The following is a 233,154-nucleotide window of genomic DNA, read 5'->3' on the forward strand; positions in this document are numbered from 1 at the left end:
ATTTAAAAGCACTTCAGAAAACAAAATGTAGTCTTTGTTTCAAAGAACTTAACATCTGTATTTTTCCAATAACTGTTCTATGCTCTAGGGGAGTAAATAAGGAGAAAATTAGGCAAGGCAAACACAGGACATGAAGGGCTGCGATGGGGTGTTGTGCTGGAGTCAAGTTAGCCCAGGAGAACTATCACACGCATGATGAAAAAGGGGCACACAATCATGTGTTGATAGGAATATCCAGAAAAATAACTTTCTTATTTTCCCAGAATGTGAAAAAGATTTCCAGTATTAAAATCCATTTTTTAAAAAAGTATATTTTATTGATTGTGCTATTACAGATGTCCCATTTTTTCCTCCCCTTTATTCCCCTCTGCCCTGCACCAACCCCCACCCAGCATTCCCCACCCCTTAGATCATGTCCATGGGTCCTGCATGGAAGTTCCTTGGTTTCTCCATTTCCTATACTGTTCTTAACCTCCCCTATTTCTTTTTAAATAATTAATTTTATTTGCTTTTAAGCCATTCTTGAACTGGAAATTAAATTTGTAATGAAGTTTTCTAAATTCATTAAAGGTAAAAATAAAGTGGGTATCTACAGTTATGCTTTTTTTCTTTTTTTAATTTAATTTTAATCATTGTTCAAGTACAATTTTCTCCCTTTTACTCCCATTCCAGCCCACCCACCCAACCCTCCCCACTTCCCTCCCATTACTACCCTCCTCCTAGCTTTTGACCATGTGTCCTTTAAATTTGTTCCTGTAAACCCTTCCCATTCTCCCCTGAAATTCCCTCTTCTCTCCCCTCTGGTCACTGTCAGTCTGTCCCCTATTTCAGTGTCTTTGGTTATATTTTGCTTGTTTCTTTGTTTTGTTCATTAGGTTCCTGTTAAAGGTGAGATCATATGGTATTTGTCTTTCACTGCCTGGCTTGTTTCGCTTAACATAATGCTTTCCAGCTCCATCCATGCTGTTGCAAACGGTAGGAGCTCCCTCTTTCTTTCTGCTGCATAGAATTCCATTGTGTAAATGTACCATAGTTTTTTGATCCATTCATTTACTGAAGGGCATCTAGGTTGCTTCCAGCACCTAGCTATTGTAAACTGTGCTGCTATGAACATCGGGGTGCAAAGGTTCTTTTGTATTGGTGTTTTAGTGTTCTTAGGATAGAGTCCCAGCAGTGGAATTGCTGGGTCAAAAGGCAGATCCATTTTTAGTTTTCTGAGGAAGTTCCATACTGTGTGCCATACTGGTTGTACCAGTCTACAGTCCCACCAACAGTGCACTAGGGTCCCCTTTTCTCCACAACCTCTCCAACACTGTTGTTTGTTGCTTTGTTTATGATGGCCATTCTGACTGGTGTGAAGTGGTATCTCATTGTGGTTTTAATTTGCATCTCTCTGATAGCGATATTGAACATTGTTTTGTGTGTCTTTGGATCCTCTGTATGTCCTCCTTGGAGAAGTGCCTGTTCAAGTCCTTTGCCCATTTTTTAATTGGGTTACTTGTCTTGTTAGAGTGGAGTCATGTAAGTTCGTTATATATTTTGGAGATTAAATCCTTGTCTGAGGTATCATTGGCAAATATGTTTTCCCATACACTTGGTTCTCTTTTTATTTTGATACTGTTTTCTTTAGCTGTGCAAAAGCTTTTTATTTTGATGAGGTCCCATTTGTTTATTCTTTCCTTTATGTCCCTTGTTCTAGGAGACATGTCAGTAAAAAAGTTTCTGCGTGAAATATCTGAGATTTTCCTACCTATGTTCTCTTCTAGGACTTTAATGGTGTCACAGTTTATATTTAAGTCTTTTATCCACCTTGAATTTATTTTTGTATAAGGTGTAAGTTGGTGCTCTAGTTTCATTTTTTTGCACGTAGCTGTCCAGTTCTCCCAACACCATTTGTTGAAGAGGCTATTTTTACTCCATTTTATGTTGCTGCTTCCTTTGTCAAATATTAATTGACCGTAGAGACTTGGGTTTATTTCTGGGCTCTCTGTTCTGTTCCATTGGTCCATGTGCCTGTTTTTATGCCAGTACCAGGCTGTTTTGATTACAGTGGCCTTGTAGTATAGTTTAGTGTCAGGTATTGTGATCCCTCCTACTTTACTCTTCTTTCTCAAAATTGCAGCAGCTATTCGGGGTCGTTTATGATTCCATATAAATTTTTGAAGTGTGTGTTCTATGTCTGTGAAGTAAGCCATTGGTACTTTAATAGGTATTGCATTGAATGTGTAAATTGCTTTGGGTAGTATGGACATTTTGATGATACTAATTCTTCCAATCCATGAACATGGTATATGTTTCCATTTGTTTGTGTCTTCCTTGATTTCTTTCCTCAGTGTTATGTAGTTTTCTGAATACAGGTCTTTTACCTCTTTGGTTAGGTTTATTCCTAGGTATTTTATTTTTCTTTTTGCTATTTCAAATGGGATTTTTTTTTCTTAATTTCTGCTTCTGCTGTTTCATTGTTGGTGTACAGAAATACCTTTGATTTCTGGATATTGACTTTGTATCCTGCTGTTTTGCCAAATTCATTTATTGGTCAAGCAGTTTTTTGGTGGAGTCTATAGGATTTTCTATGTTCACTATCATGTCATCTGCAAACAGTGACAGTTTTGTTTCCTCCTTTCCAATTTGGATGCCTTTTATTTCTTTTTCTTGTCTGATCGCTGTGGCTAAAACTTCCAGTACTATATTCAATAGAAGTGGTGAAACTGGACAGCCTTGTCTTGTTCCTGATCTTAGTGGAAAAGATTTTACTTTTTGCGCATTGAGTATGATGTTGGCTGTAGGTCTCTCATATATGGCCTTTATTATGTTGAGGAATGCTCCCTCTATTCCCACTTTGCTGAGTGTTTTCATCATAAATGGGTGCTGTACCTTATCAAATGCTTTTTCCACATCTATTGATATGATCATGTGGTTTTTGTCTTTGCTTTTGTTTACGTGATGTATTACATTTACTGATTTGGGAATATTGTACCATCCTTGCATCCCTGGAATGAATCCCACTTGGTCATGGTGTACGATCTTTTTAATGTACTGTTGGATGCAGTTTGCCAATATTTTGTTGAGGATTTTAGCGTCAATGTTCATCAGCGATATTGGCCTGTAGTTTTCTTTCTTTGTTGTGTCTTTATCTGGTTTTGGAATTAGGATAATGTTGGTCTCATAAAAAGAGTTTGGGAGTCTTCCATCTTTTTGGATTTTTTGGAATAGTCTGTGAAGGATAGGGGTTAGTTCTTCCTTAAATGCTTTGTAAAATTCTCCTGTGAAACCATCTGGTCCAGGGCTTTTGTGTGTTGGGAGTTTTTGGATTACTGCTTCAATTTCTTTTGCTGTTATTGGTTTGTTCAGGCTTTCTGCTTCTTTTCCATTGAGTTTTGGAAGATTATATTTTTCTAGAAATTTGTCCATTTCATCTAGGTTTTCACATTTCTTGGCATACAGTTCTTCATAGTAATTTCTTACAATCCTTTGTATTTCTGTGGTATCTGTTGTAATCTCTCCTCATTCATTTCTGATTGTGTTTATTTGGGTTTTCTCTCTTTTTTTCTTGATGAGTCTGCTTAAAGGCTTGTCAATTTGGTTTATCTTTTCAAAGAACCAGCTCTTGGATTCATTGATCCTTAGAATTGTGCTTTTAGTCTCTATGTCATGTAATTCTGCTCTGATCTTGGTTATTTCCTTCCTTCTGCTTGCTCTGGGCTGTCTTTGTTGTTCCTTGAGTTCTTGTAGACGTAGGGTTAGGTTGTTTGTTTGAAATATTTCTATCTTTTTTAGGTGGGCCTGTATCGCTATGAACTTCCCTCTCAGGACTGCCTTGGCTGTGTCCCATAAGTTTTGGGTTGTTGTGAGTTCGTTTTCATTTGTTTCCAGAAACCTTTTGATTTCTTCCCTAATATCATTCTTGACCCATTCGTTGTTTAATAGCATGCTATTTAATCTCCATGAATTTGAGTGTTTTGGGTTTTTTTCCTTGGGGTTGGTTTCTAGTTTCAGTCCCTTGTGATCCGAGAAAATGTTTGGCATGATTTCAACTTTTTTGAAATTGTTGAGGCTTTGTCCTATCATCTGGTCAATCTTTGAAAATGTTCCATGTGCATTTGAAAAGAATGTGTATTTAGCTTCTTTGGGGTGGAGGGTTGTGTATATATCAGTAAAGCCCATTTCATGTAGGGTATTGTTCAATGCCACAATATCTTTGTTGATATTTTGTTTGGAAGATCTGTCCATTTTTGATAGTGGGGTATTAAAATCCCCCACAATAATTGTGTTGCTGTCAATATCTTTCTTGAAGTCCTCTAAGATTTTCTTTTTTTTTTTTTTATGAAATTATTTGAAGTAATTTATTTTTGCCTTTAGTATTTTTGAGAATATTTGAAATAGGAAAGCATTTTGTACTATAAAGCACATAGGAAATAAAGTTAAGCAAATAACACTATGCCTTAATTACTCCTGTTTCCAAGCAGGCATATAGGAGCTGAAAGTGTATTTGTCTTCTTTATTAAATCTCCTGGTTTTGCTGGGACTCTTCCGAAGACTCTGAAATCAGATTTTCTTTATGTATTTGGGTGCTCCTATGTTGGGTGCATATATATTTACAATATTTATGTCTTCTTGGTGGATTCTTCCCTTAAGTATTATGAAATGACCTTCTGGGTCTCTCTTTACAGTCCTTTTTTGGAAGTCTATTTTGTCAGATATGAGTATTGCTACCCGGGCTTTTTTTTCCTGTGCATTTGCTTGGAAAATTTGTTTCCAGCCCTTCACTTTCAGCCTCTTCAGGTCTTTTATCCTGAGGTGGGTCTCTTGTAGGCAGCATATGTGTGGGTCATGCTTTCTTATCCAATCAGCTATTCTATGTCTTTTGATTGGAGCATTTAATCCATTTACGTTTAAGGTTATTATTAATAGGTACTTATTCATTGCCTTTTATGTACATGTGTTCTTCTCTCACTCTCTCTTTTCCTTTCTTTCCTTAAAGCAGTCCCTTTAGCATCTCTTGCAGAGCTGGTTTAGTGGAGGTGTATTCTTTTAGACTTCTTTTGTCTGAGAAGCTTCTTATTTGGCCTTCTATCTTGATTGAGAGCCTTGCTGGGTAAAGTAGCCTTGGTTGCAGACGTGTGGTTCTCATTGCTTGGAATATTTCTTGCCATTCTCTTCTGGCTTGGAGTGTTTCCATTGAGAAGTCAGCTGTTAGCCTTAATGGGGCTCCCTTGTATGTTACTTCCTGTTTCTCCCTTGCTGCCTTTGTCTTGAAATTTTGCCATTTTAATTATGATGTGTCTTGAGATGGGTCTCTTTCGGTTCCTCTTGATTGGGACTCTGTGTTTCCTGGATTTGTGTGACTTTTTCTCTCATCAAATTAGGGAAGTTTTCCTTCGTTACTTTTTCAAATAGGTTTTCTATCCCTTGTTCTTCTTCTTCTCCTTCTGGTATCCCTATTATACGGATATTACGTTTCATATTGTCTTGCATTTCTCTTAATCCCTCTTCATTCTTTCTGAGCCTCTTTTCCTTTTCTTGCTCTTTCTGGGTGCTTTCTTTTACTTTGTCCTCTAGCTCGCTGATCGGATCTTCTGCTTCATCGATCTTGCTTTTCATTCCTTCTACTGTGTTCTTCAGTTCAGAAATTGTACTCTTCATTTCCTCTTGGCCCTTGTTGAGAGTTTCTATTTCCTTTTTTATGCTGATGTAGTTTTCAGTGAGTTCATTGTAGCTTCCCTGTAGTTTCTGGTAGCTCATTGTGAGCTCATTGAACTTCCTGATGATCATTGCTTTGAACTCTATATCTGATAGTTGAATTGCCTCTATTTCATTTAGCATTCTTTCTGAGGCTTCCTCCTTTCCTTTCATTTGGGGATTGTTTCTTTGTCTTCCCATTTTTTGTGAGACTCTTCTTGTTTGCCTCAGCTTCTTAAATTGATCTGTTCTGGCTCCCTGGGTTTGTGGTGTGAACTTCTTTAGTAGAATAGCAGTGAGTTTCAGTGGTGCAGTTTCCTTGATCTCCCAAGCTCACTGGTCTTGGGCTGTCATTTAAGTTGGCTTTGTGTTTGCCTTTGGGTTTTGATTGTTGTTGGGTCTTTCTTTGGTGGTTCCTTCCCACCAGCTGGTTAAATGCGGGTCACTCTGTCCACCACCTCCTGTATTTTGTTTTGCTGGTGAGGGCAGATTGTGTTGAAGCTGGTTCTTCCATGTGTATAAGGTTTAAAGAATTCTCTCTTGCTCTTGTTCAGTTGTTTGTATTGGGTACTATCTCTACTGTTTAGTTGTATTTCCAGATAGGCCCTGGATTGAGGTTTGTGTGGTTACTACTCCCTCCTTCACCTTCTTCTGTTGTTATCTGTTAGTGGTTCCTTTGTTGTTGGGTTTCCTCTTCCAGTGGATATCCTGGTGTTCACAACCTCCACCTATTCTTTTTTGTCAACAGTTGAAGGGGGAAGGCAAAATGGTTTAAGACAGCAATAGAGAATTCTATGATATTTACAGTAGTAGCAAGTAGGCAAGAGATAGGCGATCCTTTGACTATGTATAGTGTTAACCGTGATCTTCCACCCAGCTAGCTGATTTTTAGAAAGGATGGAAAGAAGATAAGACTCTTGTTGTGGAAGGAAGGGTTGTGAGTTGGATCTATAAAGCAGGGAGGTTGTGGGAGGTCAGATTCTGGGGTAAGGTGAGAGAAAAGGATAGTAAATAGGTGTAGTGTGTGAGAAAATAGAGTAAACCACTACAGTAATAGAGTTCAGGAAACTTTGAAATGGGCTAAGATCTGGGGGGGGGGGTGTTGTGAAGTAATTACAATTGCATGGAACAGCAGATATTTACAGTAATATGGCAACAATCATATGACAGAATCTGTGAGATCTAGGTAAGAAGAATAGGGAGTACAGAACCTTGAGTATTGTGCTAATGGGGCACAGGTGAGTTAAAGGACAGTAGATTAGCAATACAGTATGGAAAGAGATAATCAGGGGAAAGCTGTCAGATAATACAATATATCCAGCCTAGCAAAAAAAGACTATATGCAAAGAAGAGGGATATAAAAATACTATTTAAAAAAGATGTAGGAATACGGGAAAAATAATAATAATATAAATATGCAATAACTTGCAGGTTCTCTGTAGTCACAGAGTGAAATGTGTCTCACTGTCCCAGCTGTCGTGATGCCCCTTCTTTGGGTTCAACTTTAGTCTTTTCACAGATCCAGGATTTTGTCTCACTTGTAGGTATTTAGAAAAAATTTTAAAAAGTAAAAATAGAAAAGGCAGACGAAGGAAGAAGAGATAAAATTGGAGGAAAGGAAGAAGGAAGGAATAAAACAAGAAATCAGGAAAGAGGAAAAAGAAATCAAAAGAGAATAAAAACAATAAAAATTAAAAAATTAAAAATTGTTAAAAAAAAATAGAATCAAGTTCAAAAGTCTCTTGGTTTCAAGTGGCCAAACCAGTTTTTCTGCTCTTGCTGGCTGCGGCAGGCTGAGGAGTGATTGGTATGGCTTTTCTTCCTCGGCCGGCCAGCGGAGCTGGCACTGGCTCCTCAGCCTGGCACCCTGGGTGTGGGAATCAGGTCTTTCCCCAGGGTTACTTCTGTGGACTGGGGTGCGGGGATGCTCTCCCTGCACGTGTGCCCGCGCGCCCACGGCTGGGTGGCAGTGAGGCTGGAGTGACTGATCAGTTTAGGAGAATTCCCCAAACAGTGTCTGACTATTCACTCCTTCCTCTTGAGAAATTCCTCCTGTTCAAGCCTGCCGTTCCCCACAGTGGCCTGGCTTCTCCCGCCAAACTCTCCAGCCGGACTGGTGACTGTGGGGTTTGGGGCCTGCTGCGAGACCCAGCCTCTCTGGTGTCCACAGCCTCCAAAGGTGCTCACAGCCCCTGTGTGTTTGCCAGCACCGGGATTCCTCCCAGAGCCGCTCAGAACTTGTTTGGCTGGGGAGGGAGCAGTTGTCCCGGCTCTCTCCAAAGGACTCTGTGGCAAACCCAGCAGCGGGCACTGGGCCTGGAGCTGCAGTCCCCGGACCACATGCTGGTCCCCAGGACCCTACCTTGTTGCCACACTCTTCTTAGAGTCCAGTTTTTCGGTTCCGCCACAATCCTTGGTCCCCTATTTTCACAAATGCTGAAGTATGTTCGTTGCTTGCTTCTCTACTCCATAGATGGGTCAGGATTTTCTTTTTTTTCTTTAACTTATGTATACCCCTGTTGTTTTTCGTTCAAGGTGTGGTCTTTTTACTTAAAGTATATTTTGTTGATTATGTTATTACAGTTGTCTCATTTTCCCCCCTTTACTCCCTTCCACCCTGCAGACCCCCTCCCAGGTGAATTCCCCCCCTTTAGTTAATGTTCATGGGCCATACATATAAGTTATTTGGCTTCTACATTTCCTATACTATTCTTGCCCTGCCCCTATTTCCTACCTACCATTTATGCTACTTATTCTCTATACCTTTTTCCTTTCTTTTCCTCTCCCACTCCCCCACTGATAACCCTCCATGTGTTCTCCATGTCTGTGGTTCTGTTCCTGTTCTAGTTGTTTGCTTAGTTTGTTTTTGTTTTAGGTGTGGTTGTTAATAACCGGGTTTACTGTCATTTTACTGTTCATATTTTTTATCTTCTTTTTCTTAGATAAATCCCTTTAACATTTCATATAATAAGGGCTTGATCATGATGAACTCCTTGAACTAGACCTTGTCTGAGAAGCACTTTATCTGCCCTTCCATTCTAAATGAAAGCTGTATTGGACGGAGCAATCTTGGGTGTAGGTCCTTGCCTTTCATGACTTGGAAGACTTCTTTCCAGCCCCTTCCTGCCTGTATGGTCTCTTTTGAGAAATCAGCTGACAGTCTAATAGGAACTCCTTTGCAGGTAACTGTCTCCTTATCTCTTGCTGCTTCTAGGATTCTCTCCTTCATTTTAATCTTGGGTAATGTAATTATGATATGCCGTGGTGTGTTCCTCCTTGGGTCCAACTTTTTTGGGACTCTCTGAGCTCCCTGGACTTCCTGGAAGCCTATTTCCTTTGCCAGATTGGGGAAGTTCTCCTTTGTTATTTGTTCAAATAAGTTTTCAATTTCTTGCTCTTCCTCTTCTTCTGGCACTCCTATAATTCAGTTGTTGGAATGTTTCAAGACATCCTGGAGGTTCCTAAGCCTCTCCTCATTTTTTTTTTTTTTTGAATTCTTGTTTCTTCATTCTGTTCTGGTTGGATGTTTCTTTCTTCCTTCTGGTCCACACTGTTGACTTGAGTGCCAGTTTCCTTCCCATCACTATTGGTTCCCTGTACATTTTCCTTTATTTCACTTAGCAGAGCCTTCATTTTTTCATCTATTTTGCAGCCATACTCAACCAGTTCTGTGACCATCCTGATTACCAGTGTTTTGAACCATGCACCTGATAGGCAGGGTATCACTCCTCCATCACTTAATTCTATTTTTTAGCTTTGATCTTTTCTTTCATTTGGGCCATTCTTTTTGTCTTGACACGCCTCTCAACCTAGTGAGGGGTGGAGCCCTAGGTATTCACCAGGGCAGGGTAACCCACATTGCTGCGTTGTGACACTGTATGTGGGGAAGGGGTCCGAGAGGGAACAATGGTGCTTGTTCCATTCTGCTGGATTTCAGTTACTTCTCCCACTTCCCACAATCAAATTGGGTCCTTCTGGTGCTGATTCCCAGGTGGGTGGGCTTGTGTACCTTCTAGGATCCTGTGGGTCTCTCCAATGATCTCTCCTGTGAGGCTGGGAATTTCTCCTGCTGCCACCTCAACCAAAACAGGTGTTTTCAATCAGTGGTTTGAGGCTTTATTTCCCCACGCTGGAGCCCTGGGTTGTGTAGTCTGTTTTGTTCCTCAGTTATTCCTCCTGGTTTATGTGCACATGAATGTGGGACCACCCTCTCCACCGACCGCTGCGTTGCCGGTCCGCAAGCCACTGCCTTGCCACGAGTCCTCTCTGCCTGGCTGCCCATCTCCGCCGCTCCTACAGGTCTGGATGTTTCTTCTTTAATTCCTTGGTTGTAGAACTTCCATACAGTTCAATTTTGTCAGGTTTTTTTTTTAAGTTGTTGTTGTCCTTCTTTTGGTTGTGTGAGGAGGTACAGTGTGTCTACCTACACCTCCATCCTGGCCAGAAGTCTTCCCCTGTGTATTTTGTACCCACCAATTGTGCTTCTTATTCCCTGTACCTTTTCCTCCATTCTCCCCACCCTTCCTGCTGATAAACCTCCATGTGATCTCTATGTATGTGATTCTGTTCCTGTCCTAGTTGTTTGCTTAGTTTTGGTTATTTTAGATTCAATTGTTCATAGTTGTGAGTTTGTTGTCATTTTAATGTTCGTAGTTCTCATCCTTTTTTTTTTTTTTTTTTTAAAAAGACAAAGTTGCTTTAACATTTCATATAATAAGGACTTGGTGATGATTAACTCCTTTAACTTGACCTTATCTGAGAAACACTTGATCTGCCCTTCCATTCTAAATGAAAGCTTTGCGGATAGAATAATCTTGGGTGTAGGTCATTGCCTTTCATGATTTTGAAACCTTCTTTCCAGCCCCTTCTTGCCTGTAAGATTTCTTTTGAGAAATCAGCTGAGTCCTATGGGAACTCCTTTGTAGGTAACTGTCTCCTTTTCTCTTGCTGCTTTTAAGCTTCTCTCCTCTTTTATCTTGGCTAATGTAATTATGATGTGGCTTGGTGAGTGCTTCCTTGGGTCCAACTTCTTTGGGACTCTGAGCTTCCCGGACTTCTTGGAAGTCTCTTTCCTTTGCCAGATTTGGCAAGTTCTGCTTCATATTTGTTCAAGTTCAATTTCTTGGTCTTCTTCTTTACCTTCTGGCACCCCTATGATTCGGATGTTGGAATGTTTCAAGTTGTCTTGGAGATTCCTAAGCCTCTCCTCTTTTTGAATTCTTGTTTCTTCATTCCATTCTGGTTGAATGTTTCTTCCTTCTCCTCCAATTCATTGAGTTCCAGTTTGCTTCCCTACACTGTTGGTTCCCTGTATGCTTTTCATTTCACTTTTATAGTCTTCACTTTTTCCTCTATTTTGCAGCCATATTCAACTGTTTCTGTGAGCATCCTGATTTACCACTGTTTTGAACTCTGCATCTGATAGGTTGGCTATCCCTCCTCCATCACTTAATTGTTTTTGGAGTTTTGATCTTTCATTTGGGCCGTATTTTTTTTTCCTGCACACCTGTGATAAGGGGCAGAGCCTTAGGTATTTGCCAGGGTTGGGCAACCCATGTCATTTTGTTGTGGTGCTATATGTGGGGGACGGGTCAGAGAGGGAACAGTGGCACCTGCTCCGCTCTCTGCTGGCTTTCAGTCATTTCCCTCACTACCCACAAGCAAATTGGGTCCTTCTGGTGTTGATTCCTGGGTGGGTGGTTTTGTGTACATTCTAGGACCCTATGGGTCTCTCCAAGGAACTCTCCTGTGACTGAGAATTTCCCCAGCTGCCACAACCCCCACAGGTTTTTTTTTTTTTTTTCAGAGGTTTTGAGGCTTTACTTCCTGGCCCTGGAATCCTGGGTTGCATGGTCTGTCTCGCTCCCCAGTTCTTCCCAGTTTATGCACCCACAAATGTCAGACCTCCCATTCTGTCAGCTGCCGTGCTACCACGAGTCCTCTCTTCCCAGGCTACCCGTCTCCACCCCTCTTACTGATCTGTATGAATATTTTTTCTCTAACTCCTTGATTGTCAGACTTCCATAGTTTCATTCTAGCAGTTCTGGTTGCTGTTTTTAAATTTGTTGTCCTTCTTTTGGTTGTGTGAGGAGGCAATGTGTATCTACCTATGCCTCCATCTTGGCCGGACTGCTTAATTTGTTTTTGTTTTCTCAGATTCATTTGTTGATAGTTGTGAGTTTGTTATTTTCATGTTCATAGTTTTCCTTTTTCATAAATAACTCATTAACATTTCAAATCTGGAACTTTTTCTTCAGAAATAACATCAGGGATTCATGCAAAGAAAGCTAAAGCTATGACTATAATTAAGCCATTATTCATTAGCCATGTTCTAATACTAGTATATAGTCCTAATATTGTAGTCCTTGTGAATTAGGATTGAGAATTTCTATTTCCTTGGTGGCAGGGAGCATCAGCAACTATGGAGTGTGTAATAACAAGAAATACAGGTAAAAGGAACAGGAACCATATTTATATATTTGCATTTGGGACTCTGAAGCAAAGTTTATTACATTGCCCTGTTTTAAACAATTTATATTTTTGCTGCTGTTAATTTTTCAGCAGCAAATCCAAATCACAAACAGGTGATTTGGATTTCCCTGTCTGTGGAAATCAACTTTCTTTACATGTCCTATAAAAGCTTTAAAACTGAAAGTGTAATCTGTGGTTGAAAGGTTTATTCTCCAAGCTCCTTAGTAAAATTTGTGAATATTCTAAATAGAAGTGTTGTCACAAGTGGGCCATTTTTTGGTTGTTGTTAATTAAAAAGATCTGTTTAATGTTTGTCAGACCTAACCATGGCCTGGGAGTGATAATTACATTAAGGGCCTTCTTGACTTGTATCACTTGTAACTCTGATTACCAAACCCAGTCCTCCAAAATCAAATTTAATACAACTGTGTACATACCCCAATGCTTAAGATCACAAGCAATGTAAACATATCAAAATAAAGCTAGACTAAATATGGGGTGGTGAAATAACTAAACTCAGGCTCTGTTAAAGCAAAAGACACTAATATAATTAAGAGGATTAATTGACCTAAAAATTAAGACTGCCCCCAGCACCCCAGTACAGCCACTACTGACTTCTCAAGACTCCCCTCATAATTACAACTTAATCTTGGAAGGTTCTACACTCTTTAGATAGTATTTTACACCCCAGCCTGCTGAGATCTCTCTCAAACCTGGTACTGTTCTGTCCCCACTACTGTGGTCTTCCAGGTTTCTATTTTCTCTTTCCCCATCGCTCTAAGTAACGCTGGGCCCAAGTGGTTTAGGTAAGGAAGTGATCCGTATTATGGACACCCGCTGGACTCCACTGGCTTACTCAGATTAAGTACTATAGGTACAGAAAAAGGAATTTAATGAGTAATCTTATTCTTTGCAAAAACACTAAAAAAATCACAGAAATGACTATTTTTTCTAAAACAGTAAGAATTTTTCAAAATGCCAAACAAAATAGGGGCAATAATCATCTAAACTGGCTACAGTAAACTTGTAAACTCAGTAATTTTGTAGAGTGTAGTCTGCAGGAACTCAGGCTATGTTTTAAAATTTTGTTTTCAGAAAAAAACAAAAACAAAAACAAAAAAACCTGGTCAGTGGATCTCTCAAAAATGGTGGTGAGGCAATCATGGAATGAATACACTGTCTTTCTGCTTCTACTGAGCTATCACTTAAATTGGAGGAATGGATAAAGAAAATGTTTTCATGCAGTAATACATATATGTAAAAATAAAGAATCCTTTAATAGCCTAAGGCAACCATCAACTTCCACATCAATTGAATGTAACTGGCCAAGGAGTTTTTAATTTTAGAATACGCTGGAAGAGACTGGTGAGCTATTTATAGTATAAGACACATATATCTTAGCTATCCTGTAAAATACACTTTTCTCAAAAGAGATAGGTGTTTTGCATTTTTTAATATTAATAAACTTCTATGACAATGTTTGGTTTTGTAAACTCCAGGTCAAATTATGTCTCTTGAAAGGTTACTACATATAAAACACACTTTAAGACAATAGCTTTAAGAGTTAACTCTGATTTCAAACAGCATAAAGGAATTCCTTTGCACTTCTTCAATATACCCTTTACTAATATCACATAGATGCATATTCCTTCAGTCATTTAGTATTTATTGAGGGTCTACTAGGTCCAAGGCACTCACCCATGGCCTGACATACCACAGTTGGGTACAAAGAATTAGAGCCATTCCAAACCAAAGTGTAAGAACACTTTGAAAACGGACATAGTGGTCAAAGTGACGAGGTAAGCAGAACATAACAACGTACATTAAGAGGTGATCTTGACACTCCTTGGGACAATACTGCTTTAGGAAATTGTGTTAAATTCACACATGTGGATGGCACTGCTTTCTAAGGCAAAATTCATTCCAAAGCCTTTCATTCAGTGTCAATACCTTCCATACTTAACTGAATGGAAACATGCTTTTGAGTGTAGCCATTATTCTACTAAATTCAAAATCAATTGTTTGCATATTTTTAAAAATGCCTGTTATTTGTTGGATCATATACAATTTTAGCACCACAGAAGGGGAAAGATGTTCGGGCTGAGAGGGTCTACATACCTGAATATGTAGCCTGAAAGCAACTTATACCTGATTTAGCCACTTTAAAGGTGCTGCTGATGTGGAAGACTCAGAAAGAATGATCCAACACAACAAAAAACTGGCCTCGTTGTGGCTGCTGTGACTAGTTCCAGGAGTTCCTGGCACAGATCACCACCACCCTGACGGTGGCTTTCTCTTGACATAAAACCTGCAGGACTCCTCCCCATCTTTGGACAGACAGTATCTAATGGTTGTGAACTCAGGCAAAGCAAGTTTTCCCAAGTCTTGATTTTGTCATCTATAACAAAGTGACAATTAGCCACCTGAAAGAGCAGTTAGAATAAATGAAAACAAGTGAAAGCCCTTTGCCAAACACTTGGAACACAACAGAGGCTCAAATAAAGACGAGTTATCTTTATTTGACCTTTAAGAGAACACATTGAAACTTGTTTCCCCTTAGTTGAAAACAGGATGGAACATCACCTACGCTTGATAGTTTCTTCTTCCCCCAAACTCCCAGATATGTTTATGTCCAGTAACAATTTGATGTTTTTAAAATTAGCATTTTTGTTTCTCTTTATTGCACATTATAGATATACATTATGTATCACTTTCGATAGGAAAAGGTAGCCCAAAATATTTCCTACCTGGTAGATATTTACTCTGCTTACTTCACAATAGAATAAAATGGCTTTAAAACAATTCAGATTTGAGGCTGCCATGTGCAGGTACATCTATCTCTGCAAATGAGCAAATTCTGGAATGTAGGAGGTAGCATGTAGCTTATAAATAGGAAAAACAAACAATGCCCGTGTCTAGAAGTAGATTCCTTTTCTTCACTGAATATCATCTTAGACACCACGATTTTCTAATACATACACAAGGTGGGGCAAAAGTAGGTTTACAGTTCATATGGAAAATCATACAATACACAATAATAAACTATTTCGTTTACTGACAACTGTAAATCTACTTTTGCCTCACTCTGTATGAAAAGACCCAAGCTCTAAAACAACTATGACCTACCTATTGATATAAAAATGTTCACAAAACTAATCAGCAAGAAAGAAAAATCCTTCAACCCAAGGTAAACCCTTTCATAATGCACCCCCAGGTTGTGGAATTAAATAACTATAGCACTAGGGAAGTAGATTTCTAAGTTGCCAGTGAGTCGCCATGTATTGATACAACAGAGGATTTAGATGACAAAGTTCCATTTATAAAATATACTACTTATTTTTTTTAAGGCAAAACCAGCAACAATCTGGAATAACTCAGATTTATTATTGGATAATCATCAATGTTTGTATCTGTAACAATAACGATGAAAACAACCCAGAGCCCGTTCAGTTTCATCTGGCAGGCAGGAGAAACAAACCCAGGGCACTATAGTTTGCAAAAGCAGTACCTCTGACAAAGGTAGTTTTAAAGGGTCCTAATTACTTAGTGACAAGAACATGAATTAATGTGTTCCATGGAAAACTGTCTCCTAAATCTCACCATTCTTCATATCTATCATTTTTATCTTTCCCAGTATTTCCCAGTCTAATCTTATTTACCTACTGTTCCTTCAGCTATAAGGTGCCATTACTCCCAAATCCTCTCAATGCTTTTTTTCCCCACCAAAGTTCTCATTAAAAAGAATATACATTGAAAGGTTGAGAATAAAAAGGAGGAGCTATCAAGTCACTTTTCCCCTCATCAATATATAAAACTGTAGAAGTTTTTCCTGTGTTGAAATTAATATGCTTTTGTAATGAGTAACATGTTAGTGATAGGGTATAATCAATAAACTGAAATTAACAGAATCTGCCAGGCAGAGAACTAAAAACAGGACTTACAGTTACCTCCTGAAACATCATTTCTATTACCAAAAAAGGTTACTTTCTCAGCTCCAACTGTTATGCTGGGATTTAACATTTAGTCAATTTTTATATTTAAAAAACACCATTTTATTCTAAAAGAATTTTAGCTCATCACTCAGGAACTTCTAAGACAGGAGCAAGATAAATTCCTGTTTTAAACAGAAAATAGACCATATTAGTTGAGTGGACTTTGTTTTAATTCATTCATTTAAGACACCTGCAATCGCTAGCAAAAATTTCCAACATATGCTATTCTAATGTGGAGAAACAACTGTGTGCTTTATATTTTTCCATTCAAATTGGTTTATCAACATGAACTGAAAAAAATTTAAATTATCCAAAAGAAGGTACATAATTTAAAACATTCTAGAGAAATGACATGTTACCAGTAATTTACAATTTTAAAAAACTCAGCCACAAAAAAAGTCAAAGCTAAAAACAAGATTTTTACTATGAATCAGTGCTTCTATTACCCTTCTGAAAGAAGTTATATTTTAATGTGATGTAAAGGCAACATTGAAAGTTTTTCTTTAAATTAACCACCTAACTTGTCCCTAAAATTACAAAGAATCAAAGTCTTTTACAGGTCAAGTGCAGTAAACTAAAATGTTCTTTCAGCACAAAGCAGCACTAGAAAAAGTAACAGTTATGCATGAGAGTTGACTAGTTTGCAGTGGCTGCTCCACCAATGACAGACAGACGGTATCCATCCAGAGCAGACACAACTACAGGTTAGATGTGAAGACTGCATCACAGGCTTGGCTGAAATGTCCTTTATCTTTTTACTTTAAATGAAGTGGATTTTTAAAAAGTTTAAATTAGGTCACATAAGTCGACTTCTTAATTGACAACATGTTGAGGTATGAAAGCTCTGAATATCCCTAACATTCAGTGGGATTTACCAGAGATGTAGAATAGCTTGTCAGGGGAACTCCCAAAGAGCTAAACTTTGGGGTTATAATGAATTCTAGAAGAGGACAAGATTAAAGAGGATTAAAAGGGTATTCTCTATAACAGAAGTGAGCAACTCTTCCTTCAGAATTCATTTTGAATAGCACATCAACAAATATAAATCTTTTCCGATAGTGTGTCCCAATATTGAGTCAAGATGACCAACTAGCACCAAGAAGTTGTATGTTCAGCTGCAGTTCTCTTGGCAATTACACTTTTTTGTTCCAGTCCAAGCACAAATGTAGATCACTGAAGACACTACTGGAAGTGCCATTTGCAGGTACAGATTGCAGTCATTATTAAATGAGCCAGAAGGAGAAACTGTTTTTATTTCAAGACAAGGGGGAGGGCAACTTCACTGGGCAGTACTAACCAGTAGGAGATAAAATGACATGATTAGGGAAAAATAAAGTTGTAAGAAAAAATATCACTGCCCTTATTTGGGTTAAACAGTCTTATTGAGAAGATAGTTACTTGTTTAAGATAAGATGCTACATTAAAGGGACCATATCTGCAGCACGAATACATTAGAATCATGCTGAATCCAATTTAAAAATTTTTCCTAAGTAACTTTTAAAAGTATGTGTTATCTGCCAGTCGCAGAGGGGGAAAGCACCTAAGGTGAACTCCAATTTAATGAGGACCTTATCAGGACCACAAAGCCTGAAACATTTGTTTAAATGCAGAAACACAGCCTCTAGTCACACTGGTTAAGTTTGGGGAAATTGGTGGGGGTTTTCGTTTATTTTTTACTTTTTTATTGAATTACAGAATGTTTTAGATTACTAAAGATTCTAAGTCAACCTCCAACCAGTATTAGAATTGAACCACTTCCAAATTCCTAAAACAGGTTAAGACCAAAGAGAAGCAATAGCCACACAAATTACTATGTGCCCCTCTCTTTTCTGCTCTAAGGAAATCTTCAAACCAGTATCACATTTGAGAATCAAGTGTTAATGCTTCAGCATTCCTGACAACTAGAAAGCACATTCACTGAAGGCTGAAGGTGAGAGAGCAGATGGTTTAACTTTAACATCTGTGAAGAACGGCGCCAATGGAGGAAAAGAAACCATCCAATCTCATAAGTATTAATGCAAATCTGGCTAGAAAAAGCCACCAGGTAAATCCAAGGGTTCACTGTGGAAGAACTCATGAAAAGTACTCTGATGTATACACAATAGGTCTAAACATCTCCCTTGTTTGCAAGTAGTTGTGTGAAATTCAAGATAAAGTTATAGTCTCATCTTTTTAATGTCAGTATTTTTTCCCCACTTAAAAGGGAATGAGGAAGAGCCCTCTTTTTCCCCAACAACAACAAAAAAAGAGAGCCACATTAACATGTGCATATTCTCATGACTCTTATAATAATATATAAGTGCGGATCTCCAAAGCCTAGGGATATTCCTTAAGAGAGTGGGCCATTCTGGTTACCCTTTTCTTAGAAGGGTATTCCACCACAGAGAGCCAGAGGTTTTCCAGATGTGTGTAAGAGAGCAGGTGCGCAAGACAAGCAGATGAGCGCAAACAGTATTATGGAAAACATTTGAGAAGTTAGCTCCATGAGGACTGTGGGCTCCACAAGAGGACTTGACTGGGTAGCCTGGTCTGACACAGGAACACAAAACCAGTGTATTGCTTCAAAGCTGGAAACCTTCCATAGGAGCCTCACACTGCTGGAAGATGTACTGCTGCTGGCTAAGGTCAACCTGGGGTGCAATGCTGCTGTCCTCATCCTCGGTACCGAAGTAATGCTCAATAAGATCAAAGGCCTTCTGGTAGATCTCTTGGTTTTCATGACTCTGTAAGAACTCAATTTTATCCAGACCTAGAAGAAAGAATAATAGAAAATCTATTCATCTATAGGAAATCCAATGCAGCAATGTTTCGCCATATGTCTCCTTCCTTGAGGTAAAGGAAGTTCTCTACTTGTATCCTGTCTGTATTTTGTAATAGCATAGACAATACTGCTTGGAATTATATCTGAGTGCTAGCATTACAAACTGACATCTTAAACCCATATGCAAGCAAGAGCCAGCCCCCAAAAGCAGCAATGTCCACAGTCACCATATCATCCAGTGGCTAAGACCAGTAGCTACAGAGTTCCTACTGGACTGTACCTATGGCCTAGTTAGTTCTTGGTTCTAGTGCTGTCTACCCAGGTTCTGACCTATCCAGTATCATTTCAACAAATGTGTAATGTCCTTAAATCAGTCAGAATGAGTTTCTATTGCTTAAACTTACAAGTCCAACTAGAACAATTAGCCAACATGTTCCCTTTATTAAATCTAAGCCCTTCTGAACTAGGCTTTGTTTTACTTGCAGGTATGAGTAGTAGAATAGATAGAGCCATACCAGAAATAAATAATAACACTGCTCTAAGGGGAAAAAGAATACATATTTTTATACAAGGGAGGACCCAAAAAATGAAATTTATAAAAAACTGTATTCTTGCATATTTAAACTTTGGTCAGCTTCAAAGTACTCTCCATTTGATGTAATACATCTGTTAAGACTTTTTTCCCATTGCTCAGAACAGTTTTTGAACTCATTAATTTTGATGCCTTATAGTGCTTCCGCTGTATTTGTCTCACCTCTGCCACAACAGCAAAATGTTTCCCTTTGAGGAGTTTTTTCATCCAGGGTAACAAAAAAAAAGTCACTTGGGGTGAGACTGGGTGAATATAAGGGTGGGGCATGGGGGTTATGCCATTTTTGGTTAAAAACTGCTGAACACTCAGTGTGGTGTAGGCAGGTACACTCATAAATCATTCATCTTGAAACAGGCAAGTGTGCTGAAAGACTCTTAGAAACAAAATTCACTGAAGTCGAACACAACCTCTCACACCTGCTGTTACACTGATACAGACAGGTGGGTTCCTAGAACACTCACCTAGCAGGTGAAACCTGTACTACAAGGGTCCTGCCCTCCAGAAGATAATTCCAATATTTTGGGGTCCCCTCTCATATATACCCATATAAAAATATATAAATCAAAAAAGTAACCAAAGTTATTTCTGTGCAGGAAGATCTCTGAATAAAGGACATTTCTATGCCCTGGCTGGTGTAGCTCAGTGAACTGAGTGCAGGCCTGTGAATGGGAGAGTCACTGGTGTGTTCCTAGTAGGGCACATGCCTGGGTTGGGGGCCAGGTCCCCAGTAGAGGGCGTGCAAGGGGCAACCACACATGGATGTTTCTCTCCCTCTTTTCCCCCCTCCCTTTCTCTAAAAAGAAATAAGTAAATAAATAGATAAATAAATAAAATCTTTAAAAAATTTTTTTTAAAAAGTCAAAAATCACTTCGGAAAATAATTCTGCATTCTGATCAATTTAAAAAATGAATGTACTCCCCCACCACACGATCCCTAATTCCAATCTCAAGAACAGACAAACCCTAGAACAGTGGTTTTTAACCCTGTCTGTGCATTAAAATCACTTAAAGAACTTAAAAGGTTAAAGTACCAATGATTAAGAATACAGTTAAGAGTGGTATTAGAAGAATGAGGAAACCAAGTTAACTTTTTAAGATGAAACTGTTAGAAATCTTATTTAAAAACTGATTTGAGAGAGAGAGAAAAGGAGGGAGAGAGAGGAGGAAGGAGGGTGAGAAACATCAACTTGTTATTCTCTTTATTTATGCATTTACTGGTTGATTCTGGTATGTACCCTTATGAGGGAACCTGCAACCATGGTGTATCAGGATGACACTGACTGAATTACCCAGCCAGGGCTGATGCATTAGAAACCTTTAAAGCCAGGGACTCTTTAGGAACACAGGAACTGCTGGGTGCGATGCATAATAAGAGCTCTCAATCTTACAAGAGAAAAGTAGTCAGGAATCATCTACAGTAGATGTGTATGTTCTTGAACCTCAGAGGGACTAGTAAGAATGCAAGAGTACTCAAAAGGAAAAGCAGTCAGGCAACTGGGAAGATCTGAAGGGGCCAGTTCTCGTTTCTCTTCATATTTATAATACATACTCTTTTCCAGGTCTGCACACTAAATATTATTATTCGTAAGAGAACAAATTTTTTGTATGTGTTCCCTAATGACAAATGTGGACAGGTCAGAAAAGCACAAAGAAAAAAATAATTTCAGGACATCCAATTAATACTCTATCTTACCATAAGCTTCTTCAATCAAAGCACAGTAAGGGTTAATGCCAGTGCCATTTCTTTTGGCTTCTTGTTCTCCAAGCCTCAGGATGTTTTCCAAGCCATTTAGTGCAACCTGTACAATCTTAGAGTCCATGACTGTAAGGAGATCACAGAGTGGCTTGATACAACCCAGTTCTACAAGGTACCTAAGAAAAAGAATAATTTACTCAAACAAAGCTTTTAATTCAGTAAAACTTACCGGGCTGGTAGAAGGGTCACCAGCAACCTGACTAGGGAGACAAAAATAGGCACCCACGTAATGACACAAGATATCTTATCATACAAAAGAAAGAAAAATCTACAAATAAATGACACAAAACCAGTTCTCTAGCAGCCAGCTCCATTTCTTTTTCCTTCAACAATTATTGGACTCCAAGAAACCGGAATACTCTTTTTTGAATATGAACAATGCATAAAATACAATAAATATCATCTTTGTTTTTATAGGTAACCACACCTCTGAAATATGACACACTTGGTGTGAAAGCTAACACACCAGGCCATTCTACTTCATACACAGAACTCTAAAGGAATCAACTCAATGTTAAAAAGAGCAAATGATCTGAACATACACCTCACCAAAGACACACTAATGGAAATAAGCATATGAGCAGATGTTCAACATCATATTACATGTCATTAAAGGACTGTAAATTAAAACAACAATGACACTACATACCTACTAAAATGGCTAAAACTCCAAACACCAACAATATCAAATCCTGGCAAGGATGTGGAGTAACAGAAACTGACTTTTTGTTGGTGAGAATGCAAATTAAGATAAACCAATTTTGGAAGACAGCTTGGCAGCTTTATACAAAGATTTTTATACAATCCAGGAATCATACTCCTTGGTATTTACTCAACTGAGATAATATTTATATCCACACAAAAACCTATACACCAATATTTACATCAGCTTTATTCATAACTGCCAAAGTCTGAAAGCAACCAAGATGTTCTTCAATAGGTGAAGTGAATAAATAAATGGTAGTCCATTCAGACAATGGAGTATTATTCAGCAATAAAGAGAGATAAGCAATCAAGCCATGAAAAAAACATAAAGTAACATTAAATGCATATTCCTAAGTGAAAGCAGCCAATCTAACAAGACTCCATACTATATTATTGCAAATATATGACATTCTAGAAAAGGCAAAATTCTTTGTGAAGACAATAGAAAGAAAAGTGGTTGTCATATATTTGCAGGTAGGGGTAAGGGAGCAGGTGACTTGGTGAAGCAGAGGGCCACTGTCAGGACAGTGGAACCAGCCTGTATGATACTCCAATGGTGGAAATATGACATCCTGCATTCATCAAACCTGTGGAATTGTACAACACAAAGAATGATCCTTAATATAAACTATGGACTTTAGTTAATAATGCATCAATATTGGTTCATTAGCTCATTACATTGGTTCATTACATTTTTAAAAATGTAACGAGACTATGTGAGATGTTAATAATAAAGGAAATTGTGCAGCTGAGGGGTGTATATAGGAACTCTGTACTATAGTCTCAATTTTTCTATAAATCTCAAAAAGGTTGCAAAAAAGGTCTTTATTTTTTTTAAAAAGTAGTTTTTATGACTTATTTAGCAATATTATTTACTCAGGAGTAAATTTAATAGTATTATGCCTAATTTTATTTAAATAGTTCCTGACAATTAAGACTACATGTTCAATGAACAGAGCAGGTCAGTTATCCAGCCTTAAAGCCACCACTGACCATTTACCTTTCCTTTAATACCACAGCTTTTAGTCAACCCTTCCTTCAACATACCTATATAATTCTCATTATTTTTTCTTAACAAAACAGAAACTAAGCCTCTTTATAATTGTCAATATGTTAGTTATTGCAAATTTGGAAAATACCAAAAACCATTCAGAAAAATAAAAAGTACCCAGAGATAACCACCACTACTACATTCTAGCTGTGCTACTTACAAGCTGGATGGATGACTTTGGGCAAATTATTTGCTCTCCCTGTGCCTCAGTTTCCTCAACTGGAAAAGTCTAGGAAGCACAGATTTATTAGTATCTGTCACAAAATCCCAGTAAAATTTTAGAATAGCAAATTAAAGATGAATTACACGTCTGTACCTAAACTTCACTGGACTATATAAGCAAGTCTACAGAACACCAATTGGTATTTCACAGACTTACAATCTCCAAATTGTCCCCAACTCAATCCTGGCCTACACTTCTTTTTCTCTTCTGTTTGATTCTGCATATTTCAGAAAATAAACAAATAACCCCATTATCCTAATATTCTCTGAGTGAAGAAAATAAAATTTTAATTTATGATGACCTAACATCCCAGTGTCAGGTCTGAAGGCAATAGGAGGAACAGACATCAAATGATCCCTGGTCTGCTCTTGATGTGACCTCTCTTCCCAATAAAAGTCCTGACGGACCTCTGATCCTTATATTTACTGACTTTAAAAAGTTCATTTAGGCCCCGGCTGGCGTAGCTCAGTGGATTGAGCTCGGGCTGCGAACCAAAGTGTTGCAGGTTCGATTCCCAGCCAGGGCACGTGCCTGGGTTGCAGGCCACAGCCCCGAGCAACCGCACATTGATGTTTCTCTCTCTCTCTTTCTCCTTCCCTTCCCTCTCTAAAAATAAATAAAATCTTTAAAAAAAAAAAAAGTTCATTTAGTTTTGTAACATGGGTGTTATGTTATGAAAACCAGTGTACTGAAAACTTGATTGAGGATTAAAAACGAATTTTAAAAATGCTAGAAACTTCTAGAACTTGTGTATGATTTGTTAAATGAATAATTTAAAAACAAACTATAAGATTATAAACTAAAATGCTCTTATTAAAAACTCTATCCAAAAGTATGCTAATAAGCAAATCTAGAGTTCTGAAGATGTGAGATTTTATTTGCAAAATATATTATCAGTACTTTGTATTCTGACATTATTCATTTAATGAGTTCTAGGTTCGGAATTCTAGCCATTTAAAATATGTTAATGTAGATTACCAGATATGAGCATTAGAGCAGATGACAACTTACTTTCAAAGGACATTAAGGATTAAAAGCTCTGCTTTCATGCCAGTTGTGGCATCACTGAGTCACTACTTTGCAAGCCTTACAAGAGCAGAAGGAATTTCAAGTGTTATTTTCTTATGAAATCTCTGGAGATTTAAAGACCAAAGCTAGTAGTATTTCACTATTGCTGCATATTTCTCCAAAGACAGCAATATACACCTAAAAGCAGAACAGGTGATTAAGGCATCTGGGCTGTGTAGGAGTTGGAAAGCAGTATTATTTTGAGAAAATCCTCAGAAGTTTGAAGTCTTGAAAACAACTGGAAAACAAGCACAATTCTCTAGTTAAAGTCTGGGAGTAGCTCCCATGTGTGGGTACTTGGAACACCTGGTAAAGTGAGCACTGGTTATCTATGGCAGCCTGCTGTTGTGACAGAAAACTATCATTAAGCAATTTTCTGGGTTAGAAATTCAGTTCACAAGAATACATTATCTGGAAAAGTATATTACATTTCTCATGTTGTATTAAAGTCTCCAACCTGAAGGTTCTGAGCTAACTGGTAATTTTACATTTAGGAGTTCCTTTAGGAAGGAGAAATTTATGGGGAAGAGGCCCACATACTCTAGAATAGAGGAAAGTGAGTTTTGAGAGACAGAATTGATAAATCAGATTTCTTCAGTTGAGCAACAAACTCAGTGTGTCTAAAACCAGCACCCTCAAGAGAGACTTCTGGCCATGATGGAGGCGTAGGTAGACACACTGTGCCTCCTTGCACAACCAAAAGAAGGACAACAACAAATTTAAAAACAAAAACAACCAGAACTGACAGAAAATCGAACTGTATGGAAGTCCAACAACCAAGGAATTAAAGAAGAAATACTGATGCAGACTGGTAGGAGGGGTGGAGATGGGCAGCTGGGCAGAGAGGACTTGTGGCAAGACAGCAACTGGAGGACCAGGGTGAGCAACGCGGCAGCAGGTAGTTCCACATTTGTGTGCGGATAAACTGGAAAGAATATTCCAGGAGCGACACAGACCATGCAACCCAGGGTTCAAGCATGGGGAAACAAAGTCTCAAAACCTCTGAGTGAAAAAGCCTGTGAAGGTTGAGGCAGCAGCAGGAGAAACTCCCAGCCTCACAGAAGAGTTCCTTGGAGAGATCCACAGGGTCCTAGAACATACACAAACCCACCCACCCAGGAATCAGCACCAGAAGGGCCCAAATTGCTTGTGGGTAGCGGAGGAAGTTACTGAAAGCCAGCAGAGAGCAGAGCAAGCGCCACTGTTCCCTCTTGGACCTGTCACCCACATACAGCTCCACAACGCAGTGACATGGGTTGCCCCTGCCCTGGTGAACACTTAAGGCTCTGCTCCTTACTACGTAACAGGAGTGGAAACCAAAAAAAAAAAAAAAAAAAAAAAAAAAAAAAGGGGGGGGGGGTGGCAAATGAAAGAACAGTTCGAAGCTCCAGAAAACAAACAAACAAACTAAACGACGAAAACATAGCCAAACAATCAGATGCACAGTTCAAAACACTGGTAATGAGGATGCTCACAGAAATGGTTGAGTATGGTCGCTAAATAGAGGAAAAATGAAGGCTATGAAAAGTGAAATAAAGAAAAATATACAGGGAATCAACAGTGACAGGAAGGAAACTGGGACTCAAATCAACGGTTTGGAGCAGAAGGTAGAAAGAAACATAAGACCAGAACAGAATGAAGAAACAAGAATTCAAAAAAATGAGGAGAGGCATGGGAACCTCCAGGACATCTTTAAACATTCCAACATCTGAATTATAGGGGTACCAGAAGGAGAAGAGGAAAACCAAAAAATTGAAAATTTACTTGAAAACATAATAAAGGAGAACTCCCCCAATCTGGCAAAGGAAATAGACTTCCAAGGAATCCAAGAAGCTCAGAGTCCCAAAGAAGGTGGACCCAAGGAAGCACACACCAAGGCACATCATAATTATATTACCCAAGATTAAAGAGAAGGAGAAAATCTTAAAAGCAGCAAGAGAAAAGGCGACAGTTCTCATAAGACTATCAGCTGATTTCTCAAAAGAAACCGTGCAGGCAAGAAGGGGCTGGACAGAAGTATTTTAAGTCATGAAAGGCAAGGACCTACAACCTAGATTACTTTATCCAGGGAAGCTATAATTTAGAATAAAGGACAGATCAAGTGCTTCCCAGATAAGATCAAGTTAAAGGAGTTCATCATCACCCAGCCTTTATTATATGAAATGTTAAAGGGACTTATCTAAGTAAAAGAAGATGAAAACTATGAACAGTAAAATGACAACAAACTCACAACTATCAACAACTGAACCAAAACAAAAACAAAACAAACAAACAAACAAACAAAAAAAACCTAAGCAAACAACTAGAACAGAACAGAATCACAGAAATGGAGATCCCATGCAAGGTTATGAGCAGGGGAGGGGAAGGGGGACAGAGTGGGGAAAGGTACAGGGAATAAGAAGCATAAATGGTAGGTAGAAAACAGGCAGGGGGAGGTTAAGAATAGTATAGGAAAAATGGAGAAGCCAAAGAACTTATATGTATGACCCATGGACATAAACTAAACGGGGAAGAATGCAAGTGGGAGGTAGTGTGCAAGGCAGAGGGGAATGGGGGGGGGGGGGATTGGACAACTGTTAATAGCACAATCAATAAAATGTTTAAAAATGAATAAAACCATCACCTTCAAAAAGGATTTTTGCTTCCTCTGTGTCCTAATATTTATCAACAGCACCACATTTTCCCCAGTCATCTTGGCTTCTCCCTTTCCTTTGTTACCTATAGCCTGCCACTCAGTCCTAGAGATCCTGCTTTCCCATACTCAGATCCATATTCCATGCAACAGTTACTATCTTAATCTTGGCCATCACTGTACACTAAACTACTGCACTGGCATCCTAATTACTCTCTTTTCTCTCCTCAAAAGACCATCTTCTTTATATCCCTGAGTCCTCCCAAGACAGACCTTCTAACCTACGGCAAGACTGATCTGCCTCTTCCAATAACATTTACTGTGCATATTCCATCATACTTCTCGTCCTGCTATTCTCACTCCTCTAAAAAACTGCCAAATCTCTACCTAAATGGTAAGTTTCACCTCTTTCATGAAACACTTTAATTCCAGGCAACATTCTTTATCCCTCATTCTTAAGAACAACAGTACGTGTATATTTGATTATATTTAACCTAGAATTATGGATATTTTCTAAATTATTCTGATTCTTACATCTAAATCTTGTCTTCCAAACAAGAATGAGCAGAAGCCACATAGATATCTTTATAATAGACAAAGTTTATATTCTATAATCTGGACTATATCTTTGTAATAATCTTTTAAAAGAACTTCATCTAGTTAAAAAGAAACTGCTAGGATATTGACAACTAACTAAATTATTATAAATAGCTATGCCAGATTTTTAAAAGGTGTAGTAACCATACTACTCTCCTCTAACAGAGCAAAATATCCTTGAATACTTTCTGATGAAACCTATCAAAATACTTCACAAAAGCTTAAAAAATATGTGTTCAGTTTAACCATTTCAATCAAGAAAACAGATCTGGTACACAATGTAGAGATGATTAATAATTATAAATCTGAATCTGAACATAAAACTATCAACTGTTCAAATAACTTCTATAGTACTGCACATTACTGCCATATGATGGTGGCATACTTACAATCATAGTATATACATTAAACCCTCACTTAACATTGTCAATAGGTTCTGCAAACCACCATAATAAAACCTATTTTACCATACTCTCATTAATATAAACAAGTTTCTACACTACAACAAAACATTATTCAATGGCTTGCTAGATCCCAGAACTAGAATCTCGGAAGTTGAAAAAGACCTAATGTCATACAAGATCATGTGGAAAGTGTTCCGTGAGTAACCTGTCCATGATGAACTTTATGGAAGCAGCTACTGCATGTGTTCAACCATTTCACCTCTTATTTTTCACACCCGATCAATTTCTGATATGTCAGGATTACTTTATCTTTCCATTTTTAAATTCTCAACAGAGAGTTAAAAATTGCATTACTTCAGTACCTATGTTTAACCCACAAAGCAACAATATACTACATACGAGAAAGGGGCTGATGTTTTAACACTCATTTGAAATCATCTTCCCTCATCTGAATTCCCCATAAAGAAAGTTCAAGTGAGTTAAAAGTCTAGGTTCCATTTTTTTTCTTCATCATTACTGTTTCTTTCTATCTGAAATACTTACTGCCCCTAATTTAGCATTTAATTACACAATACAATTTAGCATTTAATTATACAATACAATTCCTGGGGAATTGATTCCTCTCCATATTTTTTTTTCAATTACAATCTAAATTCAGTATTATTTTGTATTGGTTTCAGGTGTACAGCACAGTAGTTAGACAATTATATAATTTACAAAGTGTTCCCCCTAGTATTTCCAGTACCAACCTGGCACCATACATAATTATTACAGTATTACTGACTATATTCCTTATGTTGTACTTTAGATCCCCATTGACTATTTTTTGTAACTACCAATCTGTACTTCTCAAACCCGTCATCTTTTTTACCAAGCCCCCTAGTCCCCCTCCCCTCTAGCAACTATCAGTATGGTTTCAGTATCCATGAGTCTGTTTCTGTTTTGTTTGGTCATTTATATTGTCCTTTTGATTCCACATATAAATAAAATCATACAGTATTTGTCTTTCCCTATATGACTTGTTTCACTTAGCATAATACCCTCTAGGTCCATCCATGCTGTCACAAATGGTAGGATTTAATTTTTTTATGATAAATATTCACGTTTATGCCTTTTCTAGTCATTAAGATTATAAGCTGCTACCCACGAGGCCATTTAAGTCTCAAGCTAATACTGATCTCTCTCTCTTCACTGAATAGTGTAGTACTTCAGGAGACACTTGCCTCTACTGAATTTGGCACTTTAAGATATAACTCTCTTCCAAATCTGGTCAATGAAGACGTTTAAACCAAAAATAGCAAGAGTTAACTATTAAAGTTGAACTCTAAAGATTCTACAAGTAACCTTCCAGACTACTCCAGATGTTTCTGACCAAGCAGCTCCAGAGTAGGCTGAAACCACCCCTATAATTATTTCTACTGCTCCAAACCTCAGTTATGCCTTACTTTTCACATCCCAGAATTTTTTTCAGCAGGAAGGAATAGGAAAGGTGTAAGGAATTAAATCTGTATTTCAGTCTAATTATGAAACCAAAAACAATCTTCCAAGAGGCTAGAATGAGCATTCTTAATTGGGAGACAAATATAATTTTTCCTTCAATTTATAAGATGCCACTTGGCTAGTACTTACTTGATCTGTTCAGCTGATCCTCCAGAAGTTGCGTTTGTGATGGCCCAAGCTGCTTCTTTCCTTGTTCGAAACTCAGCAGTTTGTAATATACTAATGAGGGCTGGAAAAATGTTGGCATCTATCACAGTCTGAAATTAAGAAAAAAATTAAATGGAAAGGGAAATTATAAGATTTATAGTGTCTACCCACTATGCTATACACTTGAAATTAATACAAAATACTGAATATCAACTGTAATTGACAAAAATATTTATAGAAGTGTTCATGATACTAACTGTAACTTTTCAGCTGGTTTCAGTAATGACAATCTCCCCCATTAAAAATAAATTACAAAGAGTTAAGTCCTCATCATCCCTAAACCCTTTGGCCACACTTGGTATAGTTAACACCCTCCCTGGAGTGTGTGACCTTATAATCGCCTAGTTTTCCCTTTGAAACTTCTTTTATTGTCCTCTCTTGGTCTACCCCCAATAAATTATAAAAGTTCAATTCTCTGTTCCTCTGCTTTTTTCATTTCTCTTACAGCATGCACCCTGACACTCGTGTTGTAGCTCTCTGGACCACAGCCCAGGATGGCCAACAGCTTACTTTAGGTCTGCTGATTGCCTCAAACACATCATCTGCCCTCTATATTTGGTTTCCTTTCAAATCTCTCTAGTTTACAAAGGCTCTCTTTGTCTGTCTGTGTGTATGTATATATGCATTCTAAATTCAATCAGTCATCATGTCTTACACATTTTCAATTTAAAATGCCCTGAGCCCACCTTTTCCTTTCTGTTAGCACTGCCACCATCCTATCCTGTTCTAAGCCATCAACTCCCATCCAGACCACCAGAACAGCTTTCAGCTGGGCAGAGTATTTTACTCAATCGCTCTCATACACTAACACTAAAGTAGTCTTCCTCAAATTACTCTCTTTATGCTTCCCCTTAGCATCATTTCCTTTATCAAGAAACTGAGTAGTTCTACATAAGACATTGGTGATAGTGGTGTAGGCAATCAACTGCAGCTGAAATCACCACATATGCATGCTACCAATGTCAGTCCCTGTCAGTACTGTTAGGAGATGACTAACCCATGTTTTCCTTGTCAAGAACTTTTTCTATTGTACCAATGAGGAAAGTAAGCAAAGTTTAGCAGAAAGGCATTTCATCTTGGTCCTGTCATTTACTAGAGGTGCTCTTGAGCAAATAATTTTATTTTTCTGAGCCTCAGTTTCACCTATAAATGAGAATGTTAGATTAGATGACCTCTGATTCCACTCAGCTCAAAGTCTCATAAACTTTTCCAATCTGTTGTTCCAGCCTTTCTCATGGCCCATTCTGACTCACTTGGCCCACTGCTAGTCTTCCACTTGGGTTACTCCTCCACTGATATAAGGATAAAAGGACAGGTCAGATAACCAGTTAGAGAAAAATGGGTCCCCAAAGGTTCATGGAAAATTTGAAGCAATCCAATACACCAGTCCACTAGAAAATAAATATTTTACTTGGCAAGAATAAAGCTAATCTGTTTAGCATCAAGTCCAACAAAATACTGCAAAGATATAAGACACTATTTCACTATCTTGGCAAATCATCAAATAGTAAAGGCAAAGGGAAATACCAAGGTCTAAGTTCAAAAGTTGTAACTTCTTTAAAGTAGGATTTTTTAAAAAAGAAGAAGACTGACCAAATGAGACAACAACCTTGGAACCCAACCTTGGTATCTGAGGCAATAATGAAAAAAAATATTTTTAAGGCTGACAAAAAAAAAAATCTTACTTATCAATAAAAATTAAAGACAGGTGCTATAAAATTACCTGGATCTGGGCCCTATTTCCTGCTGTGATATTAGATATTGTCCAACATGCTTCTTTTTTGATAGATTCCTTTGGGCTACTCAGCAAATGCAATAAACTCTGCAGAGCTGAGCAATTCAAAATTACCTAAAAGGAAAAGTTTGAATATTTTACTTATCATACTGATTCAAACAAAAATAAGCAAAGCTTAACTAAAAAACTCTAGGTTAAGAAAAATAACAGCAAAGAAAATTTTCCCTTGAAATTTTACAAATAACTTTATATATGTAAAAAAAATTCACTACTAGATAGAATCAGTTTCTAACATTATCAAAGCAGTTTCATTGTACACATTCTCAACTACTAAGACCGTACTTACTGAGACACACTTAATTATTCACCTTCCTATTCCCAAAGCATATTAAAATGCCTTAGGATGGATAATATATCTAGATGCCAGAAACTGAAAAGTGGTCCCAGATTTTTAAGTCCTCTGGTAACCCTATCCTTGGCAGTCAATGAACCAATACAGACTTAATGAAGTATACCAGGTGTTTTATAACATATAAAGATAAAAAGAATATGTCCCAGATATCAAAAACTTTACACAGGTGAGGGAGGTAAGATAAATACACATGAAGGAGATCTACTCCACCAAAACTGAAATCATAAAGTTGTTATCACTAAAATAATAGATGGCAGGCTCAAGAATCAATCCCTGAATAACAGAATAGCAAATCTAAATAGATTTGCTTCTGGTCCAAAAGCAAATTCAGTTATTTATAAAGAATTAAGTATATAATGAAGTTAATCTTTCTTCCTACAATAACTGGTGTCTTATTCACTAGATGGTATTAGAATCAAGGGGTTAATTAATTGAAAACATTTTTAAAAATCAATACTTAGCCAAGTTACCAATATAAATTTGTAGCTGGTTTAAAAAGTAAATATAAAAGACAAACCATAAGACAGAAGAAAAAAATATCAGTAAATAGCTGAATTTGGGATAGTGAAGGACTTTTCAAGCATAAAAACAACAAAAAAAATAGGAAGGAAGTGCAACAGATAAGAGAGTTGTTATCTTTAAAATGTAAATTGGTAAGAACAAATAAAATCTGAACAAAAAATGATCTCACAAGCAATGAAAGAAATGCAAATTAAAAGGAAGCCTTTTTTCTGCCTATTAACATAGCTCAAAAAATAAAATTTTAGTTAAAAAGATATAACCTTTATAAGTAACATATAAAAGATGTCACAAAGTAATTTTTAAAGTGCCAAAACATGGAGTCTGGAAAATATACACATCAGAAGTTAAAGATAATACTTAGGGAGAAGTACCCTATTTTGCCATGTATGATGCACTCCTATGCATAATGTGCACCCACATTTTTGGCCCAAACTTTCAGGAAAAAATCTCTCATTTCAATTCAACTTTTTAGTTTATTTATGTTTAGAAACAAAACTGATTCTTGTATTCCAGGGTATTATTTTGCACATAGATGTCAGTATTGCTTTCTGGAGTTACACTTTTAAAGCATAAGCATAAATAAAAAAATTAAAAACATTTATATAGATATGGTATTAGTACTACCCACGTATAATGTGCATCCTTATTTTCCCCTCAAAAATTTGGTCAGAAGGGTGTGCACATACATGGCAAAATACATAGTCAGGAAAAGCTTCATAGAGAGTTGGGGGAGAACATTTAAAACAGATAGGATTTCAAAAGCAAAGCAAAGCAAAGGACATTGCAGATAGAAAGGCTGAAAATGGGAAAATGAGAAAATGAGACAGGCTACCACAAAGTACCAAAAAACCAAACAAACAACCCCTCCCCACCCCAGAACAGTGAAGCTAAGAAAGAAGGGTTTTCTGTATCCTCTAAATTATTGGTGGGGGAGAATGACACAAAAATCTTGAAGTACAAGTTCCTTAAAGTCTTTCAAGATTCTTTAGCTCATAAGCATCAAAGAAGCTTGTTTCTATGAGGAAAATAAATGATATGAATAAGGTTATTTTAGGATAGATGAAGCCGTTATTAGGGAGAATAAACTGAAAGGGATAAATGCTTAGGAGAGTAAGAAGATAAAGTGGGTGGGTACAGCAACAACTCACCTGACAAAATAAGACATGAATCTGGTAACAACAGAAATCAACAAGACCTTGTGATTTACTATACAAAGTGTGACAGATAATGGAGACATCAAATATGACTGCAAAATTTCAAGTGTGGATAACAGAGTTGTATCATTAATTGCAACGGGAAAAATCAAGAGTTGAAACATGCTTTGTGGGGGAAGAAGGTAAACCGTGAGAGACAAATGTGTATCTAGCAGGCTACTGGAGACATGGGACTAAACTTGAGAGAAGTCAGTAGATGTATAGATTCAGAACTTCATTCAATAAATATTTTTTTTGAGTCCCTATACATTGTGTCACTAACTATTAGATTATAGAGGCATAAAAATGAACAAGATTGACAGAGTTCCCCCCAGAAGCTTATAATCTAGTAATTAAGACAGTTAATACAGTGTAGGATGGTAGGTGCTATGATGGATGAAACAAAAAGAGCACCCAACTTAAATTAAGAATATGAGAGCAAACAAGGCTTCCCCCCAAAATCAGTGTTTTGTCATACCAAGACCTGAAGAATGACAAGACAGTGGCAGAGTGCAAATACAAGTGAAGTTGAGATCAGAGCTGAGCGGGGCGGGGGTGGGGTGGGGGGGCTAGTGATGTGTTCCACACAGAGGGAAGAAAGCATGTGTTAAAGCTCAGAGCTGAGTGTGGTCATAGCTAGTTCAGAAAAAAACAGCAAGAGCATAGAGTATGGTGTGGGAATGGGAACAAAGAAACATTTTTTTGAATAGCAAATACAAGGAAATAGTTTAAAAATACCGAAAGTATAAAGGACAATATACTTAAAAGCCTCCCTAACATTCCTGTACTTTAGACACCCAGTTCTCCACAGAAGCAACCAATATTAGTTTCCTCTATCCTCCAGAGAAATTTTATGCTAACATAATGTACACCGTCTTTTTCTCCTTTCCATCCTGCCCCTTTTTACACACTATTCTGCCCCTTGTTCTTTTGTGTTTAATTCAAACCTATATTTGTATTTTCTAAAACGTTGACCAACAGATCACTTTGTTACACGGGTACCAATGAAAACAAAACGCAAAGAGAATCCCTGCCATCCCCACAAAAGGAATGGCTCCTTCTCTAACATTCTTCAAAAATATGCATTATACAGTCCTTGTGCCTCACCAAAGGTGGCAACATAATAAATACACTGGCTTAGTTCTCCTCACTGTTCAGCAAGGTCACCAATTGCTTATTATAAGACCTCTCCTTTTTGGATTTCTCCAGAGTTTTGTCCATGTTTTCTTGCTCTCCTCTCGACTTCTGGGATGGTACCCGAAGACAGGACATTTGTCATTATCAGTGCCCTGTCATTAACAGTGTCATTAACAGTGTTCTCCATAGGAGACGTGACTGCACAGACAGCACGTGGGCTTGTTCAGTTGATGGGAAGGTTTGCTTTAGGAGTGTTTCTTCTTTTTGGGGCCTTTGCTTTCTTTTTAGATATTCCTGAGATGATGTCACCATGGTTATGATCATTAGCTGCATTCTCCAGGTTCTCAATTATTATTGGTATGCTGTCAACGAGACCTCATTACTGGGCTTTTCTCTGCCTGTGTGACTGTCTTGTTCTTGGACTTAGCCTGGCCGGCTTTGCCACTGTGGCCAGTGGCCATCACTGATTTCTTAGAATGCCTCAAAGAGATCCACGTGACTGCCCACCTGACTGGTCCTATTATCTACAAGCTCCACCACCTGACTAACAATCTGGATCTTCTTGTCATCCAGCTCCTGGCTCCAAACTAGGGATCTCTGAATACAGTGCAACACTCTTCTGGGTGCTGTCTGGGTCCAATTTAAACTGCTTAAAATACTCATCTATTTTCTTCAGGATTTGCTTCCTTGACTCCTGGAGGCCACTAGATGCCTGGGGCCAGGGCAGGCATCTGAGTTGTGTCCAGAGCGAACAGCTTGGTTAACAAGTCTCCCCCAGCCCCAGGGCACCACTATTGCTCCACAACCCCCCTCCTGTTTTTCTTTTTAAAAAATATAACCTGGAGAGATTTCCATATCAGTGTATAAGAGCTTCTTTCTTCTGAGTTGCATAGCATTCCATTATATAGCAACCAGATTTTAAATGATTTTAGACATCATCTAAGAACAACAGAGGGCCATAAAAAGGTTATATGAGGAGGGACTACAAAAAAAAGAAAAGAAAAAGAAGAAAAGGAATTAACTTCTGGGTGGCGAGCTCCTGCTAGTACAGGCTTCCGCTGCTAGGTGAGTGTTCTAGGAACCCATCTGTATCAGTGTACCAGCTGGCACTGTTAAAAATAAGAGGCTGTGTTTGGCTTTAGTGAGTTTTTGAAGACTCTTTCCGCATGTTTGCCCATTTCAGGATGGATGACTTACCACACCATGCTCAACATTCAGCAGTTTTTAACCAAAAACAGCATGACCCCTGTGTCCCACTCTCCCTATTCACCTAATCTTGCCGAGTGACTTTTTTTTGTTTCCCTGGATGAACAAAGTCACCAAAGGGAAAAATTTTGCTGATGGGGAAGAGGTGAAACAAAAAACAACAAAAATACTAAAAGGCATCAAAATCAAAGAGTTCAAAAACTGTTTTGAGCAGTGGACAAAAAAGTCTTGAAAGGTGTATTGCATCAAATGGAGAGTACTTTGAAGGTGACTAAAGTTTAAACATGTAAGAATAAAGACAATTTTTTATAAATAAATTCCAGGTAAATAAGATTATACGTGATCAAATTTGCATTTTACAATCATCCTTCTGGTAACACGGGAATGACACAAGAAATGTAAGCACTACAAAGGGTAAGCAGAGACAGAATACTAGATAGAGATTGATGAAAGCAGAAGAGAATCAAGCTGATGTCCAGGTTTTTGACTCGGTGCCATTCTCTGAGACAGGGAACATAAATAAGCAGAGGTCTAAATATACTAGGGAAAATAATCAGTTTCCTAGTGGACAGAGTAAATTTAAAATAAATATTAGAGTTTGAAGACACCTCAGAGAACAAATCCAATCTTCCTTACTCTTAGAGGTTAGAAAACTGAAGACATTAAATGTCTTTCTGAAAGTCAGTAGTGGTCAAGAAAAAGCTAAAGTGACCTGATTGGCATGGCGTAGTTGGCTGGACATTGTCCCACAAAGTGAAATGGCACCAGTTGGTTCCCAGTGAGGACACACGGCTATGTTGCAAGTTTGGTCCCTGGTCAGCATGTGTGCAAAAGGCAGCTGATTGATGTTTCTCTCCCTCTTTTTTTTCCTCCCCTTTCCCTCTTTCTTGAAAAAAGAAAAAGCTAAGGTAAGGCTAAACCTAATTCTTAATTCATGTACACAAAGGTGATGGCTGAAGGATTGATTATGTGAAAGAAGAAACAAAAATATGAGCTCACTAAAGAGAAATAGTCAATGAGGCAGGAGACCCAATACTTCAATACCACAAAATCCTAGAGAGATAATTTAAAGAAAACGGGAATACATCAATGTACCTGAGAGATCGAGAAGAAGAATGGCTAGGATAATCCACTGTGTGTGATATATTTTGATACAGAAGTTGAATGGAGTGACATTAGGAATTAGAAGAGAAGGATACTACTCCTATAAGAGAACACGTACAAAAAGAGGAAGCTATCAGAGATGATGAGGTAAAGATGACAGAGACAGAGAAAGGATGCCACTGGAGACTTCTGATGCTCCCAAGAACCATTTAAAGTAGGAGTAGTGGGAAATAAACCTGCTTGGCCAAAAGAATAAAGTCCTTATGATTTAACTTATCCTCTTAAAGGATAAGTTAAGAGGAACCCAAAATTGCTACAAGTACCAGGTCAAACCAGAGATAGTAATGGTAGTGTAAGTAGCTGCCTAATTTTTAACAAACATTAATGAAACAAAGTATCAATTTTCTTCAATAATATAAAATTCAATAATACAATAGACAATTATGAGGTTCAATGTACTATTTTTGAAGGAAAAAATAGTTGCCACTCATTCATACCTGTGTCTGAATATCATCCCCTGTGACAATGTTTCCCACAGCCCGCAAAGCAGGAGAAACCACTTTGTAATCATTATGCCTGCAACCACAAAAGAAATGTTATTATATCCAACAATTCTATCCTTAGTCTCTTTTCCTTGGAGCTGAAATCCGAAGTAAATAACGCTCAATAGGATTTTAGAGCAGAAAGGTACATTTGGTGTTTATTAAGGGAACCCCATCATGATGATGGAATGTTAACTGTCCCCTAGAAGAACTGTCTCTTCTTTATTTAGTATTTTTGGATAATAAAAGACCCTACAAATCTTTCTTAATATTTCCCAGGTATTCCATCACCCAGATTCTAAGTTTTCTCTCTCATTCTTTATTATGGTCTTGATTTCCTCCTTACTTAATCTCTGTTGTTGTCGAGGTAACGAAGAGCAGCAGTTAAAATTTATATAGCACTTCTAAGATTTATAAATTGCATAATTTTTAGAGTAGAAAATACATCAACTTGAAATAATCTGAAAATAAAAGCCAGGCTTCACACTTCAAATAGTGAACTCACAAAACCACTCCTGACTTACTGATCCAAAAACAAAACAAAACAAAACAAAAAACCCACAAAAAACAAACAAAAACCCCAGAAAAACAACAAAACCCACAAAAACCCCTCCACAAAATCTTTTATATATTTGAAGACAAATATTAAGTCTTTATTTCAAGTAAGTTAATATATAAGATTGGCCAAAAGTTCATTTGTTTTTTTTTTTTCATACGATGGCTATAGTAGTGTTTGTCTTTAACTTCATTCAAAACAATTTGTGACAGCTGTCATATCAGTGTGCATTTAAAAAAACTTACCAAAATTGGTGAATTTTTGTGTAGTCACTTTAATATTGAAGATGGAAGAAAATAGGCAACATCTCAAGAAAGGTAAAAACACAATTGAAACTCAAAAAAAGAATTGTGCAGGGAGTGTAGGGAGAAGGTGCTGTGACTGATCGAATGTGTGAAAAGTGGTTTGCAAAGTTTCGTGCTGGAGATTCTTCACTAGACAGTGCTCCAATCAAGTAACCAGCTGAAGTTGGCAGCGATCAAACTGAGACATTAACTGAGAACAATCAACGTTATACCACGTGGAAGATGGCTGGCATTCTCAAAATATCCAAATCAATGATGTTATTGGTGAAAATGAAAAAATGTGTCCTTTCTTTTATGGAAAAACTAAACAGACTTTCTGGCCAACTCAATACTTTAACTTTCCTTAAAAATCCTATTTTCTCTTCTCTTCAATATGATTGCTCTTCTTAAAACTGACAGTTCCTTCACATATATTTTAAGATTGGACGATTAAAAGAAATGGTTAAGACACATAGAAATCTAGTGACTAAAGAGTACAAAAGATTACTTCCCAGATTTTGAGTGCTGTACTTCTGACTCCTGGAGCATCGGACTACTTTTAATTCACAATAGCATTATGCTGCTGATGTGTACCCAGTCTGCGACCAGCTATAATCCCAGAGTTTTGTGTTGTGTTCATTATACTGATCTAATCCATTCCACATGTCATTTGGGAAAATGACTCTTTGCATCTACTTTATACTTACTTGAATTAAATCTCACATAGCTTGTAATTGTATCATTTCCCCATTATGTTTTCATTCTAATTTTTTTCCTTTAATATTATCTAAAAATTTGATTAATACAGTCTCTATGTTATCAGTAAATCTTCTACTCCACAAATCAAAGGCATCAAAAAGAGACATAGCAAAATAAAATTCAAAGTATGACAACAGTCTAGAATGAGCTCTAAATCAGACAGAAAGATAAGGTATGATTAATTTTAGTGGCAATATTCCTTCCACTATCCAGTGGTTGGTCTCCAGTCACTAAGCAAGAGCAGGAATTACACAGATCAGTTTTTCAAATGTTCTTGAAGGACTGCTGACAGCGTAAGAGTGAGAGGCTCTTTAGAAGCCTCAGAATAAACAAACAGACCTGACATCCATATAAACAAGCACAAAAAACAGAAGCCCAATGCGTAATAAATATAATGAATTATTATTTGAGTATAGCAGCTAAAAAATTAATATAGGGGCAAAAGAGCAGACATACTTTCTTAAATATAACTTACATCAGCAGCTCCACAAGTCTTCTACACACCCCTGCATCAATGACTGCTTGAATTTTATCATTAGGTCCATCTGATAGGTATGAAAGGGCCCAGCAGGCATCAGCTAGTACATCAGTGTCACTGACAAACAGCAACCAGGAAAGCACATTCAGACAGGGGGAAACCTGTAAAGAGAAGATATGATTATAAAATTCTACAGAATTAAGAGCCAGAAGCAAGGTAAGAAACTCCAGAAAGCAACAAGGAGTACACTTGATGACTTCTGGAGTGATCAGTACTTCTAGAGATGGAGTGACAAGTAGCCAAGTAGCATTCCCATCTTCAAGTATGCCATCAGTGGCCTTGCAGTTTACTTTGATGAGGTGGTAAGAGCCCAAGGAGAGTAATTTCAGAGAGCAAAGTTAAATAAAATACCAATTCTGAGAGACTCCTTGTCAAGACACCCTCACTGTGGACCAAAGAGGTAAAGGAACTTTCATAAGTGCTAAAGCTAGGAAATTCTGTATTGTAGATACAGAAAATGCTAGCTTTAAAGTAATTCAGAGCTTTTTACAGGTAGCAAAAATTTATTCTAAATTTAAACAAAAATAAGAAAAAGCCCTATTTCTCTAGAACCAAACAATTTTTGATAAAATTTATAATAGTAGAATTTTATTATTTCTTTCCTTTCATATTAATATTGGTTGCCACACTTAATTAACTGCACTTTTTTCGTGCCAATTTCCCACAACTATAATCTTTACCTTTGCAAATTCTGGAGGTGGACTTTTCCCTCTACAGAGATTAGACAAAGCCCATACTGCATTCCGGGTCATGGTCAAGCGGTTTTGCTTCGAGAATAACCTACAAATATGATAACACGATGGTAAACTATGTAATTAACATTAACTCTCTAATGGAACATATAGTTACTAAACCATTTTCTACAGAACAATAAAGTTTAACTCTAACCAAATAATGTAGAATTTTGAGATTGGAATAAGACAGGATGCCTGAAGAAATATCTGACCTATAACAAAAAATCTCAGTAGAAAATCCAAAATAAGTTCCAAAGATACACTGCTCTCTGCAGAACTTCCCATTTTTTATTACTTAAAAAAAAATTAGAAACTTACTGTAAAAGAGGGGGAAGAATATTGCAGTCTAAAACATAGTCCCTGCACATGGTACTATCTCCAGCAATGTTGCCAAGAGCCCAGACTGCCTGTGAAAAAAATTATTCATTAATGACAGATTATATAGCTTCTCTCAAATTCTTTCAAAAAATGCAAACAAATCACAATAGTTCTTTACAAAGTTACATAGTAGTTAATCAACATTATTAATAACCCTAAGTTTACTCATCAAGGAGTCATGAAATACTTGTGAGATTGGAGAAAGAAGATCAATAATATTACAAAGTAGACATGTGAGCACTTGTAGTAGTAAGCTTAGTAAAGGATGGAAATAGTTCCTATACATATTCTTTACCTGTCAAGTCTCCCTAAGTAACACTCCACACAGCCCTTGGTACAGAGCAGTGATTCATATGGCTTACTCAACTGGTTAAAAATGTATTTTAAGCTTGCTTGCCAAAGCAAATAATAAACAAAAATTTAGGAACAATCAAAATGCAGAAAATTTTAGTGATCTTCTGGGGGTGATGGACATATTAATTATCTTTATTGTCATAATGGTTCATGGGTGTATATGTATGTCAAAACTTATTAGATTTAAATATATGCAGTTTATTAGTCAATCATACCTCAATAATGAGAAGAAACTATAATGAATGAGAAGAAACTCATTCTCATTTAGCAGTAATTTATATTTACAAAATGATAAAGTTTGAAGTAATAAAAAATTAATTAAAAATTCATGTTTTCTAAGTCTTTTCTGCACAAAACTGACAAAAAAATTTGCTATTTCAATAAACATTATTATAAATTCCTATAATAAAAAACTCAACTACTTACCTGGTCTAAAAAGTATATCTAAGGGCTTAAAGAGTTTCAGGTTTGGAAGGAAAAATGGCTTTGTTTCTAGGAGAAATTCTACCTATATTCACTATTAAATTTTCTATTTTAGTAAGCTTAGATTCCTAGAAAGCTCTGTCTAATGAATCATGGATTGTCATGGCCAAGTGGTAAAACTGAGGCCCTAAATATAAGAACAAAGGGAAAAATTGTATTCTTTCATCTACTTCTTTTTGTTTCATTTTTACCTGCTCCTGGACATCTTCAAACTCTGAGCTGAGCAACTCTATGAAGATAGGCACAGCTCCTGCCTGAATCACAATCCGGGTCTGAAGAGAATTTCCTGAAGCAATATTTGTCAATACCCAAGCTGATTCAAACTATAAAGATAAAAATAATTTCATTATCTTATTAGAATAGCTTATTTACTTATAACAGTAAGATTTTCTGTTTATGGAAAAAAAAAAGATCCAGAGATTATTTGCATATAATCTATCCAGTGAATACATTATTTTTAAAAGAGGAATTCCCAGAAGAAATACTCAGAAGCCTAGAGAACTATGCAGGGTATCTGAAGTTTAAGATGAAGGCAGAGCTGACAAGAGACCATAAAAAGAATGAGGGAGTGTTTCATATACTGATATGGAATGATTCCCAAGATATAAATTTGTAAAAAATGCAAAACAGTATATGTTAATAGGATATCATACTATATTCTCCAAAGGGTTAAGGAGGAATGTATGCATTAATTTACTTATTGCACAACTCTCTTGTGACTCTCTGGAAGGAGTCACAAGAAACTGTAAATACTTGTTACCTACAAGGAGAGGTCAGGGTGAATGGAGAACAAGGATGGGAAGGAAAAACACTACTTTTCACTGTAAAGCTGTCTGTCACTTTGCCTCAAACCATGTATATTATCTAATAAAAAATAAAACTAAGTAATTTCTATAGGATGGGAAAAGTGAAATGGAGAGGGGATGTTAGTGTAAAATGTGTAAAATATATGCGGAGTGAAAAAGGCAAAAGATATTTTAAATGATAATTAGAACAAAAGAAGTTAACATGCATATAAATTAATAGAAATGACAACTTCAGAGCATAAAAGCTTCTTCCAATAAATGAGAAGGCTCCAAACCAAGGTACAGGGTAACGCTTTTTAAAAAGAGCATTCTTATATGTTGATAAACTGGTAAACAGAGGATATGAAGAAAATTATGGCAAATGAAAATTCCAGTAGATTAATAATCCTACCCACCCCTATAGTAACTTGACTCTTTAACCTCATATGGAGAAATCTAGGAATTGACTATTATAAATTCCAAAAATGAACTCTTACAGTGCTATTTTAGTTTAGTTCTTAGTTTTGTTTCCTTCTCTCATTTTATCTTTTATCTTTTAATGAAGCCCATATGCAGAAAAGAAAAGTCAGTGGTATGCCCCTTGAATGAGACATCAATAAAAAGTCATCAGAAAATGGAGCTGACTCTTCCTAGTTCCTGGGTACACTGAAAGGCAGTTAGGATATGAAAAACTAAAACATCAATCATAAGGGGTAAGGGAAGATGGAAGAAATGGGAAGACAATCTGGTTAGCACAGTTCAAAGCCACATTAATGACAGCAAATTCACAGCAGAAGACGTTTAGAGAGGATGTTCAAAGAAACCTAAAGTTGTGACATACACAAGTTGAGATAAAGTGGTTTGGTGGCCACAACAGACACTGTTATTACAGCAGCAGTGAGTACCAGAACCGGAGCACCATGGTCAAATTAAACCTACCAAATATCCCCCTGTAGTTAAATAACTACCGAAATCAATGCTCAAACTCTTTTCAATCTGTCTGAATTGAAACTTTACATTTATACAGTACTTTACATTTTCAAAGCATTATTCACATACTCTCAGGTATTTCCCACAGCAACCCAGGGAAGCCTGGCTCTTGTAGTTGATGAATGAGGAAAGTATCAGAAAAAGAGCAACAATCTAATGACTTGAGTAATGTTACACAGCCAGTCAAAGAGAACTAGATTACAGCCTTCTAATGTAATTTACTTAATGCCAGACTCTCTGGCTTCCTCTTTCATAGCTTCCTCTTTTAAGAGGTATGCTTATAATTAATGCATATAGGTATGCTTAAGCATACCTATAACACTGACAAAAATCTTTGAATTGTAGTTTTGGTATCTAGGGACAGAAAGATCAAATAATATGTCAGATTGCTTAGTGGACACTAAAAAGAAAACACAATCCACTTAAAATATAGCTCCTTTGGCTTTCTAGGAAAATCTATTAGTAGAACACACATATGATGTGAATATAAAAGCAAACTTTCCAACCAGAAGGCAAGCTCAAAGTTCAACAAAGAGTCATCACTTACTATAGAGACCAAGTCAAAGAAACGAAAACTGGAGGCAAAGTAATCTGTAAAGAATAAGATCAGCACACACACCAATCTGTATCAAAGAGAAAACAGACTGTAGTGTGATTCTAATGCAAAAAGAAATAGTAACAATAACCTGAGTGCATAAAGGATATACTAAAAGGAGTTTTCAATGAAAAGAAACCAGAATACTAATTGCTACCTGAGTCCAAACTGCTATTTGTCTGATGACCAAAGGTCTCACAAAAAGTGAGAGAATTCCAGGTGCTATGAAAAGGAGAAGCAAAATAAATGACAATGATTAGAAAAATTAGGAGTAAGTGAGTAATACTGTAAACACGGATGGAAGAAAACTAGAAATTAGGACATCTCAACCAAGGAAGAATGTATCAGTCATGTTTATTACTAAGAAGTACACAATGATGATAACCTCTGAACACAAAGATTCAAGGTCTCTCTCAGTAAAAACGCAAATCAGAAATCAGTTCTGTCACTACCAGGACAAAAACAGACAAATAACTAACAATGAGAAGGCCACTGAAAACTAAATCATATTCATACATTAAACAAGGCACTAAAACACAGATGCACAATGGATGCTGAGTATTTTAATGCTTACCTTGTAAAAACTCACCTAACTATATTTGTGCAATTTTCTATACCTATGTATTTATATGTGTGATAAACTTCTCTGTCACTGGGTACTGTAGTCACTTTTTTGGTTAATGTTTTGGCTTCCAGTCCCTGATTAAGAATTTAACACAAAAGAGGTTCTGCCCAGGTGGCTCAGTTGTTGGAGCATCATCCCATACACCAAAAGGCTGTGGGTCTGATTCCCGGTCAGGGCACATACCTAGGTTGGGGGTTCGATCCCTGGTCAGAGTGCGTACAGGAGGCAACTGATCAATGTTTCTCTCTCTATATATAAAATAGCAACAAAAAAACCCCCATATTCTTGGGTGAGGATCAAAAAAAAAATTAACAGTAAAGAGAGTTGTGAAATAGGAAAAGTCCAGAATTGACAGCACAATCACATAAAGTTATGATAGCAATGGTCAGAAAAAGTAATTTAAGTAACCATGTGACTCAAAAACAAATGAGTAAGATGAATGAAAAAAAAAACCCTTAGAAATAGTAGTACCTAAAGTAATAAATGGAGCCAAAATAACTACCTTTACTTCCCATTTGTCATTTTAAATGACTACATTCTACTATATTCTTAGTGTTCCAAGAATGGCATCATACAAGGAAACAACTTGTCATGCAGCTGTAACTGCTTATAAATTGTAATTCCATTATTTTTCACTATCCAGAACTTGCTAAATAAGTCTACAACTGCATATGAAGGGCACACTGAAGATTTGATATGTTCTCTCTTCCCTTTCTCAGTCTCTACCTTCTGGTGCTCAGTTCCTTAAATAAGGAAAATGAAAATCCAAAGCTGAAATACTTCTGACCTCCTATCAAGTTTCCCACTCCAGGTTGAGGTACGCCTGGTTCCCTTTCTCCATTTGGATCAGGACTCTCTGTTGCTGGCCACTTTGCTGGGTCCACTCTGGTTCCTAGCAAATGCCAGGCTCACCTGGAGAGCAAGTGAAAAGAAAGGCTCACATCAGAAAAATAAACCCAGATATAAAACTCTGCAGAGAACAGTGCCTGAGTCATCTGAGCAACCTTTCAAGGAAGGGGTCAATGAAGATGGGAAAAGACGTAGGAGGATGAAGGCTTACTGCAGTTTATCACATTAAGATTTTAGAAGGGACAACAGAGGCAGGAATGGGAAAACTAAACCAATTTTTTCAAATTTATGGCTTTAAGAAAAGTATCTAATGATTGGAGCTAGGAGGCAATTTACTTATTACTACATATTTTTATAAGCTTCTTTAAAAAGCTTGAGAATGTTGCCCTGGCTGGTGTGGCTCAGTGGATTGAGAGCCAGCAAACCAAAGGATCGCCAGTTCCATTCCCAGTCAGGGTACATGCCTGCGTGTGGGCCAGGTCCCCAGTAGGGGGTGCATGAGAAACAACCACACATTGATGTTCTTCTCCCTCTTTTTCTCCCTCCCTTCTCCTCTGTCTGAAAATAAGTAAGTACAATCTTAAAAAAAAAAAAAGGTTTGAGAATGTAACATGTCAGCACTACAAAGGACAGTACAAAGAGGCTAGGCCCAGGCTCAAAAAACAAAACAGAGTGGGCACAGGAAATATACCATAAGGCAAACCAATCTCATTTCAAGGGCTCAAGTATGTCTGAGACCTACATGTCACTGAGCTTGAAAACGCTCTTAGACAAATGGTACTGTCTGCTTCCAAAATCCTAGATTCCACCCATGTTCATCTCATTTGAGGGCAAGTGTGTATCTGGGTAGCACTGCCCAAAGCAGGCAATTTTGTTTCCTTGCTTGAGGTACCTCACTGATTTTGGGATAAGAAAAGCCAGAAAGGAAATGAAGAGACCTTTTACTAGGATTTACAGTCCTTTACTTATGGAATGAACAAATTAAGTCTGTTCACAGGATTTACCAGTGAGTTTAGCTATTATGACCATATTCCCTTCCTGGAAGAGAAATGGCAGAAGTCCCATTCCAAAGAGACACTATTCAAATTTCTAGCAAGCAGGTGGGAGTACCCGAGACAACTTACATGGTAGTGCACTCCAAGAAGAGAGTGGAAGGAGTACCCTCCAAGTTTCCCAGCACATGTCTAATTATTTGAGCATGAAGCTTCCTGACCTTAAGGTCTCCCTCAATATACTTGCTCCTCCTGCTTCCGGGGTGATCAAGATTACCCATTAGTCACACTGGAGAAAAAAACACCATGTTGTGCTATCATGTGCACAGAAGAAAAGCTGGGGACGACCTTCAGACAATAAACAGGTTGATTATTTCTCCGAGTCTTTGGGTAGCTAAGGTGAAAATCAGGAGGCGGTCACTTCCAGAGGAATCATTTCTCAATCTTTCAGCCTAATTATCAGTTTGCACAAGAGTGGAATCTGAGAATTTAAATAGAAGCAAATTAGAGATTTCTGAAGGCATTCATCTTCAGATGTTTAAAGATACAAGTTCCAGGATTACAGAATCAAAAATGATATAGAACTTACACGAGTTAGCCAGGAGAGGACATTGTCTGAGAGAACATGCTGTACTCTTTAGGGAGTGCTGGAGAATGTAGAGATGGAGAAACACACGTTTCTCTGACATCATTTTAGGCCTAGGAGGTTGTACCATCTTTCTTTAGTGCATTAAGAAACCGGACCTCTGTAAACACCTATTACGGGGTGAATTCAGTATCTTAGAACTACTCTCACTGTCAGAGACAGGAGAGAAATATATTTTCACATGAACAAAATAATTTTCCCTACCTCCCTCTTCCTAAAAAGCTTTTCAAATGATAAATTGCAGTAAGGCTCTTCATTTGGTTCCTCTGGTTCTCTTGGCTGGTTGCTTAGGGGCTCAGGCTCTGTTCTCTGCAGTGTTGGTTGTCTGGATTTCCTTTTATCTGAGAAAAGTCTTTCTTTCCTTGCTTTCTAGGTAAACCTGATAATTTTTCAAAAGATGGTGATCCTGGACTTAGATGGAGACCACAATTATAATCCAGGAGGCAGCTAGCAAAACAGAGTCTTAATTCAAATGAACTTAGGAATTAGTAACTGTCAAACTGGAGGAGAAAAACTGATGGGATACTGAAATACTCTACCTTTTCTGGATTTCTTGTATTTCCTCTGGAAGAAACTCATCACCGCAACAAAGAAAGTAAAAGAGTAGAAAGATGGGGTGGGAGGAAAGGAGAGAAAATATCAAGACAAAGCATCAAGTCTTACAAATTATCTATAATACTCTGAATAGTAAGGAACCTGGGGATAGGGTTGTCAAAATTGCTCCAATCCCTACAGTCTTAAGAGTAAGACAAACGCAAACAAGGGGGTGGAAGTTATCTTTATGATTAACTTGTTATTGGCAGATATTTACTTGGAAAAATAACCCCATTTTGTGATCTACCTGGTCTCTAACCAATTTTTATAGTTTCCTGAACCCTTCAGATTAGATCCTACAAGTGAGACCTTAGGTGTCATGGGTATTTGTTAAAAAATAGAGAAACTAAGTCAGTTGGTTACTCCAAGAAGTCTAGCTGCAGAAAAATCACCAATTTACCATAAGTCCAACTATTTTAAAATTTGTAAATAACTCCCAGGACAAGAGTCAGTTGAAAGTTGTTCTTTTTACTGTGAAACTTATCTAATCCAGAAGTTGTAGAATTTCCTCTTGAAACCCTTATATAATACAGTATTGATAGACTAAATTAATAGAGCAGAAAGCACACAGATTCCTGACAAGACTATCACCTTGTTAGTGCTTTTGAGATAAGAGGAGGATTAATTCAGACCAGGTATGGGGATTAGTGAATCTCTGATCTAGCCTATGCTACACAGCTTTGAGAAAGCTAACAAGTATAACCTAAAAATCCCTCAAAACCAAACTTTATATAGTCCACACTTAGGTCCTATCTATAATGGCTCCTCTACTGCAATAATTCTCTATTAAGTATTATCAACAATCATAAAATAATCTTTTACATGACTAAAAATGACAAAAATTCTAAAAAATAAAACCAAGGGCCTGGATGTTAACAAAACTACCAAAGAAACTTGCCATGTGGTTGTTGGGAACACCATTATAAAAAATTAACCCCTTAAACAGATGAAAAATAAGTAAAAAAATGTAAGTTTTCCAAGAGAGTTAAGATATGAGACAAGAAATGAAAAGGTTCGCACCTGCAGTGTACAATTCTCTTTTCGTTTGAGGAACTCCACAAACCTGGCCACTACTCCTGGTGTACTGATGACTTCATCAATGGGAGGATTAGGTTCTGTATCCCCATAAAATAAAAAGAAGAAAAACAATCCTTTGATTTCAATACAAAGACTTTAAAGCTCAAAATTACTTCATAATATCCCTCCCTCCATTTTAGCATCTCTTTAACATTAGAAATCTAAAAAAAGGAAAAAATGTCAAGTTAAATTTGGTCACTTTGACACTGTGGTAGCTTGAAAGATTTCACAATAAGGTAGGCCTTAACATGGAAATGATGGGCAGAACTCCTAAAAATTAAAATTACTACCTCTCCTATTTTAGAAAATAGCAGGAAAACCATCCAAGACAGCCACTGTTATTATTTTGGTACAATTCCTTCTAGCCCTTTTTCTGTGTATGGGTTTATTGTTCATCTTTTTTGTTTAGCATAAACTGTCTGTAGAAAGTGGATTAAGGGAGTATTTGAGATCTTGCTTCCCAACACATGTTGTCAGTTTAGCTCAAACTCTTATTAAAAATAAAAAAAAATTAAAAAATAGAAAAAGAAAAAAAAAAAAGAATCTGGACTAGAAGATTTTGAGTGTGTTTGCACGACTTATTGTCGTAGCCATAGTGTTAGGTAGAAGCCAGAGCAAGAACTCACCAAGGATGACTTGCCAAATTAATCTTGTTTTCATTTATAATAATAGAGCATCTTATAAATGAAGTCAGTCAGTAGAAATTTGTTGGGTGAATAGTTAATGACCTAACCAATCAGCGTAACAATTTCAGCAAGAGAACTGACAAAATTTTTGATAACATTCATGTAGCAATGCATGAAAAATGGCAGCTGGACTACATAGTATGGCTAGGAATTCTGAACCAAGTCAATAGCTTTACTGAAAAAGGTAATTCAATGTTATTTTGGAGAGAGCTCTAATGACATGCTCTTTGCCTAGTTCAACCTTTTTACCAACCATTCAGACAGACACAACAAATAAATTTGATATTATAATAAAGATTAAGTAGTTAATATGCTGGATTACAGAAACAACATACAGAAAGACCAATAATAAGCCAAAGTTGGCAATAAAACAACAGGGGTAAAGCAAAACTCAGCAACTAAATTTTTAAAAATTAAAAAAAAATCCATACCACTTCAGAGACAAAACTTAAAAACAATTCATGAAGAAAAGTGTTAAGAGAGTTTAGATTGCTGCAAATACAACAAAACATTACTATGCCATTACTACTGAAATAACTGATGCTTTCCTGGAATATAGTACTGGCATGTAGAGTCTCAGAAAGGCAATTCTCACCACTGACAGAGCAATAACACACTGGCAGTACATGCATTCTAATTATATTTCTAAGAAAGGAGGCTGGCAAATTCTAATACATGCGGGGAAGCAGAAGAGTGGTGAAAGGCCTTAAAAAGTCACATTATGTGTGAAACCCATTAGGCTCAGCATGCTGAAAAGAGACATCTTTAGGGGGGTGGGGAACATTATACATTATAATGTGTACATTATAATGGCCTTCAAACATTCAACAATTTGTCATGCAAAAAACCAGAATTTTATTTTTTGTTATGGTGGTAGATTTTCATTCCTGTTAACCTCAAGGAGAATGTTAACTTACCACTAATAACTCCCAACAACTGTAACTTACTATTGGTGGGTCAGTTCTAAGTATTTACTATTGCCATTGTAATATGGTTCAGAGTTCCAGAGTTCTTTTTACTTGCTTAGATGAGAATAGTATTCTATTCCATTCTATACTAATTATACAAAAGGTAGTTAGTTACCCTGCCCACCAATAAATCCATAGTTAATTTCAGTGATAAACTACTAACATTAAAATCAACAATCACTGCCCTTTCAAGCGATATTTTTAAAGTTTTCTCTTAAAAAAGAGTGGGGTTTCTCAATATGAATGAACAGAAAACACTGCCTAATCTTCTTATCACTTTAAGGTCTTTTATAAGATAGCTCTGGCTCCCAACTGTGTATCTATATGTGTCCTTATATTCTGTTGACAGACAAACTCTAAAGCAAGTTACCTATGTTATGAACAACAGACTATGAAAAAGTAATACGTTGTGAATACATATTAAACATAACATTCAGAACTCACCTTTTGAAAGCAGTTTTCTGAATTTCTGTGTTGCCGAAAGCTGTTGCTCTGGGCTATTAGAAAATATCATTTCAATCATGTCGGAAGTAATAACACCACCCTGGGATCACAAACAAAAAGTAAATATAAGGAAATTTTAACTTTAATTCAAAGGAAAACAAAGACAGTAAAAATTGTGGCCATGTTATTAAGTTAATCATATTTATCTAGAAGAGTTACACAAAGAGAGGGCAACCTCTACATGTAGAAATATATGGCATAATTAATAATGTGATGAAGCTAAACTCTGCCTATCATTTAAAAAGCTCACAACAGCCCTGACCGGGTGGCTCAGTTGGTTGGAGCATCATTCTGTACACCAAAAGGTTGCAGGTTCATTCCCTGGTCAGGGCACATGCCAACATTGTATGTTTGCTCCAGTCAAGGTGTATACAGGACACAACTAATCAATGTTTTTTTCTCTCACATCAATGATTCATTCTCACTCTCTCTCAAATTAATAATCATATCCTTGGGTAAGGATTTTTTTTAAAAGTTCACAACATTAATAAAGTAGTAGTAGTAAATACTAAGACAAAGTGTTTCTTATTCTTCTCTCCTTGCTCATCAAAGGGTTAGCTATTCCTTGTCATTCAGATTAAATGTTAAATTCCAAAAGGCGGCTTTTCATGATTTCCAAATCTAAAGGGTCCATTCCATTTCTATCCCATCCCCCTATTTTAATCCTGGGTCTATCCCTTTTCACTATCAGCCCCCCCCCCCCCAGCACACACACTTTTTATCTTCTTCATTTTATTAAAAGAAACAATAAAATGAAACATTTACATGGAAAATGCAGTGGAGGGGTGGTAGCCAAAGGGGTGGAGTGGGTAAGCCCAGTTCAAAGAGGGAAGGGGAGCTGGCTACCCCCAATCTCTCCTTCACAGGAGATCAGGTAATTATATTTTTCTTAGTTACTTCCCAGGTTCCCCTAGTATACTATAAGCTCCTTGAAAGCCAAAGACCCTATTGTACCACTTTGTCTCTGAGAGCTGTACAGTAGATGCACAACATATATTTACTGAATGAGTATAGAACAGTCTTACACAAATCACAGGTTCTAGCCACTGCTAAATCCAACAGCTGACCCTTAAATTTATTTAAAACTTCTATTTTCTTTATTAAAATGTTTTGGTTTCTCACTATTTTCTTGCTTTATTAGAACTTTTCCATTTTCCACTATAACCCATCCCCCGTATTAATAGTTAACTCTCTTTTCAGGATTATTTGTCAATGAAGTCAAGTCTGTATCATTTCATCAAGGGTTACAGTCAACAAGATGAACTGTGAAGAAAGCTGCATTGAGTTGAAAGCACCAGATGGTTGGTAAGCAGTATCTAACACTTAAGAATCCCCACGGGGAGAATGAAGCATCCTGCTCTTAGGGGTCAGAAAAGTTAACTGCTCTGAAATGTAAAAGACTGATTCCTGAACAAACAAAGGTATCTATATAATTCTATTATGCATATATTATGAGTGTGTGTCTATCTATGTCTCTCTCTATGTATGTGTGTGTACATATGTTTTCTTCTCTCTCATACCCCCTTACCACATAACAAAATGTACTGACTTTACATTCAGAGTGTTTTTTTACATCATAGTATTTAGGTAATAGGACATCAGGGTGAGGAATGAACAACATCCAAGAACTTTACAGCATCTTCTGGGGAAAAGGTTAGTGCATTTAAGTTGCATGTGGCGTAGTTATATTATGTGGAGGTACAACTTTGTTCCTGTCTCTGAGTCTCAGTTTAGTTTAAGGAGTTGTATATGTGGATGCCAAACTGACAAAGAGTGGACTAGGATGATTAATATTACGTGTCAACTTACGTTATGCTATCCAGCTGTTTGGACAAACACCAGTCTAGATGTTGCTGTGAAAGTATTTTTTATATGTGATTTAACATTTTAAATCAGTATACTTTGAGGAAAGTAGATTACCCTCCAAAATGTGGGTGGGCCTCATTCAATCAGTTAAGCCAAGACTGAGATATCCTAAAGAAGAAATTCAGCCTAAAAACTACAATAATTATTACCTGAATTGCTAGCCTCCTGGCTTGCCTTATGGATTTTGGACTTATCAACTCTAACAACTGCATGTGCTTAAAGTTGATCAATCAATCAATCAATCAATCTTTCTTTCTCCTATTGATTGTTTCATCTGTAGAACCCCAATACAGTCCACAAAATACTTCGTATTCATCTAACATGCGGTAAAAAAGAACAGCTTGACTTTCTAAAAGGCCTGGAAGAATTCACCACAAAAGAATAGTAGTGACTGCAATATCTATATCAATTCCAAATGTGTTTTAAACTCCCCTGATTCCAAAAGAAAACTGGTCTATAAAAACTGCAAACCTATGAAGTGGAAAAAAGGAAAAATCTACAATGGTATATAATATGCCACCATAAAAAAAAGGAGGTGGAGGAAATTTATTTTCTCAAAAGAATAAGAATCTAATAACAGTGCTTATCACCAGAGAAAGACAATGAGTGACTGAAGGAGATGAGAGGTTTTCTTTTTTTGAAAACCATGTATATGCATGTTCTATTAAAATACTATCAAATTCAGCCCTGGCTGGCGTAGCTCAGTGGATTGAGCGCGGGCTGGGAACCAAAGTGTCCCAGGTTCAATTCCCAGCCAGGGTACATTCCTGGGTTGCAGGCCAGAACCCCCAGCAACCGCACATTGATGTTTCTCTCTCTCTAAAAATAAATAAATAAAATATTAAAATACTATCAAATTCATTTTAATAAACTGAAAATATAGACAGGTGTGATCTATATAAAGCACAATTTTTATCTGTTTTTGTAACCTCAAGACAGTTACAAAATGGATAATAATAAAGAATTCCAATACCTGTGCTATGGAACCAATTTTGAGAATCATATAAACATATCCAATTTTGTAACTGAAATAAATATCCAATTGGGATTTCCTTTAACATATCCCTTGTTATTCAACTTTTAAGGAATAGTTTTATTATAATTATCTTTGTAAGTTCTAATATTTAGATTAATCTTCATAATTTAGTTAACCCTATTTAACAGCATGTTATTTAAAATATAATAAACATTTAGTAAATCATGAGATTAAGTAGATGGCTTCTTTTTAAAAATGAAATGCCAAGTGCTTTTGGTAGCCATATCATGCTTTTTCAAAAAGAAAAAGAGATCTAACATCATATTTTCATCAGAGAAACACTAAAAAGTTTCATTATCTTACTTACTGGTGCCATTTCCATGTTATTAATCTGAGCTTCATGGAAGCCTCCATCTGACATAACTTCTTCTTCTGTTTCTTCTTCTGCTGTAGCAACATTTCTTCGCTTGAATAACTGAAAAAATAAAAGACTGTTACTTAAGTAATTCTAATACAAGGGAGTTTGAAAGCCAAATACTAATCACCCCACTTAAAAGGTAGTCAGGATGGAGCTTCTTAAAAATTGTTTTAAAAATTCCAAAGTTTGTGCCACCTTCAACCTTTCCTGATGAGGAACTATTTCAAAATTCTCCACAGTCTTTATAATCTACTGCAATTAACTATCAGTTGATGAGGTAAAACTTACCGAGAGGCCTCACACTGCACAACATATAAAAAAGGTAAGACTGAGCCCTGGCTGGCGTAGCTCAGTGGATTGAGCACGGGCTGGGAACCAAAGTGTCCCAGGTTCGATTCCCAGCCAGGGTACATTCCTGGGTTGCAGGCCATAACCCCCAGCAACCGCACATTGATGTTTCTCTCTCTCTCTCTCCCTCCCTTCCCTCTCTAAAAAATAAATAAATAAATAAATAAATAAATAAAATCTTAAAAAAAAAAAGGTAAGACTGGAAAATGGAGTTGGGGCATGCTTGGCCATTTTCCTCTTCCCTTTATGTGAAGTAGGTGATAGGACAGTCTCACTATACACCAGGAGAAATAAGGATAAAAATGGTATCAAGATGACTTAATACTTCCCTCCTAACTCTCAAAGATAGTATACTGAAAGGCTTCTTGACTTTCCCAACTTGTCCAGCAACCATTGGTGACAAATGACTTCTGCTTGAACACCACCTTTAAAGCACCCATTTATCTGCGTAAACAAAGGAGAACAGTTCTCTCCAAAGGCAGTCCATGAAGATGGCTTCCACTACATCCTTAAGAATCCTATACACTTATTCATCAAGCCATAATAGAGTTAATACTTTACCCTCTCACCCTAACTGACTAAGATAACAGACAAAAATCCATAAAATAATGGGTTTCAGTCACCGGACAACAGGTAGTACAGGCAATGATCCTTGGGAAAAGAAGCATTAGTCCTACGATTGCTTCAGTTTACTTCCTGAAGAGAATTTCTGGGCTACAGCACAAGGAGGGTGAACCGTAACAGAGCCTGGAAGCCAAGACACCTAGACTCCACAACACAGGGTACTAAGAGGAGAAATCAACCTAGAGAGAACTCCAAAAATCTGCAGAAGGTCCTCCTCACTTAGTACTTATCATTGCAGCTGTGTGAGGAAGAGATCCAAAAACGGAAAAGGAACCACTTTTGAGGAGCATACAGAACAATTTTGGAGGTCACAGAGATCAAGTAATAGTTTCTGTTTTGACTGGGTATAAGAGAAAAAAACTAATATATGGGTCATTGAGTAGAATACTCAGAAGGGCAGTAACTCATTAGTGATGCTAAATTAGCCCTAGATTAGAGGCTCCTCTGGTCTAGCCCGATGAAACATAAAAGCAAACTGGTTCCAAGAAGTTTAACTACATCCAATGACAATGTCAGAATTACAAACATTAAAAGAAGACAAAATTATACTTATTAAAAATATATATAAAAAACTCCAACACCAAATGAGGCAAAATTCACAATGCTTGTCATTCAATTAATAACTACCAAGCATGCAAAAGAAGTAGAAAAAGACCACCCATGAGGAAGAGAAAAACCAATCACATCAATTGAATCACCTAGAAATGACAAAGATGGTAAACTGAACAAGGACATTAAAATACTTGTTATAAATATAGCCACAAATTTAAAAAGTACAGTATAAGCAAGACAAGGAGAGCTCAAAAACATGAAAAAAAAAGAAAGCAAATCAAACACCTAGAGATAAAAGATAAAATTTTTCAGATGAAAAATATGCTGGGTGGGATTAACAGCATCTTAGATATCATAGAAAAAAAGATCAGTGGATTTACGGACATTGCCATGGAAAAGCTCTAAAATAAAAGAGAGAAAAAGGCTGAGAAAATCTGTACAAAACTTAAAATATATGCTTGTGGGACAAGAAATATATTTAAACAGTCCTGGCTGGTGTGGCTTAGTGGATTGAGTGCCAGCCTGCAAACCAAAGGGTCACCAGTTTGATTCCCAGTCAGGGCACATGCCTGAGTTGCATGCCATGTTCCCAGTAGCATGGAGTGAGAGGCAATCACACACTGATGTTTCTCTCCCTCTCTTTCTCCCTCCCTTCCCATCTCTCTGAAAATAAATAAAATATTAAAAAAAAGAAATATTTTTAAACAGACTTCACAATTTATAGGTGGCATATAAGCCTTGAAAAGATGCACTCAACTTTAGTCATTAAAAAAATGCAAATTAAAATGATACTAGCATACTATTACACACACATTAGAATAGGTAAAATGAAAAACACTGATCATACTAAATGTTGACAAAGATGTGGTGGAACTGAAACTCCACTCATTGTTAATGGGAAGTTCAAATAGTTCAGCCTATGTTGGCACATAGTTGATCCTAACTATACAACTACTAAACAACCCAGCCATTGTATTCTGTTCCTAGATATTTATCCCAGAGGAAAAAAAAAATATGTATCCATAGGAGCTACCTATGAATGTTCACAGCAGCTTTATTTGCAATCACCAAAACCCAGAAACAATCCAAAATACTATCAACAGGTGATGAATGGGTAAACCAATTGTAGTTTATAGTGGTAGTTTCACAAAATATATCAAAACATCATATTGTATGCTTTATTAATTGTCACCTACACAGCCACAAGTTTGGATTTTTTTAAGAGAGAACAATACCTGAAATAAACTGAAATATGCTAAATACTTTAAAGTCCTAGTAACATTAAAACACCCTCACACTCCAATGGTCGCTTCGGAAGATGCTAAGGAACCAACTCTTTATTTTGAAAACAAAGAGAAAGACTTGAGTATTTCTCTTTCCTACTTGATCAGTAATTCAGGAAAACCAAAAACTTATTGAGGAAAAGCTCTTCTTTAGACTGAGTTATCAGCCAATAAAAAAAGTAGAAGGAATGACAGAATAATTACTGCAATGGTCATTTAATGATTAAGTAATGAATGTATCTAGACATGTCCATCAAACACTGCTAACGCCTGAGGTAAAAAAACTGATGGATATTGATTAGATGGCTTGATATTAAGGAACTGTTAACTTTTTAAAGTACTATAACTACTCTGGTTTAAGTTTGAGTCTCTATCTTTTAGAGATACTTACTGAAGTATTTATAAATGAAATAATTTTCTGAGATTTGCTTCCAAGTAATCAAGGGCATTATTTTACTTCTGTCTGAAGGGCACACTTTAACATTGCTTGTAGTGCAGGTCTGGCAGTGATGATGAATTCTTTCAGTTTTTGTATGCCTGAAGTGCATCTTTGTTATTGTTTTAAACATATATTTTTGCCAGGTACAGAATTCAAAGTTAACAGTTTCTTTCTTTGAGTACTTTACAAATGTTTTTCTGATATCTTCTGGCTTGTATTATATGTTGCCATTGCGAAATCTGATATCACCTTTATCTTTGTTCTGCTGTAATATGTTTTCTCTGGGCGTTTTTAAGACTTTTCTCTTCACAACTGATATTGAGTAGTTTGGTTATAATATACCATGGTGTAGTTTTCTTCATGCTTTTGTGTTGAGGATTGAGTTTCTAGGATCAGTGGGTTTAGAGTTTTCAATAATTATGGAAAGTTTTTAGCCCTTATTTCTTTCAGTAACTTATCTCTCTTCCACACTCTCTCTCCTTCAGGTACCTCCAATTGTCCATGTATGAGGCTTCTTATAAAGTTGTCCCATAGCTCAGTGGTCCCCAACCTTTTGGGCACCATGGACCAGTTTTGTGGAAGACATTTTTCAATGGGGGGGGGGGGGGGGGGGGGTGTGGGGTGGGGAGGGAAAGGCTTTGCTATAGCCTGCCACCAGATGCAGCTTAATTGTCACTTGCTACTCACTGATAGGGTTTTGAGGGTTTGTAAGTAACTGATTTATTATGGTCTCTGTGCAGTCAAACCTCTCTGCTATTTGCAGCCGCGCCCCAGTGCTGGCATCACTGCCTCAGCTCCACCTCAGATCAGGCACTAGAGTCTCATTAGGAGCACACAACCTAGATCTCTCTCATGTGCAGTTCACAGTAGGGCTGGCACTCCTATGAGAATCTAATGCTGCCCCTGATTTGACAGGAGGCAGAGCTCAGGCAGTAATGTGAGCAATGGGAGCAACTAAATGCAGGTGAAGTTTCCCTGCCCGCTGCTCACCTCCTGCTGTGCGGCCCTGTTCCTAACAGGTTACAGACTGGTAGTGGTCTGTGGCCAGGGGGTTGGGGACCCTGCTATAGCTCAGTGATGTCTTCTTTTCCATGCATGTGCACACATGTGTATATTCTTTTACCTTTTTGAAAATCCTTATCCAATAATATATTTATTTATTTCAGGGTAAGGAAGGAAGGAGGAACATCAATTGGTTGCCTTCCATACTCACTCCGATCATGGACTGAAACCCAACATTTTGGTGTATGGGATGATATTTCAAACAGCTGAGCCACCCAGCAAAGGCTTTCACTTCTTTTTAATTTTGGGTATCCCTTTGGATAGGATATCCTCCTATCCCTTTAAGTTAATTAATGTTTTCTTCTGCAATTTCTAATTTGACATTGATCCTATCTATGTATTTTTCCTTTCAGACATCGTGGTTTTCAACTCTAGAAGTTCAGTTTGACTCTTCTGTGTATCTTCCATGTTTCTACTTAACTTCTGAATACATGAATACAGTTACAATACTGCTTTAACATCATTCTCTAATTCTGTGTCAGTTTCAACTGATTGGTTTCCTCATTAATGGCCTTGTTCTGCTTCTTTGTGTACCTGGTAATCTTTGTATGCCTGACATAATCAACTTGACTTTGTTGAATACTGGATATTTTTGTATTCCTGTAGATCTTCTTGGCCATTTATTCTGGTATGCAGCTAAGTTATAAAGAAACAGCTTGATCCTCTTGGGTCTTGCTTTTATGATGTGTTAGGTAGTTTTAGAGCAGAACTAAGCCTATGGCTAATTAATCTCCACTAATGAGGCAAGACTCTCCTGAATACCCTATATACAGCCCTGTGAATTATGAGTTTTCCCAGTCTGGCTAGGGGCACAGGCCACTACTCTCAGCCCTGTGTAAGTATGAGACACTACTTCCTCTAATTCTTTTAGATAATATTTTCTCTAGCCTTGGGTAGTTTCCTCAAACACATGGACTGATCAGAACTCTGCTGAAAATTCAAGGAAACCCTTTGAAGAGCTCAGGCTTCTCTCTATACATACAGGTCTCTCCTTTCTGGTATTCCACTCTATGAACTCTATTAGCCTTGGTCTCCCTGGACTCTCAGCTCTGTCTTCTCAACTCAGGGAGCCTTACTTATAACACAGTTCCCTATCCCTGTGTTGCAATTTGAAAACTCTGGCAGTAAGCTGAGGCTATGATAGGATTCACCTCATTTTCCATCTCTAGAGATCACTTTCTTCACTGCTTGATATCTGATATCTTGAACAATTGCTTAATGTATTTTATCTATTATTCTTGGTTGTTGTAGGTGGGAGGGTAAATCTGGGCTCTGCTACTCCACTTTAATGAGAAGTGGGAAGTCCTTAGAGTACCCCTTCTTATACTCAAAATATCTTACTTTCGGCTAATAGGAGCCTGTTCAAGTTACCTCGTGAGTTCAGTGGTCTTCAATTACTTCTTTATGTTATTAAAAATTACAGGTTCACCTTGAACATTCCCTATCTTTAATCAAGAATCAGCTATTTTTCCAAGGAGACTTATTCCTGTAAGAGGAAGATTCTAATGACCACAACCTCGGGGTGCTAGGGGTACTCACTTCACTTCAAGGTATTTCACTATTTCTAGGCCTTTTCAGTCCCTAGTGATATTACCAATTCAAATTTATGTAACTTCTTTCCTTTTGTATTTCCCATTATTATTTTGTATTTCCTTTTCCTTTTTCCATCATTTTCTTAATCTAAAATATCCAGGTTCCTACATTAACAAATACTTAATTTGCTATATCCAAGTAACTATCAATCTTATGATAACTAAAGTCAGTTGAAGATTTGTTTATACTGCTTTCTACCCTTAAGATATATTCTAATAGAGATAACTAATCACACTGCTGTATGTTAAATGTACTAACACAATTCCTCTCTGTATGGTTTAGCTACGAGCATGACATACAGGGCCATTTAATTCCTTGTTTATTTTTAAGAATTTCTTTCCTTATTTTGATTTAATTTGTTTTACCATTAGTTAAAACATTTATATTATTCCAATTCAAACTTAATCACTAAAAGTACATCTATTGGTTTGCAAAATTTATATCCACAGTCAGTGCTTTTAATATGGTATGGCAGAATCTTTAATTACTACAAGTCATGATATATACAACAGCTGATTACAAGTGCAATTTGAAATTAATAACACAATACCATTTACATCACAAGTATCGACACAAGAAAAGAGATGAGAAATTCCCAACAAAGGTTAAGTCCTAAGACTAAAGCTATACAGCAAGCCCACAGGATAAACACCACTGACTGGAGCACGAGGACAGAAAATGTAGAATCGAGGTCTTGGGATGGGGAGGTGGGGAGGGGCTGGAATTAATAAATTATCTGAGAAGTTTTACCAAGTAGAAAATGAGATAAAACTAATTTAAGAGAGTTATAGGAGAGAATGAGAAAGCTGCCAGGATGTCAAAGAAAGCTACTCATGTTAAAAAAAAAAAAAGACAAATTAAGTCCAGGAAAAACAAAGTATAAGAAAGAAAATGTAACCACAGTATACTATTCAGCTCAGCAATACTTAGATATTGTAATATAACTATACTATGAGGATGGATGTAAGGGAAAGAGTAGTATAAGAGCTTAAATCTTCACCTCTCACAACAGAACATCAGTGAAAAATATTTAAGTTGATAAATAAAGATATATAGTAACATACACATATTACTTAGAAATTTAGCAGTATAAGCCACAATGAACAGTTAAGAGGGTTGAAAAAGTAGTTTACTTGGGATGAGAACACTGCTGGTATGGTAGCAAGTATTTTAACACTATTTAAATTTTCCAAATATGTACATGTATTAGTCAGAGCAAAATAGGTTTTGAAAAGGAAAAACACTACCTAAACAATCACGACTTGTATCTTTATAGGTATACCTGATTTACATGTTGCCCAACCTTGTCAACCAAGTTAATCCGTGGGAACAGTTGATACACTGTCCACAAGTGTTATCAATTTGCTCACTTCGCAAAGCAGTTCTTGTAACTAAAAAACAACAAACAAGCCTCCATTCTTCATCACTGTTATTTTTACAATATCAAAACAACACTATGTTACCTACTCAGACTAATAAGCATCTGTTTAATGAAAAATATTTTAAATATATTTTATCGATTATGCTATTACAGTTGTCCCATTTCCCCCCTTCTCTCCCCTCCACCCTGTACACCCTCTCCCACCCATATCCCCCCCATTAGTCATGTCCATGTGTCATGCTTATAAGTTCTTTAGCTTCTACATTTCCCATACTATTCTTACCCTCCCCCATCTATTTTCAACCTACAATCTATGCTACTTATTCTCTGTACCTTTCCCCCCTCTCTCCTCCTCCCACTCCCCTGTTGCTAACCCTCCATGTGCCCTCCATTTCTGTGGTTCTGTTCCTGTTCTAGTTGTTTGCTTAGTTTCTTTTGGTTTTGCTTTAGGTGCGGTTGTTAATTGTGAGTTGGCTGTCATTTTACTATACATGCCTTTTCTTTATCTTCTTTTCTTAGATAAGTCCCTTTAGCATTTCATAAAATAAGGGCTTGGTGATGATGAACTCCTTTAACTTGACCTTATATGAGAAGCACTTTATCTGCCCTTCCATTCCAAATGAAAGCTTGGCTGGATAGAGCAATCTGGGATGTAGGTCCTTGCCTTTCATAACTTGGAATATTTTTTTCCAGCCCCTTCTTGCCTGTAAGGTCTCTTTGGAGAAATCAGCTGACAGTCTGATGGGAACTCCTTTGTAGGTAACTGTCTCCTTATCTCTGGCTGCTTCTAGGATTCTCTCCTTCATTTTTACCTTGGCTAATATAATTATGATGTGCCTTGGTGTTTCTTCTTGGGTCCAACTTCTTTGGGGCTCTCTGAGCTTCCTGGACTTCCTGGAAGTCTATTTCCTTTGCCAGACTGGGGAAGTTCTCCTTTATTATTTGTTCAAATACGTGCTCAATCTGTTGCTTTTCCTCTTCCCCTTCTGGTACCCCTATAATTCAGATGTTGGAACGTTTAAAGATGTCCTGGAGGTTCCTAAGCTTCTCATTTTTTTTGAATTCTTATTTCTTCATTCTTTCCTGCTTGTTTTTTTTTTCTTCCTTCTGGTCCAGTCTATTGTTTTGAGTCCCAGTTTCCTTCCCATCCCTATTGGTTCTCCGTGCATCTTCCTTCATCTCTTTTATGGTAACCTGCATTTTTTCATGTAATTTGCACCCAAACTCAACCAATTCTGTGAGCTTCCTGATCACCAGTGTTTTGAACTGTGCATCTGATAGATTGCCAATCTCTTGGTTGCTCAAAACCATGAGCCCTGGGGTAATGATCTGTTTTTCTGTTTGAGACAGGTGGCTCCTGTTACAGTAAGGGGCGGAGCCTTAGGTGTTCACTGGGGCTGGGCACCCCAGTCCTAGATTGTGACGTTGTATGTGGGGGCGGGGGCAGGGGCAGGAGGGAACAATGGTGGTAGCTCCATTCTCCTGGGGTCTCAGTCCCTTCCCCGGGATCCTGGGTTGCGCACTCTGCCCTGGTTCACAATCGCAGCCTCAATGGGTCCGCCAGTTGTCGCTGGTGTACTCAGGGTCCACCTGCTGCGATCTTGCGTGCCCCCCAATGGCTTACGCGCTCCCGGTAGCCTTGTGCGCCCAGTTCCCCGTTCACCGCGCTCCTGGACCCATATGCCGGCTGCTGCTCGTCTCCACCCCTCGTACCGGTCTGGGTGAATGGGTCTACTTCAACTTCTTGGCTGTCCGACTTCCATTCAGATAAATTCTATGTCAGTTCTGGGTGTTATTCTGCCTCTAAATTGTTGTTGTTCTAATCTTGGTTGTGTGTGGAGGTACGGTGTGTCCACCTATGCCTCCATCTTGCCGGAAGTCAGTCAAAAAATATTTTAATAGTAAATGTGAAGTGTTCATCTTTTCATATGTATAAAATTATAGACGCTGATTCAATTAGAATATCAACTGGTAAAATTTTTTTGCCAAAAAAATAAATTTTAGGTTGGTCTGTCAGTGTCAAACGGACAGAGAGCATTTGTAGATTGCTGCCTAGATAACAGATATTAATGCTTGTCTGCTAATAGGATAATCCTAAAAGAAACAGCTACTTTATATATATATATATATATATAATTAGCAGCATTAATTCCTGTAGTAGCCTCAAATACAGCTGTTCAGCTGGCCTAAAAAAGCCTGACTTTCCCAGATAGATGACAAAGCAACTGTGGAAAGATAAACAGTACTTAAATGAATCTATATTTTATTGGTTTACTTTTTTATAAACTAGGCATGAAACAAGTACTGTTATGATATTAAGAATCCTGATTAGTATTATCAGTTCCCCCTACACAAGCTGGCACTTATGAAATAACAAAATTAAGATTTTAAGTACAGCAATATTCCAGAAACTTGTCACAGAAATATTAAAGCCTAAGCATACTTTTAGATCTCATACAATGAAGATGATGACAGAGTTTCAACTATAAATGTTTTTATTCAAATACATGGGGCCATACTTGTCATTTATACATTAAGAATATAAAGCATTTTGCCCTGGCTGGTGTGGCTCAGTGGATTGAGCACCAGACTGAGAACCAAAGGGTCACTGGTTCCATTCCCAGTCAGGGTACATACATAGGTTGCAGGCCAGGTCCCCAGTAGGGGGTGCTTGAGGGGCAGCCACACATAGATGTTTCTTTCCCTCTCTTTCTCCTTCACTTCCCCTATCTAAAAAGAAAAAAATCTTTTTTTTTAAGATTTTTTAAAATTTATTTTTAGAGAGAGGGGAAGGGAAGAAATGAGAGAGAAACATTAATGTGTGGTTGCCTCTCACACGGCTCCCACTGGGGACCTGGCCTGCAACCTAAGCATGTGCCCTGACTGGGAATCAAACTGGCAACCTTTGGTTTGCAGCCTGTGCTCAATCCACTGAGCTACACCAGCCAGGGTGAAATAAATAAAATCTGTTTAAAAAAGGAATATGAAGCATTTTGCCATCAGGCAGGTAAGTAAACATGAAAGACCTATTTAAAATGAAAACTGTTTAAGACAGAATGACATTACTGCATCTTCAAATGGCTTTATGCCAAATATGGTGTGTAGGCTGGTGGTTATATCAGACCTATACTTGTTCTCACATACATACATACATACACATGTTCATTTACATATGTGAATATAAATATCACAATGCTGCTGTGATTTCTGAAATTTACCCCAAATACAGAAGCTAATCCAAAGAAAAGATTCCACTTTAAATAAGACAAAGAGATGAATTAAAAAACTGCAAGAAACCAAGAGAAACCTGTCATTTTATAAGTGGTTATTTCAAAGATGAGAAAGCAGATTGCAAAGACTCAAACTTAATCTGCTGTGCTTAATATAAACTGTTACTATATTACAAACTGTTTTTGCCTGCCTCCTGCAAATAACAGTAGTAATAGTGTTTGATTTAAACATCTGCAGCCCAACTAAACACTGAGGTTGTAATGTACTCTTGGACTTTAACTATCTGGAATATTTAATGCAGTGTTACTCTAAAAGCACTGTACACAGAGTGGGGCAACAGTAGGTTTGCAGTTGTTCCAGTTGTTCCTATGGAAAATAATACAATAAGTAATAAATATAAGAATAAACTGTTTCGTGAACTCACAGTTGTAAACCTACTTTTGTCCTACACCTTGTATGTTGAGAATAGCTCACTATAATTGCAAAGTATTTGTGACAGATTACCTTATTTCTTAGGTATGAAGGGTTCTGTCTGACTCATATGACTTTTATGAAGCTTGTGTAGTGTGAAGGGTCAAATGGTCCTTCCAACCTCAAAAGTCTCTCCTTACCCCCCTGCACCAAAATCCACCTAAGCGTGTCTCTAAATTTCTTTCCCAAAAGTGATGGACTAAGTATTTTTAGAGGAAGGTAAAGTGAGGGTGAGTGAGACTCTCTGGAGTATCTGAGTGATACTCCTGGAAATGTTCTTAGGTTAAAATGGTATTTTAAAATAATGTCCTACCAAACACCATCATTGGAAGACTTGAAAGAACTCAGTCTCATTTTGGGAAAGTTTGCTAACACTTTTGGATGATGAAAGTGCTTACTTTGGAGAGGTATTTTATACCCATTTTAATGTGCATTGGGACAAAAATGATGTAGACTTAATTACGAATGGAAGTTGCATAATTGTCATCCAAACTAACAGGACGGACATTTTCTAAGTGTCCCAATTATACTTTCAACATTTCTGTAAAGGCTGTTTATGAAGAATTTCAAGAGGATTTTACAAGGTGTGTGACACAGAGATTAATGAAATTTTCTCTTACATCCTGAAGAGCTACAGGATTATTGGAAATACACCTAAGACTGGGAAACATTTCAAAAGAATTTATTATTATGAACAAGGATATGGCATTTCACATCCCACCATATTAATATTTTAGAAGGCTTTACACCAAGTGACACTAGAGAAAAACAAAATTCCTTGCCTTTCTTACAGGAAATGATAGAATTCAAGTAAAAGGTATAAAGAACATAAAAATAACATTCTGTTGTCCTGAAAGACATATACCTTGAGCTTTTGCTTTAAAATATTACATAATAAAGAAACGTAGAGACAGACAGATACGAAGTAAGCCAAACTGATGATAATTACTCAACCTAGAGGATGGTTTTTTGACGTTAACTATTTGTTCATTATTTTTGTGCGTGTTTACAAAGTTTCAAATTAAAATTTACAGTGAAGGGCAATGTCTTGTTGGCCACTTGAAAATTCATTAACAAATGCACACAAAATCTTAAGGAAGTTAAGACTTTAGAAAAATAAAATAAAATACACTAAAACAAATAGGCCGAAGTATTAAACAGTGGTTATAGTGGGGAAATGGGAACCGGAGAGATTTCTTCATTCTTGTATTCTACTTTTCATCATCTCCTTTCCCCCACCCCCAAAACATGTTGATTTTATGGTGTCTGTGGAGTGTGTGTGTATGTGTGTGTAAACACTGTTAAAATTGAAATAAAGGAAGATGGTTTCAGGCATAAAATGGAACATTCAAGTTCTTTAAAAGGAATTAATAATAGTAAAGCACTCACCTGCTCTTCTCTTTTCTGCTTACGCAACTGTAGTCCTTCTTCTTCCCTCCTCCTGCGCATCTCATCAGGATTCAGGGACTTATTTTTGTAACTTTTCAGGCGAAAGTTCTCTTTCCCTGGGGTAGTCATGTTTTCTACAAAAATTAGACAAGAAAGAAACAGATGAGCTTAGCTTACTGTAAAGTGCTCTGCTGTTCTAAAGGCTCAGCCTTTTATATGCATACATGCTGAGGTCCACCCCACAGGGATACCAGAAATGATTTGTAACAGCTTTATTAAAGTATACAATTCATTGGCTTTTTAGTATATTCACAGCTATGTGCAACCATCACCCCAGTCAATTTTTAACTATATTTTCATCACTTCAAAAAGTGTACCATTTAGCTACCATTCCTATTCTGGACATTTCATATGTGATCTTTTGTGCCTGACTTCTTTCACTTAGCATGTTATTTTCAAGGTTCATCCATGCTGCAGCACGTATCAGTACTTTATTCCTTTTTATGGCTGAATAATACCCCACTGTATGAATATAGCCCATTATATCTATTTGCTTATCAGGTGATGGACATTTTGGTTCTTTCTGCTTTTTCACTATAATAAATGACACTTCTATAATTACTTGTGGACACATTTTTGCACAGACATATGTTTTCATTCCTCTTGGGCATATCCCTTGGAATGGAATTGTTGCCCAACTATTTTTCCAAAGTGGCTGCACCATTTTACATTCCCACCAGCAATATATAAGATTTGACAATTTCTCCACATCCTTGCCAGCACTGGCTTCCAGCCATCCTAGTGGGCTAGATGTCTCTTCACCTGTATATTTCCCAATTGTATATCCTCCATTAAAAAAAGTATCTCCTCAGATTCTTTGTGGATGAGGAGCAGGGGCAGGACCAGAAAAAAAAATTCTTTGATCATTTTTAAATTGGGTTGTCTTTTTATCACTGTGTTGTAAGAGGTCTTTATATATTCTAAATAGACCTTTATAAGATATGACTTTTTAATATTTTCTTCCATTCTACTGGTTATCTTTTTCACTTTCTTGATGGGTCCTTTGAAGCACAAAAGATTTTTTAAGTTTCATTAAGTCTAAATTAACCTATTTTTTTCTTTTGTTGCTCATACTTTTAGTGTCATAATTAGGAATTCTTTACCCTAAGTTTTCTTCCAAGAGTTTTAAAGTTTTAGCTCTTACATGTATACCTGTTGATCCATTTTGAGTTACTTTTTCTGTATGACATGAGGTAAGGGCCCAACTTCATTCTTTTGCATATGGCTACCCAGTTGTTCTAGCTTGTTTGCTGAAAAGACTAGTCTCTACCTAATAGTCTTAACACTTGCTGAAAATCAGTTGACCATAAAGAGTTTGATTTCTCACCTCCCAATTCTACTCCACTGATCTGCATGTATGTCACTACGCCAATTTCACAGTCTTGATTACCATTTTTTAAATCATGAAGGATAACTCCTCCTATTTTATTCTTTTCAAAATGTTATTGGTTCTTCTGGATACTTTATAATTCCATATTAATTTTAGAATCAGCTTGTCAATTTCTACAAAGAAGTCAGCTAGAATTCTGATATGGACTACAGTGAATCTATAGATGAATTTGGGGGACTATCAATCACCTTAATGTTAAATCTACCAACCCACAAATATGGGATGCTTTGTTTACTTAGATCTTTTAAATTTCTCTCAATAATGTTTTGTAATGGTCAGTTTCACATTTCTTATCAAATTTATTCCTAGGCATTTTAACTTTTTGATGCTATTGTAAATGGAATTTCCTCCCTTGATTTTCACTTCTGAATTGTCCATAACAAGTCTATACAAATACAATTGATTTTTATATATTGACTTTGTATCCTGCAACATTGCTCAACTTGCTTATAAGCTCTAATACTATTCTGGTGGAATCCTTAGGATTCTCCACACATAAACTCATGTCACTTGCCAGAAATAGTTTTGTTTCTTTCTTTTTTTTTAAAGATTTTATTTGTTTATTTTATTTTTAGGGAGGGCAGAGGGAGAGAGAGAGGGAGAGAGAGAGAAACATCAATGTGCGGTTGCTGGGGGTCATGGCCTGCAACCCAGACATGTACCCTGGCTGGGAATCAAACCTGGGACACTTTGGTTCCCAGCTCGCACTCAATCCACTGAGCTATGCCAGCCAGGTGTTTCTTTCTTTCCAATATTTATGCCTATGTCTTTTTCTTGCATAATTACCACGTTTAGAGTCACCAGTACAATGTCAAATAGAGGTGAAGACTTGACCTAATCCTATTATTAGAGATGTTAAAGTCTTTTACCATCCAAAGTACCTTTGGATTTTTCATAGATGTCCTTCATTATGTTGAAAAGCCCCCTTCTGTTCCTAGTTTTATTTTTTTTTCTAAAGATCTTATTTATTTTTAGAGAGAGAGGAAGGGAATGAGCAAGAGAGGGAGAGAAACATCAATGTGTGGTTGCCTCACCTGTGCCCCACTGGGGACTTGGCCTGCAATCCAGACATGTGCTTTGACTGGGAATCAAACTGGCAACCCTTTGGTTCACAGGGCTGTGCTCAATCCACTGAGCTACGACCAGCCACGGCCTGCTCCTAGTTTCTTAAGTGATTTTTATCATTTCTGCATCTATTGCAATGACAATGTGACTTTTTTTTTTTTTTTATTGATATAATACATTAAGTGGTTGGTGAACTTTACACCAACCTTGCACTTCTGGGATAAATAGCATCTGGTAATGGTGTTTTAATTTCTATATGCTGTTGAGTTAATTTGTTACTATTTTGTCCAGGATTTTGCGTTCATATTCACAAGAAATATTGGTCTATAGTTTCCTGTGATGTCTTTGATTTTAGAGTAACACTAGCTTCATAAATCGGGAAGTGTTTCCCTTCTCAATTTTTGTGAAGAAATAGTATTAATTCTTCTTTAAATGATTAACAGAATTCTGCAGTGAAGTCATATGGGCCTGGACATCTCTGACGGCCATTCTGTGATTAATTTCTGTTGGTAACTGCCATGACTGGTTTCAGAAACTGTAATCTGCCATGGCTAAAGGCAGAGTAAAGAACCTTGGGACCATAAGACACTTAGGAGACAAAGCTTATCTTCCTTGTAGGGGCACCACCTCTGCCCCTTTTCTCTTCACCCTGCTTGCCCCTGGGCAGATGACTGGTTAGCCAATGACAGGTAAGATTCCTCAAAAGAGGGACAACCTAAGACAGGCACAGCTGTGAAGGGGCCCCCAGGGAAGGATTTCGGGCGTTATAGAAAAAGGGGGTGGTGGACCCTCACCCCTCGGCTTTGACACATGCCGAGTCCTCATTTTGTCTGGAAGAAGTCTCCTAATCTCTTGGCTGCCTTACTTCCCCTATCTGACTTAAGCCTGAAACAATGCTGGAGGTGGGTGTGGCTCTGTGCTGGAAAGGGCGGGTTCCCTACGGTGATCAGGCCTAAGAAAGAAGGCATAAAATCCTGTGAAACCTACTTTGGTAATACCCTTGATTTAAATGATAAGGGTCCAAGCAGGAAGTGGGTTTGTTCCCCAAAGTTTTATAGCCTTTTAACCACCTGACCCTGCCTCAGAATAAGCCCTCAGAGTTCTTTGAATGTTATCTATTGTTTAATCATTTCTGCCTGATAATGACTGATGAGCTTTACATATACACTCTGTATTCCTGTGCAAAATTGAACCCAAAATCCTGTCAAGGCAAGGATTGAGGCGCTCTCCTTTTGAGATAGTGGCCGAGGTGCTCTGAGGCTTTTCTCCCCTTGAGAGAGAAGCCACGCCATCCCTTTTCCTCCACAGGCCTCAGTAGTCCTTATGAATTTGTCTTGTCTCATCCATAATGCCACGGACCCCAGGAGCCAGAATCCGAGATAAATTTTTTCACCTGTCTGTTCAGGTCTAATCAGATTATCTATTTCTTAAGCCAGTTCCAGTAGTGTTTATGTTTCTAAAAAAACTGTCCATTTTATCTAAGCTAAGGTATACAGTTGTTCAAAGTATTCCCTTATTTATAATCCTTTTAACTTCTGTAAGGTCAGTAGTAATGTCTACCCACTTCTGATTCTAGTAATGTGTATTCTTTTTTTCTATGTCAATCTATCTAAAGTTTAATCAGTTTTGTTGACCTTTTCAAAGTACAGTGGTTCCTCTGTACTCCTCATTAATTCATTCTAGAACTCGAGACCAGCACCAAAACTGAGGAATACCAAACGATGGCGCATTTTCTCTTGCAGGGCAGTGTCACGCATGACAAATTCTAGGAAGTGTGATGAGTCCTGAGCAAGTGCCAAGTACTGAAATATTTTCTTCTCAAACTGTGACGAATGCAGGTTTTGATGAGGTCTGAAGCCAACAAGTACCAAGGTATGATTGTACCGGTTTTTGGTTTTCTGAATCTTCTCTATGGCTTTTCAATTCTCTAGTTCACTAATTTCTATGGTAATCTTTATTGTATCCTTCTTTCTGCTTGCTTTAAATTTACTTTGCTCTTCTTTTTCTAGTGACTTAAGGTAGAAGGTTAGGTTACTGGCTCAAGATCTAATGGTTTTTAAATTGATTCTAGAGAGAAACAGGAAGGGAGAAAGAGAGAGGGAGTGAGGGAGGGAGAGAAAGAGATTAATGTGTTGTTCCATCTATTTATGCATTCACTGGTTGCTTCTTGACTGTGCACTGATCAGAGATCACACTCAAAACTCTGGTGTATTGGGACAACACTCCAATTAACTGAGCAACCCAGGCAGGGCCCTTCTTCTCTCTTAATACAGGAATTTATTGATGCAAGTTTCCCTCTAAGTACTGCTTTCACTGTATCCCGTAAGTTTTTTTAGGTGGTAGCTTTATTTTCATTTATCTCAAAGTATTTTCTGATTTTCCTTTCGATTTCTTCTCCAACCCACTAGTTATTCAGAAATACATATAATTTTTACATATTTGTGATTTGCCCAAATTTTCTGTTGATTTCTAATTTCTTTACATTTTGGTCAGAGAGCATCCTTCGTTATTTATTTTTATCCTTTTAAATGTATTTGGGTTTGATTTGTGGCCTAGCACATGGTCTATCCTGGAAAATGTCCCATTTGCACTTCATGATATATGGGGTGGGCAAACAATGGTTAACAGATGTCAGCATGTGAAAGAGTTTATTCTTATATTACTTATTATTGATTTAGCTGCACTGCAACTGTAAACCTACTTTTGCCCACCCCTGCATATTCTCGTTGCTGCTGGTGTGGTCTAAAAACACCGGCTGGGTATATTTGGTTTACACTGCTGTTTCCATGTGACTATTTGTTTTGTTCATTTTTTGAAACTAGAATATTGACATTTCCTAACCATTACTGTTGAATTGTCTATTCCTTCATTTGCCAGTTTTTGCTTCATGTATTTTGGTGCTATTATTCAGTACATACATATAACTTGTCTATCTTTCTAGTAAGTGACCCTTTCATCATTATAAAATGTCCCTCTTTATCTCTAGTAATATTTGTTTTAATCTATTTTCTCTGACATTAGTGTAGCCACTCCAGTTTTCCCGTGTTTATTTGCATATTTAGTTTTCAATTCTTATCTTTAAACCTAAAATGTTTCTTGTACAGAGCATATAGCTGGACCCAGTCTAACAATCTCTGCTTTTACTTTTTTTTAAAGATTTTATTTATTTTAGACAGAGGGAAAGGGAGGGAGAGAAACATCAATGTGCGGTTTCCTCTCATGCACGCCCTACTGGGGACCTTGCCTGCAACCCAGGCATGTGCTCCTACTAGAAATTGAACCAGTGACCCCTTGGTTCACAGACTGGTGCTCAATACACAGAGCCACATCAGCCAGGGCTCTGCTTTTTAAAATTAGATTGTTTAATCAACTCATATTTAATGTTATTACTGATATAGTTGGATTTGACAGCTTTTTCATCTTTGATTTTCATGTGCCTCATCTTTTTTTTTCCCTTTAGTACTCACTCACCACTTTCTTTCACATTTAATATTTTCAAATGAAGCACTTTAATTTCCCTAGTGACTTTTTCAGTATATATTTTGTTTTGGTCACTACTGGGAGCTCTAGGGCAGCAACTTTCAACCAGTAATGCCACAGCCCACTGGTGGGCTGCAAGAATTTTTTAACACATGCAATACATGACTATTTAGTCAGGGATGCTGAACTTTTCCCCCCTTAGATTGTCCAATTAAAAAATGACAAGGGCTAAGCCCTGGCTGGTTTAGCTCAGTGGATTGAGCGTGGGCTGTGAACCAAAGTGTCGCAAGCTATGACCCCCAGCAACCACACACTGATGTTTCTCTCTCTTTCTCCCTCCCTTCCCTCTCTAAAAATAAATAAATAAAATCTTAAAAAAAAAAAAAAGACAAGGGCCAACACAACAATAACCGCCCAGTGTGTGTGAGTAAAAACTATACCTATTTTTGTCAGATCGGCAAAAAATAGCATGTTTTTATGTGATGAAGAATTTTAGTAATAACTTTAGGTATGCCATGAGATGAAAAAGGTTGAAAATCACTGCTTTAGGGTGTACCCCATACATTTTATCAGAATCAGCTTCAGACTTATACTACCTTAGTGCTGGTGAGATATAGAAATATTAAGCCATGTAATTCTATTCCCTTTTATGGTATTGATGTTATATATATATTAAGCTTATAACAAACCCAAATACACAATTATATTTATCATCTATAGTCATTTCCTTAGTATACTATAGCTCTGTTTTCACCTCTTCTGTGCTGTTACTGACAGATATGTTACTAATACATTACGTTTTCATATATTATAGACCCAAAAAACATTGTATGCTACTTTATACAATTTCTTTTTAAATGTTAACCTTTCTAAGAATATTTTATTGATTATGCCATTACATTTGTCCCAATTTTTTTCTACCCTCTATGCCCCTCCGCTCAGTACCCCCATTCCTTCCAGCATTCCCCATCTGTATGTAGTTCATGTCCATGGGTCATACATGTAAGTTCCTTGGTTTCTCCATTTCCTGTACTAAACCTCCCCGTCTATTTTGTACCTACCAATTATGCTTCTGATCCCCTGTACCTTTCCCTCCATTCTCCCTTCTTCCCCTACCCACTGATAACCTTCCATGTGGTGATCTCCTTTTCTGATTCTGTCCCTGTTCTAATTGTTGGCTTAGTTTTGTTTTTTTTTTTTAGGTTCAGTTGTTGATAGTTGTCAGTTTACTGTCATTTTACTGGTCACAGTTATGATCTTCCTTTTTTCAGATAAGTCCCTTTAACATTTCATATAATAAGGGCTTGGTGATGATGAATTCTTTGAACTTGACCTTATCTGGGAAGCACTTTATTTGCCCTTCCACTCTAAATCACAGCTTTGCTGGATAGACCAATCTTGGATGTAGGTCCTTGCTTTTCTCGATTTTGAATACTTCTTTCCAGCCCCTTCTTGCCTGCAAGGTTTCTTTTGAGAAATCAGCTGATAGACTTCATGGGAATTCCTTTTTTTACAGTAGGTAAATAACTGTCTCCTTTCCTCTTACTGCTTTTAAAATTCTCTCATCTTTAATCTTGGGCAATGTAATAATTATGATGTGTCTTGGTGTGGTGTTCCTCTTTGGATCCAAGTTGTTTGGCATTCTCGGAGCTTCCTGGACTTGTATGTCTATTTCCTTCACCAGATTGGGGAAGTTTTCTTTCATTATTTTTTCAAATAAGTTTTCAATTTCTTGCTCTTCCTCTTCTTCTGACATCCCTATGATTCAGATGTTGTAATATTTAAAGTTGTCCCAGAGGTTTCTAGGCCTCTCATTTTTTTGAATTCTTGTTTCTTCATTCTGTTCTCTTCCAATGCTTATTTCTTCCTTTTGTTTCAAATAGTTGATTTGAGTCCTGTTTTCCTTCCCTTCACTGTTGTTTCCTCTATATTTTCCCTTATTTCACTTTGTATAGCATTCACTTCTACTTTTATTTTGCAGCATACTTAATCATTTCCGTGAGCATCCTGATTACCAGTGTTTTGAACTCTGCATCTGACAGGTTGGTAACTCCTTATTGGTTGTTATTTTCCTGGAGTTTTGATCTGTTCTTTCATTTGGGCCATATTGTTTTGTCTGGGTGCATCTGTTACATTGTAAGCAGTGGAGCCTTAAGTATTTGCCAGTGCAGTGCAATCCAATTCATTGCATTGTGGTGCTGTATGTAGGGGAGTGGTCAGAGAGGGAACAGTGCAACTTTCTCAGCTCTCACCCCACTTTCAGTCACTTTCCCACTTCCCACAAGTGACTTATGCCCTTCCAGTTGCTGCCCTGGTGCTGATTCCCCAATTGGGTGGGCTTTTGTATGTTCTAGGACCCCATGGGCCCCCTCAAACAGACTCTCTTGAGAGACAGGCAGTTTCTTTCCACTGGTGCAACTGCCAGAGGTTCTGAGGCTTTATCTTCCCGGTGCAGGAACCCTGGGTTGCGCAATCTGTCTTACTCCCCAGTTGTTCCAGTTTATCCACACGTGGATGTGGGGCCATACAGTCCACCAGCTGCCTAGTCCACCAGCTGTTGCCTTGCTGGATGTTCTCTCTTCCCTGGTTGCCCGTCTCTACCCTTCCTACCAGTTTGGATGAGTGTTTCTTCTTTAACTTTGTGCTGTCAGACTTCTATATAGTTTGATTTTCTGGCAGGTCTGGTTGTTTTTTGTTTTTAAATTGGTTGTTATCCTTCTTTTGGTTGTGTGAGGAGGCAAAGCATATCTACCCATGCCTCCACCTTCGCTGGAAGGGCCCACGATAATAAAATGTTTTTTTTTCGTTTTTTAAAAGAAAGAAAATATGTGGTTATTCTCTCTTTTAAAAGTACAAACAGCAGGCCCTGGCCAAGTAGTTCAGTTGGTTGGAGCATCATCCTTATATACCAAAATGCGGGTTAAATCCCTATCCGGGGCACATACAAGAATCAACAATGAATGATGCAAAAATAAGCAGAACAATAAAATGTGTTGTTTCTTTCTCTCTCTCCTTTCCTCTAAAATCAATAATCCAAATAAAATTATATACAGTAATTACCTTTACTCCTGTTCTTTATTCATATGAGTTCGAATCACCATCTAGGGTCATTTGTTTTCAGCCTAAGAACTTCCTTTAGTATTCTTGTAAGGTTGGTCTGGTAGTAACTTTTTTTTAATCTTGGAATGTCTTTACCTCCACTTCACTTTTAAAAGACAGCTTTGAGCCCTGGCTGGCATAGCTCAGTGGATTGAGGGTGGGCTGAGAAGCAAGGCATTGCAGGTTCGACTCCCAGTTAGGGCACATGCCTGGGTTGCAGGCCACAGCCCCCAGCAACCATACATTGATGTTTCTCTTTCTCTTTCTTCCTCCCTTTCCTCTCTAAAAATAAATAAATAAATAAATCTTAAAAAAAAAAAAAAGATATTTAAGACTAAATATATTTTAGCCCTGGCTGGTGTAGCTTAGTGGATTGAGCGCGGGCTGCGAACCAAAGTGTCGCAGGTTTGATTCCCAGTCAGGGCACATGCCTGGGTTGCAGGCCACAGCCCCCAGCAACCGCACATTGATATTTCTCTCTCTTTTTCTCCCTCCCTTCCCTCTCTAAAAATAAATAAATAAAAAATCTTTAAAAAAAAAGACAGCTTTGATAATACAGAAAATTTTTGGTTGACAGTATCTGTTTTTGAGTACTTCAAAAACTAACATATCACACAGTGAAACTCAGGTCAGCAAAACACTATGTACATAATAGTTGTCCCATAAAAATTATAGTGGTGCTGAAAAATTCCTATCACCTAAAAACATCACAGCTAATGTGACATAGAGCAACACATTACTCATGTATCTGTGGTGATGCTGGTGTAAATAAACCTACTGGTCTGCCAGTTATACAAAAGTATATACAATTATGTACAATATGAGGGGGGAACCCACCACAAAAATGGAATTATCTTCTGGAGGGCAGGCCCCTTCTAGTAGAGGCTTCCCCCAATAGTTGAGTTTTCTAGGAATCCATCTGTATCAATGTACCAGCTGGCATTGTGAGAGGCTGCATTCAACTTCAGTAAATTCTTTTGAAGACTTTTTTCGATGCAATTGCCCACTTTCTATTTATGAGCGGATCTGCCCACACCACACTGTGTGTTCAGCAGTTTTAGACCATAAAGGCCATGACCTCCATGTCCTCCCATTCACCCAATCTCACCCCAAGCAACTTTTTTTGGCTTCCCTGGATGAAAAAAGTCCTCAAAGGGAAATATTTTGCTGATGCGGAACAGGTGAAATAAAAACCAGCAGAACGCTAAAAGGCATCAAAATCAAAGAGTTCAAAAACTGTTTTCAGCAGTAGAGAAAAACATCTCAATAGGTGTATTGCATCAAATGAACAGTACTCTGAAGTTGACTGAAGTTTAAGCATGTAAGAATACATAATTTTTTTTGAAATAGGGGATAGTCTGACAGTGACCAGAGGGGAGAGAAGAGGGAATTTCAGGGGGGAATGGGTAGGGTTTACAGGAACAAATTTGGAGGACACATGGACAAAAACTAGGGGTGGGGGGTAATGGGGGGGAAGGGGGGAGGGTTGGGTGGGTGGGCTGGAATGGGAGTGGGAGAAAACTGTACTTGAACAAGGATTAAAATAAAATTTAAAAAAAGTACATAATTTTTAATAAGCTTTTTGATCCCCTCCTTCTACATAATCATTGACAATAATAGTAAATGACTATTACTGATTCATGCATCTGCCATACTGTACTTTCTATCATCATTTGATTTCTTTTTTAGAGAGAGAGGGGAAGGGAGGGAAACAGCAATGTGTGAGAGAAACATCAATGAGGGAGAGAAACATCACATCGATTAGTTGCCTCTCAAATACCCCCAACCAGGGATCTGGTCCACAACTTAGGCATGTGCCCTGATTGGAAAACAAACTGGCTGCCTTTCAGTTTGCAGGATGATGCCCAATGCACTGAACCACATCAGTCCGTGCTTTTTATCATTATTTTACAGTGTACTCCTATTTACAAAAAAAAGTGCTGTAAAACAGTATCCATGTTAACACTGGAGCAGCTTCATATATCTCATGCTTACATCTTCTGACTGCATAATTTTCTCTTGTGGTCTAATTTTGTGTTGTTTGTACAATAATAAGCTATGCTAGCTTGTAGCCTAGGAGCAACAGGCTATACACCACATAGCCTAGAGTATGTAGTAGGCTATCCCATCTACATTTGTGTAAGTATACTCCATAATGTTCACAAAACAATCACCTAATGCCGCACTTCTCAGAACTTATCTGTCATTTAGTGGCACATGACTGTGTATTATTCCACTGCCTTTTCTGGCTTCTGCTGAGAAATCAACTGTTATTCTTATCAGGGTTCCCTTGTAAGTAACTAACTAGTCATTTTTCTCTTGCTACTGTTAAGATCTCCTCCTTGTCTTTAATTTTCAACATTTTTATATTAATGTGTCCACTTGTGGACTTTCTTGCATTAATCCTACTTAAAGTTCATTGGACTCTCTGGCTGTACAGGTTTTTCAATAAAATTGAGAAGTGTTCAGCCATTATGTAATCAAATACTTTTTCTGCTCCTTTTTCTCTTCCCTCTTCCTCTGGTATTCCAATTATGTGTATTGTGGTGCACTTAATAATGACACTCATTTCTCTGAGGCTATTTTAAAGTTTCTTGTGTTTTTTTTTTCCTCTCTCCTTTCCATAAATCTCAATCAATCTTTTGGCAAGTTCACTAATTCTTTCTTCTACCAGTTCAAACCTACTATTCAGCCCCTCTAATTTTTCATCAGTTATGTTACTTTTCAGCTTCACAATTTCCATTGGATTTTTCTTTGGAATTTGTCTTTACTGATAATCTGTATTTGATGTGAGTTGTCATCATACCTTCATTTACTTCTTGTTTTTAAAAAGATTTTTATTTATTTATTTTTAGAGAGGGGAAGGGAGGGAGAAAGAAAGAGAAACTTCAATGTGTGGTTGCCTCTTGCATGGCCCCCACTGGGGACCTGGCCTGCAACCCAAGCATGTGCCCTGACTGGGAATCAAACCTGCGACCCTTTGGTTCACAGCCCAAGCTCAATCCACTGAGCTACGCCAGCCAGGGCTTTCATTTACTTCTTTAATCAAGGTTTCCTTGGATCCTTTGGACATATTTACAATGGCTACTTCAAAAGTCTGTTTCTATTAAATCCAGTATGTGGTCACTCTCACAGGCAGTTTTCTGCTGCCTGTTTCCCCAGGTTTTTTGGTCTATTGGTTTCATATATCTCATAACTTTTTATTGGAAACTCAGTATTTTATATAATGCTTTGTGGCAACTCTGGTTACAGTTTTATGTTTTTATTTGTTTAGTAATTTTCTGTATTTTAAAAAAGTCTGTTTTCTCACCCCCATAACCCTCCTCTGTAGTGTTATTTTGATCCTGAGGAAGCACAGCCTGAATATACCCATAGTCACCCTGCATGACAGTAGCCGGGCAGGGCTCTGTCTCCTTCCCTGACAACTCCCAGCTGTTAACTTCCACTAATCACTGTCAGCTGACTGCTCTATTGTTTTCAACAACAGTCTCAAGTGTAAATTGCTCTATAGAGAAATCCAATCAAATTCATGCTCCTATGAAGGAGTAGTTCCAGGGGTCAGTTTTTGACATTTACTTTGACCTCAGGATGGATCCCTCCAGCTACCTCTCACCCCAGTTCTGTCCAGCAAACTAGCTAGCTTGCAGTTTTGCCTATATTTTCTTGAATCTACAAATCTCATCATGTCTTTTAACACAACCCCCACTTTTTTTAGAGTACTCTTAGGTTTGAACTTCTCCAGCTCTATTGCAAATGGAGTCAGTTCCTTGAGGAAATGATTAGAACTCTCTTTTTTTATGATCTGCTTCTTCCCCTCCTGGTACACCTAAACAAAATCTCTGAATCAGGGCTCTTAAGCTGGGGGCATGGACACCAGTAGACTTCTGTGATTGATACCCCCTTAGGAGCTACGTATTTAGTGGGGGAGAGGCATTAGCCTGAAGTTTTTCTCAGCCTGTCTCTTCTAACATGGAACCGCCACCCTTAAGACAGAAAAAAAAGTAATCTGTTCTCTAGTACTCTCAATGTCTCTGCGCCCAGGGTAAAGCCTCTGTTCCACAAATGGGATCTGGACAGGAGGTAGTCCCCTAGCCACTGTACTGGCCCAGAACTTAGTGTCATCAGCAGTAAGCTGGGGCAGGATGAGAAATCCTGATGTCCTTCTCCTCCCAGGAAGAAAACCTTCCCTCCAACTGAAAGCTCTTCATTTACTCTTTGTCCTAGCACCATTTCCAGATGCTTTAAATAGTCATTTTTTAATTTTACTAGAAACCAGTTTTACTAGAAAGCTGGTCTGCAGAGCTCCTTATGCTGTCAAGCTGGAAGTCACAGGAAGAGTTATTAAGATCATTTTCACTCAAGTTTAAGTTGGGAATAGCTGAATTACAATGTGCTGTCATATCATCTAATATACATGAATCTTTTAATAAATCCATAGGGCAAAAATTACTATTCTCATTCTTTACAGATAAGGTTTCAGGAGGTTCAGAGTTTGTGACTTGCCCAGGGTTACACACCTAATGCAAGATAAAGCAAGGGTATAATTTTAGGTCTCTGATTATAAACCTGGTACTCTACTGTAACAAATATCATTGTGTCCTCCCCCTGCCCCAATTCATATATTGAAGCCCTAACTCCTAATGTGACTAAATTTGGATACAGGGCCTTTAAAATTAAATGAGGTCATCAGGGTCCTAATCTAATAAGACTGGTGTCCTTCTAAGCAGAGGAAGAGACAAAGGATTGCCTCTGCTCTCTTAGCATGTACACAGAGGACAGACCACGTGAAGGCACAGGGAGAAGGTGGTTGCCTGCAAGTCAGGAAAAGAGGCCTAAACAGAAACCAACCCTGTTAGCACCTAGATTTTGGACTTCTACCCTCCAGAACTGTGGAAAAAATGATTTTTTGTTGTTTAAGTCACCCAGTTTGTCACATTGTACTTTTTTAGACTAAAAGGTGGATGCAATGCAAATGAGAATTAGCAAATAATTCTGAACTGATCATATTTAACAGTGCTGAGAAATGATACAGGGAGCTGGGTCCCTGAAGCAGGCAGCATTTGGGCTCTAAAATATCATGAAAGAGCATAACAGCAGCAGTGTTGCAATAATATCCTAAGGTCAAGAATCAAATTTTAGGTCAAAGAAAGGAGAAAGCCTACAGTAACAGTGCAAGACAAAAGGCCAATTAGATTTAAGTAATTAGAAGCCTGTATTCAGCATGGAGCTGGAGGTACAATTAAGAAAAGGTAATGTTGCCCTGGTCAGTGTGGCTCAGTTGGTTGGAGCATCGTCCCATAACCAAAAGGTTGTGGGTTCGATTCCTAGTCAGGGCACATACCTAGGTTGCTGGTTCAATACCCAGCCTGGATGCAGACTATCCCAAGCATGGGTGTGTATGTCTGGGCACATGCATCCAGGTGTGCGCAGGAGGCAGCCAACCCAAGTTTCTCTCTCTCTTGCCCTTCTTCTCTTGCTAAAAGCAACTGTGGGGGCAGGGGTAGGGGCAGTTCCTTGGTGAGGGGAAAAAAAGAAAAAAAATAACAAGAAAAGGCAATGCTGGGAACATAGTGCATGTATACAGAGAGAATAAATGATAAAGCAAATGGAATAAGGTAAAATGAGTAACTGGGGAATGAAGGATAAATAGGTCTTTGTAAATTTCTTAAAATCTCTGTAAGCTTGAAATTATTTAAAAAATACACACAATCTAAGAGGAAAGAAATGTTCACACAAAAATTATTCACTTGCACCCTGGCTGGTGTGGCTCAGTGGACTGAGCACTGGTCTGTGAACCAAAAGAGTGCTGGTTGGATTCCCAGTCAGGGTACATGCCTGGGTTGCAGGCCAGGTCCCTAGTGGTGGTGTAAGAGGCAACCACACATTGATGTCTCTCTTCCTCTCTCCCTCCCTCATCCTCTAAAAAGAAACAAAATCTTTCAAAATTATTCACTTGCTGCTTTTTTATTAAAGTGACATAAGAAACGAGTCCAGAGAAGTTGTCTGTCCTTGAAGCCCCCTTTTCAATTTTACTTCTTAGCACAATCAGGTAGGGAAAATACTCAACTTCTTAAATTCTGGTTTCCTTATTTTCATGGTGGAGATAATACCTTATGAAGGGAAGAGAAGTAACATATGAGAGCATACTTCCACTATCTGGCCCATTTATAGCTCACACCTCATATTCATGTAATGAAGAAATAGTTATGAATAGCTCTAAAGGTTCAAAAAAATCTCTTTACACTAAATTGATCAAGGATGGTTTCACAGACAAGACAATGTTCTGCACAGGTTGTGAAGAACATAAAATTTCAGCTACGGGGGCTGAAAGAGAAAGACCCACAAAACAGAGAGAAGAATACAAACTAAAGATGCAGACATTAGAAAATACAACTGGAAGATGGAGGAATAGGTGGATACACCGTACCTCCTCGCACAACCAAGATTAGAACAACAATAAGTTACAGAGTAACACCCAGAACTGACAGAGGATTCATCTGAATAGAAGTTGGACTGCCAAGAAGTTGAAGTAGACCCGTACATGCAGGCTGGTAGAAGACGAGCTGGGTGGCGTGGGGTTGGCTCGGGTCGGCGGCGCATGGAGGTCGGGGGAAATTTGGTGCAAAATCCGCACAACAGCCATCTGGGATGCAAGAACGCAGCGGTGATCCCTGAGTACACAAGCTGCAGCTGGCGGACCCAGTGAGGCAGCAATTGTGGACCAGGGCAGAGCTCGCAGCCCAGGATCCCAGAGAAGGGTCTGAGCCCAGGAGAACGGAACTACCGCCATTGTTCCCTCCCGTTCCCGCTCCCACCCCCACATGTAATGTCACAATCTAGCGACTGGGGTGCCCAGTCCCCGTGAACACCTAAGGCTCCACCCCCCACCGTAACAAGAGCGACCAGACCGGAAAAAAAAAAAGGAGAGACAGGGAAAGGTATGTTTCCAACAGATCAGTCCCCCAGGACTCATTCTTTTGAGCGACCAAGAAATAGCCAATCTATCAGATGCACAGTTCAAAACATTGCTGATCAGAAAGCTCACAGAATTGATTGATTTGGGGCACAAATTAGATGAAAAGATGCAGGTTACCATAAAAGAGATGCAGGAAGATACACAGAGGAGAGCCAACAGTGAAAGGAAGGAATCTGAGTCTCAAAACAATACAGTGGACCAGAAGGAAGATAGAATCAACCAAGCAGGAAAGCATGATGAAATAAGAATTCAAAAAATTGAGGAAAAGCTTAAGAGCAACCAGGACACCTTTAAACGTTCCAACATCCGAATTATAGGGGTACCAGAAGAAGAAGGGGAAAAGCAACAAACTGAGCACGTATTTGAACAAATAATAAAGGAGAACTTCCCCAATCTGGCAAAGGGAACAGTCTTCCAAGAAATCCAAGAAGTTCAGAGAGCCCCAAAGAAGTTGGACCCAAGAAGAAACACACCAAGGCACATCATAATTACATTAGCCAAGGTAAAAACGAAGGAGAGAATCCTAGAAGCAGCAAGAGGTAAGGGAACAGTAACCTACAAAGGAGTTCCCATCAGACTGTCAGTTGATTTCTCCAAAGAGACCTTACAGGCAAAAAGGGGCTGGAAAGAAATATTCCAAGTCATGAAAGACAAGGACCTACATCCCAGATTGCTCTATCCAGCAAAGCTCTCATTTAGAATGGAAGGGCAGATAAAGTACTTCTCATATAAGGGCAAATTAAAGGAGTTCATCATCACCAAGCCCTTATTTTATGAAATGCTAAAGGGACTTATCTAAGAAAAGAAAATAAAGAAAAGGCATGTATAGTAAAAGGACAGCCAACTCACAATTATTAACAACCACACCTAAAGCAAAACCAAAAGAAACTAAGCAAACAACTAGAACAGGAATAGAACCACAGAAATGGAGGGCACATGGAGGGTTAGCAACAGGGGAGTGGGAGGAGGAGAGAGGGGGAAAAGGTATAGAGAATAAGTAGCATAGAATGTAGGTTGAAAATAGATAGGGGGAGGGCAAGAATAGTACGGGAAAGTAGAAGCTAAAGAACTCATAAGTATGACACATGGACATGAACTAAAGGGGGGGGGAATGTGGGTAGGAGAGGAGGTACAGGGTGGAGGGGAGAGAAGGGGGGAAATGGGACAACTGTAATAGCATAATCAATAAAATATATTAAAAAAAAAAGAAAATACAACTGAAGAACAGCAGTAAATCTCATGAGTAGGGCAACTGTTCTTCAAAAGGAGTAGGTAAACATGAGAAATGTCAGGGCCTCTCAGTTCTTCTTTCTTACCTTTTTTGTTAAGTTGTGTTATCCAAGAACTCACAAATGACTCCAATAGTCTAACAGTTTCTACCATCCATACACTGTACCTTTGTCTTTGAAATATTCCTTCCTTTGAAATTATAAAAAGGCCCTCAGTTTTTTAAAAAATCCAAATATAAAGGGAATAAGAGGAAAAATGAAAGTGTATTTCCCCTGGTTCCTAAAGGAAGCCCCCATCAAGTTCTCTGTATATCGTTTTAAAAATTGTTTACACAAGTATACACATACTCTTTTGGTTTTTCTTGTACACTGAAGGGATAATTATATAAAGAGTTCTGCACTTCAACTTTGGACAAACTTTTTCACATCTGTGTCTATAGAACTAAATTACTTTTAAACTAATATAGTAATCAATTTTTATACAAACACCCAGACACTAGACATCAAACCATTAAGCCTGTTCCCAATTTTCTATCACAAATATTCTTTGATGTATTTGCACACATTCTGCAATTATGTCCAATTATATCTAAACAATGGAACATCAAAATCAGAAGTATTTGCATTTAAAATTTTGATAATGTCAAAGTACCCTCTAAAATATTGAAAATACTTACTAGTGAATATGAGTGTACCTATCAGTTCCCCATGCCCACCCACCACAGCTACAGCTAACCCAGGAATGATTCAAACTTTTCCATGTTTGACAATATATGTGAAAAAAATGCATCTCATGATACCTATCTTCATAATACTAAAATACTACATGCTTTTTTCATTTTCACTCCTAAGTTGTTCAGAGAATTCATATGTGATGGCTTCGTCATTCTTATGCCTTATGGAATGTCTGCTGTATATTCTTATGTTTTATAATTTTGTTGTAATTTCTAATACAGTAAATGTTAACACACAAAACTATAACATAAAAGTTATTTGGGGTTTTAAATAAATTAAGAGTGTAAAAAAGTTTTGAGACCAAAAAATTTGAGAACCCTCAGTACAGATCATTTCTTAAGACAATCTTTTCTGTCTTAAGAAAAAAGAGTCCTTTAATATTCAGATAGCATTCAAAAGGAAACTCAACATGTTTACAATATTTAACTCAAGAATTAAGTATTTCCATTTACTTTTTTGGTTACAATAATAAATGTGAAGTTTCCTTCAAGTATATTCTACTTGGCTACTGTATGTATAAAGGAAAATTGCTCATTACTATACATTAATTTTTTAAGCCAGCCACTGAGTTTATAAATCTTCAGCTGATACTTAGTATTTAATATCTCTAAAAACTTATACATTGTGCCCTCTCCATTTTAATGTTTATATCCCACTTCATGTCCCTTCTTAAAATATTAACTAGTACTTCAGGAACAATGTTAAGCAACAAAGGTTACAGTTGGCATTTTAATCTCAATTCCTAATTTTGATCTATGTCTAGTGTTTTGCCACTAAACATGATATTGGGTTTTTTTAAAGGTCAGGTTTATTGAGGTATAATTCATATACAGTAAAATTTGTCATTTAAGTGAGCATCACCATGATTAAGATAAATGACACTTTCTGCACTATAAAAGGTTCTGTCAGGTCCCTTTCTAGTAAATCTACTCCTCCCAACCCCAGGCAATCACTATTTATTCCCTATCCCTACATTTTTGTATTTTCCAGAATATCAAATAAATGGGAGTATACAATATGTAGCTTGTTGAGTGTGGCTTCCTCATTCAGTATTAACTAATTTAAGATTCATCCATGTTGTTGCATCTATCAGTAATTCATTCATTTTATTGACAAACTATATTCCATTGCTTCCCACAATTTGTTTATTCACCACTTGCTAGATATTTAAATTGTTTGCAGGTTTTGGTGATTATGAATGAGGCACTATGAACACTTACATGTTTTTTGTGTGAACAAACATTTCCATTTTTCTGGGTAAAGAAAGGCCTAGGAGTGAGACTGCTAAGTCATGAAATATGTGTTTAACTTTGTAAGAAATTGTCAAACTGTTTTCCAAAGTGGCTGCTGTATCATCACATGTTCCTACCAGAAATGTATGAGATCTCCAGTTATGTCACAGTATTATTTTGAGATACTCTTAAAAAAACCTCGTATGTAAGTACCACCTATCCATACCTTCTTTACTAAAAATTTTAAAACCTGAAATGTGTGCCAAATTATTATCAAATGCCTTTTTGGCACTTATTTAAGTGATCACTGTTTATCTCCTTTGACCTATTAAATATGGTGAGTTATTAATAGATTTCTTGTTAATGTTTTCTTAAAAATTTCTACACCAGTATCCACAAATGAGATTGGTTATTTATATAATACCCTTCACTCCCCACCTCTTTGAGAGAGACAGTATTTTATTTGTCATATTGACAGCTTTCTGAAAAAACACATGGGTATGATTCCAATTATATGACACCCTGGGAAGAGGCAAAATTTTAGAGACAATTAAAAGATCAGGTCTTTGCCAGAGGTTTGATGGGTGGAAGGGATAAATACCAGAGTACAGAAGAGTTTTATGGCAGTGATACTACTCTGTAAGACATTATAATGACTAAGTCACTATACATTTGTCAAAACTCATAGAATATACAACATCAGGAATAAATCCTACTGTAGGCCTGGCTGGTGTGGCTCAGTGGACTGAGCACTGGGCTGTGAGCAAGATCCGGTCCGGGGGGGGGGGGGGGGGGGGGGCATGTGAGGCAGCTACACATTGGTGTTTCTCCCTCTTTTCTCTCTCCCTTCCCCTCTGTCTAAAATGAGTGAATAAAATCTTTAAAAAGAAACAAAAACAAAAAAGTTGAGAAACAGGAGAATGTCCGTAACAATACAATTGACCTTTGAACAACACGTTTGAAATGCATAGGTCCACTTATACTTTTTTTTCAGTAAATACTGGTATTGTTTCAACCTGTGGTTGGAGTCCGTGGACGCAGAGGACCAACTGTATGCACTGACCTATGCCACTTTATGTAGGGGACTTGAGCTTCTGTGGATTTTAGCATTCATTGGGAAGGGGGAAGGCCCTAGAACCAATCACCCAAGGATATCAAGAGACAACTACATTTTGGGGGAATCAAAAGTTATACTTCTATTTTGTACTGCATGGTGGTTGGTGCTCCAACTCGAGGTGCTCAAGAGTCAGCTGTACAGTCATGCGCAACCTAACTATGGGGATACTGTCAGAGAAATGTGATGTTAAATGATTCGTCTTGTGCAAACATCATGGAGGATACTTAAACAAACCTACACAGTACAACCTAGAACTGTAATTGCATATGCTATACTTTTATATGACTGACAGTAAAATAGGTCTGTTCATACCATCATCACCACAGACACATGGGCTCAGATGTCATGATGTCACCATTCGACAGGAATTTTTCAGCTCCATTATCTTATGGGACCACTATAGTATACGCAGTCTGTTGTTGACTAAAGTGTCATTAAGTGGCATGACAATGACTGTACATAAACTAAACACATACACATAACCCTCTACACATTTTACAATGACTCATATATAATCCAGAGGCCTATCAACCACAATGAAGTAGGTGCTCGCTGGAAAGGGCAATGGAAGTAGCCCTCAGAAATGAAAGAGAAAAATTTAAAGGGTGTGTATGGTCTGTTCACAGGTGTCAAGAACTGAGAAGCATAATTACTTCAAAACCTTGTTACCAAAAAGTAATAAAATAGTAATAATAAAAGGAATTTCCCAGAAATAACAGACATGAATTTCCAGCTTATGTGTCCATGGAGTGCCTTTACATGAAAAAAGACACACATCTAGGCACATCAAAATGGAATTCAGGGGTTAAAAATAATATCCTAAAAGCTTCTAGACAGTGAAGGAATGACAGGGAAGATCATAAAAAAAAAAAAAGAAGAAGAATCAGAATGGCTTTGAACTTCAATGGCAACACTAGAATGCAGAAAATAGAGCTATGACTTCCAAGATTTTTAACCCTAGAATTTTATACCCAGCCAAATTACAGAATAAAATGTTAGGGTAGAATAAGGATTTTTTTTTCCCAATCATGCAAGCTCTCATAGTTTTTACTTTACTTTCCAGGTATTCTTTCTCAGGAAGCAAAGAAAATGTGGGAAATAAAAGACCCACTATAGGAGAGGGGCAAAGAGAATTTTAAGATTGACAAAGAGAGAAATTCCAGGATAACAACTATGAAGGAGGCCTAGAAAGTAACTAGTCCAGAAAGTATTAAAAGGCTTGAGGGTTGCAGGACAACTGTCTTAGGAAATGAAAGGTGATGGGTAGGGGCGGGTAATAACTCCTAGAAAAACTGAATTGTTTAAGTGAATAAATAACATCATAATACATTACATGATTCAGCTGTTAATAGTTAAAACTTAAATACTGCAAAAACACTGAATATTAACTTCATAAACACCTGTGATAATTCCATGGGGAGGATGGGAGAGGCAGTGTGGAGATATGGAGAAAAGCCAGTCAACTGACAATGTCCAAAAACTGCTATATCAAGAAAGAGCAACAGAACCAAGTTATTTATAAATATGAAAGAGGAAACAGCTAAAAGAAAGAAAACAGTAGCCTCAAATGTGTACAGGCTGGGACAGGGAACAGTTGCTTTGAGTTATTATTCTAATTCTAAAATTGTATTTTTTTAACAGCAACAAGTAAGGAACAGCCTTTCAGCTCTTAGTTAATTAAATCTTCTCAATATCATTTCATGATACTAAACAAAATACATCCAGCTTGTTCTGCTGGAGACACTGAACTGCAAACCAAAACAAAATCAAGTCCTAATGACTGATGTGAATAGTCCAAATACCCCTGTGTTTGAATTAAAGCTCCACTACTTACTGTGTGAAGTAGGGCAAGTTAGCTAACCGCCCTGTACACATAACCACCTCCTCAGATTAATTTAGTGAAAGCACCTGATACAGTGCTGGACCCATCAATAGAGGTTACAACTTTCTGCTTGTCTCTCAGGTTCCCTAGCTACAAACCCACATTCTGACCTCAAGCTGCTTTGTTGTGCAGAGACCCATGGACAATGCCACACATTTCTCTCCTCACACTGGAAAATCAATGATGGTGAGTAAGCAGACTTATCTCTGTATATGAAGGGCAGCATTATTCTTGTTATGTGTAGGAGATTATCCCCATTATCTACATTCTGGATTATTGCCTGCTTTCAAGAACTGTCCCAATTAGTCTACTACACTAGGCAGAACCCTTTTATCACTTAGGTCTGTTTTGTAGAGTTGGAACATCTTTGAAACAAAACAAAAACAGACCAAAAACAACAACAACAACAACTGTACAGTTCCATCAGTCTTTATTCCTACTCTTTCACTGCAGGGCCTCGAAATTTTCTAATGAGGGCCCTGTCTAGCCCCTCTTTGGCCTGGGACCATCTCCAGCTTACTGTAGCAAAAACAGAATGAAATCAGACCCGATCAGCTAATTAAATTGTTGATCATTTCCAATGTTTTCTTCCATTATGGCTGAATTCATAATACCCTGCAAAGTACCAAGATCTTAATACAACGAGAGCAGTAAGGAATTATCTTTATCACTAGGATCAGTCATCTTTACTTGCATGGCCGCAAGTCTTAATTGATTTTCTCCAAAGTATCCATACATATTTCTAAAAACAATATGACAGATGTAAAAACACAAACATCAGACATCAAGACTTTATCATCAATTCAGTAAACACTATTATTTTACACTTGTAAATTAAAATAAGATATAATCCCTACTTTCAAAGGAAAGGGGGAAAAATCAAGAGCAAGGGGGAACAAAGAAAATAGTAAAGGAATCAATTAAGAACAATTCCAGACTATCTGGTATAATTTATAACATAGTTGAGACGACGGAAAATTACAAAAAACCGGCCTGAGTTCTGAGTCTCTTGAAGCCGAAGTGTAAAGAGAAACAAAACACAAATTATCTAAAAGAAGCAGTTATTTGTTGTTTTTTTTTTAAAAAAAGCCTATTGGGGTTTTGGAAAAAAAAAACTGTCTCTAAGGGTCTCTGCTTTATAAAAAATTAGAAATAGTGTCTTGGATAGCAGTGAAGTTTTTTTTTTCCCATGTTGCTTTTTCATGCGTACCAATCCTAGATAAAAGTCTAGGTGCGTAATGTTGAATCACAGTTCTGTGAAGAAACGTCTATGAGGACCTCAAGTAACAATGCAATTATATTGACTTCAGGCAAGGCATTTATTTCTGCCATTTAATTTATTGTAGGTTTTAATAAAATGTTTTGTTTCCCTACTAGACTGTAAACTAAAGGATTATGTTGTTTGATTCTATTTGAACTTCCTTTGCTATTCAGTAGAGTACTTTACAGTTTCTGCTTAATTATGACAGACTAAATGTCACATAGTATTTATAATACATTAAGTATTTGTTAGTCTTCCCCTACACTATAAATTCCATGAGGGCAGAAACAGTATCATGATCATGTCTATATCCCCTGTCTGGGGCACATGATCATTCTGTTAAGTATTCACTGAATGAATGAATTAAATAAAGAAAACCACCAAGAAGTATGAAAGAAGAGGGCGAGTAATTCTTACAATGGCAGTAACTTTAGGTTCTAAAGCTGGTTCCAACAGGAGCTGGATGACCTTACCTAAGTTACTTAACTTCTCTGACCTTCAAAGTTTTCATCTGTAGAACAAGAAAAATTGATACCTACTTCAGAGCTACTGTAAGCATTAAATGTTTTAATATAAAAAATATTTAGCACAATACCTGGAAGGGACCTCAATAAATGTTAATTCCTTTACTTTCGTTCATGTCCTCAATCTTAAAATCAGGTATTATACCTAGAACAGTCCCTTCCAAGAACAAATTATTACAGTAAAAATACAGGAGTTCACTCGTACTTTCCTTTGAAAAGATTTCATCCCTTCAATTTTTAAAACAGGGAATACTTACTACTTTCAAAATATTACAAATCCAAGAACAAGTTTGAAAAAACAATGTCAAGAATGAGACTTGAAGCAACAAGAGGAAGGAAAAAAACCACTCGTCTACGACTAAGAAACAGATTTTGAAAGAACTGTTTATTAAAAGAAAAAAGGATTGGAAAAATTAGTAGTTATTTAACACTATGTTTTAGAAGATACTTCGAAATTGTCTATTCTAAATTTAAACCTTAAAATTCAGTTATTGTGAAATCTTACACTTGTAAATGGAAGATTAAATACCTCCATTCAAACCAAAAATGTTCCTTCAAAGAAGACTTCCCTGACTGCAGTCATCCTCCAGTTTACTCCTCCTCTTTTGAGCTTAATCTGATACTTCGCTGTTTCCCTCGAATCACCACTCACACATACTGTGTACAAACGAAGTTCTGCCATTCCTATAATTACCACACCCCTGTCAGCCGCTTCAGGCCCATGTTGTTATGACATTGGTAAACTGCAGTCGTTCTCCTCCACCCCACCTCCCTCCAAACCACCGGCTCCCGCTCGGGCTGCAACTAGTGAATTCCCGAGACGGTCTCTTCCCGCCTAGGTTAGGATCTTTACGCGTAACCCCCATCCCGCCTCCTCTTTCCCGCTTCAGTCTCACCACTCGGAGCTACCCACCCCCGCCCCCCGCCCCCTAGGGCCGGGCCGCGGCGCAGGCTCCGCGGCTGCCTCCTCTCCACCCCGCAGCCTCCGCAGCCTGCAGTCCCCGGCGCCGCTCCCAGCCCCACCGCCTCGCCCCGCCTCAACCGGCGTTCCCTACAGCTACCGCACTAGCGCTCCCCACCCCCACCCTACCCTCCTCCGGTCGCGCAGCCGTTAGGCCAGCCGGGCCTGTGACGCACGGACGCGCCACGGGCGCCTGGGCCCAACAACCCCAGCTAGAGCTCGGCCGGCGCCCTCCCTGGCCGCGGGACCTCGGGTCCCGCCGAACTGCCGGATCTGCCGGGGAGGGGGAGGGGCCGAGACTGCGAGAGCCCCGCACTCACCAGGCTAACGGCAACCGATCCCGGTGCCACTTGGGATGAACCGCTGGCTCGCTCGCCGGCCTGCCGAACCTATCGCGTACTCAACCCCGAAGAGTCGGCTCGCACCTAGGCGGTGCTCACCAGGCCTCGTTCTTCACCACCGCGGACCCAGCAGCGAGATCCAGCTCAGCCGGCGTTCGCAGTGCGTCTGCGCGCGGGGGGCCGGCCCACGTGCCTGCGCACGCCCCTCCGCGGCCCTGCTGCAGAGTCTACTGGGAGATGTAGTGTTTCAACGACCTTTCACTGGAAGTCCTGGCGGTTAACCCCGAACCAGTAGAAAAGTCGGAGGCGAGGTGGAAAGTGTCAGGTTCGCGGTCAATGGCAAAGGTTGTAGAGTCGTGGTGGAGTGACAATGAAACTGTACTTCTTAGGCTGAATTGCAAGGTTAAGTCTACAAAGCTGTCTTCGTAGCTCTTCGAGTCCTATCGATCCTCACTCATCTCTATCCGTATTTAGCCCCTAACACCATGGAATCAAATAAATGTTTATTGAGTGGAGAATGGGATGAATGAAGACTGAGGCAGTTTAACTTTTGAGGAAGCTTCTGATTATTCCTTTTTTTTTTTTCCGTTCTCTCCCATACCCTTGCCTAATAATTTATAAGTACCAAAAATCATTGAGACATAGGTAAAACACAAGTACTTGCTTTACTCTCAGTGCCTCAAACGAAAGTTTGGGGCAAATAATTGTAACTTAAATTTGATGGATTTTTTTTTCTTTTTAGCGAATTCTTTTTGAGCAGTGGCTTCAAAAGAAGACTGAAGCCAGACAAGCAGAGGTCAAGGAATAGAAAGTTACATATAACATAATTTATTATACAGATTTAAAACACCTGCGAAGAAGCAAGCTGAAAGAGATGGGGTAGCTTAATACATGTATAAGTGTGGGGGAGAAGATCACACTACATGAATCCTAGGCTATACAATGTTCATTTCTCCTAGCTCTCACTCCACAGCATAAGTATTTCCCATCAGAGTTGAGTTTGAGCAAAGGTGCTAAGGGAAAGAGAAGGTATTCTGAGAGACTTAGGGGAAACTATGCCTGACCACAGTAAAGCTGAGGACAGATCACTTGGACCCAATCAGGGACTAAGATTCCGAGCTGGACTTTAGTCTTAGTGAATACTAGTTTATTTCAGTTCACCCTTACTCCTAGCTAGGGTATCCCTTGAGGATTTCAGCTGTAAAAAATAATAATAATAATAATAATAATATAAACAGAATCACTTTAAAATGGAGCTGGAACTGTCATCTAAGAGGAACTGCCTTGCAGATCTTATGCCACAAACCTATGGAATGTTAAAACGGGGCAAAACAACCTTTGGACTGGACCTAAAGCAACATTGTGTCCTAAAGTACTGTTTGCAAAGATAACAAGAAAGTAGATATTATTTCTGCTAGACTGATGACCACCAGACTGAAAATTTTAAAAACTGTTTGAAATCAGCATCATGTTATGTTACTGCACCAGTAGAAATTATTTTCTTCTATTGATATAGTTGTTCTCCTTACATTTTCATAAATATCTGTTGCGTATGTCTCTAATTGGAACACTTTTTGAGTTTCTGTCTGAATCAGTGACTCCTAAATAGCTATCCTTTGATCTCAGGTAAATGCTTGTTGCCTCTCGCTTTGAAAGGTCTTTCATTTTTAAGTTAACACAACCAAAAGTCTGCCGCATTTACTAGTGCCAGGTCTCTTAAGCCCAATGGGACAGCCAAAAGCTTTACTCAGCCCCTGCTTTCATAGTTAGCAATAGCTTCAGGTAGAAAAGTGATGGCAAATGTCTGGCTCATCTCTTACAGCTACCCTTTCTTCCAGTTCTTGGACCCACAAATTCTCACTGCCATGATAGCAGTTCATTGCCTTAATGTTTTTTATATTTTGTCCTGTTCTCGATGGTGGGAGGATTTGTTCAGAACAGTGGTAGGCCATCACTGAAACATAATTCCCATATATATGTTGCCTTTATAAAAAATGTTATAACATACATGGTGTTTTATTAGCTAATGTCTCTCTGACTATATATATTTGTATTTTGAGAAATTTAAAAACTATAAAACAATAGTTTTGCTATTACAAACAATGCTGATATGAACATTCTTGTACACATCTTCATGTATACAGGGAAACTGCTAGATCCTAGGACATCGTATCTTTAACTTTACTTGACGTGGTAGGCAGAATTCTAAAATGGACCAATGACCTTGGCCTCCCAGTGTTGCTGTGGGTAGGACCTGTGACTTTGCCAACAGAATGTGACAACAGTTCTATTGATGTGATGTCACTCCCATGATCACATTTCATACGTAAGTATCTTAGGAGCCTGGAGATAGATATTCTCCTGCTGGCCTTGAAGAAGTGAGCTGTCATGTTGTGAACTGCACACAGAGAAGGTTTGTGGCATGTGCCACAAAGCTGTGGGTGGCTACACAGACCTGAGTACAGCCTCCAGGTGATAGCCTGTAAGAAGCTAGCGCCCTCAGTCCTATAACCACAAGGAAATGAATTCTACCCACAACCTGAGAAAGCTTGGAAAAAGGCTCTTCCCCGTTCAAGCCTCCTGATGAAAACATGACTTACACCTTGATTGCAGCCTTGTGACACCCCCAACAGGGTAACCAGCTAGGTTGTCCTTGGACTTCGGGCCTGAAGAAAGTGTGGGATGATAAAGTGTTTTAGGATACTAGGTTTCTAGTCATTTGTTACACAGCAATTGAAAACTAATATACTAAATATACTAAATATTGCTGGATTATTTCACAAAGTGGTTATACCAGTTTATACTCCATAAGCAGTAAATGAGATTCTTTTTCTAAACATCCTTGCTAACATTTGGAAATGTCCTACTATTTTTATTTTTGCCAATCTGATGTATATGAAAATAAATAATAATAATATATAATTACACATATATTATTACTTAATTTAAAAACTAAAATTTTGTACTTACTTGAAATTATGTATTCTGTTATATTTCTTTTGTTTCATAAATGCTATTACTTAAAAAATAACAATAGGACTAGTTAAAAATGGCAACTAGTAATAATAGGACTAATTAAGCAAATAATATGGGTGAGAAAAATACAATGATATCTTTATGTTTCTGTACTAATTTTAAAGGAGAATGTAAATACAATAGAACTAATTAAACATATTATCTATATTAAATTAAAAAATTCTGTTTCATGATACAGTGGGGTATTTTTATTCTTTCTGCTTCCTTTTCCATTAATACATCCCTGAACCTTTAAGATATCTTTCTTTTCTTCTATGTGTAAAACTAAATACAGTCAAATATAAAATTAATTTCAACTGCAGCTCTGTTCTTCTGTCTACATTGCCCTGATTCCTATTGTTGGAACAAACAACGCCAAGCTACATATTCTCTCAACAAAAGTGTTTGAGCATAGCATACTTAGGATTTTATTTACTGGCATCGAAAGATTTTAAACTTGTTGGAATTCATTTCCAGCTCTCCCAAATGTCCACCCATCTTGTACCTATAGACCTGTTTGGTAAACCAACTGTTTGTCAGTTGTGTTCTTTGCATCTATAAATTAAGCATGAAGGATCTCCCTATTTAAAATGCCTATTGTTTTTAAAACACTCTAAAGCACATTGTACATCATATTAAGTTAAACCTCTCTTCCCAGGGAAAATGTTTTTAAATAATAGAGGTATTTGGACTTATGAAACTGAAGTTAGAATCCAACTAAGTTCACAGTTTTAGTAAAAAAAAAGAAAGTTTTTTTAATTGAATTTATTGGGGTAACATTGGTTACTAAAATTATGTAGGTTTCAGATGTACAATTCTATAACACATCATTTGCATGTTGTATTATGTATTCACCACCCCAAGTCAAGTCTCCTCCCAGCACCATTTATCCCCTCTTTACCAGTTCCTCAGAAAGTTCTGTTTAACTTGGTTGCCTTTTTCTAGGGACTTTTTTTTTTATGCTCTAAAAATGTCTTATTCCCCGCCTCCCAAAGTCTTTCTTTTTCTTCCTTTGAAATTTTTTGTCACAATCTACATACAATATTGAATGACTCAAATGCACTTGGTTGTTCGTTTTCTAGATTCCTTATGGCCCCTTCTAAAGTTATTACATAGTTTTGGAGGGTCAATAAGTTTATTTCTTTTCCATTATAATCTTTCTCTTCATTCTCATCTTCAACATGTTTCCCAATTGGAGCAAGACATTCTTCTTGTTCCATACTTTGTTTTGTTTTTATTTTGTTTTCCTTTTTATTGCATTTATTGGGAAGACACTGGTTAACAAAATTATACAGGTTTCAGCTGCACAGTTCTACAACACATCATCTGTACACCGTATTGTGTGTTCACCACCCCAAGTCTTGTTCCACACTTGAAAATGTGATTTTATTTCAGGCCAACATTTAACATCTTCCCTATGGCTGGCAACAATGATAGCCATCTTATGGGCACATGTTTAAGGAAACTATTGTCTTCCATTTGTACAAAGTCAAAAATTTCATTAAATGCTTTTCCACTTGTGAGGAAACTAAAATGACCAAACACTCTCATTATGAAAACCTCCATATCACATGTAATCAAACCACACCCCTCTTTTAAATGTGTTCTGTAAGAGGTGTTTATCAATGAGATAATTTCATTTTCTTTGGCAAGAAGTTTAGAGATTAAATAGAATTTGTCAAAATTAACATTTGCACTGAAAGTGGATAAATGAGTCAAGTCTACTTTGTCCTTGGAGAAGATATCACACCCTTTGTTTTATGTGTTGCAGTTTCATTCAAATCTACATAGATTTCCAGGAGGTGATTTTTAAAATTTTTAAATATTTAATTAATTTATTTTTAGAGAGAGGGGAGGGAGGGAGAAAAAAAGGGAGAGAAACATCAATATGTGGTTGCATCTCCCACATTCCCTACTGGGGACCTGATCTGCATTCCAGGCATGTGCCCTGACAGGGAATCAAACTGGCGACCTTTTGGTTTGCTGGCCTGCGCTCAATATACTGAGCCACACCAGCCAGGGCATCCAAAAGATAATTTTTAACAGCATTCTTCAAGTCAAATAACTTTAGGAGCTAGAGAAAATATTATTTAGGATGAAGAAATATAATCTTACTCATTCCAAGGAGTAATCAGAGATACAATACAATAATGCACGTTGGTTCATGTGAAGGGCCCAAGATAATCCAATAGCCACTATTTTCAAATAAGCATGGGTGTCTTTTGAGGAAACAAAAAAATTTGATTGCTTTTGAAGTACTTGTCTGTCTTATTCTGGACTTACAAACATCAGTCTCCATATATGCTTTCTCCATATATCAATCCCCTTCTCTACCATACCCAATCCCAAATTCTTCTCTGCATATTGTGCAATAACCTATTTTTGTTATTTACCTTCCAAATCCAGTTATGTTGTCCTTGTCTGTCATTAATATTACACAGTTGTTTACCTTTTTCAGTAATGTCTGGGTCATGCTGTTGGTATTATAATCATTCTCATTTTCATTTTCTTAACTCATATGGTCACTATATTCACAATGTCAAAAAATTCAACTTAAATGAGGTACAGTGGTTAATCCACAGGCAAAGTCAAAGATGGACTGCTAATGTTCTAATGTTTATGATGACAATGCACTTAAATTGCACACTTAGGTCACATCCCTCAGGATGATGCAACAATGGATAATCATTACTATGAACTGTAAATCATGATTATCACTATCAATGGTGGAGCAGAAAAACAATGATGGTGACTATAGAAGCCAAATAATCTATGCTGTATTCCTGGCTGGGTACTCAGTTGGTTAGAGTATTGACTCAAAACAGCAAGGTTGCAGATTTGATCTCTAGTCAGGACACATACAAGAAGCAACCAATGAATGCATGAATAAGTGGAACAACAAATTGATGTTTCTTTTCTTTCTCTCTCTCTTCCTGTCTCTCTAAAAATAATAAAAAATAAATTAGTTAATTAAAGCAGTGTTGCTTTCAGCTCTGATTTTTGGGGGGCAGTCATGGATTTTGCGGTTTTCCCCCAATCTCTCACATAAATCATAGAAGACCAGAAATTTTCTGGGTGTCCTGGGAGGGCTGCCCAGGATGTAGGAATGCTGTTGCTAAACCCTGGAACGTCAGGCAAATCAAGACAGTTGGTCACCCTTTCCCACTTGTACTGGCCAGATGTATCTCCTCCATGTAGCCAGGATGCCCATTCCCCTACTTGCTGTGAATGCTCTCAGCTGCCTCCTCCCCTGAAGAATTATAGGCCTACCAGGGACCAGCTTGAGAGAAGTCTTCCCACTCCCACTCCCAAGGACAGGCCTAGGCCAATAACTGACATCAGAGTGAGTTCAAAAGGCCAACTCTTGCTACAGTGTGGGATGTACTCTAATAGTACAATTTCTGTTCTTGATTGTTTCCCTGGAATAAGACTAAAGCTAGTCATCAGCTGAGACTATACTCTTAATTGTTTTCTCCCTGCCCTGTACTATCTCCTTTATTCCCATATTCCTGAGAGCTCACCCCGAGTAAGTCACTTGAACAAGAATCCCCATCTCAGGCCCTGCTCCTAGAAAACCAGACCTAGGACATGAACCAAACATATTGTTTTCTATTTCCTTAACCAGTTGACCAAGACCACTTATAGAAATTAGTCCATTATTTTACCATTGATCTGCAATTTTACCTCTGTCATTCATATAAAAACACACACTCAGGGCTCTGTATTGAGAAAAGTACACATATTGTTACATTATAATCAGAAAATAAAAGAAGAACCAGTGAGTAAAACTGCAAGCATCAAGTAGCAGTTTTGACTTGAATGTGGGAACTTGAATAAAAAATCAATTGTATTCTTCATCATGCAAATTCTGACTTTTAAATGGTACTTAGCTTCTAAATGCAAATACTTGTTGGAAATTTTTCAATGTACCATGAAAATATTGACACTATAAAACCTGCAATGTGAAGAGGTGGATTACAAATATAACAGAATATTTATATATTTATATAATTTTATGTATATTTATATATTATATGTATTTCTAATTAATATATAAAATTTATAACACAATTATGTATCATACATTTATAATGTATAATTGTATATTATATGATTAATTTATATAATATATGTGTAATTACATTTATAATTACATATGCATATATGTATTATGTATATATTATATATGTATATACAATTACATATTAATATGTGATATATTTATATATAATTGATATACGATGGGGGGCTCCACCCACAGGGCTCCCCTGGCCACCGCAGATGAAAAGTCTACCAAGGCGTGATCTGCTCGGGGAGGAAAAGTGGCCAACCTCTCACAGGAGAAGGACCAAGAGCCTTTTTCTCAATGGCTTTTATTGGGTTCATTTGCACAAACATTCAGGTAAAGCTTATTACTCATTGCCAGGAAGTAAGGATCAAACAATAGATAACAAAGAACTCTGAGGGCCTATTTTGAGGCAGGGTCAGATAGCTAAAGAGTTGTAAAAGTTTGAGGAACAAACTTACTTCTTGTTTGGACCCTTATCATTTAATTGAGAGAATTCTAAACAAAGAAGTTTTCACAGGATTTTACATATTCTTTCTTAGGCCTGATCACCTGGGAAACCTACCCTTTCCAGCATAGGGCTGCACCACCCTCTGTCATTGTTTCAGGCTTAGGTGGAGCAAGGGAAGTAAGGAAGCCAAGAGATTAGGAGATTCCTCGCAGACAATGAGGACTCAGGCTTTGTCAAAGCTGAGGGGCGAGGGCCCATCACCCCTTTTTGCTGTAGCTTCCAAAGTCCTTCCTTGGGGGCCTCCCATGTGATCGTGCCTGTCTTAAGTTGTCCCCCCCCCCCTTGGGGAATCTTACCTGTTATTGGCTAACCAACCAAGCATTGGGGGCCAGTTCTGGATGAAGTAAAAGGAGCAGAAGCGGTGCTCCTGCCAGGGATATAAGCTTTTGTCTCCTTGGTGGCTTACAGTCCAAGGTCGCTCCCTCAGCCTTAGCCTTGGCAGGGGTTACAGCTTCTGAAACCAGGCAGGGCAGTTCCCAACAATACATATTATATAGTATACAATATAATTTATATACTATATAAACTATAATATATACTATATAATTTATTCATAAATTATATAAATTATATATTTAAATATATAATTAATATATAACAAACTTGAGATATATGTATCTTGAATATATATTCATACATTTTTATGTGTCATATATTCAATACATATGTAGAGATATATACACAGGGTGGGGAAAAGTCAGTTTACAGTTGTTCATATGTAAAATAATACAATAATTAATAAATAATAATACAAGAATAAACTGTGTTTTCTGTACTCACAACTGTAGACCTACATTTGCCCCACCCTGTATATTTTGAGATATATATTCAAGATATGAATATCCTCAAGTTTCTATATTAACACAAGTCTGTTCAGGAGCTTTGCATTCTATTCTGTTGGTCTGTCTGTCTAACTGTGCACCAATGCCACACACTGTAGTTGTAGAATAAGTTGTGTCATGTTGTAGGTCAACTCCACTCTGCTTTGTTTTTCTCCTTTAAAATTGCTTGGGCTTTCCTTGGGCCTTTTTATTTAATATAAACTTTATAATTGCTCCATCAATTTTTATGAAGGAAATCTGGGGTGATTTAGATAAAAATTGCATTGAATTGAGATGATTAATTTTCAGAGAATAAACATTTATATTATATTGAGTCTTCCTCTGGATGAGGATATAGTATATCTCTCCATTTATTTGGGTCTCCTTTAATGTCTTGCAGTGAGAGTTTGCAATTTTATTCATGAATTTTTACAGATCTTTTGTTAAATTTATTTCTAGTTACCTTATTTTTCCACTGCTGCTGTTGTAATGGTAAAAGAAGTCATTGCATTTACTGTTTCTCATGTATAAGAGTGACATTAATTTACATATAACTTCTATTTAGAAACTTGGAGAATGCTTTTAGTAATTCTAATCATTTGTCTCCAGGTTTTCTTTAGGCAACCTTATTTCCTGTGATTAATGACATTTTTATTTCTCCATTTCCAATAATTTTTATTTTGGTAGTTCTTCTTTACTGTGCTTGACAGGAGCTCTAATTCATTGCTAAATATATGCTGTATAGAAAGCATCCACTGTCTCATTCCTGATTTTTTAGAGGATCATTCTAATGTTTTCTAGAGGATCATTTTGGTAGTTCTTCTTTACTGTGCTTGACAGGAGCTCTAATTCATTGCTAAATATATGCTGTATAGAAAGCATCCACTGTCTCATTCCTGATTTTTTAGAGGATCATTCTAATGTTTTACCATAAAATATAATGCTTGCTCTAGGTTTTTGGTAGACATCCTTTTATGAATTGTTTATCGAATGATTTCTCTCTGTGTATTGAAATGAGCATACTCTTTAATATACAGTTGACCCCAAACAACATGGGTTTGAACTGCCTGGGTACACTTATGTGCAGATTTTTATTTTTAAAGATTTTATTTATTTATTTTTAGATTTTTTTCAATAAAGACCTGTAATGTCTACAGTTGGAAGTCCTCAGACATGGAGAGCCAACTGTATGTAATGATCTGCAACATTGAGCATCCACGAATTTCGGTATCCATGGGGGTCCTAAAAACAATGCCCTGTGGGTTCCTAAAGAAGAAAACTTAAGTTTTGGGGGAGTCCAGTTATATGAGGATTTTCAACTGTGACAGGAAGCTGGTGCCCTAAACCCTGGAGTAATTCAAGGGTCAGCTGTGTTTATATGGTGAGTTACATTAATAGATTTTTCTAAAGTTAAATTATCTTTGCATTTCTAAGATAAACCCAAATTGACCATGATTTATTTATTTATACAGAGCTGAATTATATTTGTTAATATTTTGATTAGAATTTGTGCATCTATTTGCACAAATGTCACTAGTAAAATAATTTTAATCTGTGCAATTTGTCTACTTGGTAGGTAAATTTTCAATTACTAATTCAACTTATTTTATACATATTTAAAAATTCAGATTTCTATTTCTTCAGTAAATTTTGGTTCTATTTTGCTAAGAAAATCTACACTTTGTCTAATTTTCAACTTATTAGCACAAAAATGTTTTTCTAGTATTATTTAAAAACCTTTAGGTCTAATATATTTTAGTTACATCCTCTTTTTATTCCTCAAAATCTTTATTTGCACTGTTTCTTATTTTGAGGGTTTTTTTTATCAGTCTTACCAAAGATTTTTCTATTTTTTAAATCTTTACAAAGAAATAGCTATTGGCTTTATCACTTCTCTGTTGTGTATTTTTCTATTTCCTTATTTTCTGTGTTTATTCTTCAAGTTTATTCTAATTTTCTTTTTTTAAGTTGGATGCTTACTGGTGAACTTCTGCCTTCTTTTAAAATATAAGCTTTAAAGTTATGAATACTTTAAGCACTATTTTAGCTTTATGCCACAAACTATATGAGTAATATCTTCACTGTCATTTGGTTCTAAATATTTTCTAATTTGTTACATTGTCATGACCCATGAAATGTTATTTTGAAGTGTACAGCTAATCTCCAAACACTTATTTCTAAGCTATTTTAAAAAAAGATTTTATTTATTTTTAGAGAGAGAGAAAGGGAGGGAGAAAGAGTGAGAAACATCAGCATGTAAGAGATACATCAATTGGTTGCTCATTGGTTGCTTCTGAAATACCCCTGACCAAAACCTGGCCAGCAACCCAGGTTTGTGCCCTGACTAGGAATTGAACCTGCAACCTTTTGGTTCACAGGCCAGTGCACAATCCACTGAACCATACCAGCAAAGCCATTTTTAAGTTTTTTTTTTAATTGATTTCTAAGTTAATTGTACCATGAATTATGGTCAGAGAACATGGTCCAATTAAAAATGTCTTTAAAATTGTTGAACTTAGAATAAGGTCAGTATACATAACTGTTTAGTGTATAATTGAGAAGAATGTGTATAATCTAATTACTGGATGGACAGTTTTAATTTTGTACATTAGCTAAAAATTATTGTTCAAAGCTTCTATAGTCTAATTTTTTCTTTTTTTACTACTGATCTACTAGTACTCAGAGCTGTGTTAAATCTCTGTGATAGTAGAGTTGTCCATTTTGCCTATAATTCTGTCAGTTTTTGCTTTATATAGTTTGGGGCTATGTTATTAATAGCATACAGGTTAACCAAATCTTTTATTATCAGAAGTCATCTTTATTCCTAATAGCACTCATTAACTTAAGGTCTATTTTGTTGTTATTAATAAAGCTACACCAGCTGTCTTCTGATATTTGCTAATTACATGTTTCTATCTTTCTGTTTTCAATCTTTATTTTTAATGCTTTTTTATATGTTCTGTAAACAGTATGCTGTTGAATTTTTTTAAATCCAACTACTAAGCTAGCAAGTTGAGCCCAGATTACACTTACATTATTATGGTCATTTAGGTATTTGGAATTACTTCTACCATTTTGTGCTGTTTGTCTCAATTATTTTCTTGATTCTTTTCTCTCCTTCCCTGCTTTTCCAGCTGTTTTTTTTTTTTTTTTTAATTTTTTAAATTCCCTCTTTTGGTCTACTATTTAGAAGTTACGTACTTTATTTCTCTTATAGTGGCCTCCCTTAAATTTTCATCTGTATAAGAACTTTAATCTTCTTTTGAACACCACAAGGACTTTATTATTTTTTATTTTATTGATTGATTTTAGAGAGAGAGGAAGTGGGGAGGGGGGAAGAGAGGGAGAGTGGGGGAGAGAGAGAGAGAGAGAGAGAGAGAGAGAGAGAGAGAGAGAGAGATTGATTTGGTGTTCCACTTACATATTTCATTGGTTGCTTCTTATATGTGCTCGGACCAGAAATCAAACCCACAATCTTCACATATTGGGATGACGTTCTAACCAACTGAGCTACCTGGCCAGGGCACAACACTAGGACTTTAAACTCCATTAATTGTAGTTATTGCTCCACCATTTTTACATGGTTCATTTCGCAATATTTTATTTCAATCTTATTTTATTCCCCAAATTGGACATTCCTATTACTTCTGTTTATGAAGACAATGATTGTTCACATGTATCCATACTTACCATTTCTTTGCTCATCATGCCTTCTTGCGGCTTAGATTTTTGGTTTTCCCCCCTTCTTCTTCAGGTACATCCTTTAAATTTTAAGTTTCTTAAATGCAAGTCTACCTTTGGTAAACTCAGTTTTGGATAATCTGAGAGTGTCTTTATTCAAAAATTAAGGCAAAATAAAAAATTAGCTAAATATAGAATTCTAGGTTAACAGTTAATTTCTCTCAGCCCTTTTGAAAATACTATACTGTCTTCGTTTTTCCATTATTGCCATTAAGAAGTATGTTAGTTTTCTATTACTGCCATAACAAATCACCACAACTTCAGTGACATAAAAAAGCACAAATTTATTGTCTCCCAGTTCTGTTGGTCAGTAGTCAGCTATGGGCCTCAATGGACTAAAATCAAAGTGTTCGCAGGCTTCCTTTCTGGACGCTTTTGAATCTACTTCCTTGCTTACTCACATATAGGCAGAATTCAATTCCATGCAGTTAAAGGACTGAGATATCAGTTTCCTTGCTGTCATCAGCTTGAGGCTACCTTTTCCTGCTAGAAGCTTCTTTCTTGTCCTTGTATATAACCCCCTGCATCTCAGAACTGGCACAGGGCATCAAATTCTCCCCAACTGCTATCTCTTTGACATAGCTAGGAAAGGTTCTCTACTTTTGAAGACTTTTGTGATTAGATTGGGCCCACCATCTGAAGGGTAGTCTTAATAACATCTGCAAAATTCCTTTTGCAATGTAAGGTAACATATTCAGATTCGGATTAAAGTGTAGATATTTTTGTCATGAGAAAGGGAGGAGATTATTCTGCCTACCACAAGACTGGCAGTCCAACTGTCATTCCTTTGTAGATGATCCAGCTGTTCTCTCTAGCTGCTGTTAAGATCATCTCTTTGGTGGTCTACAGTTTCACTGTTTCTTGGTATGGATTTTCTTTTGTTCTTATCCTTGTGAATATTGCTTCTCCTCCATTCTCTTTTGAAATCCCTATTAAACATATGCTAGATTTTTTGAAGCTGTCCTGTCACTCTCAGCTCTGTGCCACAGGCCTCATCCACAGGCAGATGATTACCTCAGCCTCAAGTCCAAGCCCCATCCTTGCAAACCCTGAGGCCATTCTTGATGCAGAGTGTGGCATAGCCCACTCTTGGGAGGAGAGACCCAAAAAAGAGGCCCAATCAGATTCTATAAGTAGACATAGAGCTGTTTAGGTAGGAAGTTTGGGGGTACCTATCTACTGGGTAGTTTAGGAGTGAGGTGCCCATTAACCCTGTCCACTCCGCTCTGTGGAGAAGGGCACAGCTGGAAGACGGTCAGAGTAGGGTCCTCTTGCCCATGTCCAAGGCCAGTACCATATGAGACAATAAACATGCTTCTTTCAAGAGGAAGAATGCTGGTTACAGTAAGATGAGGAGAAAAAATGTGTTCATGCAAGAGGTTGAGGATGTGAGGGTCAGAAAAGTTTGGAAGTATAAAGAAATATAGATTTCAGAATAGGTAAGAGGTGCGTGGTGAGAATAGCTGGCATCTACGCTGCAAAACTTACCTCATATTTGGGCATAGTCACAGTGGTTTCAACCTTTGTAAGAACTATCCTCTCTGCATAAATATTCTTCAGACTCTGCTCCTTATTTGCTGCATCCCTTACTTGCCTAACTCTTACAAATTCTTCAAGTCCCTGCTTGAGTTTTACGTTCTTTAGAAGGCCTGCCCTCCAACTTTTGACCCCTCTCCCCTCTACAGTTCCCAAAAGAATCTGTAATTCCTCATTTGTTATACCCAATCTACTCATTAAGTTGTCCATAGCTGCCTTTCTAATTAATCAGGCTTGAAGCATTATGAAGCCATTTATCTTGACCAGCATCATATCCCCACTTCCTAGAAAGTGATTGAGACACATCTGGTGGTCAAAAAATATTTGGTAAATTAATAATTTGGCCTAGTGGTACTTGAGTGGATTGCTTGATAACACAGGTTATCAGTAGACTATCAGCCTTTTGATTTCCTTCCACTTCAAATAATTTCATTTCACACATAATTTTTCAAGGCAAAGGCAATTTATTTTTATATCTACAGCACTGTATAAGATTCTCTGGAAAACCATCCTGCTGTCCTAATATGTTACACTATGATCATTTTAGAACATAAAAGGCTTGGATTATATACTAGAAAAAATTGTTCATGTAAAATATTTTTGCTATTACCTATAGTAAAGGAGGTAAAAGAACAACTTGTAGGACAGAAGTGATCCTGAAAGTATTTCAGTGGGTATCTACCTACCCCAGTCCTAAGAGATAAAGATTAAGATGCTATTGGTATGTATCTACTCCCTTCAATAACCCAAACAGTCCATACAGACACCCATTTGGCACATTCAAACCACCCTTTCGTCATTGATGGACATTATTGTTAGTTCCTCCAAAGTAAGGCCATGTCAGTTGTTAAATGATGTGGAGGTTAATCAACAGAGCTGTTCATTACATGTTTCCCCCAGTGGGACTGTGGAGACTGCATCATTAATTTTGATGAATAATCCTGTGGCCTTACAGGATTCTGGGTACAAGTCCACAAATACAGGGGCACGGCCTGCACACCACTAAAAACAACAAAAGTTTCGGGGCTGGAGACGCTGTCAACCACGCTGTCATGTCTGTCTATGGCTCCAGGACTCAATGGTGGGGGAACAATATTTAGCTGATGACCCTGACAGAAGGAGCCTGTGAGTACTTCTGCCTCAAACACGTAGATCAGCTTATCTGTGGTAGGTGTTTTCTTGACCTGGTATGCTAGGCTTCTGAGGTTCTTGGTGAAGTATATGCCAGCTCCATACTTTGGGTCTGATAAAAGAAAAAACATTCAACTATTAGTATGATCTGAAGTATCACATTGCCAATTTGGGTACTAATATATATTCTCCATCTAGTCCTCCAAATATCCCTAGTCCTAAGTCCCTGTGTCTGTAGCAAAGACACCCAAAGTTGTTCCCTTGAGACAAATTATCACTGATATGATCAATATAATAACAGCTTACATTTAAATATAGCTTCCTTCCTTCCTTCCTTCTGATCCTCCTTCCTTTCCCCCCTCACCTCCCTCTTTCTTCCTTTGCATTTACTTGGGGCTTCACTGAACACTGTTTCAGGCTCTAGAGCAGCATTAATCAGTAGAAATGCAATGTAAGCCACACATAAACAGATAAAATATAGTACAATTTTATGTGGTAAGGAAATATTTTGGGATAAAAATAAAAGATTTCTCTCCTGGAAGTTTCTTCTTGCTCTTTGTTCCTTGCTACTTACTACCTCAGTGGAAGAAAGAATGAGGCTTAGAACAAAATCAATTGAATATATACATATATGATATAGACCTATCACATATAATATATAATTATTTTTAATCAGAGAATGTGATCTTGAAAGTATGGCCTTCAAAGTTAGATTTTCTGAGTTAAGAAGAGAGTTTTTTGAACCAAGAGGATAAAAGCCTGAAGGAACCAGAGCATGGATTTTCTACCACATATAACAGAGAAGAGAACAATACAAGACATGCTAAGAGCAGTTTTCCACTTTGAGATAAATGAAAGTCCTTCCTTCCACATGATGGGAAGAGAAGAATCAGAGAGGACACAACTAGAACTCTAGAAGAGTCTGAGAAGGGGCTCACTTCTCTGTCCCTCTCCCTCAGGAGGGCCCTGGGAGCCAATGGTGAAGAACAACAGAAATCTCAGAAAAACTGGGGGGACTTCCAGAGTAGAAGGGACAACTGACTCCACTGGGTACAGCCCCATCATCCAACCTGGCAAGTGAGTGGAAAGCAGCAAGGCTGGGGAAGACTTTGTGAGGGCTACCACACAAGACCCCACACTTGAGCTTGGAAGAAGTGTGCACTCAAACATTTTCCATTCTCTGCAGTGTAGGAAGGATACAAACACAGCCTGGAAAGGAATTCCCTTGACAGGAAAAACAGAGTGCTCTATGCAGACACTGCCTAAGAGCAAAGAAAACTGGAAGTTTAAGTACAACAGGATGCTAACGACCAAAGTCCAGGGCAGTTTCTTTAGCAAAGGACACTGAGAGGCAGAGGATGGACGAGGGCCATGAACCAGACCACCCTCCCTCCAGTACCTGTCGTACCCTCAAGAGCACTCTCTGAGAGGAGAAGTGAAGGCAAAATCTTGCAGAAACTGAGTCTATTCTCTGAAGGACTAAGGAAACTCTGAAAATGACTGAGTTCATCTTGAACTGTCAAGATGGAGTTTTCCACATCTGTGGACTTGGGAGCATGAAAGCTAGGGTAAAGTTCAGTTATACAACCATAAGGAAAAGGAACCTCACACCTGAGTTTTGTGGGATTGTAAATTTTTGTACTTGATAGAATTAGAGAGGCTGTAACAAAGGAATGGAGGGAAATGCAGGAACACAGAGGAGTAAGCAATTCACTGGGCCTGCAGGAGCTGGGGAAGGTGTCAAGCAGGAGATGGTATTTGAGTTATGTCTTGAAGAAGGAATAGGAATTTTCAGGGTTAAAAATGGTGAGTAGGGAAGGCCTTTCACATGCAAAGGCACAGAGGCATGAGAGCATACAGCATATTCAGGAAACCCTAAGAAGTTCATGGCTACAGTGGTTGAGGAACAGAGTGAGTAGTGAGGCTGGTGAAATAATGTGGGGCTAGGGCATTATAAGCTCTGCTAAGGGGTGTGGGTTTTTACCTTGTAGGCAAATGGAAATGCAGATATTAGACAGGCATGTAATTTTTTAGCATAATAATTCTGGTGGAAGAGAAAAAGATAGGTTAGATAGAGGTGGTTTTGAGGCAAAAAAAGTGATCATCTCGGCTTAGCGGAAGGTGAGCTAAGGCAGCAGAAATTGAAAGGTAAGGCTCTGCTAAGAATTTTACTGCGAGGGAATCACTGGAACCGTTTGGCTGCCTGGATATAAGACAGAGAGAACAGAAAGAATGGAGGATGATAAAGTTTCCAGCTTAAAAGACCTGACAGATGATATCAGCCAGGTTAGGGAGTATCAGGGAAAAAAATAAAAAGCCTGTGTCTTAGGAAAAACTACGGCCAATAAGAGTTTAGATTGAGGTGGCTATGGGACATTTAGGTAGAAATGTCCAAGACAGTTTGAAATATGGACCTGCAGGTCAGAAGAGAGGTAGGTTACAAGTGTTGGATAGGTAATTAGCATTGTCTGACACAGGACTGAAAAGAGGGCACTTGCTGGATTTAGAAAATAGGAGATTAGTGACAATCTTGGAGTCGTTTGAGTAGAAGGTGGTGATGTGTGTATGGAGGGGCGGGGGGAATGGAGTACAGAGAAGCCAGCTACAGTGATTTAAGAACAGAAGAAGTTATGAATTGTAAGACTGCTAATTAAAGGACCATACTGGTCATCACTTTCCTGGTTACACTCAAAAGACTTTTTGGTGGGGATCCAATTTTTTAATCAATTTTTACCCCCAGGAATTGTGCGTGTTCAATTTGTACCCTAGGTATTGCTTATGTTCTCTCTGGGGTAAAGAGAAAATGATTTTTCAGATCCTTTGCTCTCCAGAAATCAAGACCCGGAGTTGGTGCTGCAGCAAGGATCATGCACCATACAGGATGACACAAAAGTGGGTTTATAAGGTGCTTGTATGGAAAATAATACAATAACTAATAAAGAATAACACAACAATAAACTCTGTTTCATGTACTCACAACAGTAAACCTACTTTTGTCCCACCCTGTATTTTGAAAGGCAAAGATCAAGAGCCACAGATTTCATGGATCAGGCAAAATGAGGCTGCATTGCTAGGTATCCCTCATGATAATTATAGAACTTCTTGGCCTCCTTTGAAGAGATCTAGAAAGGACAAGATAGCAACAAAGTATGCTATATTTCTGTACAACTGAAAAGAGATGTGGAAGCTACATATAGAACTCCAATAGCTGAGAAGGATCTTAAGATGTTATTCGCTTCACCTGCCAGATGAAACTCACTAGCAGGCTACAGGAAATGAAGAGGATGAAAGAGAAAAGACCAATGTTATTAAATTCAGGAAAATGCCCTTTTTATTAAGAGATTAGGTTTGACATTGTTGATAATGCTTTTCTTAAGATAAGTGGGGGAAAAAAAAAGGAAGTTCCAAGGTACTCTGCAGATTGGACACATAAACACAGAAAAAAGAAAACCAGTGAATTGCACATTTTACTGCTTGTACTTTCATCAACATAAAACGCATCAGCAACAAAATATATGAAGGAAAAATTAAAAATATAACCTTTTCCAAAGGACTTAGCCACTAAATCCCAGTTGCAAATGATCCCTTCTCCACAGCAACAAATGGTATCTGTGGTAAGTCACCTGCTGATGTCTCTTACCAACTCCCACACAGAGTAGCTCCAATAATGAGGGGCTGACACCTACCGCAGGGCACGGAGTACATTCTTTGAAAGCCCACTCTGCATACCACTTCACAGAACTGCTGTGGGACTTGCTGAAACAACCTGTGGCTCACAGGTTTCCCATGCATTCTCCCTTCCATCATTTTCTTCTTTCTTTGGAAGGCAGCCATGAGAGCCACATTGTCTATCTTCTCTACCTAGAACCCAAAAGAATAAAAAACTGAAAAAGAGACCGGAGAACTGCTACTTAAATCACCTGCTGCACTGCTTCAAAAATAAAGGTATTAATGTGCATATTACTTTGCATGCAATTTGCCTTTCATATCAAGTTGCAAAAGAGTATTTCCTGGCCCAAACCCTCTCCTGGTTTGGCTTCTATCTCTCCAAAATTCTCTGTCCCTTCTTTGAGAAATTCATTTAATAAAAATGTATTAAGCAATTACTATGTGTAGGCATTGGTAATGAAATGGTCAACAATGGAGACCCCATCTTTCCCCTTTTAAGGCTCAGTTTAGTGAGAGATAAAAATAGGTAAATAATTAAAATAATACAGTGTGATAAGTGCTATTTCAGTTATTTTATCTTGTATCAAGATAGGCAGCTTTTTCCTGGGTCTTGATCTGTGCTCTGTATATCCTGACATCATTTCTACCTTCTGATTCCAACTATACCCTGGTACCCGCCCATCTCTAGCCCCCTCTCAGTCTTGTTTCTGAGATTCCTAGTCAAATGAACAGCTAGCTTAGAGCCATTAGCCAGTAATATTTTCTTTTGGCTACAGAACCGAATGGATTAATAGCAAGATAAGTCAACTCTTTCCCTTAATTATGTATACCTTTATAATCTGCAAACCACAGTTTTCAAACTGTTTCTTTTGATCCTGAATTTCTTGAGTTGAAAGCATTAGACATTTCAGAAACTTCTTTTCTTTCATTTCATCTTGGTGTTTTGGTTGCTGATCGGTCCATTGCCCTAAAAATGAGTAACACAAAACATTTTTTTCAATGTTCTGTGAGAGGGAAAATGTTTGTAAATAAGTTCAATGAAACAAATGAGAGATTTGGGGGAATGAACTGGCCAGTTTAGATTGTACACCTCATATGTTTAAGACATGCAAGGAGAGCTGTCATAAGATAAAACAGAGGATCAATCAACTTGTCCTCAGATGATCTGGATCACGAAGCTGAGGGCTGAGAGAAGCAGGGCACAGACACGCGCTCCCCGTGAGTGTGGCAATGGCGACGTAGAATTTTGTTGCTCATAGGAAACGCTTGTATTTTCAGTCAAGATGCCCATCAACAAAAAAGTGCAAGAAAACATTAAGGAATTGTGAAAAACAATATGCCATTTATATAACACATCAAGGTTTTCAAAGAGATTTCATATCCCTGCCTAATTTGATCATTACAACACCACCACTGAAATCATTAACACATTTTTACAAATAAGGAAATTAAAACCCAGAGACTTAAGTGACTTGCCTAATATCACACAGCTAATAAATAGAGAGATCCAAGATTATAAACCTGGCTTTCACCAGTGCTCTCTGTAAGGGACAGGGCAGAGTATCTGGTATATTTGTCACTCATATGCCACCACCCAATCCAGAAGAGCAAAACTGAGATTAAAAGGAAGCTGTGTCAGTCTTTCCTCCTCTTTTTCCTTCCTTTCTCCTTTAACATCCTTCCCTCCTTTTTTAAATTCAAAGGACACCTGTTACTGACCAAAGGAGCTCCTTACTGGACTAAATATACAAGTGGGCTTAAATATACAGGTGGACAAAATGGAAATTCCCTCAAAAGGTTTACTTTCATCCAGTTTGAGTTTGACTTTAGAGCACATATACTAAAATGACCTAATCCCCACCACATTCTTTAATTGAGTGGGCTGAATTTAACTACAAAAAGATGATAAATCCAGAGAAACTCGCTAAAGGGTCAAATTGTCAATCTGGAAGGCAGGAGGGACGAAACTCCATAGCAAAGGAACTCCAAAGGCAGGAAATTTCAAAGGAAGAGACTATAAATTAAATCTGGAGAGTAACAGCTCACATTTATGAAATATAGTATTAAGTTCAATTGAGTTGAGTTCAGCAAACATGTATTGAGCTCCTATTACATGCCAGGTGCTGGCAGGGCACTGGAAACAAAAATTCACAAGCTCTTGCTATCAGAAGAGCTCACCAGGAAGGATTAAAAGAGAGAGGCCTGACATCTATTCTCTAAATTGTATCATTCTGACGGATAGCTGATGTTCCCTGTAATAATAGCTCATTTCAAATTTATCCATTTTGTTAATGATGATTTTAATCTTATTAAGAGAGGATGAGTCTGTATGAACCTCTGAAACACTGCTGTGGAATAATATGCTTAGTCATCAACCACTAAAAATGCCACCTTGCAGCAGAACAAGGGACTTACATAACTAAATTGCCGGTAGCTGGGAGGATGGGTCAACCTTAAAAATGCAGTTAAAGTAATGCCACAAGCTTTACAGGAGGTCAGTGTTTCCTTGTCTCTTGTCTTGAGAGGTATCAGTGCCAGTTTAGATACCCACAGACATTACACTTCAAAAGCAAAGTAGAAATCATAATCTTGGGTCTCATGTTTGTATATTATTTTTGTTCATGTTTTTAGATGCTGTTTTCTGTGGAATATGCATACAATAGTTACTGCAAACTCCACTCACTTTGATTATTTCTACCCAAGTTATTTTTATAAACACATAGTGAAAATATGGTGTTCTTTTAAATTTTGCATCTGAATTTCTGTACTAAATCCATTCTCCACATTACAACCAGTGATCCTTCTAAAAGACAAGTATGACCTCACCTTTGCTTAAACTCCTTTAAGTCTCCCCATTGGTTTCAAGAAAAACTGTCAATTTTTTCCTGTGATCTACAGTCTTGCATAACATAGACCCCACTATGGTCTGATTTCTAAAAAGTTTCTTTCTTTGCCTTACTAACTCCTCCTCATCCTTCAGTTCTCCATTTATGACACCTCTTCTGAGAAGCATTTCCCTGACCCTCCCCCTCACCCAAGGCTGGGCTGGGTGCCTCCCCTGGGTGTCCCCGGAGCACTCTTATCCTCTTCTTTCACAACTAACCCTGCTTACTTCTCAGTACCACCAATTACATTTCCAGGGAAAACAATGTCCACATTAGCACTGTATCCCCAGCACCTAGAACAATGCTTGGTACATATCATGGATGCAATAATCATTAGTTGAAGAAATGAGCAAAATAAGCCTCTGTCTCCTAAGGTGGTATTTTCAAGGGTATAATTTCCTACTTAACTCTAGGGCTATGCTAAAAGGATCTCCCCAGATCCTCATTTCTAGTCATCCTGATGGATTTTGCCCCACAAAATGTGTGATACTTGCAAGTACTTAACAGTACTAATTAATAATTTACTGTGGTAAGAATGCCCAAAACAAGTAATTTTAGGGTTCCTAAGGCTGCCAGCAACAAATAAATGCAATGAAACTCAATTCAAGAAATTAGTTAATCAAATGGAATGTCTACACTTGAATGCTCCGTCTGCAGAATTAAAGATGGTACTTTTCCCCACTGCTTGGGAGTGGATTACCCTAGGCTTTCCCTGCAACTGCCTCTTAGGCAATCCATGTCATCATAAGTAAATCCAATTGTGTGTGTGTGTGTGTGTGTGTGTGTTCATTTACTAATAATTAACCCTGTTGGTAGAAACAGCCCCAAAATGGTTTTAAAAGTTTATGGCCTAACACAGAACCTGCATGGTTTGCTCTCTCTCACCCACACACATACATGCACAATCACACCCAAAAGGACAGCTGGGAGGGCTGACTTTCCAACTTAATGGGAAGTTACTCACTTGATGAGCTCCAAAGGGCTTGCTCCTTTTTTCTTGCCATTTTCTCCTGAACTTCACACAGCATTTGTTCAATCTTCAAAATCACCTCAATGAGGTCAGCCTGGGCTCCCTTGATCGCTAAAGTTGCCTTTCCTGGATTGATAATCTCTGAGATAGAGACCTTTGAGGCTGCCTGATGCTGAGCCAAAATGTCATGTTCCTTTTTCCCAAGGTAGAGGATGTGATTATTCTCAATGGTGTGCTGGTCCTGGTGGGTCAGTATCCTTTGGATCCACTCTTGGGCCTCACCCATCTTTTCCTGGTTAGGTCCCATCAGATTGATGGCAGGAGAGTTAGCTTTTAGTCCATGTTCTCGGGTCTCTCTGGTTCCCCTGGTCCCTTGGGGAACTGAAAAAGGCAATCGTAAGCAACCACAGAAGAAAGGTGGGTTTTAAAGCAGACCATAGCAATATACCCGGGCTAGTATCCACCCCAGGATATTGTCACCACTGTCTGATGTAGCAGCTTCAATTACGTAATATTTTTGAGAGCTGTGCTGGTTATAAAGGAAATCTAAAGAGAGTTTATAGTTTCCTTGAGCATACCCAGTTTAGCTTATAAGGGGTTGGCTTCATCATGTCTTGCCCCTGCTGTGTTGCACTCATCAATTCACAGGTGAGTTCACCTTGTGATCTCACTCCAGATGTTGACTAACTATTATTTCCTACTGAATGGGGTTTTCCTTAACCTCTTGCTAATCCCAGATTTAAAATCAAACATCTCTTAAAGCCATAGAGCTTGGAGAGTAAAAATTCTTTAAAAAATATATTTGATTATACAATAATACATGTTTATTACTGAAAATACTGAAAAAATGGGAAAATTATCAAAGTCTAATGAAAGAAGGAGATATCGGTAATTCTACTACTTGGGATTCCTATTTATATCTTATGTGTGTGTGACAGGGCATTGTGTATCTCCACAAGCCTTGGGGCCTTAGCAGCTCCTGCTGCTGGACACAGTATATACATCCCAGCAGAAAAGGAAACGCAACTTGATTTCAACCCACCCACATATACCTCTTTCTACAACACCCCTCTACAAGGAATAAAGATATGTATAAAGAAGAATTTCTGATGGATTAGGATGGCTCTGAACCCAAATTGAAAAAAAAAGGTGGGGTGGCGGGGAGAAAGAGGATGGAGTAGCTGAGAGAGAATTCATAGATGAGGCAGTATGTAAAATATATAAAGAATTCCCTCAAATCATTAAGAAAAAGAAACAACCCAGTAGCCAGCTGGGAAAAGAATTCACAGTAGAGGCAACAAAAATGGCCCACATATGTATGAAAAGAGGTCCCCTCCATCGGTAACCAGGGATATGAAAAATTACCCACCGGGCTGGCAAAAATTTGTAAGTCTGACCACCTCAAGTGTTGGGAAGGACATAGGGCAACTGGGACTCGTATGTATTCATGACAGATGTAAAATCAAAGCAACCATTTCTATAATTATATTATTTAAAGAAACTTTGGCACATGTGTATCAGGGGATGTGTACAAGAAAGTTCATATACTTGTTTGTAACAGTCAAGAACTGGAAATAACCTGGGTCCTTCAACAATGGAATATTAATATAGCAATGAAAAGTAGAGAATTTTAGATACAGAGATGAATCTCAGTGACATATTTTGAGGGGAAAATTTAAGTCGAGCACTTACTTTGTTCCAGGGATTGTTCTCAGTGCTTTACATATTTTATTCAATCCTCACAACACAGTGAGATAGGTACTATTAGTAGCCCCATCTTACAAATAAGGAAACTAACTCTGAGTTATTAAGTAACTTGCCCAGGGTTTTAGCACTGGTAAATGGTGGCTAAGGAGCTAGCAGATGTGGGCAGTGACTCTATCGCTCACACACGTCTGCCCCCCAGCGAGTGATCCCACGACAGTAATGCTAATTAGCATCTTTCACCTAGTATAGTAGTAGGGAGGTACTGGGAACTATGAAAAAGTATCAGGACAGACCTAGAAGAGGGGGAGGATGGCCTTCCTCTGAGTAAAAAGTAAAACCAATGTTTTACACAACACTTACAAGTGTGTGTGTGGGGGGGAGGTTCTTAAAGGCATACATTTTTTTGAACCCTTGTTCTGTTGGGGAGCTTACATTATTAGTACTTTTTAGGAGAAAATAAAAACACTACATGGTAATAATTCATTTATCCATCATCATCAGGAAAGAATTGTTCTTCTAGGTAACTACATTGTTCAGATCACTACAGGATATTCTTCTAACACCAAAACATTTAACTATTTATTAGTTAGATATTTCTAATGGAACCACATCACCTTCCCAAATAGTCTAACTTTTCCTTGATAATCTGAGATCATCACCACTTGCCATTATTAACATTATTAATAATACTTACTTATGTAATAGTCTAAATTGTCCTTGATAATCTGAGATGAACATCATTCATCATTATCAATCTCAAATGATCACCTGAGATCATCATCATTCATCATTATTAATGTTACTCTATAATTCCTTTACAGATGTCGTCAAGAATTACTGAAATAAATGTTAATGCCTGGCCTTATTATTCAGATTAATGACAAAGAGACATTTGTATGTTTCTTTTCCATATTATTCCCACCCCAAACTCCTCCTATCCAGCCTCTAGATTCATTGTGGTTCCCCAAACATGCACTGTATTTGTTTGCTTCAGTGGGTTTTCTCTACCTTAGGAGTCCCACCCCGTCTCTGGTCATTGAAAATCTTAGCATCCTCAAAGACAAGCTTAGAACCATCTCATCTATGAAGCCATACTTGATCCCTTGCAGTCTCTCCCATCTCTTAGCCACCTGGGGAGTTTGTCCATTCTGTCATTTGTTATTTACCCCCTGGCATTTATTTAATGCTTTACAATTTACAGAACATTTTTATGCACATAATCTCTACCCTTGCAACAGTCTGTCATGCTCATTTTACAGATAAATAAAATCAGGCTCATAAGAGGCAAAGTCACAAATCAGGACTCTTAAAATCCCTCCTTCACTTCCGGCCCTGCTGGACCACTGAACATCCATAACTTAACTTTTCAATAAAAAGTATGAACAAATAATTTTGACCTTAATGGGAAATATACTAATAATTTCTAATGCTGGTTGAATGTTTAGTGTTCTTAATGTCTACAGAATACTTTAGATTAAAAGACTATTTCAGATGTACACAACCTAGTTGTCATGAGGCAATTCCATCTCAGTCCACTCACTCTCCACTGAAGGAAGGTAGTTATAAGACAAAGTTAAACGTTTTCCACCTCCCAACAACCAGGACTGGTTTAGCTCAGTGATATCCAAACCTGGTTCGGTAGCATGATTAGGGGACACTGAAAATAATACATGCTTGGCCCAGATCCAGATTGGGGCCTATACATACATTTGCTTGTTTGTTGTTTGCTTTTTAAAGTTTCGGTCATGATCTCAGTGATTACTCAGGTTTGGGTAGCACTGGATTAATACACTTATTGTTATCTGGTATTACAAGATGTATTTTCTATAGTGATTGAAGAATACCTCTATTAGATGTTTGCTCATTCAGAGGAGAAAGAGTGCTGGCTAAGTCAGCTTCTGTAGGGCAGAACTTTTTTTTAGAAAAAAAATTATAGACAGCATTTGTAAATGAACTATCCACACTGTGGATTACTTAATTCAACTTAGCCTTGCTCTGTTCATATAAAACTGGACTGAGACATGGTCATGTACAGGGCAGGATGGTATCTAGGCAGGAGCACAATGAAATAAATTTGGCTTCTTTATTCTTCTTCCTTCTGTGAGTTGAGACGATCAAGAATAGAATGAGCCTAGGGTATGAGATGCTGCGGCTAGGCCCATGAATTTCTTACCAGTGTAATTGTTGAAAGGCTGCTGCTTGGACTTACTCTTTGCCATTACAGTGCTGAAAACCTACAAGAAGCAAAATAGAACAGAACAGGGCTTTTAGCTATCAGCATGAAAATCCCTCTATCTACCTGCACACACCACACTTGACCTCAACCATTCTGTGGGGAACAGCAAGTACAGCACCATAATCTATTAGAACATGTAGGGGAAACAAGTATAGGAAAAATGGAAGCAAACCCCAAATCTGGCTTTTGGTTTATTCCAAAAAAGCCAGAAGAAAGTATATTCCAAGGCAACATATTAACATTCGTTCATTCATTCATTGACTCACTCATTCAGAAGACATTTTTAAGTATTTTTATTGATTATGATATTATAGTTTCCCCAATTTTTCCCCCTTCATCCCCCCTCCCCCCTGCAGCCCCCAACCCTCCAGCTTCCCTCTTCTTAGTTCATGTCCATGGGTTGTACATATAAGTTCTTTAAGTCCTCTGATTGCTACACCATTTTTATCTTCCCCCATCTATTTTATGCCTACTAATTATGCTTCTTCTTCCCTGTACCTCCTCCCTGCTATTCCTCCCTTCCCCCTCCCCACTGAAATGTTCATGGAAATGAACATCCTTCCATGTGATGTTCATTTCTCTAATTCTGTTCCTGTTCTAGTCATTTGCTTAGTTTTTGTTTTCATTGTTTTTCTTTTCTTTTAGGTTCAACTGTTGATAGTTTTGAGTTTGTTGTCATTTTATTGTTGATATTTTTATCTTTTTTTTCTTAGATAAGTCCCTTTAAGATTTCATATAATAATGACTTGGTGATGATGAACTCCTTTAACTTGATCTTGTCTGAGAAGCACTTTATCGCCCTTCCATTCTGAATGAAAGCTTTGCTGGATAGAGAAATCTTGGATGTAGGTCCTTGCCTTTCATGACTTGGAATACTTCTTTATAGCCCCTTCTTGTGTGCAAGGTTTCTTTTGAGAAATTGGCTGATAGTCTTATGGGAACTCCTTTGTAGGTAACTCTCTCCCTTGTTCTTGCTGCTCTCAGGATTCTCTCCTTATCTTTAATCTTGAGTAACTTAATGATGATGTACCTTGGTGTGTTCCTCTTTGGGTCCAAGTTGTTTGGGACTCTCTGGGCTTCCTGGACTTCTTGGAAGTCTGTTTTCTTCGCTAGATTGGGGAAGTTTTCCTTCATTATTTGTTCAAACAAGTTTTCAATTTCTTGTTGTTCTTCTCCTTCTGGCACCCCTACAATTTGGATATTGGAATGTTTCAAGTTGTCAAAGAAGTTCAAAAGTCTCTCTTCATTTTTTTTGAATTCTTGTTTCTTCATTCTGTTCCAGTTGGATTTTTATTTCTTCCTTTTGTTCCAAGTTATTGCTTTGAGTCCTGGTTTCCTTCCTGTCACTGTTGGTCCCCTGAATATTTTGCTTTACTTCATTTTGGGTATATTTCATTTGTTCTTTCATTTTTCGACCAAGCTCAATCAGTTCTGTGAGCATTTCGATTACCAGGGCTTTAAATTCTCCATCAGATAGGTTGGCTATCTCTTCATCGTTTAGCTCTCTTTCTGAAGTTTTCCTCTGTTCTTTCCTTTGGGCCATATTTCTTTGTCTCGGGACACCTGTTAAGTTGTAAGGGGGTGGGGCATTAGGTATTACCCAGGCAGGCAACCCTCCTTGGTGCACTGCAGTGTTGCCTGTGTGGGAGGGGCCAGAGAGGGGACAGTGCAGCTCACCGGCTCGTCTCTAGTGCACTTTCCAACGGACTCTTGAGTGAGACTGGGAATTTCTCTCACCATGGCAACTGCGGTAGTCCACAGTCAGCTCTGAGTCTCAGTTTTGCCTTCAGCCAGCCCCGTCCATGTGGTCAGCTGCCTCACCATGGGTTCCTACCAGTCTGGTTGTTCTGTTTGACTTTTTCTTTAACTCCTTGGTTGGTGGAGTTCCATGCAATTTGATTTTCTGGCACTTCTGGTTTATTTTAGCTTGGTTGTTATCCTCCTTTTGGTTGTGTGAGGAAGTGAAGGGTTTCTACCTACACTTTCATCTCGGCTGGAACTCCTCATTCAGAAGATATTAATGCCCTGCTTATTGCATGTTAGGCACTGACCTAGAGCTGTGGATATGGCGCTGAAGAAGACAAATATAAAGGCAGGTGCTCTTGTAATTAATAAAACATAAATTCATTTTTCAAATGTTATACACAATGCTTTCTCATAGAATGAATAAATGATCAATTCCTAACTGTATCTGGCCCATAGTGAACATTCAATATGTTAGTTGTTGCTGTATTATTATTATATGACAGTCTATGGATTAAGATTTGTCTCTTTAAAAAAACTCATCTCTGTTAGCATTTGGAACCACCATATCCAGTGTCTTCCTTTTTTAAAGTTGATACAATTGGCAGTAATTATTTCATTGTAAGGATGATAAATGCTGAGGCGAAAACTAGATTTTGTTTTGAGCCTGAACTTTAACAATAAAATTTCATAATTTGTAGGATACTTTTTTCATAAATCATATTTGCACCTGCTATCTCCAGAGCAAAAAGTTCTTGAGCTTAACAGATTTTGTACCTGGAAAGGTCATTACAGGGAACTTCCCTATCCTCTCTATAGAAGAACTTGGAAATAAAACAAATGAAATAATATTATCTGTTGATAAATAGACTAAGAATAGCTGCCATATGCAAAATGGATAAAAGTCTGCCTTCTCCCAAAGTCACTTTAAATGGCAGGATGTGTTGCAGGGTGAAAAATCAATTATGCCAGCCTTTTGAATTGAATTTGGGAGAAGACTATAACTTAATCAGTACCAGTAACCTAGAAGAACGTGTGGGTAACACACAGATGACCTGCAAGGTTCAGGAAAGTGGCTCTACATGGCAAGAATTTGGCAGTTTTTCCAACTCTGTTCACAAATGACCAACACTTATCACGAGGGATGTTAGTAATGTGTTCCTGGAGAGCTGTTCCTTATTTTGAGACATAATGTCTGGCACAAGGTAGATATGCAATAAATATTTGTTATAAAAACAAATGAATGACTATCCATCACTTTTTACAGATACTCAGCTCCAACCAGGACCCTTATCACCATGAAATACTGGTGAACACAGGTATTTTAGTCAGCTGGGGAATTATTCACTGTCATTCATAAATTCAAAAACTCACCAGTATGTGACTATAAGTATCACCTTATTGTGAGTTCAGTGTAAGTTGCTATTCCTGAGTTAGGACAACTCTGGATGTCTGGCGTATCCATTTTCTGAAATGTAGGGACTTGCCAAGGTAGTGTCCTCTGTGAAGAAATGTGTAAACTGCCCTCTGATCTTTCTGAACACACACCCCTCACTGAAAGACTTATTTAGGAAGAAAAGATGTGTTTATCAGAAGGCCCGAAGGTATACATATGCATGCACACACATCATACTTCCATGTGGATATAATAATGTGTTGATACTGAAAAAGCCTGAAGGGGGATAGTCAATGTCAGGGTATAATGTAAGTTATTGTGTCAGACAGTCCTCTCCTTTGAGTTACAGAACTGAAAGATATATCATCTTTCAAGTTATTTTTTGTTTTTCTTTAGTAGTTCAGAACACAGGCTTTGGGGGCAGACAGACCCAGGTTGGAATCTTCGTTTGGCCATTTGACTAACTGTGTGTATGTTAACTTCTGGGCTAATAGGTTTTCCTGTTTGTAAAATGGAGATGACAACAGGGGCTTCATCACAGGATTAGAGTAGAGAATGGAATGAGACAGATTCTTAGCACAGTACCTGGCTGATGCAATAGATGGCAGCTATTTTTATTATTAGGCCCTGGGGGAGCCCTCAGACTGTGATTGACCTTTCTACTTTTGTTGAACTGCCATGTACATTTTTGTTTGTAGGTTGGAAAGAATGAGCCTTCTTTTCAAGATGTGGTTAATTCCTCTTGAAGGGATATAATGTTTCATGAACAGCTCAAAGATATACTCAGGGCAACCTGTATGGGCCCAATTATAGTCCTCTACTTGGGGGGGAACGGGTGAACTTCATTTGAGGGACAGGATGATTCATTTTGTCAAGAAGATGAGCTAATAATTATCTTCACTGGGTAATTCACCATCATCTTGCAGGTGAGCTGCAGGTGAGACACAGTGGTGTGCTGGAGCTGGCTAACATTGGCTCACAAGAGCCCATTGTGCACATGTCTTCTCAATTCACCACCTTCAGTGGTGTCACATGGATAGTTTGGAAGACAGCAGGGGAAATCAGCAAACACTACAAACTTCCTTGTGTCTAGTCAGACAGCAAAAGGAATAAGAACCTTTATACTTGTTCCAGGAAAGAGCAAGCTAGAACCAATATAAGTCCATTTTCTTGTGTGAAGAGATAAAATGGCAACCATCCACATAGAGACAGGCTGGGAAGCATGAAAAAAGACTAATGTTTGGAGCTACTCTCTGGGCCAGGCACTCAGAAGGCCCTTTACACCCAAACCCAGACACATGCCTGGGAAGTCGTACTAGCACTTCAATGTTGCTGTTGGCAGAATTAGAAACCTATGTCTTCAAAACCTAGTTTAAGGTGCTGTCTCATCTCATTTCTTTTTTAGTATTTCTTAACATCATCATTAGAGTCTTTTTTGAAAATGCCAATTAAGTGAGAATAAAGCAACGAGATCTTTCTTTCTTTCTCCCCCCTGCCTCTCTCTCTCTCTTCAAATGAGGTTGTATACAGGATGGGGCAAAAGTGGGCTTACAGTTGTTCATATGGAAAATAACACAATAATTAATAAACAATAATATAAGGATAAACTGTGTTTTCTATACTTAAAACTGTAAACTTTGCCCCGCCCTGTATTTTTAAAGCATATTTTATTAATTATACTACACAGTTGTCCCATTTTTTCTCCCCTTTATTCCCCTCTGCCCTGCACCTCTCCTCCCACTAGCATTCCCCCCTCCCCCTAGTTCATGTCCATGGGGGACATATACATATAAGTCCATGTACATATAAGTTCTTTGGGTTCTACATTTCCTATACTATTCTTACCCTCCCCCTGCCTATTTTGTACCTAACCAATTATGCTTCTTATTCCCTCATTTGCTTCTGTACCTTTTCCCTCATTCTCCTCCTTCCCCTCCCCACTGATAACCCTCCATGTGATCTCCATTTCTGTGATTCTGCTCCTGTTTTAGTTGTTTGCTTAGTTTGTTTTGTTTTTGTTTTTGTTTTAGGTTCAGTTGTTGACAGTTGTGAGTTTGTTGTCATTTTACTGTTCACATTTTTGATCATCTTCTTTTTCTCCAATAAGTCCCTTTAACATTTCATATAATAAAGGCTTGATGATGATGAACTCCTTAAGAGATGGCACTTTAAAAGCAGAACAGCACAGCAGTATATACTAATTACGCTGAATACATCAATGGCCTATTCACATGCAAGAAACTCAGCTGATCTGGCCACTCTAAAAGAAAAAGCTTGAGGTGAGGTGAAAACTAAAGAAGCTAGGCACAAGATGTTTGCACTCAGACACAAAGGCACACACGCCCTCCATCTGTGTCAGACCATAGCTGATTTCCCTGTGAAGTGACCTACAGATGAGGTAAGAAATGAATTTGAGGGCAGTACTGGGGTCATGGCAAAAGCAGTCAGATATACCCTTGCTGTTAAAAAACTTATAATCTAATTGGAAAAAAGATAACAATTCACTTAAGTTAATATTCAGTTCAGCAGCATTCAGTGAACTGCAGCTCATTATAGCTAATATAACAGCTAACCTTCAGGGAGGACTTCCTGTATGCCAGGTACTGTTCTAAGTGTTTACGTGTATTAACTCATCAAATTCCCACAACAGCTCCATAAGATGGTAGTTATTATCCCCATATTAAAACTGAGGAAACTGAGTTACAGATAAATGAGTAAACTTGCCCAAGGAAGTTGATTGATTGGAGAGGAAAAGCTGAAGACTTTGTTTTAAATATGCAGGATTTAAGATAACAGTTGGATCAAGACTCCACAGAAGTTTAAGAACAGCTGTGTTCTTAAAGGAAGCAAGTAGAGAGAGGAGCATAGGACCCCACATCAAAACGAGGAAGTTGCTTACCTTTAAAGATGGGGAAGAGTAAGTACCAACAAAGGAAAGGAGTGAAGCTAGGTGGTGGGTTAAACATGGCTTCTACAACGGTATTCTTTACTAGGTTTCAGATGGGCAATTTACAGAAGTTAGATTTCACCAAATTAGAATATGACCATGCATTACAGCTTAGCCTCGTGTCTTACATTTGAGACACTAAACAGATGTTAAATGAAAGAATGAATGAGTGAATGAATGAATAAATTATAGGACATTTCTAAGATACTAACTTACCTCATATGTCTCCTGTTCTTCAGGAAGGATCACAAACTTTATAGTTAGTTGTTTTTTAAAGCATTGTTTGGCAAACATTAAAACTTCATCAAACATAATCTCTGCTGCTTCATACTTCCCAAAACCAGTGTTTCCAGTCCCAAGAGGAGGAAGAGAAATGGAAGTTACATTTAGCTCAAGGCATTTTTCCAAGCACTTCTTCACTATGTTTCTCAATACCTATAGGAAAAATATAATTTTAAGATCAGCCTTTAAGTCAAAAATAACACTTCACTTACCCCTTGATCCTGCTCATTGTTTACAATGCTAATCTCCTCTCCCCCTCAAAGCTATGTCCATGCCTTCTCAGAGAGCAGGAAAGGGCCCACTCTACAGGGAACCCATTACAGCTATAAGGTTAAATAAAGAAAAATAAAAGAACTAAAGAAACTGAAGTAAATGAGGGGTCCTTTTTGTGCTATTCAGGACGTTTGGGCACCATGATTTCTCCTAAGTCAGAGAGCCAACCATCAGGTAGGTTATCCCCACTCATGTGCCACTTCCAGGTCAACAAAAAGAGGTCTTGGGAGTTTAATAAAGGAGGCAGAGGTTAAAATAAGTAAGCACCATTTATTCAGTGTTGTTAAGGTCTGTCATGTAATTTCTCTTAGAGAAGTGCTAGTATACTCGGCAGATTTAAAACTTTGCATCAATATTTCAACATCCAAACTGAATATTAATACAGGAAGGTTGTCTGTGGAACGACCTTGGAAAACTGAGGGGTAGGGATGATTGAAAGACTAATTTGGGATTAGAGTGCCCTCTAGCCAAGAAAGAACCAGAAATTGTAACCAAGAAAGAACCAGAAAGTACCAGAAAAGTAAAGATAGACAAAGGCAGTGGAAATACATGACAAGTAATTAATTTGACTAGAATGGTGCTAGAAGGGAAATCCCAGGTCCTTCTGGAATTTAACAGATGGAGGGAAACATGGAGAGGCTGAATTCCAGGCCCACATGGGTATGCAGACTTGATATTGCTATGTCTGTTTATGGTATGCCCACTTAAAATTTAGACGTGTTAGGTATTACTGTAGCTTAAACTTCTTAAGATAATTTATTATAGCAACAAAATTATTCAGTATTTTAGGCTTTCACAGGAGTGGTAGAAAATAGGGACTATACCACTTAATGATATTTCATGAATGTAATGACACGATGGAAATTCAACAAAGACTACATGGACTATGAAGCTACATAAAGATATATTTATTTTGACCTTACCAGATCCTGTTTAGAATATTCTGAAGGCCAGCACACATAGAATACATATTGACCAGGTGATTTAGAGTTACTTTGGACCAGTACCAATGGGGAATCCTTAGATGTCTGAAGGCTTTTTTTGGTAAATTCCTCTGTCATTTTGTTTCCTGCTTTTTGGGGAAATGATTCCGACACAGGACCAACTCCATCACCAAGATTTGGATTTACAAAACAAACAAATACATCTGTCTGAAAAGGGAAAGAATGGACAAGATTCCTCGTTAAATTGCTTTTTGTTAAATGACCACTTTAAATCTTTATTTCCTGAAGAGCTTTGAAAATTACTTTTTAAGATCCTAAATTCACAAAAATATCATTTAATAATGGATAGAAACTCCTATTTCCAAAGAGTGATCATTTGACCAGTCTGATTATCCTATTCAGTAATTAGGTAAAGTGTGTGGATGATACAATTTTTATTGCAAACACTTGTCAGCCTCTTGCTGGCTTATACCCCTCATATTCCCATATTCTGAGCATTCCCTGCTTTATTTTAAGCTTTAATTTTTAAAAAAATTAAAAAACTTAATTTTAGAGAGACAGGAAGGGAGGGAGAAAGAGATGAGACAGACATTGATATGAAAGAGAAATGTCAATTAGCAGCCTTCTTGTTCGCACCCCAACCTGGGACCAAACCCACAACCCAGGCATGTGCCCTGACTGGGGATGCAACTGGTGACCTTTTGCTTTGTGGGGTGAAGCCCAACCAACTCAGCCATACTGGTCAGGGCTATTTTAAGTTTTATTAATGAATAGTTTCATTCTCTGCCTCACTGTCATCACTTTTGCTATTTTTGTGTGAATTTTCCATTTTGTTTTAAATAGAGTAGAAATAAAATTTCCACCTCTTATTTTTTTTAAAGGTATGTAGTACATAAAGAAATTACAAGTGAGACAAAAAAAAGTCAGCCTCCACCTTGGTGGGGTCCTCAGATCTGTCCGTCACTCACCACCTGTCCTATAGGCAGATGCTTTTCCCATCTGTCCTTTCAGAAATAGACTGTACATATACATGGGCTGTATTTGAAGTAATATCACATAGTTAGCTGTAAGATCTGCACTTAAAGGGTTGTATCCTTTCCCCCCCACCATGCCCAAATCCTCCTAAATCATCCAGATGATTTTGGCTCCCTTTAGGGGTAACTTAGGCATTTCTCATAGATATTAGTGAATGCTTTACTTTGAAAGTACAGTCAGAATTTACAATTTGGGGGAACTGGCCCCATTTTGCAATTTTAAGGTTCCTAATGTTCTTAGAACTAAATAAATATGATAAAAGTTTAGTTAAGTAAGTTATTCAACTATGATGTTTCCACTTTCATGTTTCTATATTAATGACTTATCAAATAAATATTTCATTTTATGGGGGTTCTCTCAGTCTTCCTTATAATTGTCCTGCAGGCAGTAAGTGGTTTTTTTTCATTTATGATTAAGATATTTGACTGTGGCCTGAGGACAGTCTCAGGTGTGATATCACTGATTAAGAAAAAAAAAAGAATACAGCCTTATAGTCTTTCTTTTCCTCTGTTCCAGTCCCTGCTCCCTGAATTCCCTTCACTCATTCATCAATCACTTGCTGAACACCTAGAAGTATGCCCAGACCAGGCTCTGGAGCTACAGAGATGAACAAGCTATGATGCTCATTCTCAAGGTGTTTTCTTCCTAGCAGGGGAGCTGCACTAACCCGGAAGTACCTAGGTTCACTGTTCCCCTGACTCTCTCCCTCCCTGACAAGGCCCTCTCCTTTGTGCCCTAGGAACCTTTGTGCCCTGGCTAAATGCTCACATTTTGTATTCTCCATGGCTCCTGGCACAGAGCCGTATACTCAGAATATAACTTACAGGTCCATCTAAGTCTCCTGACTGGTCCAGCTTATTGTTTTCTATCCATTAATTCCTCTGTGTCTCTCTGATCATTCTAACAACCAGGCCCCCCTTCCCATCAATTCATATCTATCATAACCTGAGATCAGATCCAAAACTCCCATTTTCTGAAGTAATCTTTCTTGATCCACTCCACTCTTATCACAAGTGTACCTACTCTTAAATATTATGAATTCATGTTGTATTAAGACTTTTTTGTTTACTATTGATAGGTTGCTTCAGAAATGTTCAGGTGGTTTATCTAACAATGAGATTCTTCAAATAGAGAATTTTTGGAATCAAAAATTGTTCTGTTTCTGCACGGTGCCTAAGAATAATAGCAATAATTGTTATAAATATTTACTATGTGCCAAGATCTAGCCTGAGTATTTTATGTGTATTGATTCCAACTCTAAGATATTGTTATTAGTATCCTCATTTTCCAGATGAAGAAACTGAGGACCAAAAGATAAAGTAACCAGATTTACATCACACAGCTAGTATACGGCAAAGCCAGTATTCAGATCCAGGTGGTCTGTCTCTAAAGTCCATACTCTTAACCTTAACAGGATTAAACAATGGCTGGAATAGTGTATACTCAAAACATACTTGGTAGGTAATAAACAGTTAAGGGATCCCCTTTGGCAGTTCAAGAGAACACAAAGACTTACCCCCTGCAGATGAATGAGGCCTTGGACAATCTGGACAGTCAGGTTGTTCACTGTCATCATACTGAGAGGAAGGACGGCTCCTTGATTCACCTGGAACCCCAGCTCGTTCTCCCCTAGTATGTCTTCTGAAGCAGCTTTAAAGGCAGCAACAGTAGGGTCCTCATTGCTTACGAGATGAATTTGTTTTAAAGTCCCAGTCAGTTGCATACCTTGGAAATAATTCTTGATAGTTTCCACTATGATCTGTGTACACAAATTCAGAGGGAACCGGAAAATCCCAGAGCTCACGGCTGGAATTGCTACTGTCTCAATGGGCAGCTTGCTAGAGGTGACATACTTCAGAATATTTATAATGGCCTTGCGCAGCTGATAAATACACTTCTCCCTATGCACTTCCTCCCACCGAGGCCCAACAGCATGGATAATATGTCTGCAGGGAAGCCTCCCTGCTCCTGTGCACGCTATTTCACCAGCTGGTATTTTACCAAATCTAGAAACAAATCTTGTACTCTCCTCTTGGATTTCTTGGCCACCAGCTTTCACCAGCGCACGGGCGAGGCCTCCCCCATGGTAAAGGTCTTCATTGGCTGCATTCACTACAGCGTCAACAGCATGTCTGGTGAGGTTATCCTTCCAGACAGACAGCTCTAACCAAGGAGTCAGCCTTCTTTTGAAGACTTGCAGAGACTCACTGTTACCTTCCCCGGCTGGAGAGACCAGGGTAGAGATACAGCCGAATTTATTCTGGAGAACTTTACACAGCTGACTCTCATTATTTTTTAAAATTTTGAAGTCATTGTGATTAATGGGTATTTGCCAACTATGGTTTTCCCCAAGAATGTCTCCAAGAATCTCTGGAAAAGGAGAGAAGATTAAAAAAAAAAGAAGAAAGAAATGAGCAAAGGTTCCTTTGAAAAGTATATAATGCCACCTCAGGTCTGGAGACTGAGTGTCCTATATGCAAAACTGGGATGAACTTCCTCTCGCCCCCTTCCTGGTTCTTTCTCACCTAGATATGTAATTAGACCAAGAATACCTAAGAGTTTTCAATGGTAAATCGTCCATAAAATGCTTAGTTAGTCTTGTGTCTGGCATTTAATAAATACTCCATAATTGGTAGCTATTATGATACAGGGATGGTGGTAAGAAAACTACATATGTAGGGGTTTATGAATTTTACAATTTACATAAAAATGGTGAGTTTGGGAAGAACCATGCTTAAGGCATGAGTATTGGAAACGATTTAATTATGAGACACAAATAAATGGAGGCTTTATTCATAACTTGTTTGCTTAGTCTTTGTGCCTTAGTCTGGGTTTTCTTGGGAGTTGATCCTAGAAAACACCAGGGGTGTGAGATGGGAGGCCAGAGTGGGAAAGTAAGACAAGAAAAGGAAGGACATGAATAGAGGATGTGTTATGAAGCAAACAAAGCTTAACTTCACTGCGGAATAGTATGTCTCAGAGTTATACCACAAGAAGGGGAAAGGAGCTGAAATATTCATCCAACTTCTATCAGTCATTAGTCAAGGATGCTCTGTGGGGGCATAGTCCAGCAAATGGGTTGGAGAATCATACTCTAGTTTCATGGGACAATTTTGGTGGAATTAAAACTAATAGACTGACTTCCGGCCAAGATAGAGGCGTAGGTAGACACACTGTGCCTCCTCGTATAACCAAAATAAGGTCAGCAACAATTTAGAAACAAGATAACAACCAGATCTGACAGAAAATTGAACTGTATGGAAGTCGGACAACCAAGGAGTTAAAATATACACTTTCATCCAGACTGGTAGGAGGGGCGGAGTTGGGCAGCCGGGCGGAGAGGGGTTGAGGCACAAAAAGCAGTGGCACCAGACACGTAATGCAACCCAGGCACTTAAGGCATCCTGGGTGTGTAAGGCATCCTAAGCACAAGACTGCAGTGGGCAGACACTGCACACAAGGCACCTGGCTGTCTGGGCCACATTTGTGTGCAGATAAACCAGGCGAAACTGGGCAGTGAGACAGACATCGCAACCCAGGGTCCCAGTGCTGGGAAATAGAACCTCAGGACACTGATTGAATACACCTGTGGGGGTTGAGGTGCAGGGAGAGACTCCCAGCCTCATAGGAGAGTGCGTTGGAGAGACCCACAGGGTCTTAGAATGTGCACAAGCCCACTCACATGGGAATTAGCACCAGAAAGGCCCAGTTAGCTTGGGCGAAGCAGCAGAAGGGACTGAAATCTCATGGAGAGCAGAGTAAGCGCCATTGTTTCCTCTCGGACCCCGCCCCCACATACAGCATCACAACCCAGTCACTGGGTTGCCCCACCCTGGAGAACACCTAAGGCTCCACCCCTTGCTACTAACAGGAGTATCAAGACAAAAAAATGGCCCAAACAAAAAAACAGATCAAAGCTCCAGAGCAAATACAACTAAGTGACAAAGAGATAGCCAACCTATCAGATGCACAGTTCAAAATACTGGCAATCAGGATGTTCACAGAATTGGTTGAATTTGGTCACAAATTAGATGAAAAAATGAAAGCTATGCTAACTGAATTAAAGGAAAATGTACAGGGAACCAACAGTGATGGGAACAAAACTGGGACTCAAATCAAAGGTGTGGACCAGAAGGAAGAAAGGAACATCCAATCAGAAAAGAATGAAGAAACAAGAATTCAAAAAAATGAGGAGAGGCTTAGGAACCTCCAGGACATCTTTAAACATTCCAACATCGAAATTATAGGGGTGCCAGAAGAAGAGGAAGAGCAACAAGTGGAAAAATTATTTGAACAAATAATGAAGGAGAACTTCCCCAACCTGGCAAAGGAAATGGACTTCCAGGAAGTCCAGGAAGCTCAGGGAGTCCCAAAGAAGTTGGACCCAAGGAGGAACACACCAAGGCACATCATAATTATATTAGCCAAAGTAAAAATGAAGGAGAGAATCCTAGAAGCAGCAAGAGATAAGGGGACAGTAACCTACAAAGGAGTTCCCATCAGACTGTCAGCTGATTTCTCAAAAGAGACCCTGCAGGCAAGAAGGGGCTGGAAAGAAGTATTCCAAGTCATGAAAGGCAAGGACCTACATCCAAGATTGCTCTATCCAGCACAGCTCTCATTTAGAATGGAAGGGCAGATAAAGTGCTTCTCAGATAAGGTCAAGGTAAAGGAGTTCATCCTCACCAAGCCCTTATTATATGAAATGTTAAAGGGATTTATCTAAGAAAAAGAAGATAAAAAACACGTACAGTAAAATGACAGCAAACTCCCAATTATTAACAACCACACCTAAAACAAAAACAAAAACAAACTAAGCAATCAATTAGAACAGGAATAGAACCACAGAAATGGAGATCACATGGAGGGTTAGCAACAGGGAAGTGGGAGGAGGAAGAGAGAGAGAGAAAAGGTACAGAGAATAAGTAGCATAGATGGTAGGTAGAAAATAGACAGGGGGAGGGCAAGAATAGTATGGGAAATGTAGAAGCTAAAGAACTTATGACCCATGGACATGAACTAAAGGAGGGGAATGTGGGTGGGAGAGGGTGTGCACGGTGGAGGGGAGTGAAGGGGAGAAATGGGACAACTGTAATAGCATAATCAATCAAATATATTTAAAAAATAAAATAAAATAAAACAGCCATCAATGGCTGATCAAGGCTATTTGTGTCCAATGTGGGACTCCCCTAATGGGCAATCTCAGGCTGGCAGAGCTCTGTCAGTTTTCCTTACAATCTGATGGCTCCACCTGCCCAGTCTGGTTTCTCCTCTTTTTGTTTCACAATAAACCTTCTGAATTCCTAATGCCATCTCAGTTTCTGCTTCCTTGAGAACCCAACCTGTGACACCGTATTTCATGGAATCTATGCCGTCATTATTATATGCTACCGAGAAAGGAAAATAATACCAATTAAACCATGACATATTACTGATTGATAGGGAGTAGCTTTATTTCAGAGATGTGAAAAACTGTGCATCCTAAAATAGGTAAAATGTGGTAACTAATTATATTTTACTTCAACTCTCATTTCTTATCTCAGCCATGTAGAAAGATCTCTGGTGGTTTGAATTATCTAAAAGCAGCAGCACTTGAGCAGCCAGATCCAACTGGCCTGTGCTTAAATTTCAAGCGGGCCACCCTTAGAATCCGGCAGGTTCCACTGACTCTTACAGCCCTTGTTGAGCAAGGGACAACCAGTGGGGTACCCCTTCTGACCAGTTTCTAGGGCTGTAGTCAGAAGAGTCTCACATCTTGAGGGCAAAGGAAAGGACCAATGGGAACCCTAAGAGAACATGCCTGCTGATGCAAACTGCCTCTGAAGTAGTCCCCCCTCTGAGGCTCAGGCTGGGTTGCCACAAGGTCCTGCAATCACGCACCTGAACGCTTGCAGGGGAGACAGTCTCCTTCTGTGTTCCCCTTTTCCCACTGAGGACAGATCTGAGCAAAGAATTTCTGGAGCAAGACTGAGAGTGAGGTGTTCCTACCTGATTTCTCATTGTAAGCTGCTGCTTCAGCACCCTGTGAAAAATTAGAGTGGTTTTAAAAAAATGGAAACCAAATGACTATAAATTACTGAAAACAAATACAGCCTAATGATCACAAAGCAACAGAAACTGCTAAAAGCCCTGAGTTTGAGCGGGTAGGGGAACATGTGTTTGTTCCTTTGTTTAATCTGTGTGCCTGAAATACTTGAAGTACTGAATGTTCTAGCAAACATTGACCCTATCCCACTTCCTAGAGGCCAATCAGTGCATTTCTAATTCAGGATGAGATGAAAGGTTGGAGACTAACACTTGGAAAGGCCCAAAGGTCATAGACCAAAATGACCCCAAACTTTCAGACAGGCCTCGAATTTCCAAAGGCTTGCAGGGCTTTCCTAGATAGAACAGAAGACACAGGGACATGAGCCACGAGCCACATTAGCTATACCCCCCACCTACCAGTCAGAACCCGCTTTCCATTGCTTATTTCACGGCACTGGCCTGAATGTAGAACTTTATGGTTAAACAAATGAGGTGTCTTTCCTCTCTTTCCTTGTTTTCATCCATCCTCCATAATTCTCCTCCCCTCATTCTGCAAAAGCAGAACTGCTGAATGAGTAGACAGAATCAAAATGATACTGAAGTTACATTTTTAAAAGTCATCCATCCTAATGGTGCCTCTGTTGTTTAGATCAGCATATTCTCGATTCCCTTTGTCTCACATGGTACAAGGAGAAAACTTTTATTGGGCTATTAAAACCAAACCAAAGACCCAGATTTCTTGCTGTTATAGGAAGAACTATTCATGTGCTGATCAAAGTTTGTGATAAATATACATTTATATATAAGTACGTTTACCTTAGAAAAGTCCATCCTCCTAGGACCTGGGGTCTTTAAATGTTTATACTCTGTTTTGTGTTTCTGAGCAAAGACGGTTGTTCCCAAATATGGTGGCCCACTCCTGGAAATGAATACAAAAGATACAATAAGCACTGACCAGATCTTAGGGAAGACTAAACCATAGGAAGACTAAACATGATTTCTGATCTTGAGTAGTTTTTAGTTTTACTAGTGAACAGGCACTATTGTTTTGCTGCTGTCATTACTGTTTACCTTCTATCCTTTGCAGAGACGCTCCAATTGAAACCAGAGTGGCAGTTCAGAGACGGGCAAGAGCCATATGGGCTATAGCAGGGAAAGCTTTATGGAGAAGATAAGACTAGAACCAGACCTTGAAGGATGGAGCAGGTGTTTATACAGTTACAAGAGGAGAATGGTACCAAGCAGTAAGACTGAGCATGGCATTAAAAATAAAATGAGGCCCTGGCTGGTGTGACTCAGTGCATTGAGCACCAGCCTGCGAACCAAAGGGTCATGGGTTGGATTTCCAGTCAGGCCGTGCCTGGGTTGCAGGCCGGGACCCCAGTGGGGGGAGCATGAGAGGCAACCACATATTGATGTTTCTCTCCCTTTCTATCTCCTTCCCTTACCCTCTCTAAAAATAAATAAATAAAATATTTAAAAAATAAAATGAGGAAAAACCAACTATATGAGTGAGCATGAAGAAACCTAGAGAGTATTTGAAGAAAAGAACTGTACTTAGGCCCATCAACGGTGTGTGTACTGAGTTTGTGGTAAATTCCTTGATCTAATAAGAAAGAGGAATATCTGGATAAAAATCAGAAACACCGAAAAATCTATTTTAATGATTGTCTATCAGTTAGGTAGAAATGAAAATGCCTAACAACATAGTAGCCTACACTAGTTGCCCACATAGTTGTCATCTGCCTCTGAAATGATTTGTAATGCCTTTGCAGTAGAAAACTTTTGTATGGCTATCTATAGCATCAGAGGACAGTTATTCTTACATGTCAGGAAAAGCAGCATGTCCAGTACAATCGGAAAGTAAGAAGGCAAGATGCATTTTTTGCCCCCAGAGGGCACTGTTGTTTTCACAAAAGAAGGAAGTCTTCAGTGTTGGCTTTGGTGGTGGGTGGGCTTCCTGGGGGCTTTTGCCTTAGATGGTGTTGCCCTTGTTTTTTTCTATAGACCAGGCTTTTCTATAGACCAGGTGGGGGCAGGAGAGGGTGGTTAACCTCAAAGAAATTAGAAACAAGGAGCATATTGCCCCAAACATCCAATCTCTTCCATTTTAAAAACACTACCAATAACAACAAAAGTCTTCCTAATTTTCCATAACTGGTTTCTACTGTGTTCTTTTTTGCAGGGGCAGCATGAAGAAGATGACTTTTCTCCATCTATCTGCCTGTTCAGCCCACTGTAGTGGGCCCCTGCCTCACCCCCAGGAATCCTCTGAAACTGCTCATCAGTGTCCTCCAGGAGGTTAACCCCAGTAGACTCTTTTCTATCCTTTTTCTTTTTTTAATTATATTTCAGTGCTTATGATATTACAGTTGTCCTGATTTTTCCCCCGTCTTCCCCTCCACCCAACACCCCCTAATCCCTCAGGCAATCCCCACATTATTGTTCATGTCCATGGGTCATGCATATAAGTTCTTTGGCTACTCCATTTCCTATACTGTACTTTACTTCCCAAGGCTATTCTGTAACTACCTATTTGTACTTAATCCCCTCGCCTCTTCACCCATTTCCCCACACCTCCCTCCCTTCTGGCAACCATCAAAACACTCTCCATATCCATGATTCTGTCTCTGTTCTTCTTTGTTTAGTTTGTTTTTTAGATTCAATTGTTGACAGGTATGTATCTATTGCCATTTTATTGTTGATAGTTTTGATCTCCTTCTTTTTCTTAAGTCCTTTTAACATTTCATATAATAATAGTTTGGTGATGATGAACTCCTTTAGTTTTCTATTGTCTGGGAAGGGGGACGCTCTTTATCTGCCCTTTGATTCTAAATGATAGCTTTGCTGGGTAGAGCAAGCCTGGCTGTAGGTCTGTGCTTTTCATGACTTTGAATATTTCTAGCCATCTCTTCTAGCCTGTAAGGTTTCTTTTGAGAAATCAGCTGATAGGCTTATGGGGACATCTCTGTAGGTATGTAACTAACTGCTTTTCTCTTGCTGCTCTTAAGATTCTTTCTTTATCTTTAACCTTTAGCATTTTAATTATGATGTGTCTTGGAGTAGACCTCTTTGCATCCATCTTGTTTGGGACCCTCTGTGCTTCCTGGCCTTCTGTCCTAATTTTTACTTGACCTCTTTCTATAGTTATTGTGTTCTTTGAGTCCTAAAACTCTGCTTTCTTGGTGTCTCCTGTGCCATCTTCCCTTGGTTCTTTTGCTAACTTTCACTTTACAGGCCTTTTGCCTGGATTTACCTCCCTACCATCTCCAAAATCCATGCTCTCTCTCCTGGATTCCACAGCTCAATCAATGATACACCATTTACCCACTCAAGTCAGAAATTTAGAATTTCCTCATTTGCCCCATAACCAAAACATCAACTAGGTCCAAACACCTAAGTCACTTATGCCCCGACACTCCTTGCCCATTGGCCATTTCACTTCAGGGCCTCAGGGCCTCTTGCCTGAGCTATGTCACTACATTTTCTTCAAAGATTTAAATGTGTTTAATTTTACATTTTATGTTTGTATAGGTACTAGTTTAGTGGTTCAAATTTAGAAAGTGTGAAAGGCTCCCTCCAACCCCTAATTGCAGAATTATAAAGTCTGTGCAGTTGTAATTGTGATAGTGCTATCGAATTGCTCTCCATAAAGGCTGACCTATTTCCATTCTTACCAGTCATGTGCAAAGACCTTATCTCTGGCCTCTCTGCTGCCATTCATCCCTGCTTGGAAATGTGTCCTCCACCTGGCTGTCAACACCACATTTCTAACATGCACGCTTGACATGTCACTCTCCTGTTTCCCCAGCTGACAATCTTTCCATTTCTCCCCTCTGATCTTCAAGACCTATCACTATCTAGACCTGTGCTGTCTTTCCAGTGTGGGCCATTGGCCACATGCAGCTAGCTTTTGATCTCCTGAAGTGGGGCTAGACCCAACTGAAATGTGATGTGAGTGTCAGATAAACACCGGATTGCAAAGACTCAGTATGACCAAGAGGATGTAAAAATATAAGTACTTAATATTCATCACATGCTGAATGATTAAGTTAGGATACATAAATGATGAAACTTAGGATATATTGAGTTAAATAACATCATTGAAATTAATTTCACCTGCTTATATTTTTTAAAATATGGCTCATAAAAATTTTTAAATTAGATCATTGGTTTCATTATATTTGTACTGGACAGCACTGGTCTAGCCCCTTCCTCTATCATCTCCCTCGCCCATCTCATCTCCTCCAAGGCCCTAGTGCTCCATGTGTGCCTCCGATGCTCTCCTCCAACTACCCCCAACACACACACTCATTAAGATTCTGCTTCAAACGTCCTCTTGGAGGCATTCAAGAGATTTGCTTCTTCCTTCACAAGTCCACCTCCTTTTACCAGCCTGTGAGGCGGGCGCCCCAGGCTCATCGGTACTCCCTAGTGCACAGGGCGGCATGTGGTCCACACTGTTGGTCAAGACAAGGAATGGGGGCAGAAAGACCCGCAGAGCCCGTCTGAAGCACAGGGTTGGAGGGACACAACAGGTGATAGGTTATAACGCAGGTGAACCATTTCAAATTTTTTAAAATGCAGGTATTAATCTAATTCAGAATGGGAATTACATTTTAGCTGCATATAACTGGAACAACAGTGAGAGCCGAAAGGAATCACAAACTCAGGAGAAACTTTGACTTCCGCACCTGACCAGTCTCGCCCTCACGTGGGGGCCCTGGCTCTGGGGGCCGGCTTCCAGCCCGCCCGCCAGCACAAAGGCCGCAGGAGAGGAGTCGCCCACCGCCCCGGGGTCTGGGGGACTGCGGGACGGGACCTACTCACCCAGCGAGGTCCGCAAGGCAGGCAGCAAGGAGAGAAAAGGGAGCAGCGCTGCCGGGAACAGGAGGGAGCTCAGGGAAAACGAAACTGAAAGTTTGCTGCCCTGGGCGGAGGGGCGGGACGCACCCCTGCCTCATTCCGCGTCCAGCAATGTCCGGAGCAGCGGCACCAGCCCTACGCCGAAAGCCATGGCCTCGAACCCCTGCCCGCCATCCCCGCTGCTGGTGCGGGTGTCCGAGCCCTGCCATCGGCAAAATCTACATTGGAAGCTGGAAAGCTACTTCCAGAGCCGGAAGAACTCGGGCGGCGGGGAATGCACCGTCCGACCCCTGGGTGCCAGCGCGCCCAACACCTTCAAGGTGGAGTTCTTGGAAAGGGCAGGTGAGGTGCAGGCCCGGGGATGGGGGAGCAAAGGTCGTCCCTGGAGCTCACCCCTCGCGCGATTCCGGGCAGACCCAGTGCTAGCTGACCAAGGAGAGAGGGCGGGACAAAGTATGGCACTGTCTTGTGGAGGTACAGGAACCTGGGCCTCTGGCTGCCAAGAGACGCAGCCCACGGTGGCAGACAGAGCCCAGAGGTGCTCAGTCGGCGATCTAGCCTGACTGCGCCTTAAAGTGGACACCTTCTAGCATCCATGTCCCGACTCATCTTTGTCAGCTCTCAGAAGAACAACTTTCCCCTGCCCCCACCCCAGACGCCTGTCACCCCTTGCCATTTAGGTATTCCGCTTTATGTTTTAAATAAATACTCCACTGATTTATTTTGGGGGATTATAAAAATAATACATGCACACCATAGAAAAGAGAGAAAAAAGAATAAAGAACACCTGGAGATAAACAGTGTGAAGGGTTTGGTATGTTTCTTCCAGCCCCTCTCTATGAGTGGCAGTGAACACATATGTATATTTACAGAATTCTGAGTCTGCACTGTTCACTCCCTGTTTTTTCAGTCCACTTTATGTGGGTATTATTATTCCATATGATCGAAAAGGGAAACTGAGACAGTTTCAGAGGCATGACTTTTAGTGAATTGTCAGTGTTTGATTATCATTGATCGTTCATTTGTACAGTAAAACTGAAGCTCCCACTTGAGAGTTTTGAAGAGCTCCCTCACATCCCCTGTCACCAACATACCATCCCAGCATGCAGGGAGCAGCCCTTCCGGGGAGGGTGCTTGGGCAGGGTACAGACGCCTGAATAAGAGGAGTATTTAAAATCACTCCCATGTTTATGTGTATGTGTATGTTTAATGTCTCCACTGAAGCTAAGGAGGGAGTGTTGAAAAAAGAAAAGCACCAAATTCTGGTTGACAACGAACCAGTGACTATTTTCCTGGAACCCACCAAAAATCCAATAGAGAAGAATATGAGACCTGGAATGTCTCAAGTGCAAACACCATCACAAGAACGGGAGAGGTCTGGTGAGAAGCATCCAAATGAAGAACATATTCCTAATGCTGTGGATTCCTGTGTCCAAAATGTGAGTATTTGAAAGAAGGAGCCAGGTATGCGCTTGCAACCTCCTCTTCAGTCTCTGTACCTTTTGTTATTGGCCCAGCAACCATCAACTGAGGACTTACTATGAGGGGGGCACCGTTTTAGGCACTGGGACACAGAAGATAGCAGGTCTCTGCTGGGTGTTGGGAGGTACATAGAAAGGCAATAAACAAATAAAATAAATAAAACAATTTCAGAGAGTGATATGTGCCTTAGAGAGGTACAGGGCCAGGGCGAGTTGGGGAAGGAGGTGGTGCTACTTCTAACCAGTAGTCTGAGACAAACTCTCCGAGGTGACGTTTGGCCTGAGACTTGATTTTTTTCTCAATTTTTCAAATTGTTGTTCAATTACAGTTGTCCCCATTTTCCCCCCATAGCTCTCCCCTGCCCTGCCCACCTGCCCCCTCCCACATTCAGTCCTCTACCCTCCACCCCATGGTCCTTGTCCATGGGTCCTTTATATACATGTTCCTTGACTTGACCCTTCCCCTGGCCTGAGACTTGAATGAGAGGGAACGAGCGATGTGAAGAGTCATTTGACAAATCAGTATCAACTGCCTACTGTGTGCCAGGCACTGTCATGGGAGTTGGAGCTACAGCCAGGAACACACTGGACTCTGCCTTCAGGGACCTCACATTCTAATGAGGGAAATAGACAGTCATAGTAAACAAATAGATTTATAATAAAATGTCTGCCAGTGGTAAGTGCTAGGAAGAAGAATAAAGCAGGACAAATGACAGTGACAGGACCACTACTTTAGTATATCCGGAAAAACCTATCCTATGAGGTAATGTCTGAGTAGAGACACGCTGAAATAAGGGAGCTAGCCTAGCTAAGTGGATTTCTGTGGGAAGAATGTTCTAGGCAGAGGGGAGCACAAGAGCAAAGGCCCCAAGACCGGAGCTTACATCCTGAGCACCAGGAACTTCAAGGAGGCAGGCCAGTGTGGCTAGAGGGCAGTGAGTGAGGGACAGAGTGGTATGAGAAGAACTTGGAGAGGTACTCAGAAGTCAGGTGTTTGGGGATGAAGGTCAGAACTTTGGCTTTTCACTTAAATGTTGGGGGATTCATCATGATTTTGAGCCTGGGGAGCCTAGTGTGATCTGATTTCTGTCTCTAAAGGATCACTTTGGTTACTGTGTGGATAACTGATTGTGGGAAGGGGCTAGAGTGGAAGGTCAGAGCCCAGCCAGGAGGAGTTGCAGTGGACCAGGTGCAAGGTGGTAATGGCTTGGACTCTAGGGTGGTCCTGATGGCAGTGTAAGGAGTGGCTGGATTCAGAAAGCATTTTCAAGGAAGATCTAGAGGAAGGATATTACACGCAGAGGAAATAGCATGTGCAAAGACCTTGAGGGGTAAAAAAACATTAGAAATATTGCTTTTATATTATATTCAATTTGCCTATCTTTTTTTAGCCTAATCTAATGTGCTTGTCTTATACTTGAGTTTCTAAAGGCTGAGAGCTTAGAGGGTCCAGTAACATTGCATGTAGTTAGGTGTTTAGTTAAAAAAAAGTGGAGGGGGAGGGCACAGAGGGGATTGAAGATGAGAAAAAAACAGTAATGGGAAAAACATCCTCAGATTTATGACTCCCTTCCAAGCTCACAGACTCTTTTGTGAGAACCATAGCAAGTTCTCAGAATGACAAGTGCCTTTTCTCCACTGCTTTCCCTAAGGCCAAACAGATAGTGGCAACTGTAAAATCCAGACTGTTAGTCCACAGTGCCTTTTAAAAATTCTCATGCCCAGCCCTGGCTGGTGTGACTCAGTGAATTGAGTGCCAGACTGAGAATCAAAGGGTCGCCGGTTCCATTCCCAATCAGGGCACGTGCATGGATTGGGGGCCAGGTCCCCAGTAGGGGGCATGCGAAGGGCAACCATATATTGATGTTTGTCTTTCTTTCTTTCTCCCTCCCTTCCCCTCTCTCTCTAAAAATAAATAAATAAAATCTCTAAAAATAAATAAAATAAATTCTAATACCCAGACTCTACATTTACATCAGGCTCACTGAAGATGTGCCTGGGCCTTGGCTTTTTTTTTTTTTCCTTTTAACTTCCGAAGTGATCCTAATGTGCAGACAGGGCTAAGAACCTCTGGGCTATAACGTGCTACATCCTGTGTAAAAAGGATTTGAAAGTCATCCTCTGCTAAGGGAGGACATACGTAGCAGTTGTTTCTCTAGTCTTTAGACATTCTCTTGAGAGGAGACTGTAGGCCTGCATGTCTGAGAGATTTCATTTCTTCTTTTGAAAATTTCAGATCTTCCTTACCGTCACGGCTGAACTGAACTGTAACCTGTTCTCTAAAGAGCAGAGGGAGTGCATAACCACTCTCTGCCCCAATGTCACAAAAATAGAGGGCTACAATGGAATTGAGAGAGTGCGTGGTGACTTCCAAGATATTGAAAAAATACATGGCTTCTTGAGTGAGCAACTCCTAAAAAGTGAGCGGAAACATGAATCATCCCCTTTGACAACAGAGCGGGAGCCACTCCAGCAAGGCCAGAACAGTTGTGTTTCTCCCTCTGAACCAAAAACCAAGTCAGAAGGAAAAAGCAATTGCTATGAAGTTCCCTTGCTTCTCTTTGAGTACTTCAAATATACCTATCCTGGAAAAATGGACTCAGTAGAGAAAAGATTTGGTATGAAAATAAAAAGTCGGGAGAGTTCTCCTGATATGGTCTCTTTAGATTTCACCTCAAGTCAATCAAGTGACATCAGATCAGCTGAAGAGTCTTTTATCCATGAGTTTCAGCAGAGCATAGGAACTATGAAGAAGGTATGTGTTGCATTGGCTGACAGTAAGCAGGCAAATAAAATCAAACAGAAACTGAGCTGCCAGTTTCAAAAGCTTTATATAAAGGAGAATGGAGGAGAATTAATTCTTATGGGTACCCATGATGATGTTTCAGCTGCCAGACATTTTATTGCCTCCCAAATTTCTGAAAGTCCTGTCGAGGCTCCTGTGAAAATATTGACTCTGTGTACAAGGAACAGAATTGAGGTTGACACGGCACAGTACAAGCTTTTAGAAGCTGAATTACTCCAGGAGATATCAGAGATAGAACAAAAGTACAACACTCAAAGGAAGGTTTGGGAAGAAAGTCAGAAAACCTGCATTGTATTTGAATCTAAGGACAAGGAGTTAGATCTGTCTGTGCATGCTTGTGCAAGTTTCACTGATGCCTATCAACATGTCTCATGTCAGCTGGTGAGAGAAGTTCTTCCATTGAAATCTTTGGGCAAGGAGAGGAAGGACTTATATGGGAGCAAGTTCATTGGTGACTTTAGAAATAGGCATCCAGGTGTATACTTTGTGCTAAATCAAGAGTCAATGATCTTTATTGGGTTGCCAAATCATCTTGCAAAGGCAAAGCAGTATGTCTTAGGAACAGGGCGAATGTCCCTGTTAGCTGGACAGAAACGGAATGAGGATCATGAAACACCGATGGACATTGATGGGAATGATTCAGAAACAGCTTCACCAACATCCCAGCACTCTGCCAGTTCTCAGGCGTCGGGAGTGGACAAGGAAGAGGACATATGTGCCATCTGTATGGAGCCCATTAGAAACAAGCTAGTACTATCAAAGTGCAAGCATGGATTCTGCTTCCCCTGTATCAACAAAGCCATGATGTATAAGCCAGTCTGTCCTGTGTGCCAGACTTTGTATGGTGTCCAGAAAGGGAATCAGCCAGAGGGAACCATGACTTTCAAGGTCCAAAAATATGCACTTCCAGGTTATGAATCCTGTGGCTCCATTGTGATTAATTATTTGATGAAAGGAGGCATACAAACAGTAAGTGTTTCTGAGATCCATTGGTTTCTTTCCGGTGTACTGAGCAAAGAGACTGTGCTGTCGCCAATGAGTGGATTTCCCAGGGACTTATTTCCATGGTCATATGCAATGGCTTTAAATAGTGATAAAAGTAACAATCTTTGCCTATCACTTATGTTTTGTGTTTATTAAGGGAGAGAAAGGGTGGGTGGTGACTGATCATGTATTAGGGTGGGGAGAGCCAGGAAGGTGGATGGCATTCCCAGCATGCATTTAGGAAAAGAGGAGAAATATGAATTTATCAATACTTTTTTTTGGTTTTGATGACTTCTATCTGCAAATGAATATATTTGTCTGGGTAGTGGAATTTAGACTCAGGAGTGTGTTTATGCAACATTGCTTTGTCTTCATGCAGGAAGAGCACCCAAACCCAGGAACTCCATATTCTTCAACACAGCGAACTGCATACTTGCCTGATAATAAGGAAGGACGGGAAGTTTTGGAACTGCTCCAGAAAGCCTTTAAACAAAAGCTAATTTTCACAGTGGGGGAGTCTCGAGTTACAGGACTCCCAAGTGCCATTACATGGAATGATATCCACCATAAAACGTCCATGACTGGGGGACCGGAAAGGTGAGAGCCTTTTGAAATAAAATGATTGCTAAACAGAACTTAGAGCTTATAAGATATGGCAGCTTGAGGATATGGCTATGAGGGACTCTTTACAGCAGTGGGATTGGGTACAGTACAGTATTTTGAGAGATGTTAATCTCAAAGGCAGATTGGATTCCATCACCTACTCTCCCAGCCACAAAGTATCATACAGTTACTAAATTCTGCATCAAAAGGCAGGAGGCTTCAAAATCCGAGATGAGTGACATCTCAGGTGACTTGATTTGAGGTTTCCTGTTTATTTGAAGGGTAGGTCCTAGGAACATTATTTACTTTGCCTCCTTTTAAGATTATACTTTCTTCTACCCATTCCTTCCATCACTCCATAGAGATCCTAAAATCACTTGGCTAATAGTACTCTAGAAAAACTCTTATTTAATGTTGTGAAAGTTGTCTTATAGGCAATCCAGTTGTTCTCAGTGAAATTCAGATACAATACCTCAACCTATAGTACTCAAAAGGGTCCTGAGACTTTTGCAAATTTTCCAAACTTGAAAATCCTCCTGTAGCACACACTACATTTTTATATATAAAATATAAAAATATATACTATACTATATTTTTATATATAACATATGTTATATTTTTATATATAAACCACTTATTTCAATATAGTATGGTATAACTTTATGAGAGTCACTGCTGACCACAAGCTGAAAATACAGAATGTCTTGTTGAAAGGCAGATGCTGGGCAGACAGCTAGGCCCACTGACTAGGACTCACATTCGCACACTAACAAGTGGTTATAAGTCATTCACCTTCAGGAGTGCTTGTTAATGTTTGCAACACAATATTAATGCCAGCAACCTACTCTACATATTCTTTAAAACCCTGTGTGATGACGCTAAGGGGCTTTTCCTTCTGCAGCTATGGCTACCCTGATCCTCATTACCTGAAACGCGTCAAACGGGAGCTGAAAAATAAAGGAATTGAGTAAGGAGACTGCTGGAAGGATGTCTGGAGCCATGCTTTCGAAAGACATGGTTGAAGGAGCAGAGTAAATATCCTTATGTAGAAAGACCTTTTACAAATGTTCGTCTCAAGGGTTCATGGAAGAGTAAGAATTTGTTATCTGTCGTTTTTGGAGTGCTACTTTTTATGGAAGACAAAATCCCCAATATCTGTGTGACTTTTGCTGCAGGGCTGTTACGCCTCATTCTTGAGTCATTGTTGCAGGGAGGAGGGGATGGCGGGTAGTGGACCTAAAGTCATCTTCTGTGCTCTGCAGTCAAAACACTAGCTGCCACTCGATTCTCTTTTTATTGCCATCTCTGGGGTGGTCCTTTAGTTTTTTGTTGGTTGATTTGCCTTTTAAGTACCGTGAAAGTAAAATCCTAGTGTGAATGGGGGAAGTAGGGAGGCGTTGGTTATGAAAAAATTAAGACACATGTTCCCCTCCTTCATGGCCAGAAAAGTGACCAGGAGCAGAGATTGGGCAACCTTTGGTAATAAAGAGCATAAAGCTATTATTTTTCATGACACAGAGCCTGGTATACAGTTGATACTATATTCCATTTTTTGGAAAAAAATTCCAATTTTTAATACATTTTTGGTACCAGACTTAGGTGGCTAATACCACAGCAGAGGAATATATGCTCCCTAAATCTTTGTCAGAGACAGGAGTAAGGAAGCCATTTCTGGAGTCCTCACCACTGATTTGGAAAACTGAGTTTCTTATTTGGTTATCCACATTGCAACCTCCCTCCAAAAATGATGAATAAGGTGTTTTTTTCTTTTCTTAAACATACGCATACACACACACACATATTTGATCAGAGGGCAATAGCTAATATTTACTGTAGACATATTTTGTCCCCTTTATAAGATCTTTACATTCGTGTGGTTGATACTACTAGTATCTCCATTTTATAACTGAGAAAGCTGATGCACGGGGAGGACACCTTGGCAAAGGTCACATAGTTAACAAGCGGAAGTGCTAGGATTTAACGGAGATAGCCAGGCTTCAAGGCTTCTGTACCGCAGTGTTTCTCCTCCACAAAGCTTGATGAGGAGTTCCCATTATCCTGGGCTTCTCTCAGCAAATTTCCTCTGAAGAAGTCTTATTTGAAGAACTTAAAAACCCAGAATCTTTTCCTTTGTCTGGAGAGTTGAGGAAGCTTAAATTAATGATAGGCTTTTTTTTTTTTTAAATCAGATGATACATTTAAATTTTGGTGATTCATTAAAGTCTTTACCATTATGATTAGTTCTAAGCTTTAGCTAAATTTGCTTCAAATGAACTCAAGTTTGGTTCCTGCCAAGGTCCAGATCCTTGATATAATGCCGTGTGTGCATAGGCAGTTCAGCGGTGTGAGCAGTCCATGAGCCTGTGGATTGCTGCTTTTGCTCTGTGGAAGGTATTATCACATGTATCTGCTTTCAATAAAGTTACTTCCACATTAGGAACAGATTGTCTGTGTTCTTTCCCCATTCCTTTTTTCTTTTCCCTTAGGTTGAGATTCTGGTGGTTTCCCACAACATATAGAGTGTACAACAAAATCACTTTTGACTTCACTATTGCCACTTTCAGCTGCGAAAATCACATTTAGTATTATTTTTCCTTAACCCATAGAGTACTACAAAGGTAAGAGCACATTGTAGGTTTTGACTCTTCTCTCCTTCTAGAGAAAGCATCTACAACACCTTATCAAACTATACCTGCCACCTTCTTGCCCCTAGAATTTCTGTTTCACCTTTTCCAACGTTGGTGCTAGAATACCCAGGTGGCTCACTGGGCACCAGCAAATCAGGGCACCCTTTTCTCCAAAGAGAAAGATAATTGAAAATAATATTGAGGTATTTGATGTTTTCCTAAAGATAGTAAGCTTCTGCACCCAGATCCAATGTGTGGGTTTCCCCCCACACACATCCAAGCAATTTTCTGACACCAGCAAAATGTCCCACAATTCAACTCAGTTCTGACACTATCTACCAGGAGAAAATATCAGATTCCCCAGGTTAAGGGCTCTGTCCCTTAAGACTGCCCTATATTTCAGATGGCAATAATAAACCCTGGTTGTTACCTGGGCCTCTGCTGAATAGCTATAGATCTTAGGTTCCCATGATACTCTCCTTGTAATTTCCTAGAGCAACACCCAGAATTCAGGGAACCAGTTTACTCACTAGATTATCTGAGTATTACAAAAGGACATGACTTGGGGCCCTGGGGTGTGTGTCTCGGTTGGAGTGTCGTCCTGTACGCCAAAAAGTCGTGGGTTTGATTCTCGGTCAGGCCATTTGCCTGGGTTGTGGGTTTGGCCCCAGTCGGAGCACATATGGAAGGCAACTAGTCTTATGTTTCTCTCATGCATAGATGTTAAGGGTGGTCAATGAGGTGGGCTATGAAAGAATTCACAAAGAGAAGAAAAATGCAGAACGCAAAGCTTTTTATTGACTTTCCAAGACTGGAAAGGGGCATATTGTGGAGAGATGTGTTAGCTTCAAAAGGTGGGGGCTTTGAGCTTTTATTGGATCACAACTGGATTATAAAAGGGTGGGGGGGGGTTGCTGTTGTGTGGCCCCTGGGCTGTTGGGGGTGTTTTAGCACAGGAGATTTCAGTTGGTTTTGCAAAAGCTGCAGTTTGCTCCAATGTTAACTTTTGCCTTCCTCTGTGGGGGAGGTTAGTCACACTTTGTTCTTGCTTTCCAATAATTTCCAGTCCTGGGGACATAAGCTCAAAAGAGGAAAATAGTAGTCACATTTAACAAGGTCATAGGCCTGCTTGGCAAATGGAGACACCAGAGCAAACAGCACATGCTTTATCCTTTCAATAGATGTTTCTCTCCTCTCTTTCCCGCCCTTCCCCTCTCTCTAAAAATCAATAAGCGTGTCCTCGGGTGAGGATAAAAACAAAGATATAACTCAGGAATGACCGACCAGATGAAAGAGATGCTCAGGGAAAGGGCATGGAGCGGGCCACTCTGTCAGCACCTTCACTTGTCACCAACGCAGAAGCTCTCTGAACCCCGTCTTTTTGTGGTTTGATGAAGACTTCATTTGTTACACAGGCATGGTTGAGTAAATTATTGGCCATTGGTGATTTAACTTAATTTCCAGCCCCTCCCACCTCCCTATAGGTTAGATAGTGGAGCTGAAAGTGTCAACCCTCTCATCAAAACATAGTTGCTTCCTCTGGCAACCAGGCCCCATCTATAGTCACCTGCTTAATATGAGTCACCTCATTAACATAAAAAAACAGCTTTATGCTCTCAGCCTTCAGGAAATTCCAAGGGTCTTAGGAGATCTGTGCCACACAAACTGGGACAAAGACCAAATGTATTTTTCTTATAAATCCCAACATCACAGATAGCATTAAAGCAGTCATTAGGAGAAAAATCAAACCTTAGTGGTACTTCCTTACATTGATCTTACGGTGTAGTACTGGGTTTGCTTTGATTTCCATATGCGGGTTCGGCACTATTTTCTTTTCTATTGATAAGAGATCTGAGTCCTTTAAACACGGAGCCTTAGAAAAAAATCCAGAAGTTAACACCTTGTTTGGGAGGTGCAAGCCCAGGTCAGTGCAGGTAGGGACAAACAAAACGAGAAGTGAGGTCAGCTAAAATGCAACAGGGTACAATGCCATGGGTTACCACCCCGGCTACTACTTCACAAAGAGCTGTGAAAAGACACAGCAGGTTTTCTCCGCAGCTTTATTTGCTTGGCATAGGAGTTGAAAAAGACTGCAGAACTCATTTTGTTGAAATGCCTTATTTTAAAGAGGAGGGAACTTAGTTTTATTTCCTGGGAAAACAACAGACAATGTAGAATGTATTACAGTTAGAGTACACTCAAGTGTCATCTTAGTGGCACCTTTGGCTTCTCCCTCGTGTCCTGCATGTCTGTCCATCACCACCAGTCCTGCCTCTCCTTCACTTTAAATCTCACTACCCAGTTGACATGTCCAGAGTTCTGTCACCAAAATGATTAAAATACCCACTAAAAACTCTCTCTGTCCCCAACTCTTCCTCCTCCCACTGCAAACTATCTTTTGAAAAAAGTAGCTCTGATCTCATCACTCCTCTGAAGATGTGCCTTCAGTGATTCCACGATGCTCCCAGAGGAAGATGGCAGGGCAGTGAGTGGCAAAGTACCTCCACCCCAGGCTGAGAGAGGAGGAAGAGTTCAGTTCCTCCCCCGGCACCTGTCCCTGACAAAGCAGGAAATAATATTAAATAAAAATAATTTATACAAAATGGTTCATACAAAGAGCTGTAGAAGAGGGAAGAGATGCCTCTGTGAGAGACTGAGATGACTGGAAGGGCCAGGAATGAGGGAAGACACCGCCACCTCTCCTAGTCCCTAAAACAGAGCCCTCCAGCTGCCCAAGGCCTGGAAGGGGACTTTGGCAAGCAGGGGGAGGGCAGGGGGGGGCAGAAAAGGGCCAAGAGGTCCTCAGGGGGCCAGGCTGGTGAGCAGGCGGGCAAGTTTCAGGGCCTGCCCTGCCTGCTGTGTCACACACTGCACCATCTCTGGGGCTGAAGTCCGGGAGGGGTAGCCCAGGGCAGCCCCCTTGACGGTGAACACAGGAGCTCACAGTGCCTGGCCCAGTGCTGCACCTGCAGCCCTGATCTGTGTTAGTGAGGGCTGGAGGCTGTCAGCCAGCCCAGTGTGTCCCCAGCAGACATCAGGGGATGAGCAGCCACCAGCACCCACTTGCCACGGGGCATGAAGAAACATGGGGGCTGCTTGACCCAAGTGCCCGACAGCAGGGCTGCCTGCAGTGCTGAGTGGTGGCTCTGGCACTGGTCTGCACAGAAGCACAGGAGCTGTAGGTCTCCAGTGGGCAGAACCAGCCAGTCCCCTGTGGAAAGGACCTCCTGCTACTCCCGTGGCCCCCCCGCTCCAGCAGTTCAGGATCCCAAGGGCAGGCCTTACCCAGGGGGCTAGATCTCTGAGAATAATGATTTAAAACCAAAAATGCTACACACTCTAAGACTTTATCTCTTTTAATCCTTGCAATAATATGGAGTTGTTGTGGCTACACCCATTGTACAGATGCCATTGACTGACATTACTCGACTGATAAACTATAAAGTCCACAACTTAGACCTAGAAGTTGTCTAATGGCAACCTCTGTTCCAAAAGGGTGACATAAACCCGAGGCAGCTGTTATTTGCCAACTCAAGATTGCAACCTAAGGCAGAAGCTGTTTTCATAAAAAACGAAAGGGAAAGCTCTAGGCTTTTACCAGCCTGCTGGGTGGGGCAGGCCGGCAGTGGGGGTGGATGGAGCTGAGGACCTCTGCCCCCGGCTCCCCGCTGCTGATGTGACTGTCAGTCCCGGGACCGAAGCCCGCACCATCCTCCCAGCCCCGCCCGCTGCCAGGGCCCAAGAGCTTGCACACTAAGTTGCAGGAGTACTTTCAGAGCCAGAAGAGCCCCAGAGCCTCAGAAGAGATCCGGAGGGCGGTAGCCTGAAGTCTGCTAGGAACCGGGCAACCCGGCTTCCTGGCGCTCTTCCTCGAGGAGGATGGTGAGGGGCTCCGGCAGTGGGAGGGTGAGGAGGGGGCGGCAGAGCTGACCCACCTGGCGCCCGGTACAAGCGGCACATTTTGCAGCTCAGGGCTGCAGAGACCCTACGTCCCTCAACACCCTCTCTTCTCGGGAGGTGCTTAACACCCTGACTCGTCCCAGAAGAGAGCAGAGGGCAGGGCATGTTTTCTGTAGAATGTCTGAGCATGTCCCCCTGAAATTTTAAAAAGTTCGTTGTGAATTAGGAATATTGGTCCTTTATCTTTGATGTATGTTATGAGTATTTCCTTTCTGTTTGTCATTTGTCTTTTGAGCTTGCTTATGGTAGTTTTTTCCCCACACACAAACTTTTTTTTTTATGTAGTAAAATTTACCAGTCTTTTGTTTTATTACATCTGGACCCTAGTCATATTTTTAGAAGTTTTCTCCTGCACCCAGATTATCATGCCCCATGCTTTTTTCTATCCTTAAAAAATATTTAGATCTCTGGTACATTTGGAACTTATTTTTGTATATGGTGTGAGGAATGGGTCTAATCTAATCTTTTTTCTGAGTGGGTGTCCCGTTGTCATACACCCAATTAGGCAAATCCATTTAAATCCCTACGTGTAGAGCTCCCTTTCTGTTTCATTAGTTGGGTTTATTTAAAAGATTACCACTGCCTCAGTAACTTGAGATACAACCATTATCATACACCATGTTTTCCTGTGTCATTTGGCTGTTTCTGGAACTTCTGTTCCACTGATCTGCTTATACATCTGTTGCAAAGAGACTTTGTCCTGTATTGTAATGTCAGGGGATGTTGTGTATATTAACACCAGAGCTGGTCCCCCTAACAGAACTTTTCCTCTTCAGTGTTCTCTCTTTTTTTTTTAAGATTTTATTTATTTATTTTTAGAGAGGGAAGGGAGGGAGATAGAGAGAGAGAAACATCAATGTGCAGTTGCTGGGGGTCATGGCCTGCAACCCAGGCATCTACCCTGACTGGGAGTTGAACCTGTGACACTTTGGTTCACAGCCCGCACTCAATCCACTGAGCTACGCCAGCCAGGGCCAGTGTTCTCTTAACTGTTCTTGTTTGCTTGTCTTTCCCCATGAACTTCAGGACTGACTTCTGATTTATGTTCAGTGTCAAAAAAATTCATTGGAATTTTCATTAGGATTTCATTAAATTTATAAATAAATTACAGACAGCTGACATCTTGAGATGGTGTAGAGATGTTCTAACGAAGAACAAAGGTGGCCATTTCATGCATCCATGTCTACTCATTTCGTTCTGGAAATTTAGAAATTTTACCACCCTATGTGCCACTGCATTAATTTGTCAACCTGCATTTCTTGAGTATCTGCTAGGTTATAGATTTCTTTTAATTTTTATTGTTATGGTTTTTATGTGACTCCATTTAAATTGCTATCTGTATATCTTGTTTCATTAGTTGAAAATTTTTCACCTTTGTACAATTAGTTAAATAGATATAGAACTTGCATTCTACTACCATTGGGGTGTGTAAAGGTAATATTTTTGACTTACTAGGGGTTACTATTATTGTGTTTGGGTGTTTATTATGAAGTACGAATTGATGCGAATTGATGTCTAATTTTCTTCATGATGAAAATTAACTTCCCAACAATATTTATTAAGTTACAATTTATCTCTTCATTTTCTTGTTCCTCTTAATATTTCATATGTTAAACTTTTTGATAGATTAAGGTTTATGTTTGGAATGTCTATTGTATTCTTGTCATATTATCTATTCTTAATTTAGAAATGTTTAGTTCTGTAATTATTACTTTAAGATGCATTTTTAAAGAGACTATTTTTTAGAGCAGTTTTAAGTTCACAGTAAAATTGGCCCTCTATCAAGGGTTCAAAACAATAAAAAATGGAAGTTTCTATTCTCTTTATAAAGTCTATCAATATCTGTCATACTCAGTCTTTTTGGTGAATCTGCAGCATTTTTTAACTTTGGTTATCTCTGTAGATTGCCCTTTCATTATGCAGTCGCAGAAACTTCTTTCTTTTCAGTAACAAGTTGTAGCTCTATTAATTCATGTCAGCACTTGGGCATCATCATTTACTGTCATGTTTGTTATGTTTGTTTTCCTGTGATCTGGTGAGTAGATTGGACTTTACAAAGCATACTGTTTAACTATAATATTTCTAAAAATAAGGCAATGAGTAAAATCTATTTTTCCAAAGTATTTAAAACAGCAGCAAGTAACATAAAAACCAGAGCATTTCAAATGTCAAATCAGATGTAAAACTAACACCGAAGTGTTTCTCTCTCCCTAAAAATTGCTGACTTGGAAGGCCGCAGTGCAAAAGTAATACTTTTTAGAAGAGTAAAGTGAATGAAATGGAAGTGGATGAAATAGATGAATTTCCAAAAGCCCCCTCATAAACCTCCCTGTTGGTTGCATTTTATAATATCCTTTAAAAATGGTATTCGTTTAACTTCTGTCAGGTTATTTTGAATTGCTCATGTATCATTGTTTGTATTTGTTGAATCTGTAAGGGCCAGATTTTTCAGAAAAAAATCACTTCTCCAATATTATAATGAACGTCAATGGGAAAATCAGATTAATTTTATAAAACTTCACTGCAAAGGGACCATGAATGGAATGGATATGTTTCATTAGGTGAGGATCAGCTCCGCTGCAGCCATGAATGTCTCATTTTTCAGTGAGCTGCTTGACAATGGTGCCATTTTAGGGAGTAGACACATCATATTTCAGAGTCTCATTAGTATCAAGATTTCTTCTTGTGCCATTTTGTCTGAAAAATGTCTACCTTTCATTTTTCATTTCTTAGTGGTGGACACCTACTTGTCCAAAAAGCTTGCCTTCAATGAAAGGCCCATCTTTGTGTTTCCCTATTATGTGTCTTTGGACACAGCCTTGCATGGAAGGGAGAAGCCCTTGAGAAAGTTGCTGGCACCATTTTTGGTGGCCTTGGATCCTCTCATGTGGAAGAATCTTACAGAGAAAGCATCACCTGATTGGAATGAGAACTTCTAAAAGGGAAGGAACTACTATGAGGTATCATGGCCCCAAGTCAGCTGTAAGGAGCTAGAGGTAACACTCAGGTCTGCAGCCACCCAGTTCACTCAAGGAAGAACAAAGGTCAATATCATCAAGACCTGGAAAGGAGATGTTTCTAAAACAATTTTCTCATATCATGTCTAAATATTGTCACCAAATTGAATGTGAAGCCAACACGGTCTGGGGGTACATAAAAAAGAGCATAGAGGATGATAGGATTTTGATTGATATGTTCAAAGAGATGGTCATAATAATAGGTTGGAGGATGTGGAAAGAACTGTAATACAACTAAAGAGCAGCCAAAACATTGTGACAGAGAATGTGGCTGGTTCTCCAGGAAGGTGTTCTAAGCTTCACATCAGTGCTTTGAAAGAGTCTATACCCAAAGAATGTTGAGTGTGGGAGATAATTGGCAAATCTTTCATCATCAAAGGAGAGTGCAGAGTGAAGAAGACAGTCCCTAGCAAGTGAAGAGGGTTGCTCCAGAAGCCCATTCCCTGCCTGTCTGCAGTTTTCTGTTTGTTACAGAAACTAGAGTATAAAAAATTCTCCAAGACTGTTTGAAGCAAAGAAAATTCATATCCTTTTTGAGTTAGATTCGACATGGGGAATACACTTCACTACATGGGTTACTACTGACCAAATGATGGCTGTTGCCTGAGCTCTTTGTTGAGAAAGATTTTGAGACCGTGTCTGGGTTGATTGAAAAAGAGTGCTGCTACCAGTGAATAGTGTCTGTCACAGGTGCAAGGGGTGGTGGGGAAAGGTGACATGTGACATGTTTTCAGCATGCAGTTCCTCTTCTGTGAAGAGCAGATTCAAGAACTGTGTCTTTCATTAGCTAGTAGTTTGAGCAAGTAGCTTCGTCTCTTTGCACACCAGTTTCCCTTTGAGGAGAATGAAGCTTCTGTGCTGCATGATCTGTGTTGACTCTTTAAATTTTAAAATTGTATGACTGATTACTAGTCAAACTAATAATGCATTATTATGGAGAACTACAGAGTGTGTCTTGCTGTGGGTTTCCCCAGAAGAGGACCTGAGACAAATTCAAGCACAAGTGATTTAAATAGGAGAGTCAAGGACACTGATGGGGTGTGTTATTACATCTGTTACCACTTAATCCCACTGGGGAAATCAGTGTGAGTCCTATCTGGGAGGCAAGGCTGCTGGGATAATTTTACACCAGCTCCTGACAATCGTTGAATGAGGGCTTGAGGACAAGGGAGGGCCGCTTAGTTTACCTCCACTTCCTCTCTGCTTCCTCTGCCACACTGGCAAGCAAAGCAGACTTTGGCACTACATAGAGAAAGTCTGCAGGAAATACAGTTGGCTATATGACTGAGGGGCCCTTAAATAGTAAGAGCCAGAGGAAATGGACCAGGTCTGCTGGGCTAGCATTTTTGGGGGAACAAGTAAAAGAGCTCATTGTCAGTTGGGGTATTAAGTACAATCAGTACTCAAACACCGTGATAATAAATTACTTGCTTTGGAATCTTACGGCTGATTATAAATTGAGTTAGAGAAGTCTGTGAAATCTAATAGTTATTTTTTGTTTGGATACCTATGAGGAAAGTCTTCAGGTAGAATCACCTGGTAATGCAGTTTACTGCTTTCTTCACAGTCAGGCAGCTGGAAAGATCGCCTTTCGATCGGAAATGTTCTAGCCTCAACCCAAACCAAAGAAGGTCTGAACCTCGTGTTGATAAGAGGAGATGTTTCATATTTCTGTGTAAGTGGTACTATTTAGTAAGTCTACGATACGGTCTTATTAACTGGTTCTGTGATTAAATGTCAACCACTAAGATCATATAAATTTGAGACAGTAAACCCTCCTGAGGCTCATGCAGTGCTATACTTACCATCTTCTATATTCCTCTACCTATGCTTATGTGGAGAGATCCAAGTCTAACCACAAAACGGGTTGTGCAAAGTCACCTCTTTTATTTTTGAATAAATTATCTTGACCTACTCTCAACCCAATTCTGTCTTCTTCTCCTGTTCCATCAGCATTGATGGTGAAAACACTTGTGTATCACATTATATCATCACCCTTCACAAACACACCCTGTCGCTCCCGCCTGAACATTTTCTGAGACACGGTAGGAACGAGGAGGGGGAAAGTTGACCAGTATAGGTACTAAATGCTCAGCTAGGCTCTTGCCTGCCCTTCTCCTCCCACTGCTTCCTTTTCTTTGGAATCACCAAGGTTAGCAGGCCTTGGTGCTCCATCTATAGTTGACATCTATGCAACTCAATCCTGGCTGCAATTCAGAGTCACATGGAAATCTTTTAAAACTACCAATGTCCAGTCCCCACCCCTAGAGATCCTGATTTTAATTGGTCAGGTGTGTGTTCTAAGTGTCAGTAGCTTTTGAGAGCATTCCAGGTGATTCTAATATGTTGCTAGGTCTGAGGATTATTATTGATTTGGAGTCTTCTTCGGGATTGTATAGCCCCCACCATTTTGACACTTGATATTGAACTTCAGATGGCACACATTTGAGAACAATGGGTAGAGAACCCTTCTGAGAAATTTAGAGACTCATGGATTGTGAGCCACAGGAAATATTCTTTGCTTTTGCAGCAGCTAATAACACAGCAGAGGTGAGGCAGCTAGCCCCTTTCTTCATGTTGTCTAGAATAGAATCCTTAGATTCCTTCATCACATGGCTTCAGGACTTTGTCCTCAGATCTGCTGGTTAAGAAGTTGAATCTTATCATTTTACCCAGACTTGATCTGACACTAATCAAACTCAAGAGACTCATTTGTAAAATGGAATTGTAATTATTTAATTTGTAATGAGAGAGATAATTGCCATGGCTAATGGTAATAGTGAGCTCTGTAGATGACTATTATGAGATTGCTTGGTGAATATAATCAGACCAGAAAAGAACCAAATGACATAAAAGTACACAAAGTTTCTTTATCACTCTAAGAATTGGCATAGTGCAGTGGTTAAAGCCAGTATGAATAGTGTTCAAATACCACTCTACCACTGATCAACCATTAATCTTGATTAATATCTCCTTTGTGCCTCAGTGTCCTTATCTATAAGTATGGATGATGACGATGTTAACATTTTTGTGAGGTGTAAATAAAATAGTTCATATAAAAGCACTTAGTACCTTCTTGGCACTTAGTAAAGACTCAGAAAATTATAGTTATTATCATTATTCACTTAAAATTGACCACTTTAAATTTCACCTCACCCAGTTACTACTACAATCTAACTGAGAGATGTATTATTTACCCTTATCTTATAGTCAAGGAAACCATGGTCTTTCCACTATGCAGTCTATTAAGTCGATTGTTAATCCCTTGTTAACTCACATAAGAGTACACCATTGTACTCTTCTAATCTCACCATTGGTTGATGCTGTGTAAATTTTGGAACCCTCTCAAACTTTCCTTGTCCGGTTAGTTTCCAAGCCTCTTTCTACAATGTCTCTTATACACACCCCCTCCATTTCATTCCCTTAGTACTGGCCTTGCCTCCTTGCCTTTAGCTTTTCACCCTCCAATCTGTCCTCTACATTGCTGTTTGATGCATTTTCCAAAAACAGTATTTCATCAGGTGATCCCTACTGCCTACAGGATAAAGTCCAGAAAAATGTGGATTTTCAGAGTTTTCTATCACCTGGCCCCAAATCTCTTTCTAGCCCTGTCTCTCACCATTGAAACTTTCCTCTAGCCAAATTGGCTAACTCTCTGACTTTCCTCAACTCTACTCCTTTTCTTAGCTAGCAATCCACAAAGAAGTCTTTCCTGCCTTCTTTCTACCTGTCCCAGTTATATTCCTTATCCTCTTTGTAAAGGCTTTACTAAACAATCCAATCTAAATGATACATCTCTTTTTTGAAATTCTATAACAATTAATAATTGTATATTTCACATAAATATTTTTTATATCTTGAACTGACTTAAACATTAAAGCTATTTTATTTTCTACATGTTGTTCTATTGCTTCCACAAACTGTGTAGGAATCAGAGGTAGAGAGTGAGCCTGCAAGTGGGGGTGAGATGAAAGTGGACTGGATGTAGACTTTTTGGGAAGACCCGCTCACTCTTGTTTCTGCAGGGAGCTTGTTGGGCCTGGACATTAGTTATGTTAACTAATCTCATATAAGATTGAGGTGAACCCACGAATGCTGTTTATTAACTTAGTGTGAGAAATAGAACTGTCATGTGGCCCAGAGACATAGACACCTTTTAATTTACAATGAGGAAGAGCTCCCCAAGGAACCAGAATACTCAAAATCTACATGATCATAGCATTCTCCCTCCAAATTTGAACACAAAATTGGAATAAACATGATGAGATGAATTGAATATCTAATATCTATTGGTGTCAGGCAATGACCCCATCTCACCAAAGAGGTGGCCTCTGTACAGACATTAGAGAACTCAGTGCCTCTGGACAGGCCTGAATGGACACTGCCTACCTTCACCCCAGTGACCTTCCTTTGTCAAGGCCTTTAGGACTGACCAGAACCCCCCTTCAGATGGGCCCATTCTAGTAAAGTCAAAACAGTTACTCAGTTCCTGCCAGCCTAAAAGCAATTCTTTCTTTTCCTCAGCTTCTTTCAACCTTTGTTTTCTTCCCTGTCTCACTGTGTTCTTCTTTCTGCCTCTGCCTTTTACTCTCACGTTCGTTTTTTGCTGTCTCACTCCATCTCTGGTCTGTTTTAGTTATTTTCCTAACTCTACTCTGACTCATAACATGTTGACTTGATGGTAGTGGGTAATATATTTCCTTAATTTTAAGTTTTGTGGTTCATCTCATTATGGTGTCTAAGTACTAACAACAGATTGTGAGCTCCTTGAGGGTAGGGCTGACAGGGCAATGTAGGAGGCACAACATATCTGATATATAGTACCCCACAATACTTAGCAAGTCATAAGAGCTCAATAATTATTTATTGATTCAATCTCTAACAAATTGTTGCTGTTTTCCTTAAGGCCGATGTCATTGTCAACACCGTTCCCACGGATCTTCAGCTTGGAAGAGGATCACTCTCTCAGGCTCTTTTGCAGAAAGCTGGCCCCATGCTCCAGAAAGAGCTAAATGCCACCAGACAGGAAACAACGGAGAAAGTGGGCAGCATATTCATGACAAGTGGCTGCAATCTGGACTGCAAAGCTGTGCTCCATGTTGTGGCTCCAGATTGGGATAATGGAGCTGGATCTTCTCAGCAGGTAGAAAAAGTCCTTAGCTCTCCATTTCATTTGATAATGTTGATAATCTTCTGGCATGGTATAGATCTGTGGCTCTCAACCAAAGTGAATTTATCTTGGGGTTGGGGGACATTGGGCTTGTTACAACCGCTACTGGTAGCTAATAGGTAGAGGCCAGGGATACTGCTAAATCTCCTGCAAGGCATATACCAGGCCCCACAACAAAGAATTATGTGGCTCAGGTTGAGAAACCTTAGCATTTATTTAACCCTGTTTATTGAAAGCTTTGTTACCTTCCATGAAGAGCCCATCACAACTACCACTTACTTCAGAGCAATCAACCTTTTTTTATATATATAAATATAACTTTTTGTCAGAATATACCATCCTAAGGTTTTTTTTGTTTGTTTTTTGATTTTATTTATTTATTTTTAGAGAGGGAAGGGAGGGAGGGAGAGAGAGAGACAGACAGACAGACAGACAGACATCAATGTGCGGTTGCTGGGGGTTCTAGCCTGCAACCCAGGAATGTACCCTGGCTGGGAATCGAGCAATCAACCTTTAAAAGTAGTAACAATCATAGGAATTCTCCAGCAATGGTGTCTGAAGATTATCTTAGTGTGATCAACTTTCAATATAACTAAGAGATGCAGTCAGAGCTGCAGTATAGAATGAATAAGGGTCAGTGCCCTTCTTTGATGACTTAATTTTCACCTCTACACCACCTAGTTTAACTCCCAACGTATTTTTTCAGAATAAAAAGTAATATATGTACATCGCAGAAAATACAGAAAGTACAAAAATAAAAATCATAATCCAGCCACCTAAAGATAACTTTGATGAACACTTTACTGTATTTCCTTCAATTTTATACATATTTATTTTTAGGTGAGATTTCCTTCAAACATTTATAATCTTGCTTTTTCTTTTAACATAACATGAACACTCCCCCATATTGTTTAAAAATCTTTGTAAAAATTAATTTTCACCACAATGAGATACCACTGTTTATGAAGCCATTTCCATACTGTTGGACATTTCCCCTCCTGCATGAGTTTAAGTGTCTCTGGGAATTCCTCTCCCTTCTTCTCAGCCCCCCTTTTTGATTCCCAAGCCAACAATAACAGAGAGGGCCTAGTCAGGGTTGCTGGAGCTACAGTTCTTTCTGTTTTCCACCAGCTTGAGCCCTAACTTACGTAAATGTATTTCATACATTTCAGATCATGACGAATATAATCAAGAAATGTTTGACGACTATAGAACAGCTATCTTTTTCATCAATCACATTTCCCATGATTGGAACAGGAAATTTGGGTTTTCCCAAAGATATATTTGCTGAATTAATCCTTTCAGCAGTGTTGAAATTTAGTAGCAGTGCGTGGCTGAAAACCTTACAAGAAGTTCACTTTCTGGTACATCTAGATGATGATGAAGGCCGTCAGGTATGGTTACATATCTCTTCCTGTCATTCTGACAAGAAAACCTAAGTGCAGTCTGATGTCTTTGTAGATCTATAAATAACAGCATTTTCTATTTCTTTGCTCATAAGTGTTGGTTGCTGATGGGGCTGTCACGTGGCTTAACTATGAGGTAATACTGATAACACATACAGTCTTAGACAGTTTGTCAAAAGACAAGATAATTTATAATAAATATATTCTTAGAAATGAATAAAATGTTATTGGCATAAAAGTAGGCCAGACACTTTAACAATGACTAAATGAAAGCTAAGTCATGACTTTATTTATTGAGAAGAAGTCAGATGCAAGAAACCTCAAGAATTTACTTATTTTGATAGAATATAACCAGTATATACCAGTGTATGAGGTTCTAAAGCTAGAAATATCATACCATATTTAGTAGGGGAGAAGCACGCAGTCAAAGCACACTTACCAAGTACTTACCGCTAGCACAGCCTTTGTAAAGTGCCGTTCCTTAAGAAGTGCTCCTTAGCTGGCTGGCCAAAATCTATTCTTCACCCTTGAAAAAGTCCTATTGATTTTATATAAATTGTGCTTACTCATAACAAAAATGCAAACAATAGATAAGAATACAAAAAAAGAAAGGTTCAGTTAAGTTTGAATCTTGGCTTTGCCATTTAAAGGTTGAGTGAAGTAACCTCTTTGGATCTTGGTTTTATTATGTATAAAGGACATGACAGTAATACCTCTCAGAGTCATAAGAATTAAGAGAGGATGTGTTTGAAGATTCCAGCACAAAACAAACCTCAAAACTGGTTGTAGAAGTAGTTATTATTACTTCACTGTAAGGGCAATTGGTATAACTTTCTAATATTAGCACTTAAGAAGGTATCAAATATAATTTTGTTTTCTGAGTTCTTAGTTATTCTCAGGAATTTAAGATAGAAGCGTGGTCTTCCACACTGGTATTTATTGAGAACATTCCTAGGTTGAATCACAACACATTAATTAAAAAGTCTGTGAAATAAGGAGAAAATCTATTGCAAACTATTGTTCCTATTTGATGTCTGAGGCTTAGTGTCCCAGAGAATTGGATTAATGCTCCTGAAGAACATTGTTGTGGTCAGTAACTGTGTTTCTTTCTATCTAGGCATTTTTGGATGAATTCACTAGATTGTTGAGTGGAAATCCCAACAAGGACAGGATTCTCATGACTGGAGATACCCAAGGTCTGGTGAAGTTGTCTTGCTGAGGGACTATTTCCCTTTGCTTAGTAATTCTTTCATGTTAGTTAAAGTTCAATAGGAGGCAAATTCCCATGGAGAATAAATCAGTAATGGAAAAGGTGTTAGAGCATCCCTATGTCTGGGCCCCCAAAGAATAAATCATATTGCTATGAACCAAATCAGTGGTAATGAGGTCAGAATTTCTTAAGATATGACAATAAAAGATGACTAAAGTGCACATGGCACACTTGCTTTCATACGTATTGTATTAAACCTATACCATGGCCCCATGGGCAGGTGGTTGGTTCTGTTGCCACTGTATAAATGTGGAAAGGGAGATCTGAAGAGTTTACGGGATGCGTAGAAATGACATGTTTAAGTTGTCAAGCTTGAGTGTAGCATGGACAGTGATATGCCAACATGTTAAAGGGAATTTTCTCAGAGCAGCCTTGATAGTGCCACTCCAGTGGGATGTAAAGGGGCAGGAAAAGCTCATGTCTGGTTAGTGGGCTGTTGTTCGACATTGGGCTGATGACTTAGCCACTCTAAGACCATTTCCCTTCTTGTAAAATAATAATAAAAGGATCTCCCAGAAGTACAAACTTTCAGTTATAAGATGAACAAACTCTGGAGACCTGGTGTACAGCATGGGGACTGTAGGTAATAATAATGTATCATATACTTGAAATTTGCTAAGAGAGTGGGTCTCAAGGGTTCTCATCTCACACACACACACACACACACACACACACACACACACGGCAACTATGTGAGATGACGGGTGTATTAATTAACTCAATTAACACACTCATTTCACAATGTACACCTTAAATATATGTACAATATCCTCCTTAAATATATATAGTATTATTTGTCAGTCATACATCAATGAAGCTGAAAAAAAGGATCTCCCAGAAATGTCAGCATGAAATGCGGAATGTACTTCGCACTCCCCTTCTTTCTTACTCCTGACACCACAGCAACTTGTGCAAAGATGGTCCAGTCAGATGTTTCTGCCTCATCCTACTTAACTGGGAAAATGTAGGTACTCCTACTGCCCCAAAGTGCTGTTTTCTAATTTCCCTAAAAAAGAACACCCAGCAAGTTAACAGGCTAGGAGGCATGGCAATGTTTGGATTTGTGTTGAGGGGAAAGGAAGCGCAGGACTAGGAAGAGAAAAGGGCCCCATCATGTTTTTTCCTCCTGCAGGAGCCAGCTATTCTTTCATCCATCCTCTCCCTTTGCAGGTATCTTCGGGACTGTCACTAACCCTAAGTCCACAAGGTATAAAATGAGAATTGGTGTGATTACTCTCCAGGTTGCTGTTGGAGATATCACAAAAGAAAGCACAGATGTTATTGTAAACTCAACAACAAGGACTTTTAATCTGAAATCAGGTACTTCATTTAAGTAATGTACTTGACTGTATGACTAATATCTGGAAGGGCAGTTGTGGCTAACATTGCCCTGAGTAGACAGAGAGGTGTATAGTAAATATTTAGGCCCTGGAATCAGAAAGAACTGGGTTTGAATCCCAGCTTTGTCACTTCCCATTTTGTGGCCTTGGACAAATCACTTAACCTCTCTGAGCCCGAGTCTCTCTGCCTGTCAAATGCCTATTTCCCAAAGAAGCATTAGATCGGGTATAAGTGGTATAAAGTTGGGATGTAATGAATGCATTGTACTTAGTCAGTGTCAGCTCTCATCCCCTTGTTAGCTCTGAACTATCAAAATTCCACACTTAAAATTTAATTAGCTTTAAGTTCTTCTATTTTTATTTCCCTTTCAATGTAATTCAGTTGGTATTCACTTCTCACATCCTGTAACTCTTCTCTATATTTTACTGATCCAAAATGATATTCAACCTCTTTTCCTTGATTTTCCTTAAAATATTTGACCACCCGCATTGATATAACACTTTTGAGCATGCCTTCCTCACATATGTCTATTCATCTATAACTTGTATACATATACTCATATGCTGTTATCTTTTGTACATCACAAAACATTAACTTTTAAATGAAAAGGTAAGATAAAACATAAATAGAAGTAGAAATTTAAATATTTTCTAAATTGTAAAATATTTTGGAACTTACTATGTAGAAGGGAATCTGTAGAATATCAATTCAATGTAAAAAAATATAAAGAACATTCAGATATTTAAAATGTAATAAATTGAACATAAGTATTTGTCTTTGCCTCCTCTTGCAACTTCGTTAAAGCAATAACAAAGGAATTAAAAGGATATAAACCCACAAAAAAAAAGAGGTGGAGGAAAAACAACAGTGAACAGAGACAGCAACATATTTTCAGAAGAAGGGACGCAGCCAGTTAGTGGAAAAAACTTTGTATCCGCAGGACAGAACAGCACCCCTAGAAATGCAGGAACTGGAGGCAGCAGGAAAGGGGACAAGTAAAAAGATGAAAATAGAGCTGGGTGAAATTCTTTATCAGTGACTGTGGGAGGAACTCCATCCAGCAGAGCTCCTTCTGGTCACCACGGATGAGAAATAAGTCATTCCGGACATAATCTTCTTGTTCCGGTGGAAAACAGGGTGGTGATTCCCTCCAGTGGGGAATGCCCCGAGCTGTTCAAAGGCTAAAGTCATACAAAAACAGGTATTATCTATAGATAACAATTGAAGGAACACAGAGATTTGTCATAGGTCAGGGTCTATTAGTTATGCTGATGCCGGATGGTCTTTAAGACATGTTTTAAAGAAATTTTACTCCTTATGCCTTGAACTTAAACATTCAGTTTATATTGACAGGGTTATGCTAGGCCGAGCAAGCTTCAAAGGATAAAATGTGCATTTCAGGCTTGATTCCCATGGGAACCGTTGGTGTTAGAGTTGAGTCATGTCTGCTACCTGCATTTTTACCTGGTTTTCCAGGGAGACTTATTAGCCCCTTTCAGGGCTTGCTTTCATGGGGATACAGTCTCTGAAACCACACAGAGTGGTCCCCAACAAGTAGCACATAGACCTCTTGATGCTATCCCCAATCCTGTACACCAGTAACTTCCCTTACTCTTCCCTGGCCAGAGATGGGAAGTGTATTCTTTAGAGAAACTGAACCGGAGAGATTCTTGGACTTAGCACTGGGAACAGGTGAGATGAGAGGGTGGGGAACTAGACTGAAAACGGGGTTTTAGCGAAGTCTCTGTACTGAACAGTGAGTGCACAGCCCCTTTCCCTACACAGCTCCCCCAACAGCAGATGGGCTTATGCCCTTCAGACAAGAAACAGGAAGATCCTTCTGGGAAGAACCTGATGGCCCTGAAGTCTAGTACTTACTGCCTGCTCACCTTTTGCTGAAGCCTATCCATCAGCAAGCCTCCTGTACATGGAGCTTCCAAACTCACTCTTACATATGAATGGAGTGACAAATTTGAGGAAAACCTCCACCAAAACAAACAAACTGAAAAAAAAGAGTTGTTTTTTTTTTTTGTAAAGCAACAGTTCTTAGCACATGCATAATCAAGGGGATATAGGTAAATAGGCAATAGGTAGATGATATTTAGACAGATCAATCACTGTTCATGATGATAAAATAACATTTATTCAATATTTCTGTGTGCTAGATTCTGTGCTAAGTATTTTTATCTATTATCTCTTTTAATGTTCAAACAACTCTGTAAGAAAAGTACTATGACAGTCTTTGTGTCACAGAGGAGGGACTGAGTAGTCACATACTAGCTAATAAGTGGTGGAGTCAACTCCATCCCAGTGTGTCAAAATGCAAAGTCCATGTTTTCAACCACTCAGCCCAGCTGTCACTAGACATAACCAGAGTGGTGAAGCCGCAGTCCTGAGGGGAAGATTCACTGGACTGAAACCAGCCAACTATCTGTCTAATTGTGAAGAACCAAACCAAACAGAATTAAATAACAAAATCAAAGAACTTAAGTAAAATGCTCAGTTGTATTGTAGTTTTGAGAGCCATGCTTCTCATTTGTATCAGAAATTTTATTTTTATATTTTTATTGAATTATGTAAAATAATAAGCATAGAATGAAAAAACACGTAGCTGCAAAAATATCCCAGTACACATAGAGATGATATAGCTGCAGATGCTGGAAGCTTTCAGCTATTGGGCTGTGCCATCACGCTGTGGGTCAGACTGGTTATTCATTTGCCATTAAATGAAGGTTGCTATAGAGAAGACGGGTTTTGAGAGAGATGGCATCATTGGATTATGCAAAGGGTGAGCTGAACAAAAGTCTAATGTACAAAAGCTATAACTACTTATCGAAATTTAATGGATGCTTTATATCATTAATGTCTTCTGTAGGGGTGTCAAAAGCAATTTTAGAAGGTGCTGGACCAGCTGTGGAAGATGAATGTGCTGTACTCGGTATGGTCACATGTTGCTTTTGCCTACAACCTATTGAAAGTTAGAGGGCTGAGAACACTATGAGAGGGTCCATAGGGAAGTAAGTGGTGAGCGCTTTGGAAGAAGGTCGGTCTACTGGGAGAGCAGACACTGGTGGTATATGCCATGGTGGCAGTGGGGGCGAGGTCCTTTATCCCACCATCCCACCTGTCTCTTCCTGAGAATTAAGAAGAACCCATGCCTGGAGGCTCCACCACATACTGAAGAATCCTAGGCACATGATCAAACCTCTAAGGACTTTGCTTCTCTCACCCATAAGACAGTTCTACTGATGAGGAATATGGTAATGGCTGCCCCACCTGTGGTTGTGAGGATGAGAAGGAACAATGAATGTGAAAATGAGTTTTGTAAGTTGTAAAGTGCTGTGTGAATTACCTTTTACTTTCCCCACTCTTGTTCTGCATCATATAGCACACCATGTAGCTGACTTCTCGTTATGAACGATACAGAAGTCTGTGTGTGTGTGTGAGGTGTGTTCTGACACCAACAAATTCTCCAATTCTGACACTATCTACCTGGAGTTAGCGGCAGATCCCACAAGTTAACGGTCTTAGTGCCACAAGATTGCCCTCGCTTCAACGCTAGTTTTCAACTCCAGGGGCCACCTGTACTTCTGACTGGCTGGCAATAAATTCAGAGGTTTCCAATAACCCCTTCTCAGGTTCAACTATTCACTAGAACAACTCACAGAACTCAGTGAAAACACTTTTCTTACATTTACCCGTACATTATACAGGGTACAACTCAGAGACAGCCAAATGAAAAAAATGTGTCAAATGACAAAACTAAAGCAATCTAGTGATGGGTTTGTAGTCCTTTATTTAAGGGAAAACAAGCCATGGATGGGCTAGTACAGTGCCTCTCAAGCAGTGGAGCAAGCACTGTTTCTGAGGGATTGTGGGCAAGAGTGAGTTTTATGGAGAGTTAGAACTGTAACTGTGGAAACAGTGTGTGATTGGTTGCAGTTGCATATCTGACCTTAGGTAGAAAGATCAAGGAACAAGGAAATAAGTATACAGCCCAGAGTTGGCTTGGTATTCAGGGAGTAGCTAACTGTATACACTGCCTTTGGAAGAGCTCCCAAATTTTCAACAATGTAGAATCTGGATTGTGAAGAAAATGAGCCTGTCACAATGAGTGAAACCAGCTAGATCGAGGGGAGCTGGACTTGGTTAGGAATCTCCACAGTTTTTTCTGATGTCAGCTATTTTCATTTCTCAGTGATCAGTGTTGCTTCCCGTAAGTGATGTGCTGGGTGTGTTTTCTTTTCTTCCTCTTTTTCTTTCAGCAACACAGCCTCACAGAGATTTTATAGTTACACAAGGTGGACACTTAATGTGCAAGAGAATAATTCATGTTCTTGGGGAAAATGATGTCAGGAAAACAGTTTCCAGTGTTCTAGAAGAGTGTGAACGGAGGAAGTACAAATCTGTTTCCCTTCCTGCCATCGGAACAGGTTTGCAGCCCCTCATCACGTAAAGATTCTAAATAATCCAAATTCATTTAGACAATCTCACTTTTAATGAACTCTGTGCTGAGTCCAGAAAGTGGTGGTGAGGTAAATCAGGGAGTGGGCAAACTTTCCGACCCTCTCAGGGCCATCCATGGGGCCTGTGCCTCTTTCATCCATCTTTTCCTTTATTTTAGGTTCCTAAGTATCTTTCCATGTTTGGCCCTTAACTTCATGCTTTTCTCACTGTTCATTTTTTTTTCCTCTTTGGGGGATTCATTTGTTCTCATTATAACAGTTACCATTTCTGCACTGATGCCCAGCTCAGCACTTCTAGCCTTTTCCAGGATCTCCTCTGGGAGATTTCTTTGTCACCAAAAACCTAATTATATCACAATCCAAACACATCATTATCCCTTGAGTTGCCTTGGTTTTTAGTTTCCTCCTTCAGTGGTGCCCCGACGCTCCTAGCTATCCTGCCCCCCTTGTTTCTTTGTGTCCCAGACCTCCAGAGTCAGCAGGTCCTATTAAACCTTCATCCGGGGAGTTGTTCAGTTTCAGCCTCTTTTAGTTTGCAAACCCTTAAGACCTCTCCCATCTGGTTTACTGCAGTGTCTCCCAACTGGCTCCTCATTTGTACATTCATTAGATTGAAAGGTGGTAACCCAGCCCTGCGCAAGGCACTGGGGATAAAATCATGAGTAAGATGCAGCCACTCTCGTTAGCCAACAAGCTCAGGTTCATGCTGTTCACAGTTTCTAGGAACACTTTCCTCATCATCTCCATCATATCATACAATCATTTACTCTTAGTTGAAGATGATGTTAATAACCCACTCCCTGATTCATTCATAACCAATTGCACAGGCTTTTTAAAAAGCCCATAGAAGGGCCTTAGTAATGCCTTTGCATGGTTGAGTGATTTAGTAAAACTTTTTTAGTAAAAATGACATGGTTTAACTACTGTGGGTTAAACCATTGTTACTTCCTACTTTGACTTCTCAGTTCCCTGGCACTGGGCGTTGGAGTGGCTGCAAGCACTTTTGGAATACAGCTAAAACAAGTTGACTTAGAAATATGCTTTTCAGCATTTAAAAATGTATACTTCATTGTGATTTCTCTTTTTTACTCTAAACATTCCCTTTTATCATAATTTTATATTTTTAATTTTATAATATTTTTCTGAGATGTATAAATTTCAAACCCTACAAAAATCTGGCCCCAGCCTTGACTGTTACTTTCCCCAGTTTGTAGATAAGAGCTTGAGGCATTAAAGCACGGGGTCAAACAGCTAGTAAGCAGCATAACAAGGTTTAAACCCAGGTAGCCAGGCCTGTACATTGCAACTATTACTTTCCTTTTTACACTGTGTTTTATTTTTACCATTATGCTCTTAATTATATTCTTAGTTATCCTATTCTTATCTCTATTATCTATTACTTTCTATAATCACCCCAATTTTGTAGCTGAGTAACCTGAAGTTTAGAGGTGTTGTGGGCTGAGCTGTGTCCCCCAAAATTCCTATGTTGATGCGTTAACTTCTAGAACTTCAGAATGTGTCTATATTTGGAGATACAGCCTTTGAAGAAGCAAGTAAGTTAAAATGAGGTTCTTAGAGTCGTCCCTACTCCAACATAACTAGTGCTTTGTCAGGAGAGGAGATTAGGACACTGACAGATGTAGAGGGAAGGCTGGGTGAAGATACAGAGAAGACCGCCATCTGGTAGAAGAGAGGCCTCAAAAGAAACTAATCTTTCCAACACCTTGATCTCAGACTTTTAGCCTCCAAAATTTTAAGAAAATGAATTTCTGTCACTTAAGCCACCAGTCCATGGCCCTTTGTTCTGGCAGACCTAGGAAACTAATATAAGAGAGATCAAAGGGCTTATCTAAGATCACACAGCTAATCAATGGAGAGCCAGGACAAAAACCCAGATCTGCATCCAGATCTTGTTCCTTTCTTGAACTTCCAATGCCCTTCAGCTAAAGACCAGTAGGAACACACACTGTGGGGATTCTGCAGCATCTTAGCAAGAGGTTGTTAGAAAGGACTTACTAAGAGATTTGTGCTAGTGTTAGGTGATTTTATGGTAGTCACAAGTAAATTGGGCTTAGCTCTGGATTGGATATTTTCAGGAAGCAGATATAATTCTATGATTGGGTATCTTATTTAGAAGAAGAAAAGAATGTAGCTAAAGCGGTGATTGGTAATGAAGCCACAACTGCTCATACTAGTCAAGATTGGGGATGCTTAGCCATTATGTGCTATGGGGAGTGTTCATATTTTTGTCTGTGGTCAGACATGATTATGCAGTGGTCTAGTTTTGGCTTAATTCATCACAGTTGCAGAGTAGTTACATTTGATGACATTCTGTGAAATTGTTTGTATTCAGCTGCAGAATTCCAAGATCCAGCTGTGAGTGCCAGGGCAGTTCCTGGCTTTCAGGTGCTGCTTTCCTTTCTCAGCACCAAGAACTGCATCTGCCAAGTCTGGTCACATGACCAACACCAGCTGAAACTTTTTTTGTCACTTAAAAAAATTGTTTTTCAGGAAATGCTGGGAAAAACCCAACCAGGGTTGCCGATGACATGATCGATGCTATTGTAGACTTTACACGGAAACATTCTACCCCATCATTAAAAAAAGTTAAAGTTGTTGTCTTTCTAACTGAGCTGCTAAATGTATTCTATGGCAACATGAAGAAAAGAGAAATAACCACATCACCCACCTTTCAGTCCACATCCCCCAAGGCTGCATGTAAGATATTCTTTTAAAAATCATGTGGTTACCTCTGATATTACTTAGAAAATGTGTAGATGTGAATGCTCACTGTTTCTATCAGTTTCAGGACTTCACAGACAGCATCCTATAATACATGGGCAAAGCACAAGCACTGTGGAAGAAAATCTCCTGTCCACTGATTGTTCTTCTGAGGGACAAAATCATGCCTGGGAAGCAGGAGTAACTAATGAACAGGAAGAGGAGAGCAATGGTGAGAAAGCAGAAAGAGTAATAGAGTTTGAAAACCCAAGCCAATGATCCATGTTTTCCCCCTTATTGATTGGTATTGACACTTGGTGCCTGTTACAGCTATGAACTAACTAGTCAATGCTGGTTTATTGACCCTCCATCTCTGACTAGACAAGTTAGTCAGAAAACAGAAACAGATGCAAGGAAAGAGTGCCCAGGGTCATCTGGTTGTGTTACATGGTGAGCAGACAGATTCCTGGTGTGAAAGTGTCTGTACTGACCCACTCCTCCCATCTAGCTTTCTCCCATGTTATGGCTCATGTACTGCTGTTAAAGTAACTTGAAGTACAGCTTCCTCTTCACTATTTTTACTCATTTCGAGCACTTACTGGAAAGCACTATGGGTTTTACTGGTAATGAGACCTACCCGTCATGAGCTGCCTTCCTAAACTGAAAATTGTTGTCTGCCAGCAGGAATTTCATTTCTCCTCACACTTAATTCCTGACAACTCTTCTCCTCAATGTGCTGCAACACACAGTACACGTAAGAGCTCCATGTGCACACACACAATAAATAAAAATAATAGTTGGATCTGTTAAGGCTCTCCCAGTAGCAAGTAATAGAAAATCCAATTTAAACTACCTTAAGCATAAAAAAAAGAATTCATTGACTCATATGTCTATAAAGTCCAGACATACTTAGCTTTATGTGCAGTTTGATCCAGGGGCTCAGATGATATCATCTGGATTCTGGCTTTCTTCATCTCTCATTCTCTTCTCAGCTGTGCTGCCTTTATCATAAAGCGTCATACAGTGAGAGATGGTTGCTTGCAGGCTCAGGTCCATAACCTTGTATGCTCAGTTCCAACAGAACAGAGAGTACCCAGGAGCAATATAGCCTATCAGGAGTGTGATGCCTGGGAAGCACCAGTATAAGGCCTGAGCTTCCTTCTGATTGGACCAGCTCAGGTCATCTTTTACATTATTTGGCCAAGCCAGAGACACATGCTCCGCACTTGAACTGGAGAGGATCACAATCTGAAGCAATGGGAGTGTCCTCCAAAAGAAATTCAGGATGCTTTTACTAGAAAAAAGGAAAGAGGATGCCAGACAGATAAAAATAATACACATCTACTATAGTATCTGGGGATATATAAATGAACATTTTTTACCTCGGCCTTTGTAGAGGAAAATGTTTATTTAAATATAAGAGCTGTAAGTCATTGTTAGTAAAGTAAAAAATAAAGTTAAACTTGTTCACCCAGAATTTAAGTTGACTTATGAAATTTATGTAATAAAACAGAAACTTTGGAGAAGGAAACAAAAAGTGACTAAAATACGCAGGCAAGTGACCATATGGTACTCAAGGCAAAAACAAACGATAACAAAGCTGTCTCACATAATCTTTGTTGTTAGCTGACAGGGATAATACAGATAAAATGTTAGGTAAAAAGGAGCTCTGTTGGCAAAGATGAACTTAAGTTTTAGTGCAAATTTATCATATGGACTTTTTTGAAAGAAAACTTAAAGAGGATAGCTTTGAGTTTCATTTGAGCAGATGATACACAACTACTTTTCCAATGTATGTTAAAGCTATTTGTTGGTTCAGAGGGCACTTACTGAGCACCCACTGGATATCAGACACTAGAGATATATATTTGGGAGGCAGGTAAGAAGGTGGGAGTTGAGTGTGGGTTGGATTATCCGTGGGGAGTACGAAGGGGGAAGAGAGAGAAGACTAAAGGCAGAGTCAGGATTCTCGGTGTCTAATCCCACCTCTGCACATGAAGAGGAGACTGAGGCAGAGCACGCAAGGAGAGGTGTAGGAGGGCATTTATCTTCAACACCAGGAATGGGAATGAGAGGGACATTTATCTTTTAGAAAATATTTATAGGAAAAGGGATCAAGAAAGTGCCAAGTAAACTTTTAAAGAAAATTGGCTATTATGTTATCTTTTGTGAAGCACTGGGCTGCACAATAGAACACAATTCTGTTCCTTACTTTGATGGTAGCTGCCCATGTAATATTAAATGCTTGAGTATTCATTTGGCTCTCCTGGGACACAACTTTATTATCCTTAAATTGTTTATCCAGGGACACCTTTTGTCCACAGGTAGAGCAGGGTTTGGTAAGGCTTAAGGGTGTGATTTAAAAGTTGTTTCTGTTCAGAAAATACCCTTGGCTTTACCCTTCACTCTCCTTTTAAGTACACAGGCCTCTGGGATGTAGAAAAGGTCAAGCCTAATCATTTTTTTAAAGAATAATAACCACGTTTTCATAAGGGACTTGTCATTTCTTAAAGTGCTTTAATGCCTTTTACTATATTTTAAACTTGTAACAATCCCATGAAGTGATGAAGAGAGAAGATCTTACAATTTCCAGTTTACAGATGAGAAAGTGAAGACTCATACAGCTGTCACAGGTTGAGGCTTATCAGGTCTTCTGACTCCAAGTGCTGGTAGTTTTCTGCTCTGTAACCTTTTGTCATGAAAGGAAGAGAGGGCCCAAAGAAACAAACACTTCACTTTCCAGTCTTGCCTACTGCATTCAGAAAAAGAGCAAGTCCAAGAGGACTTGACCACCTAGGACTAGAAGTGATTAAGCTAAAAGATCTGGAAGCGGTGGACAGTGGGGAAAAGAAAATAATTTGATTTGCAGAAACTACACACCCTACCATGGGAAATTCTCCAGAAAAATTCTTTGTAAGTAGAATTTGAAAAGACCTTCCAAATTAGAGTTAGATGCTTCCCTTTGTCACTAGAATTCCTTTCCCTGAGTGGACTTGCTAAACACGAAGGGAGTGCCCTGAATCCCTCTCCCAGGCCCGGTGTATCCTTCGCAGAAAATGGGCAAATTGTGGCTTGTTTGTAAGGAGAAATCTTTTGGTTTTTTTTTACACTCTCTACTGATACAATCTGTCCATATTTCTACTAGTAATGCCATCTCAGGAAACTGATGTGCAGACTCAGTGTTTGAAGTTTCTGGAAGGCGTTGGAAAGAAAAAAACTTGGACCATCACTGCTTTATATGAAAACATTGAGTTAGCACTTCCATTACTTTCTTTATATAGTGTTTACTTAGCATGGAAGATGGGATACAGAACAAGGTGCTTTAAATATCTTTAGCAGGGTAATCATGTTATAAAAGAAAAATAATAAAGAACCACACTAAAACCGATAAAAGTGAAAACATCAATTAATTAGCTTTCATGTTTGCATATCAGTTTCTTATAAAATTAATTCCATAGAACTTTTTGGAAACATTATAATTTCAAGCTATAGTAAATATAAGTTTATCTAAATATTTTAGCTAAACCATTAATTAACCTATATCACATTAGTGTTGGAACTGTTCAGTTTATCTGTGTTTCAAGTTCAGGATAGTAAAATCCTTAGTTAAGTACACAGATTTAAGGAAGCTCCTTCCCCACCCCCAAAGACCAGGATTAGATGAATGGGAAAAAGAGAAAAAAAAAGCCTTGATTTTCAGAGATTGCTGGTAATGGATGTCATGTTTTCACTAAATGCTCACTTCCCAGATGATATTCCTGAGTCCTGGACTGACACGAATCAGCAGCTGTTTTGTGTGATCCAGTTACAGCCCGGACAGTCAGAATATGACGCTGTGAAGGAGAGGTTCTCTCAGACTTGTCCTTCCTACACAATAGAGAAGGTAACATTACATTTTAAAAACTACTTCTTTTAAATATTGAAGAACTAACGTGAAAGCTATCTTTATACAACACTCTTTCTTCTTTTATACCTTACTGTATTTATTTTAATTAGACTAACTGCATTTCCATAGACTTCAAATCTCATGATTTCAAATCAAATCTTATTTGCAATAATGAAGGAGACTCCCCAAAGTCACATGTATGTGTTTGGATACTTACAATTCATAAACCCACTGAAACTGATGAAAAAGAAGAAATGTATTGAAACTTAATGGAAAGTTCAGGAGTAGGATGGTGTTTGGAGCAGTTCAATCCAATGGCTTGACAATGCCATAGATCCAGATTCTCTGGATTTGCTGTTCACAGTCTCAGCTTCATTTGAAGGCAGGACTGTCTTGTGATTATAGGATGGCTGCCAGTGGCAATCAGAGAATCTCAGCCTTCCCTGCCTCCACATTCTGCAGAATTAATAGATAAGAGTCCCAGGCTTTGTGTTGAGTGGGCTATTCCAACCAGTCTGTGTCGGGGGAGTGCCATATGCTGATTGGCTTGGACCTGGGCTATTGGATCTCATCACAAAATTTGTTTAACCCAGTTAGGCTCCATCCTAGAACCATAAGGACAGCCAACTCCACCCAAACCAGAAGTTGCTCCACAATTCAGATGAAGTGGAATGCATGTTCAGAGATTTCACACTGTCCATGCACTATGCTGCATAAAAATATCAGCCAGTAAAGTATAGCAGTTTGTTAGAAAGTCCTTATCATACCATAGATATCAGAGCAGGGGGTGGCATTCTAGTAATTTAAAATCTAGCTGATGCTTCCTTAAATCTGTGTACTTAACTATATTAGAGCACTTTTGAAATCATGCTTTGGTAACCTTTCACACGCCTGACTCCCCGATTTGACAGTGGACTTCCTCTTTTTTTTTTTTTATCTTCACCAGAAGACATTTTTAAATTGCTTTTAGATAGAGAGGAAAGGAGAGAGACAGATGGGTGGGGTAGGAGAGAGAGATCAATGTGAGAAAGAAACTTGATTAGTTGCCTTCTCATAAGCATCCTGACCAGGAATTGAACCCAGAACCTTTTGGTCTATGAGCCAATGCTCCAACTGAGCCACACTGGCCAGGGTAACAGTGTACTTCTTTTTTTTTTCTTTTTTTTATATATATATATATAAATATATATATATTTTTTATTGATTATGCTATTACAGTTGTCCCATTTCCCCCCTTCTCTCCCCTCCACCCTGTACCCCCCTCCCACCCACATTTCCCCCTTTAGTTCATGTCCATGTGTCATACTTATGAGTTCTTTAGCTTCTACATTTCCCGTACTATTCTTGCCCTCCCCCTATCTATTTTCAACTTACATTCTATGCTACTTATTCTCTATACCTTTTCCCCCTCTCTCCTCCTCCCACCCCCCTGCTGCTAACCCTCCATGTGCCCTCCATTTCTGTGGTTCTGTTCCTGTTCTAATTGTTTACTTAGTTGCTTTGGTTTTGCTTTAGGTGTGGTTGTTAATATTTGTGAGTTTGCTGTCCTTTTACTATACATGTCTTTCCTTTATCTTCTTTTCTTAGATAAGTCCCTTTAGCATTTCATAAAATAAGGACTTGGTGATGATGAACTCCTTTAACTTGACCTTATCTGAGAAGCACTTTATCTGCCCTTCCATTCTAAATGAGAGCTGTGCTGGATAGAGCAATCTGGGATGTAGGTCCTTGTCTTCCATGACTTGGAATATTTCTTTCCAGCGCCTTCTTGCCTGTAAGGTCTCTTTGGAGAAATCAGCTGACAGTCTAATGGGAACTCCTTTGTAGGTGACTGTCCCCTTACCTCTTGCTGCTTCTAGGGTTCTCTCCTTCGTTTTTACCTTGGCTAATGTAATTATGATGTGCCTTGGTGTGTTTCTTCTTGGGTCCAACTTCTTTGGGGCTCTCTGAGCTTCTTGGATTTCTTGGAAGACTGTTCCCTTTGCCAGATTGGGGAAGTTCTCCTTTATTATTTGTTCAAATACGTGCTCAATCTGTTGCTTTTCCCCTTCCGATTCTGGTACCCCTATAATTCGGATATTGGAACGTTTAAAGGTGTCTTGGATGCTCTTAATCTTTTCCTCAATTTTTTGAATTCTTATTTCATCATGCTTTCCTGCTGGGTTGATTCTATCTTCCTTCTGGTCCACTGTATTGTTTTGAGACTCATAATCCTTCCTTTCACTATTGGCTCTCCTCCGCATGTCTTCCTGCATCTGTTTTATGGTAATCTGCATTCTTTCATCTAAATTTCGTCCAAAATCAACCAGTTCTGTGAGCTTTCTGATCACCAGTGTTTTGAACTGCGCATCTGATAGATTGGCTAATTCTTGGTCGCTCAAAAGGATGAGTCCCGGAGGACTGATCTGCTCTGTTGAAAACATTTTTTTTTTCCCCCTGCCTCTCCTTTTTTTTTTCCCGGTCTGGTTGCTCTGGTTACGGTGGGAGGCAGAGCCTTAGGTGTTCACCGGGGCTGGGCGCCCCAGTCGCTAGATTATGACGTTATATGTGGGGGCAGGAGCGGGAGCGGGGCGGGAGAAAACAATGGCGGTAGTTCCGTTCCCCTGGACTCAGATCCTTGTCTGGGCTTCCGGGCTGCAAGTTCTGCCCTGGTCCACAATCGCTGCCCCTCTGGGTCTGCCAGCTGCAGCTTGCGTACTCAGGGATCACCGCTGCCTTCTTGCGCGCCGATTTCGCGCCAAACCTTCCTTGACCTCCGCGTGCGAGCCAGCCCTGCGCCCGCCCGGCTGGTGTTCTCCTACCAGTCCGGATGAATTCGTCTACTTCAACTTCTTGGCTGCCCGACTTCCATTCAGATAAATCCTGTGCCGGATCTGGGTGTTATTCTGATAGTAAATTATTGTTGTAAATTATTGGTTTTCTAATCTTGGTTGTAGGAGGAAATACGGTGCGTCCACCTATTCCTCCATCTTGCTGGAAGTCCCAACAGTGTACTTCTTAAAGTAGGAATCACCTCCTACTCATTTCTACATTCCCAGAACTTAGCATGTTGTAGGATACAATACCTATTGAAGGATGGAATAAAATTCCCTAGAAAGGAGAATCAGAAAAGAGATTCTGTGTAAAGCATAAGATTTAAAGGAGGAGTTTCATCATTATATTTAAAGCTGTTGAGAGTACTGGAACCTTGTTTCAGTTGTGTTTACTAGACATCTGCAACATTCTTGGTTCTTGTCCTATCATACCCATTTAGAAAAACCCCAATCTTGGATTAAGTCTATAACCTACCTTCTCTCCTGTGACTGCTAGATAAAATCATTACTAATTCATGGTCTCCAACTCAGCTGGACCCTCCAGGTAGCTGGAATCCTTCCTGGCTTCCTCCAGTTACCTCCTTCATGCATTCCCTACTCCAAACCTTCACCACTTTCCTTGAGGTCTCCATCACTCTCAGCAAAACAACTTTCCCTCCTACTTTTATCACTTGACTTCTCCTCACTACTCTCTTCAGCTATCTATTTCCTTCTTCTTCAGCCTCTCTTCTGCCTTTTTTCTAGAACATTATTTGCTCAGATCTCCTCTCTTTCTAGACGTAGATTATTTGGATTTCTTTCTGATGCTTTCCTACTCCCTGTATGTTCTCCTAACCCATCCGTTATCACTATGAGGGGTAGTAATTTGTTTTCTTGTCTTTCTCCCCCACTAAATTGAAAGTGTCTTGAGGGAAGAGACCCAACACAGTGCTTGATTCATACTAGGTGTTTAATAGGTGATTAGTGAATGTATGTTAAATTCATTTTCTAAAGAATGATTTTCTGAAAAAAGCTAAAGAAGGACAAAGTTTCGAGGAGGGGATGATTTATGTTTTGAAGTGCTATTGAGGTTTATGGAACTAGTCATTAAATTATGTAGTTATGAGGTGATTTGTGACCATAAGTGGAGAAATGCAGAAAGAACTATGATTGGGAGACCAGAAGGAGTTAAGGAAATAATTATTAAATGATTATAATTGTTTTAGTAGGAATTTAAATGTCATTAAATTTCCAGGAATTCCAGGGAATATATATAGGTAAACATTTTTATATAAATTATAAGCTCTTCTATGTAAAATAGATAATAATAATCACTTACAATATACAGATAGCTTATCCTTTTTCTGAAGGCAGAGAGTTACGGTTAAATAAAACTTTTAACTTCTACAGCTGAAAATTTTTTTAAAAGAAAGAATTTATTAGGCCACGGCTAGCAAAATAAAAAGACCAGGACCTGGGGCATGAAGTCTAAACCTCCAGCAGCAGGGCCAGGTGGAAAAGGCAAAATGTCTCCTGTCCTGGAGTTGGCCAGCATGTTTGCACATCAAGTAGGGGGAGGAAGAGGTAAGTGTTTTGAAAGAGTTTACATTGGCTGTAGAAAAAGAAGGTGAAGCAGGGCTAGTTCTGGGGTAGGTGCAGAGTCCATAAGGAAGAAGTGTTTGCTTCTTCGGATTGGGGGTGGTCAACAGTCTGGAAAGTTCATGTGTAAATGAGAAACAGAGACTCCTGGAGTCTGATGATGCCTGGCTACTCTCTCTTTCAGATAATCTCAGAAATAACCACCTGGAAGTTAACTAACAGTTCCAACATACACTCAGGAATGTGAGAATCTTGTTAGCTGTTGTCTTTCTCTCACTCTCCAGCCCACTGTAATTCAATTTAGAACATCTCAGAATTTTTCTCTTGTCATCACCTACTCTGATTTACTATTTGCATTTTCTTCTCCTCCTCTATATTCCTTAAAGGCCACAATAAACTCTATAATGAGCTCTAAGGTAATTTCCAAAATGTTTTGCTCTTTGTCATTTACAGATTGAGAGGATACAGAATGTATTTCTCTGGCAGAGCTACCAGGTAAAGAAAAAGCACATGGACATGAAGAATGGCCATATGGGTAATGAGAGAATCCTCTTCCATGGGACAGATGCAGACTCAGTGCCACACATCAATCAGCACGGCTTTAATCGCAGTTATGCTGGGAAGAATGGTAAGGAAGAGAATAATCTGACTGATCAGAATGGGGTGAATGGAAGTTCTCATGTTGACTATTCACACCCAAGCAGCGTAGCTGTAGATGGCAGCCATGTTGTCATTGTCAGGATTCAGCTTATTCTGACTCACCCAAAATGAGACTGGCAACCTTCTGAGGACAGATGGAGTGAATTTTAGAAATAATAAAGAGTGGCTTTGGGGATCAAGAACTGCATTAAAATTTTATTTGGCAGGTTTGGGCATGGTTCTACATACTGGGATAATTTTATGTTCTTAGGAAAGCTTTTGCCTTTCTCTTTATAGCTATAGCGTATGGAAAAGGAACCTATTTTGCTGTTGATGCCAGTTATTCTGCTAATGATAACTACTCCAGACCGGACGGCAATGGGAGGAAGCATGTTTATGTTGCACGAGTCCTTACAGGAGCCTACACACTCGGACATGAGGGATTAATTAGCCCACCATCAAAGAACACTTTTAATTCCACAGATCTGTTTGACTCTGTCACAGATGATATACAATATCCAAAGGTATTCGTGGTATTCTTCGATTATCAAGCTTATCCAGAATATCTCATAACTTTCAGATATTAAAACATAGGATTTAGTCATCTATTTATAAGAACAATTTATAGAGATTTTGTTTTTGCCTTTGGCTTGTTTACACAGATTTAAACATTTCCATGTTAGGTGCTATAGTGGTGAAAAAAGTCTTTTTAAATGCTTTATTACAATTTGTAGCATACCTGTTTTCTGAGCATATTGATGGGTAGAAGCTGAGAAATGTAAATAACACAATTATAGCTACAACTATAGACACCAAATCCATAGGAGAACAGAGAGCACCTTTCTTCTTTTCTATTAGAAAAGAAATAAGATGAATCACTATAGAGAGAGGTTGTCACCATTCTTATTGGAATATGTTAAGACATCAAACTGTGTCGAGCTAAAGCATACTATTAAATGAATGGGCTGCTATTATGCATCTGTGACAGCTAGGGATTTTGTCTCTCTGAGAAACACTTATTAGCAGTAGAATGACTGAATCAAGGAATATTACGTCAACTCTGTTGTGGAACAAGTCAGGTAAAAAATGTGTTGTATTGATATCTAATGCTACATTGCAAGTTACTGCCAAACTTAGTGGCTTTGTGGGTAAGGAATTCGGGCCTGGCTTAGCTGAGTCATTCTGGCTTGAGGTTTATCGTGAAGTTGCAGTGAAGATGTTGGCAGGGGATGCAGTCATCTGCCGGCCTCACTGGGGCTGGAGGGACTGCCTCCAGGGTGAATCACTCAGATAGCTGGCAAGGTTTTGTTGGTCATTGGCAGGAGTCCTCAGTTCTGGTCCACTTGGAGCTCTCTGCAGAGCTGCTTTAGTGTCCTCATAACATGGCAGTTAGCTTACTCCACAGTGAGCAATTTAGGAAAGAGAAGGCAGAAGCCACAGTGTCTTTTATGGCTTACCTTCTGAAGTCATACTCCATCTTTTCTACAATATCCTGTTGGTTACATGAATCAGCTCATTCAATTTGGGAGGGAATTAAACAAGGCATGGACACCAGTAGTCAAGGATCATAGGGGACCATCTTGGAAGTCATATAAATGCATGAACGAATGATAAATTGATAACATGTTAGCAGTAAAAAGTACACTACATCATCTAGTCCCACTGTCCCCTCACCTTTCTTCCTTCACTATCTCCCACTCCTAGGGAAAAAAGCCTTCTAGCCTCTGCTTGACCATGTCCAGCACTTAGGGTCTTGAGAGGACCCATTCCATTCTGGGACAGCTCATATTATTAGAAAACTCTTGCTTACACTGAGTTGAAATGTATTCTTCTATGTCTATTACCTGCTGATCACTGGCCTACCTACACTGACCCAGAACACATGTCATTTATTTTAGAGATGATGGCCCTTCAGATTTAACCCTTATACTAATTTTAGCCAAATTCTAAAAATGTTTAGCAGCTTATTTACCCTGTAACACTACTTTTCAGGAGTTGCAGACATTTAAGAATTGATTCCATTATCATAAGTAAAGCACATGCACATTTAAAGAGTACAGCGCATATTTTAAAAACTCTCGCCAATAAAGAACAAGTGCTGGTGAGGATGTGGAGAAAAGGGAACCCTAGTGCACTATTGGTGGGAATGCAGACTGGTGCAGCCACTGCAGAAAACAGTATGGAACTTCCTTAAAAAATTAAAAATGGAACTGCCTTATGACCCAGTGATTCCACTACTGGGAATATGCCCTAAGAATCCTGAAATATCAATTCAAAAGAACCTATGCATCTTAATGTTCATAGTAGCTCTATTTACAACAGCGAAGTGTTAGAAACAGCCTACATGCCCATCAGTAGATGAATGGATTAAAAAGCTGTGGTGTATGTATACACTGGAATATTACACATCAGAAAGAAAAAAGGAATTCTTATCTTTTCCCACAGCATAGATGGAACTGGAGACTATTATGCTAAGTGAAATAAGCCAGCCAGTGAAAGAAAAATACCATATGATCTCACTTATAACAGGAATCTAATGAAAAATAAACTAATGAGCAAAATAGAACCAGAGCCATGGAAACATGGAACAAACTGACAGCTGTAAGCAGAGAGGGGAGGGGTGGGGGCTGATTGAAACAAGGTGGGGATACTAGTCAAAGAACAGATATGATGACCCTTGGACATAGAAAATGGTGTGGTGTTGACTGTGGGTATGGGGTCAGGCAGAATCGAGGGGAGAAAAGGGGAAAAATGGGACAACCATAATACAATAAACAATAAAAAATATTCTCACCAAACTCCATCACCCATAATTGCAACACTCCAAGGAGACTACTGCCAGTGTTCTTATGTATGTACTCCATTCTAGTTTCTTTATCCACCTTCAGGAAAGTAAAATAATCACATTTGATTCAATTACCAATTATATAATACTGTATCTATATTTTTCCATTTAACATTACAAACATTTGTCTCATGTTATTACTTTTTTCTTTAAACAATCTTAATAATTAAGTTATTTGCTATGTATTTTCCTTTTATGTATATATAAAGTTTTGTCATCATCTTTACTTGTAGTTTAATAATCCAGTTTTTCTTTTGCAATATATCTGTATCACTGTCCCCATGTCATTAAATATCTTATACATCATTTTAATTGTTTCCATGTATGTTTTTACATATATATCATGTCAAAATAGGGTGCTTACATTTCTCGATAAACATATGATTGGAATATGAAATGCTAAGACCATAATTTACCTTCAATAAGACACTACTTCCTGAATTTTTTGAGGGAAATATAGTCCTAGAGCACAAAAACCATGTTAACTTTCTCTCCTTTCATACAACACAGAGCACAAAACCATGTTAAATAATGCCCTGTTAACTACCTGGGCTTTGGCTCGCAATCCCACTGTAGAATTTTAAAGAGCCAGGTTGGAGCATGGAACAACTTTTACTTAGGTAAGTCAGACTCTTTCTTGTAATGTAAACAAACTACTGTCGTCTGCCTCATCTGGTGCTGTTACTCACTGACTCCCCAATTTATTTTGCTCTGCTCCTACTTCAGCAGTAAGACACAGAGCCTTGAGTGTAAAATGCCCATGTTGTTAGTTGTAATGGTTTCGTAAAGAACAAAATATAAACCAATTGATCATTATATAGTTACTATAAATTCTACTTCCCACCAGTCTGAAGCAAAATCACATCCTTTGGTCTTTTAAGTTAATCTCTTTCCCAGCTGGCTTGACATTCTCTATCTGTATGACCAGAATGGGCTCTACTTTTCTCTGGAGAGCCCACTATTTCAAGTTAACTACAAGAGAAGTCTTCCTCAGGCCTTGCTATTACTGAAGAAAAGGCTTTGTTTTTATTATTCTATTTTTCCATTACCATTTATTCCCCTTATACACCCTCTCCCCACAATCATCACACTGTGTGTCCATGCCCTCTGTTAAAGAAAGCCCTTTAACATTTGTTGCAGTATTAGTTTTGTGTTAACCAACTTCTTTAGCTTTCTCTCTTCTGGGAGGCTCTTTATTTCTCTTTCAATTTTAGATGATAACTTTGCTAGTAAGTAGCCTTGATTGCAGGTCCTTGCTTTTCATCACCTTGAAAATTTCATGCCAATCTCTTCTGGCCTGAAGTGTTTCTGTTGAGAAATCAGATGACAGTCTGACTGGAGCTACGCTGTAGGTAACTACCTACTTTTCTCTTGCAGCTTTAGGATTCTCTCCTTGTCTTTAATTTTGCTATTTTATTTATTTTTAAAAAGATTTCTATTTATTTATTTATTTTTAGAGAAAGGAAGGGAGGGAGAAAGAGAGGGAGAGAAACATCAATGTGTGGTTGCCTCTCAAGCATCCCCTACTGAGGACCTGGCCCACAACCCAGGCATGTGTCCTAGACCGGGAATTGAACTGATGACTCTTTGGTTTACAGGCCAGCACTCAACCCAATGAGCCATACCAGCCAGGGCTAATTTTGCTATTTTAATTGTGAGATGTCTTTGTGTAGGCCTTTTTGGTTCCATCTTGTTTGGGACTCTCTGAACCCCTGGACTTGTGTGTTTTTTTCTTTCATCAAATCATGGAAGTATGGGGTCATTGTTTCTTCAAATAGATCTTTTTTTAAAAAAAAGATTTTACTTATTTTAGAGAGATGGGGAAGGGAGGGAGAAAGAGAGGGAATGAAACATCAATGTATGGTTGCCTCTGGCACACTCCATACTGGGGATATGGCCTGCAACCCTGTCATGTGCCCTGACTGGGAATCAAACCAGTGATGCTTTGGTTCACAGGCCTGCGCTCAATCCACTGAGCTACACCAGCCAGGGCCTCTTCAAATAGATCTTGATCCCTTTTGTACACTCTCTTCTTCTTCTGGTATCCCCACAATGTGGATGTTGTTACACTTCATATTGTCCCAAAGGTTTTTTAAGCTCTCCTCATTTAAAAAAATTATTTTTACTTTTTGCTTCTTTGCTTTGGTTTTTTTTCTACCTTGTCCTCCAAATCGCTGATTCAATCCTCTGATTCACCTAACCTACTGTTTATTGCTTCCAGTGTATTATTTATTTCAGATATTGCATTATTTATTTATGACTGGTTCTTTCTTATGGTTTTTATGTATTTTTTTCATGCTGTTGAGTATCCTTATAAACAGTACTCTAAACTCTATATCTGATAAATAATCTGATTCCATTTCATTTCATTCTTTTTTCTAGAGAATTGTCTTGCTTTTTCATTTGGGGCCTGTTTCTTTGTCTTCCCATTTTTGCTGCTCTTTGTATTCATTTCTATGTATAAGGTAGATCTTCAAAGACTCTGATGAAGCCCTATGTCATATGCTGCCTGTGGCTGGCCCTGTACAACATGTTTGGAGCTATCAGTCATCCACAGCTCGTGTCTGCCTACGCTGGGCTTGGGTACATGCAGGAAGAACCAGGCTGTGCAAGAGAGCCAGCTTTTACCAGCAGCAGGCCAGGGGTTGAGTCAGCTAAAGTCTCAGAGTTTTCTGAGATTCACTTGTTAGACTTAATGTCTGAAATAGCCTCCAGCTGTACTCAGCAGCCTGGCTTAGACTCCACAGGGTGGGGTGAGAGGGATTCTTGTGGGTAGGGGCTATTGTTTTTCCCTCAGGCTAATGCCACTTGGAGGGGAGTGCTCTGCCCAAGAAACATGGCTTCTGCAATATGGGGAATGATGCGGTACAGGGATCTTGGTGGCTGATCATTCAGCTCTTTCCTGAGAGTCACCAACCCCAGACTTTCCTCATTTGTCTCTAGTCACTCTGCCCTCCTTCTGCTAGAAACTAAGGTATTGGCTGCAAATGAAATTTTGTTCATGGACCCTTTAAGAGGGTCTCTTCATCTCTGGCAGTCTCTCGCTGGCATACAGAAACCCAGCTGCTTTTTACAGCCAGATGGTCACATTTTCATTTTTTTTCTCCTTCAGCTGTAATGCAGAGCCAGTCACATTCCATGTATTATATGGTGATATGGTAATGAAACACAATGTTAATGAGTTCACTTACAGTGTGGTGGGTTAGTTATCGTAAGGCTAGTAAGATCATTTGTAGCTACTATTACATTTCTGCTAAGTACTTAATTAAATAAACATAGGTTCTTATAGTAAATATGATTTACAAAGATGGTGGCATAGGTAAACATGGCTTGCCTTCTCACAACATCAAAATTATAATTGAAATATAGAATAACCATCACTCAGAACCATCAGAAACCAAGTTGTATTGAAATCTGACAACTATAGTATTAAAAAGGATCTCATCCATCCACACTGGTGGGGGGCAGAGACACAGAACAAGCTGGTCCCACACCAGCGTGTAGTAGATAAAAAATTTGGGAGGGGTATTTCAGGAGTGAGGTGTCTCAGGCCCCACATTCGAGGGTTCCAGTGCCAGGAAGATAAGTCCCCATAACATCTGGCTGCAAAACCCAGCAGGGATTGAGTCAGTGGAAGAAACTACTGGAGTCCCAAGCAGTTCCTTTTAAAAAACCCATATACAGACTTACTCAGATTCACTCTCTCTGAGCTCTAGCACTGGGGTAGCAGCTTGAAAGGCACCAGTGGCATATGGAGGGAAACTGAAATGTCTGGACTCAAGGCAAGAACTGGGAAACAGTTTTCTCTTAGAGAGAGAGGCAAGCAGAGGTCACTATCACTTTCTGAGCCCTCCCTGTAAAAAGCCATAGAACCAGCAGGACAGTGCCATATCTGAAATATCATCAACCTGGCTAACAGTGGTTGCCTTGCTCTGGAGAACCCCTGAGACTCCATACCACCCAACTCATGGGCCCACCCAAACTGTTAACCATGACTTTACCACATGAATGGCTGGTCTTGGCTCATGCTACACAACTTCCTAAATCCTATCAAACAACCATCAGCCAGCCAAAGTGAACTCCAAGCCCCTCTGTACTGCTTACTAAGTGGTCACCAGCCCAGCACTAGCACAGGCAGCCTAGATTCACAATTTGGCTTCATGTGGGAATCTCCAAGCCCAGCATAAGTAGCAGATATCACAGACTGCTTTATAGATCATGCAGGTTGTCCTCAGAGAGAACACATGTGGGGGCTAACCTTCACCTGCACCACCAGGGATATCCCTAAGTGTTCACAGCCAATGGACAACTACAGATGACATCAGAGCACCACCACCCCACCCCTATACAGCTGACCTTCCATGGAGGGTAGAGGTTGGTAGTCAGTGGTCACAGCCAATTCTTGCAGCTGACTGGCCTGGGTAAATCCTTCCTGTTGGTCTGCCAGCAGTAATCAAGGCTCAACTGCAAGAGGAGGGTATACTTAGTCTACATGGAGGGCACACCTTGAGTACCCAGCTTGGTTGGTAGGGGAGGCTGTGCCACTGGGCCCTGCAGGACACCTACTACATTAGGCCATGTGGCCAACACAGGGAGTCATAGAAGCTCTACCTAATACATAGAAACAAACTTAGGGAGGCCGACAAAATGAGGAGACAAAGAAACATGGCCTAAATGAAAGAACAGATCAAAACTCCAGAAAAAGAACTAAACAAAATGGAGATAAGCAATCTACCAGCTGCACAGTTCAAAACACTGGTTATAAGTGTTCTTTAACACAAAGAACTTAGTGAGGACCTGAACAGCATATAAAAGATCTAGTCAGAAATGAAGGATACACTAATTTAAATAAGGAACAATTTGCAGGGAAACAACAGTGCAGTGGATGAAGCCAAGAATCAAATCAATTTTGGGGGACATAAAAAACAAAAAGCAGCCAATCCCAACAACCAGAAAAAAGAATCCAAGAAAATGAGGATAGTGTAAGTAGCCTCTCAGACAATTTCAAGTATTTGAACATTAGCATCATAGGGGTGCCAGAAGGAAAAGAGAAATAGCAAGAAATTGGAAGTCTATTAGGAATAATAATAAAAGAAAAGTTTCCTAATTTGGTGAAAGAAATAGACATGTAAGTCTAGGAAGCATGAAGAGTGATTATGATATCATAATCATGATGGATCCAAAGAGGCCCAATCCAAGACATATCATAATTAAAATGCCAATTGGTCAAGATAAAGAGAGAATTTTAAAAGCAGCAAGAAAGAAAAACCCAGTTACTTCCAGGGTTGTCCCCAGAAGACTCTCAGCTGATGTCTCAAAAGAAACTTTGCAGGCTAGAAGGGGCAGGAAAAAATATTGAAAGTCATGAGAAGCAGGAACCTACAGCCAAAATTGCTCTACCCAGCAAAGCTATCATTTAGAATGGAAGGGCAGATAAAGAACTTTTCATACAAGAAAAAACTAAAGGAGTTCATCATCATCAAACCATTATTATATGACATGTTAAAGGGACTTATTTAAGAAAAAGAAGATCAAAACTATGAACAATAAAATGGCAATAAATATATACCTATCAACAATTGAATCTAAAAAACGAACTAAGCAAAGAAGAACAGAGACAGAATTGTGGATATGGAGAGCATTCTGATGGTTGCCATATGGCAGGGGGGTGTTGGGTAATGGGTGAAGAGGTGAGGGGATCAAGAAGTACAAATAAGTAGTTACAGAATAGCTATGTTGATGTAAAGTACAGTATGGGAAATGGAGTAGCCAAAGAACTTATAGTGGGGACTTCCAGCCAAGATGGAGGCATAAGTAGATACACTGTGCCTCCTCACAGAACCAAAAGAAGGACAGCAACAAATTTAAAAACAAAAAACAACCAGAACTGCCAGAAAATCAAACTGTATAGGAGTCCTACAACCAAGGATTTAAAGAAGAAACATTTAACCAGATCGGTGGGAGGGGTAGAGATGGGCAGCTGGAGCAGAGAGGATTGGCAGAGAGGACTTGTGGTAAGGCAGTGGTTGGAGGACCAGTTGGTGAGGCAGTGGCAGGTAGACCATGTGGTCCCACATTCATGTGCAGATAAACCAGGTGGAGCAACTGAAGAGTGAGTCAGACTGTGTAACCCAGGGTTCCAGCATGGGGAAATCAAGCCTCAAAACCTCTGGTTGTAAAATCCTATGGGAACTGCAGTAGCAGGAGAAACTGCCAGCTGCCGCAGCCCAGCTCCAGCAGGTCCAGGGATTCCCAATGGATGGATGGCGTCGGCAAAGGAATGACACGAGAGGTGCAGTTTCAAGCTCAATGGCCAGGCATCTCTGCCTGGGCTCTTGAGTTTTTTGTTTTTATGCAGTTGGGCGTGCACATGTGGCATATGTGAAAGCAATAAAAAATGAGGTTTTTAAGGCATATTTGCTTTGTCCTTATTCTGTAGAAAATAGGAAGCAGCTCTCTATTGCATATTATTGTGCAAGCTTTAGTTCCTAATCTTTACAATTAATCAGTAACACATTTTACCACATTATATAATGCCTTAATTTCTTAAAGCTTAACTTAAGTTTGATCTATATATTCTAAAGTTGCAAGCTGGGCACGTAGCTGGGCACAGGACTGTTTTAGCTCACTGACAAAGGCCATGCAGAAGGCTTTTGTGGTCAGTGTGGTTAGTACCTGTCTCTCACTTCTCACTTCAGTGCCAGAACCCTGTCATCTTGTGCAAGTAATAATCTTTGTTTTTCTCAGTCCATTCGGCTGCCTGCCATCTACCTTGGTGTTGATGTATTTTTATTACTTGTTTCCATCTTTGAGGTCTGACTTTTTAGGCAATGAACACCATGGGGGTCCTGATCACTTAAGCATTTTATAGAAGGGGAGTGTATAATAATCTTTCCAATATCCATTTATATTTACCCATTATGTCTCTTTAAGATAGATTTTGGTATAGAGTAAAGGGGGATCAGTGGGCCTAGGAGTTAGAGGAGGAACAGACCATGGATACTGGTACTATGCTGACCAAATGTGTTTTTTGAATCTATGTCTAGCTCCCAGAGCCCTGGTTTTAAGGAACTGTGTAATAAGGGTGGGTATAGGGGCTTTTGTAGGGAGTAATCCTAGGAGTCTTTTCCATTCCCATTCTTTAAACTCTCTAACCCACTTAGGAGGACACTCTGGTGGGAGTCACTCTCCAATGAGCTGTCATTTTCTTGCTTACTTCCAAAGAACCATATTTCTTCTGTGGGATTGCCATTTGTCCCAGTTCCATGGTAAATCACATAGACCCTAAGCACAGGTAGTAATACAATGATTAAGCAGAGGAGTGCCAAGTACTTTCCCCTGCCATGTCTGCTGTGTGGATGTATGGCTCCTTCTGTGACTGTGTCAGACAGCAGGGCTGGGTTGGCTCTCGGCACCCAGCCTCACAGGAGAGTTCACTGGAGAGACCCAAAGGATCCTAGAATGTACACAATCACCACACACCCCTGGACACACCCAGGAGTCAGCACCAGAAGGGCCCAATTTGCTTGTGGGTAGTCAGGGGAGTGACTGAAAGCCAGCTGAGAGCCAAGCAACTGGCATTATTCCCTTTCGGACCCCTCCCACACACACAGTGCCACAACCCAGCAGCATGGGTTGCCCCACCCTGGAGAATACCTAAGGCTCCACCTCAGAATATAACAGGCATGCTGAGAAAAAAAATATGGCCCAAATGAAAGAACAGATCAACGCTCCAGAAAAATACAACTAAGTGACAAAGAGATAGCCAACCATTAGACACAGAGTTCAAAACACTGGTAATCAAGATGCTCACAGCAATGGTTGGGTATGGTTGCAAAACAGAGGAAGAAGTGAAGGCTATGAAAAGTGGAAAAAATGGAAAATGTACAGGGAACCAAAAGTGGAGGGAAGGAAACCAGGACTCAAATCAATGGTTTGGACCAGAAGGAAGAAATAAACATTAAACCAGAACAGGATGAAGAAACAAGAACTCAAAAGAATGAGGGGAGGCTTAGAAACCTGCTGGACATCTTTAAATGTTCCAACATCCGAATCATAGGGGTGCCAGGAGGAGAAAAGGAAAACCAAGAAATTGAAAACGTATTTGAAAAAATAATGAAGGAGAGCTTCCTCAATCTGGCAAAGGAAATAGACTTTCAGGAAGTCCAGAGGTCAGAGAGTCCCAAAGAAGTTGGACCAAAGGAAGCACACACCAAGGCACATCATAATTACATTACCAAGATTAAAGATAAGGAGAAAATCTTAAAAGCAGCAAGAGAAAAGGAGACAGTTACCTACAAAGGAGTTCCCATTAGACTATCAGCTGATTTCTCAAAAGAAAACTTTGCTGGCAAGAAAGGGCTGGAAAGAAGTATTTAAAGTCATGAAAGGCAAGGACCTACATCCAAGATTACTCTATCCAGCAAAGCTATCATTTAGAATGGAAGGGCAGGTAAAGTGCTTCTCAGATAAGGTCAAGTTAAAAGAGGTCATCATCACCAAGCCCTTATTATATGAAATGTTAAAGGGACTTATCTAAGAAAAACAAGATGATAAAAAATATGAACAGTAAAATGACAACAAACTCACAGTTACTAACAACCACACCTAAAAGAAAAACAAAAACAAACTAAGCAAACAACTAGAACAGGAACAGAATCACAAAAATGGAAGTCACATGGAGGGTTATCTGTGGAGAGGAGGGGGTGGGGGGAAAGTTACAGAGAATAAATAGCATAAATGGTAGGTACAAAATAGACATGGGGAGGCTAAGAATAGTATAGGAAATGGAGAAGCCAAGAATTTATACGTATGACCCATGGACATGAACTAAGGGAGAAGGGGGAGTATGGGTTGGAGGGGGAGTGCATGGCAGAGGGGAATGAAGGGGAGGAAATGGGACCACTGCAATAGCATAATCAATAAAATATATTTTTTAAAAAAGAACTTATAGTCATGATCCATGGACTTGAACAATGGTATGGGGATGGTCTGAGGGAGTAGGGGGTGCTGGATGGAGGGAGGCAAAGGGGAAAAATCAGGACAGCTGTAATAGCAAAAGCAATGAAAAATAATTTTCAAAAACAAAAAATAAATGTTTTACAACCTTAGTTGATCAAATTATTACATTTATAAGCTGTTTAGGAAAAATCCACTCTTCCTGTGTGTTTGTCTTTTACTCTTACACTACTTACTACCAATGCTTCTGACACCAGATGTGTGTGTTTTTTTCCTACACTAGACAATTCTCTGTAACATCAGTTGGGTGTCCCACAATATAACTCAATTCTTATGTTACCTACTTATTCCCCGTGCTCCCCCTCCCCCACCACACACACACTTCAGATGCTAATCATAAGTCCCTGGTTGTTGCTTGTACTTCTGACTCATTAGAATTTCCATAACCTATTCCTCAGGTTCAATAACATGCTAGAATGGCTCATAAAACTCAGGGAATCACGTTTACTGGTTTATTATGAAAGGATATGATAAAGGATACTGATGAATAATCAGTTGGAGGAGTTACATAGGGCAAAGTATGGGCAAGGGGCATGGAGTTTTCTTGCTTTCTCGGAGAGAGCTACTCTTTCAGCACTCCCATGTGCTCACCAACTCTGAAGCTCCTTGAACTTTATACCTTTCAGATTTTTATGTAGGCTTCATCTCATAGGTATGATCAATCATTAATTCACATTCTAGCCTCCCTTCCCTTTCTGGAAAATAGGCAATGAGGCTGAAAGTTCTTAAAAAAAAAAAAACTAATAGTTGACCTCAACCAGGTTGGAGTCCAGAGGCCTACAGAGGGAACTCTTATGCCTATGTCAGTCAAAAAACCTGTAGAAGGAACTCTGGGTAAAGGACAGCCCGCCTAATGTCCTTAACCTATCTATACAAGAACTTTCTCTTTATTTGTATTGTTGAACTTGCCATGGCTGTGTGTTGTGGGTTGCAATTCTCTTTTTTCCTGAATAATTCTTTTTGTTGGAGGGATCTCTAGCTGACTTTTTGCTTAAGGTCAACAGTTCCAAGTTTCCAATTATAGCCTGGTCTCTTTGGTGACCAGCCCCCACCCAGGAGCCCACCAAAAGACAATGCCACACTGAGGAAATTCCGAGTTATTTAAGGACTCTTGTGTCAGGGACTGAGGTCAAATTTTAGAACAATGTTCTTATCACTTAGGAAATTACAAGGATTTTAGGAGCTGTGGGCCAAGAACCAGGGGCAGAGACCAATATATTTTTTCTAGTATTTCATGCAAGCCTTGGTCTTTACCAAAACTATTAGTAAATATATGAAGGGAATCTTGTAATTAGAATGAAAAACAATTTTAAAAGAACTTTGTTCCTTCTCCCTTGTTGTTTAGATTATTTTTGTAGTCAATAGAATATAAATATTCTCTAACTTTCTTTTCTTTATCCTGTTTAGAAAGTCTTTTTCTTTTTTAAAGATTTTATTTTTAGAGAGAGGGGAAAGGAGGGAGAAAGAGAGGGAGAAAAACATCAATGTGCTAGAGATATATCGATTGGTTGCCTCTCACTCACCCCCAGCTGGGGACCTGGCCTGAAACCCAGGCATGTTCCCTGATGGGAATAGAACTGGCAACATTTTGGTTCTCAGGACGATGACACCCGACACTCTGAGCTACACCGGACAGGGCAGGAAAGTCTTTTTCAACACAGTAAGTTATTTCTCTAAAGCTCCTCATTACCTAAAATTACAATTCTATAACTAAGACCCATCAAATAAATAATTTTGACTTTCACAAAATCCAACTGCTCCTCTCCAACCCAAGCCTTTCCTTTAAAGTGCCCCATATGTTCTTGTTTCTTTATGCAAACCTGGCATCCCCTTCATCTCGCAACATCTCTTCACATTTTAGTCAGATAGAATAAATTGGAAATGATTTTTATAATGCAAGAACAAACTTTCTGCCAAAAAATTGAAAATGCTTCTGTTTAGGCCTTTGTGTTTAATAGGGCAATGTGGGATTTTTTTCACATTAACTCCACTAAAATTACCTAGGTTGTCCACTGGGAGCCAAATTTTTAAATATATTTAAAGTGAATTTTAATTAATCAAGTGACCTATATGTTTAGCTATAAAACTCAATGTTTTCCTTGTGGCTCAACCCCCCAAAGGAAAAATACTCTAGGATGAGCCAAGAAGAAATGTCTTTCTCAGTAATACATAGATGAGACAAGATGTTAAGGCATGTATTTGTTTTGGATTGACTCTTTGACTCCGTTTTCCCAGTTCCTTCTTCTCTCTCCTACTAGAGAAGCAGAACAATGAGAAGGATCTAGAGATGAGAAGAGCATGGAGCTGGCTCTGCCTTGGAAGAGGCCCTTCCAGCTTTGACAGGTCTCAAGGGGCCATGATGGGCTCAAACAGAAAGGAGCTTCAGAGTGGAAGACAGGCCATTTGTGCTCTTGATTTAAAACAAACAAACAAACAAAAAACTCCCTTCCTTGGGTTCATCTTTCTAACATGTTCTCTTATTGCATTGTACAAAGATCCAAAGGACTAATATTACACAGGTAATGGACTAAGGTTTAGAAAGTCAAATAAACAAGTAATAACTAAAAGTGAGGCCAGACTGATAGGGGAAGTCAGGAGTTAAACATTTTCATTTTAGTTATCGTTGATACGCCTAAGCGATTAATGCATGTGGAAAGCTGTTGTTCTAGAACTAGGACGCATGACTTCTGAGACTCCCAGAGATTGATTTGAAATTCAACCTTTGTGCCCCAGGGTGTCTACAAGTGCTAGAGATGGTATCTGAGCCATTCTGTTCCAGGGAGGGAGCACCAATGGTGCAGATAAAGAATTGTTGATCAGAGGATAAAGAAATACTAGGAAAATTGTCACCAACTGCAACTCTTATCTGATTAACCTTTTTCCAAACCTCTTTTCTACCATTTCTTCTTTTTCTTTTTTAAAATATATTTTATTGATTATGCTATAACAGTTGTCCCATTTTCCCCCCAGGACCTTATTATCTTTAAGCACTCTCCTTACCATCTGATTTTTTCAATGTCCTCTACAATTTTTGGTTTCCAATTTTCATATATGCTAGAATACCATTGGCTGTTTGCTCTGTTCCTCAGAAAATCAGCTAGGTGTTTTACCCATGTAAGGGGGACAGTGGACTCCGCTCCCACCTATCTTGCTGCCATCTTCTCTCCTAATTATGCTTCTTATTCCCTGTACCTTTTCCTTATTCTCCCTGCTCCCCCTACCTGCTGATATCCCCCCATGTGATCTCCATTCCTGTGATTCTGTTCCTTCTGTTCCTGTTCTAGTTGTTTACTTAGTTTGTTTGTTTTTTTTTTAGGTTCAGTTGTTGATAGTTGTGAGTTTGTTGTCATTTTACTGTTCATATTTTGATCATGTTTTTTTTTTAGTTAAGTCCCTCTAACATTTCATATAATAAGGGCTTGGTGATGATGAACTCCTTTAGCTTGACTTTATCTGGGAAACACTTTATCTGCCCTTCCATTCTAAGTAAATCTTTCCTGGATAGAGCAGTCTTGGATGTAGGTCCTTGTCTTTCATGACTTGGAATACTTCTTTGCAGCCCCTTCTTGCTTGCAAGGTTTCTTTTGAGGAATCAGTTGACAGTCTTATGGGCAGTCTTTTTAGGTAACTGTCTCCTTTTCTCTTGCTGCTTTTAAGATTCTCTCCTTATCTTTAATCTTGGGTAGTGTAGTGATGACGTGCCTTGGTGTGTGCTTCCTTGGGTGTTTGGGACTCTCTGAGCTTCCTGGACTTCCTGCAAGTCTATTTCCTTTGCCAGATTAGGGAAGTTCTTTTTCATTATTTTTTCAAATAAGTTTTCAATTTCTTGGTCTTATTCTGGCTCCCCTATGATTTGGATGTTGGAATGTTTAAAGATGTCCTGGAAGTTCCTAAGCCTCTCCTCATTTATTTGAATTCTTGTTTCTTCATTCTGTTCTGGCTGAATGTTTCTTTCTTCCTTCTGGTCCAAACCATTGATTTGAGTTCTGGTTTCCTTCTCATCACTGTTGGTTCCCTGTAGACTGTTCTTTATTTCACATAATGCAACTTTCATTGCTGCCTGGGTCTTTTTTATGCTGTTGAAGTACCCATTGAGTTCCTGGAGCATCCTGATAACCAGTGTTTTGAACTGTGCATCTGATAGGTTGGCTATCTCTTTGTTGCTTAGTTGTATTTTTTCTGGAGCTTTGAACTGGTTTTTCATTTGGGCTATTTTATTTATTTGATTTGATTTGATTTTTTGCCTCAGTGTGCCTGTTACGTAGTAAGGGGTGGAGCCTTAGGTGTTCACCAGGGCAGGGTACCCCTTGTCACTGTGTTGTGACACTGTGTGTGGGGCAAGTGTCCAAGAGGGAACAATGCTGTTTATTCCACTCTCTGCAGGTTTTCAGTCACTTCCTCCACTACCCACAAGAAAATTGGGCCCATCTGGTACTGATTCCTGGGTGGGTGGGCGGGCTTGTGTACATTCTAGGATCCTGTGGGTTTCTCCAACAAACTCTCCTGTGAGGCTGGGAGTTTCTCCTGCTGCCGCCTCAGGCCCTACAGGTGTTGTTAATCAGAGGTTTGAGGCTTTATCCCCTGTGCTGGCACCCTGGGTTGTGCAGTCTATCATGCTCCCCAGTTGTTCCTCCCAGTTTATCTGCACTCGAATGTGGGACCACCCAGTCCTCGAGCCACTGCCTCACCAGGTCCACCAGCCACTGCCTTAGCCACCCTAGTCCTCCAGCCACTGCCTTGCTGTAAGTCCTCTCTTCCTGGCTGCCTGTCTCCACCCCTCCTACCAGTCTGGATGAATATTTCTTTTTAACTCCTTGGTTGTCAGACTTCCATACAGTTCAATTTTCTGTCAGTTCTGGTTGTTTTTTGTTTTTAAATTTGTTGTCCTTTTTTGGTTGTGTGAGGAGGCACAGTGTGTCTACCTATACCTCCATCTTGGCCAGAAATTCTACCCTTTCTTCTTATAAAAAGGTCTTCTTGAGATGAGATGTTAAAATGGTTTTTAGGGTATATAACTCGCCATCTACTCAAATCACTGGCATCTGAATAAAGTGCACATAAAGATTCAACCCTTATCTCTACTTATTGCTTCTGAGAGTGACAGACAGCACAAATACCAACTTTTCTGGTTTCAAATCCATTTTCTCAGGTTGTACTTTGCTTCCAGACAAACCAGGGGTTTGGGATCTTCACTATTTTTCCATCACTAATCAATATAAGGACAACACATCAATAAGGAAAAGGTTGCTGTGTAAGTCAGATTGAAAGACAATAAAAATTAAAGATGTAAATACAACAAAAAATGGAAATAAAAATGAAAAGAGACAAAACTAGTTTTAGAATATTAAGAGATGGCATCACTTAATATTAGCCTAGTGTTGGCTGGATTCAGACCTGGATTCAGTCCTGCTCCCAGAATTAATGTTACTTGTGTAAAATTAGACAAGTCACTGAAACATTCAGAGCATCAGTTCTTCATATTTAAAATTAGGATAATGATCCCTGTCTTGCTATTTTTCAGGGTTAAATAATACCAAAATTATATTGAAAAATATATATTCTAGTTTTCAACTAAAAATTGGAAGGCAACATAAAAATAGCACAAACTACACAGGCAAAGATAAATATATTTGGCTACATTAATGTTTCAAAAATTGGGTTCAGGGCTAAGAATGAACATGTGAATCTAATTTTGCTTTCTCAAATTCTAGGAAAACCACAGTAAAGGAATTTCAAAGGATACATAAGTCATTAAGAACAATGAGGATAGGAGATGATAGCAAAAACATTTTAGAAGTTAGAAAGCAGATGGATCTGTGATGATGGCTACAGACAGCTCAACCTTAAGCTAGGAAGTGGGAAGAAAGCCAAGAACCAACCTGCTTTACCCTTAAAAGGCTCAGAAACTGACAACATGAGTGCCTCTGGAGCTAAGAGTAAAGCATGGAAGAAGGGCAGATGCTGAAATGATAAGCTGAAAACCATTTAAGAACATTAAATCCCTAAATACTCTCCCCACCCTTCTTACCCAGAATGATCTTTCACCTACCCTATTGGAAATTTGGGGGCTATTTTCTGTAAAAGGTAAAGGAAAGGATCTCTACACAGGACACCATGCACAGGTGCGGTCTTGGGTATTGTAGCAAAAATAGGAGAGTCAGTGGCTAACTGTATTGTAAACACCAAATCCTGAGATGATCCCTCCCCAAATTCCCTTTACATTTGGCCCCCAAAACAGCAGCATCCAGACTTTGACTCTTCAAACAAGAGATTAGAAATTGTGACTCTGGTCCTGTCCAAATCAAGAGGAAATTTTACCTAAAGATACTGATGGCAGAGTTTCCCCATTACAAACCACCAGCACTCCTACAGTGAAACTGGAAGTAAATAAAGCCCATTCACTAGCTCAGAGCTTCCAATAGCTTTTTATACTTCTGAGAACAGAAAACCAAAGTTTATCAGACATTCAAGAAAGCCTCTAACTCGGAACATAAAATGTAAGGAAAAAAACTACTGTTGGATAGAAAATTCTATAGAAAGGGAATATTTAAGAAATAAACAAGGGGTATTAAAATTAAAAAGTATGATAGCAGAAATGAAAAAAAATTGAGGAAATCTCAAAAAGTACAGTAAAAACATACAAAAATAAAAAATAGAAAACAAAGATAAAATTTGAAGACCAGTCCAAAGGATCCAACATTGATTGATAGTGATTTCAGAAGCAAAGAGATCAGAAAGCAGAGAACTCATCAATGAAATCATTCAAGAAAACATCCCTAAGCTAAAGGACAGGAGTTTCCAGATGAAAATCTTAGTGTTCAGTACAATGGAAAAAAAAAGGATCAATCCCAGGGTATACCATGGGGAAATTTCAGAAACACTGAGGATAAACTTTTAGAGGGGAGAAAATAAAACAAAAGATAAAGAATCAGAATGTTTTCAGATTTCTCAACATCAATTCTGGAAGCTTAAAGAAAATGGAGCAAATGCTTTCAAAGTTCCCATAGAAAGAGATTTCTAACTATCAATATTGGCAAGAACTTTCTAATCATTGTAGACTAAAATTCAGGAGAAAATACAGGTCTTTTCAAATAAGAGAGATTCTTCCATACTTACATGTGTTTGGATATGCTTAGAAGAGCTCTGGAAGGATATACAAGAAGCAATTGACCCAGCAATCCCACTGCTAGGAAATGTCATAGAGAAAAAGGTGAGGAATGATCTATGTGCAAGGTTATTTATTGCAGCATCACAGCATTTTTGCATTGTTTTCTCTGCAAACAAGGCAACTAGATGGCTAGATGCAGTAGAAAGGAAATTCTGCTGCATATTTTCATGCTTTTTAAATTTCGAATCTCACAAATGTATTACCTATTTTAAAAAACCACTATTTCTCTAATGTTTAAAACTTCTGTCTAATAATTTTGAAAAGCAATCAGTATAGTAAGAAAAACCTTGGAAGAAGAGATTTTCAATGCATATAACCAGTAAGTACTAGTATGCAGAAAATATAAAAGAACTTCTATGAATCAACTGAAAAGCAAGAATCCCCACAAAAATATGGATAAGACCATGAAAAAGCAATTTACAGAAAAGGGAACTGGCATGCCTAATAGATTTTTTAAGTGCTCAACATCATTAAAACAATGATATATTATTTCACATCTACCACCTTGAGAAAATGTAATATCTGACAATACTAAGTATTGAGGATTTAGAAGGCTAAATTAGAGCAATTATTTTGAAGAGCAGGTCAGGGTTTGCAGATGTACTATAGAAAAGGCACAATTAAAAACCCAATAAGTAGCCCTGGCTGATGTGGCTCAGTGAGTTAACCATTGGTCTGCAAAACAACGGGTCACCAGTTCTATTCCCAGTAAGGGCACATGCCTGGGTTGAGGGCCCTGTTCTCAATAGGGGGGTGTGTGGAAGGCAATCACACATTGATGCTCCTCTACCTTTCTTTCTTTCTCTCTTCCTCCCCCTCTCTCTAAAAATAAATAAAATCTTCAAAAAAATCTCCACCAAATAAAAATAGGAGGAAAGATGTAAGAAATTATGAATTTAAAAACCATGAGTAAACTAATTCCCAAATTAAAAAAAAATAGAATCTCAAATTGGATTCAACCTGCATTTTTGCCCTTGGGAGAATGTCTATTTCCCCTCTCCAGAAGGATAGAGGCTGTTCGTGTTATCTGACCCTACCCTAACTCTGCCAGAGTCATCTCCAAGAGTGGGCTCTGTCTACATGGAAGGTGGCTCAGGTGATTGTCACTGACTTGGAAGGAGAGGATGAGAAAGTTACTTTGGTTTATTCTCGTCCCTCTGTGGTGTGAACACATGCATGCCACCCCAAACCAACACTCCATATGTTTTTACTCCTGGTTCCCCAAGGAAGAAGCCACACTGTAGGAGAAAAAGGAGACCACATGCCTTTAATGTAACTCACCCATAGAGGCAATACATACAGTTTCCTCACCCCAGTCTTCATCACATAAAGCCTGTAAAATACAGAACCCCCCTCCCTTCTTTATGCCACCTCATTCTCTCCTCTTCTAGGGCTCTTTTAACTTCTACTCCTCCCAACTTTGAGCCTGCATTCCCTCCCTCCCTTCTTTCCCTCCTTCCTTCTAACCTTTTTCCTTCTTCCATCACCCTGAAGTACTTTTTTAAAGAAAAAAATTAAATTGCGGTATGAGCTAATATTTCCATATATGAGTTTCATATCTATTATATCATAATTTGTAGACCGTATTTTGCTAAAAGAGCTTCTGGGTCATTTTTACATTTTAGTTATAGAAGTTAGAAAATCTCTTTACTATTAACTTGGCCTTGGAGGTACAAAACTGTGTTAGTCAGGGTTTTCTAGAACCAATAGATTATGTATCTGTAGAGAGTGATTTATTTTAAAGAATTGTGGAAGCTTGATGAGTCCAAAATCTGATGGGGCAGGCTGGAGACTCAGGGAAGAGTTGCAGTTTGAGTCCAAAAGCAGTTTGCTCTAGAATTCTTTCTTGCTTTGGGAAAGTCAGTCTTTATTCTATTAAGACTTTCTGCTGATAGGAGGTGGCCCATCCACATTATGGAGGGCAATCTGCTTTACTCAAAGTCCATTAATTTAAATGTTAATCTTATCCCCCCCCCCCCCAAAAAAAACACATTCACAGTAACATCTGAATTATGTCTGACCAAATACCTGGGCACAATGGGTCATCCGAGTTGACATGTAAAAGTAATTATCACAATAACCAATCACCCATGCTAGTTCCTGAGTTTGCTATCTCTGACTTGGTTGGGGTATGAACTGTCCTGTCACACAAAATCAGTTGACTTTCTACTTAAGGTATGCATAAAAAAAAGAGAGAGGGAGAAAGAAAGGAGATCCCAAAATTTAAAAGTTGAACAAAATAAAGCAATCAAATACAAGCATATATTTTAAATATATTTTATTTATTATGCTGTTACAGTTGTCCAATTTTTTCTTCCCTTTATTCCCCTCTGCCCTGCAACCCCCACCCCCCAACCGTATTCCCTCACTACCTTAGTTCATGTCCATGGGTTGTATACACAAGTTCCTTGGCTTGCTGATTTCCCATACTATTCTTAACCTCCCCCTGTCTATTTTGTACCTGCCAATTATGCTTCTTATTCCCCGTACCTTTTCCTCATTCTCTCCCCTCCTTCTCCCCACTGATAGCCTTCCATATGATCTCTATTTCTGTGATTCCCTTCCTTCTGTTCCTGTACTAGTTGTTTGCTTAGTTTGTTTTTGTTTTGTTTTGTTTTGTTTAGGTTCAGTTGTTGATAGTTGTGAGTCTGTTGTTATTTTACTGCTCATATTTTGATCATCTTCTTTTTCTTAGATAAGTCCCTTTAACATTTCATATAATAAGGGCTTGGTGATGATGAACTCCTTTAACTTGACTTTATCTGGGAATCACTTTATCTGCTCTTCCATTCTAAATGATAGCTTTGCTGGATAGAGTAATCTTGGATGTAGGTCCTTGCCTTTCATGACTTGGAAGACTTCTTTCCAGCCCCTTCTTGCCAGCAAAGTTTCTTTTGAGAAATCAGCTGATAGTCTAATGGGAACTCCTTTATAGGCAATGGTCTCTTTTTGTCTTGATGCTTTTAAGATTCTCTCCTTATCTTTAATTTTGGGTAGTGTAATGATGATGTGCCTTGGTGTGTGCTTCCTTTGGTCCAACTTCTTTGGGACTCTCTGAGTTTCTCGGACTTCCTGGAAGCCTGTTTCCTTTACCAGACTGAGGAATTTCTCCTTCATTATTTTTTCAAATAAGTTTTCAATTTCTTGGTCTTCCTCTTCTCCTTCTGGCTCCTCTATGATTTGAATTTTGGAATGTTTAAAAACGTCCTGGGAGTTCCTAAGCCTCTCCTCATTTATTTGAATTCTTGTTTCTTCATTCTGTTCTGGTTGAATGTTTCTTTATTCCTTCTCATCCACACCATTGATTTGAGTCCCAGTTTCCTTCCCAATACTGTTGGTTCCCTGTACATTTTCCTTTATTTCACTTACCATAGCCTTCTCTTTTTTTTTTTTTTCATTTAATTTGAGACCAAATTCAACCAATTCTGTGAGCATCCTGATTACCAGTGTTTTGAACTCTGTGTCTAATGGTTGGCTATCTCTTTGTCACTTAGTTGCATTTTTTCTGGAGCTTTGATCTGTTCTTTCATTTGGGCCATATTTTTTTTTTTCTCAGCATGCCTGTTATATTCTAAGAGGTGGAGCCTTAGGTATTCTCCAGGGTGGGGCAACCCATGCTGCTGGTTTGTGGCACTATGTGTGTGGGAGGGGTCCGAAAGGGAATAATGCCAGTTGCTTGGCTCTCAGCTGGCTTTCAGTCACTTCCCCAACTACCCACAAGCAAACTGGGCCCTTCTGGTGCTGATTCCTGGGTGTGTCCGGGGGCATGTCGTAATTGTGTACATTCTAGAATCCTTTGAGTCTCTCCAATGAACTCTCCTGTGAGGCTGGGAGTTTCTCCTGGTACTGCAATTCCCACAGATTTTTACAACCAGAGGTTTTGAGGCTTTATTCCCCATGCTGGAACCCTGGGTTGCACAGTGTGTTTCACTCTTCAGTTGCTCCACCCAGTTTATCTGCACATGAATGTAGGACCACATGGTCCACCTGCCACTGCCTCACCAACATGGTCCTCCAATCACCGCCTTGCTGCCTGGCTGAGCTTCCTCTTCACCCCAGCTGCCTGTCTCTTCCCCTCCTATTGGTCTGAATCAATGTTTCTTCTGTAACTCCTTGGTTGTCAGACTTCCATGCAGTTCGATTTTCTGGCAGTTCTGCTTGTTTTTTGTTTTTAAATTTGTTGCTGTCCTTCTTTTGGTTGTGCAAGGAGGCAAATGTAAATGCAAGTATATTTTTAAATCAAAAGGTAGTAAACTAAATCTTTAGTGATCACTAAATATATGTGGCAAAGAAAATAATAAAAAGAGTTTAAATTTATAAAGATGAACCAAAATGGAAGCCAATAAAATAGAAGAAATAATCCATAATAAGTGCATGCAAAAATAAAAGAAATACATCTTTATTTTTAAATAATCTGAGCATCACTCATTCATTCTACTGATGATATTTATTGAGTGGTTCAACAATTATTGACTGCATGCCTGACTTTATATTAGGCACTGGGGACACAGCAATAAGCAAGATAGACAAAGTTCCTGCCCCTGAGGAGCACATACTCTAGCAAGGGAGAAAGACATTAAAGAAAGAATTACAGAATTAATGAATCAAAATAGTGATAAGCATTAAAGGAGAACTAGAGGGTGCTATAAGATATTCTTCACTGAGGATGTAACTGAGTTTAAGATGTCAGGGAAGGCTTTCTTGAGTAATGAAGGAAACTAGAATATGTCACCCCAGTATATGCCTTTGTGACATAAGAATTATTTTGAGCTCAAGGCAATTATGTAGCAGCAAATGCAAGAAAAGCTCTCTACTCTCTCTTTATTTGGCTAAAAACAAATTTAGAAAGGTGTCCGTCTTCTCATTTCTACCAGGAAGAACAAACCTTAATCACTGAAGACAACTTTAGACCCTTAACAGAATCTACACAACAAACTTTACTAACTAGTCTTTAGCTACCATTAGTTTCCCACACACAGCAGTCTTTCCTTATCTGCTGTTTCACTTCCCATGGTTTCAGTTACCTGTGGTCAACCATAACCCAAAAATATTAAATGGAAAATCCCAGAAATAAACAATTCATAAGTTTTGAATTGCACACAATTCTGTGTGGCATAATGAAATCTGGAGCCACATTGCTCTGTCCCACCTGAATGTGAATCATCCCTTTGTCCAGCAGCTCCATGCTGCATAAGCTCTCCACCCATTAGTCACATAGTAGCTGTCTCAGTTATTAGATTGACTGCTGTGGTATCGCAGCACTTGTGTTCAAGTAACACTTATGCTACTGAAGAATAGCCCCAAAGTGGAAGAGTAGTGATGCTGGCAAATATGCAAAGTTCCTGCCTTAAGTGACATGGTGAAAGTTCTCAACTTAGGAAGGGAAGAAAAAAAATGAATGTTAAGATTCTAAGATTTATGGTAAGAATGAATCTTCTATCCATGAAATTATGAAGAGGGGAAAAAATTGTGTTAGTTTTGCTGTGGCATCTCAAACTGCAAAAGTTACAGTTACAGTGCATAAGTGCTTAGTTATGATGGAGAGGCATTAAATTTAACATGAACAGAAAATGTGTTACAACTGATGGCACCCAAAAGACAGTGAGCCTATATAAAGACTTTGGCAAGGGCTTCCCTGAAACAAGTGACACCCAGCCATTTACTACAGGTAAGGGAGGGATGGTTACTCAGATACAGAAATGGGTTTGGACTGAAAAGTGTAAATATTACTGAAAGAGAGAGACCACATTAACTTAACTTTCAATCCAGTATATTATAGTTGCTCTATTTTATTATTAGTTATTGTTGTTAGTCTCTTACTGTGCCTAATTCATAGATTAAACTTTATCATAGGTATGTATGTATAGGAAAAGCATAGTATACTTGTATATAGGGTTTGGTACTATCAGCAAGTAACTCAGGAAGGTACGTTACTGGATTCAGGCAACCAGCCTCAATTAGAAATAAGATGTTTTTTAAAATTAAAATGTAATTTAAAATTAAAATTAATGTGATTTTTACTTCATGTGGGAACATAAATGGGAAGAGCATCAAACAGTATTCCAGGTTCAAAACGTGTCATAAAAAGAACTTGTCCTAGCAGACATTAAAATGTAGTGGTAACCAATTTGAGGCCCTTAGTACATAAGAATATCAATAATGAGAATATTAAAAAGACCCACTCTTTGCATCATATTCTACAAAAGATTCCAGATGGATTAAAATGTAAACACTTATAAATCAAAAGAAATACTTTTCCACATAAGTGAATAGACTGGCACAAGAAGAAATCACTTTTTGACTATTCATAGAATAGAAATTTAAAAAAAATATGAGAAGATTTATTACTTAGTTTTACCTTTGATGGAATGAATACCAATGAAGCTGAGATTTAAAAATTCAGAAGAATGGAGAAAATGTTGCCCCATTGACACAGACGTTCACTCAGCACCGTGCTCTCCAGGCCTGTCCGTGCTGTTGAGAAACGCAGAGGCACAATAACTAAAGAATGTGAACAATTAAAAGGGTTCATACAAGAAGAAACATGATGTTAAGTCATGACTTTTAAAACATTCAGTCAGCCTTTTTGGTAAAATAATTGCAAATTAAACCTCTTGGGAAGTTTCTTTTGTACCTAAAAAAAAAGAATTGGAAAAACTTTTGAAGAGTGATAAAACCCAAAGCCAGTGAGTGGAGAGATGGAGCAAAAAAGGAAAAGGACTCATGAACATGGACAACACTGTGGGGTTGTGAAGTAGGGGGTGGGGAGAGGAGGGCATAAAGGGGATAAATGGTAATGAAAAAACACAATAAAAATAAATCAGAAAAATACCCTGTAAGGCTTCAGGAAAGCAAGTATGCTTGTGCATTAATGACAGCAATGTAAATAGATCTGGCTTCTGAAGGGCCAAATGGTACTTTATTGAAAAAATAACAAATATGCCTAACCCATGACCAAGTAATAGAATTTATTCTGAGGAAATAATGTTTAATGAAAAGCAAAAGTATACATATACAATGTTTATTTTATGATAGTAAAACACTGGAAGAAAGCTAGTGTCCCAACAATGCAGAAATATAGAAGCTGTGGGGTGGTAAATGATATACTCTAATGATACAGTAAAAATGGTCAATATAAGGATGCTATAGGAAAGAGAAAACATTTGGTTACATCACATTACCTAAAAGGAAGAATATCAGATTGTGTGTACACACCCGTACTAACTATAAAAGGATCATGACTATGTATGGGCACAGGAGGCAAGAGCATAGATACAGGGAATGTTTTTAGTTGGGTTAAGATGAACAAAAATTTTAGTGAGTTGTTCTGTAAAGTTGTTACAATTAGGCTGTTAAAGATTTAATATTGCTATAATGAGAGCAGGATTTTCTTTGCAGGGCAGAGGACTGGCTATAGAAATAAAGTTATTTGCTGCCTTCTTAACTGGATAAATGGAAAGAAAATGGTATTTCCATTTAGTTATGTGAACATTATTGAATCTATATTTTCATAAAAAAGAAAAAAGATCAGAGGTAAACAATGGTCAGAATGAGGCACTCTACTCCAGGGGAATGTTCTGTAGGGGAGGAAAAATAATTTTCCCACTACCCTTCTGAGTTCTTAGCTGGGACCCCTAATAATAGAAGATAGATTAATAATAGAAAACCAAACAAAAGTTTACCAACATGTCTGCCTCATGTACACCTGGGGGAGGCCCAGGAAGAATAAATAACTCTTGAAGATGACTTGGAATTCAGACCTACATAACATCTTAATAGCTAATGGTACAGGGGGATGCAAGTCTTTTAGGGGAGAGTAATTTTTTTTGGGGGGGGGGAGATGAATGGGTCCTAGAAGAGTAAGATGAGATATATGATAATTTGAAATTTGTGTGGGTGTTATGTCAATTTATAGTCTTCTCTCCTGTGAAGAATCAATCTTCCTGGTGTATAAACCCCCTGGGAAGGGGGTTTATGACAAGTGAGCCTTTTTTGGAGGATCTGTCTTTAGATAGATAAGATGAGTTCAGAGAAAGCTTCTTAGCTTTCTGCTTTTGCTACTTTATAAGTTCCTACAGGTCAAAATAATCAGTATACCAAAGCAGCATATTTTGGAGATGGCATGTCTTGAATTCCCAGAGTTATGTTTTGGGGTGGCATATTCTACTAACATTCAACTCCAACTGAGTGCTAGCAAAAAGAATGTTTCTTAGTTAGTGAGCAGAAAGAAACTAGTAGGTCCTAGCCACTTGTTAGAAAGTAATTTGAGAAGTGGGACTACAGTGGGTAGAATTGTGTCCTCAAAAATGTTATGTTGAAGTCCTAACTCCTATACCTGTGAATCAGAATTCTGGGAATGGGGCCTTTGCAGATGTAGTTAAGCTAAAGTGAACTCCTACTGGGTTAGGGCAAACCCGAATTTGATGACTGGTGTCCTTAAAGGAAGACGCAAATCTGGACACAGGCAGATGCCAGGAAAGCACACCAATGGGAGCAGAGACCGGAGTGACACAGATACAAGCCAAGGAATGCCCAGGATTGGCGGCTAGCACCAGAAGTTAGGGGAGCGGCAGGGGAAAGTTTCCCTCTCAGGGACCCCAGTGGGAACCCACCCTGACCTATTGATTTCAGACGTGGGGCTTCTAGAACTGGAAGAGAGCCCATTTCTGCTGTTTTAAGGTGCCCAGATTGTGTTGCTTTGTCATAGCAGCCCTAGGAAACTAATACAGGGACTAAATGTGAATAACCCAGCAGAAATACCAATTAAAACAAAAAACTAAATGCAGCCTCTAGGACTGTGGCAAAATTCATGATGCGTGGTTTTTAGAAAAGCACCTCGTATGGAGCCCCACCCCACACAGTCTACGTAGGGCTGGCAAAACTGCAGCCTGTGGACCAAATCCAGCCTGCTGCCTGCATGCTAAGAATAGTTTTCACATGGTTGGGGGGAAAATGAAAAAAAGAAAGAACAACATTTTGTGGCATGTGAAAATTAAATGAAATTAAAGTTTCTGCACCCTTAATAGAGTTTTATTAAAACACATTCATACTCATTTGTTTAAGTGTATTCTGTGGCTGTGTAAGAGTGAATATAAATAAAAACATTAAAAAATTAATTTGCCCAGGTGATAAAAAGGGAAATCTTCCCTCCACTCTTCATTTTCACTTAAAAAAACTTGCAGTTGTTCCTTCTATCTCTGCCTCTTTGAGATGTATGCAAATGGTTTTGAAAGCTAAAAAAGCCTCTTGCCAGTTTTACAACCCAGGAATGTTTTCCCAAGGATCAGGGAACCACCTCTTTGGAATGAAGTCATCGAGGAAGATGGCATGCTGTCCCCCAGTCTCCCTCAGAGGACAGGAGCTGATCTGCCACCAGCATCAGGCTCCAGGTTGTAACTACCTGCCTGTCAGGGAGATATGAGAAACTTGTTTTGAATAAAACAATTAGCTGACACAGGTGGACACCGCAATTACCAGGTGAAGTTAGTGTGAACTAGTGCAACAAATGGTGCTGTCAAGTCCACTTACTTGAGGACTAGTTATCATTTGTCTTGAAAAAATGTGTGTAATGGATTGTATCTGCCTGGCTATAGAAAAAAAGGTGAGATTTCTGTCTTTGCAATCCCTTTAGTGGACTGCCTGTGATGAGTATCACACTCGGGTTTAGTGCTTAATCAATAATAAAACTATTTTCTTCTACTTCGTAGAGAGGTTTTCTGGGTTGCAGAAGATTTTTTTTTTAAGAGAGGAAAGGGAGGGAGATAGAAACATCAATGTGCAGTTGCTGGGGGTCATGGCCTGCAACCCAGCATGTACCCTGACTGGGAATTGAACCTGCGACACTTTGGTTCACAGCCCGTGCTCAATCCACTGAGCTATGCCAGCCAGGGCTAGAAGATTGGTTTTTAAATTATATTTCCCCAGTAGTTGTTTCTGGTCTGTGATGGCAGAATTGAGTGGTTTAACAAAAGACTATACAAATGGTCTAAAATATGTATTATCTGGCTCTTTATAGAAAAAGGTTGCTACGGACTCCTGGTCTAGGTTTGTGCACAGGATACCTGGAAAAACTAAGTTCATGTGGTAGGGGCCTGGGAACATGGGGAAGGTATAGAGAGGGAGGTGGACCTTAGGGTGCAAAGCCAAATGTGTAGAGGGGCTAGAAGTTAAAGTAAATGAGTGAAGTGGGCTGAATGGAAATTTGAGTGAACAGAAGCCAGGAGTCAGCTTGTCCTGGCTTCACGTGATGGCTGCTATGTGAGGAAGTAAACCAATCCCATGTAAGCAAACCATCCAATGTTTTCCCAAGAGGGGCTGAAAATCTGAGGTTTAATATAAAAACTCACTCTTAAAATGCAAGCATCTAATTCAAATTTGAAAAGCAGGTCTCAGGTCAAGCTTCAGTTTGGTGATTGCCAAGTTTAGCTTCTGATGTAGACAGTAGAAGAGGACCTCTCCCTGTTAACAATGAGTGAGAAAATGGTAAGTGTAGGAAATGGCTGATAAATTCCTAGGAATACTTATGTTTGACATTGACCTGGGAGTTGGTTCCTACACTGAGATGTAGTTGGTAAGCCTTCAGTGAGTGTGTGAATGATGCTTTGAAGGAAAGAAAAGGGGTGGCATCTCTAGCATAAAAGCAGGGTGAACACAGGAACCAAGAAGTGGATTTCAGTGTGGACTTTCTCTGGAAAACATGTAGTCAGAAAAGAGATATATTAGAATGGGCTCTGAACCTTCCTGCCGTACACTGGATAGGAACTTGGGATATTTTATGGATATTAGTGGAGAATAATTCAAACAGAATAGTGAACTTGGGGAATTAGAGTAATGACTAGCATATAATAAGCCCTCAATAAATTTTGGCTCTTGTAATTAGCTATTGTTTTCTGGAATACATCCAGAAACAGGTCACTTGGCCAGGATGCAACAGCTGCCAAGAAAGAAACAAAGGAAGCATTACCACTTTTCAGCTCAAAAGGAAAAGGTTTGGTACATGTGGTGATTTTAAAACATGTCTATAAATTCTTAAATTCTCCTCTTACGAAGAAGTGGAGTCTAATTCTCCTCTCCTTCGACATGGGCTGGCCTTAGTGACTCGCCTCTAACAAATGAAATGCCAGGGAAGTGACACTGATAACTTCTGAGAGCTAAGGCATAAAAACTGATATAGCTCTCCTCTCTCTCTCCTCTTCACCCCACCCCCAATCCGCATGCCTTAGAAACTGAGTTGCCATGTCAGAAGTCCAGCTGCCCATGTTGCAGTCCCCACTCCCCCACCACTGTTTGAGTCGTCCCAGTCAAGAATTTTTAAAAGTTAGGCTCTGGCTGGTGTGGATCAGTGGATTGAGCGCTGACTCAAATCCAAAGGGTCTCTGGTTGGATTCCCAGTCAGGGCACACGCCTGGGTTGTGGCCAGTAGGGGGTGTGTGAGAGGCAACCACACATTGATGTTTAAAGAAAAAAAGAAAAGAATTTTTAAAAGTTAGGCACATTGCCTGATATAAAACGTGAGTAACTTATACTGAAATTTCTTTATGTTCATGTCGTTCTTTCACTGAAGATTATAGGATTTAGGGAAGAAGTTGATATGTAGGATGGAGATTTTATTTATTTTAATTTGGGCATATGACTAACTTAATGGAAACAGAAAAAATATACCAAACCTCTTCCATACAGGCTTTGCTGTATTTAGAATAACTCACATGAATATGCCTTCTGACTAATAATAGACATAACATCTAAATACTCTGAATCTGGGACTGCAAGAAGGAAGGACACTGCTGATGTCTTCAGAAGGTGCTCTGGCCAGGCTGTGAAAGACACTGGAATTGAGCAGATGGTACTCGTTCCCAATCACTGATGCTTTAAAATGTCAAACCCAGTTATGTCATGGGCTGGCTTCTCCAGGGATCAGACTCTAGCCTGCAGTGTACCATGCAGGGTGTTTATTAGGCAGTGTCCTCGAGCAGCTGAGTCAACAAGTCCTTCCTTAAAGGGGACACTGTGTGGTGTGTCACTGTGACCACCAGAGGTTGTTAAATACTTCAAAAGAGACTAAAATTTTGGCTGAGTATGGACCATCCACATTGTTTCAAAGTCTGACTTTGGAGTGCAAACCTTAAGAGTCCAACCAGGGTGGTGAGTTTCAAGTAAAACTGACTGAGCCAGGAGAAAAGGACCATCCCTTTCTCATGGCTCAGTCAAGAAGGGATGATTTTATGAACCCTTGAATTCTGCAGTTTCTGGTTATGTGGCCAAATTCCAGGCAATGTTTTTGTCAACTCCAGTCTATAAATATATTTCAGTTTCTGATATTTGGACTTGACCACATCTTTCACTGCTCACAGGCTTGAAAAAATTTTCAAAGTAAAATTAGTAAAGACACAGGATTTAATAAAAACAAATGTGAATGCCACATTGTTAAAAGCCACTTTTCTTGTACCCTGTGTCTTATTTAGTTATAGGAATCTTGTAATCCCAAGTGACCGCATTATATTTCAAGTTACTACTTTGAAGAATATGGTTTAAGCCAATCAACTTGACAGGAACATCTTTGTGCAGAGAAAAGAGGGTTCACATAGCAGGCCTGACACAGTTAGAAAGTCCTGCATGTTTGCTCCCTGGCTTGTGTCTCAACTTAGATTTGAGGGGTCTTCCCCAGTGCCCTGCCTGGTAAGAAGAGTGGCTCACAGAGTGCCCAAGTGGTACAAACAACACAGTTTGTAGAGAATACCTGCTTCCCTTGGGGCGCCTGGAATTTTGGCACGCACTCAGCAGAGGCTGCCTGCCTGACTGGCCCCAAATGAAAACCATGGGCACTGAGTCACCCGTGAGTTTCCCTAGTGCACAACATTTCATGCGTGCTGTCACACAATTCACTGTTTGAGGAATGAAGCACATCCTGTGTGATCCCACTGGGAGAAGACCCTTGTTCCTGGAAGCTAGTGCCTGGTTTCCTCCAGACTTCTGCCCATGCACCCTTCCCTCTCCTGGTTTTGCTCTGTAGCCTTTTGCTGTAATAAATCACAGCTGTCAGTTAACTGTATGCTGAGTCCTGAAAGTCCTCCTAGAGAATTACTGAACTCAGGCTGGGGGAACCCAAAACAATGTTATTATTGTACATATAATTAAATTCTATTTCTCTGTGACAGTCTACATGTGTATATTATAGCACTCAATTATACTTCTTCCTTCGTAAAAGCCAGAAATAGTCATATTTACTCATAACATTAAGTGAATGAAGGCTCTGTGCTTAATATAGAAGACAAAGGATAAATGTTAAGAGCCAACTATGGAAAGGCTATATCCACTATTGGTCATTTCCATAGAGCTGATACAATTTGGGACCAAGACTCTGTAACCAGGATCACCATTATGCTTTCTAAGGAGCCTCAGAAAGGAGCCTTTACCTCACCACTCCTCATCACCCCTCCCTGCCCTCCACCCCAAGAAAAAGATGAGATGAAGCTTAGGCAGTACTAAGGGGGAAATTACATTATAACATTAGATGCTTTATCTAAAAAAAAAGAGAAAAGTCTCAAGTCAGTAGTATTTTTTTCTTTTTTCTTTTTTTTAATTTTAATCATTGTCCAAGTACAAAAAGTCAGTAGTATTAAACATCTAAAGAAACTAGAAAAAAAAGAGAGAAAGTTAAGCCCAAGACAAGCAAGAGAAAGGAAATAATAAAAATAAGAGCAGAAATCAGTGCAATTAAAATAAAAAAGAATAGAGGAAAAAATCAATATGAAAGCCCATTCTTTGACAATATCAATAAATTGATAGAACTATAGCAGACTAATAAAATATAATAGCATAATCAAAAATTAAGTGAGGCACTATATAATGCTCTTTATATGTTTATCTTTTTCTTACATAATCTTGAAAACAACATTTCCTGGTAGGTAATAGTACACCTATTTTTTAAAGATGAGAAAACTAAGATTTATAGATTTTGGTTAATTTGCTCAAGATTGCTTAGCTGGTAAAATCTTGAACCAAAGTCTGTCTGACCTAAACCTTAATCATCATATTACTCCAACTCCAAATGCCCATGAAGAGGATACAAGGGTGTCCATTCAGATCCCCACTTTAGGAGTAACTAACTTTTTTTCCAGCTGCTTAGGAGTATCTGCTGCTGACAGGTCACAGCTACATCCTTCACTGGAAACTGATCTGAGCCTGCACAGAACTGCCTCCCCAAAAGGATTCAAAGGAAAAGATGTCTTTTTCAATTTGGGACAACTGCAAAGCTATCTTAGTTCCAGAGTTCCTGCTAGGATATTTGAGGCTTTAGTTGCAACTGCATTGCAGGTCAGTTTCTCCCTGTGCCCAGACCTGCCTTACTTAATTTTTTACAGATAAATCTCCCTAAGGTGTTCCTTAATAAACCTCTGCACTCAATTTTTTGTCTCTGAGTTTGCTTCCAGAGGAAGCAAATAAGACACATCCTTTACATATTAATGCATGCTTTTCTTTAAAAAAAATTTTTTATTGTTATTCAAGTATAGTTGTCTCCACTTTCACCCCACCATGCCCTCCTGCCCCACCCATCCCCACCTCCCACCCTCAAACCTACCCCCTTTGGCTATGTCCATGTGTCCTTTATACATGTTCCTTGATGACCTTTACCCCCTTTTTCCCCATTATCCCTCCCCCTCCTTCCCTCTGGTTACTGTCAGTTTGTTCTTTATTTCAGTGTCTCTGGTTGTATTTTGCTTGCTTGGTTTTTTTTTTTTTTTTTTTTTTTTTTTGCTGTGGTTGATTAGGTTCCACTTACAGGTGAAATCATACAGTATTTGTCTTTCACCAACTTGCTTATTTCACTTAGCATAACACTCTCCAGCTCCATCCATGCTGTCTCGAAGGGTAGGAGCTCCTTCTTTCTTTCTGCTGCATAGTATTCCATTGTGTAAATGTACCATGGTTTTTTTTTTAAATATATTTTATTGATTATGCTATTACAGTTGTCCCATTTCCCCCCTTCTCTCCCCTCCACCCTGTACCCCCCTCCCACCCACATTTCCCCCTTTAGTTCATGTCCATGTGTCATACTTATGAGTTCTTTAGTTTCTACATTTCCCGTACTATTCTTGCCCTCCCCCTATCTATTTTCAACCTACATTCTATGCTACTTATTCTCTATACCTTTTCCCCCTCTCTCCTCCTCCCACCCCCCTGCTGCTAACCCTCCATGTGCCCTCCATTTCTGTGGTTCTGTTCCTGTTCTAATTGTTTACTTAGTTTCTTTTGGTTTTGCTTTAGGTGTGGTTGTTAATATTTGTGAGTTTGCTGTCCTTTTACTATACATGTCTTTTCTTTATCTTCTTTTCTTAGATAAGTCCCTTTAGCATTTCATAAAATAAGGGCTTGGTGATGATGAACTCCTTTAACTTGACCTTATCTGAGAAGCACTTTATCTGCCCTTCCATTCTAAATGAGAGCTTTGCTGGATAGAGCAATCTGGGATGTAGGTCCTTGCCTTTCATGACTTGGAATATTTCTTTCCAGCGCCTTCTTGCCTGTAAGGTCTCTTTGGAGAAATCAGCTGACAGTCTGATGGGAACTCCTTTGTAGGTGACTGTCCCCTTACCTCTTGCTGCTTCTAGGATTCTCTCCTTCGTTTTTACCTTGGCTAATGTAATTATGATGTGCCTTGGTGTGTTTCTTCTTGGGTCCAACTTCTTTGGGGCTCTCTGAACTTCTTGGATTTCTTGGAAGACTGTTCCCTTTGCCAGATTGGGGAAGTCCTCCTTTATTATTTGTTCAAATACGTGCTCAATCTGTTGCTTTTCCCCTTCCGATTCTGGTACCCCTATAATTCGGATATTGGAACGTTTAAAGGTGTCTTGGATGCTCTTAATCTTTTCCTCAATTTTTTGAATTCTTATTTCATCATGCTTTCCTGCTTGGTTGATTCTATCTTCCTTCTGGTCCACTGTATTGTTTTGAGACTCATAATCCTTCCTTTCACTATTGGCTCTCCTCCGCGTGTCTTCCTGCATCTGTTTTATGGTAATCTGCATTCTTTCATCTAAATTTCGTCCAAAATCAACCAGTTCTGTGAGCTTTCTGATCACCAGTGTTTTGAACTGCGCATCTGATAGATTGGCTAATTCTTGGTCGCTCAAAAGGATGAGTCCTGGGGGACTGATCTGCTCTGTAGAAAACATATTTTTTTTTCCCGTCTCTCCTTTTTTTTTTTCCGGTCTGGTTGCTCTTGTTACGGTGGGGGGCGGAGCCTTAGGTGTTCACCGGGGCTGGGCACCCCAGTGGCTAGATCGTGACGTTATATGTGCGGGCGGGGCGGGAGCAGGAGCGGGGTGGGAGAAAACAATGGCGGTAGTTCCGTTCCCCGGGACTCAGACCCTTGTCTAGGCTTCTGGGCCGCGAGTTCTGCCCTGGTCCACAATCGCTACCCCTCTGGGTCTGCCAGCCACAGCTTGTGTACTCAGGGATCACCGCTGCCTTCTTGTGTGCCGGATGGCTTTTGCGCCGATTTCGTGCCAAACCTTCCCCTGACCTCCGCGTGCCGCCGACCCGAGCCAGCCCCGCGCCCGCCCGGCTCGACTTCTCCTACCAGTCCGGATGAATGCGTCTACTTCAACTTCTTGGCTGCCCGACTTCCATTCAGATAAATCCTGTGCCGGATCTGGGTGTTATTCTGATAGTAAATTATTGGTTTTCTAATCTTGGTTGTACGAGGAGGTACGGTGCGACCACCTATTCCTCCATCTTGCCGGAAGTCCCATGGTCTTTTTTTTTATCCACTCATTTACTTGTGGGCACTTAGGTTGCTTTCAGCACTTAGCTATTGTAAATTGTGCTGCTGTGAACACTGGGATGATGTGGACCCTGGCTCGTGGGATCTGTCACATTGTGGATGAGACACAAGACAAATTCACATGGACTGCTGAGTCCTGTGAATGTTACAGAACACATGGGGGGCGGGCAAAAGCAAAATACTATTACCAAAAGGAACTGCATGATTCTCCCCTGCACTGGCTGCCACGTCTTGGTTTAAATCCCCACATCAATCTTCCTCTGCAGCCCCATTTGTCACTCCTCCCACAATTGGCTACACTTGCCAGCACTCTCATATCCTTCCAATTTGACTGGGCTACCATAGTGAGTCTGGGCAGGTGTGGCCTCATGTCATGGAACCAATCATCTCCAAGCTCTCATGCAGGTGCTGTAACTTGGGGGACCTGTCCCCCCCCAGTTATGTCTTGGGGGGAAAGTTACTTCCATTTCCCTGGCTTGGAGCATGGCCACAGCTATTTAACATATCTATGTAACCAGTCAAAGGTTATAGATATGTTAAATGACCACACCAGAGGTTAGCTTCAAAGCTGTTGCTATGCAAAACAGATCTCAATGGTCCTGCTCCTTTGTCCCTTCCCCCAACCCACACCTGTGGGGGCAGGGGAGTGAGGACATCCTAATATTTCCTGAACACCCTGAGTTCTGGGCTCCATTCCAAATCCCTATTTGGGGCCCCCCTCCTGGCTGCACCCTGTTACATGGAGGAAAACAGACAGCATGGCTTTTCTCTCAAGAGGAGAAAAGCCTCAGCCCTTGCTGTGACAGGTCTTTATTTCTTTATCTGGGCACATTACCTGATGGTCCTCATTTACTATGCACAGGTTCACTTAGGTGGTCACCTTTTACAGAAGGAGCCAGTGCTGCTAATCACATTACAGAAAGGGATATTTGAAAATGAAAACGGAAAAGTAGTTGAACTGGTTACACTCCATACTGGGGAGTTTTAGCGTGGATTTTAGGAAATTACAGTAAGTATTTGCTGTCTCAACTCAGGGTGAGGGATTTTTAGCAAAAGCAAGTCTCAAAGTGGCCTAGGTATAATGCAGGCCTGATTCCCCATGGGAGAACCTATCTGTGGGCATGGGTCCTGTCTGGGCCCATGCCATGCAGAATGGTCTCCTACACTGGGGTGCATAGGTTCTTTTGAACTGGTGTCTCAGGATCCTTAGGGTACAATCCCAACAGTGGTATTGCTGGGTCAAAAGGCAGTCCCATTTTAGTTTTCTGAGGAAATTCCATACTGTTTTCCAGTGGCTGCACCAGTCTGTATTCCCACCAACAGCATACTAGGATTCCCTTTTCTCCACATCCTCTCCAACACTTGTTTGTTGATTTGTTTATGATGGCCATTCTGACTGGTGTGACATAGTATCTCATTGTGGTTTTAGTTTGCATCTCTCTGATTGTTAGTGATGTTGAGCATCCTTTCATATGTCCCTGGGCCCTCCATATGTCCTCCTTAGAGAAGTGTCTGTTCAGGTCCTTTGCCCATTTTTTAATTGGGTTGTTAGTCTTCCTGGAGTAGAGTCATGTGAGTTCTTTACATATTTTGAAGATCAAACCCTTGTTCAAGGTATCATTGGCAAATATATTTTCCCATACAGTTGGTTCCCTTTTCATTTTACTGCTGTTTTCTTTAGTGATGCAGAAACTTTTTATTTTGATGAAGTCTCATTTGTTTATTCTTTCTTTTATGTCCCTAGCTCTAGGGGACATATTGGTGAAGATATTGCTGCATGGAATAGCTGAGATTTTCTTGTCTATGTTCTCCTCTAGAACTTTTATGGTATGCTTTTCTAAGTAAAATTAAATATCAAACAATTAAAATAAATTAATACATTTATGCTTGATGGAAAATGAAATAATCATGTCAACTGCTTTCAAATTGTTTAGAAAAATGTTCTTTGCACTTCTGTTGCAACTTTTCTGTAAGGTAAAAATTATTTCAAAGTAAAATTATTTTTAAAGACACTTTCAGGCAAACAGAATGAGAAGTTTCACTGTGCAGTTCTTGCATAGATAACTGCAAAGTATATGCATCTAGTTTTGGAAGAAGAAAACTGAATGAGGAAGAAAGGAGGTTTCAAAAACAAATTGTTGATAAATCTAAATAAATACTAATGAGTTTTTAAAAGACTTACACTTTTGAAAATCAGCAATAGCAAAAGGATAGCAAAATAAGAATAATTGTTTTCCTCAGGTCTGTACATTGTTTGAGGAGTACTGATTAACCTCCGACTTTGTTAAGTCTAGGATCTGCAAAAGAATAAATATAGAATTTGTAAATTCAAACCAAATAGAGTGTTAAAGAAGGAACAAAGAAAAATTATCAGTCTAATATAAGGAAGAAAGCAAGAATAATAAGCAAATAAAAACAGCTAATTTCAAGCTTCACAAAATAAGTGGTGGGAATAAATGAATATTAGTCATTAACAATGTCTAAAAATTTATATTTACTGATTAAAAGAAATTGGATTAAAAATAATTCAGCCATATTCTGTTAACAAGAGGTGTAACTAAACTAAGGACATAGATCATTTGACAGAAAATTAGTGAAAAAGTTGTTCAGGGATATCCTATAACATGCTTTCTGCCATAGGCAATTGAATATCAAACTAAAAGAGACTTATAGAACAATAACAATTACTGATTCAATAAGGAATCTGGTGGTGAGTGGTTCTAGGACTGGTTCTGAAGATCAATGAAGATGTCAAGGACCAGGCTCTTCTATCTTTCCAACTTGCCATTCTCAGTGTTTCTGAGATATTAACCTTCATGGTTACAAAATGGTTGCAGCATTTCTTGTCATCTCATCCCACTCCATAACATCCTAAAAACAGGAGAGAAAAAGGATTTCTCTTTAAGTGTCTCTATTTATGGAAGAAGGCAGTATTTTCTAGGAACAGATGGAAGAATTTCCTTTGTATTTATTTGCCTGGAACAGGGCCATCCCCAAACCAATCCCACTAGACGGGAATGAGATGACTAAAACTGGCTCAGCCCAACCATTAGTTAAGTGTGGGCTAGAAAGGGTATCTATCTACTTTACCTGAGTGCTTTGCTGCTCGGTATCTAAACAAAATGGAAGTTCTAACAAGGAAGGAGAGACTGCCTTTGAGTAAATAACCAACCTACTTCAAGTGTCTGTAACATTTAGCAAGGACTAACTAAATTAAAGTGGTCATAGCATTATTAATACAAGACAAAATGGACTTTAAGATAACACGAATGAGTAAAGGAGGATTGATACTCACCAACGACAAAAAGGAGAAGTCACTTGGATGATATAAAAATTATGAACTTTAATGCATCCTTATTTTAAGCAAAAGCAAAAGGAGATATGCAAAAAGTGGTTCAATGACAGACATCCCCCCTTTGTCCACAGTTTCACTTTCCATGGTAAAGTTCAGTTACCGCATGGTCAACCAGTTTGAAAATATTAAATTTCTGGGAGTCCAGCCAAGATGGAGGTGTAAGTAGAAACCCTTCACTTCCTCGAACAACCAAAAGGAGGATAACAACCAATCTAAAATCAACAAACAACCAGAAGTGCCATGAAATCAAACTGCCTGGAACTCTGACAACCACAGAATTAAAGAAACAGTCAAACAGACCAACCAGACTGGTAAGGGAGTGGTCAGAGAGAACCTGAGTGGAGACTGTGGACTGTGAGGGTGGGGACTGACTTAAGGGGAAAGTGAGACTCGGAGCTGACTATGGACTACGACAGTTGCCACAGCGGGAGTAACTCCCAGTCTCACACGAGAATCTGAGAATCCTTTGAAAAGTGGGCTAGAGGCAAGCAGGGGAGCTGCATTGTTCCTTCTCTGGCCCCTCCCCTACAAGCAGCTCCACATGGAAGCAAGGAGGGTTGTTCTGCCCCTAGTGAATACCTAAGGCCCTGCCCCCTTATAACTTAACAGGGGCCCAGAACAAAGAAATAGGGCCAAATGAAAGAACAGAGCAAAACTTCAGAAAAGGAGCTAAATGATGAGGAGATAGCCAACCTATCCGATGGAGAATTTAAAGCCCTGGTAAATGCTCACAGATCTGATTGAGCTTGGTCAAAAAATGAAAGAGCCCCAAAATAAAACAAAGCAAAAATATTCAGGGAACCAACAGTGACTGGAGGGAAACCAGGACTCAAAGCAAAGATTTGGAATAAAAGGAAGAAATAAAAATCCAACCGAAACAGAATGAAGAAACAAGAATTCAAAAAAATGAAGAGAGACTTTGAACTTCTTTGACAACTTGAAACATTCCAATGTCTGAATTATAGGGGTGCCAGAAGGAGAACAACAACAACAAGAAATTGAAAACTTATTTGAACAAATGATGAAGGAAAACTTCCCCAATCTAGTGAAGGAAATGGACTTCTGGGAAGTCCAGGAAGCCCAGAGAGCCCCAAAGAAGTTGGAGCCAAAGAGGAACACACCAAGGCACATCATCATTAAGTTACCCAAGATTAAAGACAAGGAGAGAATCTTAAAAGCAGCAAGAGGAAAGGAAAGAGTTACCTACAAAGGAGTGCACATATCAGCCAGCTACCAGCTGATTTCTCAAAAGAAACTTTGCAGGCAAGAAAGGGCTGGTAAGAAGTATTTGAAGTCATGAAAGGCAAGGACGGACATCCAAGATTACTCTATCCAGCAAAGTTTTCATTTAGAATGGAAGGGCAGATAAAGTGCTTCCCAGATAAGGTCAAGTTAAAAGAGGTCATCATCACCAAGCCATTATTATGTGAAATATAAAGGGACTTATCTAAGAAAAAGAAGATAAAAAATATGAACAGTAAAATGATAACAAGCCCACAGCTATCAACAAATGAACCTAAAAAAATAAAAGAAAAACAAGAAAACAAAAACTAAGCAAACAATTAGAAGAGGAACAGAATCAGAGAAATGGGCATCACATGGAGGGTTTTCAGTGGGGAGGGGAAGGGAGGAATAGGGGGAAAAAGGTACAGAGAAGAAGAGGCATAATTAGTAGGTATAAAATAGGGAGAGATAAAAAATGGCAGAGGAAACAGAGAAGTCAAAGAACTTACATGTACACGAACTAAGTGGGGGAATGCTGGAGGGTTGGGGGATACAGGATGGATGGGGGATAAAGGGGAAAAATTGGGGAAACTACAATAGCATAATCAATAAAATATACTTAAAATATTAAATTTCCCCAATCATCAACATTATCTGCTCCTGACATCCAACCATCAACATTGGCATGGCTCAATGATCCAGGATCACCAGAAGGAGATGATCCTCCTTCTGAAGTGTCATCAGAAGGTCAACAGTAGCCTAATGCTATATCAAAATGCCTATGTCATTCACCTCACTTCATCTCATCATGTAGGCATTTTATCATCTCACATCATCACAAGAATAGTGCGTGTAGTACAATAATATATTTTGAGAGACACTACATTCACGTGACTTTTATTATAGTATATTATAATTATTCTATTTTATTATTAGCTATTGTTGTTAATCTCTTAATATGCCTAATTTCTAAACTAAACTTTATCATAGTTATGTACATATAGGAAAAATATAGTATATGAATATATATAGGGTTCTTTACTATCTGCACGTTTTAGGCATCCAGTTGGGGGGTTTGCAATGTATCCCCTGAACAAAGAGAAATTAACAAATCACGCACCACATACGGGACCCTATACCCTCACTGCCACAGCTCTGTTATTTGGATCACATAAGTGTGATATGGTTTACTTGGCCTGTGGATAGAACTGGACTCAAGTGCAAGAGCCAGAAACTATAGGTAGGAGAGATGAGACAAAGCCAAAGCCAATCAGGGACACTTCTGTCAGCTGTCAACAGCTCCAGCAGTTGAAAAAATGGTTTTATAACCCTGAAGAAGAGATCTGAGCATCACTGTGTAAGTAGAGCACACTGCTGAGCTCTAGAGCAAGATCATCTGGGTTTGTGCCTTAGCCTGACCATTCACTAGCTGTGTGACCTTAGGGTAAGATACTTAATCTTTTTTTGTGTGTCTCAGATTCCTCATAGTAAAATGGAGTTAATATTAATTTTCTTATGCATTTAGTATAACTATCAATTATTACACTTTAAATTTTGTTCACTATATTTATGCTTGTTTTATGATTTTCAAGGATATTTATTTCTTCCAGGATAGATGTCTCAAAAGTCACAAATGGATTAATGAATGTTTGTCTTGGTGACTAAGTGGCCGTAGGGATGCAATCCTTTTTAAAATCTGCTTAGCTAGGAGAATATTAGTACAACAGTTAGTGACTGGGGTTTGGGGGTGGAGGTTGTACCAACTGCTCTATCTGGTAATTCTACCTCTGATGGGAGAAGGGTAGAGTTTTGTGCTGGAGCGGGCTCACCTTGGTTCACCAGAGCTGATAGCTAAATTTTCAGAAATTTTGTGAGCCAGTTATTAACTATCATTATTTAGAATTACATTGTATAAATGTATAATAAAATAGATTCTCTTTAAAAAAAATAATGAATATTAAACCTTCACTGCTTCCTAATTACTTACTACACTTCACTACAATCTGTACTCTTGAGCTGTTCATGTCTACTGTATCTGTAAGGTAGAAGTATTAAGTAAGGGAGTGCTACTGGTCATCCCTTCCCAACTCTGCATTCAGTGATATTACACGGGGAACTTAAAATCGGCCATGGCAGGAACATTTACACCATGGATTTGGCAAACACTACATATCAGGGCCTTATGATTTATTGTTTTGTTGGTCATCTGAACTTAGGAAGATGCAGTTTTAAAGTGTGTCATGTCTGTAGCCATTACATTGTAAAGAGCACAAACAATTGAGAAAATATTCTTGCAGTATTTGAAAACTGTTATCCAATTCTGCAAGGCAGGAAGGAGTTCATATCACTGACAAATAAAGAGAAGTTCTGACGTATGTCTTCATTGTCTCATTTTCATCTCACTTGTTAATGTGAACAAAAGTATGAATTAACTTTTAGATCAGAGCTGCACTCATTAATTGCAGCCATAGGTTGGCTATTGATGTATGTTGGGCAAAAATCTTTGAAACATTATGTGAGAATCTGCTGGCTATTGGAAACTTACAATAAAGAACACTGCATATTTTATTACTACTTGTAAATTATGTGTTATATACCCTTTATATTCATAAAATTTATAGTGAACAAAGACATATGCAAACTTTTTTCTCCGGCAAGCTGGTCATTCAGTGTTTAACAGCACATCACTAGTGATCATGATGACATGGTATAAAAATAAAATACTGTGTTTTTCTTTTTTAATATACAGGCCTAGATTGTACTCTTTCTGAGAGTTAGTGCTTGTCTTGAGATATACGCCTCTCTGTCTGACTGGGGGTTACCTACTAGGAGACCAGGAAGGATCTTTACTCTGCTGTGCTCTTCATCTCACACAAATTCGGAAAGATCCAATCTGTTCTGGACTCTTCTGCAGAAGCCTCCCTCCACTTCCTGCTCGACGGTAGTATTAGCGAACCTAAATGACTCCTATCTGGGAAAATGGACATTAGGAATTACCGTCCTAGAAGAATGGGATGTACTGGAGACTTTCTCTGTGCAGGCTTGAAGAAGATGAATTTCCTGACAGGGACATGGACACAGGGAACGAAGCTGGGAACTGGGCATGTGCATCAGGTGGCTCTCTGAGAACTAAACTGGCAGTGGTAACAGAGAACTTGTCCTCTTCTGAAGTCATATCCTATCTTGTGGGACTAGGCCAGGAGTTTCAGGGGCAAAGTGAGGCAGAGAAGTGCACATGAGGGGCTCACAACTCACTGGCCCAGAGCAGATGGGAAAGCCATCCTTTCCCCAAGATACACACACTGCAATGGGAGAAGTGGGGCGAGTTTATAGGAGAGAAGTCTGCAGAGAAGCTGAAAGGAGCCTGCTGTTAGAAGTTTGCATTGACATTGTAGAGAAGCTGAAAGAGGAAGTTTAGGTGAAGCAGAGAAAAGGAAGATCAGCTAAAAAATGCGGGTGTGGGTTGTTATATTAAGATCAGCAGTGGGTAGGAGGTGAAAGGAGAACCTAGAACAGCCATGTGCACACGGCCACTCCTAACCTGGGGGGCGACCATCCCCTGGCCCGGAGAGGACACTTGCTTCCTTGGAAGGAAATGAGTTTCAAGAGGTAGATACCCCTTGGAGAGAGAGAATTGAGAGGATAAGCATACTGTGGGAGGGGAAAGGGTGCCAGTTCAACAGTGAGTCAGGTCAAAACAACTCAGGAGAGAAGACAAAGTATTGTACTTCAGGACTGATGACAGTCAACAATTTACTTCTCATAGAACTTTCTTTCCTTGGCTTTCAACACCTGCCATCCTGATCCCTGATGGGTTTTTCCCGATCTGCCCAGGTATGATGAGCAGACCTCCAGTGGCAAGCCACGTTGATGCTGATAATTAAATGAATCCTTGAAAGAAAAAAATAGAAATGGCCAGCTAAAACCTCTGCTATAAAGGGTTTCAGTTTCATACTGATTTTATTTCTTGTAAAATGATGATATGAGGAAAAAAATAAACTGTTTGCCCAGTTCTTGACCCCAAAACTTTGGGGAGAAGAGGATGCTGATTTTAGCTGAGACTTGTGGTGGGATGCTTTGTGGGGAAAAAGCCACCACTGTGTGACTGACAGCTATCACCAGCCCCCTTCTGCGCCTTCCCCACTTCCTCCACTGGAAACCAGGGAGGTTTGGACTGGATGATAGGTGCTACCTGCAGGTAGAAAACTGGAGAAAATATCTGAATAGATATTTAGCATTGTTATGGATCAGGAACAAAAGCCTGGTGAACTCTGGCCCGTCTCTGGCTCTCTTCATGTCCAAAATTCAGTTTTGTGATCAAGGGACAATATGTCAGGGCCAGCCCTGCAGGGAAATGCAGCTCTAATTTTGGCAGAGTCTAAGAGACCTCACTACCTCCTTCACAGAGGAAACAGACTCCATCAGGGGAGGACCCCCACACCTTCCATCAACAGTCACTCAGAATGACCTACTTCTGCACTCCATCTCCACCTTGCTCCTGGTGCAGTGGAAGGGAGAGTGTCCCCTTCCTGAGGTTACTGCCTCCAGGATTCCATCCCACGTCGTCTCACAACCTCTCTTCAACCTTCCCTTCACTTCTTTCTAACAATGTTTAAACATGCCTACAACTCTTCCATCTTAAAATTAATTTAAAAACAAGAAAACAAATACAACAACAGCAGCTGGATCCTATAGCCCTCTAAGCTGCTCCCTAACTCCTTTTCCCCCTTCAGTTACACTTCTGGAAGAGCTGACTCTCTTGTTGCCTCCACTTCCTTCCCTTGCTTCCAGTCCTCCCTCCATTGCCATCTCCATCTCCTGCCCCCTCACTAGGGACAGTGCTTGCAAGGTCCCCAGCAGTCCAAGGGACACTTCTCTCACCTGATGCACTGGTGGTGTTTGAATGATGATCTCTCCTCACTGCAAACGCTCTTTTATTGAGTCAATAATAACACATTCTTAGCCTCTCTTCCACCTTTTATGGCCTCCCCTTGGTGCTCACATCTGAATGATGTCACTATTATATAGCCCAGCGATTTTCAACCTTTTTCATTCATTCCCACCAGACAGCTATTGCTGTGTTGACTATTACTATATTTATGAAAATTTGACAGTCTAAGGGAAAAGAGGTCAGTGTCCATGATGAAACAGTCAGGTAATGCATGTTTTAAACATTCTTGAGGCACGCTGGTTGAAAGTCGCTGATCTAGCCAGTTGCTCAGGCCATCTGTGGATAACCATGAAGTCATCCATGAGCATCTTCTCTTGCTCCCCACATCCTTCAGCCAGTCCTGAACTCTGTATCAAGATTAATTTAGAACCCTACCTTTTCTCAGAGGGTCCTCCTCTGCTGGCACCCTGGTCTCAGGCACTTCCATCTCTCACCTGGGACAATACAGTAGCCCACTTGGTGGTCTCCCTACCTCTACTCTAGCTGCCACACAGCAGACAGAGTGATTCTTTACAAGTAAATCACACTGTGAAACACTCCTCCTCTCAACTCCCTAAGGTTACCTTGCCCATCACCCTTAAACCTCAGGTTACATGTCACCTCCACATAAACCCTCCCAGAACCCCTCCCAATTTGTTCCCTGAACACCTGTCTCTTCCTTCCAAGGGTATTTATTCCGCTGTGTCGTAACTCCTCTGAGTCCCATAGCTTCCTGAGCTTAGAGAGAGCGGGACCTGGGTGGGTCTGTTGAACCCACCCTGAGTACATGGCATCATGTAAATATTCCACTTTTATATATGACTCTGGCTAGGTGGCTCAGTTGGTTGGAAGTTGTCCTGCACACCAAAAGGTTGCAGGTTTGATTCCCAGTCAGGGCACATATCTGGAATGTGGGTTCCATCCTCAGTCCCGCACCTATCAGAGGGAACCAATGGATGTTTCTCTCTCTCTCAAATCAATGAAAATATCCTCAGGTGAGGATAAAACAAAACAAAACAAAACACAACTGTTAATGTACTGTTCTCCCCTCAGTACATTACCCATTTCTAGACACATAATGTAATTAACAGATCATGGAACAAACTGCAAAGGAAAGAAGGTAAAATCCTGACAATTAATTGATTGAAAGAATGGCCCCAAACATTCTAGAGAATCACAGTTTGATGAGCTCTTTTATTTCCTTGTAAGAAGGATGGGTGCGGCAAAAACAAAACTTTACATGAAATTTTGGGGCCCAAAGCTACTAATTTCACGTATGGCTTGTGTGAGTGGCAAATAAGACCTAAGCTTAGGCACCCGTGTACGCCCAGATGCCTTTGCTCCGGGCCCCAGACATAAGTGAAGATCGGTGACTAATCAAATCGGGGCTGCTGTTAACGAAGGCAGAATTTACGGGCAGGGAGTTCTCCCGGAAACGAAAGCGAAAGAGGCCAAGCTAACCTAAACACCCAGAGTCGGGGTGGGACTGCCAGAGCCGGCTGCGGACCTGAGGATGGCTGCGCCCGGTTTCTTCCCGCTGCTCGTCGAGGGGTCCTGGGGTCCCGACCCCCCGAAGAACTTGAGCACCAAGTTGCAGATGTACTTCCAGAGCCAGAAGAAGTCGGGAGGTGGAGAGTGTGAGGTCCGCCAGGAGCCCGGCAACCCGGTCCGCTTCTTGGTGCTCTTCCACCCGCAGGACGGTGAGCGGCGCCTGGGGCGGGTGTGGGCGGGAACCGCCGGGCTGTCCTGGCTGGAGAAACTTGGGTCAGGGGCACGCAGTGGGAGAATCTGCCTGGCTCTAGCAACAGCCGTGGGGAGTTGCAAAATGGGCCAAGGGTGCCCGGAGTGGAGGTCGCTGTGGTTCCCCTGCCCTGCCCTTGCAGGAGCTCAGTGGTACTGCCCAGAGGTGGCGGCAGAACCCTGGAAGGTATAGAATCACTTACCTCATTTTACAAGGGGATGTAGTGTATGAATGGCAGAGTTGCATCAATTGTGTTTTTGTCTTCTGCCTATTAAAGCAGCAGTTCTAGAACTCCCAAGGTTTTTGGGAACACGATTTTAAGGGAAGAGACGGTTTCTAGGAACAGTATGTCCAAATATATTGAATACTTTGGTGAGATAAATTTGGTTGAAAATAAGTGCATTGATTTCTTCTGAGAGACACCATGAAACTCAGACCTTTACAGGGGTGTCCAAACATTTGGTGTCTCTGGGCCACACTGGAAGAAGAAGGGTTGTTTTGGGCCACACATTGCTACATGTAATCACAAAAATACCTCACAATGTTCTAAATAAGTTTACGACCTTGTGTTGGGCCTCATTCACCGCCACCCTGGGCTGCATGAGGCCCATGGTCGGACACCCCTGCTGAAGATCAGTGCAGTGTTCCAGGGAGGACATGTTAGCGTTGGGAAGGAAGAGACACATTTGTGTGCCGTTCTGGATTTGGTGACCTATTCTGTGGGAATGGTCAATGCTCCATTTGAGAGCATTGACCATTCCCATTCCCCCTCCCATTTGAGAGGGAAGGGGAGCGAAAGCCCTTTTCTTTCTGTAAACTTGTAGGCGGGGAAAGAGAGGGGCTAAGCAATGCGAGAAGCCAGGATGGTTTCCCCATGGGTCATGCAGATTCCCCGTGGTTCTGGGGTCAACTGAGACAGGGGCATAGATGCTGCTTAAAATCCCATTGTCTGAGCAAAATAGGGAGAGTTACTGGAGGGGGTTGGTGACAGCTTGTTCTTGACCAACACAGTATCTTTGTTGGTAGTTCGGTACTTTGCCGCCCCCGCCTCGGATTCGGGGTGGCCATCAGACTGGGTTGACCAAGGTTGAGAGTCTTGAGCTTTTGAGGGGGAAATTCCCTCCTCACAGGCAGTTGAGCAGCTGAGTTCTCCTCTCCTCCTGCTTCCTGTTGCTGCTGTTTAAGAAAGGCAGAGGACAAATATCCACCACATATCTGTTTGCTTAAGACCTCCACCAGGTCCTGTAGCAGGAGCCACATGACCACCTGCTCCCAGACTGCACATTCTTTTCCAATGAAATCTCATAAAAAAGGATGTGGACACCCTCTGATCCTGCTTTCCTGTCTCGGGATTTGAGAATCATTGGAGCTGGAGGAGAGGCAAGGAGGCTTACAAGGCCATGAGAGCAATTGGAAAGCTTTATGCAGGGATCCAGAAAGGAAAGATAAAACCCAGAGAGGAAAGGGGTACATAGATAAGTGTAGAGGAAGTGAGGAGGGCAGCGGGGCAGGAGACCCACTTGGCTCAGAACCTTTAAGAGCACAAAGTACAGAGTTTTCCAAGAATGAATTTCACCAAGGAATGCTCAGAAGGGCAACCATATGATGTAAGTGGTTTTCTCAGGGGATGTTACCACTTTGATTCCAACTGTTAACATCAGTGTGGGTCTGGCCCTTAAGGACACTCCTTTCTTCTTTGGCATCCCATTACCCTCCGGAGTGGTTCTCAAATTGGGGCCATAGACCCCCTGCATCAAACTCACCGCAGGTTGCACAGACACAGCCAAGCTCTGTCCCATAGACTCAGGAATCCTGAGTGTGTGCGGGTGAGAGGGAATCAGCACTTTGAACCAGCACCCCAGGTGACTCTGATGTGCTAAAGTCTGAGATCCCAGTTGTCTGTTGTTGACTCTGAATGAACAAAAAGGGAGATGATTATAGAAAACACAAACAGCATAGAAATACAATCAGTGCAAAATATAGTTTTGTGATGATACCATCATTCTGTTCTAGCCTTCAAAGCAGAACTAATTTCAGTCTCCTGCCAGGCTTCTTCCTTCATGTATTCTACCTGTGATCCCCTTCCTCAACCCCCCAGGCTGTTCCAGTGATTCCTTTGTGTACCTCCCGCATGGACACCTCAAAACGTAGTCACTCCAGGGCTTAGATGGGCAAGGTTCTTGGGAAGTGGAAAGTCCCAGTCAGTTTCAGTTTCCTATCAGAAGTGTAGTTTCTCAGCAGCAAGTTGCCAGGAATTTGCTAACAGTGAATGGCCTGACCTAGCAGTCCCAGGGCAGATCTCCTACAGGGACACCCTCCTCTCCACACCAGAAGTGGCCTCAGCAGGTGCAGGCTCACTGTGTAACATGGCTTTAGTCATATAATTCACATAGTAAGAATAAGCCCACCAGCATTTCTCTGTAGAAATTACTCTGGAGCACACAGGAACTGTTTGGAAGCTGTACCTTACGTTTACATAGTTCACTGAATTTCTGAAAAGTTGAGCATAAATTGACTTAGAAGATTTTAAATCCTGTTTCAGATGTGTACTTTTATCATCCTCTCTGGCATAATTTGGCTCATGATTATCGTCAGCCTCTTTGGGGTAAGGAAACCCATCTTCTCTTTAAACAAAAGTAAATGTGGATGGTTTGAGGTTAGTGCAGAAGGGACACAGGTCACCCAGGTAAGCGTGGTTGGACATCAGAGTTTCAGGTCTTTTTTTCTCCCAGGTTCACCTTCTCTTGGTTGGGGAGCACTTACTGATCTTGCTACCACCTGCCCTCTTGAAGTAGTGGTGCCCATACATATTGCCCAGAGAACAGGCTGGCACATTTAAATGCCTGGATGGGACTCTACCAAAGTCTAGGGAATAATAAAGTGAATGCATCACAGAGGTCCACAACTGAGAAAACTTAGCTTCCTTTCTGGCTTCAAGGGTCTTCTCCAGGCCTCACTCAAGCTTAGGGCAGCCCCTAAGGAGTTCGGGGAAAGACTCCCAGGAAGAGTGAATTAGAGTCTGGCATTTCTTCTCATTTTGTTTCTGGGGGTGTTTCGTCCAGTTGGCATCCAGTTAAGACCTCATTTCTCCAGCCTCTTCACGGATGTTGAGGTGGGAAAGCTATTCAAGCCCTTCTTTTTGAAAGATTCCTACCTGTATCCTTGGCTTCAGCAGGCCAACTGTATCAGAAAAACAATGTAGTGACCCAGCAGTCCCAGCAGAGCCACATCTGTGAGCAGGTTTCACAGGTTCTCCTTCACCCCGACATCTTTGGCTGTCTGTGCCAAGCACACCTCCTCGTCCACACTCACTTCCTGTTCTTCACAGTCTCGGGTGTAGGGGCTTTCGCTTTCTCTCTGGCTGCTCTTTCTTATAATGAAAACTTACATTTGCATAGCTCTTGTGGATGTCAAAAAATTCTTTCACTGACCCTCGTTTGAGCGAGGAAACAGATTTAAGGGAAGTTAAGATATCTTCTCAATGTCACTCATTGAGTTACTGGCAGAATTGGAATTTAAATCCAGATTTTCTGAACGCTTGTCTATTGTCCCTTTTTTTTTACTACCATTCAGCTGCCTGATGTGCTATTAATTTTTTAAATCTCTTCATCCTTTCCTTTCTTCTCCTTTTACTATCAGATGTGAGGCTCTTACCTTCACAAGTTAAAGAATTGATTGAAATAGCTTATTATCTAGTCTCCTGGCCACTCTGCTTTTGGTGACCCGAGTCATCTTCCTGAAACATGGCTTTTGTCATGCTGTGCCCCAGTACCCAGTCTTCTGATCATTTCCCTTTACTGTACAGTAAACATTGCCCCCTTTCTGAGTGCCTGCTGAGCTCCAGGTACTATACTAAATTCTTTATAATGTTTCTTCAATTTAATCCTTGTAACACCCATGTGAGACCATCTTTATTACTGGTAATTACTTGTTAATATATAAGAACACAGAGGCTTTGGAAGATGCTTAAGGTTAAAAAATAAGTTTAAAGGTAGAATTGAAATCCATGTCTGCTTGCTAAACTTCTCCTTTTTTCACTGCACAAGGCCTCCCTTGACTGATGATGGCAAAGCCTGTGGAAATTATGAAATAATTTTGTGAATAAAGGTTGATTGACAGTTAACTTTGCCTTCTTCCTCCTCCTCCTCTCCTTCTGCTCCTTCTCCTCCTCCTCATCCACCTCTTTTTCTTCTTTTCTAATATTTCAGTTCGGCAGAAAGTTCTGGAGAGAGAGAACCATGAGTTAGTATGGCCAGGGAAAGGAACATTTAAGTTAACTGTCCAGCTGCCCCCTGCCCCAGATGAAGTCCATGGTATTTCTGAAGAGGAAATTCCAACAAAGGTAAGTAAAGGAGTGAGTAAAAGGGAAGAAGGGTATTCTTCCAAGGTGTGTGGGATGGGAAGCACAATGAGGAAAACCTAGTGGAATAAAAAGTATAAATTAAACTGTAGTGAGAAATGCAGCTTACAGATGTGGTGGGATAGGTATGGAATAATGAAGGAGGGATATATTTTTGTTCAATTTTAGACACTTTGGAAAAGTTGAGATTTGGGGGTTATAATAAGGGTGGTATGAGATGTAAAGTGTTGGGTGTGTTTGTCCTGGGTGCTCTTAACCTGGAACTTACTATATTTATTTTTAAATTGTTCTGAGGGGATAGTGGTCCATCTGCCTGTACTAAGTATTTCCTACGTGGTATAGCAATAGTATCTATCTCATGGGATTGTTGTGAGGATTAGATGAGACAGACTCTGTAAACAAATGGCACAGCACTTATTCATAGGAAACACTCAATAAATGTTAAGTGGAGAAAAGATTTAGGTCTTACCCCACTCCTTCGACACTTGGTGTCCACTGGGTTTCTGTTATTTGTGACTCATTTTACCAATGATTTTTGTGCTGAGCAAGTGGATATGCTACTACACTGGGGGTGCGTTCAAAAGCACCACTGACAGAGCTTTTTATTATCATTTCTATTGACCCTATAGCTCTAGGCCAGCCTCCAGCACCTTTTCTTTTTTTTCTTTTTAAAGAGTTTATTTATTTTATTTTTAAAGAGGGGGAAGGGAGGGAGAAAAAGAAGGAGAGAAACATCAGTGTATGGTTGTCTCTTGAGTGCCCCCTACTGGGGACCTGGCCCACAACCCAGTCATGTGCCCTGACTGGGAATGGAACCAGCTACCCTTCAGTTCACAAGCTAGCACTCAATCCACTGAGCCACACCAGCCAGGGCCAGCACATTTTCTTAATGTAAAGAAACTATCAGTAGCCCTGGCCAGGTGGTACAGTTAGTTGGAGTGTCTGATTTTAAGGTTACAAAAGAGGTCAAGATGTATTTATCTGCCATGGTTTGATCCCCGATGGGGGCATGTACAGGAGATAACTAATTGATGTTTCTCTCTCACATCGATGTTCTCTCTCTCCCTTCCTCTTTCCCTAAAATCAATAAACACATCCTCAGGTGAGGATTTAAAAAATAAATTATTAGTAATTTATTAATTCTACTTTATTGTTTGAATTTCAGGAATTCAAGACCAAAGAACATGCCAAAGAACCAGGTAAGGTCTCCGTTGAGATGACTGGCCTTTGCAAGGCATTTCGCTTTTATTAAAGATGGCAGAGGTAGATACCATCCTTGTCTTCTTTACCTCATAAGGCAGGGTTTTCTCAGCTTGGAGGTGCCTGGGGCTGAATCATCTTCATACTCTTAGCCAGCTGTGCAGAGGGTGAACACTGGGGGAGCCACTTAAGCTCTGAGGGCTCAGGTCAGAAGGATGGGAACAACTCTCTCTGTGCTGACTGGGAGACATGGGCAAAAGGTGCCTGGAAGGTGGTGATAAGCTGACCTTCAGAGGCCACTTGTGCCCAAGCTGCCATCGAGAAGCAAGGACATGATGTATCAGTGGGTGCTGTATGTGGCTAAGTCAGTTTCTGAGCACTGGGTGTGGAAAGTGCTGTCCTCTGGAGCCACAACAGGAAGGTGTGGGTCCTCTGTGGATGAAATCTTCAGAGTGGGGTGCTCAGGATGTGGGCACAGCCCTCCAGACCAGCAGTGGCTCTCCTCGTCCCATCTGCTGTAAGAAAAAGCCTGAAACCTAGTGGCTGTTGTGGATTCTGTTGCTTAACTAGTGCCTGGCATTTACTAAAGAAGTGACTAGTTTTCCTGGCTTAGCATGCTGTATAAAGGGGAGGAAATGATGAAACGTGTTGAGTGGCTGATCAAGAGAGAGAAAGTGATACACATATCCAGATCTTAGGGAAAAAAATTGCAAAAAAGGTCTAAATATTTTTCTCTAAAGTTGAAATTGTCTTGAGATTATGTTTAGATTTTAAAATGGCACTAGGATAAGAGCTGTCTTTACTTGGTTAAATGACTTGATAGGGATGTATAGGTTGTTTTTACCTAACATGGATATACTATTAAACTATAGAATCTAGTATGCATGGTTTCCTTAAGAAAATCATGATTCTTTGAGATAAGAATTTTAAAAACTCCTTACCTGAGGCTATGTTTATTGGTTTTAGAGAGAGAAGAAGCGGGGGGGGGAGAGAAAGAAACATCGATGTGAGAGAAACATTCATTGGTTGCCTCCTGTACCCATCCCGACTGGGATCAAACTTGCAACCCCAGTATGTGCCCTGGCCGGGAATCAGTCCTGCAGACTTTTGGTGTACAGGACAATGCTACAACCAACCGAGCCATGGGCCAGGGCTGAGCCAGGATATATATATATATAGGTCTTTTTAGAGTAATTCCTGTTTTCCATTTTTCAGATGTCAGACTGGCTCACCCAACTCCCATTGTTCATTGTGACCCCCTAAATCCTTATCTGTTTCTTGGAAAGTAACTTATATGCTATACCCTCAAGTTTGATTTAGACCAGGAAGTGATTTTATATTTGTACTTTTGTATCTGTGCCGTTTCCCACATTGAGAGTTTAATCAAGCCTGGGTTTCTTACGGTTTCATAGATTTTACCCCAACTCTGTCTTTACTGATTTGTTAGCACTGCTTCAGACTCACTTAAGATCCCAGGTGTGTGTATTCTCAGGGAAAGTCATCCAGCCCCACTCCACCAATGGACTTTTCATTGTCCTGGAAATCTTAAACCCATTTATTAACCTGTTTTTTCTTGACCTAGACTCTAACCAGCCAAAATATTGGATGGTCTTCAACAAGATACTTAAGTTGGCCCCTTTAAGAGATGGCAGTGGAGGTCTTTGTTGAATGGTTGCTGTACACTGAGCCCTGACAATCGCTCTAAGGCTGGAACTCTTGAAATTAATTGGAATGGTGTAGACAGTTTTCAGAACTGAGCAAAATGAGGATGGAGGGTGGTTACCGAATAGGTCCCATATCTCAGGGATGAGGAGAGCAGAGGACACTGCATCATGGATGCACTAGGCATGCCTGAAACCCCAAGCTGCAAGTTAAAGATTGACAGGCAGAGCCCTGACTAGTGTAGCTCAGTGGATTGAGCATGGGCTGTGAACCAAAGTGTTGCCAGTTCGATTCCTAGCCAGGGCACATGCCTGGGTTGCAGGCCAGGCTCATGAGAGGCAACCACACATTGATGTTTCTCTCTCTCTTTCTCCCTCCCTTCCCCCCTCTCTAAAAATAAATAAATAAAATCTTAAAATAAAAGATCG

The 233,154-nt window shown here is 39.3% G+C and overlaps 5 protein-coding genes, 1 long non-coding RNA gene, 1 other non-coding gene and 1 pseudogene across 13 annotated transcripts in view; 4 read left to right on the forward strand and 4 right to left on the reverse strand.

Annotated features, from left to right (window-relative positions):
- Nucleotides 1–14,865: 14,865 nt before the first annotated feature.
- KPNA1 (karyopherin subunit alpha 1) lies at nucleotides 14,866–92,040 on the reverse strand. Its single transcript, XM_028505215.2, has 14 exons — nucleotides 91,851–92,040; nucleotides 66,520–66,653; nucleotides 54,096–54,203; nucleotides 50,827–50,926; nucleotides 48,672–48,766; nucleotides 41,767–41,898; nucleotides 40,679–40,767; nucleotides 40,307–40,406; nucleotides 39,564–39,727; nucleotides 37,445–37,523; nucleotides 31,362–31,487; nucleotides 29,561–29,688; nucleotides 21,189–21,367; nucleotides 14,866–18,891 (listed from the first exon to the last, which is right to left on the reverse strand). The coding sequence occupies exons 2-14, from the start codon at nucleotides 66,646–66,648 to the stop codon at nucleotides 18,704–18,706; spliced, it is 1,617 nt and encodes a 538-aa protein (XP_028361016.1). The 5' UTR covers nucleotides 66,649–66,653; nucleotides 91,851–92,040; the 3' UTR covers nucleotides 14,866–18,703.
- Nucleotides 23,436–23,579, reverse strand: LOC114491254. The gene has a single exon (XR_003684052.1). It is a non-coding gene; the product is annotated as a small nucleolar RNA SNORA79 (small nucleolar RNA).
- On the reverse strand, nucleotides 33,246–35,472 carry LOC118498902 (annotated as a pseudogene).
- On the forward strand, nucleotides 54,214–55,683 carry LOC118498903. The gene is made up of 2 exons (XR_004901395.1): nucleotides 54,214–54,468; nucleotides 54,688–55,683. It is a non-coding gene; the product is annotated as an uncharacterized LOC118498903 (long non-coding RNA).
- Nucleotides 92,041–103,866: 11,826 nt separating the features above from the next.
- PARP9 (poly(ADP-ribose) polymerase family member 9) lies at nucleotides 103,867–138,032 on the reverse strand. 3 transcript variants are annotated; one of them, XR_004901396.1, is made up of 12 exons: nucleotides 137,637–138,032; nucleotides 133,623–133,725; nucleotides 132,660–132,801; nucleotides 128,296–129,149; nucleotides 125,724–125,951; nucleotides 124,462–124,680; nucleotides 118,097–118,157; nucleotides 114,211–114,597; nucleotides 111,192–111,328; nucleotides 110,379–110,553; nucleotides 105,826–106,804; nucleotides 103,867–105,773 (listed from the first exon to the last, which is right to left on the reverse strand). XR_004901396.1 is itself a non-coding variant. In XM_036018183.1 (11 exons), exons 1-11 carry the CDS (start codon nucleotides 137,879–137,881, stop codon nucleotides 106,425–106,427), a joined length of 2,823 nt encoding a protein of 940 aa, XP_035874076.1. In that variant the 5' UTR covers nucleotides 137,882–138,032; the 3' UTR covers nucleotides 103,867–106,424. The 3 variants fall into 3 exon arrangements, 2 of the variants coding, with proteins under 2 accessions (XP_035874076.1, XP_035874075.1); XM_036018183.1 differs by having other exon boundaries at nucleotides 103,867–106,804; nucleotides 132,768–132,801; XM_036018182.1 differs by having other exon boundaries at nucleotides 103,867–106,804.
- Nucleotides 138,033–138,868: 836 nt separating this feature from the next.
- Nucleotides 138,869–144,517, forward strand: DTX3L (deltex E3 ubiquitin ligase 3L). Its single transcript, XM_028504646.2, has 4 exons — nucleotides 138,869–139,111; nucleotides 141,390–142,928; nucleotides 143,323–143,540; nucleotides 144,448–144,517. Exons 1-4 carry the CDS (start codon nucleotides 138,869–138,871, stop codon nucleotides 144,515–144,517), a joined length of 2,070 nt encoding a protein of 689 aa, XP_028360447.2.
- Nucleotides 144,518–149,880: 5,363 nt separating this feature from the next.
- On the forward strand, nucleotides 149,881–180,497 carry PARP15 (poly(ADP-ribose) polymerase family member 15). 4 transcript variants are annotated; one of them, XM_036018184.1, is made up of 13 exons: nucleotides 149,883–150,055; nucleotides 154,718–154,825; nucleotides 158,057–158,293; nucleotides 159,493–159,714; nucleotides 160,844–160,922; nucleotides 162,167–162,316; nucleotides 165,213–165,275; nucleotides 166,603–166,770; nucleotides 169,315–169,521; nucleotides 169,607–169,756; nucleotides 173,274–173,407; nucleotides 178,255–178,429; nucleotides 178,738–180,497. In XM_036018184.1, exons 1-13 carry the CDS (start codon nucleotides 150,053–150,055, stop codon nucleotides 179,025–179,027), a joined length of 1,986 nt encoding a protein of 661 aa, XP_035874077.1. In that variant the 5' UTR covers nucleotides 149,883–150,052; the 3' UTR covers nucleotides 179,028–180,497. The 4 variants fall into 4 exon arrangements, with proteins under 4 accessions (XP_035874079.1, XP_035874078.1, XP_035874077.1 ...); XM_036018186.1 differs by lacking the exon at nucleotides 169,315–169,521 and having other exon boundaries at nucleotides 149,881–150,055; XM_036018185.1 differs by lacking the exon at nucleotides 165,213–165,275 and having other exon boundaries at nucleotides 149,881–150,055.
- A 44,674-nt stretch (nucleotides 180,498–225,171) lies between these two features.
- Nucleotides 225,172–233,154, forward strand: part of PARP14 (poly(ADP-ribose) polymerase family member 14) — a 40,628-nt gene continuing 32,645 nt past the window's right edge. For both annotated transcript variants that reach the window (XM_036018188.1, XM_028505229.2), the window contains exons 1-3: nucleotides 225,172–225,463; nucleotides 229,713–229,846; nucleotides 231,030–231,063. In XM_036018188.1, the coding sequence (XP_035874081.1) occupies nucleotides 225,277–225,463; nucleotides 229,713–229,846; nucleotides 231,030–231,063 (355 nt within the window). In that variant the 5' untranslated portion in view covers nucleotides 225,172–225,276. The remainder of the gene's footprint in view (nucleotides 225,464–229,712; nucleotides 229,847–231,029; nucleotides 231,064–233,154) is intronic.

This window comes from Phyllostomus discolor, chromosome 2 (assembly GCF_004126475.2).
Source record: "Phyllostomus discolor isolate MPI-MPIP mPhyDis1 chromosome 2, mPhyDis1.pri.v3, whole genome shotgun sequence".
Taxonomy (NCBI): Eukaryota; Metazoa; Chordata; class Mammalia; order Chiroptera; family Phyllostomidae; genus Phyllostomus; species Phyllostomus discolor.

Excerpts from the sequence above, each read along its gene's own strand:
- PARP9 (XM_036018182.1), bottom strand. The coding sequence starts at position 137,881 with ATGGCAGGGCTCGGACACCCGCACCAGCAGCGGGGATGGCGGGCAGGG. Across the intron at positions 132,802-133,622 it reads GGAGGATGGACTTTTCTAAG|GGTGCTGAAGCAGCAGCTTA; the intron begins GTAAACGTACTT and ends AATTTTTCACAG. Across the intron at positions 114,598-118,096 it reads GCCTTTCAACAATTACACTG|TTCCCCAAGGGACCAGGGGA; the intron begins GTAAGAAATTCA and ends TGCCTTTTTCAG.
- KPNA1 (XM_028505215.2), bottom strand. The coding sequence starts at position 66,648 with ATGACTACCCCAGGGAAAGAGAACTTTCGCCTGAAAAGTTACAAAAAT. Across the intron at positions 48,767-50,826 it reads CAGAAAACTGCTTTCAAAAG|AACCTAATCCTCCCATTGAT; the intron begins GTGAGTTCTGAA and ends ATGGGGATACAG. Across the intron at positions 40,768-41,766 it reads TTGAAGATGTCCAGGAGCAG|GCAGTCTGGGCTCTTGGCAA; the intron begins GTAAAAATGAAA and ends TTTTTTTCACAG.
- DTX3L (XM_028504646.2), top strand. The coding sequence starts at position 138,869 with ATGTGTATGTTTAATGTCTCCACTGAAGCTAAGGAGGGAGTGTTGAAA. Across the intron at positions 142,929-143,322 it reads TGAAAGGAGGCATACAAACA|GAAGAGCACCCAAACCCAGG; the intron begins GTAAGTGTTTCT and ends GTCTTCATGCAG. Across the intron at positions 143,541-144,447 it reads ATGACTGGGGGACCGGAAAG|CTATGGCTACCCTGATCCTC; the intron begins GTGAGAGCCTTT and ends TTCCTTCTGCAG.
- PARP15 (XM_036018184.1), top strand. Across the intron at positions 158,294-159,492 it reads GAGCTGGATCTTCTCAGCAG|ATCATGACGAATATAATCAA; the intron begins GTAGAAAAAGTC and ends CATACATTTCAG. Across the intron at positions 166,771-169,314 it reads CCTTCCTGCCATCGGAACAG|GAAATGCTGGGAAAAACCCA; the intron begins GTTTGCAGCCCC and ends ATTGTTTTTCAG.